This window comes from Falco punctatus (genome assembly GCF_963210335.1).
Source record: "Falco punctatus genome assembly, chromosome: 15".
Classification (NCBI taxonomy): Eukaryota; Metazoa; Chordata; class Aves; order Falconiformes; family Falconidae; genus Falco; species Falco punctatus.
This window is the reverse complement of record NC_137595.1, coordinates 704172-939584: the sequence shown is the minus strand read 5'-3', so window position 1 is coordinate 939584 and position 235413 is coordinate 704172. Positions and strand designations below refer to the sequence as shown.

The 235413-nt window shown below is 47.3% G+C and overlaps 3 protein-coding genes across 6 annotated transcripts; 1 reads left to right on the top strand and 2 right to left on the bottom strand.

Moving 5' to 3' along the window:
• Positions 1–10366: 10366 nt before the first annotated feature.
• Positions 10367–18382, bottom strand: YIPF6 (Yip1 domain family member 6). Its single transcript, XM_080366280.1, has 7 exons — positions 18210–18382; positions 17259–17387; positions 16650–16728; positions 16229–16271; positions 15088–15213; positions 14799–14956; positions 10367–14210 (listed from the first exon to the last, which is right to left on the bottom strand). The coding sequence occupies exons 1-7, from the start codon at positions 18246–18248 to the stop codon at positions 14092–14094; spliced, it is 693 nt and encodes a 230-aa protein (XP_080222406.1). The 5' UTR covers positions 18249–18382; the 3' UTR covers positions 10367–14091.
• A 469-nt stretch (positions 18383–18851) lies between these two features.
• Positions 18852–86635, top strand: OPHN1 (oligophrenin 1). Of its 3 annotated transcripts, none has more exons than XM_080366241.1 (24): positions 18852–19144; positions 39508–39603; positions 44733–44794; positions 47463–47534; positions 56413–56514; positions 57514–57624; positions 58360–58464; positions 59455–59584; positions 60923–61023; positions 63119–63210; positions 63337–63415; positions 64691–64724; positions 66461–66523; positions 67508–67582; positions 69647–69731; positions 70099–70157; positions 71667–71772; positions 73537–73696; positions 77588–77735; positions 78997–79293; positions 81589–81754; positions 82941–82991; positions 83781–83831; positions 84206–86635. In XM_080366241.1, the coding sequence occupies exons 1-23, from the start codon at positions 18991–18993 to the stop codon at positions 83821–83823; spliced, it is 2391 nt and encodes a 796-aa protein (XP_080222367.1). In that variant the 5' UTR covers positions 18852–18990; the 3' UTR covers positions 83824–83831; positions 84206–86635. The 3 variants fall into 3 exon arrangements, with proteins under 3 accessions (XP_080222367.1, XP_080222366.1, XP_080222368.1); XM_080366240.1 differs by having other exon boundaries at positions 78994–79293; XM_080366242.1 differs by lacking the exon at positions 18852–19144 and adding an exon at positions 30569–34362 and having other exon boundaries at positions 78994–79293.
• A 6899-nt stretch (positions 86636–93534) lies between these two features.
• On the bottom strand, positions 93535–198471 carry AR (androgen receptor). Of its 2 annotated transcripts, XM_080366243.1 has the most exons (10): positions 165598–198471; positions 152436–159644; positions 149681–149737; positions 126362–126513; positions 117296–117412; positions 110330–110617; positions 102840–102984; positions 101877–102007; positions 101192–101349; positions 93535–100197 (listed from the first exon to the last, which is right to left on the bottom strand). In XM_080366243.1, exons 2-10 carry the CDS (start codon positions 153368–153370, stop codon positions 100042–100044), a joined length of 2139 nt encoding a protein of 712 aa, XP_080222369.1. In that variant the 5' UTR covers positions 153371–159644; positions 165598–198471; the 3' UTR covers positions 93535–100041. The 2 variants fall into 2 exon arrangements, with proteins under 2 accessions (XP_080222369.1, XP_080222370.1); XM_080366244.1 differs by lacking the exon at positions 149681–149737 and having other exon boundaries at positions 165598–165710.
• Positions 198472–235413: the final 36942 nt, after the last annotated feature.

Sequence of the window (235413 nt, the reverse complement as noted above, 5' to 3'; positions counted from 1 at the left end):
TGGCTCCCTGTCAGTGAGCCAACATGGTGGCTGCAGCGTGCTTGGCCATGGATCCTGCCGGGAGGCACAGCAGGGCTCTGGACTGTGGGTGGGATGTGCCAGGGATGGGCGCTGCCTGTGAGGAGGACGAGGGCAGGAGCTGGGCTGTGGGGATGCCCCACGTTGCTGCAGGCTGCACCGCAGAGCCAGCCCAGCTGGAAAGCATCTCTCTCTGACGGACAATTAGGCAATTACTTAATCCCCACTTGCCAGCTCCTATGGCAAAAGGAAACACTGAGGTGAGCAGGGCAGCACCCCTGTAACCCTTCTGGGGTTGAAGGCATAAATCCCCAAATTCCCGCCCCATCCCACAGCGATAATGCAGCCAGCTGGTCCCATGGCATCCCCCCAGCAAGTCCCTTCTCGAAGGCTGAGACAGGAGCGGGATATCACCCTCCCTCAGCACTTATGGGACTCGCATCCTGCTGATGCTTCACTCTCTAACAGCAATTACATTTTTCCTTAACCCAGATGCACACCAGACTGCTGTAGACAACCCGAGGGCCCCTTGCCTTATCCACAGCTGCAGGAAGCTCCCTGTCCTCCCCAGTCCCCTCAAAGGTCCTCGCAAAGGCTGAATCAGTGCATTTCCCCACAAAAGATGGTCTGGTTTGTAAATACCAGTGAACATATATAAATCATATAAATCCTGATTTATCCAATATACACACAAAAGTCAAACAACTTTTTTGGATGACTAGTCCTCACAGACTTGCAAAATTCCCCCAATTTCACTAAATAGGAGGTGACCTCACCAAAAAAATCAGTCAATGATGTTTTTGTGGAATTTCTGTTGCACAAGCTGAGGTGTACTCCTGCCCGGATTCACTGAGACTTCTACAGATCTGTAAGTCTACAGCTGTCAGCCAGAAAGCTTGGAGACTTCAACAACAGAAGGTTTGCACCATTAAATTCTGTTAACAGAAAAACATTAGCCTTGTTAATTAGCATCCTGGCTTTCACCAGAAGCAGAGTGCCCTCTCTCCCTGAGGCTAGCTGCTGCACCCCAGGGCTCCCCAGGACCCCCCACTGCCACCCCCCTAGGCTGCGGGTGAGGACAATGGCAGCATCAATGAAAAATACCCTCCCTGACCCTGGGGTGAAGCAGACATAACCTGTGGGCAGCACAGTTTGGCGACCAGCAGCCCTGGCCTAGGACAGGGCTCTGCTGCACTCTGTGCAGCCCCAGCCAGGGATGCGGCTGTGGTGGGTGACCAGAGGAACGTGCCAAGCCAGGGCATCGCGAAGCAGCCGCACGCCTGGCTCCATCCCTCCTCCCACTCCTCCTTCTTCATCCACCTGTGGCAGCTACTTTCCATGGGGACGCTTGACCTCAGCCATTACATTGTCACTTCTAAATCCACCAGCTCAGCACAGAAACTCAGGTCATTCCTCAGTCTGTCTGTATTTGAAGCAGACTGCTTTAAGGTCATCCTGCAGCACCCAGGGCTTGCAATCAATATGGGGGAAACGCGCTAGTCAGATGCATTTAAAAGAGCATAACCGATATGGTCATGTTTTTGAGGTACTACAGACAAGTTACACAAATTACAAATAGACCTAAGTGATACAAAAGGAAATTGGCTTTTGAGACCTGTATACCTAACCAATCTTAACTCTATTTATATTCAAACACCCAAGAGTAAAGTGTCTGGGAAAAGTCTACAAAGATTCCCACACAAGACAGAACTCCAGCAAAAACCTGCTGCTATGCTGTAGTTTTCATACAGGCATCTTGAAGATAAAGAGACGCATAAAAGAGGCTGCATTTTTAATGTATGAAAGAGTGGCATAAACAGAATGTTCACAAGGCAGCCTTCCTTTCCCACAGGAATATTACTGAGCTGGTAGAGCCTGGCTGGGACATTAATCCTCTGCCCCAGAAGGCAGGCGCCAGACAAGCACAAGGAATTGCGAGCATCTCTTATTATTAGCAAGAGCAGGGAGGCTCCTACAGCAAATGTATAGGAAAGCAAAGGGACGAGCTATTAACAGCTAGAGGACAGCCCAAGCCCTGGGGCAGGGTCTGACCGTCCCAAGGGCTGGATGGAGAGCGACAGTCCCAAGCACCAGCACCACAGGGCAGAAAAAGCAGATTAATCCCCCTCTTGCTAAAGCCAAACTGTGCCCTGCAGCAGGGCTGGCCAAGAGCAGCACGAGGAGGGCTAGCATCACACCAGGGGCACCCACACACATGTGCACACACACAGAGCTGGCAGCTGGCTGAGAGGGACACACTCCTACCGGTGCCCCGCTACCTGCCTGCAACAACCAGATATGCTCAGCAGATAAAAAAAAAAAATATTACAGGCAACAGAGGCACATCTGTCTTTCAGGCTTGCACAATTAAATGCCATTTAATAAACTACATTTGACCTACTCGTTTATTTTTGCACACAGTTCTAGCGACAGCTGTTGGGAAGATCCCAGCCCTAATTCTGGCCGAAGTTTGGGATTAATTAATAAAACAGAGGAATCTCTGTCAGGTGCAGTGCTCTGCTCCCCACAAGCGAGGGCATGTCTTTGCAAGTTTAACCCTGCATGACAAATTCACATACAATACAGGGCTGGACCATTCCTGTACTGAGTTTTCCACACCCAAATTCAGAGGCAAACTGTCCAGCACCGCTTCTTGTGCAGAGCACTGTGCCAGGGACACGGTGGTTCTGCTCATGGGAACAAGAAGTCAAATTCCCTCATGGCTCCAAGCATCAGGGTGTGCATCCCCAGAGCAGGTGGGAGCACAAAGGTGACAGGACCCACAGGCTCCTGCAAGGCAGCCTGCGTCCAGTTTGGTGTACTGGGCTCTGCTCCCACACTTAGCACTCCAGGCTCTCCGGAGGATTGCCACCACAGGCCAAGGGCTATGCCCAACCCACTGCCTGGCCAAGAAAGCCTCCTTGCTAAGATGCAAAGCCCAGCACAGCCAGAATATGCTCCTGCGTTGTTCTTGAAACCCCAGGTTTGCTGTGGCGGTTGCAGTCAAACCCTGCCAGAGCCGGGTCAATCTTGCAGGCACCCTGGCAGCAGAGCACACAAAAGCTAAGAGGGGACCCAGGACAGAAGGAGCAAGTGTGAGCAGGTGGCAGCAGCATGCCAAATGCACAGCACTCTTCCCGGTTCAGGAGCATCGAAGAAGACATTTAAAACAAATCAGCATCAGGCACAGCTTCTCTTGCCACCCTTTCAAAATCGCTGCCACAATCATGCCCTTTCTTTCAGCCACTGACTGCATGAATAAGGAGAGGCACTTCTTGTCTGGGGACAGCAAGCGCCCATTCCGCGCCCCCCCCCCCCCCCCCCCCCGTGCCCACGGCACCGCAGCCCCAGGGGTATTTCCAGGGCTGGATAGTAGCAGTGCACTGCTGCTAACCTTCTTTGGAGATGCCAGAAAAACTCAAAAACCCTTTATGCAAACCCTCACGCACACAAAAGCATTATTATTTGACAGCAAATTCTTTTCTTCCTGCGGCTGCAAGGGCTGGCAGGCTCATCCCAGTCAGAGCATCCTGCCCTGGGCCGAAGGGCTGAGCTGAAGCGATGTGCTCTGGTTCACCACTCCAAAGTGAATCATGAGGTAGAAGAGGAAAAGTGAAGGTTAAGCAAGCAGGATCTCTGTCCTGACTGCTCAGAGGCTGAGCCAGCCGCACTGCTCCGGCAGAAAGCACCAGCCCCGCAGCCTGCACAGCCGGCCTGGGGCCACGGCAGCAGGGGCTTGTACCGTGGGTTCAAACCCACCAGCCTTGAAACATCCAAGGCCAAATTTCACAGTCAGGTTACAAGTCCCTTCAGAAAGCACAACAGAGTGAAATCACTTTTCCTTTCCAAAATTACAAAGATGCCTTGAGGCTGTTGAGCTTGAGCCGCCTCCTAGGAGTCAGAAGTCTCTGCCCTCTCTCCACACCCGCCCCGGTCCCCGTCCCCCATCTGAGCACCTGTTTGCTCAGGACACATCACGGCTGCGGGACACGTGCCAGAGCAGGCTGTCCCCACACCATGTGCGGGGACTGTCTTGGGCTTCTGTCACTGCTGCTGTGATGAGTTCAGAAGCCCTGGGACAGAAAGAGGCAGCAACGCCCTGCCAGCTCTTGGACACGTGGTTTTTGTTTTTTTTTTGCTAAGAGCGGAGTGAATTACGGGGAGAGACAGGTTTTAAATAAGTGCATGGTATAAATAATTGCACCATCTGTTTATGATTCTAAGACAGCAATACAAAACACCAGAACAAGACTTGAAAAGAACCAGAGAACACAATCCAAGTGAAATCCAACAGTTCTTGCTGAGCTCCAGGATATATACCCTTTGCCATTTTCTTGTAGAAATCTATGACCTCATCACAGAGTCCCACCTTGCATCTGGCAGCATTGGTGGTGGCAGGAGAAGCACAGAGGCGTATGTTAAGCTTCAGCCTGTGTGGGCTTAAGCAGCTTGTAGGGACCCCCGGGACTGTGCAAGGGACCATAGCCTGGCGCCCATCAGCAGGCGGAGAAGCAGCAGCTCTAGGTAGAGATCTGTTAGTTTTTAATCTCATCACCCTGTAGATATTCTTTTGAAGCACCTGTCTTGCTTAAGGAAAGAATGAAGGAGAGCATATGTACACATGCACATATACATATGCTTATTTCAATGGCAGGAAAAAGTGCCAGGTGCTAGAAAGGCTGAGCCTGGTTTTGGAAATTGCTCTTCTGGAGACAGTTGAGTCAGTCCAAGTGTGGCTCATCCAAAGGCCACCATACCCATGCAAACAAAGCAACCGAGTGCCACACTGATCCTGGTGCCCGGTACAACAGACCCGACACAGGGCAGAGCAGCAGACATGCTGTTTCCTTTGGAAAACCAGAGAAATATTTCCTTGTTACCATACATAAGGGAAGGGCAAGGCAGGGCTACAGCAGCTACAGCAGCTATCATGCCTGCTTGGCTGTGGCTGTAAGCACTTGACTCTGCACAGGAGCAGACACCTCTTACCAGAGCCACATTGGAGGAAGACACGCTCCTGCCCGATGATGAACCTGTGCAGGAGCAAAGGTGAAACAAGGCTGAGGCTGGGCAGAACCACACAGTGCTCCAGCAGCCACTTTGGTGGCAGCAGAGGAGCCCTGACATCAGCACACCGTCCAAAGGCTTTACATAGCTTCAGGTACAAAAGAAATAGAACAGAGTTGTTTTGCATGGAAAAGACAACCAGAAGGCCCAGCCTGGCGTGTGGCAGGACTGGAGTTGCTTCTACTTTCAGTCAGGTCAACAGGTGCTTTAAAATACTTTGTACACGTTGGAAGGACAGTAACTATCAAGAGCTGTCCCTTCTGTAGCAGTTCCCCGTGTCATCCCACTGACCAACCTCCTGCAGAAGATGCTATCTATGGGACCACCGCTCAGTCTTCCCCCCCCCCTTTGTGCTGTATTCTTCAGTTCTCTCTCAAAATAAAGAACCCCTTTTACCCTTTCAGAGGGAGCTTGTGTTTCACATAGTGCTCTTCCCACTGCAAGCAACACAGTGCCGGGAGAAGAGAAGGGGTTTGGAGGGGTGTCATTGAGACATGTTTCACCTGGGTGCTGCCTCAAGGCTTCTTTCAAGCCAGTGCAGCACCGGAGATGCTCCCTCTGGGTCATGCCTTCTGCACATGCAGGAGGAGCTCAACTGAGATGGATGGCAACCACTCCATCTCCTCCCACTTGGGCATGGCAGCAGCACTGGGAGAGCTCATCCTGCCACCAATGCTGCAGTGAGAACGGAGCATCAGTGTGGCAGGAGTCTGCCCGGCTGCTGCCCGCATCTGCCTTACTGTCCCCAGGGCTCCTATTGACATTCAGCTCCCTCGCTTCTGCCTAAGCACAAACAGCAGTGTATCAGACACAGAAGGCTTAGAGAGCCAGATGTGCTGAGATGCCAGGCACAGGGAGGCTGTAACACACTGAACAAAACCATCCCTATTTGCTCCCCAGTGCGAGTGAATGGCTTTGAACTCTGAAACGCAGGCAGAGGGTGACAAGGTTCAAGTGAAATAACCGAGGTGGAATTAACAAAACTATCCTTCCCACATCAGCAAGCACATTTTTTTAATAGCTTTCTGATCTCACTAGGATTGAGAACAAAACCTAGAGCAAATCTTTACTCCTGTCTCTCAGGAACCCATCCACTGCCACACACATGCCAAGCCCCCGCGCAGCACAGGCATTGCCCCCTGGACAAGGTGACAGCAGAGCAATGCAGCGACTCTTACATCTGCCAATGCCAGGAGCCCCGCACATACAAGCTCCCTGCCACACCGTGCCTTCAGCAATGTTCTCTCTGACGTCTCTGCCGAGATACCTGCTTTGCTCCGTGCAGCATGCCCCATCCAGCTCCCCTTGCTGCCGGCAGAAAGGCTCACCCTGCAGTGCTCCCCGGGGAAGCGAGCACCCCAAAGAGCAAAACCTCTGCATGCACACTCCCGGCACACAGCCTCACCTCTGGTCTGAGCGTGAACGATGCAAAGATTTAGTAGTCTCCGGCTTGACTTGCAGCCCCCACAGCCACTGCATCAGTCAACTGCCAAAGCCAAAGGTCAGGAATCACGGGTTCACTGTGCCAGCAGCCAACAGGTTCACTGGATGAGTTATTCCCTGATTTTACTGGGAAAGTCCTTCCCTTGACTGTTACCTTCACCATTCATTTGCCAAACATGCAATCCAGCACACAGAATATTAATCTTAAAAGATGAGCTTTGGGGGGGGGAAAATGCTAAATCAGAGCTTTATCCAAACAAAGGGTATCACTGAGCTGCACCCAGGAACACCTTTGGAGCAGAAGAGCTGCATTTCTGGCACTGGTTCCCTGCAGCACGCAGGAGGGCCAGAGCCACTCTCCTGTGGAGCATCCCTGCTGCGGCTCAGGGCTGCCTGCACCAGCTGCTGCCACACAAAAATCCACGCTCCTGCCTGCAGATGGGCTGCAGCTCCCCTTCCTCACCACGAACCCACCCGCAGGCAGCACAGACCCCCAGCACCAGCCACTGTGTCTCCCAGAGGGGATTTCAGCTGTGCCGGCTCCGCCACAGCCCCAAAATCCCAGCCCTGCTGCCTTCCCACGGGAGGGTTGCCAGTGCAGCCTCCCCAGGTTGTGATCTGGCTCTGTCTGAGAGCCAGGGCTTGTCTCTCTGGGGAGGAAAACTAAACAAAAACCAACCAGCCCTTATTTCTGGGCTGTGAATCTGCATTTCTGAACATTTGCACACATTAATTGGAGAGGAAAAAAACCCACAACAAAACAAAGGAAAGAAATCCTCAAGGCTGTGTTGGTAAAACCACAGCCTTCAGCTTCTGGGCGTGCAGAAAGTACCCCAGAGCCTCTGCTAAGGGACTTCACTGGCCACCCCGCACTGCCCAGACCCTACCACCCGGTAGTGGCTGCCAAGGCAGGGGAGATGACATGTTCCCAGTCTCGCTTGGCCCGGGAGCATCAAGTGCCTTTTGCTGGTGGAGGGTCCTCCCTTCCCTACAGCAAAGCTGGGGTCTCCCCCTCCCCAGAGCAGCCCAGCTGTGCAGCACCCTGCAGGTGGGCTCACCCTTCCCTGGCCAAGCTGGGCAGTCCAGGGGCTCAGGCTGCCTCAGTTTCCCCTTCTGCTGCGGTTTGTGCATGAGGAGGGAGGTGGGCAGTGCACCCATACCCCCATGGCAGGGGAGGAGGGCAGGTCCCTCTCACGCTGGCACCTCTGGGTGTGAGAAAGCGAAGGTGGGTCCCTCGCAGCTGGAGGGCTGGAAAAGGAATGTGGGCAACTGAAAGCAACGTTTCAGATTACCTGATGGACTGAAGAGATGTTTTCAGAACAGTCAGGATTTTCTGCCTTTAAATTACTTACAATTCTTAAAGATTACATTAAAGAGCAAAGTCATACAGCAATCCTGCAAAAACAGTTAAATTTGACCAACGCTAATGATATACAAAGCTTCCACAGAATAAAACCAGAACCCACAGAAAACCCATCACTGTAGCCACTGGTAAAATCTTAGTATTTTTAAGTCCTTCATTACTAGTCAGTCTGCACTCATGGTTAAGTTACACTCTTCCTTTTGCTAAGCATCCTCCCCTTGCAGCAATGACAGGAAAGGTCACACAGCCGATCAAGGAGGAAGCAACAACCCACCTGCCCAAGAAGCATCAGCCATGGGCAACATGCAAACTGCTGACAAACCAGGGTGGTCTCAGACCAGTTCTTTCAGGTGCAGCAATTTTGCTTCCAAGAGCAGAGCTAAACAGATTGCAAAACACTGCTTCCGCACGTCTCCCCATGCACCCGTCAGGGTTGAGGCTGGAAGCTCAGCACTCACCCCACTGGGGCTGCCCATGAGGTGTTCCTGCTAAACGGGACAGGGAAAAACAGGCTGCTGCACCCTGGACCGCCTTGAATGGAACAGAAAAAGCCAAGGGGAGGGAAAAAAAAAAAGCCAGCCACGAGAGAGAAAAAGCCAGGTTCTAAGGGACTGCAAGGCCCTGCCGCCCTCTCGTGCCTGCTGGGACATTTTGGGCTCCTCCAGCCACACAACGGAGAGCCCAGAGCTGGGCTGGCCATGCCCCTGCTGCCACGGCCTCCGAGGGACGGCTGCCCAGCCAAGGTGCCTGGCTGCTGCAGGGGGTCGCCGCTGCCACCCCACCGCACAGTGCAAGAGCATGGGCATACTTCAGGCGATTGCCTGAAATTCCAGTGCCTGTCACAACCACAGACTGGTCAGGGTGGGAAGGCACCTCCAGAGATAATCCAGTCCATCCCCCTGCTACAGCAGGCTCTCCTAGAGCAGGCTGCACAGGATTGTGTCCAGGCGGGCTGTGAATATCTCCCGGGAAGGAGACTCCACAGCCTCTCTGTGCAGCCTGTTCCAGGACTCTGTCACCCTCCAAAGTATTTTTCCCCCTCATATTCAGCTAGAACTCCCAGTGTTGCGGTTTGTGTCTGTCGCCCCTTGTCCTGTCACTGGGCACCACTGAAAAGAGCTTGGCCCCATCCTCCTGACACTCACCCCTAATATACCTGTAGACATTGATAAGACCCCTCTCAGCCCTCTCCTCTCTCAGCTGAACAGTCCCAGCTCTCAGCCTTTCCTCATAAGGGAGATGCTACAGTCCCATCATCTTTGTAGCCCTCTGCTGGACCCTCTCCAGTAGTCCAGTCTCTTGAACTGGGGAGCCCAGAACTGGACACAGGGCTCCAGATGCGGCCTCACGAGGGCAGACAGAGGGGGAGGATCACCTCCCGCGACCTGCTGAGAGATGGGGTTTAATTGCAATTTATTGATTAGGCCACCTTCCTGCCAGCTTTGCGCTGCCTCTGTAGCCACAGCTTATTTAGTCCCCTCACGTTTTAATCATGGCACACCGAGCCTCGGTAAGCATCGCCTGGGCAGACTTGTGTCAATTAAGTGGTTACAGAGACCTTCCTCCTCTGATGCTGCAGGCAATGAGAGGGGGGTGTCTGGCATGAATACCGATTTCAGGGTAACAGCACAGCTGTTCATTCTCCTTAGCAGAGCCTGCCACCAGATGGGAGCACAGGCAAGGTCTGAGCACAAGCCAACTGATGTCTTGGCTCAGCTTTGAAGGGTTGTGGCACGTGTCTCTGACGTGTCCTGCTCTGGGGTACAGCACGCTTGTCGTCCGGCCAGGGAGAAGTGCTGGGCAGGGACCTGGGGGGCTGTGCCCTCCTGCTGTTACCAATACACAGCTCCCCTCTGGTGTCTTGTCCTTGCAGAACCTGAGTGTTACTGGCACTTTGGCATGTCTCTTGTGGGCCTGTAACGAGAACTTCGGGGATTTTTTTTCCCCTCATAGGACACAGGGGCACTGATCCCCTACAGCACTGCCCTGTGCAGGACCAGGGCCCAGCATACACAGACTAAACACCCAAACGCTCACTCCGGTCCTTGCTCCAACAAGACATTAGCACAACTCGTCAGAACACAAGAACATCAAATACATGTATCTGCAAGAGCTGTGAAGCTCTCCTAGCAGCGGGGAAAAAGGTTTATACCTCACCCTGGCACTTCTACTGACATCTATTAACTCACTGATGCAGGCACACAAATCAAATGTTTAAAAGCATTCCATAGGCACAGGAGTAGAAAATTCAGCTGGTTTACTGCCCTTCTTTTAGTTTCCTCCAAACTCCCATGCTGTATAAAATGCCTTTCTTTGTCGAAGTACTGGCAGGATCCCTTTGGACTGCCTCCGTGCTTCACAAGAGGCTCTGCCAGCCAAAGGTGCTGCCTCCCAGCCCTGTAGCCAGCCCCGGGCAGTGCCTGCCACAGGCACAGCGTGCACAGTACTTTTAATCCACACATGAGATTGCCCACATGCCTTTCAGTGTGTTTTAATTTACAAAGTTAAAACAAATAAATTTCCTTTTCATTGGTATTAAATAGATCAAAAGTAAATTCAGATTTAAACACATACAACAACTTCAGCTGATAAACAGTATTAAGAAAATCTTGGTAGGAAAGAAAGCCTGGTTTATGCATCAGAAAAATCATCTGCTTTCTCTACAGGAAAGTTAAAACACTTCATTAAAGGCAAGACATCTGCTTTTGTCCTTGCTATCCTTCCCTCAGCTGGCTTTAAACAAGAAGAGGCCATTTCCCCTTGGAAAGCACGACAACTGAGTTTATGACAACATACATTTTCAGAACAAATTAAAAATATATGTTGCGGTTACAAGGATTACTTACCTGCATGCATTTTTGGAGGAACGTGCTATACAACCAGCTGAACAAGATGAACTACCATTCAATGAACAGGCACGCTCAGCACTCTCATGTAATACCATTGTTTCAAAGGACTATCATCCACATTAATTTTAGGCAGTCTGCAAGTATCAAATAAGCTTGATGTATTTTTCTTGCCTAAATCTGAAATTTTTCAATCGTGCTGTAATGTGCCCATGTCTAGTTTGCTTTGGGAACCACCAGTTTGCTAAGGAGCAAGCGGATTCAATAAAAGCAGTGGCTCTACAGAACATCACAGTTTGGCTGAGAAACAAATTCCAGATTTTGCTTCTTAATTTTTTGAAGTCACATTAAACAGTTAATCATCAATCAATAAGCCTAATGCTCACTTCCACTGGTGCTCATTGCTTGTGCTCTCTGCCTTTCTAAGCAATTATATTCTACTTATAAAAAAAGGCTACCTTTTCCAACAGATTATCATCTTCCAAGTTGAAAGGCCAAGCCACTCTTAGTGAAGATCTTCCAGAAACAATTATAACATTGTGGTGGGGAAATTATTTTTGCAAGATATACTGCATGCTTTTAAGCATTTGGTATCGGGCAGATCTTACACGACAGAAAGCTGAGAGAGGCAAAGGAGAACCCGGCAATGAGCTACAGCAACTCGAATTCCTGGCTGAGGATATTAATGGCAACAATGATTAAAAATCCACCATATGCAAGACATGTAACCTCATTCAACTGGACGCATGAAAGCTCAGAAAAATCTAATTTCCTACCTGCATCTAGCCAGCTAAAACCTTATGGCAAGTTACATATTTAGTGATACAAACTCACTTAAAGATTTTACAGCTGTAGAAGATGATGGCTTCCATACTAAGGGATTGCCATGAGTCAAAAGCTGAACAAAACCAAACAACCACACCTTCACCACATAACCAGTATATTTCTGCTGTTTTTTCAGATGAAAACCACCTCTCAACTAAAAACCTTGGTAACCAGCTGAGCAGTAAATCTAGTTAATATAAAAATAATTTTCTTCTCTCTTGTATAAGCCAAGAGCAATGATACAGAAAAAACAAATCATCATGGGACTGACAAAGTCAAAAACAATCAAGGAAAAAGCTTGGATTTTAATTCCTCTTGAAATTAATTTTATGTCTTTTCAAAAACATACTGGTTCAATTAAATGTATTTGATAGATAATTGGAATAACATTATCAGCTTGAGCCACAAGACACTACAGAAATAGAATTCCAAGGATTTCTCTAAAAGTATGGTTAAATTCTTGCAGGAAAGAAAGATCTGGCTCAAAGAATCCCACTGTAGCCATCAACAGCTTCACTATCCACTTCCCTTCAATATCTCTTTTCATCTTCATAAAGCTAAACTAATGTTTAAATTAATGGAAAACTGCACCTGAAAAGAAAAAAACACATTCCATACCAGTAATAGTTTAATGGAAGTTAAAAAATTCCCCATTTCCATTGTATACCCATGTCTAGGAAACACCGTGCAGCAACTTGGAAGAGTTATGGACCCAGGTGTAAGGAAGGCAGCAAGAACAGCCACCAGCTTCACATAGTCCTGCTGGTAATGACTGATCTGCAGCGAAGCTGGAGGCCTGCTGAGAGCAACTGATTTTTCCTTCCCTTTTCTCCACACTCCCAGAAATGTAAAAGTGTACTTTTAATCTGCATATTATAGAAATTTTCATCCCAACTATCAAATACTTACAGTGTTTATAACAGAAACTGCACTGATATATAAATATATATTAGGCATATTTACACCTCAGCAGGACCCATGTACATCAATTTCAGGTCTATCTGCATGACTGCAGGAAAAAAGAATATGGTGCTTGTTTTCAGGAAAAGTGACATTTTAACAGCAGCTTTTTCACCCCTGGATGCTTCAGAGCTCTCCCCTTAGATTGCTTAATGAGAATAATGAACAACATAAATAATTTCTGTACAGTTTTCAAAAAGCAATTCTCCAAGTCTCAATCCCTATGCTGAAACATAAATGACACACTTGTACACCTGTACATGGTTCACCAGGCAAGGTACACAAGCGCACCCACAGAGAACTAGAGAAGAAAGCCTCTCCCCTTTTTATAAAAAAGTATTAATAAAAGACCAAAAAAACCCACAAAACCCAAAAACCTATAGAAAAGTTTCTCACATCTCATTATAAGTACAAAGAAACAATATGCAAATTTGTACACATTTAAGTTTAAACACTGTCCATGTAAACAACCAAATGAAAAGTCACATACAAGCAGTTAAGACTGGAATTCATATCCTACTTCACAGCAACCACCACCTTCATCATCATTTTAGTTTTCTTCCTCCAACCCAATTTTAACCTTTCGGGCAGAAGTCCTGGTGTGATATTTAGCAACCAAACAACCTACTTATCAAAACCTTAACTTACTTCACACAAACAATTTTTTTAAAACATTATATACATACACACACACACTTTACTTTGTACTCTCCAGACAACTTCCCATTCTCAAAATGCAGACTGACATCTAGGTCCCTGTTGTAAACCAGTTTTGACTGTTTCTCTAGGACTTTTAACTCTCTAATCTATGGTCACACAAAAAGATTTCTAACCATCCAACACAAACACACTCCCTCTTACAAGAAATATAAATTAGTGTAACTATGGTGTTGAAGGCATTTGGCTGAAACACTTTCTTGATGCACGAAGGGGGATGAAAAAAATACACAATACATGAATATGAGCAAAGGCAGCTCCCTTCCACGCAGCTCCAAGTAACTGCAAAATGGACCCAACTTATTTTTTGCTGAAATCTAGTTTCAGAGTGAAAGCTCACAGCCCTACAATGCATTTTATATACATTTCACCACTCAGTAAGTGAATGAAAAAGGAGTTAAAAACATTCCTTTCCTACCCAACACAGAACAGCAATGAAGTTCTATTATTTCATAAGGCATGTTCATCTTCAGTGAGAATCCAAGCACGAGCAAGAATTCTGCCAAGTCGTGTGATCCTATAACTTCATCTTCATCTACTCAATGTCTTGAAATTCCACCATCTCCCACTCTATTCCTCAGGAGGAATAATCCCCGTCACAGTGGGCATTTTTTATTTAACACAACTAAAGAGCACGGCTAAATAAAAAAAACCCTCAGCAGCTGGCCCTTCGTATCTTTCAAGAAGAGGGACACACAAACAACCAATTTTTGCAGTTCTCTGGCTTTATCCCATAACCTGCCTTTGTACAATATCTCTATATATAAATTAGAAAGAGATAAAGCCAACGATTAACTGCAGCATTCACGAAAAAACTCCAGTCCATGTTACACAGTCTCTTCTGTTTGGAGATCACTGAGGTGTAAAGGTGAGAATCATCCAGCTGATAACAAAGTAGAAGAGGAAGATGGGGTACACAACAAGAGCTTTGCGGTTTGGAGGCTGACTGTCTGCCAGGAAAGCTGTAGATGCTGGTGAAAAAGAAAAATACTTGAAATGCAAGCAGCACAGAACTAAAAGTCCAAGATCCCCTGCAGATGTTAATTTTGAATTAGGATCTGCATTACAATTATGTTGAAAGAGAAAACAGAGTAATCCATTGCTCAATACCAATGATCTATCAGTACCAATCACAGCTTTCTTTATCACGTAGAATGACAAATGCTGAATAATGTTCTGTAACAAGAGTCAGACTTGCAGATTAAAAACAGGAGAAATAATGCAAATGCATCTGTATGGAAGTAGCTTTTTCTAATAGTATTTGTAACATGGATCACAGAATAAAATACCCAGTAGCCTCACATAGGGTTTAATATTAAATTATCATCCTTCTGCCACAGGCTATTTGCATATGACCACAAAAATCAACAGAAGCAGAGGCTGAAGCTCTGCCAACACAAAGATTGGAAGAACTGTTTCTACAATACTTTAGCAGCCTAGGAAACACCTTGAACTACAATATCCATTGGTTTACCCAACAGAATGCACACAGATCTACCTCCTTAAGCATCATGCTACTCAGCAGGCACAACAGTGTTACAATGCAAAAAGGTACTCACCTAACGTTGACCAACCAAACATAGCTACTACTACGATAAGACGTATAATGAAGCTGACAGTCCCAGAACCCGCCAGCAGTACCAGCCTGCACACCAGCATTGCTACTGTCAGAGGCAGGACACAGTAACCCAGAACACACAGGCTCTGAAAAAAGGATCTGGAAAGGGGAGACAGAAATGGGGGGGGGGGGGGGGGGGGGGGGCGGGGAGGGAGAAAGTCAAATCAAAGCACTGCAGAAACCCCAGGCACAGGAGCACTTTAACTGCTACTAAATAAATCAGGACTCACATAGTTCCTCCAAGAAGCTTTGAGTTTAGTGTGATGACAACTGCACCAAACCAGATTATGACAAAGACTTCAGCAAACTGGGGTCCTCCATCGTCTTTACTATCTGCTGATCCACCCTGAAGCATCCTGTTGCAGGTAACAGATAAAGTGAGCATCATTTGCAATTGATGACTGGGTTTTCATAGACTTGGAGCAGAAGACAGAATAGGAGCCTGAAACACTGATCCCCAGTTAGGCTGCAGACCAATAATTTTTCATCTGTTTTCTTGTTTTTCAGTAGTATCCTCAATTTTGTATAGGAAAGGAAAATGGTTGTGGCTCAACTGAGGGCATTTCAGTCCATTTGTTTACTTATTTTGAGAACTGAATAAGCATACAGAGGAGAGTAAAACCATAGACAACAGATTAAAAGGTGAACATTAAAGTACCAAAAGTCTAGTAACTGCTCAAAGTAGACAGTGTAGTGCATGATAGAACACGTATGCCTTAAAGAAAGCTTACAGTAACTACAGGATATAAGCAACACAAAGCCTGGAGAAGTGGTCATGCATTGATTTGAATATTCAAATTACATTATCTACTACTGCTAAAGCTTTACCATCATTTTACTGAACAGTTTCTATATCTCTGTGTGCCTCAGTTAGCTGACAGATCTCAACAACATTCCCATCCTATCCCAGGCAGATCTGCACACATATGCTCCAGTGGAGCACCAGAAACTCCTGGGAGCCACCATCATCTCCTGTCTATGAACAGCTACAACAGCCTCTCTTTTTCCATTGCTTTTCCACATACACTGCAGCTCTTAGACAAAGCTTTTGGCCTGCAGGTTAGGGTCAAAGTTGGCCAAACACATGAGAATCAAGGACAAGGTGCATCGGGATGCCTCCCAGTAAAATCATTCTTAAGACAGGGAACTCTGAGAAGTTCCTTAAATCCTAAATTCAAAGATGGGAGGTCCTGATGGGCTTGAAGTGTCACAAACATTCTACAACGAAATCTAAACAAGCAGTGTTTGCTGAAGGTCAGAGAAGGATCAGATGAAATTAATCTCAACATGCATAATCATAAGTTTTGAGTTTCTCATTTCTCTAGTACAAAAGACTATAAAAACCCAAATCCACCCACTATAAGTACTTACAGTGCAAGCGAGACACAAAGCACCAAAGGGCCCCAAAGATCCCCTGTTACCAAAGGAAAAAATAAAATCATAAGTATCATAGCATGACGCTGAGTTTCATTTTCCTGCAAACAATAAAGCACCTTTTCCAGCTCCGATGTATCACTTTCCATATTACACTTCCTTATAAACTGCTTATCTAGCATCCACTGTGGTTTAACCACAACAGCATCTTACACCATTTTCTAGAATACAATTTATTCAAAAGCCTTCAACTACTTAAATCTAACTGTTCTACATATTCTGACATGTTCCACTTTTAAAGAGCTTTGGTAATACTGATTTTTCATGTTTGTTATTCAGCACGCAACAACAACAGAAAGAACATGGGACAGATTGGCAAAACGTCCTTTGAAGACTTTGAAAATCTTCTTATACATACAGTCTCTGAGAAGTGCACTACTCTTCTTCGGATACATGACATGGACAAATTTTTTCCCAACAGCCTTCAGATCTCTCATCTGAAATAAAGAAGTAACACTTTAATTTATCCCTTCATAAAAATTACACTTCACAACTGAAAGCAGAAAGACAGAAGTAAAGGAATATTGATGGTAAATCAAGACAGAATCCAACCCAAAAATTTCCGCAGCATTCTTTATCGACATTCCTTAACAACCACAATATTTTATCCTTTAATAACACCTAATTAAGAATAATTATTTGTTTGGTCTTCTAGGAAGAAAAAAGTAATGAAAAATCCCATTAGTCAGGAGAGTTTTCTATTGGGCTCCATCTGAGGCCTCTGCCCTTGCAAAGATTTTGAGATCACAAATAAATTTTTGGGCTACAATTCAGGTATTTTTTTAACCCAGAAGAATTAATTTTACATGGCTAGTTGTAAAAATAAATAAATAAATACCGCCCCCCCCCCCCCCCCCCCCGAGTTACAGTGACATACAAGGACAGCTCTGCAAAAATAAAGTTTTTGCAGTTGGCCAAAGCTATCAGAAAAACATGTGTTTTAGCATAGACAGAGGCACAGACTCACAATAGTATCCCTAACAGGCTCATCCAGTGTGGAATAGTCTTCATCAGGAGAGTGAGATCCAACAGGAACAGTAATTTCCCCTTCCACTGGAATATCTTCAGATATTGACACATCTGCAAGACCTGCAAACTAAATGTTTTTTTAAACCTTTAGAAAAAAAAGAAATACAAACCAGCTCATATTCACCGCAAATGTTTTTCAGCTGGGTTTCAGATCAAAACAGCTGCTCTAAATTCAACAGTTAATAACATGGTCAACAACAGAGGCCAGCCATTGTTTGCCTGATTTAAACAGCTCACAATCTGAAGACATGAGTAGGCACGTCCAAGCAAAGTGTTTCTTCAGTAACTCCTAGTAACCTGCTTTCTATCTTCTATTTATAGTAGATAACTAAAGGAAGTAAAAAGTTTGCTTGTGTTTTTCCAAGTAGCTTAATGCCCGACAGCTATACAGCCACACCAACGCACGCAAATACACTGCCGTTCATGGACTCCATGGGGAAGCAACTCAGAAGAAACCGTACAGACATCTACGGGCCAAGCACAAAGCCAAGGCTGTTAAAAGCCAAGTATTGACCAAACAGTTTTCCTCCACCCAAGCAAAAAGTTAAAGTGCTCTTGTTCCCAGGGCTGGATGCAGAGAACAGCCCGACCAGCTCCACAGCAAACCCTGGGGCAGGCAGGGCAGTGGGCAGCAGGCCGGCGGCTCCCGCTCCCTGTCCTCCATGCGAACCGGCGGCCACCGCGACCCCCGCCGCCCCACACACGAGACCACGTACCGCGGCCTACCCCGGCGGCCGGGGCTTCCGTGGCGCGGCTGGGCCCTCTGCTGGCCGGCAAAGGCAGGGCCCGGGCATGCCGCGGCCCCGACCCCGCCGCCGAGTACTGCAGCCCCCCAGAGCTGGCCAGGAGGGGCCGGAAACAACCCGCCCACTCCCACCGCCACGCTCACCAACGGCCCCCCGGCACTGCTGCCCTCCGCCGCCGCCATGTTGGCTACTCAGGCGACGTGGACGAAATACGTCATCACTACGCGCGGCGACGGCTGCCGCGTCACGCACCGCCAGGGCGCCCATGGCAACGCGAGCGGGGGCTGCCCCCCCGCTCCGCCCCGCCAGCAAGGGGGCGCCCTTGCCGCGTGCCGCCGGTCCGGCCCGGAGCGGTGACCCGGTCTGCAGCCCCCGGGGCCCATCCGCGGCCTCCCCCGGCCCGGCCCGGCCCGGCCCGGCCCGGCCCGCCCCCCCGGCCTGCCCCATGCCCCGGCCGGCCGGTGGCGCTGGCGCGGCGGGCCTAGCCGAAATGAAACACCCTCCCGCAGCAGCGCGGGGCCGGGCCCGGAGGCGCCGCGGCCCCCTCAGGGCTCGGTGAGGGGCCTGAGCGGACCCGGCCGGGCACGGCGGCGGGACGGACCCGAACTACAAGTCCCGGCAGCGGCACGGCGGCCGGAAGCGGGGGTCGGGTGGGGCGGGGGTCGCCTCAGCCTAGCGGCCCGGCCTGGCCCGGCCCACAGCTGCGCAGCCCGGCGCAGGCAGGCCGGCCGGCGGCGGGGGGTGTAGGCCCCGCCCGCCCGAGCCTCCCGGGGCAGGGCCGGGGGCGGTGCCCGCCGGGGCGGCGGCATGGCCGCGGCGCGGGGCTCCCGGGGCGGAGGGAGGGTGGTGTAGCCGCGCCCGCCCGCCCCGCAGCGCGGCGGTGCCGGGGGTGCCAGCGGCGGGAGGAGCGGCCGGCGCAGAGCCATGGGGCACCCGCCGCTGGAGTTCAGCGACTGCTACCTGGACAGCCCGGACTTCCGAGAGCGGCTGAAGTGCTACGAGCAGGAGCTGGAGCGGACCAATAAGTTCATCAAGGAGGTGATCAAGGACGGCAACGCGCTCATCGCCGCCATACGGGGTGAGCGGGGCAGCAGCGGGGCGGGCCGGGGTCCCGGCGGCCTGCGGGCTTGGGGCAGCGGGCGGGGGCCGAGGGCCGCGCCCTGCCCCGATGCGCCGGTGCTGCGATGTGCCGGTCGGTGGTCTGGGGATGGGGCCTCCCCGGGGCTGCCCCGGGCGCAGAGGAGCAGCCAGCGCCCCTCTGCCCGGGCTGAGCGGGGTTTCTCCTTGACCATCACCCTGCGGACGTGGTTTTGGGAGCCCACCTTCGCCTTGGCTCCCGCGGAGGCGTGTGGCCCCGCACCTCGGCGCTCGGCAGCTGCCTTCGTCACTGGCATCGCGCTGGGGTGACTGGCTGGTCAAACTGACTGGCAGCAAACTGCCAGCGGCCACGCGTGGGTTGCCGGTCCGGTGCTGGTCCTGCGTGGGGACAGGTCGGATTCGGCCACCCGGGCCAGCTGGGCGCCACCGCCGGCCTTGCAGGGCACCGGCTGCCCGCCGGTTAAGCTCTCCCAGGCACCCGGCCGAGCTCTCCAGGCAGCGCCTTCCTATGAGGAGAATATTCTCCTATTTGGGGGAAGGTGCTTGGTTATTTTTCTTCACCAAAGAAGGGGTGGAGTGTGCCCTGGGCCAGCATGGGTCCCCTTGTCCCCCAGCCCTGCTTCCCTCGGATGGCCTGCTGTGAGAATGAGAGGGCTCCATCCAGAAACACTCAGTAGTCCTCCTTTTGTTGTGGGTGTTTCATTCCTTTTTAATAATACCGGGAATTTTTTCAATTTAATGTCGATTTGGGTGTTGCCTTTAAGGGAGTCACTTGTTCAGGAGTACTGACTGAGACTATCAAAATACCTGGACCAGGTTGCGTCCTCTGAAACCGCCCTGTCCGTGGGCTTAGAAATTTTTTTTCATCCAAGAGCTGTAAATATGCTTTCTCTGTGTCACTTCTTACATCTTCTCTGCTTTTATAAATCTTCATTAAAATATGGCAAAAAATGTATGACACCGCAGCAGCTACAAAGGTTGCGCTTGCATCAGGTGAAGTGAAAGCAAACAAAAAAATCAGCAGGACAGACTGTGATCATACACTGCTTTTCTTGCTAGCTGGTTTGTTGTTAGTTGGTATTAATAGGTTTAGCTACTGCCCTTTTAAGAATAATCCAGAGCTTCCTTGTTATCAAGGCAATGGCAGGAATAGTCTGTGTTTACCCATCTGGAAAACAGCAAAGACAAAAGCTAGTATGACTGAAACAGCAGACATCACAGGGCTGGAAGACCCTAAAACGTACTAAAAAACCAACCCCCAAATCTCTGCTTAGTCCAGGGAAGAAAAAAACCAACCCACAAAATGAAAACCAAAGGGATTTTAATAAGCCTGCTTGTTAACATAAATACTTTGCTTTTTCTTCATCACTTTGGTCAAAACTGTTTCCATTTTTAATGTTTGTAAACCCTAATGCTGCACTCGGAGTATGGATGCGAGGGTGTTTCGCTAGGTCAGCAAACCCATCCCAGTGAGGCTGGTCAAGGAGGAAGGGAAGAAGTAGAAGGAAACTGAGTACACCCAGGCAGCACTGAGTGTGTACTCTGAGGCAGTACACCCCAGAACTGAGGAAACGTGAAATTTCTTGCCTGAAATGCTGTGGGGGTGTTTTTGTGCTGTTTTCTTTTATAGGAGTGCAGCTGAACCGCAGGCAGAGGGATGGGCTAGCCAAGCAGGTGGCTGGACACGCACGGCTGGGGAGGGTGCTGGGGCCAATACCTGCCTGGGCTTCTATCGGCTCCTGGGGGGGATTCACTCCCTCCCATTTAGTTGACAGCTAACTTTAAAAAAAATTCTAGGCCTTCCTCTCTGAATTCTGTCTGTATGGAACTGTGGATAGGAATTTGGGGCTACTTGCTGTCCATTGCCCAAACAGCTTGGGCTGATGGCTGGTTTATCCCACTTGCCAGTCAGTGACAGTGGTGGCTGAAGATTTTCTTTCTGCCCCTTGGCAGTGCTGTGGGATGGATGTGTCCCTGGGCAGCTGGGAAGCAAAGATGATGATAGTCTCACCAGGAGAGAGAGTGAGATCTCTTTGTCAAGGATAGAGGGTTAATTATGATGATTGTTCTGACTGCACCTGTCTGAAATCTGTCCAGAGGTCCCTCTGCCTTACCCTTTTAATGGGTGAGGCACCCTCTTGGTGCCAAACTGTTCCAAGGTATTGACTCACTGCACAGAATACAGACCTCTGGTGACATTATAGAATTAGATGTTGCCTGCGTGTTTGCTGATTAATTAATGAATAAACTCCAACATAAGATTTAAAGCAAATCAGTCCCCCATTTTGCTTAGACTTGTAGAAATGTCAAACACCTGCTGTCTCCAGCTGGCGGGCTCTTCAGTCTGACATGGTGATGGAAACTGCTGAACAAAAGACTCGTGTGCCGCACAGTCTGTCCGGATACAAACACATGCATCCGCGTGAATTATGCAAGCGCAGCAATGCTCGTGCAGGCTACCAAGAAAAGCAGTGTAGTTCCCCCTTGCAGGAAAATAGGATCTGCTGGGATTACGTGATCTGTAAACACAGTCTTAAAAGTCTGAGAATGCTCAAAGTTGTCTTTTATCTTCCATTTGCCAAGTAATAGGGAAAAAAGTGAGCATGACTTTATGTGGAGTTCTGCAGGACCTTCAGTTCGTGTGCTGGGGGAGCCAGGTGGTTTTGAGTTGTCTGTGATATGAGTAGCACGTGTGTTGTTCTTTTCTTGGTTGCTGGCAGTGTTCTTGCTGAAAGTGTCTGACCAGTTAAGGATGTCTCAGCCTACCTGCTGGGTGGTAAAATATTGGGAGTGTTCCAGCAGAGTCTCTACAGACTAAAAAAGAAAAAACCCACTTGGTATCACTTTGTTATGTCAGCAGCGGAAGATAGGCATCCATAAGTGCTATTTCAGTGACTTCTATTTGAGATTTCTGGATGTCTTTTAAGTTTTTTGTAGCCCTTTTACTGGTAGATTAATTCACCGTAATTGTGTTTGTGAATTAATATGTGAACTTGAGTGCAGATTTTTTAAACAAGTCATTCAAGTAGCATGGAATTATAAATTTGTAATATTAAATGCTTCCAGTGGTATATGTCTAGTGGGTGGGTGTGCTGTTTTAATTAAATGGATTGCTTGTTTTACAAATGCATGTACTCCCTTACATTTCACAGTTTTAAACCCTTCTGCTCCGTCCCATCTGTGCTGATGGTCAGTGATGGCGAGTGGTGAATCATCATGAGGGTGACCTGGCTGCGGTGTGCTGCAGGGAGGAGTTTTGAGGCAGCCACATCTTTATTCCAGTCTTGTTTCTTGGTGTTTATTCCCAGCTGTCTCAAGGCTTACTGCAACCCCAGACCCTTCTCCAAGGAAAATTCCTGTTGATCTGGATGAAGTGATTCCCATGTGTGGCACCACGTGGTGTGCAGGTGCCCAGCACTCTCTGGGAGATGAGTGAAGGCTCAGGGGGACCCAGCTCATGGGTGCCCACCTGCTAGTCTGGAGAGGAGGAAAAGCAAGTCCCCCCTTCCAAATGCGGGAGGTGCCATGACATGGAGATCTGCTGGGGATTGTCCATGCCAGAGAGTCAAATCTGTTTTGCTCCTGCTGGCTGCTGAGCCAAAACTGCCACTCCTGCTAAGATCCCAGATGGGGAGACAAGGGCAGCAGGACCCATGGTGAGGGGACATGGGCTTTGGAGAAGAAATTAATCTCCTTCTGAGCTGCCCTTCCTCTGCAGGAGACTGCTGACTTCAGCTTCCCTTCATGTTTCTAATGAAAAGCTGAACTTCCCTTCCCTTCCCCATCCCAGGGAGAGGCTGGAGCCACAGGGTAAGTGCTTTCCCAGGCAGCAGGGCTTCCCCGCCTCTGGCTCTTCTGCAGGGAGAAGCAGGAGGGAGTACTCTGCCCGGCGCAGCTGTTCAGGGTCCAGCACTAGAAACCATCCCTGGAAAGCCCTGCCTCTGTTTGGTTTGCAGTGGGGCAGAGTCAGGAGCAGCTCCTGCACAGGTTAGCTCAGGGTGGGGAGTGGGCTGTTGGAGGACTCATCGTAGCGGCCATGGCTTGTGCTGCTCCAAAGCACGTGTGTCAGAGGAGGCTTGTCTGAGGGCTGCAGAAAGGGCCTCCCCTACTGCCCCAAGCCCACACGAGCAGAAGGGTGTGTGCTCATGGTAGTAGTAGCGCTGCCCCGCTCTGCAGAGGGAGGAAGCAGTAAGGGGGACTTCAGCTCCCCTTGGTCTGCTGCATGCCTCTGTTTCCCCTTCTGCATAGCAGGTAGTGCTCAAGGGCTTTGTCTGAAGTGGGGGGCTGTTACGCAGGTGAGGGGTGCACTTGGGTGCTTTAAACTCCTCTTGCCTTTCAAGGGCTTAAGAGAAATTGGTTCCACCCCACCCACCCAACTCTGACATGTTACCAGCTGAAATAAATAAAGTACCATGGGTAAAGCCCTCCCAAGTGCTGTGCAGCTCCCCATGTTCTGGTGTGGGTCCTTGTGCAATTACAGTCACACGTTTGCGGCCTGTAAGTGTGGCATTTTTTTTCCTCTTGCTGACAGACAAACCCTTGAGAACTGACTATACATGGGACACTAACATTACTAAGTGGAAGGTTGTGCCAAATGAGAAATTAAACTGACTAAAGCAGAGAAAAATACTGTTCATTTGTAATAATCTTGGGTGTGAAAGGCCATGATAGCAAATAAGTTACTCTGAGACAGAAATGTGAGTTATTTTTGTTGTAAAGTTGGCTGCATCCCTTCTTTCTTGTGCCAGGAGTATGCAGAGTCTCTGGCAGTGCCAAGTGACGATGCTGGTCCCATACGTTGTGCTGGCCGTGCCAGAGCTCGCTGTGGCCTGGCCCGGGCTGGGGGGTCAGCCTTGGTTAGCCTTCCTCCTGGCGCTGGGCGGGCGGCTGGCGCCTTGGGCTGTGGCACGCTTTCTTGGCGCTCCCGAGGCCAGGGCTGCTCTGGGGCTGCTTCGCTCACCTTTGAAAGCCAAGACCAGTACTTCTAGCTGGCCCCCATGGAAACTGCAAGGTCTGCCTTGCTCGGAGCGTGCAGGGCTGGCATCAGTCCCCTTGGCCTGGCACCCATCCCCTCAGGCTGGCCAGGGCCCCGCGTGGGCACTGGGGATTCAGCCCCAGCAACAGCTTGTTTGTGTGGCAGAGCTCGCGGCCCGTGCTGTAGTGGCCAGCACCAGATCACAGACAAGATTTGCTGCCAGCTGCATGCTTGAGGCCACAAGCAAGGATGTCAGAAGTAGGTGACTGTGTAGCACCATAGTTGTTGGAAGAATGGCTCTTCACAGCATTTTCTTTCTGTGGCTCAGTATGTTGTTGGGTTTTCCAGAATCTTTCCTGCTAGCTGTGCTCTGCTGTGTGTGGTCATGCAAAACCATCAATTTCCCCCTGGTCTTTGATCTTTTCTTGTAATTATGTATCAAACTGAGTTTAAGAAGTGTCAGGTTGAGGCTCTTTTTATTAATGTACAAATGCTGCAATGGTGTAAGCTGTCCTTTGAAGCTGGAAGAGCTTTGAGTTCTCATGCAAATGTTGCATGCATGGTTTTGAACCTGATTTCTGTACTGCATAAAGTTTTGAAGATTGCCTCTGACTTTGCATGTCAGTTAATTGGCCTCCCCAGGCAATGCAAGTGTTTTATCCTGGAAGGATAACCTTATAAAGGAATGTGTAGAGGCACCTATGCCTGCAAAGCCCATGGCAGTCTGTAACAAAAGGGTCTGGGTGGGCTTTTCCCCAAGATTGGGATTGAATAGGAGACTCAGGGAAGGGTCCACCATCATCCTCTTCCCTGCACGTCTGGTACTGGCAGCACTGTGTGTGGGAACTTGCTTGTCTGCTTGAGGGACTCTGCAGTCCTCACTGTGGAAGACCTGTTCTCAACAAGTTCCTGTGCTGTTGTTGGAGGTGGTGTTTGAGGATTTAATGCTCTGGAGTGTGGAAGGCAGAGTGTCAACAGAATGCAGTATTTTAATGAGATTAAAGCTGCCATGGAGTGGCCTGTCTGCCTGGTTCCTACAGGAACCGCATGTGCAGGTTCATGTAAAGTCTATAGAGACAAAGGCTTGAATCTATTACTACAGTGTGTTACAGGCAGATACTGGTTTTTGCCTATGTCTGAACAAGCCTAAGGCTCCTCTGGAGAAGGGGGAAGAGGAATGTGTCTGTCCCACCGGTGTCCATGTGCTGGCTCAGGAAGGGTTGCAGTTTGCCAGGCAAACATTAGCTCTGCACTCCCGGCAGAGCTTGGCATCAAGATGCCTGCATGAAAAATATCCTGTCCCACAAAGGCAGCTTATTTGGGAGCCAGCATATGGCACATTAATGAAGATGTGCATAGAAATCATCCATGTGGATGCACAGAGGCCTTCTGTCTCATGGAAAGCCACTCATTAAACTGCCCAGTATAACTAGGGAAATCTGGTGTCCGAACAAGACTCATGTAAGCAGTTTTTCTGAGGCCACTGGCTAGGTGATTATGAAGAGGCTGCTGATGTGCCCATGTTGGTAATGCAGAACAGTTCTGACTTCTTCAGATTTGGTCTGTCCTTCCAGTTGTATCACAACAGTCAGTACCTGAGCCTTGACTTGAATGGTTCCAGGATCAGACCCTGTACCAGTAGGCATGGCTCTCAGTACAAAGACGTGGCCCTGGCTGGGTATAATCAGCTGAACGAGGTCTTGGTGGCCTCATTAGCTTGGCCAATCTGCTGTCCCTGCATTTGGAGATGGTGTTCATCATTACACCAGCTTAGGGGGAACCTCAGCCTGGAGCTGCAGACAGCAAGCAACTGAACGCTTCTACCTGGAGTGGGGCTGAGTTCAGCCAGGTATCAGCCTTGCTGCCTCATCAGTCACCTTCCAGATGAGGGACATTGGGGAAAACATTGCAGAGCAGAAACGCAGATCTCTTGGTTGTCCCCTCATGGTCTCCCCCTGAAGTGTCACTGGAGCCTTTTGTTTTACTGTGGAACTGGTTTTCCACCCATGCTGGTGGCACTGGGAGGAGCTGCCTTGGACTGACTTTCCAGAGGGGGATGGCTCACTGCTGCAGGGACACCTTCCCCCTTTCTCCCAGAGCACATTACGCTATAGCAGCAAGTGTTAAGCCATTTCTGGACTTTAGCAGGGGAAAAATGACTTGCTGGAAAATATATCGCTCCCCTCTGCCAATAATGTATTCTCTTGTATTTGTTCGCTCCTTGCTGGTTTTCTCCATCACCCAACACAGTGGGTTTCATTCAGTAAGGGCTCCAGTTAGTGCTGATAACTTTTTAAATTTTCTCCTAAATTTTCAGCTGTAGTTGTTTGCAGACATCAGCTTAAAACGATCAATTGCTTTAGAGTGGTGTTGTGTGGACCTAGACACCACCTAGACCAGTTACACTCAATGAGTTAAAGACATCAAGGCCATGCAGTTTTAGCCAGGAACCAGCCAGAAACCTTTCTCTGGAAAAGAAGTATGCAATAAGAGAATGAAAATGTCTTGAGGATTTGGAGACCTGTGTGCTCCTAAGTATCACTGTGCTACAGCACTGGGGTCTGTGGTTTGCACCATCTTATAGCAAAGGTGATAGTAGGAATACCTGGAAGCTGTTTACACAGAGACTTTTGGAGGCCTTTAGTAGATAAACTGTGTGTGTGTGTACCTGTATGTGGGGCAGACCACAGTGTTCTGCAGTACTGGTAACACACAATACCATTTACAGAAGTGCTACTTACTGGAAGTACTCTGGCTTCATAACCTAATAGGATGTTCATAACAATATTCATCAAATGTGATGACTTCCACTGAAAAAAAACACATTGCCTTCTTTTTCCTCTGTGGGCCTATACCTCTGCCTTTGAGTGGAGTGGCAGTTCAAATTCCCTGTCCCCTGCAGCAGCTCTGAAGCGATGCTCAACTTGCAAAAAAAAGTTTCTGTGTCTGTATCTCAATGCAGTGGACTTCAGCTCATGTGTGACCAGTGCTGCTCTCCCTGGTGAGCATCTGTGCTCTGTGGGTATCCTCAGGACAGGTAGGAAGAGGGAATCTTTTTGCAGCCAGCAGATGATGAAGCAGCTCATTTTCCTGGGCTGTAGGCAATGTGCACAGAATCTAGGGCCCCAAGTTGGTGCAAATCTAAACCAGACATGCTTTAACCAGAAACTAAAAAAACAATAGCAAAAAAAAAGGGAGCAAAAAACCCTTCCAAAAAGGCAACCCTCCCCACAGCCATCAAAGCTGTATCTTCAGATGCAGGCCAGAAAAACGAGGAGCGTGCACAGTATCTCCCTACTCCAGTTGCAGGGTGTATCTTACCCCTTGTTTCAGGGCTTGACATGCTCCAGGCTGGAGCAACTTGCTTGCCCTGCACGTTGACACTGTCATGTTTGCTTTGCTGTGTGGCTGACACATTGGGCTTGGTGGCAGGGCAGGTGGCTGCATGGTGATGGCTCCCGTGTGAGCTGTGTGGTGCTGGGCTCCATGGGTGCAGAAGGCTTCGCTCCCCTCCCTGCCTCTGCTGGCTCTGGTCCCCAGCCTCCCCCTGGGACTGCTGGCTTCTGCTGGTTACAGCTGCTCCATCCGTGTCCTTGTCACCTGCACGAGGGGTATTCAGAGTAGGCATGAATATTGGCTGGGGTCACTTCCTGCCCCTTGCCAGTCCCCCCTGCAGCACCACCACGCGCCAGCTCTCTCTCTGCCAGCTCAGGGGCTGGTGAATGGGCTGTGGCCCAGCCCTGGGCCAGTTTAAAACAAACCAATGTGCAGTATTTTGTGAAGGCTTTTTTCAGCCCGATCAGTGCCACAATACACCTTCTGGGAACTTGCCTGTATACATCGGCACAAAAGGCCAGGGCAAGAGGTTAAGTTGTTTTCACATGTTTGAGTATATTTTTTTCTTCTGTCATGCATGAGAGATGAAGAGAGCTTTTCATTCATCTTCTGTTGCCTTTCCTGGCTCCTTCCCTGGGAGGATGTGGGTGTTATCCATGTTTTGTAATGTGTCTGACAGCCCACGGGCTCACAGCAGCACTGCTGCTGACCAAAGAGTTTCCTCTTGAGTCACTATGTGAGGACTCAGCTTTTCTGGCTTTTTTTCTTCAGAAATTTTTGTAATATTTTATTTGTTAATTCTGTTGGTAGCACACTGGTAACTACAGATGTGGCATCCTGCGTTCACTGTCCTGCTGTGTGTCATCTCAGCTTTGTGTAGCAGCTTCAGCATCCCCACTAGTTTGTGCCATGATGTGCAGCCAGAAGCCTCCCTGTGTCACAGTCCTGGCCGTGTGGCTCCTTGGCCCTGTGCTGTATTATACCTGCCTAGAGAACATGGCTCCAGCACCGATGGCTGGCTGCCTGGCTGCAGCTGCTGTCTGCAAGGAGGAGCTGAAGTGCCAAGAGGCCCCTTCCCCAAGGGGAAAAAGGGGCAAGAGCATGCCGTGGATGCCGGGCTGCAGTGCCATACACTGCCAAAGTGGTACCTTCTCTGACAGGGTTGCTACCCTTCAGCATTGGCTATCAGAAGTACAGAGTTTCTGTGCAGTTTGAAGAACTGTGAGGTTTATGGGAAAAAAGGGCAGACTTCTTTCCTGCACACAAAGCAGTGCTATTTTACAGACATTGAACATGCCGAAATGAAAGCTGCTTTGAAACTGCTGGTGAAATTCAGCAGGCAGCAGTTATTTTTCTTACTAAGCATTAAATTAATGTTTCAAAGGTGTGAACCTTTTATTTGAGTGTCTGACATGTATGAAGAAAAAAGCTTTTGGAAACTTCTAATTTTTGTTTTGGTGATGATGGACTTTTCCACATTGGCTTGTGCTTTGCCTTGCAGAGTCCTGACCACTGTTTGTTGAGCTCCTCCTTCAGGAGCAGTGATCCCCAGGTCATGCTGGCTTTTCCCTTCTGGGGTGCATTCAGATGCTGCCTTTGTTGCTGGTGTCCTTTTTTTGTCACCAAATTTTCCATGCAGGTGAATGTGCAGTCACGAGTTGTTCAAATGATGATAAGAGTAGCTGAATAGCCTGAGATAAAGTTTATACATGTAGGCCTAGAATTTAGGTTGCTGTTTGCAGTTTGTTCTCTCTCCTTTTTTTATCCTGTTACTCCAGCCAAGACTGATTATGAAGTGCTGGGGCTAGATATTTTTAAAGCAAGAATAATTTTATTAATCTTACTAAACCTCGTAGCTGTGAAAATTGAGAACAAGGGACACAGCCTGTTCCTGTGCCATCAAATGATGAACTGGGGACCTGCAGGGCATCAGGGGACCCTCTGTGGTGGACTCAGAGCTGGACCCCCAAGTCCTCGTGGGATGTGAGGCTGGCAGAGGTGGGCTATCTCTCAGCGAAGCCCACCTAACGGTGCTCAGCAGGGTGAGTGAGTTTGGGCTGCCTGTTAGGTTGAAGGTGCCTGAGGGGCTCCCAGGTGGTGCTGGCTGATGCAGGATGGGCCGCATCCACACTGGCAGCAGCTCCTGGCCCTGAAGCAGGAGGGATGTGCATTCCTCCCCGCACTGAGCTTGTAAGCTGCTTGCGAGTCTTCCCCTTGCACCGTGTGTGACTCATCTGGCCTCCTGCCTGCCCTTCTCTGCACCCTTATCGAAGGAAATTCTGAAATCATCGCGTGCTGGGGGAGCAAACTGCTGGCTCCACTCCCTTGCTGAAGCCGCCTGCAAAAGCACTTGGTTTTCACTTGCCTTGCCCCTGCCTGGGAAGGGTGGCTGCTGGGAAGCTGAAATGAGATGCATCTGATGGCTCTGCAGATCATAAGATATCTCTGTGGGGATTGCTAATGCTCTGCCCCGGATAAGAGTCTGTTGTTTTCGTGTTTGTTTTCCCTGTGTTCGTACGGCTTGTACAGCAGGGAGCTGTGGCTCTTGGAGCACAGCCTCTTCTGCCGCTTACGCCAAAGCAGCCATGCCAAAAGTTTGCTCGGCTGCTCTCAGAGCCAGGGAGCTCCGCGTGGCCTGAAGTGCTGCAAGGATTTGTGCAGCTCTGCCCTGTCCTTGCTGACCAGCTGCTTTGCACGAGGTTCTCCTGCTCCCCAGGGAAGTGGGCTGCTCAGCCCCTCGTCGACACTCGCTCATCCTGAGGGAGGAGAAAATTAATTTGCTTTCCATGGCTCAACTTTTCGGTTCCTTTATTTTTCAGAGTCTGTCCTTTGTTCAACATGGCTAAGCCTTGTCCCCAGGACTGGGGAAGGCTGGTAGAAAAGGTGGCTAGCCTCCATGGGATGGTGATATAAATAGGTGCAGCAGACGGTCACCTGCGAGCCTCGCCCTACTCTAGCTGCCTGTTTGAATTACAGCCCCAGCCCCTGCACTGATGCCCAGTGCCGCAGCCATGGCTCACCTGACACCACCATGCCTGCACCACCAGCAGTCTCGGCGTGCTCTGCTGCTGGGGCCTTTGCATTTGAAGTTCAAAGAAAGCAGCCATGTGCTGCTGCCCTTGGAGCCCTCTCATAATGGGTTGAGGAGCTGCTGGCCACCCCAGCACAGGAACGCCGGCACCAGCTCGACTGTAGTTTGCATCACCCCGGTCCAGAGCTGTGCCAAGTGCACTGCTCGCAGGTGTCGCTTCTAGGCACCCTTGGTTGCTGTGATCAGGTTGGAAATTGTGAAACGCGTTTTCCTCTGCATCACCTTAACTGGAATACAAAAAATAATAGTTTTCTAAATGGTCAGGCTTTGCCAGGAGCTGAATTGTGAACGAAGAAACTCGTATTGTGAGAGTTTGGAGTGAAATAACGTAAGAGATGGGCTGACTGCAGCCACACCGCCAGCAGAGGAGTGTTTGCCAACCCCTTTGGTTTTTTGGGGTGGTGGGAGCTCTTCTTGAAGGCAACTTGTCTGTAAACCTGGGGTTAAAATTTATGGAGAAAACTTCGTCATTTCCCCTCTGATACTGGTTGGATGTCACGACATATATGATTGAGAGAAATTATAGCTGTATTATTTCTTAATGCACATTTCAAGACTTTTGCTGATTTCTGAGGCTGCTAATCTTTTTTTAATTTCCATTTCAGTTAGCCACGTGTTCTGGGCTGTCTGCCTCAAGTCTTTTTCCAGTTTCACTGAAGGAACTTCGCCAGCTTTGCAGGGCTACGAGATCAGTTTGAAAGGCCAGAAGTAGGCCAGAGGTGAAAAACTGTCCTTTGAGAACTTCAGGCGTTTAAATTGTGGTTTTACCGCTCACTCATTGTGAGGAGCATTAAGTGAAGCACTGATGCCAGTGGAAGTTCTGTCGTGTTGCAGTTTGCAGGGAGGGCATGGGTACCAATGCCTGTGCTGCCCCTGCCTGGCTTGGCCAGGGAGGAGGCTGTGGCAAAGGGTCCTGCACTTCACAGGGACTTAAGATCGTGGCTATCCTGGTATTTCAGAAGCAAAAATCATAAAAACTTAATCTGTACACTGTCCTTTATAAAAACATTAAAAATATGGCTTCAAGTGCCACTCTGCAGGAAACTAGTACAAGCCAGTGATAATCGCTGAGAGAAAGAACGGTGCGTTCCTTGTCTTTGCTTTAAAATGTGGCTTTGCTGCATGCTTGTCTTCCTGATCAATGGCATTGATCACTAATTATGTTGGACAATCAGCGTTCCCTTAATCAGAGGTAGGGGAAGAGTGCATCGTTCTCCTCAGAAGCTGTAACTCGCATCACTCTCTTCCAGTTTTCTCCAAAACAAGCCAATATACCCCAAAATGTTGTCCATCCAGCCTTGCTTGCTTCCTTTTTGTTTTGGTTGGTTTGAGCTGATAAGTTGCCTAACTTCTGAAGCGGTTGGTGAGGAGAGCCACAGTCTCCTTCTGCTCACGGCAGCCAGAAAAACCTCAACTTCCTTGATCTTCAGTCTAGCATAATAAAGCTTGCCAGCTTTTCTAAAGCAATATAGGTACAGTATAGCAGGTTTCCATGAGTCAGTAAGGGGGATAAGGGAAGCATGACGAATATATTACATATGTGATAAATGTGAAGAATTGCTATGTTGGTCTTTTTTTTCCATTTTTTTTTTATTCTTTAGTAAATAAAGAAAATAAGCCTTTCGAGCAAGTTTGTGCACTTATGACAAGGTTGCCTGGGCAAGGAGGATAATTTATGAGAATAAAAAAAGATTTAGGACAGGAAACAGAAACAAGGTAGGGGGGAAAGTGGGCTGGTGATGTGTGAGTTCAGGTAATGGCACAGAGGGCAGATAACCAGCTTGCAAAGCAACAGGCCACTCAGTAGGGAGAGTTACTGAAAAATGCATTTGTACTTGAACTATAGCCCTGGTCTTTTCCCTGGAGCCTGTGCTAGATCGACTGAGATAGTAAAAGATGAGGCATTTTGTAAAAGACTGTCAATAAAGGACTGATTAGAAATGTAAATATATAACAGAAGTATTAGACATTCAGTAAATTCCTTTGCAAGAGATTTGTAAAGTACAGCTAAATATAGCAAGTTATTTTTAGAAGTTCATGCTAGCCATTTACGTCTGGGAAGTGGAAACCCCATATCAGTGTATGAAGAATGACTTTTGTAAAATATATCAGTATTTATGAATCCCCACAGCATCCAGAAAGCCTTCAAGGGCACTTGCAAACAACTTGCCATGGGTTACTGCAGAGCACTGTCTATGCTGTACTGAGACATTTTTAAATTACCTAATGGTAAGCATCTCTCGTTTATGGAGCAACAGGAGTGCTGTTTTCCTCCCAAGATGCTTGTGTAGATTTGGGACTACCTAGAAGGCTGACCGGAAGATTCTTTTTTTCCCTCATCTGAAAAAAATCAACATGTTTTTGTGTTTGAGCAGCTGTAGAGAATTTAGGAGTGTTCTGTGAGTCAGGACTCATTACTCACGTTCCTAATGGCACATCTGGGCTCAGTCAGGGTAGCTTCATGTATTTCAGAGTCAAGGTATTTTGGTGGGACAATGTTTGCGGACTTCATGCGGTTAGCATACGATGCATAAATACAAGAGCTCAGAGGGAATATGGCCCCTTGGCCAAACACTTTGTGTGTCAGCTCATAAAGCTTTGCTGCAAGTACAGAGAATCCTCTGGAAGTGGTGGGTTGGGTACCGCATCCAGAACCCTATCTCCAGGGTGGCAGTGTGGATATACTTTGTCTCCTTCATGATGCAACTCCCTGGGAAATTCATCAGTGGGAGCTGGTAACAGTGGGCACATTCTTTTCCCTTCAGGGATCATAGCCCTTTCTTTTGCACACTGGAAGAAAAATGATATTTCTCATGTTCTGCATGTGCCATTGCACAGCTCTCCACAAGGAAGTAGAAAATGTTCTGTAGTGACTAAGCAATGGGAAGCAATTTAGGTGCATCCTCAGCTGCTGTGCGTCAGAGTCTTGCAACGTTTCCCTGAAAAAAATGACTTTCCAGAGCTCAGATCCTAACCCTAAAATTTGTCTTTGGCTTAAAATACTCTTATTTAAGTACAGAATGAACTTTTATTGTCTTTTGTTTACTTATTTGAAAGAAAAAAATGCGTGCGGCTGGTTTTGATATTTCTGTTTTCAAGCTTGAGAAGAAGAAAGCAAAATACAAAAATGGAGCTTCTCCTTACATTTGGTCTGTTTATTTTCATTGCCATAGCTCAAAATAGTTTTGGATTTTCCTTAGGGATTGTTGAAGCTGTTTTAAGTTGCTCCATGCAGGGCACCTTTGCACTATGGCTGGGTGTTTGTGCAGGTACAGAAGCTTAGGAGTGGCTTGTTCCCCCACGGTGATCTCTGCTGGCTGCTCTCCCCCTAACTGCCTGTGCATTAGTGCAGGCAGAGAGACCAGTTAAAGCTGCTTCTCACCTTCCAGTGTAGGCAAGGGCATCCCATCCCCTTTCCCGGGGATGAAACAGGGATGCTGTAGCCCCATCATTCAGCTGTTCATGCCTCGCTGTATCTGCCCTCATTTGGAATCCAGTTAAATTAAGGACTGCATTTGCTCTAGAAATGTCACTGGATTGCTATGGTGATGAGGTGTGGGATATTGTGGTTTATTTTTTTCTCCTTAATTTGCAGTGCGATACACAGGGAGCAGTATGTGACTGAGGAGTAGACAAAGCCCTGCTGAACCTGCTGCCCATTTGGCCCCTGAGCTCCTGGAGGAGCAGCAGTTCTCGCCTGGCTGTTTCCTGGGGAGAAGCAGAGGTGGTGCTGGCTCTACCAACTGCTGCACAGCTAACAAATGTACTGTAACTGGGTCAGCAAGGGGATATTTAGGTATGAATAACCTGTGTGAGGGTACTGGCAGGCTGGTCCTGGCAGGTGTGAAGTGTATACTCTGCAACCGCTCTTCCACACAGGAGGAGGTTTTTTGCTGTGGTTTTTTTGGTTTTTTTTTTTTTTTTAGTTTATTTCTAAAAATCACACTGCTCCCTCTGCATCTCTCTTGCATCCAACATCACATTTGTCCCTCTGGTTTTAAATGAGACAGTCCAAGCGTGGCCCCCATTTTCTGGTGCACAGAGATCCTGGTAGTCCCCATCACTGTCACCAGTGTGTTGTCACTGGTACTTCTATTTCCACATACTCAGGGATGTGCTTTCCTCTCTTGGCAAGAAAGGACCATTGCAATCACACAGACAGAAACTTGGAGAAGTGGGGCCCTTCTCTGAGGAGTGTAAAGCTAACTAAAGATGTGCATCTGTGACATCTTGAACATCGCACACCTTCAAGCGGCACCACCGTGCCTCATTCTCCAGCCATGCCCGTTTGTCCCCATGGCAGCATGAGGTGGTGTGTGGGGCTGCAGCCCCTTGTGGGATCTGTCCTGTGGCAATGGTTTTCTTCTGTTTTAAATTCTAAGCATTGCGTGTGTGGGGGGGAAGCGGAACCACAACCTGGTTTAGGGCTTCTGGTTGTAATCGGTGGTTTTTCAGAGGCCCGTGGCTTTTGCAAAGATAGCAACATTTTTTTGTTTGTGGTCTTTGGTTACTGATGGTTGCTGTGAAAGGTTGAAAGCAAAAACCTAGCAGGGGTTCTCATGAGCAGTCTGTGGGGCACATCCTCAATAGCTGCAGTCTCTAGAGGTGTGTTTATATATACATAAATACAACCGCAAAGTTCTTTGTGTACCTCCTAAGACTAGCGTGGCTGTAGCTGGCACTCCTTCCCTCCCTCCTGCCAGGCACAGCTTGGCTGGGGTTATTCTGTGCAGAGAGATGGGAGTTTATTTTTACTAGAAGAGTAAATTATTGTAACTGCAAATTGTGAAAGTTGGCATTGCTTAATGAATGCTGTAAGGAAGAAGAGTCCTAGAGGATTCCTGGTCAAATTCATTTTGGTGCGTTTCCACAGAAACAGGCTGAGCTGTACCAAGAGCAGGCAGGGTCCTTTAGGGCTGCCGGGCAGTGCTGAGGCTTTGCATGCCGTTTGAGGTGATATCCCTGCCTTGGAAGCACAGTGTTATTCCTTCAGTGACAGTCTGGCTCTGCACATGCATTCCTGGTGCTGTGTGAGCGGGGCAACCCTGCAGCTGCCTCTCTCCAGCCTGGACCCTCTCCCTCCTGCCAGGCTTTGGGTGTGCAAAGGAGGGGGCATTTTACAGCCATGTGTTTGTATTGGGAGGGAAAAGATTTCTGAGTGGCTATTAAAACAAGGGAGAATAAGGGCTTATCTGTCCCAGTGTGGAGATTTAGCCCTGTTTTTCCACACAGCTGATCTCTTCCTGCCCAGCTCCAGCTGCTGACCTTGGTGGCCCCTTCCAGCTGTCACATTGCTTTCCTGTGGCCATGGCTCATCCCTTTCTCCCCAGCCACCGCTGTCCTGGCCCATCCCCTGGTGTCACAGTGACGCAGGCCAAGTGCCACCGAGGGAAGGGGCAGTTTCTTGATGAGTGTCTCTGAGCAGCATGTGGCGATGCTCTGCACCAGGCCCTGGTGCTGTCCTGGCTGCTGGGCCCTGCGGGGACACAGACCCTGGCGTCAGCATCTTGGGTTCCCTCGGCAGCTGCTGCCAGCCGCACCACTGTGGCGGGGTCAGCTGCCAGAGTGGTCCCTACATAAATTTCCCAATAAACACCCCATCATTATAACACCACCCATAATACCATAGCAGTATCTGATGCTGCCTGTCCTGCATGTATGTATATATATAGGATTTGTTAGAAGCTGGTGTTCAGCCAAGACTCTGTACGTGTACAGGGACGAGTCACGTTGGTCTGTAGGAGTCTGGTTTCCATTAAGCGCTCCTCAGGAGCCACGCCAGGCGTTCGCAGCACTGGCTCTCCCTCTGGCTTGTCCTCTCCTTTCCTAACCCTACATCTTCCACAGGTTTTTTTTTTTTTTCTGTGGTGGGGTCTGCACAGTGCCAGGTGGCTTCCCTGGCCACCCCAGGGTGGCTGTCACCTCGGTGTGGGACAGCAGGGATGGCCATCCACCTTCAGCCACCATTAGCTCTGGGCAGCGCAGCAGGGTGAAATGCACATGATCGCTGCTGGCAGCTGGGGTTTCCTATATCCGACTGCTGAAGGTGAGGATGAGTATGGCTCCCCGGAATAAAAAGAATTCCTTGTCCCAGGCAAACCCAAACAGCACTGGAGTAATTAAGGGGCGCTCATTATTATTTTTTTTTTCCCCACTATGTAGCTAATGTGAGATGCGGCTTATAGCATGTCCACTTGGATTTCCTTCTGCTAGACAATTAGCAGCTAAACTTTCTGGCCAGTCAAAATTTTCAAAGGAAAATGTACCTTAAATCAGCTATACTGTTTCTTTTTTTCTGGTTAAAATAGATTGTGTTTGGATTTTTCGAACCTTTGCCCTACTCCCTGTTACTATAAAAGCAAAAGGCAAGCAGCTTGCCAAGGACCGTTTCTCTGATGCTGGGGCTAAATGCTGTGCTGACACACACGACGGAAAAACGGTGCGTGCAAACCCTCTGTCCCTGCCAGGCGCTGTGAGTGGGATTTGTGTGTGCAGCCATGCTCCTGGCTCACAGGGATGCACACAGCCAGAGCTGGCTGGTGCCTCCTCACCACCCCCGCAGCCAGCACACATGGAGGGGACAGACAGATGCTGGCTGGGGGTGTGGGAGGGTGGGATGCGATGAGCCTTGGGTACCGCTGGCTTTTGGACGTGCTGCTCAGGGACTTGGCGCTGGGTTCGGTGGGTGTTCAAATGGAGTGATTGAAGTTCACCCACTAATCAACATAGCCAAGGAGCGAGGAGGGGCTAGATGGGGGCCATCAGCAGCATCCAGGGAAGATGATGAGGGTTTGCAGAGGGATGAACAGATTCCCCTGAGCGACAGCTGAATGAGAGCCTCTGGCCAAGCCTGAAGCGAATGCTGAGGGGACTGAGAGTGAATTATTTGCTGAGGTTTTCCATCAAGTCAATGACATCATTCTGTGCTGGAGTTCACCCATTTACACACTCTCAGCCCCCCAGCAGCTGTGGGTAAATAGCGACATTCAGGCCTGAATCTGCCCATTCAGGAACAAAGGTCTGACCCATCAGAGGAAACTGCTAAACGAGGCTTTTGAGGGGAAAAGGGGGACTGTGCACTCTGAGGCTGTGCTTCTCCCCAGGCCAGGGACCTGGCTGTCCCCGCATGCCATGCTTGCTCAGGGGCCCTCGACTGCTCCTGACCTAGGGACAGGGGAAGCAGAGCAGTCTGGGGACCTGTCGGGATCCTGCACAGGCCACTTGATTTTTTTTCCCAATGCCCAATTCAGTGTTGTCCAATTCTTCTCTCCCCTCCGTAGCAGTGTTTTAGAAAACTCCATGTTTGCCACCATGGTCATAAGTTCTTCTGTCACTGAGTCTGCAACGGAAAAGAATTAACAAAAATATACCCAGAATCACCATTTTTCTCAGGCTAGAAATGCAGGGGGTAGGCTGTACTGTGCAGACACAGTTCCTCACTAGTTCAGATCTCATTTTTGGCCATTACTTTCCACCTAGATTTTAACAACTCATGCCGAAAATGATGGTGCGTGTCTTAATTTTTTTAGACAAACAGACAAATTAAAAAAAAGCACCCATGTACACAGAGTTGCTCTTTCCCCTGGTTTGGCAAAGCAGGGGACTGTGAGCTGGTTGCACATTAATGCCTGTGCTGTGCTGTCTGCTACACTTTTGCAGTTTCCTGAATTTCAGAAAGTGCTGTCTCCAGTGGATCCCCCCAAAGGAATCCAGCCTGGGACTGTGCCTATAGCTGTAGTCCAAAATTAGGGAAAATAGCAATGCAAATCAAAGTATAAAATTATTCCTTTACTTTTGTTTTATTGTCTACACTCTATTCCCTAAGGTTAAGCAAGTTCAGCCTCCTTCTGTTTGTATCTCAGGTATTTGCTGTTGGAGAAAGACTAACGCCCCCAAAAAGCACGTAACTGTGCAGGAAGATGTGGTTGGTGTGAGGCTATCAAATACATTGTGCTCTTGTGCTCTGCCAGTGGGAAAAGGACTTGGTTTCTTGTGCAGTAAAGTGTTACCTGTGGCTGTTGCAGCTGTCACCATATGGGTGATTTTGGCATTGGGGTCTGCTGCATTGTCACTGCCCCGTCCCAGCGGCAGCTCCTCTGCCAGTGTCAGCAGACGCCTTCACAACAACGAAGCCACTGATGAAGCTGTGAAGCAGCCGCACAGGGCACAAAGACACAAAGGATCCTTTTGGCTAGAAAATTCTGTGGGAAGTCCAAAAATAATTTGGGCTGAGCTACAACCGCCATCAGGAAGTGTCTTTGCTTCAAGAGTGAGCGTTTCTTCACCAGCGAGACAGGAGCAGGTCCCTGGGCCATCTGCAGATTCTCTGACGAGCATAGCTTGAGCCCCCCAAGGGCCTGTTTGTGTCTGTGACCCCCTAAAGAGGAGCAGTTATTTTGAATCCTGTCATCTTCCCCACGTTTATCTTCTGAGTCTACAGATTTTCCTCCCGTATAATGAAAAAATTTACTCTGAACAGTGACAAGCCTGTCTGACAGCCTCTGTGCTCTGAGGAGCTGTGCAGATGCATGTGTGGCACCGGGGATATCTACTTCTCTGAAAACGTTCCTGCAGTGCTGGTGAATGCTGCATGTGAAGCTGCATGTTTTCCTGCAGAGGAAACGTGTCAGTGTCTCTTTTTGTACGTAGCAGGACATGAGGCTATTGATCGGCTGTTTGTACGATTTGGTGCATCATTAGTATTGCAGAAGCATTTTCAACAACACTGAGAAAGAAAAAGAAAACAAAACAAATGCTCTCTGCAGCCTCTAAGGGATATTAACATTGCAACCTCTTCTGAAGTGCTTAAATTCGTAATGCATATGGATTTTTCTAACAGCCTCACTATGGTTTTGTTCCATTTAGGCTAAATTTCTAAGACTTGCTGCTTCTGTGTAACAATTGCAAAAATATACAGTCTTACTGCTCTATTCTTTTCCAGGTTACTCATCGGCAGTACAGAAATTCTCCCAGACTTTGCAGTCATTTCAGTTCGACTTTATTGGTGACACACTAACGGATGATGAGATTAATATTGGTAAGTCTTCTTTTTCATCCAAACTTTCAGTAATTGAGAAAGTCTATTCCTTCTTTAGGTGTTTGCCTGTGCTGATGGTTGTTAAACAGCATCTGGAGCCGGGTTCCTCAGATGCTAGTCAGCTATTCCATTGCATATTTTACAAAGTTGTACTTTCATGGGTAGAGTTTCACATTCCCAGTTCAGCGGATAATTTGTGGAGGTTTTCCATAGCTCCAGCCTTGCTCTGTGCTGCCAGGCACTGGGGAGGATGTCAACATGATGCTGGCATCCCAGCAAGTCCCACTTCCCAGTGCTGCAGATGGAGTGGGAGCTCATGTGGCACTGAGCATTGGTCACAGCTCCCCATCCAGGTGGGTGCTGCTCCTAAAGCTACCTTTGCTCTCTGCTGAAAGCGCCTTACAAAAACAAAGCTGCCCCGTGGTGCCCTGAAAAAGGGACGAGGCAGACTGCTGGGAAAAACGAATGGCTGGATGTGTTGTTGTGTGGAAAATAATCACCAGTCTCTGCGGCAGGGGAGCCTGTGGCATGAGCATTGTACTACTTCCCAAAACTAATCTGTTTCGGGATTAGCAATGCTAAAGCCGTTTTACATCCCTGCCAGCCTGGTGCAACTGTGCAGGTTACACAGCTGCCAGCTGCACTCAGGGAGCTAAGCTGAATGGCCTAAGTGTCCTAAACCCAGTGCTTTTCAAATCAATCCTGCTCTTGGCTTAGCTAGTGCTGTTGCATGGCCAGGGCAGGGATGTGGGTGCTGCAGTGGTGGCGGCAGCAGGGCAACTGGCAGGAGGGACAACAGCCCTGAGGGTCTGACCCTGGCCCATGGGACAAAACCCTGGGGGAACCTGAGGGAATGGGGCTGCCCGTGGTGGGGGGCACAGGGTGTTAGCCAGGCTGCTCCTGGGGGCTGAACATAGGAAAAAGAACACCTAGAAAAAGTGCTTTTGTCAGGCTGTTGTTGAAGAGCAACTGCAAGTGTGATATTGCTGATGTCAGGTCTCTCGGCCATCATTGAAAGGGGAAGGAAGTAAAGCCTGTTCTCTGGGTTTTATTTAAAGCAGATTGTAGCTTGCCCTTCAATATCTGGTTTCCTTTATGGAAAGTCTCTAGGTGAAGCCTGCTGGAAATGAGTCAGCCTCCAAATCTAATGTCAAGAGAAGTGCTGAGTTTCTGAATGCATCTGAATAAGGGTGGGGAAAACATTGCCTTTTAAAAGCTCCTTCTGGGAGCAGAGGGATCTGAAGCAAACAGCTGCCCAAGGAAAGGAGCATCCCTTCTCCTGGCTAGAAGGGACAAAGCTCGGCATCCTATGCTCTTGCACTGCCTGGCTGTGGGAGGGGAGCAGAGCCCGGTGCAGTGAGACAGTGTGGTGGGGCCGTGGCACTCATCAGGCAAGGAAGACTGCTGGAAGTGGCAGAGGATAATAGGGGGATTGCAGGCAGAGGAGAGCAAGAAGAGATCACAGCAAATGTAAAACACTGTGGTGAAACTGTGTTTCTCTACTTCTGTTTTTGTTGGGGAATATTTGCTTTGCCTCATCAAGGATTGGTCCCTGGTTTCCCCTGTGAAAAAACCTGTGCTGTGTTCCTCCTCCCACACCAAACCCTGCAGTGTCTGCTGGGGCTGAGCTGCTTTGCAAGGCTCTCTTATTCCTGCAACAGTAGCAGGGTGTTGACATCTCCATAGCAGCTTCTGTCTCCTGCAAGGGTTCCAGAGACTTGGGTGGGAGCATAGGAGCTTGTTTGATGTGCAGGTTATGGGAACGAAGCAAAACATTCAAAAGCACTTCTTATCATACTTCAGGGAAGGTGTTTGATCTGTAAATATAACTGGTGGTACACTTCTTTCTTTTTATGTAGGCAGAGGGCAGGCTGACACCTCTGCATGTCAGGTGATGGCTTTGAACACTGCAAGTGTGGGTCATGACAGACGCTGGATTGATGTTGTCAGTTGTGAGCAGTGCTTTCCCCCAGAGATGTTAATAGTTACAGACGCACCCACCTTACACAGTGGCTGCGGTCCCTCCTTTAGACACCCGTGTGGGACCCAAATCAGCAGCTCCTTCAGAGATGAACGGAGCAATGAAATTGGATGGCATGTTCTGTCCCTCCCAGGCATGGGAACCTGAAATCTTCTGGTTGTAAGCAGCTGATGTTCCTGGCATGCTTCTGGCCTGGGCCAGCTGAGTCACTCCCAAGTGGTTCCCAGGTGTGGCTTGGCAGGCAGCAGTTGCAGGCAGCCTGCCTGCTCTGTTCTGCAAGGGTTTGCAAGTGCTGACCCAGGCCAGTAGCATGGGTCCACCCCAGTGCTCTTGGACACTGCTGGCCTGGCAGCAGGGTGTAGCCTGAGCCACATGTTTGTGGTGCAAGGACAAATCCAGTGGGTGCTCTGTGACTACAGACAGGAAATGTGTGCATGGGCTCTTCCTGTACAGCAAAAAAACCCCAAACAAAACCCATCTAGCGCAAATTTTAGGCACTGACATTTTCCCTGTAAGTTCAGGGCAGGATGCGCTTTCTCCCTGTCATAATTCCTTTCCTGGCTTGGGCTCCTGGTGTCTGCACACACTTCAGGTTTTACATTGTCCTGAGTAACCACAGTGAAAGTCAGCATGTCAGCCCTTTGGTCAAATGTAATGAACTATTAGGACATTGCATGTGCTGGGCTTTGAAGCTCTTGCTCTGATAGAGAACTCAGAAATTACTGACTCATCAAGAAGGTTATGTTTTGATGATGCCAGCTGAGGCACTGTGTCACGAGGCTGTGGTTTTTCCTTTCTGTGTCTGTCTCGGCAACTGCAGAGTGAAACCTCTTAATGCTGGAAGTTTGTACTCGCTGGCTGCGCAGCAGCATTACAGCTGTTTTTTAGCAGAAGGACAGGTATTCCTCCTAAGGTACCAGCGGTGGATGAGGGGAGAGGGCCCTCAGCTTGCAGGTGGAGCACAAATGCATCCTCTTCCCCTATCTGTGGTATGAGCTATTACTGTACATGCCTCGCTATAAGCCTGATTTGTTCCTTCGTGTGTTATCCCTGCCAAGCCAGGCATGCTGGAGCTCTGGATGCCATCCTGCTCAAGAGCTGTGATGTCAGCCAGGCGCTTCTGAGGTTCTTTGCATCATTCTCAGACAGTCTTTAAATTGCTTACCAGTTTTGAAGTGCTTCCGTGTGCTTCACAGCCAGTGCAGCGTCTGAACTGCAAGCCCAAGAACTCCTGTAGGTTTTACAAAGCCATTTTGTACTTAACACAGGGCAGAGCAAGGGTGCTTATGAGGCTCACTGGACTAGTCCCCAGCTTCGAGCCAAGTAGGGTGCGGCTCCCACTGCACAAAGGTGGTGAGTGGCACTGTGGGAACCTTTGTGAGCCAGCTCCCAGGTAGCTCCTAGGTTTGGTGGGGCAATTAGGTTATTCCCCACAGGCATTCAGCACACAGCCACACTGTATGTGTAGGCAGACGCTTGCCCAGCCTTGTCTTACAGCCTTCTGGAGAACCAAGACTTCTGCAGTGCTGCTCATTTCAGTGCTCTTCTGGTGAGAGAGGTTTTCTCCTCTGCCACAAATTCAGCCCCTTCCTGTGTTCTCCTGTGATGGGCAGAGACAAGGACTGAGTGTTCCCTCCTGGTGATAGCCCTTGGTGTGGGTGTTACAGATTTGCTAGTAAGTTAGAATTAATTGACTTTATTTGATTTTATAAAATCATTTTTAATAGGAGTATAGAGGGATAAGAAATATATTTTGATGAAACTTGTAGTTGCACAGTAAAAGCTGCTATGAGATCCTTTGTACAGTCCTGTACCAAGGCCAGAAGAATGGGCTAGAATCATTGTTTAAAACTTAGGTAACAAATTTGGGATTTTACAGATTTCTTTGTATTTGACTAGTCTTCTGTATGTAGAAAGTGTATTGAAATGTCAGAATATAGAATTAATGGGAACTGGGGAGAGTCGACTAGAACAACTTGTAGTTACCTGCCAAGAAACCGTGAACTTTAGTAAAAGGTAATTCCGGCAGGGGGAGATCGCAACCACTGACTCATATACCACCTACCCAAATCATACTCCAGACCCATTTCTAGACTTTTCTAACCTTTACTGCACAGAATCGCATATAGGAGGAGGGTGTGTTAATGATTTTTGGGAAATACTATGATTATGCATGAATATTTAATGAATATGTATGAATAAGTTCTGTACATGGTGTATGATTCTGAAGCTTGGTGTGCGTTGATCGTGAGGAGACTCACTCTCACACCCGGCCGTCAATAAAGAAGAGTCTGCTTATCTATATCACATTGGTGTTGATAAGTTCTTCATTCCGAGATTTTGGTGACATGGGGAGACCCCACCACTCCTACCTTGTCTTTTTTTTCCTCCCAGGCTAAATAAACCTTGTTGTTTCAGTTTGTTAAAGGACAGGTTTCATGTTATTTTTGCTGTAGTTGGACTCTAAGAAGTGGTGATCAATGAGATATTTTTGTTTAATTGTTAACGTTTTAGGGAGTGATGTCAATGTCTATAACCATTTCTACACCTGCTGCCACTCCTTTGTAGGTACATGGACTTTGTGCTTCTTGTAGCTGAATGTAATCTTTGTCATTCTGGGCTGTTTTCATTTGACAGATTTGTCTTGGTCCTAGCAAGCACCTGCAGCTCTTCCAGCTTGGGCAGAGGTGCTGGGCCTGTTCTGGCACTGCCGGCAGCCATCCAGGCAGCCCCATCCTGCCCACAGTCCTCCGCTGTGGCAGAGCCTGTCGTGTTGCGGTCCCTGCTGCCCCAGGCTGCCCTTTCCTCTGTTTGCCCCTTCCCTGCTGCCTGCCTTACCAGCTTTGTAGCATAGTGCCTAATGACAGATAATTAACATTTTCTTCCCTTCCCAGGGCGCTGGCTCCCTCGTTGCTCCAGCCGGGAGGCCCACCTCCCCAGTGCATAAATCAGTACTCCTCATGGCCAGCCTTCACCGATGTCCTTGCCTCACTCAGTTTCTGTGAAAAGGGGCCTCCTCTTCTCCATTTTTTGGCAAGCCTTTAGTTGGCGATTCTGGGGGACAGCCAGATTTGGGTACCCTAACGTGTGTCCTGTGCGCCAGTGCCACATCACGGCTCCACTGACCAGCCTCTTCTTTTCTTTACAGCTGAGTCCTTTAAGGAGTTTGCAGAGCTGCTCCATGAGGTAGAGCTGGAGAGGTCCATGATGGTAAGATGATCTGAAATGTGCTCTGGTAATTACTGCCTCGTCACAATGTTTAAATCCTAAATCACGGCCAAATGGCACCACATAAGTTGGTGTGACATTTCCCATCAGAGGGAAGCTGGGAGCCCTGGAAGTGTTGTGCTTTGAACCACAACTGGTCCACAGTGCTATGGCCATGGGCCCTGAGCAGCAAAGGGGAGGTGCTGGGCAGGGAGGGCAAGAGGTTGTCCCACTCAGTGTCCAAAACCTCTCCTGCATGCCAGGAAGACATGCAGTCCCAGGATCCTGCCATCTGCAGCAGGTTGCTCTGCAGAGCCAGGTGTGTTTGAGCTGGTAACAAGCTGGTTTTGTGATGAAACAAAGTGTTAAAGAATAAGAAGCGTGATGTATTTTGAGCGCCATTTTTGCCAGGTGCAAGCACGCTGGTCCCCCTGTGCCCCTGCCCTTGCCAGCACAGCTCTGGTTGGGTGACATGCTGCCTTCAGTCCCTTGCTGCATTGTGCTCTCTGCCCCTCCACAGCAAGTGTTGGCTTCCCGTTTCACTCCTAATTCCAGGAAATACACGAAGGTTAGGTTCGGTAGAGAGCTTTTACAGCATGCCAGGAATGTGCTGCTTGGCTCTGCTTCCCTCTGCCTCGTGCAGCAATGAGAGCTTGTGCCAGGCTGCTGGCTTGGCCAGTGCCGCAGGGGTGGCTGTGCCAGTGGGATGCCACCAGCCGCTCTGCAGGTCCACAGGCAGTCAGGGAACAGGATGAAACTGATAAGAGGCTAGACGAAATCATTAGGGTATTTCTTTATTAGTTACATCCCAGGTACAATGGCTCCTTTGGCAGTGGATAAGTGGGTCGAAGGAATTGTTTTGGGGATCATGGATGCTCTCCAACTTTTCTAAAGATATTTTTTTCCCCCCTCCACTTGTAGGACCAGTTCTTTACAGTAGCTCACTCAGGAGGTTTCATTGTCACCGTGTTCATCAGCTTTAAATTAAAACTAAACAGCTGTGGCAGTGTAGTGTTGTATCCCCTTCTCTGGAGCATGGGAGAGAGCTTGTTGCAGTAGAAGTGGGGATGGGAAGAGACGGCAAGTCATTTCCCTGTGTCAAGGTGGAGTTGGAGCCAGTGATACAAACTGGGGTGCATTTGCTTGTGGATTCATGGAGAGGGAGCACAGAATATGTCCCAGGAAAAGCATCTTTCAGACGTCTGACAGGACTGGAAAAGACACGTGCTGGCTTTCCTTTTTCCTTAGCTGTCATTGTTATTCTTTTGCCATGACAGATAACCTGCTGTCATTTGTCTTCTTGGCTGGATTTCAGGAGAAGGAAAGCTCATAATTTATTTGAGAGACATGTTGTTAGAGCCATCAAGCTCAGTGCTGTTTGTGGTGAGAAACGCCAGACCATGAGAAAGCCATGGTGGGCAGCCAGCCCCAGCCTGCTGCAGCCCTGCCTTCTGCTCGTGTGAGCTTGTGGCCTTCATCACACCTTCTCTGAGAAGCAGCTCCTGCCCGTCATGGTCTTGCTGAGCTCTTACGGATTTTTTAGCATTGGAAAACAGCTCATTTCAGGACTGCAGCAGCCACTTTCTGACAGTGTACTCACCAGCATGAGCATCTGCTGTGGTCACTGGGAGATGCTAGCAACTGAGCACATCCTGCTCCAGAATCTTACCCATCACAGCTTCACATTAAAGACAAGGGCAGATGCTGTTGTGGAAAGCAGGGCTAGTGCAGTGGTGTGCCTTGGTGGCAGAGGGGAGTATGACAGGTTGTCTGGAGCAGAGGAGCTGGCAGCAGCAGCCAAGAGGAGGCAGCTGCAGCACATGTCTCCTCTGCTTCCTTCCCTCCTGTCAGAACAGGCAGGACAGCTCGCTGCAGGCAGGGACCCAGCTGAGCTGACAAGTAAGTAGTCATCTGCAGTGTGCTTTGAGAATATATTTGGTTCTGGTTTGTGCTTCGTGGAGAGATAAACAAACAGCCTTGTCTCCTGGGGCTGCTTCTGGAGAGGGCTCACCCAGCAGCCAGTGTACTTTGAACATCAGTTCTCTCAGTCCTTCACATGTGTGACACGGACAGTGGTTCGTTTAAAATGGGGTAGGGGGCAGGTGCTGTCACTGACAGCATCGTCCTGCCCGAGCTGTGGCACAGGGGCCACGCACACCGTGCTTCAGCAGGGGCTTGCTCCAGTGTGCCAGCGACACACCACATGGCTGGGCTGGGCGTTACAGGCCTGTGAGGGTCCATCGTAGCTTTAGTCTGAAGCTGGAGAAGCTGGCAGGGACGAAAGCTGCCTTGGCATAGATAGGACTGTGAGGGGACCGGTGTCCCAGAGGGCTGCTGCTCTGGCAGGGGGTTGATGGGGGTAACACAGCATTTCAGGCAAAGGGCAACGGCTTGCCATGCAGGGAAGGTGGCAGTGTGGGGGAAACCTGTCTGTCATCTACAGGATGTCCCCCAAAGCCTTGTGTGCCATGATTGGGGTTTTCTGTGTATTATAGATGGGGAAAAGTGGGGTACGGATGGATTAAGTGACTTCACCTATAGGCAGAGAACAGGTTTGCAGTCAGAGACATTAAAATCTAAGAGTTCTTGGCTTCTGGCCGTGATCAGCCTCTCTTTAGGAGGAAATTAATCTGTGTCTTGTAATAAAACTCTTTCTTTCTTTGCTCTGTAGGTACAGAACGCTAGTGATTTGCTGATCAAACCTTTGGAAAACTTTCGGAAGGAGCAAATAGGGTTCACCAAGGTAAGGCTTGCTTGTTTGTTTTGAATTTAAACAGATTTGATTTCTATTGCTATGTTTAAATTCAGTTTTTTCTCCTGGATTTGGCTTTTTTGTTGTTGTTTTTAAAAAGTAGACAATTGTTGTACCATATTTTGACTTCATGCTCTCAGAAACTTCCCCATTTAATACTGGCTTTCGGCTGCTGGCACGAGATAGTCCATGCTGCAACTTCTAGTCTGATTTTTCAATCATAAGAGGCTCCAAAACCTTTTCCTGAATTCTTTGGGTTCTCTTCTGGCCTAATTCCAGCACTGTCTCCATCCTGAACAAGGAGTGCTTGCTTCGACCGGTGATCAGGGTATACTCCTTGCTGCTTTCTCTCTTTTCCTCTTTGTTCATTCAGTGCTATTGAGAATAAGTTACTTTCTTCAGATAAGCGTATGTTAGAGCAGGAGGGGGAGAGAGCAGCAAAGGCTGGCAGTCAGAACTTTGTTATAGTCATAGGGCTTTTGTTATGAAATATTTACATAAAGCATCTAATGAGTCTTTCAGATGGACCAAACTTTTAAAGAAACAAACTATAAAAAGCAAATCCTGCACATATTGAGCAGAAAAGATTATTTTTCCCTTGTCTGCTATCAAGAAGTCCAGGTTCCACATTACTCAGCAGCAGCTTGAAATGGGGCTGGCTCTGAACCAGCTCAGAAATGGAGATGTTTTGGAGAACACTTGGGGCTTGGATTCAGCCCAGCCCATCTGGAGTCTTTGACGTTTAATAAATACAGGATTTGAGAAAAGATACTTGGTCACCATCCTGCCCTTCAGAATCCTCCTGTACAACTGTGTGTGTAGAACACCTCTCTGAGAAGCCGCAGCAGCAGCGTGGCAAAGGCGGCAGCCGTTGGTCTGGTGCTGGTGAAGCTGCCTGTGCTGGTGGGTTTTGCAGCAGGCCTCTGAATTACAAGCATGGGGATGTGCCCAGGGCTGAGAAGAAACTCCCTCCTCATTGATCTGTCTCCATTAACGGTAGGGCCAGCACATATTTAGAAAAGAGTCACGGGGAAGGAGTCATGGGGACAAGGTTATTTTCCCTTCTGTGTTTATGGAACACTTAAGTCAAGAGGGCAACAGTCTGCAAATGTTAAGATGACAGTATTAAAGTACCCTTCAGGCTGTTTTCTTCATGGGTAGCCCTTGAGGTGTGTAAGGATTACTTTGTCTACAGCTGGAGCCTCTGCTCCCAGAGCCATGCTGCACCCCACCCCGCAGGTTGTGTACCCTGCCTCCTGCTCCAGAGCTGGCCGGTGCCTGGCTGGCAGGCATGTGTCTCAGCATGGTTGGTGCTGTAGTGCCGGAGCGGCTCTGAGCGCTGACATGGATTCACCTGGCAGCTTACAGCCCTTCCTTGTTCCCTGCTCATGGGGCAGGGTCGAGGCGTTGGGCAGTGACTGTGGCAGGATGCTCTTCAGAAGCAGTTAAAGGTGGTGGAGGATAGGGACTCCTTGCCGTTGGCTTGGAGTCTTGGTGGTTTGGCTTTGTTTTTTGTTTCTTATGAGGAACGTGAACTGCAAAGGTGTCAGGGGCACCTCACTGAGAAGCGGGCTCTGCCACAGTTCAGCAGAAGTGCTCACACACAGGAGCTTGCTGGGGAGCACTTTGCACCCCACCACATTTCCAGGTGTGCCCAAGGGGATGCACGGGGAGGTAGCACTTCCTCTGATGTCATCCTGCAGCCTTGAGTGGGTGCAAGTTTCAGAGCAAGCCGCAGTGTGCTCCAGACCCTTGCCCTCACCTCTGATGATTTCCTGACAGGAGCCCGCACTACACCACTGGCGCAGGTCCCGCTGGGCTGCATCCTCTGGGCATCGCCTCAGGCACAAAGCCTTCCTTCACTTGCCAGCCTGCAGAACTCCTCCGGGTCATTCACATCCCGCAGCAGAAGGCGTGAAATACAAATGAGGACTCCTCACAATGGTGCTCTGTCAGCAAGGCACCCCCCTCCATTTCTGCTGCGCCTCCACTGACTGGCATCACCCGAGTAGATCCTTCCTGATTTACACCAGGGGGAGAGAGGCTGGGGCCAGGCTGTGGAGCAGACCAGAGACATGACACAGAGAATTTGTGCCCTCTGCTTCATTTCCCTTATTTTGGCAGAGCTGCCTTCTGTGAGATGTTTTCTGTTCTCTTTTCAAGATGCTGAAGCCAGATAGGAAGAGCCTTTGAATTGGGTCTTTGTGATGACTGTGGCTGGAGAGCAGCCAGTCAGTCTGACTAAGACATCTGAGTCTGCATTAACCCATTTTCCTGGGGTTGAATGGAGTCTCCTTGGTCAGATGGTGTGTTCCCACATAGGGGAGCCCCCGGGTGTCACTAGGACCTGCCGCAGCTGCCCCCCTCCAGCTGCCTTCCACTGTTAGGCGCAGACCCATGGGTTCATTGCTCTTCTCGTGACTTGTTGGTAGAAGTTTGTATGTGTAGGCACCAAGATAAAAGCAGAGGATCCAGGATTCCTCTGAGCTGACCTGTTTCTCAGCCTGGCCCCTGGCCCCTTACTCTGCTCGAAGTCTAAAGAGACGGTAAGACTTCATGGCTGGGGGTGCAGCATTCATTTGGTGAGCAAGTGAAAGAACCAGCGTGATCGACGCTGCAGTGAGCACTGGGAAGCGCACGGATCGTATCAGGGAAGCGCAGGCATTACTAAGGGAGAGCGCCTGGGGTGGTCTAAGTTTTCGTTTCACATTAGCTCATATTCACGAGGCTAGACTGCTCGGTCCACACAGGCTATGAACTCAGTGGATTCTGTGCCACATGCCATCTCTGTTTGGCAGAAGCTGTCTGGGTCCCAGGCGTGCCTGGTGAAGCCGTGCCTGACTGTGAGGTTTGAAAACGAGAGGGGTAGCTTGTGTGGTGATGGAGTTCTTGTTTAGCAAGGGAAGGAGGGGTAATTACAGGGGTGTGCTCACTACAAACGGGAGTGGGAGGCAGCATGGTAGGACTGGTGGTGGCCCGAAGCCCCAGATGAGTATGGTGTTACTTAGTGCACATTCCTTTTGATCTACAGAGCTGTGTGGCAGTGATGCATATGTTTTGCAGCAGATGCAGCTCTGCAGCAGCCTAAGGAAAGCCCCTCCTCACCTTCTTGCAAGACAGATACCCTTGGCGTGGTGGGGCTGAGCTTGGATGCTGCTGCAGGGGCCCCGCACACAGACGGTGCCTGTCCCTCCCACCCTGCCGGCAGCCCCTGGCAAAGCCCTTGGCTTTCAGCTCACACTGTAGGCAAGCTCTGTTCTGGGGTTGGGGTACTTCCGTTGAGATCCTTGCTGCGGTCCATAAGTTTAGGAGGATTTGAATGAGAAAGTTTCATTCCAATTCCACTTGGAAGAAGACAGCTTTTTTTTACAAAAAAACAATAAAACCCAAAACAAAAATGAAAACACAAAGCAAAACAAAAAAAGTCAGAGGGGAAAAAATTGTTTGACTTATTGTAAGTTGCAGGAGGAATGTTTACTATGCTCTGGGATGCTGAATAAATCCAGTGTTTTTCAAAAAGTTCTTACATAGGAGATGACATGTATTCCTAAAAGCACTTAGTTAATTCTGTTGTTTCATTAATAATAATTTTAAAAGAAAGGAAGGACAGCAAGTCCTACTTGCTTTAATCTTGGTGGAAGCAAGATCACAGGAGCATTTGAGAGAACATGGTGGATGAGGGAAAAAGACCAGGTTAAATTGAGTGTGGTTTTATAGAAATACTCTTCCTACAACCCTCAACAGCATTTTACTTCTCAGAAATTATCTTTTTTTATATTAAGTGCTGATGCATCATAAAAATTAGTTAAACTCAGGCATGAAGTGTTTGTTTCCATATGAACATATTTCTCTTTTCTCCATTTCTTCCCTCTGCCACTTGCCAGATGAGGCTGCAAGCTGAAGCAGAGCCTACCGCCCATCTCATCCTGTTAGGTGCTTTCCAGCAACAGCTTGTGATTTCCCCAAACTGATTTGGGGTTTGAATTTATTCAGTGCTGTCTTCTTTAATGAGTGATGGTTAACACGTCACTGTGTTCATTACTGGGCATCCATGTTGTGAGTGTGGTAGCTCTGCTGTGATTTCAGCAGGATTATTGTTCCCTTCCTCAAAACAGGGAAAACTGAGGTAGAAAATGCAGCAGGAGTACGTTCATTTAATATTTACATTTTATATTTAATAATTACATTTAATATTTCAACTTGTGGTGTTTTCCAGGCTCTGCTCAGAGCCACATTGCAGCTTTGCTCTGAGGAGGCAACAGGAACAAGGACATGTGGGCAGGGGTGACCAGGGGGGACCCCAGGAGCACCCAACACTGACTGCGCACCCATCTCCTGTTCATGTCCTGCTGGGTGCTGATCCCCCACCTGAACCTCTGCAGGTGTGTTTGGAGGCAGAGGCTCCCAGCAGGCAAAGAGTTTTGTTGATTTTTGGGTTGTTCTTCTTTAAGAAGAAGAGAAGTAGCCACTTGAACTGGGCTTCTTACTTGCAGCTCGCTCTGCCTCTTCTTGCATGGGAATTTCAGAGGATCCTAATTAGCAACTAATGGTTAAGAGAGAGTTTTGGCAAGTCCATTTGCCCCTTTCCCCTCTAGTCCTCAGCTGCTCCATCTCTCACTCAGGCTGGCACTGAGCAGCAGCCAAGGGGCTCCAGCTTTGCCCTGCTCCTGGCAGCAGCGGCTGGTGTACAGGCCAGGACCTCAAACACGCAGAGCTAGCCAAAGCTGCTGGTGGATTGACTGCTGGACTGGGCAGCCTGTGCTTTTCTGAGGACTCCTGCTCATTTCTGGTTAAAGCAGTATCTGCTGAAGCTTAGAGAGCGAAGCTTTTGAAGAGCACCCTCGTTCACTGCTGCACAACTCTGCCTGCATTCAGGTGCAAATGGCTCGTTTTCTCTTGATGAGCAAATAAATGAAAGTTGGGTGGCTTCTTGGGCTTGGCAAATCTTAATGGGAAGGTAATGCTGTCCTTTGCTGAATATTCATGAGGAACTAATTTGTAGTCATGTTTCCAGATTGTGCTTCAGTCTGGGTGGTTTTTCTGTGTTGTATTTTGTCTTGGCTAGCTCTGTTCAGCAGCCAACAAGCTGTTAGAAGCCTTGGCTTGACAATTCAAGAGGGATTTGTAGTTCATCCTTCTGCTTCTCAGTTATATGTTAATTAGCCAGAGTGGGAAATGATTGGCAAACCCCCTTTAGTGGCCAAAAATGTCATTCTGCTCTGTGCTTCTTTCTGCATGGCAGCAGTTTTCTTGCAGGAGCAAGCCATGCTCTGCACACTGGTGTCCATCTCAGACACTGTTCCTGATGCCCTCGGTCCCTGGGAAGAGCTTGGCGCTCCCCACCCCCAGCACAGCTGCCTGCCCCTGCCTACCCACAGGTGCTAGCAGAGGAGGAGATGCTCCCTGAAGGAGTTGCTGTCTGGCCTCTGAGCTCCTGCTGCAGAAAAAGCTCTTCCATTGCTCCCCTAGGCTTTTTCTTCCTTTTCACTTCTCTTTTCCACGGCAGAGATGACCCTCTGCCACAGGCCTGGCCATGTCTTCCCACAGGGTGCTGCCCATGCAAGCTGGTGGCAGAGCTGCTGTGTGGGTCCCAGTTTGTGGTCTTCCTGCAGCTGCAGGCTCATGTTCTTGTGTCTGTCTGCATGGGCGCTGCGGCCACCCATAGCTCGTGGTCTCTCCTGTGGGTTCATGGTCCTGTGGCTGTCTGCTCAGACACCATGGACACCCACAGTAACATCACCTCTCCTGGGCATGAGATCTCATCTTGCACGGGAGCCATGCGCTCTCAGGCTGCTGCATTCCCCTGCCCTGCCTGGCACCACTCTGCTGCCTGCAGCGTCTGCTGTGCCTGGCTGTGGCAGCACGAGGCTCCGGTGGGCAGCTGCTCCCATGCTTTCCTGCAGCTCCTGGGGCAGATGAGCAGCTGCCCAGCCAGAGAATGGATGGTGGAGGGCAGGAGAGGTTGGTCCCTGCTCTGGGCTGGAGTGTGGCTGCCTCATGGCCACTCCACCAGGGTGGGGATGGCTGAGTGGCCCTACACGTGCCACTTGTTAGCATCATGGCAGGAAGGATGCCTGGAGCAGCATCTCAAGTGCAGGAGTGGGGCTGGCACCATCCCTTGCTGTGTTGAGAGACCACCTCTGCATAGTTGAGGTCTTGTTGGTGGGGTTCAGAGCTAGCTTTCCATCACCAGGGGATTTCAGGACCTGCAGCCAGTGTAGCCATCCTCTCCGAGATGCAGGACGCCGGCAGCAGGAGAGGTGTGAGCTGCAGACCCACAGTGCTGTGTCAGCCGCTGGTGCTGTTGGTGCAGCTGTGTTACACTGCATATCTGTGGCCTTGGGGTTTGGTGACTCCTTGTTACAGAAATGAAAGCAAGCCTACGTTCCTGGATGCATTAGGCATCTAATGAATGGCACAGACAGACAATCCAGATGTGTGACCTTACAGACATGGTAACTGCTGCTTCACAAACACTTCTGCTTCTCTGGATTTGGATTTATTTACCAGGGGTGTTCGTCACGAGGGTGGTGTTTTGTTTTTGACAGTCCTTCCTGGCATTGGCTCCGCAGCTGCAGTGCTGCTTAAATTGGGTTTTACCCTTGGAAGACTCTCTGCTTCTCTGCATTTGATATGGATCTCTTTTTATTCTGAGGCATGAATTTGCTAACACAGAGTTACAATATCGCTGATACTACAGAGGATGATACCATAAGATACATTTCCCTTAAAGAAGCTTGTAATTACAGGGTCTCTGTAAGGCAGTAGGTGTAATTACTGGGGTAAGGGGTTTGCTGATCTAAGTGTGCCCTACTCCAGACAGTTAAATATAAACAGGGGTGATGGAGTTGGTGCCTCTACGTTTTTCCTTATTAATTGTGCTTTCACAATAGCAATGTGCAAGGATTAGAGAAACTGGACTCTCTTGTTGGGTGAGAAATCATTTTCATAGGAAGGCAGCTGGCAGGAACGCTTATCTGCCCTTTGGCTGAGGTGCCTCCAAGTAACCAGTGTCCACCAACATGAGCCTGGGTGCTGATGGCAAGCTGGAGCTTCAGCAAAGGCTGAGATAGGTATTGCCAGGAGATCTGGCTTAGCTGTGTGTCTCCCTGTGTGCACCCACCAGAAAATAACCTTTCTGCTTCCAGGGGCAATACAGTAGTAGCTGCTGTGAGCAAGGGGCTGAGAAGCAAGCAGATGAATAGGCAGGGGCTAACCATGCTGAACCAAAGTACTGGTTTTGGGAGACCCAAGACATCCTGCTGTGTAGGACATCCTGCTGTGTAGGACATCCTGCTGTGTAGGACATCCTGCTGTGTAGGACATCCTGCTAGACAGACCAAGTAGTCTGTGTAAGTGGAATGGGGACGCAGAACTTCATGGCAGGTGAAGCAACTAAAGAAAGAGAAAGGATTTTATGTAGGAAATGCAGCTTCAAACTTTGCAGTCACTACTGAATTTGTGAGGAATATAACTAATATCCACCATTCTGGCAGAGTCCATCTGCTCTGTTTTGTGGTGGCGTTGGTGTTTGTTTATTCTTGGATTTCTGATTGGGGGCAAGGAAACAGGATGTCAGGGCTTTCGGGACATAATTGTTGAAAGATGCCATTAATTCCACAGGAGCCTGGAACTAACTCTGCTTTCCACTTTCTTGAGCTTTCAAAAGCTGGGCAGGGGATTTGGGCATCCTATACATACCCTGTAGTATGGATACACTAGTTCTCAGCTGCTTGGACCTGGCATTGAGGCTGTTACAGGGCTGGAATTTCCTTATTATAGCAATTTAACTGCCTCTCTGCAATCACTAATGGCTCCATTATCATCTGATGTGGGTATTTGTCAACCTGGCATCTACTCATGGTTGTTTCTTGATTGCCTCTGTGGTTTCACAGTCATTGTAAGGCAAAGCATACAGCGTGGTCCTCAGCTCGGCTCCTCCCTGCATTCTCTCTGGGTTTTGTTCTTAAATGTCTTTTTTTGCTCTTGTTGTAGACATCTACCCTTTCAGGTTTGCCAGTGCAAACAGCTCTTTTTGTTATAGTAGTTCCTGCACAAAGTTTGTTTTCTTAATAAATCATGTTTACGTGCCTGTGGTAGGCACCTTTGAGTTCTACAAGTGGTCAGTAAGAACCAGACTGTCTGCAGGGGACCTCCGAGAGGTGAAGGCTCTACATTGTGTATTGTAAAACAGCTATGTTTGAGGCAGCATTCCCCTGCGCTGGATTTGGGCTGGGCGCTATGCAGTAAAACTTGTGTGTTTTGACTGCAGGGTTCATGATCTCTCTTTTCACCTCTGCTAATAAAAAGATGATGACTTCCCTCCCACATATTACCCTTCCAGTCATCTGCTTTCGTTCTGGTACTTTTCAGAAGCACATGATAAAAGCTTCAAAACAGAGAATTGCCAAACTCATAACAAATCTTTTCTTATCCCAGATGTGTCTCTGACATTATTTTCCCAGTTGTTTCTGAACTATGTGCACCTGAGCAAATGGTGAATAGGTCTTTGATGTTTTAGTATGTCTCAAGTTTACTTGACATTGAAGAGCTTGGGGGGGGGCAGGGGCGGGGCATGGGGGGGAGCAATACCCCATCAGTGGGTCTTTTGCTACAATGCTAACATGACAAAATGTCAAGTGCTTGTGCCACGAAATATTGCCAAAGTTTGGTCTTGAGGCATAACTAAATCCAATGATGGCAACAAACTGTGAAAGCAAAGCAAATGGAAAGGGATATCCTGTTCTGGTTGGGTCGACCAGAACTTTTCCATGGGAATACCGCATTGCACAAAATATCTTGGTATTGTTGCATGTTCTTACCTGGAAAATGCCATTAGCTGGTTCTTCTTCAACTCTGGCATCTACAGGAAAGAAAGAAAAAGTTTGAAAAAGATGGTGAGAAGTTTTATTCTATGCTGGATCGCCATTTGCATTTGTCTTCCAAAAAGAAGGAATCCCAATTGCAGGAGGTATGTATGGAGTGTTCTTCAGAGTTGGGTCCAGAAGCAACACCACCAGCTGCTCTAGATCTTACAAAAGGGGGGGAAATCATCCCTTTCAGTAACCAGTTGAAATTGATAAGCAATTAAATCTACCTAAAGCCTAGATTCTCTGAATAAGACCAGGGAAATCAAGACTGTAGTTCTCCTTAGTGTGTTGAATAGTAGTGTAGTGGCTTTATGCATTGTCTTTCCTTGTTCTTGCCCTTGTAGTACAGGGCAGTGACCAGTTATACTGGCACAGCTGGGGATTGGCCACCCTTTCACCTGGCTTGGGAAACTGATCTGGCCAAGAAGTAACTGGTTATTACTCTTTTTGCCTGCATAGTTTCCTGCCTAGCTCCTGGTGTTTGCAGGGGTAGCTGTGGCAGCAGGCCCGGTGGCAGTGAGCAGCAGGCGGGGGGTGGGGGGGGCGCCCTTTCCAGCTGCTGCTGCTGCCAAGCATGTTGCAATAAGAAAGGAAAGCCCCAGCAGCCATTCCAGTCCACATCAGAGTAGCTGAATCAAATCAAATCTGTCAAACCAGTTGTGAGATCAACCTACAAGCATCTTTGCAAGGCAAAGTTTGTGTAAGCTGTGGTAACACAGCGTGCCACATTGTCCAACCTGGTGCTGCAGCTCTGGAATTGCCAGTGGCCTTGTCCTCATCCATGCAGGGCTACAGGTGAAGAAGTAGCTTATGCTAAAATAAAAAATATGCTTCAGGAAAGCCTTGTCCTTGCAGACTGGGGTAAGGTTCTGGATCCATAAATGAAAGGGAGCCAGAAAAGGGCAGACCTGAGAAGAATGGCCAATGTTCCAGTCTTCTGGTTCTGTGCAAAGTGTTGAAAAACTGGGCTGGACCCCTTTGGCAGGCTGTTTCTTAAGTGAGGACAGAACTATTTGTGGGCTGATGGAAAAATGCTAGTCAAATATTGTCAGGCTAGATGTGATGTATTTTCTTTTTTCACCTCTCCCTCTTTCTTCCAGGCTGACCTTCAGGTTGACAAAGAGAGACACAATTTCTTTGAGTCCTCCCTTGAGTATGTGTACCAGATCCAGGAAGTACAAGAAAGCAAGAAATTCAGTATTGTTGAACCGGTAGGAGCTTCCTTTTCTTTCAGGCCTTGTGTTTGATGCTTAGATATGCTGAGTTGCTGACAGTCACAGGAAGGGATGAGTTACCACGTTGGATTCAGTCCTGGGGAGTCTTCTGATGGAGCAGGAGTTAACCTTGCACACGTGGATTGCTGCACCTTAACAGCCATAGTGGTGTTTGCTGGAGCACCGTGAAGCCACAGACTAGTTTCTCATATCTGTCAGTCCTGAGGAACAGGCTGGACGCTGTAGGTAGCTAGAGGTCTTGTTATGAATTAACTTGTACACCTTGTGCTTGGTAAGTGTTAGCTCTTTTCAGAGGGAAGGAGTTGTCATCTGGTCTGCTTACCTGTCGTGGCACAGGCTGCAGTGGTACCCACTCATGGCTGTGTACAGGGACCCTGCCCTGGGTGGGTGGCTCTGCCCTGGCGCCAGACACAGTTAAGTGTGGGATCATGTAGGTCTTGCGGACAAGCAATCTGCAGATCTGCTCTTGTTCTCCCAGCAGGGTCTTGGATTTCGGGTGTGTTTTATTGAGACAGATGTGTGGGAGGCAGACCTGGGCTTTAGGGACATTGCGGTGGATAAGTCATACTAAGACTTGGTGTCGCTCCAAAATTGTGAGGAAAAAAAATATTTCTGTATATGTGATTTCTGAAACCTTGCTTTCTGTCTATCTTTCCTCTGATTAGAAATATAGAAGAGAAGTTTGATCTGTGTTCTTTCTCTCCTTTTCAGGTGCTGGCTTTTCTCCACAGCCTCTTTACTTACAACAACCTGACAGTTGAGCTCACGCAGGATTTCCTCCCTTATAAACAACAGCTTCAGCTCAGCCTGCAGAATGTGAGTTCCTGCCCAGCTGAAGTATTTTTTGCATGTGACTTCTATTCTTATTTGTATTTAAACGCCTCTGGTGGCAAGGCTTTTCCATGCAAAACAGAATGTCCATGTTTGCATTGTGGGAGGTGCAGATAAAGTTATTTCCTCCTCAGTTCCCATGTATTTTCTCCTCTCCTGCACAAGAGAATCTGCAGGTGCTGTTACAGTGGTTTTCTATGTCTAGAAGGGGCTATTGGCAGTTGTATCATTTAACATGTGCATAAACAAGCCTGAGAATTTCTTCCAACTTCATGAGATCAAAATTGTACATGTCTTTTAAAAAGGCCTCCAATCTTGATCTTAATGGTATCGGCTTACTTCATGCTTTGGTAAGCTCCTCTGCAGGCTAAGTATACTCATGGTGTAAAATATCTGTGTCCTGTTTCATTTATCCTCAGACTTTCATGGCTGGCCCTCATTACCATGAAACAACAGCCATAAATCTGTGCCAAGCTGAGTTTGCTGCTGGCTTGTTAATTTGTCTAACTAAGTGTTGTTCCATAAAAATGCCTTGATTTTGTACCCTGTGTTGGCGTGACTCTAAAAATTATTTCATGCCAAGCAGTGTAGCATGATCTTTTGAGGAAGTTTTGTAGGAGAATACACCCATTACCTAAACAATGGTGTGAAGAGGAGTTCAGGTGCTTCCTTCTGCTCCACCTACCCTTAAAATGTGCTAAGTTCCTTTTACTAAAGAACAAGTGTCCTCCCAAGTCATGACTCCTCAACATAAATTCCATGCATGGCATGTTAAACCTTGTCTATTCAAGCATCTTTAAGAGTCCAGTTGTTCTTCTAGCTGAAGTTTTCATGTGAATTTGTGGAGTGGCTTCTGCATTTTGTACATTGCTAATTGACTCATTTGTGCCAGAGCACTTAAAATTTGACTAGGAATACCTGAAGCTCACTCTTCACTCATGTTCAAATGTGCTTCCTTTTGTTTTCTTTTAACAGACAAGGAATCATTTTTCCAGCACACGAGAGGAGCTGGAAGACCTGAAGAAGAGGATGAAGGAAGCCCCCCTAACCTGCAAGCTACCTGGGCAGCCAACCATTGAGGGCTATCTGTACACTCAGGAGAAATGTAATGGCTTTTATATGCACCTGAATGTGTTAAAGAACGTGTAAGCCTGGGCTGCCCTTGCTCGTAGCCCCGCTGCATGGGCTGCACTCAGCTCCCATGCCCAAGCCAGCTTTAGCTGCAGTGGCACTGTGGTCTGTGCTGCATGGGGTGTCACTGCCTGCCAGTGCCCGGGGAATCACCGGCACCTTTAGCTGCCAGCTTTCCCAGCAGTGGCACAGAGCTTTCTCTGGGTTACATGAGCCATGTAAGCAAAGAGCTAATTGCCCTGCACTCAAATTAGATGAGATTTATTGCTCCATTGTAGTGCTGGAGAGACCAGAGCTCTGGCAGATTGCACCGTGGCTGCATTTTATCATAACTAATCTGGTGTCCTGCCCAGTTTCCCTCTCGCAGCATCTCCGAGGGCATCTGAGCACAGCTGAAGTGTTAACCGGCACTGAGAGTTAAGCTGCTGAGAGCAAAACTTGTGATTCTGTGCAGAATCAAATCAAATTCAGTCTTCTACAGGTACTTGCTATAGCTTTCCATGGCCATGCAGGCATGAACACTCAGGGAACAAAAGCCTGTATGCAGAGCTGTGGCCTCTGAGCCTACAAACAACTTTGTGAGCAATTAATTTTTAGATTATATATACAAATGTATTTATACATACATTTGTATGTGTGTTTATCTTGCTTTTAAAACACATAGACAGTAATTTTAGACCACAAATGCTGCATGTTCCTGCATTCTGATAACTGACTGCTGCCTCTATGTTTCCCCTATAAATTGAGTATGAAGAAAGCTGTTTCCTCCTGACAGCTGCAACTTAGAAACAAATCAGAGAAAAAACAACAGTTAAAATATTTCATATAAAGGGGTTCAGGTAAGAGAACAAAAAAAAGTGACAATAAGTCTAGTGTGATAGAAGTAGGAACTTTAGAGTGTTTTAAAGGTGCTGTTGTCTTTACTACCAAGTTTTCATCAACAGGAAAAAATAGTGGCTTCTGTGTGAAACAAGCATTCCAGACACGTAGGATCCTGCCAGTGTAGGTCTTGGCTGGACTTGGCCAAACGATCTTGGCTTGAGACCAGAGTCCCACAAATACCCTTTCACCAGCAGCACTTTGAGAGGGTGCTGGAGGCAGTTGCTGCCCTGTGTTCCTCTCCTCCTCCTGTTCCTCTGGCTCCTCCTGGCTCTTGCCAGTGGAGACGATGGCGAGGGAGGTGTCCCTGTGGGGTTGGCAGTGTCCATCTGTCCCCAGAGAAGTGCAGACGTGGGAAATGCCAGCCGTGCCTTGCCAACCGCATCCAACTAATGCACAGCCTCTGACTCCAGCTTCCCGTGTGTTCCTGCAGGGGCGCTGGGCATCTCCTGGGTGAAATATTACTGCCAGTACGAAAAAGAGGCAAAAACCTTACGGATGACACCCATTGACCAGAAGCCTGGAGCTAAGCAAGTGAGTTGGTTTCTTGGAAAGATGTCTGCAAACATTGACCCAGCCATCAGGTCTCACCTTCAATCTGCCCACGTCATCTCTTTCCGTAAGCAAATAGACATATAAGTGCCATGTCCAGGGCAGTAGAGGTCAGGACCGTTGTTGGCAGAAGTTGTCCAGCAGCGCTGTTTTTCAAGATGTGCTGGTAGTGGGCCGAGTCCTGAGGAAGCAGCTGTGGAAGGGTCTCAGGCCACGGGGTAGAGGGGTGGGCTTCATGTCCCCCCCCCCGCCTGGCCGCACAGGCAGGTGGTTTGGTGCAACCTCAAAGAAGCACTTCTGTGAATAGAAGTTTCACCTCCCTCTCTTCCAAATGAATAGAAGTCCTGCAGGATTTGGCAGTGGAGCTGCACGTTCATGTAACGTGAGCATTATTCAGACAGTGGTGACTTGCAGGTTTGTCTAGTGTGAAATTTCTGCCATTCTAGACAAGCTAATTTTGATATTTATCCATGCAAATGGGCAGTGAACCTGCAGCCTTTTTTGCACATAGCCCTCTGGCAAGTACTTGAATTACTCAAGTTATTAGATGAGCTCTTCCAAAAGCAGTATTTCTCTGCATGTTCACAGTCACTGGTTTGTGATTTTGATTTCTGTTCTCAGAACTGGGTATATGTGGGTGGGACTGGTGTTAGAAACGGAGTTGAGGCCAGCCGTTGCAGCTCTAAACTGCCACAAGGCAATGATCTGGGGAGCTGCTGCTTTCACAAAGTGCTTTGGTTCTCACCAGTGTGTCTAGGAGTTCCCTGCAGTTCCTTAGCGTGACAGAGGAGGGGTAGGATGCCAGCGTGGATGATAGAGTACAGCAAGTTCATCCAGCTGAGTCCACCCACCCTCCTCTGACATGGAGTGATGTCCCGCAGGGACTTCCCAGTCAGGCGTGCTGTTCTCCAGTTCGTGATCTCATGGTCTGTTCTTTGGCAGCCCTCTGCACGCTGCAGCAATAAAATAAAATAAATTATTTGGAAGCTCTTGGCAGAGACCTTGGCAAAGAAATGTCCAAACTATTGACTGGAGAGATCTATTTTCATCTATGCCATAGACATGTCTAGTAAGGCCAGTTAATGCTGGTAGAAGTCGTAAAAATGTAAATTAGTCCCCTTCCCAAATTCTTGCAGTCTAGTAGTCTGTACCTTTGGGTCATAGCTGGCCACGCAACTGCAAATCCATGATTACAATCAGTGCTCTCAAAAACCCCAACCAACCAGCACAAAACACAGTCAGGAGATACTCATCACGGTGTGTAAGCCAGATGTAGTCTTGGAGAAGGCTGTCCTTGCTCTCAGGCTGTCCTGGGTCTGCTTGATCTGTCTCTGTCAGAGGTCTTGCATCAGTGGTGATGGTCAGGGTGATTAGCGTGTTCCAGGCTTGCATGCCCAACCCTAGGGTCTGGTTGGTTGTAAGGTGTCCTGAGTGTCTCTTCAGAGTTCCTACAAAGTTGTGGAGATCTCATGGTCATGTTACAAATTGACTCTGCTGTGGAGTGTCGCGGCATGAATGCAAAGGGCCAGAGCTCAGCCTCACAGTGCTGGCCTCTTCAGAGCACACCTCTACATTTGGTCAGTTCATGTTCCTTTTCTACAAGTTTTGTGTAAAGCTGTTTGGACCATGAATGATGTGGGTAATTGATAGTGCTGGTCAACCCTGATAAAAATTAGGACCCAACTGTGTCAGATAACAGATAAGCATGATCCTGGCGTGAAAGACCAAGCAACTGCCTCATGAGTTTGTATATAGCTGCATCCCTGCTCTGTGGAGGCATCTTGTTTGTTGCTGGGATATTTAGCACTTGTTTGCAGGATAGTGCCATGAAGTCTAGAACATTTTGTGACTGAGGGGAAGCCTGGCTCACAAAACCTTTGATCTCTGTCTTTACTGATGGTGGGAAGGACCGTCTGTGCTCCTGGTTACCAATGCTATCAGATCAGCAGCGCATCCGCCGGGAGCCTGGTGCTCTGTGGGCAGTGCCATGCTGGGCTGCAGCCTAAGGCTGCTGAGAAACCTGAAATCTTCTCCGGTGTTTCCATCCTCTAACCCTGGCTTTCACTTTCTCTCCTAGGGCACCTTAGACCTGACGCTGAAATCCTGTGTAAGGAGGAAAACTGACTCTATAGACAAGAGGTTTTGTTTTGATATTGAAACTAATGAAAGGTGAGATGCTTAGTGTATTCAAATGATCTCCAAACCCTGTGAACCTGGATGAAATCGCTTTTTGCTGTTTATTAAAAACAACTTCTGTTTCATTTTCCTGCCTGTCGCTGGGTGAACTCTGCACAGGTCTGGGACCATCACACTGCAAGCACTCTCGGAGGCCAATCGGAGGCTGTGGATGGAAGCCATGGACGGGAAGGAGCCGGTGAGTTGGAGCTGCTGCCCAGCCGTGCGTCTAGTGCTGAGCAGTGTCCTCTGCCGGCGGGTCCTGGAGAAGAGCAGTGACACGGCCGCTGCCAGGCTCCTTTTCACAGCTTCGGCTTCAGTGCTGTGGCTTACCTGTAATTTAGGCACCAGTGCAGCCACTGCACAGCTGAAATGGGGCTTCATGGCGTTCTGCTCACAGCACAGCTTGTAATGGGGATTTTGCTTTTCCTTCTTCAAAGTTCTGGTGTGTTCCCTAGTTGTGCCAGACAGCTGTGGCCTTGCTGAGTGTGGAACACTCCATATTTCTGCTGCTCACACCTCGCTCTCCAATGTGCAGCAGGTGATTTTGTGTCCGTCCCTGCTCTGAGCGGCATTTGGAAAAGTGAAAGTGGCCGTCCTGCACCCGAGTTTGCCTGCCTTTATGTGTCTGTGGGTGTTTTCTTCCTTCAGTCTAAGCAAAGCACAGACTCCTGCATTTTACCAAATTTCCTTTAAATGGACAGTGTGATGTGCAGTGTGGGAAAACCCATTCCTGGCAGCTCCCCTTGTCTTTGGAGAGCTGCCTTTCCCTCGGTGGGCTTGGTGAGGAGGGTTGGCAGTGAGTGCGCTCGCTGGATGGAGTAGCTTAGAGCTGTGTGGCCGCTGATGCAGAGGTGGGACGTGAGAGCAGGGAGATGGGACACTGGCACCTTTCGCAGGACTTTTTCCCTACCCGTTTAAACAGGAAAGGACGTGGGATAATGTGGAGGGTCAGTGTGCTCGTACTGGGCAGCCAATTCTGGGGCTCCTTCGGTTTGCGTGATATTAAGTATGAAGGGGTTTTGATTTTCTGTCAATAGTAGTACCACTGTTTATTATTAACAAAAAAATACAAATTATTTTTGTATGGAATGAAGGAATCTCTTGACACTTGAATTTTTAAAAAGCAAGCAAACGAACAAAAAAGCCATGACCCCTGCGTGCCAGACTGCCCAGCTGCTGTTTTTACAGGGCATCTAAAGGACAAATGAAGTTTCCTGTTCAGTTTTTGGGAGAACTCTTTCCTGGAAATAGGTGCTACAGTGAAATGTAGGAAGTCAGCAAAAACGTATTTATTATGTAGATAATGGTATCTTGCTTAACTATAAAATGATGTTTGTTTGGAACGTTGTCTTACTGTTTGTGATTGGCTTTGAGTGATTTATGGGGTGCTGCATTTTCTTTTGAAATAAACATTGAATCTCATTGCATTGTTTTTGTTTCTTCCTCCTCCATTCCCCCCTGCCTTTTTCAGATCTACCACAGTCCCATCACCAAACAGGAAGAAAGTGAGTCATTTCTGTTGCTGTTCCTCAGAGCTGTCGAAGCTGTCTGGAGGTCAGGCAGTGTTTTTCCTTGCAGATACACTTCTCCTGGGTTTCTGCTGAATAGGCTGTGTATTCCCTCCGTGTCAGCAGTGTAACTTCTTTTCATCACAGTGTCTGATACTGAGGCCAGATAAGAATGGGTTGCAAACGGTAAAAGTTGTAGATTGCAACGTGCAGTTTCTATTTGGCCAGAACTAGCAGGATGTGGAGTTCAGTTTGCTCCTCTAAACCCCAAAATAACGGGGGGAAAAAGATCAGTAAGAGATTTTGAGGAAATTTCCCTTAGCAAAGATTATAATAGGAAAATAGAGGTGGTATTGAGTTCCCTGGAGCTCCCATCCCACTGCCTCATTCCATGTCTCCCCTTTCACAAGCAGGGTGTTACCCGTACCTGTACAGGTCAGGCTGAGCGTGCACTGCAGTGCTGAGTGTGCTGCCATAGAAAGCTCTGGGGCTTCACTAGCTTGGTGAAAACTTGCATTCTGTATCTTACAGCTTAGTTTTATCAGCTCTTTAATTAGCTGACTTTAATGAGCATAGAGGTAGCATCATCAGAGGCATAAGCATGAAACCTGTTGTTCAACTGTGTTTGCGTTAGACGCTTGGAAAGAATGTACCTCAGTGTTTCACAAAAGTAAATACACTCTATTTTTAATAATTAGAGCTAGAAAGACTTCAAGTCATATCATGCTGCTCAGTATTAAGTACTGAGTGGAACTGTGCTTAAGGGTGTCTTAGTCATTCCTATGTTAGAGCTAAGATACGTCTGAGCTTTTCATTGCTGTTGCAACAGCAATTCTTTTGCTTAGAATCATTGAAAAATACTTGCTGAAAATACAGAGATTTCATAGGATTCACCCACAGGGCCTGTGCTGTGTCCAGATGTGTCCAGTGACTGCTTTTTTTCCAGTAAAATGTTTTACATTAGAAAGATAACCAAAAAAACAAACACCCCTGCTCCCCCCAGATAACCCAAATCCAAAAAGTTCCAAAGCAACAACATCGCGGTCATTTATGAGAAATTAAATATAAATGTTTACACTGAACAAAAAGAAATTTCATATTATAGCTTGGTAGTAGTGTGATTGCAGAAGCTGAAATATGTGTATAGAAAAAAAACCTGACTTCCTACCTGCTTCATGGTGCCTGCCAGACAGGAACAAAGATAGTCTGTGGTTAATTGGCTGGAACAAAGACCTGTGTTCTGCTTTACTCAGCATATCAAGCTGTATTGTTTTTCCTTTTTAATCTAGTCAAGTAGATAAGCAGAAATTAGATGATCCTGTGATGTGGGAGATCACACACAGAGGAAGATATGATGCGTATTTTGCAGTGCTCTGGAAATGGATAATCAATTCTTTATCAAACACAAATTCACATGTGGCGGGACTCTGATTTATACTTTTATTATTAAAAGCAGAAAGGGTGTAGGAAGCAATGCTGTGACTCAAAACAGATTCAAAGGAAGATGAAGAACATATGGAACCAGTAATTTTTTGTCAGGATTTAAAGAGTGCCTGTGTTGTCCTGGAGGGATGTGCACAATGTGGACACACATGTGAACCTGTCTGCGTGGTGGGGCACTGCAGCATTGTCTGCCAAGCAGGGTCTGGGTATGGGCCTTTCCCAGCAGTTTTCCACAGGGAGCCGCGTGCTGATGCTCAGGCAGCTAACACTGCTTTCCTTGTTTGAAACAGTGGAGCTGAATGAGGTCGGCTTCAAGTTTGTACGGAAGTGCATCAACGCAGTGGAAACAAAAGGTAAGGTGCTCATCCGGACATCAGTAGGTGCCACTGTCCTGGTGTTGCTTCCCATGGTCTTGAATTATGTTGTAATTTCTGCAGTATGGTAGTGTTAGTCAATGAAATGAGGCTTTTAACTGAAGGATGCATGTCAGAAGAGCAGAAACCGTGTGCAGTCTGGAATGTTGTTCTACCAAATTCAGTTAGGATTGAATTTTTACCTTTATGCTTTTGCATTAATTGAGTTCTCATCTTTGGCTCTGAAAAAACTCGTAAGGCAGGAGAACGGATCTGAAGTCTCTTTATACTGGGGGGACAGGCAGGGGTTAACTGGGGTACAGAGTCATTCAGACCCATTTTGTTTAAAGCAGCAGGACAGGAGCAGGCTGGTGGGTCGTAGTTCACCCTCTGGTCTTTCATGAAACACCAGCGAGGGCGGAGGTAAATGGCTCAAGAACAGCTGGATCCCCAGGCTGCCACAGGGAAAGGTGGCTGGTTTCATTACCAGAACTCTGGGGCATGTGGCCAGCCAAGCCCCACTGAACCGGGGAGACACAGGGCAGCTGGGACCCTCCTCACAGAGCTGGGCAAATACACAGTTCTGCCTTTGCTAAAATTGGCTAATATTTTCAAAGAATCTGCTTAAATATGTTTGCCTTCTGTGACAATTTGAACAAATTCATGTGAAAGCAGCACTCTTCAGAAGCACCATATTTAGGCAGGGAGGGCTTGCCAGCTCCAGCATGTATTCCATGCATCGGCTGTGCTCACCTGGCTGTGACACGGTCCCAGCAAAGTACCCCGGGGCGGTGCGGGTGGCCGTGGCCACCGTGGGTGAGTGGATCTCCAGGGGAGACAGTGGTCGGGGGATCCTGGGGCGTAAGCGGTTCTGCTGAGCCAGCACCCCAGCAGCTGGGGACGAGTTCCACTAGATGGGGCTTGTGGACTTCCCACCAGCTGGGCAGACCCTTGACTAAGGCTCTTTGGTTTTCTCCTGCGCAGGAATTACTACGGAGGGCGTCTACCGGACTGTTGGCAGCAATATTCAGGTGCAGAAATTGCTGAATGCCTTTTTTGGTAAGAATTAATTATTTCATGCAACTATTGTCCTGCTTTTGTATTGTTTCAGAGAGAGAGGATTGGGTTTCACGGTGAGCAACATCCAGCATGGTTTTTGGTCCCTGTGGCCCCCGCCTCATGGCACACCTTCCCCATCTTTTCTCGGCTTTTTTCTGCAACCCGCTCTAGTGCCTCTCCCTTCAAACTGCATCTGTTCGTTGGTGGTGCAACCTGCATTTTAAGTGAGCAGCAGGAAAGCAGTGACCCTAGAGCAGTGGCATAGAGCCTTCTCCCATCGTGTGCTAAAAATATTCAGGCATTTTGGAGTCACACATTCCTGTCACAGGGCTGAGAAGCAGGATGTCAGCCTACGAGAGGGAGCCCTCGCCCCCTCCCCCACTGCTGGCAGCCCCTCCTGCAGGTGCTGCTGCCAGGGAACTCACCTGGCTTATGCTGTTCCTGGGGAGGTGCCATGTCCCTGCACGGCCACCCTCTACACCAGGCCCCGCAGGCCAGCACAGGGGGGGACCCTCTTCCTCTGTGGGATATCGAGGAGAGCTGGGAAGGCAACCTCTACAGGGAGGCCTTTACCCTGATTTGTTTTCACCGAGAAGGACTGGGATACCTCACCGTATGCAATGTATACGTTAGCAAGTCAATGTATGAATTTCTGCTGTAAGCCTGTCTGTGCCCTGAATCCTTGTGTTTAATGCAAGCATGTAAATTGGTGGGTAGTCTTTGCATTCGAAATGGTTAATTCCCTGCAGCAGGCTATGGGGCTCAGCAGTGTGCTCCGGGCTGGGACAGGCGCTCCCAGGCTGGGACCTGGCCGAGGCCATTGTGCCCCTGCCTGGTGGCACGTGTGGGCCAGGGCAGGCTGCCAGCCTTATAGGTGAGCCCCAGGGGTCGGCCTCCTGCATGCCCATGGCCCCTCACTGTCCCTGCCCACGGGGCTGGAGCACGGGGCAGAAAGTACATTAATGTTAATAGCTGGGTGCCTCAGGCTGGCACCAGGCCCCTGCACAGGCATTTGATATTAATATATTCAAAGGCTTTTACTATTATTTTTTACTATTGTTTACTATTGCTTTTTCTTCTGTTACTGTTTATTAAAACGGCTGGTTTGTGCTGACATAGCTGCACCAGTTCCCATGGAGCTGCAACTTGAGGCAGCTATCTGGTTACATTTGCCTGATGACTCATTACGTAGCCTAAGTTTTTATTGCTTCTTGATTCTCACCCTCCCTGTGAGTAGTTCTGTGGTTTCATCATCTGAACAACCCTGCCAGTAGTGGCTTTTCGTTTTATTTATATGCATTGGTCTGGTTGACCACTTGCCACCCCACCGTGTATGAACTCAGGATGGAAAGTCCAACAACACAGAAAGAACTGCTGCAGAAGGATTTCATCCTAAAATTCAGTTAGGAGATAGATTTTTTTTTTTTTTTTAGTATTTTTTTGTCTCTCTAATCCTATTTATTTTTCAAAACAAATCATGCCATTTATTTCTTTGGTACAGCTGCTCCCCATCCTTCAGCCATGTCCTTTACTTCTTCGTACCACAGAAATGATGTGGTGGTTAGTGAGAGTAGGCAGGAGCAAAGTGTACTTCTGTGGTGTTGTGCCTCCACCTCTGAGCTCCCTTCTCTCCATGCAGTGAGAGGGAATGTTTCCGGAACAGCTTTCAGGGGAGCAGCTGTGAAGGAGGGATTGGAGCTAGACATTTAGATTACTTTGGATATCAGAAAGCTTGTCTTGGATCTGTTGAAATGTGTCATTTCTGCCAGCCTTGGCTGCGCTGGAAAAAACAAACTATAGAGTAAGTCCTCACTAACTTTTCACCACTGCTTAAATTTTACCTTCTGCTTCTTCCTTTGTCCCTAGTTAGCATTGCTCCTCAGCTTTCCAAAATACTGACACTGGTACTGTTGTTGTGCTTTCCCCAACTGCGAGAATCAATAGCTTTCTTCGTGCACTGCTATAGCTTTGTTTGTCCCCAGAGGATACCCTGCCTGAGAGCATGCTATTTATTAACAGCCTCAAAATGGACCTTCTTCTGAAGCCATTTTGTTCTTCTTCCAGATCCAAAATGTCCAGGGGATGTGGATCTCCAAAGCGGTGATTGGGACATCAAGACAATTACCAGCTCACTGAAGTTTTATCTCAGGTAGCACTGCAGGTCACACCAGCCCCGAGTGGGCAAAGGAGCTTGAGGCTTGATCCAGTGAAAAGCAGGGTGAACTGCCAGTTGTTAACATCTGACTGTTGGAAGGGGCAAAGAAGTGACAAAGGCTTTGGGGAGAGGAATGGAATTTTAAAAAATTTTTAAAACTTACAAGAAATAAGCCTGTTGCAGAAACCCCACATCCTATGGAGAAAGCTGTTCAAATAATACTGGCTGCGGTGGGAGGGAGATGCCCCTGGGAAACAATGGTGCTGGAGGGCAAGCTGGTTTGTCTGTTGGTCTTTCGAGATCAGTTGCAAGTGGGTCGCGCTGCCCAGCCAGAGCTCAGTTTTCTTTCTGGTTATTGCAGGAACCTGTCTGAACCCGTCATGACATACAAGCTCCACAAAGAATTGGTCCTGGCTGCCAGTAAGTCCCACAGCTGCCCTGTCCACGGCCCCTAGCCCTGCCCTCCCCAGCCAGGGTACCTCAGAATCACTTGACAGAGCTCTGCCAGCCTGACACTGGGGTGCCCGGCCTTATTCTCCCTGTGGAAAGAGTGACCCTGTCTTCTGAGTGCTTGATCGTGCAAGGGTGGTGGTATTCCTTCCCTTCTTTCCTTTGCTTTTTCAGTTCTCTTCCCTCTTAACAGGGTTTCACGCTCTCGGAGAGAGCCAGTGGATGTCAGCTAACCTGAAGTCAGCACAAGTGGCCCAGAATAATTGTTTCTTGACAGTATTAATGTGTTTATTTTAAAACCTGTGAGGGAATGGGATGTGCTGTTGACACGCAGATAGATAGGTGCTCCCTATAGGTCATGAAATTTGTCCTGGGATGTTGAATCCGAAGTGTCTACCAGTACATGAAAGACATTTTTCTGCTGCAGCTCTTGGAACTGAGCTACAGCCGGTATTGACAGAGGTTAGCCAGGTAACATGGGTATGCTGACAGCACCTCGCCTGTGCTAAACTGTCCAGTCGTTGGCTGTCCTGTTAAGACCATTTCAAATAAGCCATGATAATTCTGACCTGGCTACATCCTCAGAGCATGTGGAGAGCAAGCATTGCTGAGGTGGAGACAAGGGATACAGGCAGCTGATCCTTTCCCTCAGCCTGAGAGTACTGGCATTTGGAAATTTATGGCACACTCAGAAACACTTTGGATTAAACCATAATTCACACCCCCACACCTCCTTGAAGTCGACAGAAGGGTAGGAGAGTGCCTGCCTCTCTTCGGTTCAGACTTTTGGAGAATTAACAGCACCTATTCTTTCTTGGAAAGGAAATTTTTCTACCACCCGCTGGTTGTGCTCCAGCCCAAGATTTACTAGTTTCAGAACTGGTTAAACCAGTGATGGCTGGGGTATGTGCAAAACCATAATCCCTTTCCTACCCTTCCTCAGGAACTTGTACCAGTAAGCTTCCCAGCTACCAAGCTCTCACATTATTCTTTTCATGCAGAGTATTTTATTGGTTCTTGATTATTTATGCTTCTAAAAGTGACCTCTTTGGGTCAGGTTTTTTCCCTGCAGGACACTTTCCTGTGTTGTTTGGTGTTACAGCTATCTGGGCTGATAAGATACCCAGCAGAGAGGCCATGCGCTCCCCAGGTGTGCTGGTGTGCAGGGCGAGGGTGCAAAGGGGAGTACTCGGCCATGCCCAGCCTGTTTCCCCAGCCATGCTCAGAGGCAGAATGTGACCATGAGCTCCCTTTCAAGATTCATTTCTTCTTCTTTCCGCTTCATTTTGTTTCTGACAATGATTGCCCTGTTGCTATGTAATCTCATTTTCCTCTGCTTCCCATTGTGGGGTTTGGCCAGACAGCCCTATGTTACAGAAGGAACAGCTCCCACAGATTTTCTTTGGCTTTTATCTTTCTCTTACGTATTTACTTTGAAAGCGGTGGGCAAAAACTTTTATTTGTGTTACTTCTTTCCAGAATCTGAGAACCTAGATTACAGGCTGGGAGCCATTCATGCACTGGTCTATAAACTACCTGACAAGAACAGAGAGATGTTAGAGCTCCTCATACAACACCTTGTCAAGTAAGCAGACTTTTTTTCTCTAAAGCCAAAGTAAGTGGAATAATGGAATCAGAAGAACAAGCCTCTTTTTCTGGTAGATTTGCAAAATTGTATCCACCAAGTCCCCTTAGGGGTTTACATCTGGAATGCACAAATGGTATGCTTCTCCTTGCTACCCACTGCATTAAATGATGCTTCTTTTTCTAATTGCCACTTTCATCCCCTTCTGACACACACCAGGCAGGAAATAATTTTAAAATTAGAATACCTCTGGCAGCAGAGCTATAAATTGTCACCTCTCACTCCAATTCATGACAACATTGTCTGGCAGTTGGGAACAGCTGTAGGACCTGTGCACATGGGCTGAATATGAAGTGTGCTTTGGTTTTGTCTCCAGCTGTATCGATTCAGTGTCCTGAGCCCTCAGAGCAGCATGAAGGCTTAATTAAGCATGTCAGTCTGCTTTCGTACAAGTGTGTTGGCAGTGGATGCTTAGTGGCACTGAGCAGTGCTGCTTCCATGTGCTTCTGCCACTGAGCCACTGAAAAAGTCTGTTACTTGATGATAATGGCAGCAGCACTGCATTGGGAAATGGGTGTTTTCCTGCCTCCTTGTCGTGCCGAATGTGAAGGCTCAGTGTGAAAGCTCTGCCCTCTCCACCTCGGGGAGGAGCACAGGCGCAGCAGGGACAGCGGCTTGTGACAAGCCATGCTGAAGCTCAAAAGCAAGGGAGCAATCTGTGTGCAGGTCAGGAAAGACCAGGGCTTGCTTTGGACCCTTGGAGAAGTCATTTTCAAAACTGGACTGTTGCAGAAATAAGCAGGGCTGAGCTGGGATTGTCACACCCTGACACTTGAAGGCGAGTGCTTGGCCCTCGGTGTCATGACCTTTCTTTGGGGTGAGGAGGGCTGGCCGGGGCATCCTGCCTGCAGCCCGGTTTCAGCCTCTCGTGAACATGTTTATGTGGTTTTTAGAAACCTTTCTGCGTAAGTGGCAGAGCTGAGAGCGTCTGGCATGCAATCCAATGAAGCCAATGCTGTACTTGCGGTCACTGTGTTTATTCCTTAAAGTGTTTATACTTAAAATTCTGTTCCCTCTGGCCTTCATGTTGACAAAAACCTCTTTAACACCAGAGCTACAGAACAAACCCAGAATTCATTACATGTCAGCATCAGAGTCTCTCTCCTCTTGGTCCAGTTTTGGAAAGAGGTAGTGCTCACCTAGGTGGTTAGTACTTCAGTCAATAATTGGTGCTGCTCCACAGACTTGCACGTTCTTGCAGAGGTTGAAGGCTGCTGGACAGGGAGAGCTCTGTTCTCTGAAAACGGTGGTCCCTTAAGAAAGAAGATGCTGTGTAGAGATTTATTGAAAACCTCCAAAGTGTGCTTCCTATGTTCAGTCTTCCTCCAAAGAGAGGAAAAATTAAAGCCAAAAGTCAGTTCTGGATAAATGGGATATTCCAATTTAAATAATCCATTTTGATGTATGTGTTGGTGCAGGTGACTTTTGATTGCAGTGTTAAAAGAGAGCTATGAGAGGGAAGGTTTCAAATAAAAATGCTGTCAGCATCTTCTCTCCCAAAGAGTTGTCCTAGCCAAACGTGAGTGCCGTAGCTAGAGACATGCTTTGTCTCTGGCAGGGTTGGGAAACAAATTCTCCTGAAACAAAATGAAGAATATGGAATGACTGATAGTTACTGTATCCTTTTTTTATTTCTTAGATATCTGTTTGGAAAAAAAAACAAACCAAACCAAAACCTGATCCTGCTTTCCCTTCTCTCCACAGCATATGTGAGCACAGCCGAGAGAATCTGATGTCACCGTCTAACATGGGGGTGATATTTGGACCTACCCTCATGCGAGCGCAGGAGGACACTGTGGCAGCGATGATGAACATCAAGTTCCAAAACATAGTAGTTGAGATCCTCATCGAGCACTTTGGGAAGGTACAGGTGGCAGCCCCGAGCCTCCCCATGCCTCCACACAGCTCCAGCATGCTCCTGCAGACTGTTGCTGTGGCAACGATGGAGAGCTCTGGCTCCTTTTTCTGGAGCCCCCGTGGGGACTGGTATTTTTTTACACAATACACTGTTCTGAAATGTTTCAGAAGGAAACAAAAAGTGTAGCAGATAATGTTCCTCACTGTTGCCTTTAGCTAGTTTAGCCTGGGTCTAGGAGATTTTTGCTTTTCTTTTTAAATAAGAGGAGTCTTTACTGGGAAAAATAAATATATTCTATATGCCTAGACATTGCAGGACTTCATGCTTTCCTTTGTTGAAGACAGTAGCTAGACTAGAGCATAACTGGTTTCAACAGGCACAGTCTAAGATGAGACTCTGTACGACTATTAATGCAGGGGGAAACAAACCCAAAGCAGACAAGTATTAAAAGGTTGATGACAGCAATTGAGCTGTACATATGATCTTTCCAGATCCAGGAGTAGGGATGGCCTGGACAGGCCTGGGGAGGGGAGCTGGGGTGGACCTGACAGAGAAGACTTCAGCAGGCGGCCAGTGCCTGTTGTGTTGGAGCAGTGCACCCTGGCCAGGCTCCAGAAGCATTTTCATTTCATGGGATTTTTTCTGAATATTTTTATCCGAGAGCGTTGCCTAAATGCCTGGCCTGGATTAGTCTTGCTGTGGTAGGTGCTGAAGATTCACATGTAGACAACAGCTTTTTGTCGTGTGGCATTTTGTCCTCTGATGGAAAGCAAATTATTCCGCTCTTTTCTGTATTAGCACTTTCTCCTTGTGGTATCTGATATAATTGTTTAGGGTTTTCAGGGTGGCTGGAGGATTATAGAGCTGTATGTTAATACTTAAAAACTTGCACAATGTTTGCATTCAGATCAATGTACCAAGAACCAGATTGCTTTCCTGGTAACAGCACTAAGTCTGAGGGAGTGAGTTTTGTCCTTCAGCTTTTCATAATACTTTACATTATGAAGTGGCCAAATGATCTCTTATGTCTTAGAGGTAGGGCAAGTTTGAAGCCATCCTTTAAAGGATGTTGTCTGCTGTGAGGAGGTTGGGGTAGCGCTCCCAGCAGACAGGGCAGCACACATGCAGAAGTGAAGCTCCCTTTTCAGGAAAGGAAGAGGAGGCTGAAGCTGAAAGAGCAAGGCTCTTGCAAAAGTGGATGTGGAGTGAGAGCAACCAAACAGGGACCAGATGGGTGGTGGCAGAGTCAGTTGTGGTGCTGAAGATCGAAACCAGAAGCAGGATGAAAGAGTTCAGAGAATTTTGAGTAACCACACCAGAAGGTAATGAAAATCACAAGCCTGTTTTATTTGCAGGTCTCTGAACGCTTTTATTAAGTTCCCACAGGAAAACAGTGAATTGTTTGTGTGCTGGGATCCTTGCACAATTTGCTCTAGAACGAGCCTCTGTCCTCCCTTCTTGTACGGCCTGCAGTGCAGGCAGTCAACACTATTTACTCTGCTGCCTCTAAGACCTGAAATTAAATCTTTAATTAAGCCAGATATCTTTACTTCTTTTAATTTCTTCAGCGATAAGGTTAAGTTAGTAAGATTTATTAGATTGAGCTTGTAAGTTCAGCATCAAGAGCTGAAAGTGTCTTCAGCTCACACATGAGCAAACACTTCAAATGAATCTGGAGGAGAAGGGGGATGTGGTTTATATGGTGCAATATGAACTCTTTGTGGATAATTACTGTTTCCACAGCTTATATTTCAGTGCCCTGGTTAAATTAAAAGTTGTTCATTCTGGAAACGCCTTTTTCACTGCACAAACCTTCTAAAAATGAGGGTCTGTCAATATCTATGTACTTTCAAGTTGTTTAACTTGGATTTTCATTTAGAAGGCAGAAGCAAAGCAGAGGCTGCACCCACATCTTAAAAAGAGTGGTTTGCAGTGGGTTTTAGCATGGGTTTCAGAGTTGAAGAGCATCTCATGAAAATGGCATTTTGTGGTACCTGTATAAGCATCCATAGGGAACTTAACACTTCTTTTTCTTTAAAAAGCAATGTTACATTCTTGTCAGTATGTAGGGATGAGGTTGATGTTTCTAAAAAATTTGTCCTGGTGCAGGTAATTCTTTGCTATTCTAATTACACATGAGCTTCTGCTTTTAAATCACAAGCTATTGATGTCATAGCAGATTCTTCTGAATCCAGGCAGGGAGAGTGCACCAGACCTTGTATTCTGGAGTGGAGAAAACATGCTGCCCATGCAAAGGGCAGAGCCCCTGTTGGCATTAAACATCAGCAGCCATGGTGTGTCACCAAATAGTACAAGAAAAGCAGCTGAAATGACCAGATTGGGATTTGTTACTCACCTGGGTCTTTGCTCTGGATGTGTTGTTTCCCCTCTTTTCATGCCGAGTAGGGCAGACTACATCAGGAGCAAAGCCTGAGTACCAGCCCACGGTATTTATACCAAGCCTGCTGAGTGGAAGCCTGGGCAGACTATGGATGCAGTTTAGGTCTGACCTTGCCCCTGTATTGCCCAGGGGAGGGAGGTGTGGGGAGCCCAGCTGCTGGTGCCCACCCTCACCGTGGTACACACTACCTGGTCTTGGGGATCAAAAAGGTTAGAGTGGAGGCATATTTTTCTGTCTCATCCCCCATCTTGATATCCCAGAACTGCTCTTTGGCTGGGAGAGGAGAGAATGCACTTTTGGTTTGAATTACAAAAATTGTGTACTTAATCAAATCCGAATGTTAAATTTCTTAATTTTTTTTCTGGGTGACACAGTAAAATTGTTCTTCCATAACAAAGCATGCAGTGAGGGAGCGATGACCCTGCCCGTCAGTGAGTCTGGCACTGGCTCTTGTCCTCTGGGCTTGAGCCATCTCCTGCCAGCAGCTGGGAAGGGACCAGCTCTATGTTCTCCCAGGATGGGAAGTGCAGCCTCGGGTCTCGGCAGCTTATGCTACCCCATCTGTAGGAACTCGCTTTTTAAAAGCCTAATATAAATTCAGTTAATATCCATGGGAGAAACACAAGAGCAGTTGGTTTGGGGCCTTAATGTGGTGTTTCAAATGTTCAAGAAACTGCCCAGAGGCTTAATTCTTTTTCAGCTCTTAAAAAAAGCACTAACATAAATAAGGGCCTCTAAATTAAACCCAAATAGGTGCCATGTGACCAGTGAGAAAAGGAGATAAAACTCCTTAGCAGTGTTGGGTTTATGCCAGTACTTCACGCAAGGTACTTTTGTAGTGCCCCACACTGCATTGCAAGCCAAGAGCTGAAGGTTTTTTTAGTGTTAAATCTAAAACAATGTGGTGGCTTGTTTGGGTGCTTTCAATAGATTGTATCATCTCACTGGTGTGGAAATCTTGATGTTTCTCAGAAACTGTCAGCTTCAAAGCTTCCTTCGTCTGCTCCAGGATAATTTGCTTCCGTACATTTTGTCTGTATTGGTAATTTTGCTGTGTTATTTATTTGAGTGCTGCAGTGGGTGTGCAAGGTGCAGAGCAGTCAGCCTGTCTGTAGGAAAGCCCGTGGTGGGACACAGCTGTAGAGCTGTAACTAAAGCATCAGCCCTGCTCCAGCCCCTTTCTAGCCCCAGCAGCCGAGAGCTGGGTCTTTGCTCCTGGCATGGCTCAACTGCCAAACTCCTCCCCAGAGCCGAGGGACCTGATGACTTTGGGCGCGACTGTGGCTTGCTGTCCTCGGAGGGCTGCCCAACACACCGCTGCGGCGCCTGGCCCAGGGGCGTTCTGAACCGTGTGCTGCTGGAGCCTGGGGGGCCACAGAGAATGTGGTGGTGGTGACCGCCAGCCACCTTTGTGCTGGAGGTTGGACCTTCGGTGGGAGGTGAGGCAGCAGCCCCTTCTAGTCAGCCGGGTCACCTAAACATGTCTGCCTTTACAGATCTACTCCGGCCCCCCAGAAGACACCACTGCACCCCCAGTGCCTCCTCCCAGGGTGGCTGCCCGGCGGCACAAGCCCATCACCATTTCCAAACGTCCTCTGAGGGAAAGACCCGTTTTCTTCGGTGCTTCTGTGGAAGAAAGTGGAGGTCAGTCCAGTTCGCTACTGCCTTGCCTGACTCTCACCCCTCCTGTTTCTTTTAACACCTTTCCAGGAGCAATGGAGAAACAATAGCAGCACTGCACTTCCCAGGCTGTGAGGTCTGTTGTTCAGTGAGAAAGGAAAGCAAATAAGTACTCACAAACAGGTTGCATTGTCTCACAACTCAAACTCCATAGAGACTGTTTCTTTTCCTGTTACTCGCAGCATTCTCAGTTAGCTAAACTAAGACTGGTTCTTGCATATGAGAAGTCCAGTGGAGAGGTTTTGTAGCTTCAGAGGCAAAAACGCAAAGTGATGCAAATGCAACTGAGGAGCAGAGTTGGTGGGATGAGAGCAAACATGGCCAGGCTGGGGGTCGCTGCATGGTGCTGGAGTCTTGTCCTGCCAGACCATGTCAGTCCCAAGAGGCTCTGCAGGACTGCCTTAGCTGCTGGCAATTTTACATCCAGGGCACTGAAGGACTTTTTCAGGACCCAATGATAGTATTTTCTAGGCCTAGTACAAGTCTGCTGTTGAAGTAGATTGTAAGGAAATGCTAAGGCCCTTATTATCATATTGAAGGACACATCAATTTAAAATCATGTTTCTCTCTGCACCTGATTTGCTCTAATTGTCTTTGCAAGCTGTGCCCTAGATCACATCATCACCAAAGAGATGAAAAGTCTATCAGAGCTTTGATAATGTTTTAGGCTTAATACTACAAGTGTAATTTTTGGCACTGGCAAAACATGATTGATTCAAATTGCTCTTTAAAATCACAGGACTCCTCATGTAGTTAGAGGTGCCTTGCATTTAAATGTTTCTCTGAAGTGGGAGCAGAAACATTTGACTGCACCAAGGCTGCAGGGTGCAGTCAGTTCAGAGCAGTGCCGCTGCATCCTGTGCCTGGGTCTGTAGCACAGCAACAGAGATGAGACAAATGATTTGTGGAGGGATATAAAGGCATGGTACACAACTTCTCAACAGCAAGAGTACTTGAAACTTAAAAGAAACCTATGGGTATATTCTGTGATACTCGGCATTTTTTCAGTTTTCTTTATTCCTCAGTGTCTGTGTGAGCCATGCGTTACTTGTGTTTTGCTCAGGGTGAGGATCTGTCGATCTCTGCCACACACTTGGTTGTCCCTTGGTGCCGCAGGAGCTGTGCAGCTCTAGGGGAGAGCTCGGCACTGCTGCGGGCAGATACCACCGCACCTCCACACTGCTTCCTAACCTGATGGCTCTCTCTCCCCTTGGCTCTGCAGCAGACCAGCACGCCCAGACCCCCAACGGCAGCATCAGCACGGAGGCCCCCAAGCCGCTGCACCGCAGCCGCCTGCCTGCACCGAGGCCTGGGGGGGACGAGCCGGGGCGTCCCCCCACTGAGGGCCGTGTCCCCATGCGTGCTGAGGCAGAGGTGGGGAAGCTGGTGGCCAGGCTGCAGGATGGAGGCGCAAAGCCACCCAGCAAGGCTGCCAACGGGGTGGTGGCCAGCCCTGCCCTGCGGAACACCACGCTCCAAGCCAAGAGACCAGCTCCTCGGCCAGGGATCTACGGCAAAGAGGGTGAGTGTGTGCCTGGGGCCATGGCTTGTGCTAGCATCCCAGCTGAAGCAAGGCAGGAGTGAAGTGGGCACAGGACTGCAGCCCGAGGGTTTGATCAGGCCTTGGCTTCCTGAGTTGTCCTGTTTTATTTCAGACAGTGGGTACCTTCAGAGTATGGCTTACTGGGGCTGCGGCTGCTGCGGAGCTTCAGAGCAGCCAGCAGAGCCTGGTGCTGGTACCAGTGCTGCCCTTCCCTGCTGAGCCAGGCAGATGTCACCAGTGTCACGAGAAGCAGGCTTTCCATGCTCAGACTAGCTCACTGGACTTAAAAAGTTCAGGCTTGAGTAGCAACATAAGGACCATTAAACCCAAAGCAATTTGTACCCAGTCTAGTCAGCTGTAAGCTCTGGATTGTCAGCGCTCTCCTCAGCAGAGACAAGGAAAATGGCAAAAGTTACTTTCACATTTTTAATTGTTGATAAGTTTTACCTGTCAGGCCCCTGTGATGCAGCTTCTGGCTTACCAAGGCTTTACTGGGAACGTTTGTTTCAGTGGTTCATCCATTGGTGTTAAATAATTATAATTATTTTTCTTCTAATAAGCTGTATACAAAGATTTACAACAGGGAGGATTAACTAGTTTGAGGCCAGATCTGAGCTGGCATTGTCCATTTCAGTGGAGGAAGGCAGGTAGGTGTCTGTGTATCTGCGTGTCTGTAGACGTTCTCAGCTACAATGCCCGGTAGCTGTTTGCAGGACAGTATGCGTTGCTGTAACAGCAGTTATGTGGTGCTGAGTTTTATAAAAGACTCAGGACAATGGTCATAATAAAAGATTTGTTGCTTCTGCAATTTGCCAGCTATTCCTGTGCACTTTCTAGTGATTTTCAGATGCTGTCATCCTCTGACAGCTTCACAGTGCTGTATTTAGAAAATAAAATCCAGGCTGCGTTCTTGACGAATGACTCCCATGTGCAATGGAGAGAAAGAAGAAGGGCCCAGCTGGGTAGCACAAACGTCAGATTCATCTAACTGACATTACTTCCTTAATTTAAATTTGTCACATAAATGGTAGGTGGAAATCTGGTTTTGGAAGAGTAAAAAAGCTTTTAAAGTTAGCTTATGCATCAATTGTGTTTAGTGCTTCCGAGTTTTATTGTTTTGCATTATCACACAGAGTGTGCTGACAGCATAATAAAACTGGTTGCGTTGATCCTTGAACATAGATTGTAGAAGAACACTGAAGTAGTAATAAAGTTACATTGCATCTGTGTTAATACTGGCAAACCAGTGCTAGAACACTGTGTTGAGCTTTTAATGTGCACAGTTTGGGGATAATTTTGAAAAGCTGAAGAAAGCCAGCCTTTTACTCAGAAAATCAAGTTATAGAGCTTACCAAGGAGGAAAATTAGGATCAGAATTTACAAATGCAGGTGTGGAAGAGAGTCAGTTAAGGACTGGTGTTTGAGGTGGTGGGCCAGGTTATAATAAGGTTCAGTAACTAAGGAGTTGACAAAGCCATGGTTAAGTAGTTGCAGCAATTAATTATTTTACCAAAAAAATACCTTTAATTTCTTTCTGATGAGAAAGAGGACTCTCTAGCAGTGGAAATGTCTAAATCAGAAGGGCAGGAACCCTGCTCTTAAGATTATTTTGATCCATATAAACGGTCAGACAAGATCACATCACTTATGGAAATGTGCCCTGGAGGTCTGGGTGCTGGAGGGAAGGTCTGGGGTCGCCAGGGGTGTCAGGTAAGGTCTGACACTGATTCCTTATTCACTTAACCCCTGAAAGTCTTCAAGGGTTAAGTGAATGACAACATTGGCCAGATCTTGGGGAAGAAAAGCAGCCGAGGCAGAACTCCTGCGAGCAGAGCAGAAAGCTGGAGGAGAGGACAGATAGTGCCACTGTCTGAGATAAAAGCTCAGAGAAGCAGCGGCCCCAGGCTGCAGGGATCATCAGTTTGTGCTGTTCCTCTTGCTTTTGAAGAGTGGCACTGCACAGGTTTTGCTTAAAACTTGTTGTTCCCAGGCAATATCATCTTTGCAGTCAGCAACTGCATTAAGTTTGTCATGACAGGGTCCAGCACCAGCCCCTTTTTCTGGTGCCAGGAGGGCTGTTCTGGGGCAGGTAGCATGGGAGCTGCCTTTTCCTGGGACTCTTTCCCTAAATTCTGGGTATTGGCCACTGTCAGAGAGAGGCTGTTGGGGTAGAGAGACAGAACTAAGCCTGCTAACTTGTTTCATGTCTTTGCATAAATATCTAGCCCTTTACCAAAGCTTCGTACTCAGTGTTTGTAATCTTCATCCTTGCAGGCGAGTGTGATGGTGTCCCTAAGCCACGATCCCATGGCGATAAGCCCGTGATAGCACGTCCCCCCATGAGACCTCCAGACCCACCATGCAGGGCTCCTGTCCCTCTGAGGCTGGAGCAGAGGCCAGATCTGATATCAGGAACAGCAGAAGAGACGCCTTCATCCATGTAAGTCAGCAGCCCTTGGCGGACACACAGTACCCAGGGTGGGCAGTTCAGCCTGAGGGAGCTGCCACCTGGGGCTTGGGGAGTGTTCAGGGAGATGAGGTCAGCCCAGGAGGCAGAGTAGGAGCTGGTGTCATCTACCAGGAATTTTGGAAGAGGAAGAGGGGGATTACTGTGTTGGTTTCCAGCACCAGTGGCATACAATGGCTGGAGCCCATGGATGTCCCCTTTGACATTGGTGCGAGCGTGGGTTTGAATATTGCATTGTAAACCTGTGCAGAGGGCTCAGCCTGGGGGGGAGCATGGCTGCAGCAAAGGCAAACACACAGGGAAATCAAAGCTCTGACCCTTCTCAAGAGCAGCCCTGGGGCTGAGCTTTGTCCCGTCACCTTCCCTGCTGTTTCTCATGTCAGCGGAGCTTGAGAGCCCTTCCCTGCCTGGCTGTCAGCACACCTCTCTAATGAGATGCTTCTCAGGGAGGGACAAGATCCAGCTTGGACCTCTCTTAAGGAAATTGCATAGAGTTCAGTTTCATCATCAGATTTCTTTCAACTTTTAAAGAGACAGACACCCTGTTGGCTTCAATGGGAATTAAAGGAAAAAAGGTGGCAGCACTCCTTGGGAAAGTGCCTGCTGTGGGTTGGGTGCAGCTCCCGAGTTTTGCACCTGCTTTCTACAGAGAGCGCCCAATAAAGCTGTGCTGCATGGCTGATCCAAGTCCAGCACGTTCACTTCTTAGTCTGGGAAAGGTGTCGTGAGCTCAGCTCCGCACCTGCAGGGCAGGAACAGGCCTTGCCTTTGCTCTTCTGAACCACTTGTTAGAACTGTTCTTTCTAAGAAGACAGTTTGAAGCTGGCTATGAGGCACACAAAAACTGAAGGAGAGGCCCTAAGAAGTGATAGACGTGGGTTTATAAATCAGCATGTAAGATCATAAGCAAGAGCATGAAAATAAGCAGTCTAGCCAAAAGCCATCAAGGGCTGCCTGGCCAGGGTGGTATGAAGGCAGAGGCGAATGGAGCTGGCAGCATGAGAAGCACAGCTGCTGCCTCAGCAAAAAAGACATCAATTGAATATTATCATCTTTGGTGTCTGCTAATGCTACTGCTCTTTTCCCTGGAACAGATGAGACCTCATTAGCAAATTGCTTTATCAGTTAACTGGAGTGACCTCTCTTGTTCTCTTTGCAGGGTGGCCTCTAGGACAAAGTTCTTTGAGACAGCTTCCCGAAGAACTAGCAAGTAAGCCTGGCACTGAGAAGCTGGCATGTAGATAAAAGCAGCCTTGCTGCACAGGGTGCTTCCCTCTGAGGCAGAGCAAGTCAGCTCAGGAATCCCCAGCCCTGACCTTTCTTGCCTCCTACTTGTGGGCAGAAGACGGGTCTCAGCTAGAACACTGGAACTAAACAAAAAGCACAAATTTTAAAATGTGAATCCAGATACAGACTCAATAAGCTAAATGTAAATCCTACTAGGTAATAAGCATACCTATGGATTCCTTTTATCATGTGTGGATCTAAGCAGTGTAGTACATGTACTTACTTCCCAGCCTTTGTGAAGAGCACAGATAAGATCATGGGAGAGTTGAGGTCAGAATGCAGCAGCTGATCAGAGATGCAAGACGAGAGAGTGGATGGTCCTACACACAATGTATGTGCAGGCATAGCTCCACCACAGAGAGGTACGGTGTGATGGAGTGATAGATTGGGCATCGAAGCCTTCGGGTTAGGCTGGAATGGCAAGCATCGTGCTTTGTGGCAGCAGATTTCATTTGTGATATCTGCTCTAATAAGCTTCAGCTTCCTGCTTTTAAAAATTACCAACCTCTGCCAAAAGTGTGAGCAGGTTTGCATGTAAGTCTGGTAAATGTTGTGTGCTAGTACTGACAGCAAGTTCACTTGTTACATTGAAAAAATGTATCCCTGACCTGACTCTTACTCAGCCCTCTATTTAGGTTTATGGATCTGAGGCTGAGCTCCCTTACCGCATCATTTATTTTTTTTCTGTGTTCTTCTACTTCCTTATATACAGTTCTTCATCACCACAAGGCAGGATACCAGGTGACGAGAGCTGAGGCTAAAGGTATGTGTTCATAACAATAAATCAAATAATAAACCAAAAGCAAATACATAATGCAAATTCAGTATATATAGAGTGGTGGGAGTCCAGTGGAGGCAATGGGAATCTCAAAAGAAAGATCAGGAGAAATGTCCTTCCTGCAGGATACCCTTGCACAAAAGGAAAGATAATAACTGGAGGTGGTCCGTGCTTTTTGTTGGGGGTGTAGTATGGAAGGGTGTAGTAAATCAGCCTGCTCTGCACTTCCTGAGCCTCCTTGCTGCAGTGCTCAGCTTAAACATATGTTAAAAAAACCAGAGTGCTTGCTCTGGCTGTGGTTTTGCCATTGCTGATACATTTACATTGCTGCATAAAGCATGCTTGTTTTCTTCTTCCAGACTTTGTAAGCACCTCAGCCCAGCTAGACCCAGGAGATTTTCTGTGCTTGTGAAACAGATGTGTCACAGCTAAGACTTTTCCAGTTCCAGTGCCCCTGGAGAGCAGCTATCTTACTGGACGATAATTTCAGAGCATGCTGTCGTAAGTGGCTCAAGAAATTAAAAGAGAGGGAGATAACGATGGAGAGAAGACCCTATCCACGTGTGTTGAACTGTTCCCAGCCCTTCCACCACTCCTCTCTGCACAGACTGTGAAGGATGCTTGTGTGTGCCCTTGCAAGTGACTGGCAGTGTTTGCAGGGCTGGGTGAGCACTGACGGGCTGTGGAAGGGACAGCAGGAGACAAGAGTGGCTGTTTACCTGCTCATTTTTTTGGGAAATACGCTTTGGCAGGGGTCATTGGACAGATATTGGAGTCAAAATGCAGGGGACTGACTCCCCATACTTGGATGCAAGGGCAGAGCAACTGAAGTTTGGGTTGCCCCCCCTTGCCATGAGAAGCTCCTTCCTTTATGTTAAATTTTCCTCACTCAGTAAGCTATAGTGTGTTTTTCAGTGCGTAGGAGAGCAGTGTGTTACTGGAAATGCTGCATGTGCTAAGGCAGGCAGGACTGGATTCAGGGGGACCATCATGCTTAGCTCTGCAGGACATCTCTTCATCTCCCCGGTTTCAGCATGCCCCTGTCTTGGGAAACCGTGCTGGCAGATGTGGCTGTGCCAGGGGGCTTTGCCTGCGTGGGGCTGCATCCCCTGCCTCCAGGTTGGCTTTCCAGGGGGTGCTGGCCAGGTCAGCAGCCTCTGAGAGCACAGCTGGGAGAAGGAGGTGGCAGGTGCTCTTCTTCCCCCTCCTCCTCCTCCTCCCACGTAAGCCTCTCCCACCAGATCCAGTTCCCACAGGCCCACCAAGAAGTCTCTGTCCTGGAGTTATTCTGGTGGGCCAGCCCAGAGGTGGCAAGGAACTGAAACTCACTCAGTATGGGTCAGAGCCCACCATTTTTCTAAGAGACACTCAGTTTCTTGTTTGCTTGTTATATTAATTTCCAGTCCAAGAGATGTCCAGTCTTTTTTCCTCAGCAGTGGCCGTGTAGATGATGCCCTTTGGTCTGGAAGGTTTCTCCCAGCCAGGACTGCCCCTAGTACCCCTGTTAACAGTAGAGGCATATTTGTGGTTCCAGCTGACACCAAGGCTCAGCTCCTCAGCTGTAGCATTTACTTGTAAATAGGCAATGAACGGCCTCCCTGCTTCCTCTTCCCAGCCCAAAGGTGGCTTCCCTGTTTTGAATTATTTTCTTTGGGTGCTGGGAACATTCCCAAACCGGTGGCCAAACATCCCCATAAGCTGCTTCCCAGGTGCTCTGTCCTCTCGAGCGCGCTTTGTGTCCTGCCTGGTGCAGGTTTGCTGGCAGGATGTGCCGTGGTCCTTTGTGTGCTGTCTCCTGACGCTTGCCTTATGTGTGCACCTAGTGTCTGTCTGCTTTATTGCTGAATGTAATTTTTGCATTTGCTGGACACAGACGTGTCACATCAATGGTGCTTCCGCTCCCTTGGGCTTTGGTGGTGCCCCAACTGCTCGTTCCTGTACTCTTGCTTTGAACAGTGGCACATAAAGTGACTTTAAAAAAAGAAAAACAAACGGTGATATCTACTCCTAGACTGTATAACACACACCAGCAACTCAGGGCTTTTCAAAGCTACAGTGAGCCCTTTCTGCTGCACCCTCTCGTGAGCAGCCAGGAGGTGTGAGCAGCACCAAAACAGAGAGCATTGTGTTTTTATAATCAGGTATCTAGGAGAGCAGGTAAGACAGAGCTGTGAGCCAGCGAGTCTGCAGGCAGGTGAGAGGGGCTCTGACCAGCCCAGAGTGGCTGTGGCTGCTGGGGAAGCCTCTCCAGCAGCCCAGCAGTGGAGCTGCCTGCCTACAGCATGGTCAGCCCTCAGACTCCTGCTGCAGGCAGGCACTGGTGCCCAAGCCTGCCCTTTGGTGGCTTTGTCACTTCTTGGGGTGGCTGTCCCAGAGGCTTCAGGCCAGTGGTTCCTCCACAGAAGGCCAACATTTCCAAAACTGCTTTCCCCTCTCAGGGCTGTGCTTTGAGGACCCCTCGAAGCTGTCGGTTTGGGAAGCACCCAGGCTACCACAGACATAGGTGGCTCTGGTGGTGGCACCCCCCACGCTGCAAGTGGGCGCTGCATGGCACTGACACCCACAGTACCCATCCTGTTGGAAACGGTGGCTGTTGCGTCCCCCACTCTGCTCATGTGCAGTCAGCCTTTTGTTCGCTGCCTGGCGCAGAGCCCATGGGACAGGGCTGGGGTCCATGGGAAGAAAGAAATCCGAGGGAGTTTGGTTTGAAGTCTGACATTGTGAACAATGGAGGGAAGCAGCTTATTAGAAACTTATTTCATTGTGTCCTTTTAAAGTCATTTGTCATATGTGTGTCTGTGCTGATTTTTCCTCCTTCCATGAGTGCAGCTGAATGCTGGGGACCAGCGGTGGGGCAGCAGTAGGTTGTTTGGTCATGCTGGTGGAGGGCTGCGGGGCATAGTCCCTGCTACCAGTGCCACAGGAGCAACACTGCTGGGAGCACGGGATTTGCCCCATGCAGTGCGGCAGGGCCCCCAGACATCAGCCACCAGAGCAGTTTTGTCATGTAAAAGTGTAGATTATTTCAAGTGTTTATAAAGTTTCCATGAAGTAAAAGAAAGGAAGAGTCAAAGTCTGCTGTTTTTTTCTTGTTTAAACGATGCCTGAGTGTGGCACAGGCTGCAGCCATCCTCCGCTGCGTGGGGCCCGCGGGCAGCGCAGGAGCCCAGCCAGCACCCCAGGGATGCAGCATGGCATGGCTGTGTGTCCATGGGATGCAGGGGTGTCTGCTACCATATCCCCAGCTTGGTTTTGGAGTCCCAAAAACCAGGTTTCTACTTTTTCTGATGGGAGCAGCTGTTCTGCTGAGGTCAGATGTTCCCGTGCATTCCCCCGCTGTGGCTGCTGCGGTGCTGGGGATGGTGTCCTGCCCCGTGGGGACACTGCGACCGCAGGGTTGCTGTGACCGGCTCCTGCCGACCCTCCCTGCGCCTGGCCAGGCAGTGCAACCGCGGGGCGGGGGTTTGCGCACACCCCTTGTTCGGGCTGGCACAGAGGCGTGTTTGGTGGTATGTGGTTTTTACATGTTTTCTCGGTTTTAACTTCGACTGCCTGATTCTTGTTCAGCTGCCTCTTTCTGCACAAACACCTTTCTACTTATTTATGATTACAGCAAACACAGCACCGGCTTTTTTCCATCTACCCAGCATCTTTTTGCCCTCCTTACATCTGTTTTCCTGTGTCTCTCAACTCAGACATCGTGACGTTGTGCACTAGCATTTGCTAGATTAGAAACCTCCTGATTTTCATCCCAGGAGTATTTGGAGCTGTTATGGCCAAGTTACCTTTGGTGTACTGAAGGACAGGGTGAAGGTTTGTCAGCAAGAATTTGGGGAGGGAAATGGTGACAGCGAGTTTTTATGAACTGCTTCCCAGGACTGCAGGCTCAGGGCGCTGCTGCAGCCAGGAGCAGGAGGTGAAGAGCGGGGCTGGAAGTGGTGTGGGATGCAGGGAAAAGCTAGATAAAGTGTGCAGGGGTAGAGGGCTTGGGAGCAGTCCCCATCTGCCCTTCCATCACCACATGAGCAACTTGTCCAGGTCTCACTGCTGCTGCAGTACCAACCTGCGCCCAACGGATTGGGCTGCAGCTGCAGCTGCCACGTGTGTACCATGGGGCTGGCAGAAAATCTGACTGCATGGTTCACCCAGATTCACTCGGTCTCCGGGCTTGCTCGTTAAGCACAAAATACTTCAAACCCTGAACTATCAGAATACCCTTGATAAAGCTGGAAAGAACAAACGGCAGCGTTGCAGTGCAGCGGGCACAGCCCCACAAATGCCATCCCATGCCAAGCACCAACTGGGGGCATGTCCCACCTCGCTCCTGTGCCCAGGAGCATCCCCTCCTGGGATGGACACAGGGCTGCCATGTCCAGCTAGCACAAGCTGAAGCAGCAGCTTGAGGGCTTTTTTTTTGGTTTTTTTTCCTGGGTGCCTTGTTTCTTTGAAATGGGTCCTTTCGGGGCTGTAATTTTTCCAGGGATGGGTGCCTTCAAAACAATAGCATTTCAGGGAAAGAAACTGTTTTCCCATTAGCCCTTGTATTAGGTGATTACAAATTGGAATGAGCACCGAGGCACTATCCCGTCAGTTCTGGTATCCCAACCCACAGGTGTGTGGTTTGCTTTCTTATGGAAGATGTTTTTATTTAATCTGAGCAAGAAAAGTATTTGCCAGCGTAAGTAAAACCTGGTAGGTTTTGATACAGAAAAAAGATAATAAACCAAGGCATTTCAAAGCTTGAGGTTGGGCCTCAGTGAAGGTTTTCCAAAGGAAGAATTTGGAGAGGTTAAAGGCACACTTCAGTAGACACATCTATGTTGAATTTTGAATTGAAATGTACTTAGTGGAGCACTGACATCTTAAATTTACGTGCTGCACAGACCCATAAAGGCACAGGAATCCACCCACGCAGGCCTTCTTGCGAGATCAGAGTCTTAAGTTTTAAGCTCCGTAATTCTCTCTGGCCCTACTTGCTGCACAATTAACCAGATGAATGCTCTGATTTAGGACCAGCTTTCTACACTAGACGTTTTCTTGGGAACTGTCAGCAGCATTACTCAGCCTATACATCCATAAATCAAGAGTGGGTTCACAAAAAAAATAATCCTGCAATTGGCTTTAAAAATCAGGAGAGGCTCTGAACTCTGTAAAAGCTGCTATGTTTTTTATTTTCCTTAGGTTTTCAGAAGCTGATGAAAGAAGTGCTTTCACAGCCTCTACCAGAGTCTGTGAAAGCTCCTAAATGGCAGAAATTCTGAAGATTCTTGAAATTGTGCATAAAATGTTGCCATTCCCATGGAGGCTTAGAGAAACACCTCCCTTCATCCCCACATTGTGTCACCCCCCAGGACAGCCCTCCTGCTGCAGGTCCGTCACCCTTGGCTCTGCATCCTGCGCACCCTGCCTCCTCCCTGGAGCCGTGGGCTTGGCCGGCTCTGTGCCACGGCACTGTGCCCCTGCGGTCGCTCTGCTCCAGCAGGGACAGGGCATGGGGCACACAGGGCCCTGCTCACCCACTCCTTGGCGTCTACCCACCGGTGGTGGTGGGAGGTGGCAGCAATTTTGGGTAAGGAGCAAACCCCAGAGCTGGCTGATGTTCCTCATGTCAAGAGCACATGAGTCGCCATGACCCCGCTGAGGTCTGCGGCTGCTGCACAAGCTGCCAGAGCCCGGCGCGGGCAGAGGGCAGAGCAGCTCCCGGCGCCTCTCCCAGCTGTGCACGCTGCTGCTGGCTCGTCAGGCGCGAGGCAGGAGGTGCCAAATGTGCCAAGACGCAAACTTCAGCAGTGGCAAGAAACAGGCAACCCCCATCGCTGAACATCTGAGGTTCTGGTGGCTCTAGCATCCCTCCAGTGAAGCAGCAACGCCTTCTCTGCACTGGATGCTCCTCACCCGGTGCATCACGTATGGGTGCTGCAGCAGGGATCTCCTGAGGTGTAACGTCACATGTAAGCATCCCCTGCTCCTTCCCTGCTGCCCCCCGAGCAGGGATGGGTGAGCTGCAGGGGCAGTCAGGAGCTGCCCTGCAGAAAGGGCAGGTACAAAGGTGGGGCTGGGGGACAGGCGTCCCCCCCAGAGCAGCCAGCCTGGAGGCTGCTGCAACTGGATGAGGCATGTGACATATCTCTGTGTCAGAGGGATGGCTACATGGGCAAACTTGATGACTTTGCCCCAGCTCAGCAACGCGTGCTGATGATACGTGCTGCCAGCCTTGTTATGCATTGCTACGCTTTTCCTGATGGTAAGGATGATTTTGGTGTGACACTGGTGTGTATGCACATGGTGAAAAAAACCCCCAAAGCACCACCAAAGTCTTGGCATGGACAGCTGTTACTGCTGCACTCCCGCTCCCCTGCCAGCTGTCAGCTGCTCTCCCGTTAAAACCTGCATGTTAAACCCCTTAGCAGTGCTCCCACAGGGACCTGGGCTGGCAAACTGCTGTGCTGGGCAAGAGCCCATCGCCACCTTACCGGGGGCTGCCCTGGGGCTGCGGGTACCAGCATGGGGACAGCGAGCATGGGCTCCAGGTGAAGCCTGGAGTTTTAATTAGTCTGTCCTGAAGGGAGCTGCAAAAACTTGTTATGCAAATTGGTGAAACGAAATTAGATTTAAAGGACTTCATAGTAAGCAATTAATTTGCTCATTGCCAGGCCCTGTGGCCTCGGGCATGCCATCCCACTGGGCTTCTCACAGCTGGGGGTCCCTTGCCACCGGGGTTTACACAGACAGCAGTCTTGGGCCACTGTCTGTAATTGCTTTGTTTAAATAGTCCTCAGGCAGTTTGGGACCCATGGAAAGCTGTGTCCTGGTGGCTTCTGGTCCTGTTTTTGTTCTACGACTGGGTGAAACACCTTGTCGGTCACCGGGCAGTTGGAGGACCAGATTCTGAACCCGCAGTGCAATGCAGAGGCAGGACATGTGTGTGGCCCAGGCTGCGTGCACAGGCACCAGGCTGCCTGCCAGCATGGCTCAGCACCCACATTGCTTGCCCGCTGCAGGGCTGAGCCTGGCTTGGTGAGGGGGATAGAGGAGCTGCCCAGGCCAACAGGGACAGGGGGCCATCGGGGACAGGAGACCATGGCCGCATCTGGAGGAGGAGCAGGGAGCCCTCGCTGACATGGCACTTTGGCAGTAGGCAGGTCTCCTATGGGGATGCTGGCCAAGCAGTGCACGGGGTTGTCCCCACCGCTGGAAGGGGGTTGGGCTGTGCTGCTGGCTGAGGTCCATCCACATCTCCTGAAATAGTGTGGTGCAGAGCATCCCCCTCGGCCGGCCCATTCCAGTGCAGCCCAGACCCCGACACAGCTGGAAGGCATACAGGGAAAGGGTTAGCTGGTGCAGCTAAGTCAGTGCGCAGCGCTCCCAGGGCCCCTGGAGAGGTAAACCACTGCCAAAATCTGTCTTTAAAGCAGCTCATTATCGTCTTAGGAAATGGAACAATTTTTCTGTTTTAAAAATTTCCCACTGGCTAGTCTAAGGACAGAGGCAAGCAAACTGCTTTAAAGCATGGAGCCATTTTAGGGCTGCTTGACATAGGATGTTGTCAGGAGGAAAAAACCAAAAAGAAAAAAAAATTGTTTCCTCACTTGGTTTTTACTGTTTGAGCTCATCATGCAGCCAGCAGGCCCCCTGCCAGGCACAGCCTGCTGCACCCCATGTGCCGCCATGTCCCCGAGCTGCCCCGCTCACTTGGCTGATGGAGCCTTTCAGGGAAAGGTCCCAAACTGCATTTGTTATCACGGAAGTCCAGAAGGGGCACCCAGCAGCCTGCCTGGGACAGGGGCTGTTTGCTTGCTGGGCCAGGAGGGTTAGGGCCAGGAATCTACAGAGACCTACAGAAAAATGTACCTGGCAGTGTCAAGTAGAGATCTGCAGCCCTCAGACCTCCCAGCAAGTCCTCCTCCCTGCTGGGAAGTGTTGCGTTCTTGAAATTCAAGTTGGTGGGTTTCTGCTCCAGAGCAAGACCTTTGCCAAGGACAGTGCAACTGGCCACATACCTCCCTGCCAGCCCGATGGGAACGGGGCTGTGCCGTGGTAAGCAAGGAGGGGAAGAGTGTCTGGTTTTGCATCATGTTCATGAGATTTCATAGAAGTTCTTGTGTGTCTACCTGTTTGTGTAGAAACATGTCTGATCTTAAAGGTCTTTTCCAACCTAAATGGTTCTATGTCACCCTGAGACATCCCCTGCCAAGGCAGTGCCTGCCCTGGTTCCCTGGGCTCTCCGCTCACCCTCCCACGCCTGCACCACCCCATCTCCCTGGCCCAGCCTTCTTCCTCTGCCTGGGGAATGGTGAATGCCCACCGGAGCCGACGGGGCAGCAATCGGCACGGCGTGGCACAGGCAGCTCTGTGACCCGGTTAGGGGGCAAATGAGCCCTGGAGCCCTTGTTTTGTATGTCTGTGAGCAAGGACAAGGGCTTCCCAGAAGAGACCAAAGTGACACTGGCGGCTTTAATCTGGAGACCTTGTGCTCTGAATTCAGAGCAGAGGCAGAGAGCCGACTAATTAGATGGTTGTTCTTATCAGAAGCTGTCCTTGCCAGGCATGCACCGGTCGTGTCTTACCCAGGTGCTCTTGGCTTTTGGCAGAGAGCAAGGACATACGAAGTAAGATGTTGGCCGAACCTGTCCTGGACTTGCACATCATGATCACCTTCTTCTTTCCCACGGTAAGTGGACTTTTGTTGACCTTGGTGCTGCTCAGCTGGAGAGCAGAGGCTTTTCCAAGGGCCGCTCTGGAGCACTCCAAGGCAGCTCTGCACGAGCACCAGCACCGCTCCAGCATGGCAGCAGCGCCCGGCTGGCACTGGGTTCGTGTGCTGCTAGAGAGGGGCAGGGGTGTCTGTAATTTGTAAGTCACAGTGAACGTTGTGGTGGATGGATGCACAATGTGCAGCAGAAGTGGCTGGAGCGTAACAGCAAAACTCATTCAGATGAAATGGATTTGCCCTTTTGGGCAGCCCCAGCCCCCCGCAGACACACAGACGGATTCCCGTACCACTCCCGTGCAGGTAAGAGCTGCGTGAGCCGCAGGTCTGCAGCCTGTTTAAGAGGCCGGAGGGCAGTGTAAGACCAGGAGCTGCACAGCCACATGAAGGACTGGGTCTGTCACCCCATGTTGTGTTGGACCAGCAGCCCCAGGATGTCCCTAGGGACATTGGTGGCCAAGTAAAATTTGACAGGTGACACTGGGGCTAAGAGGCTGGCAGGTGTCTGAGACCACACCGCAGCCCATGAAGGGTGGTGGATTTCTCAGTGACCAAGAGTGAATTTTGAAAATAACACGTTTTTAACTGTGACTCAAATAGAGGGACAGGACAAGATTCTCTGCAGATGACAGAACATGACACTATTCCACATGGGCAAGGCTTTTTGTATTGATAAGTATCCTGTGCTTTCAGCTCGCAGGGTACTGGTACATGTACAGCTGCTGTGCAATTATACACTAGACATTGCCAGCTATTTGTGGACTGATGAGTATTACCTTTTTTTCCAAGCTTTTTTGTTTCTCTCACAGTGAATAAAATCTTGACCCTGTGCAGTATTCACATCTGTGCCTTGAACTAAAAAGTGGGCTGATAAACAGTCTTTTTTTATTACCTGGAGAGCATAGGTCAATTTTATAAAGAAGTTCCAGCAGAATGGATTTACAACTGCTCATAAAGATACTCAGAACAACAACAAGAGGAGGAGGACACTGGCCTTTATTAGCTCCTTGCTTTGAGAAATACATTAATCAAATGAAATTCAATTTAAAAGACCCAAAGAGGCATACATGAGAAGATCAGTCAATTGATGTGCCAATGAATTAACAGTTCAGATGTGATTAACAGCAATATCTGACTGAAAAATAGCCTATGAATGACCCCACACAGCCTTGTCCACTGAAAAATGACCCACTTATTCCTGGCATCTTCAAGAGCTAATATTCATCACACCAGATAACATTTTTCATGCACATAACTGAAACAAAAGCCAAATACACACACACACAGAGCCGTGTTCCAACAAACAAGATTCTGCCTTTAATATACTTAGAACAACAGATTTTAGGATTGCAAAAAGAGCTGAACACCAAGCGTCAAGGTCTGCCCTGTGACACAGCACAGGCTGAGGGCTTGCATGGGACCCAAGTACAGACTGAAACAGTCCAAAAGTGAGTATTTTAATTTCCCCTAGCATAATGTAACTGGTTTTGTCTTTCTCCTAGATGCCAGACGGGCTCCTCTTTTTGGTTATGAAAATAAACGTCCTTCAGATCTGTATGGTGACTTCTGAGTCACGGTCATCTCCTGGGCATCCTCCACTGCATCTCGCTGGCCAAGGCGGCAGATGTTACTGCTCTCCAGTTTTGATGACATAATATTGTAGGTCTCTATTCTCCTCATTCAATGTATCCAGTTCCCATTAAAAAAAAACTCAACCCAAACCCCAGCAGTGGCAACAATCCAACTAACATCCTTCTCTAGAAACAGAATCTGGCCTCAGGTGTTAACATGGGTGACACTGCCATTTCTTAAAGGTGACTGAAACAAACTACAGCATCGCAACCATAATAGAATTGCAACTGTAATAAAACTATACGTGTATGCTTTGACCTCACTGCACATCTTGCATAGGATAAAGGTTTGCAAGACAGCAGTGAAGTCCCACCGAGGCAGGACAAGGCTTTTTCTGTCACATGCAGGGAGCTGGAAGCTTAGCCCTCACCTTGGGACCAGGCCTAGGGACATCACCACGTTACTGTACCTGAAGGTCTTTTTGCCCATTCTGCAGACAACTTGTTCTTTTTCTTTTGGCAACGCTGCAGTGTTTGCTTTGGGACTTAGCTATGGTGAAACGAGCAATTGCAGAGACATTATGCTGCTTTGCTACTTCCATGACTATAGCTGTGGGCTGGAGTACTCCCCAGGCAAAAAGGCACCAGCAATGAGCTTTTTGGCTTATTACAAGAAAATAAAATATATCGATATAAAGAACTCTTTTTATTACAGAGACATGTTAACAAATAAAACCAGCATAAAATTGCCACAGAACACAAAATACCTGGCACAGAGAGCAGCTTATCATAAATTTGCTGTGGTTTTACATGTGGTGCAGATATTTACTTTTTGAATCACAAGTGCAGGCTCCCCTGCTGTTTTAAAGGGGAATGAGCAGAAGCCCCTCCATGCTGCTGCGGGCAGCTGAGCGAGCATAGGTGGGTGCAGGCAGGCTGCACCGGCTCCCCCAGCCCCACACGTCCCACTGCAGCCAGGCTGGAGCACCCTCTGCAGCTGGGCTGCCCCGCTATGCCCAGAGCCAGCAGCCAGTCACTGGCCCAGGGCTACGCATGTGGCCCCAGCTGTGTGGCACCAGTCCCCTGGCATCTCGCACAGCTGCTGGTGTGCGGGTCACCTGCCATTCCATGGCGGGCACCAGGATGTGACAGTACACAGCGCGACTCAGCCGGTTGTTGAAAGTCTACTCTGAAACAGTTTGGTAGCTGGTTTCTCTCTGTAATTCCAGGATTCTGCCCAAAAGTGCAAGGACACTTTGTGCAGCCAAAGAGGGCAGAAATAAAAGACACTCCATTGTCTCCCAAGTGCAAATATCATCCCCGTCTAACCAGAATCAGCTACAAGAAAGCTGGAGTGGCAGATACTGACACCAGACTATGCCAGCGCATGCTCCATTCATGCGATGAATGGCTGGACCATTGGAAACTGGGCAGTACCTAACCACCACAAATTATTAAATTAAAACTTCTGTTAATATTGGCACATACCGACTCATCTCCTGAAGAATAGTTGCAATCACTGTGCCATCAGAAAAGGAACTCTCTTAGAGCATTACATTAAATAGATACTGTCAGCAATATAAAATGGGGCATGCCTTTTTTTTTTTTTTTATAAATATATATGTTTAACATATATTATGTCACTGAAATACCTAGGGAGAGATCAGTAAGTGGAGCAACAGCTGCACATAGCAGGAAGCCGTGGAGGCAGCCTGTGCCGGCAGGTGACTCCGCAAGGGAGGCCAGCTCTCTGGGAGGCAGCGACACCTCGGGTACCACCTCAGCATCCCTACGGACCATGGCAATGACCCCGTCGGCACCGCACAGGCCAGAGCAACAAGTGCAAAAGAAGGCGGAGGGGTCCCGCCTTCCCTCCGCAGGGTGACTCACTTGCCGTTTACCTTGCCGGGCACGCTGTGCGAGGCTCGTGGCTTACCTCCTTCGCACCTCCAACACAAAGGGCCTTTTGACTTCTACGGGAGCAGTGTTCAGATGCTGCCAGGCTCTCCAGAAACATTCACAACCCCTCTCTGAGCAGAGAGCCGCTGCTCTAGCTCTTCCTCTTGCTCCCTGCTGGCTGCAGATGGTGCTGGCAGGGCACTGCTGGGTGAAGGTCTGTGGTCACCGGTCCAGGAACGCTGCCTGCCCAGGTGTGCAGCCGCACTGCGTCCCCTGGCTCACTTCTGGCATTACACAGGATGGAGAAAGAGTTTCTCCTGCACTAACTAAAGGCAACCTCACCTCACACCCTTTATCTCGTGACGTACCCTTCCATGCTGCTCCCATGCCGACACCAATCTGCGTATTCCTTATCTTCCACCTGCGGCCTTCAGTGGGAGCCGACGACCTGAGCCGTGACCCAGAGCGAGCCAGCACAAAAGCCCCCACGCTGCCCGAGTAATCCGGAGCAGAGCCAGTGAAACCCAAGGGGAGTCGGACATGGTCTGCTTCCTGGCTGCACTTGCTAGCGATGCCACGGGGGTCCCCCCCACCCAGCAATGCCACAGGGGTCCCTTTGCCTAGGCTCAGCTGTCCTGAGGGATATGAGCCGCAGGGACAGCTTCTACATGATCATGAAGATGGTGAAATTCTCCACTTTTTTAAAGCAAAAGCAGACAAGAAAATGCAGAAGAAAACACAAAGTGCAAAGATATACGGCAGGATGTGGACTTTGGTATTTCTTAAGCCTCTTTTTTCCCCGGTTCTTGCAGCAGCCCATGAAAATAATCAAGGAAACAGTGTTAACTGCCCACCCCCACCCCACCCCCCCCGCAAATACACATACAGGTGCTACTGATTCTGGTTCCCCACATTCTCCACTCACCCCTCTAGTAATATCACAAAAATTCAATTTTTGAATAAAAAGAAGTTGCAGATGTTTACTCTGATGCTGAAGAGACAGAGAACATAACTCCAGTGCCCCACTGGAGCGCAGAGGAGGTCTGGGGTACTGGTGGAGGAGGGCAGCCCCCCCGCTCCCCTGCCCACCGGCACGGGGTACTTCACGTGAGCTCCTGCTCCCTCCCAAAGGCTCACCTGGCCGGAGAGGCTGCCCACACCTGAGCCGCATGCATCTGGCAGGTGATACACAGTGGTATCCCCTTCTCAACCATCTTTCACTCACACTATGCTTCCACCAGCAAATCAGTGTATGCAAATCCCTTTTAAGTTTGATTTCTTCCCAATCTACCAGCAGAAAAGTACCCAGCAGGATACCTCCACTCTCATTAACTAATGAAAACTCTACCAACATAAGCTTGTGCAAAATACAAAGCTCTCCAAAGGAGCCATTCAGATTGCTCATAAACATCCTCCTGTTGATGACAGCAACCAGGGCATTGCCCACCCGGCTGTTCACTGTACTCTTCGGCTAATCGTCAGAAAATGTTCAAGAGAGGAATGCATGACCAGGGTACTTTTACTGGTTCATTTGCAAATATTAGTAGATCATAGCAACATCTAAAATGCTTGCAGCCCTCTGAAATAGAAAAGCTACTGAGAAAACCACCCTGCTGGCTGGCATTCAGGAAGGTTATCTATGGATTCTGTTGCCACCTACATGAAGGGATTTCAGGAGGAAGAGCATGATCAGTGCCATATCTAGCAAGGGAAGAAGACCCATTACAAACAACTGTAAAGAAAAATCCTCCTCTTCAATAGTTTTGGGTTTTATCCCTGCCCCTTCCCTTAATGAAAATCCCACTGCATGATTGAAAAGTATCAGAAAAATTGTTTGCTTTACTGAGCATTTGCAAAGAACCCAGAGGTACCGTGAGGGCACTTGCCTGAAGAGCCGACGGTGATGCTTAGCTTGTGAATGGTGCAAGCAGCAGCAGCATTAGCACTGTTTTCTGCACAACACGTACATGGCGATCAATTGGCCTAAACCTCATTCCCTTACTTTTAAGGACATCTGAAAAACACAAGCAGCTGGTATTACACATGGGGATCACAGCGCGATGTGATGCACGTGTCTGATTAAGTTCATCTCTCCAGACTCCAGCATTTGCTTTTGCCTGTGGTGTCTCTGTGCCGGAGGGCCAAAGTGCTGCCGGTGCAGCTCTGCCACGAGCTCCACTCTGTACCACAACAGCAAAACCACCGCCTGCCAACGAACCCTGTGCAGCAAGGCAAGGGTTTACTCTTTGCCTGTGCCAGCACGAGGAACCCTTGTAGATGTCTGTGTCGGTAAAGCCAGACCGCATCGCAGCCCACGATGGGAAGCATTACCCTGGCCAGAGCCTGTACATGCTGCGCTTGCCGACACCCCCGGCCAGGCCTGACTGGGCAGTTTTGGGGGACTCACAGCTGTGTGGGAGGGGGGAACCCAAACACCACAGGGAATGCAGGCTCGGCCACTTTGTGAGAAGCAGAACCCACCAAGGAAATCTAAATACGGGCGTCAGGTGCGCTTACGCCTGACAAACCAAGCTGCTTCTCTCAGATGTTCCTGGCTTCTGGGAGTCACCAGCAGCTGCAGACCGATCACCCTTTGCTGTTCGCCGGCTGTGGGCCGAGTGCCCCTGTTATCCAGGGCACATTTATCCATCCTCACGGCAGAGCTGCAGCCTTGGCCACCATCGCGTCACGTAGAGCTGCTGGGGACAGGTGGCACGTGTGGGACGATGCACACAGGATGGCACACATGGGATGGTGCGCCTGGGATGGCACATACGGGCTGGTGCATGGGGGACAGTGTCCCCCTGGGCTTTAATCAACCACAGCAATTAGCAGGAGCATATACACTGCTCAGAAGGGCAGAAGGTCTCTTCGGCATTGCCCCTACAGCCCCCCAAAGCGCCATGGCAGCACCGGCCAGCTACTACAGCCACCTCCCGAAGGACAGGATTAACCGCAGGTGTCCTGTGGCCTTGCAGGTCCCACAGAGCCCAGCCCCACTGCTTTGCTCCTGGGATGCTCATCTGCTGGCATTGGAAAGAAGAGTTCGGAAAAACGGAAAATAAGTAGTGTAGCTGGAAACCCAGGGTCTGCAGAGCTGGTGAGGGGCTGGGCAGGGGGTTTCACAGGAGGAGAGGAGAGCGTGTGGTCTGAGGACATCAGGCACTTGCGGGATGGGAATGTGATCGCTGAGCACCCAGGTGGCTGTGGGGCAGACCGAGATCCAGCTTGACCATTCGTAGGAAAAACATCCCAGGTGGAAAACAGCAGCCATCCACCATCTCTGGGGATTTCCGAGGGTCATCCTCTCCAGCCCTTTTGCTGACACCCCCTAACCACCCCATCAGCTGGTATGAACACTCACCCATGCTGCTGGGCAGGCGGGTCTGTGGTGCCACAGATGACAGCCGCGTGCTGTCCGCAGCGAGCCAGCGCGCACGGCACCCTTCTGACCCTGCAGCAGTCCTGGGAATTCATCAGGCTCTGCCAATTCATCTCATCCCCCCAGATCTTCTCTGTTTCTCTACTGCAATATTTTAGCCCATCTGCTTCCCAGCACCATAAATGCAAACAAAGTCATGAAGGAGGCTAGTGAAGTAAGCCACACCCAAACTTACAGGTTCAATCTGCTTCTCTTAAAAAAACCTCCAAACCCAACAACTGCTGGCATTTCTCCCAATCTCCCATTGCCCCAGGCCACTAAAAGTCACTGTGGAAAACACACAAATGAGAAAGTGTAGACACGGTGCTGCTGCCGCCGTGCCACAGTCCCCTGTCCCAGCACAGCCAGCCAGATCCAGGCAGGAGCCACAGCAGGCAGCTCAGTTCAGAGGTACCTCAGGAAAAATAGAAATCTCAGGAATCCCAGCAGGTAGTCGCTTGTTACTGTCCATCTTCTTGGCACATCACCTCTGTGTAGGGGATTCCCCAAGGCACTGCAGTACAGAAGTGCAGAAATAGTGGGCAGGAGACAGGTGGCATGGGGGCGGCAGGACTGGGAGGTCCCTCCAGCAGATCACTGTGCGTGGAAGTAGATAGGCTTCACTTTTCCAGACAGGATCTTGGGAACCTGCACAGAGATGATCTCGGCCATCATTTCAGGGTAGTCCACGCTCACCATATGTGCCTTAATTAAAAGGTCAAATGTAAACTGATGCAGATCCTTGGCAATCTGGGAAAGGAAGGAAGTTTGTTACACAGAAGTCCTTGGTCAGCAATTTCTCTGGGAAGATACCGAGCAGATGTTAGCAGGCACAGCAGGTCAGGGCTGGACCCTGCTGCACTGGGATCTGCTCTGCTCTCTGGCCATCCCTGCTGTGCTAGCAGTTATCAGATGGGGGGTCTGCATCCCGAGGGTGAGCAAAGGAACTGCCCAGCCTGGGAGCACATAGCGTCTTTTGCCATGGTCCTTTGCACTCAGACATTACTGAGTCCCACAAAAATGGGGATGTATGAAAAAAGCACTTTCTTACTCCTACCGAAACACATCTTACTGTGCACAGATGCTGCTGACTTCACTTACAAAGAATTACTTTTTGCTTGTAGACACATAACTGTATGGGCATGGAGATGACCCCAGGCAAGAGGAATGGTCTAGCTCACGTTTCACCAGTACAACTTTAAGTCACAAATAGAGAACTTGTCTTGACTGCTGTCATCGGAGAAGATTCACTGGGGGAACTGAGATTTTGAGCGGTCCTGCTAGGCTGATGATGGAAGAATATCATCTACAAAGAGCTTTTCATTGCTAAAAGAAGCCCATAAACCCAAGCATGAGTGGTCAATGCAGGGAGCAACAGACACAGATAATTTGCACTCCCCCAGCAGAGTCTTTTCTCTTTCACTTATTCTGGGAGCACATTGTAACACTGTCCCTGCAAAGGTGTGCCAAGAGTTAAAAAAACAAAGCACAAAGAATCACAGAATCATCAGACAGCCCAGGTTGGAAGGGACCCCAAAAGGCCACCCGGTCCAACCTTCCCTGGCAAAGGAAGCCTGAACGAGGCCACCTAGCGCCATGTCCAATCATATCTGGAAAACCTCCAGAGATGGGGACTACCACGACCCTGGGGAGGTTGTTCCAGTGAACGTTCATTCTCACTGTAAAAAGTTTCTTATATCATTTCATATGTGTATAAATAAGACATTTCATTGTCCTTTCTTACAGGATGCACGGAGTCCAGGACCTTGGTGAGCTGGTAAAATCGCCGAGAGCAGGAGGTAGGGTTCTTCCTCTTGCAAGCGATGATACGGTCGAGTTCCTTAATGTAATTCATTCGAAGTTCATCAAAGAGCTTCTGGTTCTTCAGACCATCCACTGGAACTGGATGGAAGATGAGAAAGAAACAGTAGGAGTAGCCCAGAGAGCGCAGAGAATAAAAAAGCAAGAGGAAGGCTGAAGAAGTGGTCAATGCAGACCTAAGAGGAAAGGTCTGCTTCTGCAACAGCCCTCACTCTGACTGGCTTGTTGGACTCCTGCTAACCCCAGGATCCTCGTTTAGCACTCGTTAAAAAAAGAGTGCTGATGTAACAAACTGCAGCGGTATTGTCCTGCTCAGCAGCTGATGCTCGGAGGTCCCCATGAGGACAGCAGTTAGGCTGGGAGCAACCTCCTGCGAGAGCTGCACGGGAGAAACGCTGCCCTGTGCAGAGGTGGGGTGGGCTAGCTGCAGGGGGGCTGGGTGGGGATACCCTTGTGCTTGGCAGCTCCTTGCCTCTGTGCAGCTCAGGTTGAAGCAGAGAGGAGACCATCCCTTGGGTACTACATGCACACGCCCAGGGAAAGCACCAGACATCTCTAGGGCGATACAGCAATAGGAGATCTGTTGAGGAAAGGGTGTGAGTACTTACTGATGCTGAAGAAGAGTAGAGCCTTCATACAGAGAAACTCCTGGGGTGTGATCTGAAGCCACCCGAACTCCTGAGAGAGGTGCCGCATCCTGACACACTGGCTGTACATGCGGGATTTGTGCATCCGGTACCTGCCAGGGCATGACGCGTGAGCACGGCACCGACACCAAAGTGCTGCCCGCGGTGCGTGTGGGAGGACACGCTGCCCAACCAGCCGGGCACAGCCCTGCGCCCACAACCCCAGGTCTGTCTCGGGGGACGCTGGCAGCAACAGGCCCGCACGCAGGAGGGGAATGTTCTCCAAAATGCCTGTGTGTAACCCTTCTCATCTGGAAAGGGATGACTACCCGGGATCTGCAGGGTTCGTTTGACCCTCTGCCTTCCTGGAAAACAACTGCAATGGTTCACCACGTGTAGCTATCCATGACGGGCACAACATGAGCTCGGAGAGGAGGTTGGGTTTTGCCTGCTGCTGTGCTCGGTTATTTATATCTTCTACCTCAGCATCAACAGACCCTCCCCAACACTAAGCTGATGGTGTATCAGTGAGAACCCATCAGGAACCTACAATAAAAGTTTCTGGGTTTGCTCACTCCAGCTGACCAACCAAGCCGAAAACGGGAACTCTCCCTTAGAAAAAGGCAGGTCTGTACAGACCAGCCCTTCACAGCCAGCATCTGCTGGTGCCCTGATGGAAGTCAAACCCAAGGCAAGGCTGAGGGAAAGAGAAGAAGGACCAGGAGAGACATTGCATCTGTCCCTACTGCTCCCGGAGATCACCACAGAGCAATTAAGAGAGGAAAAGCAGGGCCCGGCCCTCCAATGTTTTGTTGGTCAGCTCTGAAAGCACGATGACTCAAGCTGTCCATTTCATGATGCAAGCGAATTCCTTGTCTGGTTCTCATTTCTCACAGTCTGACCCAGAAAAAGCACAATATTAGGTTCTTGTTATTTTGCACTTACTCATTGAAGACCAAATCTGGAGCGAAGTAAAGCATCCTGGAATTGACATTGGTGAAAGATCTCCAACCCATAGCAAAAACCATAAGGCCCATCCAAGAGTACTGTATTATTGACATCTGGTCATCCACATGCAGGTTGCGAAATCCTATTGAAAAAACGAGAGAGGGATGTTACAAATTAATACTGGGTTCCTGCAGTTACCAGGACTGTTTTCATGCAGACTCCAGCTCTCCTGCCACGCTCCTGTTAGGACACAGCGGTCCACAGCCCAACCTCAGCTCACCCCAGGATGCAGGCACGCAGCTGGGATGCCAGCAGCCAGGGGTTCACACCCTGCTGGGCCATCAGAAACAGCTGAAGCACAAAACTGCAACTGGGAGGGGAGAAAGGGGATCCCCAGACACAAGGAGGGGATAAGGACAAACACAAGAAGAAAACCATTTTAAAGGAAGGCAATGACAAGCAGTAATAAATGATGTCTTCCCCCTAAGAGTCTCAAAGATCTTCATAAATTGTATTTGAAGGCTTTGCAAGACCCCGTGAGGTGAACAAGCATCATTCTGCAACAGACCGGGCAAAAAAGGCACAGCAGGGTGGGACAGTGAGCTCCTAGGGTGCCTGAGCACATACATTCAAACGGAGGCGATGAGCAGGTCCCACTCCCCAGCACCAGGCTCACCCTGCCACCGCCCTCATTTCTGGCACTAATTAGATGCCGAGACCCACCCTGCATCTGCTCTGCAGCCACTGCATCACCCCAAAGCCTCCACTGTGAACCACTCACAGCCACCGTCCGCAACAGTAATGTCACAGGTAAGTGACCCCCGGAGTCGAGGTGGCTCCGCTCGCTCTGCTCTGCGCTGCCCAGCTGAAGCGCAGCCGGAGCCCCAGCATTTACAAAGGGACCAGCTCGCCTTCTCCAGGCACCGAGGCAGAAACAAGCCCTCACCAAACCAATTACCTCCTTTGGTGCAATTCTGGCACCCAAGGACATAAGCCAAAAAACTTCCACTATTTTCAACCCGTTAGGACTTCACCAAGTTTAAGTAAATGGATTTTAACATATAACGCTCAGAGCCAGCAAGTAACCCCGACGCCTCATAGCATGGTTCACAGGCTGCTCCAGTTTCTCTGTCAAACACACAACGTATTTATTCACCCAACGACTATGAAAATGAATATGAAAGCCTCTGCCGAATCTCAAGCTAAACAAAGTATCAACTAAATTCAAATTAGTATTCTCAGATGGTGGTTCACAGTCAAATCCCAGGCATGTTTACAACACATGCATGAACATCACCTCCAACACAGTATGTTTTTCCAGATACTTGTTAAGTAGTCAAATGTAATCTGGTTTCAAGAAAATCATATGTTACTTCAATCAAATATTAGAGCAATTCTAACATCTGCAGTTATGCATTATTACAACTCATTGAGGCAAGCACCTGTCTTTTGCTTGGGAACCTGTCAACTGCAAATGAGCACAAACAGTGTTTTATTGCTGACTGAACCTGCTGCACATCTGTACATTCTCCTTTTTCCGCCTGCATGTCACCGGATCAAAGAACTGAAGCCTGCACACGAGCAGTGCCCCACCAAACCCCAACCGCTGGCTGGACACCCACCTTCTGGCAGCCAGAGCGGGACCCCCGAACAGCGCACGAGCACAAACCAGGCACCTGGGCACCTCAAGGACTTCATACAATCAGCCATACTCATCTCTAGGACATGTCTAAGATTTTCATATTTAATTACAGTACTGCACACCACAAAAAACCTTTCTATTTAGAAAAATGTTATCTTGTCCTCTGAGGGAATTAGCAGACAATGCTCTACTAAAAAACAGAGTGATAGGGAAAGAGCAAATCACACTGAAGACTGATGGCCAAAACTCCTTCCATAGTTTGAAGGAAGCTCTGGAAAAGGTTCAGTGCAGCCCTGGCACAGGGAGGCGAGTACACACACCCACTGCTAGGGCGGAGCAGCTTCCCAGGAAAGATGCTCTTAACCACGCAGGCAAGAAAACCCTATGAATGCAAATGTATCTATGACAGTCAGTGCTCTGTCTTCAGAAAAGGTGCAGAAACTTCCCAATGAGAAGCTGGGCCCAAGAGGTGCTGTAGGGCCAGACATGAACTGTGAGCCAAGGCGTGATGGGGAGGATGAGGTGGGGGAGGAAGAGGGCAAACCAGAGGTCTCTGACATTTGGCTTCCCTCATGCCTCCATTCTGGGAGCAAGGCCCGTAAAATCCCCACACCGAAGAGGAACCCTGTACTCTGTAAGTGACTTGGAGATGGAAAACATACCAGTGAACAGCAAACTGTGAAATTTAACCCTAATTCACACAAACGGTCCCTCCCTCTTTTGCTGGGTTCAGCATCAACAGGCCGAAGCCACTGGAAATGCCAGCGCCGCCAGCAGCGTCCCTGGCAGCACCTCCCCCTCTCACCTGCCTGCAGTGATGCTCCAAGCGCTGCCCGTGCCCGTGCACCCAGCCCCGAAGCCTCTGAGCACCCACCCAGGGCTGCCAGCCCGGCACAGCCAGGGTCAGCTGTCCAGCAGTCTGGGGAGAGATCTGTGTCTCCCAATCTCTGCTGCAAGAGGGACTTTGCTGCAGTTGTTCATTACCTTGTAATTATGTTCACTAAAAGAAAAAATACTTGCACAAGCTTTATCAGTGTTTAAGGAAAGGCATTTGAACACAACAGTTTTGTTGTTACAGGACTTCAAGTTTGCTTTCTGCTTGTCCACAAAAACAAGTTCTAGAAACACAGTGCCTGACCTCTAAAAGGAATCCCTGCTTCCCGTTTCGGAGCTGAAATGCCTTGAAACAACCCTGATTTTCAGAAACCAGATACCTATCGTTTCCTGAAGCCTACCTGCTCCGGGCATCTTAGATGATGTATGGCCAAAATACCTGTAGAAGAAAATTAATACAAGCCTAATGCTACAATATATTGTTGAATTTTTAGTACCGGCATATTTTGAAGAGACCCAAATGAAGATACCTTCTACAGAAAGAAATCATAGCAAAAGTAAAATTAAATTTACCGATGACTTGAAAAAGGTCAGTGCATAACCTTTTTCTTGTGAATAATTGTAAAGCAGCATAGTTTGGAGGCAAGTTCTGTATATTGTCTCTCAATGCCAGAATGATACCTTCCTAATAGATCAGCAGCTGAACACCTCACAAGTCACTGTAAGCAACATTCCTAACATAAAGAAATACTCGGTTTACAGCTGGAAATGTTATTGTCCAGAGAATGGAAAAAGATGCACAATTCATTGCACCTTTATAGTTAAAGGGTGAGTTATATAGATATGTTGATTTAATTACGTTGTAAGGCACTGTATTTGAAACAGGAAAAACAATCAAGCAGTGGCCTGAACACCCATAAAGCCCCTACTAATGGCAAGTACACCCAGATTTTGCAACAGCTCTAATAAATGCCTCCACCTCCCACAATACCAGGTGGAGTATTTCACCTCATCACACGTGCACCAAGCTGCAGAAAACACGAAGCGTGTTCACCTGCCCGCCCGGCCGCAGCCTTCTGCTGCCCGTGCCCTTCCACTGCTGCGCTACGCACAGCCCTTCCCGGCACGCACAGACCAGGGCTGTCACAGACCGATGTCCCAACAGCTTCGGGAATGAGCTGAAGATGTTCATTTACCGACAGTTAAAACGATCTTTAAACTAATGCGTCTCAGTGCTGCTTTAAATTAAATCTTTACTGAATTGATGTATGTGGAAAAGGGAAAATACAAACTCCTTCCACTTACCTTGAAGTGGAATGATTTTACGGATTTAACTAGATTTTTTAATTCTGTGTTTCAGCAGCTCTTTTGGCAAGCTGTGAATATTTTATCTTTCCAGGGAAACCAGTTTGATTCCACCTTCTCCTATGCAGAATTTCAATTGCATAGGGCCCAAAGGGCCATACATTACATTTTCTCCACTAGACAGCGGCTGATGTTGCCGCTGCAGGCAAGCAGGATGCCAAAACGCTCCCGCCCGGTGCAGTCTGGCTCCCAGGGTATCACTGAATCCTGGTGGGAAGAAGCGCAGCATCAGCTCACTGCGTATTAACCACGCTTGGTATACAGGTGATGTTCAGTGCCAGATGCAAGGTCAATAATCACCTGTTAACCAATATTAATCTATTGCCACTATTATCAGACAGGGGGTACCTCTGCTGCAGGTGCAAGCTCCCCCTCCTCCCACTGGCAGCTGTCACTGGAAAGGGAAACCTTTGCATCTTTGCATCAATAGCTATCATAACTGACCTGCAGAGCTGCATATGCTTAGTTAAGCTGACGCTTGTGCCAGATGAGCTTCTATAATAGAGAAAGAGGAAGCAGGGATAACATTCCCACCCTTCCCGTGGATCTACCGAGGACCACACAGCCTTTCCATAAGGCAGCTGACACCCACTGCTGGGCTGCCTGGCTGGGCAGGGGACGGAGCCAGGTTTGCCTGATCAGTACCAGGAGTGCTTGATGAGGTGTGCCGCTCTGGCTTCAGCCACGGGCAGTCCTCCTCCTCCTCACGGCTGAGGCAGGCTGTGCTGCCATGCAGCAGCAGACCATCAAGCCCTCCAGTCTGCTGTTGCACCTCGCCAGCAACAGCGTTCATTAAACAGCCTCCCAACAGACCACATGAAGGTCTTTCTGTTTTGATGAAAACAACTGCATCCCACTGTTTTAAATTGCTGGCTTCTGTTGCCATTACTTCTACCCCTGCACATATTCGCCCCTCTCAGAAGCCTGCCCAGTGCCAAGCTGCCAAGCCAACCTATAGACCTGGGAACTGAAAACACCAAAATACAATTCAAATAAATTCTAGATAGCAAATCACCTCTGGCTATGGAGTAGGATTCTGCAAGTTTACTCAAAAAGCGCAGCGCCCACGGTGCAGGCAGGGAAAGCAGTGCCTGCCGCAGCACAACCACTGCCCGCAGCACCAGAACAGCACCAGTTCGGCAGTTATTCATCCCTTCCCTGGAAAACATCAGGAGAACGACTGAGTGGCAAATTTGTGATTATTACTGTTGAGCCCTCCAGCACTGGCACATGTCAGGGAACTTCTGGAGAAAGCTGGGAAAAAAAAAACCCTGGCCTTGCCTCTCTCCCAGGGCACAATGATGCTAACGGTCAGCCAGCACCAGCAGGACAGGGAGGGCAGCCAGGCAGCATCCCACCACAGTGTGCCCACTGGGAGCCCTGGCCTGTGGAGGGGGTTGCGGTTATATTGTGAGTGCCCAGAGCCATGACCGCTCAGATGTAAGATGAGAATTAATTTTGCCCAGATGCTGGCCCAGCGGGCACCGGCACCAGGAGGCAGTGGTGCAGCAGCTGTCATAGCCATGCTGCCATGCAGCCTGGGGTCGGAGATCAGGTGCAGTAGAGGAGAGTAAAAGCCTTTGATAAGGGGGTGGTTACGATGAAAAATGTTTTTCAAAGCACTCTCCCTTTCCATTAGCCCTACCGCAGCTTTACAACCTCAGCCCCCGGACTGCCGGTCGGGTTTGATGGTGTCTCCTTGTACTCTTCTAAAGAAATCTTGATGTCTGATGTAGATAAGCTGGAAGAGTAAGCAGGACTTGTTCCTGGTTTCACAAGCTAGATGAACCTTTTCTGACTCGAGAATATAAGAAACAGAATGGACTACTGTGCATTTAAGCATATGCAGACCAACAGCCCCCCTGGGCCACCAGTCAATCTACTTCCAGGGGACTGCTCTATTTCTGGGAACATCAAACATCTGGCTGCAGTTCGTCACCAGGTTTTGGTATATAGTGGTGTCGTGGTTCAACCCCAGCCAGCAACTAAGCACCACACAGCCACTGGCCCCCTGCCCCGCGGTGGGATGGGGAGGAGAATCGGAAAAAGCTAAAACCTCTGGGTTGAGATAAGAATAGTTTAATAATTTAAATAAAGTAGTAGCAGTAGTAGTGGTAGTAACAATAGTAATATCGACAGTAATTGTTACGAAGAGGATAAGGAGATGGAGGAATAAAAACCAAGGCAAAAACCCCAAGTGATGCACAATACAGTTGCTCACCCCGCACTGACCAGTCCCCCAGCAGTGATCGGCAGCAGCCAGCCAGCTCCCCCCAGTTTATATACCGAGCATGATGTCCTATGGTATGGAATATGCCTTTGGCTAGTTCGGGCCAGCTGTCCTGGCTTCGCTTCCTCCCGGCTCACTGTGCACCTCCTCACTGGCAGAGCACGGGAAACTGAAAAGTCCTTGGCCTGGGGGAAGCATGATTTAGCACCAACTGAAACATCAGTGTGTTATCAACATTACTCTCATACTAAATCCAAACCACAGCACTGCACCAGCTACTTGGAAGAAAATTAACTCCATCCCAGCCAAAACCAGGACAAGTAGCAAGCTTACTTTGCCTCTGGTCATAACACCCCACACAAAGAGTAGGATCCCTCTTTTCTGTGGCATTTCCTGTGGAACAGGGCCAGGATGAGGCAGGCAGCTTGGTATCATCTCCGTGCCCCAGCATCAGGGATGCTGGAGGTGCACTGCATCCCGCTGCACCCAGGGTGATCTCAGTCTTCTGTCATTTCATTCATTCCATTGGCAGGACTACAACATGCAACAGGCAGCATGTTACAGACTGGTAACCTCTATGGTCAGAACCAAGGAGTGTATTCGATGTATCACCGGGATGTTCTCATTTACAGCACCTGCTAATTATTACCATTTGGAAACTTCCTGACCCTAATGTACTCCCATATCACAAGTCTGAATGCATCATAAATATATTCCACCAGCCTGTCACACGAGCAATCTGACTGCCAGGAAAAAGCCCTTTGGGATTTTGTATGTCTCTTTTGCTATTTTACAATTAATTGGCTTGTGAAATATAAAAGTGGGGAGGAAGGATTTCTCCCATCTCGCAAGCCTCAGCTCCTTTCAGCAGTTTCCCCCTTCTCGCTTTCACATCACAAAGTGGCACACTTTTGGTTCACCTGGGCAATTTACCCTTTTCACCACTTCATGCAGCTTATGGGACGGGGCTAATATTTCCTTAGGGAAGACTTCTGCAGGTCTGGCGGACACAGCCCTGGAATTGGAACAGAATCCTCACAGGGAGAGTGGGAAGAGAGCAAGACCCTGAACCCCCAACCTGCGCCCTTCCCACGTGGGAGCAGCCACATGCCCACACGGTAGCATGTGCCAGGTGTTATCATAACCCAAACCTTAAGTTTTGATGTACCTTGTCACCCCCTAGTCACCTCTCCCATCAACCAGCTGCCCAAAGGAGGCAAAACCTGATGGTGCCGCAGCCTGCTTTACAAAGGTATTACACAGACAGGTGCCCCGGAAGATGCTCCCCCAAGCAACTGTGTGATGGTGGGACATGGGCTGCACACCACCTCCTTCAAACCCACCCCCGGCGATGCAAGCAAGGGTGCTGTAGGAACGTGCCAAGGAAGGGAGGGCTTTGTTTGTTTCCTTCCTCACCTGGCAAGGCCTTTGCCCATTTGACCACGTAGACCAGCTGCCTCTCCCCGAGCTCATTCAGGCTGGTCAGCAGGTTGGAGAAGGAGTCTGGCTGGCTGTTGTCATGGCCAGCACACACCACGCCAGGCTCAATGGCCTCCAGGACGTTGAGGAAGATCGGCTGGCACTCATACCCATCAATGCGTGTCATCACCATCTCAGGAGCCTGCTCCTCTGTGGGGCTGGATGAGCTGGCTGCCTCCATGTCATCTTGTGTCTTCAGGTTACCCAGCTTCTTCAGCTTGCGGGCTGTGGAAATGACACATTTTAGTGTGAGACTTAAAAAAAAAAACAACAACAAAAAACCAAAAAAACCCCTCAAGGTTTCTTGGCCTCCACTTAGATTTACAAGGAAAGGAAAAACAATGACCAGCAGCAGCTACTCCTTCAGTGCATGCCGCCCAAAGAGTGCCCCGGCATCACAGACCTCACGTATGGACGAAAGGAAGCACATGCTGCACAAGGAAATCCATTTGCTCATTAATCTTACGTGGAAAAGAACAAGCACCATTTACATCCTCAGCTGTGACCAGTCTCACATTAACTCCCAGTGAGAAATGCAGAGGAAGAACCGGAGAAAAGAGAGAAGAGGTGACTCGACCCAAACAGCTACTCACACACAATTAAAAAGGCAAGCACACAAACTCAGTAGACGGTCAGGTTCCAGGGAAAAGAGCCATTGCACTTGGAGGCTCAAGCGGGGCTGTTCCACCCTGGGCCAGAGTGGAAGTGGGATGTAACCGAGATAAAAACCTTCTCCCTGCCCGGGGCTCCTGCAACACTTGCATAAACAAGCTCTCCCAGCCAGGTCACTGCTTTACAAACATATTAATGGAAAATACATTTTAAGAGCTAGCAGGCAGTTCCATGGCTGTTTCCCTGGAGTTTCCCCAGCTAGCCCACCAACAAGGAGAAGGCTGAGCAGGGGTGGCCTCGGTCTGCTAGCTAGCCTCAAGGGCAACCTCAGCCAAGTGAGCCTGTGGGGTGGGACTGCAAGGAGGCAGCACCTTGTGCCCTGTCACCATGACAAAGTGCTTATCCTGTGCATCTGGCTCATAATTACAGACACTCGTCTGCTAGAAAGATACACCAGGAGCTTCAGATGCGTGAGATCAGAATTCTTGGGGAGTCAGCGTTCACCTAATTTGATATCTGCATGACATGTTCAGCACAACACAGGTTGGCAGGCTACTGCAGACAGGAACAGCTTTCACCCCTCACTGACTCCAAACCCCCTATTTAATTAGAGAGAAAAAAAGCCAGTTGCTTAATTCAAGCAGAGAAAGTAACATCAAACCGATTGTCCTTGGGGTTTTGGCTCCTTCATTACATGATACTTATCTCAAATTTCCTTTCAGCTGTAATTAGACAAATAAGCAGCAAAACATAAAAATGTCAAGTTAAAGTACAGCTTTGTAAATCAATTCAGAACACTGATCTTTAAGTAATGTACTTTGGGTGATATACTATACAAGCAATTAAGATGGGCTGCTCTGCAAAAAAGGAGGAGGAAAGAGCAATAAAAACAGAAGAGAGCAACAGGGAAATGGCTGCAGCGCAGCGCGACACCCCAGCCATCACCTGCCGGGGCGGCGGGCAGCCAGGGCACCCAGCCCCCTCTCCCACCCCTCCAGAAGTCGCAGGCAGCACCAGGACCCAGCAGGGACCCACCACTCTCCTCTCTGACCCCGTTAGCACCACTCTCCCTGGCAGACGCTGGGGAGGGGAGCACCCAGCGCTGACCCCCATTTCCAAACACCCTGGTGTTAACTGGGGCAGGGGCAGCGGGGCTGACCCCGCCTGAGGCAGGAACCACGTCTCACGGTTGCGCTGGGCTCTCGGCCTTTAGAGATGGGAGAGCTGCTGGGAAAGCAAAGCTCCCCGGCTTAAAAGAAGAACTAAAACCTGAACTGTATCTTCCAAAGACGAGTAACCCGTGCCCATCAGGTCCCATGCCTGAGTGGAGCCAAACCCTCGCTGTATAAAACAAGCGTGTAGTTTGGCTTAAACGTTAAATATTTTTCTTAAAATTGAATTATCTAGTACTAAAAAATATTCAGTGAAGTAAGAGAGCAAGCAACCAGCTACGTTGGCTCTGAGACTGCAGGCGTAAACCATGTTCCTCCATGTCGGAGCAGTGAAGGCAGGTGATAACTGCTCTTATCAGAGGAGCCTTATATTTGTGCTTTACAGGAGCAGTTGTTCCACAGATCGCTGAAATACTGGTGTTACTAGATGGAGAAAAGCTTCAGAGGTAACAACGAGCTTATACTCAGTCATCTGGGCAAAAACCTTTTTTGGTGGTAGATCCTACTCAGCAGTTACTGGGAACAAAAACAGAAATAAAAAAATACAAATTAAAGACACTTGCTGTATTTTATTCTAGGAGGAGCTAAGCTAGGCAGAAGTCTATGCTGTATTTCTCCAAACGGAGGTGGGATGAAGCCCAGCAGGTGGGATGAGAACAGGTGGTGGCCCAGCTCAGCTCTCGGCAGGGACAAGAGCACTCAGCAGCCTCCAATGTGGCACCGTCCCCGCATCCCACCTGCAGCACCTCTGCTGTCCAGCTTGGGGCTAACTGAGAAGACATCCCATGTACCAGGAAAAAAGCTTAAAGGACACCAATTATATGGTATCATGATACAATATTCACCGGTGCAAGAATCCCTAGGGAGCATGCCATAGAGCCACTATCGAGGTGACACATATTCTAAGCAACTTACACATACCCACCCTCCTGCCAGGCATACCTGGTCGAGGAGCTCTGGGCTCCAGCAGGGATTTTTCACGAGTGCTGGGGCTCAGGAAAGTTCTGGGAACCTGGAAGAAAAGTGCTCTTGCACTGCAGTGACAGAGAAGTCCTGCCAGCCCCGGGCACCGCACGCTCATTTCAGCTACAGGCGGAATGTCAGAGAAGCTGAAACAGGACTGACTTATATCCTGTCTTTAATTTTTTTATTAATATCAACCTGTGGCTTGTCAAAACCAGACCCTGTCAAACTATCAACCCTCTCTGGCATGATAATTTTAGTTAATAATTATAATAGTACTGGTATAGCAGACATGTTTAAGAGATCTGAGTCAGTCTGGCCCACATGAATTAAAAAGACTCAAACAATATAAAATCAGGCAGTACAGCTGAAGGATCTTAAATCACCGAGATGATAGATCTCAAAAGTAATTATAAATGTTGAAACAACATCAGACAGGTTCGTTTCTTATGAGGGTTGTTCACAGCCCCTTTGCTAGTGAACGTTTACATTCAGTCCAAAAAGAAAATTAACCATTTCTACTAAAAGAGTCTGTATGACAACGCAGAGGTGGGAGAACAGTAAAGAGCATTAAGGGATGATCACCAAACAGAGCAATTGAGGCCTGCTGATAAGCTCCATCTACCACGGCAAAGCCCATCTCTGTAAGCAGATATGGAGCAACTGAGCAAGTGAGCCTGACACTCAGTGGCTGTCAAACTCCTCGGCAGCCTGAACTCAGGCCCAAAGCCGACAGACGAACACAGAGCCCTGAGCTGGCCGCGTGGTTCGGTGGCCACAGGACTAGCAGGATCCTGTGCCACGTGAAGGACGGGAAACACCAGCCCGGCGAGCATCTTGCCACCGCCTTTAAGAACTGATGCTGCTGACACTGGGAAACTGCAATTAGATGCTCACCATGTGACGCAGGTGTTGGCAAACTGCAGCAGCCATAAGAACAGTAAGGACCAGACAACACACCTTGGAGCAAGGAAATAAAGAATTTTACCTAGATGACTATGCAGAAGGCATAGGGTTATTAAATCACAGCCAACAAATACCCACTGCGGGGACAGAAATTCAATAAAGATAGGTTTTTCAATCTAGCAAGCAACGCTGTAATAAAGATCCAGTTGCTGGAAATGAAGGACAGACAAGATGAAAAATAAGGTACATCTATCACAACACTGAACATAATTAACTACTGCAACTGCATGGAAAAAAACACATTAGATTCTCCACCGCTGGAAATGCTTACATCGGTATCAAATGCTTTTATATGATATTTACTCTATTTCAACCACAGCAACTGGACCTGAATTAGGACTAAATACAGGTATGCCTCATGCCTTGGGCTTTTACAAGGTATCAGCAGTTACTACAGTAGTCTTCTAGCGCTGTCATCAATGAAACAAACTGGATTTGACATGTTTGGGAGGTTTTGCCCCAAGACAGGACCCACACTCAGCAGTTAGGCTAAAGGTGTACGGCACAGCTGCTGGTTGAGACCTCCTGCAGCGCAGGCGGGCTGCCAGCCCCGGCCGAGGGCACAGGTGCTTGGCTCTCACAATGGTAACAGCCTATGGCACCTTGCATGCCATTATATAAATAATACGTATTATTTTTATAAAAATATATATACACATATAAAAAATATATATAAAAACATATATAAACATATATGTAAAACACACCGGCAGCAAACAACCAGGAGGCACCCTAAATGCAGAGCTCTGTAGTGCAGCAGCAGTTGCACTGGCTGAGTGGTGGGCAGGGTCCAGGCAGGAGCAAGGCAGAGGGGTCTGGGTGCCCGTGTGTGCACAGGGGCTGGCACAGTCCGTGCAGCAGCACATTCCCCATGCACAGGGGCTGGCACAGTCCGTGCAGCCCTGCAGGCACCTGCACTTGCACTAGGAACTGGTGCTGCAGGAGAGGCAGGACAGTGGACCAGCAGAACTGAGCACATGAAACCAGCATTATAACTTTTTTTTCTTTCCTTTTTCTTCTCTTGGGTTTTACAGTGTTGATCGGGAGAGAAGATTCTGTTTAATGGATTTCAGCTTGCAGGTCAGAGTGATCTCAATCAGTAACAAAGCGCTTTGACATATTGCCATTCTGTGCCAAAGCAGAGAGCCCTAAATAAGGTATTCAGTGTGTCACCTCCTCCTCCCATTAAACCTACTGAGAGCTGCAGGTCTGCTGGTCACAGGCAGCTCTGTTGTACCCTCAAAGTGACTGGTAATTAACAAGCAGTTAAAAACAACTGTTTGGAGCTTGGAAGTGTTTTCAAATGCTCTGCTTCTCTGCTGTGGGAGAAATAACTGTGGACAAACTCATAGCGTGCATGTTTTTTCAACAATTGCTTTTAAACCGACATTCAAAACAAATGCAAAACAGACCAGGCAGAACAGGTCAGGGTGACCCAAAGAGCTTGAGAAAAATAAAAGGGGGGGGGGGGGGGCTATCAGTATTAGCATTAATTTTGTCAGTGTGTCCTGCAGAAGGTTACACTGATGTATTTCTTCTCTTACTTAAGGAAACCTCACCAGAAAAAAAGCGCTTAAGAATAAGAGCGTGCTTGTTTTGGATGGTATTACAAAGCCCTTCTGCTGGCTGTGGACCAGGGAGCTGGGTCTGGCTCCTCGTCCTGGTTCCCTGGCTCAGGAGCCCAGCAATACCACAGGCAGCACCCCGGTTCTGATGTCCCAGGCAGACAAGAAGGAGCCTCCCTGCTTCCCTGGGAAGCCATGGCTACCAGTGGCCACAAAAATGACTGTCATCAGGGACTCCTGCAAGCAGGCATTGGGCAGGCATGGCTCCAGGACAGGTTCCTCTGCCCTTGCTCCCTCCCAGCTGGGCTGGATGACCAGGTTGGGAGTAGAACGGGTGAAGGAGATACCAGGGAACCGAGACAGAGATAGCTGCCTGATAACTCAGCAAGCAAACTGCCTGCCTGGTGGCATCAGGTGGCTCTGGCACCTCCCTGGCACTCCCGAACTGGGGTGTGCCATGGCACGTGCCCATGCACGTTGCTCCCAAGGCACTGCAGCAGCAGCACCCTGCCGTCTGCTGACGGTTCGCCTGAGGGTGGCAGGGTAAGTGAAGCACCATCAGAACCAGCCCAGGGGGCTGACGTCACGAGGTTTTAGGATTGCATTACCTTTTGGGACATTTGGTTTTTCTGCTTGCTACCAGGAGGAAAGGAGTGAGCTGAGCATCGTTTGCATCACTCCCCCCCACCCCCCGCACTCAGATTTACCACTCACTGCTGCAGAAGCAGAGGGGAGAGGCAGGCTCCTGCCCTGCCAGCTGTCGGTACCCGAGCTTTAAGAACCATCCAGGAGAAAAATAAAATTAAAACCACTGCTCCTCGATAAGCAATCAACCAGAACCGTTTCAGTGGCAAGTTCTTCAAGACAAGGTTCCCACAGCCCAGCAGCTCCAGGAGGCACTGCACATCCCAGCAGTGGTAGAAATATTTAAACTAAAATGTCAGCACATCATAACTAGCCAGGGCTCCCCCCTTCCCTCTGCCCTGTGCCTGAGGCTTTCCTTTCTCTATCACCTCTGGCTCCCATTTTCATCATGAGTCAGGTCCATCAGCCCCATTTTTCTTCCTCACCCTCACGTCAAATGAACTCAAAGATGAGCCACCCAATGATCCACCTTGTAGCGTCTAGATTTTGAGCAGAAAACATCAGATTTTGGATACAGGTGCTCTGTCAGGTTTTGGCAGTGCTACAGGTTTTGAAACAAACTGTAACAAGGACCTTTTACCAGTGAGACAGGAGCAACTGCTGTTCAGCAAAGGAAAATACTGGGGGGCCTCCAGTTTTTTGAAGAAAAATGCCCCTTTCTGCCTGGGAAAAATTATCCTAAGATGGGAGTGCTCTCTTCAAAGAGGCTTCCGCGTGAGCGAGAATCCACTTTACCCAGCCATTTACATCTTTTCAGATTAACAAGGTTTTAAACTAAGGAAAAACAATGTTTCCTGAAAGTCAAACAGAACTTTAATGAAAATTAGTTTTGGTATTAGAAACCTGCAAATGTTTCCTGAAGCTCATTACACTCCATCAGCCTCTCTCTTTCAGCCATTCACCAACTGTTATGAATATGCTGAGTACATTCGTTATCTGCAGCAGCAGCCGGGCTGCGCCGCCCGCCGCTCAGGCAGTACCTCCGAGTGTCATCCCAGCCTCGTAGCACTTTCGCAGGCGGCATGACGGGCAGTTTTTCCTTCTGAACTTGTCGATGGTGCAGTCGTTCCGGCTGGCACAGAGGTATTTCTGTTTACCTACAAATAACAGAGGAAACAGCAGATGGGTGGTGAGTACCAATCACACTGGGTTTAAAGGAGAAACAGACTTGTTATTTTCTTTCTCAGTATCACCAGGGTCACCAGCATCGCTGGAGGAGAAGAAAGGAGCAGAATAAGAGAAGAGAGAACTATATCAGTGCTGGTTTCCCAGTTCACCCTCCAGAAGAAGATTTATGTTGGAAGTTGGTATCTGTTGGGAAAACAGCACCGCTCTTCCTCTGCTGCCACAGGAGAGGTTCATTGCCAGATACACAGGCTTTGTACGAGGGCTGGCTACCGAAAGGCAGCCGTGGGCACTGCTGCTTTGCCATACTTCAGCACCCCTTCCCTGCCTGCCCTCCCCGCCGGCAGCGCTGCTCCTCTCCACCCACACATCAGAGGCTTTTACATCACGATCTCCCAGGAGAAACATCGCTCTGCACCCTGCAGCACAGCAGAGGTAGTCAATAAACAGCAATTAAATAATGAAGTATGGATAGTTTGGGTCTCATTTTTTAAATGTCATACATTTATTGCTTGCCTTTTGCTGTGAAGAACAGTTTTTCTCCCAGAACCCCTTCAAAATACAGTTGGCTCCTCCTGCCATGGCACTCACCTACAGTTTGCTAAATATAGTCCCCAGACAGTGGCCTTCCCTCTACAACCGTGCTTCTCTTTACAGCATTTTTTGGGGCTGAATTATTTTTGGTACCACCTATTAACTCTAACTGGGTTTGCTGCCTGCAGGCTACAGACAGGGCTGGGGAGCTGCCTGCATGGGGGGGCTGCTGGCCCACCGGCTCTGCTGCCCTGGTCCCATGCCAGGCTCGCACCAGTCACCTGTCCCCAGGCTGCACTCCCAGACAGCCAGGAGGAAACTGGGACCAGCCAGTGATTCCCAGTGAGGCAGACCTTGAGCAGCAGCGGGACTAGAGGGGCTTGCAGAAAATTCAGGAGTGAGTTACTGTCAGGTTACCTGGCGTATTAGACTCACCTTTCTGCTCATTTCGAGCACAGCCCTTAGAGCCCCAGATTTCTGCTCTTTTTTTTTTTTTTTTCCTGCCTCATTTTCTAGACATGCCAAAAAGTAGCTTTCCTTCCTGACTCATCACTTGTTTTCTTGTCAAGTCTAAACACGTTTACTGGATAAGGATTTATCTGATGTTCTTCATACCATTCCAAGCTAAACCAGTCTCAGTCAATAACAGAGCTGGGCACCTCACAAACTTTGCATTAAGTAGCTTACATGGGAAAGCAGCCTATACCCAGCTTAACCTTGTATTCATCATCCTGCCCTTGCTTCCTGTATTCTTATAGGAACAGCCCTTTGGAGTCACCAGAGATCCATTAATAGGACAAGGTTGAATCTTAACTCTTAATGTACCAGTTTTGACAAGAGATGCACCAATTTTGGTGCATTGACACAATGGCTCCCTGCCCGCCCCACCCTCCCCCCACAACTTCTGAAGATACCAGGATCAGGAACAGCAGCAAACGTTTAGTATCCCAGTATCACAGGCCTCGCTGGCACTGTCTGTTGCTTACCCACCACCCTCCCAGCTCCGCAGAGCCGCTTTGTCTCCCGCACCCTTGGGAAGAAGGAGCCCCCAAAGGTCCCACTGCTACCCCGGTGAAACCCCACCTGCAGCCCCTCACCACGGGGTCGCAGGAAAGCCATTACAAGGCTCAGCATATAATCCGCTCCTCCTCATTCTGCACGTGCACAGGGCCATGCCAAGGGGCTGCAAAAATACCCCATATGTGAACTTATAACCATCCCCATTAAAAGCTGATCATTACACCAGCCCCATGCCTTTGCTGTTAAGGCTGGAGACATAATGGAGCAAGAGTGCATTACCTGCAGCATGTGATACCTTGCTAAATCCTTTTAACACTGTTCTCATCAGGACCTCTTCTCACCTCCCGCCGCTTGCTCATTACCAGCTTAAGGACACTTACACAAGCCTCAGGAGCAGCAGTTACACCGAATCCCAGAGGACACAAGCACCACCTTCCCTTTCAATGGTTCATTGAGGAGGATGAGTAATAAACTACTTCAGCTGAAACCGGGTTACTTGAAGCTATTTCTGTGCTATGGGAAACAAGTGCTGAGGCCATACTCTCTCCACTTGACCTCTTTACGCGCATACATCAAACAAGAATGGACGCCCTCCTTTCTCGGGCATGGGCACAGAGAGCTGTAAGGTGACTTGGCTCTCCTTCCCCTCCAGTTGCACAGCAGGATTCCTGACTTGTGACAATGTCTGACACTGGGATGCTCCAGAGCCTATTGAAACTACCACGAGTATAAAATGCCTGGGGTTGGGACTACCAGGAACACTCCAGCCCAGACCACAGAGCCAAACTGGTCCCTGGCTGAGGCTGTCGGGCTGCCCACAAGCAGTGCTGCCCTAGGAGCATCCATACAACCCTCTGGCTCGCCCCTTGGCTCCTGCTCCTTCCCTATCTCGCCTCCCTAGTCTAAACTACAGCATTTTTGCAACAACAATAGCTCAAAATCTTTTAAAAGGTCAAGCCTTTCCCATGAATGACTTTAGGAAGGGAAGGCAGCACAGTCGCTGCCCGAGCCCCACAAGGACGCTCCAGGGTCAGGCACGGCTCTATCTAAATTCCCCTGCCAAGAGGAGGAACACCGCCCAGCCCCCTCCTCTCCCCTGAGCTCCACGCAGTGTCCCAACACACTGGCTCACCCCCCACCCTGCTCCATGCCCCCAGGCACCCATGGGCGCCGCAGGATGGGAGCAGGGAGACAGGTGAGATTTGGGAACTGGGTTCAAGCCTTGCTGCGTGAGGCAGCCGTTTCCCGTCAACTCTTCAGCAGCATCCTCCACCTCTGGCTCTGCTGGGAAGGGACAGAGAGAGGGACAGACCTCCCTCCCACCAGCCGGGCCTGGGCAGGGTGCCTCGGCACGTGCCAGCCCTCCCGGACCACCAGCACAGAACTGGCACGTTAGAACTGAGTCTCTACAACAACTTTACCTCCCTGCCAATGGGCTCGGATGGATGCAAGCTTTTAAGCAGCAGTCAACAACTCACCCCACTGACACGCTACAGTGGTTTTGGTGAAATAGCAAGACCTGCTTCCTGGTTCACAAAATAAACTCTTTGGGGCGGGAACCAATTTTCTGTTAACTGTACATGCACAGTCTAGTACTGTTTATTTTAAGCTGTTAGTCATTAACAAAAAGGGAAACACACAGTCACACAATGGCTATTCCTGAGTCTGCTTCTGCTCAGCATGCAAATAAGCTGCTTGCCCATCTTGTCTGAATTCCTAGGGATGCAGAGATTCCTCTTTTAATTACTGGAGGAACTCAGCACCCTCATCACTGGTATCCCCAGCTGTGGATATGGTTTGTGAAACCAACCCAGCACCTGGGAGAGGGGCCACACCATACCACTGCCCCAGCGAAGCCCACCACCCTGAACCACCTCCACTGGTTCCACTGACCACAGAGAACCAGGACGGCCAGGATACACATTGCCTCTGGCACAGACCAACACACCACCGAATCAGGCATCCCTGGTGAATACACCACCAACGGCAGCTCCTCCGCTCTGTCTGCAGCAGCATTCACCACCCCTCCTCTCCCAGCTGGGAGCGTGCACCACCTGCCAGGGACACGAATGGCTGTGTCACCTAAGCACATCACGGGCACACGGAGGAGATGGCACCTCTGGCTGTAAAAACCCAGGGAACGACTAAGGGTGGCTGGGATACAGACAGGTTCTATCTGTCTTAAGGAACTTCTCATAAATGGAAACTTGGTTTTAATGTCAGGATAATCTACTCTCTTCATTTAAGAACAAGCTGAGACATCTGCAATCAGCTCTTCATTATTTAAAGATAAATGCACTAGTTCTTCCTTTATTTATACTGAAATGATTCTTTTTCTTCTTCCTTCCTGCAAACAATAGAGATGCTTTCTCATATTACTCCAAAGCAGAGGCTCTTGCTTTGAAAACCTGTAAGTACAGGTCTAAACTTTAAGCATACCCTCCTACCTTACCCGGTGGTCCTGCTCTTTGCAAAGCCCATCACCCAAAATGCCTTCACGGTGGGGATGTTCGCAAGGTGTCAGCCTCAGGGATAACTAGCCAGCTGATGACACCACAGATGTATGCCTAGGGAAGACCCAGCTCCTTCCCTGCTGATCCAGACACTGTTTGACACGTACATAGGTGAGAAGCAAAGTTACGAAGGTCCTCGGCACCCCCCTGCTGTGCCAGACCAGCATAGGAACCCTAGGAGATCAGTCTGTGCAACAGAGGCTCTTGCAGGCTGCAAGTCCCTTCACCGCACACTGGGAATACGCTGCTTTGCCACCTCCCCCCTTGCTGGGAACAGCCCTGCTGGCTAGGGCTCCCTCCTGTGCCACTACATGCCAGGCAGAAAGATGCTTCTGCCATCACCAGGTCCTCCTGCTCATCACCTGGACTGCAGTGAACATCAGGAGCAGAGGGAAGAGCAGTTCTCCAATCTAAACTCAAAATCAAGATCTATGGAGAAAGATCAGTTGCTCAAACCAGAGAAGTTCTTGAATCGAAATCCTGTGGCCACTTTCTCTTCCAGAAAGCAAAGTAATCCATGCAAAAGTCTGGAGTAAGATTTACAATTGTGAATGTGAAAACCCATTAAATGCCTTTTGGAAGAGAGAGATCCTTCTCTCTTCTCCTGTGAAATACATCCTTGTATTTCAGGGCGTAAAGCGAATTCTAACAGCTGGGGGATAAGGCCAAGCTCTCTGAGAAAGCGAATCCCCCAGGGTCTCATGGAACCACAGGGTCTCTAGTGCTCTTGTGTAAAAACTCTTCTCCCCATCGCTGTCACCAGCCAGGCTATGGTGAGAGCTGAGCCTGCGGGTTTGGCACTGGTTCCGCTCTGAAGCTCCCACTCTATGCCCCAATTAGAAATAAAGAGGCCACAGATGTGAAGCTCCCAGGAACCAACACTGAGCCAACTAGCAATACACTATCTTTGGAAAGGTGCTTTCTTAATAGTCACCTGTATTCACTGGAAGACTGAAGAAAAAAAAAAAAAAAAAAGGAAAGCATCCAGCCGCCGTGACACAGCACAGGCTTCAGCACTGCTGGGAAGGCTGGCTGGCTCTGTGGGAAGAGCAAGGGGGAAGCTCTCCAGGGAATCAGAAATGATGGTCTGCAAGTTTAAACGTTAGCTAGGCAGAGAAACACAAGTGTGGAAGCTACAGATGGCGAACTAACAGCATAGGCAGGTAACAGCTCCATACAACAAGATGCCTGGAGCAAGCCAAGGCTAAACGATGAGCTTAAAAACGAACAGCTATAGGACTGTGCAAATTGAAAAGGCCTTATTTTAAAGATGCTTAAATCCAGCAAGAATGTTTTAATTGCTCAGCACTCTGGCAACAAGACAAACCCATCATGTTTTAACTCCTGAGCCTGTTTGAAGTTGCCTGCTTCAGACTCCAACAATGGCATGTCTGACAATGCGCTGACTGATAGCTGGCTCCAGTGCAGGCTGAAGCAGCCAGCAGCTGGCAATTACTGGCACATCGCAGAGCACTGCCACCCCTCAAGGCACCCAGCAAAGCAGGCACCGATGTCCCGTGTCCCCCACAGAGAAGCACCGTGGTGCAGGGCTGGGAGAGCTGCATCACAGAGCTGCAACACCGCAAGAAGCCTTTTGCAGACCCGACTCTTTTGCACACTGTTAGATCAGCCACGAGAAGCAGAAGGAAGCATTTCAAGACATGGTGATGGTCTTTGAAAACAGTTCACTTTTAGCCAGTTGTCATCTTGAAAACTGGCAAGAAACTGTTGAGTTGGCCTGGAGACATTTTGCGGATGCAAGGCTAATCTTCAGCAGGCCAGGGCATAGAACAATGACCCGTCAGTAGTGACTGACAGGGAATCAGAACAGACTTGCACTGCAGTTAGAGCTGTTAGACCGCTGGGGAATTTGCCAAATACTGTGTTATTTTTTTCGCTTAGCTCTCTGTTATTTAAAGGCAGTTCCATCAGGAGCACAGCCTAAGGTGGTGCAGCACACAGAGGCAGCTCTGAACGGCCCGGGGCACCCATCGGATCTCATGCAGTCCTGGAGGGACAAGGAAGAGCTACCATTTTTTCAGGGATGGATGCAGATGATGCAAAAATTACTCCCTTCCTGGATGGGATGGAACAACAGGAGCCCCTGGACCGGCAATTGATTTGGAAGCATGTCGTGTTTAAAGCATTTTTGTTTTTCAGGGATGTGTGGTACCACGAGGACCAAACCCTAATGTCTTTGACTCATCCAAGCCACCCTAACGATGCGAAGTGACACCGTGCCTACTTGTGTCAAGAAAAAACAAAACCCGTGCTGAGGTGGATGCAATTTTTGTTTACCAAATCTTTGTTATCATAGGAGAAAGAGGAATTAGAAGGAGGAGTAGTCCTCCTTCACAGGCTGTGAGCGTGTCCGGCAGCAGAGGAACAGCAGCACTTCTCGCTGGGGCAGTGAGCCCCAGCCCAGCACTTGGACACCTTGGACAAAGGGAGACAAATGCCAGGTTTGATTAGAAAAATGAGGCTGGCTGTCTTGCAAGTGAGGAAGTCCATGTCAGAGCAGAAGAATCTGCAGAGTGTATTTTAGAGCTGGCCTATACATAACCTGGACATCTTGAGAGAGTCTACAAATCAAGAGAGCTGACAGAAAGAGAGCAGGAAAATATTCTGTCTTTTCTGTTAACTCTTCCAGCATCTTTCTGGATGAACTGGTTGGACCTCAGCTTGCAAAAAAACTCAAATCTGTCAAACATTTTATCAAAGCAGGAGTGATCTGCTCTACTGCAAACCACATGAACCCCTCAGTGTGTTTCAAAAGGGAAGAGGAATCAATGTAATAACTTTTTTAAAAAAAATCTTTTCCCTTTCTAATCCCTTAGAAGGCAGCATATGTCTATAAAACCTTCTTAAACACCCCTGAATTACTGCCAAATAAGTTCAGTATTATATTAGGCAAAGAATATGATAAAAGAAAAACTATGTGTCTAGCTGCTCTCCACTCCCTCCCAGGTGATGGGTGTGGGTGCTCTCCAGGTCCCTGCGCATCCCTTCTCCTGCCCGTCGGAGGCGGCTGGTTTACACCAGTAATGGGAAGGTAACAGAGGCAGAAGAAAAGGTTCCTTTTCTCATTGGGGAAGCTTTCTGATCACTTGTTGTAAAAAGTCTCCAAAGGTGACCTAAGGTTTTCAGAGATGTACTTTGTGGACTTTAAAACATGAGAACACACTGAAATATCAGCTTTCAGTATCACTCCTCAACTTTAAGAAGGAAAGGTCTGGCTGGAAAATCACCAAGAGTTAGGACAGAAATCATCACCTACTGCTACCCTGCATTCAGTGTTTATTAAGGAGTCTGACTTACTGTCTCTTCCCCAAAGAAAAGACTCTGTCCATGTACCTCCACGTACCTCAGGGTAATATAAGACAAAGTCTCACGCTGCAGCAGGTCCCCCCACACGCTGCCGCTCCTCGCTGCAGACCCACTGCGCTCCCTGGGCTCGGCCAGGGGAAAGGCAAAGGGTTGCTCCTGCCCAATCCTAACACAGCCAAACACTTCTAACCCTCTGCCATACCTGGAGGCTTAAAAACTAAGAAGAGGCATAACATACCATTTAAATTAATGACATAACACAATCAGGAGAGGGACCACCACCACAGCATATGACCAAGAGCGGCGCAGGCAGCCAGGCTGCCTCCCCTCGCTCAGGGAGCATCTCACAGCCCCGTCCACACACCCACCGCCAGGCAGGATGGAGCCCACCCAGGTGTGCGAGGAGAAGCGACGCCCAGGGCTCACCAGCTGACACAGGGTATTTCATCAGCACTTTATCTGACAGAGCCCCAAAGCTCCATTCACTATAAATCAACAATAATTTGCTGACTTAAACAAGCATCTGGTATTTACTCTGGCTGCACAAGCCAACCCATCTGGCTTTACAGAATTGCTGTATAGCAAATAGACATACCTGTATATTTACTGGGGAAAAATATGCCCAACTTACTACCTATTTATATTATTTGACTGGCCTATTATGGCTACGGGGCACTGTTGTCCTCTACAGCACAGCCCTGATTCTTCCCTGAAGCAGTACTGGCAAGTTCACTCCTGGCATGGCTAGGTCCTTCTACATGCTAATGACCAAGGAAAGATGGTGCAAAGACCTTGCTGTTGAGAGGGAACATCTAGGCTCACACTTATCTCTGGAGAGCCTGGCACTACAGAGCTCGACATGAAGGAGAAGATGCTTTCTCAGGGGTTGGGGAGAAGCATCAAGGATACCCAGGTCAGAGCACAGCTCCTGATGGACACGATGGTTCTGCAGTTTTGCAAGTATTGAGAGAAGTGATCCTTTGAAAGAGGTGCAAGAGAGGAAAAGCATCCCTAAATTTGGAGTTGTGGGTCTGAGATCGCAGGAGGGCTGATAGGAACTTAAAGCACCCTTGAGAGCCCACAGGAGAAGCAGGAACTGACTGCTGTGGGGTCTCACTAGGTCACTAAGATAACTAGCATTGAAAAGGATTGTGTTCTGGCAACCTGGTTTGGCTACTTTTTGAGGGCATTCAGTAATGTGGAATGACAAACACAGGAAAAAGAAATCAATTTATCCTTGACTTTTCTCCTTCACTAGTTTCAAAGACCTTAGAAACCCACCACACTGTGTCCCCACTGCTCTTGCCTCAGTCCCCTTGGCTGGGCAGGCTCCCCAGGGCAAGGCTGCCGAACCTTTCCACAGGAGTGAAACACACCGTGCCACTGCGAAAGCCTCCCGCGCTTGGATTTAATGACTCTGCTGATGAGAGAAGTTGTGTCAGTAGCATTTGCCTCTCAGGCTACTTTGGTAGCGAAAGCCAACACGTGGGAAGTGGGAGTGACTCCCTCCCTCTCTGTACACATTACCTTCAGCCGCCCGTTTGAAGAAGACTTTGCAGCTCCCACAAGTGAGGGCTCCATAATGGCACCCAGATGCTTCATCTCCACAGATCAGGCAAGTCTTTTGAGGTGGGAAGTAATAGTCAATGGGCAAGACATGTTCACGGCCAGTCTCCAACCTGCAGCGTGAAACAGAAGGAGAACAAGGGGAAAGGGTCAGCATATGAGGTTAGGACGAGCCGGGACCCTGGGGGAGGGTGTCACCCACCAGTGCCGCACTGCCCATGTGCATCGGGCTGGCGTAGTGCCAACCAGCCACATCAACCACAGCACCGAGACACTCCCAAGAGCCAGCCCCGCTCTCTGACCACATATTCCTTATGCTTTCCTCCATCCATGTGCCCAAACCCGTTCCTCTTGGCCAGTACTTTATCCTGCCACCTCCCTCCTGCCCCACCTTGCCACACACCGGGTTGATCAGATCGATGGCGAAGCTGCTCTGTCAAGAGGCATGGCAGCAGGAGAGGAGCTTATCAGAATCACAAGTCAACGCATGCCTAGGCAGTGTGGGGAGCAACAGCATTTTAAGTTATTTGCTAGAACTTGCTTTTTGTCAGAACACCAGATGAAGCAATTAGCTTCTAACAGTCACTAGGTCACCGCAACTTTTTGGTCAAAATTAGACCTGCTTTTGGTTTCTGGTATTGTTTGAATGCTTGCAAGAGAGCTTTTAGAAATCAAATTACATTAAAAGTAAATGTGACGATGCCAGGACTTCTTGCAAAAAAATTTCACACTCAGAAAAGCCCCATTTGGGCCCACAGTATGAACAAACCCAAAATCCACTGAAACAGAAAACAGCTCTGGGAGAGCCTGGCAGCCAGAATCCATAACGTGATCTTCTGAAATCTTGCACCTTGTAGTAAAAGGGGTCAAACACCAACACAGACCGCAGGCCAAGGGAACTGTATCTGGCTTCTCAGTGCCTCTGCCCCAAACTGCTGCCTGTGGCAGGTGCGCAGGCAGCTCTGCCCATCTGGGTACAACGCAAGCAAGGGGACATCTCACACACCGAAAGAGCAGCTGGCAGCATAGAAGTTTATTTAAGGAGAGATATGCATGATGTCTGTGCTCATCACCAGCTTTTCCATAGGGGTTTCCATCTCTTGGGTAAGTTATAATGCACAGCACTGCTGCCCTGCGCTTGCCGGGCTGAGACTGCAGCAGGCACCGGGGCACCAGTCCCACGCGGTCCCCCATTTCCCCCCCACCTCTCCCAGCCCTCTCCCACCCCTCTCTCACCTCCTCTCCCTGAATTGCTTCACTACTTGTTTCCCAAAACACAGGGAGATCCTGCACAGGGATCACAAGGGCAGCTGCCTGGTTATCATCTTTTGCTCAGATATTTTAATTCTGGTAGGAAGAGTAGCTTCTTTAGTCCAGACTATCCATTCCCTTTTGTTCTGCTTCCCAAGAGACAAAAATTAAACTGAGGAAAGAGAGGTTTGAAATGAGAAAAAGTGTTTCCTCAAGAACAGATGAGGAACCATCAAAACTTGACTGATTTAAATCATACCCTAGGTGAAAAGTACTTTCTGGTGCAGACAGGACTTCAGGCACTGTTGCTGTTGTTATATGAACAACTGTCTGGGATGCTTAATTTCAGCCAAAGACTAATTCTGTTACCAAAGCACTGGTGCCGTTTGCCTTTCAGACAGGCCAGGGCTCCTTGCTGAAGAACGGCTGTCTTTCCTAAGCCCCTCACACCTAGAGAGTAAAGCATGAAATGCAGCAAAAGAGATCAAACCCCAGGCTCTCCCCTCTTTTCCAATCTTGCTGTCAGTTCTGTCCTTCAAGAATGCTGCTATCTTCTATTCCTCATGAGAGCTATGCAGATCCTACCTAAATTGTAGGTTAATAACTGGAGCAGCAGTTTTATCCTCTGTTCTTAAGGCAAGAAACATTTTGAGTAATTTCACACCTTTCTAGCAGCAGCAATCATAATCAGTGACTCATCTGTAGATGCTGCTCAGCTCTGCTTCCCTAACAATCTCAACTTCACAGGATCGTAGAATCACAGAACACTGGGTTGCAAGGGACCCCAAAGATCACCTACCTCCACCCCCTGCCAGGGGCAGGGACACCTCCCACCAGCCCAGGTTGCCCCCAGCCCCGTCCAGCCTGGCCCTGAGCACCCCCAGGGATGGGGCATCCGCAGCTTCGCTGGGCAATCTCCAAGGCTTTTCTTGAATTACTGATTAAATGAAGGAGATGGAGTCGGCTGCAACGTATCTGCCATAGTTAAGTCCTGATACAACAAACACCTCCCTGTCTCACCCTCCCCAGCATACCGCCCGTCCTCCCAGCACGATCTCACTGTCCCGACCCCAGCAGGGCCCAGGACACCCCTGCATCCCCCGTGCCACGGCTGCACAAGCGCCTTACGCTGCAGAGCCCTGGCACTCAGTGTGAGGGGCTACTGCAGAGCTGACACTACTAAGAAATAACCTGCAGCACATACAAGATACAAAAGCTTTTTGGATGTATCCAGCAATATTTTAGATGCCAGCAGGACCAGACCTCTCCTTGTCAACCCATTACCTTTGTTCTCCTCTCTGTGCAATCAGAAATCTGAAAAGGGCTAATTTATCTTCTTCCATAAGGCCTTCCACACTGTGCTTTCCCTACTCTTTGCACTATGTACTTCAGATATGAAAAGAGCAGAAGTGACTCTCATGGTAGCAGCTGTTGCAATGACAGAAGCAGGACCCCTAGAAGACCTTGGGAGTATTTTTGAGGCTTAATTATTTAAAGCTGCAAAATAGGTTAGCAATTAAGGCTTGTGTGGCTTTTTAAACAGCTTTTTATATAGTTGCTTCTGCATGAGTGGAGTTGTGCAAGTACAAATACACCTCCGTGCAGGGGTGTATGCAGTGTACCTATAGCTGTGCACCTGCCTACGGGATACTGAGCACAGCGTCCCAGAGGTGCTCAGGCTTTCCCTGTGTGCTCAGCCAACCTCCCCCATCAGCCACCCATTTATGGATGGAAACCAGAGGGAGCTGGCAGACACCGAAGCTTAATCCCGGCTTCGAGGCAGGCTCCTCCCGGGTGCTTGCACCAGGAAGCACCCAGCCCCAGCATCCCTCTGTCAGGCTGGGAGATGGATGCCTCGGCAGCTGGGGCACCCACCCTGGGGCACCCACACCATTCCCAGCTCACTCCTGCACCTTCGCTACTGGCAGCCACTGTCCACAGAGCAGAAGGATTTGCTCAGGATTATGCTCCTTGACTTTAAAAAGATGCCAATTTACCTTTTCTTTTTTTCTTTTTAGAGGGAAAACCGTAAGAAAAATGTCACTTAAAACATGGGCAACTCGGAGTGAGCTGGGATAATGGTACCTTTAGTGATCTATTTTCCAGTTTCCAAGAGACCTTCTAAGGGCATTCTCAAAATACATAGGTAATAACACTGCAATAAGCCAAAAAAATGGCTCATAGAGGCTGCAGGGGCACGTGGACTGGCAGCTTTCTGGGCAGAGCCCCAGCTGCCCACTTGCACAGGGGACCCAGCCACCAGCAGCGCTTGCAGCTCCTGTGCCCCATGCAAGGGGCTGGGCAGGTGGCCCGGCAGCAGCTCACAACGCTGCTCCAGCGCTTCCCTCCCAGAGGGAGGTCTCACTCTGTGGGTACCCACTGACTGCACCCACCTCACCCAGCCACGGGGACACCAAGGTCTGACATGGCCGAGCACACAGCAGAGGGCTCCTGAATACCCAGCCGCAGTTTGCACAGTACATGGAAGTGCCACCCTGGCTCAGATACCCAAAGCAGGGAGATAGCGCGGCGCGGGCAGACACAACTGCTGCAGCACTGACGTCGGGCAGAGATTCCAGCCCCAGCACACAGCTTGAAGGCCAAGGTCAGGGCTGCTGACAAAAGAGCACGGCGCTTTTCAGGGGGGGAGAAAAAACAACCTCAGTATCTCCCTTATAGCTATAGGAAGAATTCTACTGTCGTTTCAGAAGGGTTCTTTAAGGAAATGGATGCTGAGCGCCTGCCACATTTCTTTATTTCTGTAGAGCAGGAACTATATAATTTTGCAATGCAAGCACTTGTTTGCCAACAGTTAATTTCACCAAACAGCTCAGATTTCACAACACACCCAGAAAACCAAGGGCAATTGCGGTTAAGAGAAAAGTCAACCACTTCTCATAGCCCACAAAGAAAGTTTCCATCTCAGCAAAAGACAGCACACGCTACCCAAACGGAGCCAAGGCACAACAGCTCCGCACCCGACCCCAGGCAGAACTTGCCACTCCTAAAACAGCCTACAAAAAAGTGTGTTTGCTGCTTTATCTGCACAGCTTCTGCAGTCCATGCCTACCTGCTCATTAGAGGATCCATTCGTTAAGCAATTCACCATCCTAACACAACACGATGCGTATTCCTTACATTCCCTCTGTTTCCCATCAGTCTGACATAACTGAACGAACACAATTTCCACCTCCCACACTCTTAAATTTGACTACATTTTCCATGTTAAAATGAGTCCAGCAGTTGCAGCAGAACCCACCCGACCGGAGTGAAGCATTGCAGCACTGTTCTCGATGTGCCTGTGCCCTGACAGCACAACCCCCTCGTGGCACCAGCTCCCTGCATGAACTGCTCACCGCCAGCGTCTGCACCAGCGGGCTTGGAACCTGCTCCAGGATTTAGTTGCCTTGTCTAGAAACATGTCTGCTAGAGCACAGTGAGGTGGGTTTGCAAACATGGGGACTCAGCTGGACCAGCCTTTGGAGAATCCCTGACTGGGATTTGCCTGCCCACCCACAGCAGCTGCAATGCACTCCAGCTCACCTTGTCCCAAGCAGCCATCCGCTGGAATCCTGGAGCAGAGCGCTTTTGGTCACAAAAACAAAATACATATGCATTTGCCCTTTGGGGAAAGTGGCTGGTGGTTTTGCACCTTCACAACACTGCATCTAAAAACTTGTCTGGCCATCATGCTCAAGAAGATGCTGAGCCATGAACTGAATAAGCATCTGCACACAAACTTGGATGACACAGAACCCTGTCCAGTCATTTCAAGTACTGTCATTTCTGAGATACCGTGATGTTATCAGCAGTAAATGTTGCCCTTAAAATGGCATCATCTGTACCTGATGTTTTCAAACACAATACTGAAAATAACCGGCTTCCCATCAATGGAGCTGTGTGGGCTTGTGCCTGGACAAAGGTCTGTGACTCACACTGAGGTGCAAGGCCCATGTTTAGCTATGAGCATGACTGTTCATTGCAGTCAGAACTCTCATGTCCTCCTGCACAGCCACTGGCTTCAGCCAGAGGTGAACCGAATCCTCAGTCCACAGTCACTAAGCTGTGCTGATTCGGACAAAAAGGCCTGCAGAGAAACTTTAAAGCACCCCATCTGTTAAAATGCTTCAAGCAGTTTAATCTATAAACATGCAGCCTTGTACACTGAATTTATTTCCTTTTTTCTAAATAGCCTTGAATTTCTAAACCGACCATGCCTTGTTTTCATGTGTAACGGCTGGAGACAGACAAGATAGCAGCTCCGAAAGCAGAGTGCGGTGCATGGTGTGAACAACTAGGACATGCCTGTGATAAACCCATATGGGAACTTGATTTGCACTGGATTTAAATAAACATTAGCAGATGACAATGGGTCTTCTAAACATCCCTGGCAGTGAGGGCAGGCAGAACTAGCACACCCTCAGGAGAAGGTTCTCCCACCAACAGCTCCCAGGAGCAGCAGCGTGGGGCTCTCCAGCAGATACAGCAGCAGGCAGCAAGAAACAGCAGCAGGCAGCAGAGGGGGCAGCAGCTCAGAGGCTGCCTCCCAGCCCAGGGGGCACAAACAACTTCAACAAGCACAGCTGCACAAATCCATTCCCAAATCTCTCAAATTAAATTATCTTTTTTGTTTTCAAATGCTCCATTTACTTATTTTCACAGTTTATTTTTCACACGTTGGGTCCCAGCCACATCTGAAGCCCGGCTCTCCCAGCCGAGGCCGGGGCAAGCCCACAGCTTGCTTTCCTTGTGCTCTCCTCTGCTGCACAACTAGGCTGCTCCAGCCTGGAGCTGCAGGAACCTGGCCGTCGGTTACCCCGTGGGGGGGTCGTCACCCCAGCACCCGCAGAACAGCCCCACAGCCTCCCTGGCCAGCCAAGCCACTGCACCGTCCGTTACCAGGACGGATGGCAGAGGTCACCGTCAATAACCCAGACCACTGGGGCGTCACCTGATTTTAATGGTCATCATTGGCTCCCACCTTCCAGTCATCCCTAAGAACAAGGCAGAAACTGAGGTTGGAAGAGTGAAAGGAGGCAGGTGTGCTCTACCTGAAACGCAAAGCCTGGGCAGAGCCACCCTGCAGCCTCTGCATCACACAGGCGGCCCCCGCGGCAGGCTGCTGCCTATCCTGGGCGCAGTGCTGGGACCAAAACATCTGCCTCAAAACCCGACCTCCAGTCAGCCAGCTCAGGGAGCAGCTTAAACACATCAGCTCAGAGAAGATGAAACACTTGATTTCCCCAGACAGAGAAGGTATCTACAAAAAGAGACAGCCTACACATATTCCAAGGTTAAGGAGAGAACTCACCCGATTATGAGGCATAAGAGGACAAGAAGCAAACCAGGAGCAATGGAAGCAGGCTGCAGCCCTGACGAGCATCCCCGAGGTCATCAGTGCTGTACACTGGATCATCCTGGTGAGTCACCTGGAGTCTCCAAGGACAAGACCTTGGTGTCCTTGGTGCACTGAGAGCCCTGCTTATTTCCCGAGGAAACAGTCTGTCCTGACTAATATTTTTCTAAGTTAGTTTAACCCACACCGTAATCTTCCATTCTCGAATCGATCTCCTCTGCTGACAAAATGTACCTATAAAGAAAATCACAAACAATGAGATATTCTTGATCTATACATTCCATGCTCCGAGAGACACTGCGATTGTGCCAGAGAGGGAGTACAGTTCCCTAGAAAGCATCCTGGCTGTTACTGTGCTTGGCAGGGTACCGCAGGCTTGCAGTAAGACATACTAACAGTCTGCTCATATAGGAAGACATTTAGCTTTCCCTCTCTGAAAACTAAGCACAGCGGTACTTATTAAAAACTTAGGAAGAGAAGTGCAAGTTCCCTGGTGGCTTTTCACAAGTCATTTGAAGTGCAGATCTCCAGATGTAACAGAAGGTCTCCCCACCTGAGCCCGCTCCAATGCCCCCGGCCCGGGCCACCCCTGGCCACCCACGTGTGCTGGCAGCACGGCTCCTCGCGCCTCAACAGCCCGGCACAGCGCTCACAGCGCCGGAGAGCCCGTCCCCTCCCAGGGCTGGCCGGGCTCACACAACCATGGCCATCGGCGCGGGGCAGAAGACCACAGCTACCCTCTGTATATGCCTCCGCGTGCAGGTTAATGGTGCTTTTGTTTCTGTGGGGTGTGGATCTTAATGCCCATACTGCATTTATAAACTCGACAAGCAGTCTCTGCTCCTGCTCGCAAAACCTCTGGAGGACAATACCTGCTCCAAGACCTCTCTTCTCGCTCGCAGGGCAGCTTGCCGAGGCCGGGTGGCCAGCCTGCACAGACCTGTGCCTGGCGATGGGGCGCAGCCAAAGCACCTCGTGTGAACCGGCCGCCTGGCCCCTGAGGTATCCCCGGTGCACATGGTGCTGACAGGGTGGGGGGACTCATGACAGTGCTGCATGCCCGCAGCCTGCGCACTGCGCTCGGCAAGGAGTTGCCCCCCCCCAGCGGGACCAGCACCGCCAGCCTCACTCACCGGCGCTGCCTTTCTAATACGGACAGGGAAACCTCGGGGTCCACGTCCCTCTGGGTGCTGCCAGCAGAACAGAACCACCAGCCAGCCCTCGAGCACCACGAGCACCTCAAGCCCCACACCGGGGGTCACCCCCAGTCACGCTGTCTCTTTCCAAGCCTAGGGCTGACCCCCCAGCTGTCCTCTAGCAGGGACTGGAGGGGCTCACCATCACCTGTGCCCAGGAGGAGGATGCCTGCTGAATGGGGCTTCCCTCCTGGTCCTCCCCGGGACCTTCAGCTAATTCCACAGGACGTGTAGGGTGCTGCAGAAATAAAACCAAGGCGAACTGATCTAAATCAACATCATACAGTGTTGCAGAATGGCTGTGTGATCACGGCCATTCTGCAACAATACAGAACTGCAAATGTAATCAGAATTTAATTTGGCAGCAAGGACCCCTCTACTTAAGTAGTTTTTACCTCTTCTACGTCTGTCTTTTGCAGTGATTTCCCCTAACGAATGCATTCCGTAAAGTTTCCTACTTTCACATTTTCTCTTCGCAACGTGCAGAATGTGTTAATTTTAAATATGGCCACATTGATGCCTCTGCAGGGGACGTGACAGTTCTCATTAGCAAGAGCCTTCTCCTGTTTAGCAAATACACTTTTATTTTTTTTAAGCAATTAGATAGTTTGTTGTGACTTTTGCATTCTATGACTTAGAAAATGGTGTATGACACATTTCTTATTTATTAGATTCTGGATTAATATTTTATTTGTGGCACGTATCAAGTTGCATTCAAATGGATCCATAAATTCAATAGATATGTGAACCTTTTAAAATGCTTTTCTGGTAAATGAGAACTAAATTTATCAAAGCAGACTGTACTTCAATTAACTACTAAGGCGAAGCCGAGCTTTTTTCTGAGCTGCAAACTGCTGACTGGCCCTTTCCTATGGGATCTCCAAGATTTAATAGCCGTCGGGTATCACTATCCCATGCCTCATTCTCGATACAGGCTGGAAGAAAACCTCCCACATTTCCTGGCTTTTTCAACTCCAAGTAGCTCTCAGTTTTGAATGACTAGCCCTGGAACTCAGCTGGTGGAATGCACTGCATTTTCTCTACTTTCCAGAGCTGGTTTAGCAACGCGGTGAATACCTGGTTCTGAGGTGCTGACTTCTGCTGGGAGCCCAATCCCTGAGACACCAAAAAAACCCATGAACCACCCAGCACCATGCCTTACTGGCCACCTGTGAGTCTCAGAGCCCAGTAAACACAGGCCTCCGCGTCCTCCCGTGAGGAGAAAGCGGCTCCAGGCTTTGCCTCACTTGCAACATGCGCTTAACAGCATCCCTCTCAGAGGTGATGAACTGCCCCATCAACTCTGCAGCCAGAGACAGCATCTGCCTCGGTTCCTGTGGAAACCCCTGGAAACCTGTCTGATAATCCCACTCCCCAGTTATTCCACCAAAGAACATGTCAGTGCCCAGAGGGGTAGCAGACTGGAGCCCTCCCTGCCACGCTCGGAGCTCAGAGCAGCTGTACAGCTTCCATAGCGGGAAGGCTCCCAGCTGGACTGCTGGGGGACGTCAAGAATCATTTCCAGACTCAGATATTTAAAACACATAGTATCTTCCCCACTTCATTTGGCAGTGGAATTATTGCTAAGGAAACCAGTGCCACAAATTAGGCATTTTTATTTCCCTATCGGATGAAGCATGAGTTGAAAACAGGCAGATGGCAGCCAACGGAGGAATCCAGCATGGAAAAATGAGAAGACCACAAATACCACTTAGATTGGAGGCACCCAGCCGAGGAGGCACACTGCACCAGCCAGACCTGCTAGCACAGGCAGCAAAGCAAAAGGCGGCATCACCACCTTTCAGAGGTCTGCAGCCCCGGTTGCTCCCACCTCTGGCCAGCAGCCTTCCTCCTCCTCCCAGCAAAGCACAGCAACCCTGGGGACGGATGAGGAAGGGAGGAAGGAAGAGAAACAGCCAGCTGAGGGAGCGACCCCCGGCTCCCACCCCTGGCCCCGCAGATCCCCTCTCGCCGTCGCAAGATGCTGGGGCTCACCGCGGTGGCTGTACATCACCCGTGGTGGTGCATCGCCCGCAGTGGCTGTGCATTGCCAGCCGTGCCAGCTCCCGGCACAGCTGCGGGCAGCTGCCCAGAGCCTGCCGGGGCCAGGGGCGGGGCGGGGTGGGGTGGGGTGGGGGGCCGGGCTGGCCTGGGTAGGAACTTCAGCTGGGCCCATAACTTACTGGCAGCATTGGTTTATTTTTAGGCATGTTTATACCAAAACCAAACCTTTGCAAAGACACAGCTGCAGGGGAATAAAAATGATTCTCATTATTATGTCTAGAAATGGGTAAAAGCTGTATCTGTAAAATTTCTCTTCAGCTGTGCTGGCAAACCATTGGTTTTCTAAAGGAGACTTCACAACTTAAGCAACAATGTCCTCTCGCCGTGCCCTCAAAGCAGATCATGCTTTGAGTCATTTCATAAACAGTAAACGTGAATTATAATGAAGCTTTCACATAACTATGGTCTTCTTGGCACTCTCAGCCTCAATCTCATCAAACAGAGGCAACGCAGAAGCAAATACATCAGCACCACACAGCAACCAGCTAGTGTCCATCCAGGTCCTCCTGCTCCGTGGCATTGCCTTCCCGGTGCTGCGGTGAGGCCAGGCGTGCCCACAGCTCAGCACCCGTGCCAGCTGCAGCAGGACTGCAGCACCTCCGCGGGGCCGGGCTGCCAGCGGTGAGCAGTGAGCTGGGCTGGCCTGAACTGGCTGCACGCTCAGCACAACCCAGCCCGAAGCAGTGCCCTGATGCCCATATGCTCTGTAGTGACAAAAGGCATGGACAGCCCGGCCTGTCATCCTGGGGGCTGAAAGCATTTCGTGGGAAATATAGCGGGCAGAGCCCTGCAGAGGCAGCAGCAGCCACCGGCTGATCCCAGGGGACCTGCACACATGGGACGTACCCCCATAACCACAGACACTGATCTGCAGACATGCTGGCCTTGCCAGGCAGCGATGTCCAGAGCGAGCAGAGGTGCTTTTGCAATCATGGGCGAGCCCAGCACCCTGTCTGCCTCGCCTCTGCCTCATTCCTCCAAGCAGGCCAAGAATAAAAGCAGCCAGGAATCGTTCTCTTTTAAGCCCGCCTGCAAACCAAAACACAGATGCTACATCTGATTTTAGGCCTCTTAGCCTTGAGAGCGTTCTTTAACTCTCTTTTAAGCCAGCAGCAGAATAGCCATCTCAGGAGAGAGCCACCGAGCACCCACCTTGACCCCAGCTCTTGGGAAATCAGAGGGTGCACGGGGACAGAGCCCCATCCTCTCCTCCAGCCACATCAGCACGGCTCTGCCCTGCTGCCCACACAGCCGAGAGCAAATGGATCTCCACCGATCCCAGAGGATCCCCGTAGGACACATAGAGCCCCTGCCACTAACTGGAGATGGGCGCACAGAGGGACTGGCCCACTGCCCCGCTGACCTCAGGCTGCCACCTTATACTTGCCGGGACACGGGCAGCTGTCTCAACTCGGGCCATAATTGAAGTCTTTAACACCAACGTGGCAAAACAAAGGATGAGCTGAACAAAGGGAGAACCGCCACCCCCCCAGCCCTCCTTGGCTGGCACCCTCAGCCCAGCCCCATCCCACCCTCGGCACCACTGCAGCAGGAGGATGCTCCATGCTGCGGGTGCCCCAGCACTGCCCTGCTCTGCTCCTCCTTCAAAGCCACCACGTTTTTTTCAAAAAAACCACCAAGAACCAAGGAGCTGGCATTTGGCACAGGCTGTGCTGCAAACAACAAAGGGAAAAATATCACCTGTGCTGCTTTTTCCCTAATCATTTAAAGATGTTCCTGGGGATTCAGGAGCAGATCGTGAAGTAACAGATTTCCTTGCAAATGGAAGATTGTATTATCAGGGAAAAACTTTCTGAACCTCAGGGGAGGTCAGAAACCAAAGCAAATAACTGAAAGCCAGAAAACTAAATCCGTGTGAAAAGGCTGAGCTAACCGGGATGACCTCACGCGTTCTGAAGCGCATGGGCATGCACAGGGACAAAGCCATGGGCCAGCCAAGGAGGGGATATGGTCCCCACGGCACCAGGCCTGGGACTTAGGCTGGACACAAGCCACCCACAACTGCCTTGCTAAATAGAGTTGGCCCTTCCAGACAGCAGGAGAAGGGACAGGGGGTGACCAGGAGGGTTAGTTCTCAACTTTGTGTTTGAGCACTGAGAAGCAGCGATGCTGATTTCATTCCAAGCCCCACGATGCCCACACGCTGAGGGTCACACAGCACCCTCCAGCCAGGGGACCGGTGACCGGCACTCCTTCCCACGGCCAGCACGGTGCAAAGCACCTGTTCCCCACATCTCCTCTACAGCCAGCAGCCACACACAGGTTGCTGCAGCCACCTGGACAAGGGACAGAGATGTTATTTATACAAGAAAAGAATATGCAGGCAAAACCCATGCGTTGTGTCCACGGGTAGAAGACACATGCCACAAGTGCACGCACACACACGATCCAAGAAAAAAAACATAGATTATCCGAACACTATTTGCATGCAGTATTTCATTTTCCAGTTAATACACCTAATTTTGACCCAGATGACGGCAATTAACTTGACGTGCACACAAATCACTTTTCTCCTTTTCTGTCTTTTGTAAGAGGAAAGAGAAGCTGCCGAGATAGCCCACCCAAACGCTCCCCAGCAGCACGTCAGGGAATGCGTGGATGATGCTGCTGCCCGCTCCAGATAGGCGGGGAGGGGAAGGAGGCAGGAGCCTCTGCTAGGAAATCACTGACACAGAAACTTGTGCCTGGACTCTGTTCTCAGCACAAGGGCCAAGGTCAAAACATTTTTCTGCCATTTCTAACCAGCAAAGAAGCTAATGCAGATAAAATATGTAATGCTGAAGGGTTGATGAGAAAACGGCAGAAAAAGAAGTAAAGTATCATCTTGGGAAAGACAAGCAGCAGCCTTCTAAGGTATCCCTCAAGCAGCAAGAACACAGGGGGAGAGGAAGCAAAGTCCAGGGTTTTTTCACCTTTTCCCCAGAGCCGAACATGTCCCAGTGATTCTATGAAATGTGTTTTAGGAAACCTGCAGCCTCCCCTCTGGCATTTGTGGGGATTGCTCCCGATGGCAGCAATTCCAGGAACAGTCAGCAGGACAGTGGTCTGGCAGCATGGGTGAAGATGCTGCTGTAATGTGGGATTTACCCCCAAGGCTCTTCCCAAAGCTGCTGGCTGCAGCCAACCCCTGTCTGTTTCTAGTCCCCACAGGAGCACATCAGTGCAGAGGGAGAGGGCACCCACCCAGCGCATACCGACCCATCCTCAGACGATTCACCAGCATCCCAGACCCCCCAGGCTTTGGCAGGAGCTTAATCCCAGGCTTAGCAGTCGGTGCTGGCACCTCGGATCAGATGGCCAGCATCCAGGGACATCCCCCCCAGCACCACCTGTCAAAGACACCTGCCTACAGACATTACAGATAAATCATTATAACGATGGCCAAGCACAGCACGTGGGCCGTGGCTGGGACACTGCACAGCATGCTGAAGCAGCTCTCCACGCTCTGAACAGAACAAGCCGGGCTCTGCTGGCCCCAGCACACAGCGAGTGTGTCCTGCGGGCAGTCTGGCTCTCTGGGGTGCAGACCCACCGAGATCCACTACGGCTACGTACGGTAAGACGTGCCTGGCTGCCCTCCCCAGTGAACCCACGGCACAGCTGCCTGCGGTGCTCCCTTGCTCTCACCGCAAAGGATGCCCCGTACAAACACTACTGGTGTTCCAGCATTGGGGGTTCTGCAGTGACTTTCTAAGCCTTATTTAAGACACAGTTTTTGTTTCCAGAGCTGTTTTGGAAGCGGCAGCCACCTTGCCTGCAATCTTGAGGAGCTCAGCGTGGTTCATGGCATCGCATAGCCCCTCAGCAGCCCAACGCCCTGGGCACCATGATGGAGGGTCCCAACCAGCCCCTCCAGCAAAAACACAGGCTTATCCACTGCTCTTCACTGGGGACTGTTACTTATTTATTACGGTGTGCTCCATTCCACTTTGTGATTGCACAGGAAAGTCACCAGGAGACCCGCAGAGAGCTTGGGGCATAATCCACCCTGTGCAGATATGAGATGCCTGGAGCCAGGCAGCATCCAGTTCCTGCCCCAGTGGGATGGGTGCCCACTGCCCAGGGAAAGGGCAGCATCTATAAATAGCTGTAGAGCTGGGCTAGATTTTTCAGATGACTTCTACCACAGTAAAATCACTTAATCTGTGGTCTATGTCCCAACAAACCATTCCTACTGCTTCTGAGGATGTGTCAGCATTTGACTTCGTTTGTTCTCATTACTTAAAAAGGCCTCCCCAGACCCAGGGCTGCAGAGTTTCAAGCCGCAGAGGAGCGCGGGTGACCTTGATCTTTCTGGCTTCTGCTCAGATTGCATTAAACAGGAAAAAAACAGTGGCAGAGATCAGCCCGAGCCAAGCCTGCCCTCCCTGCCGGTCCCATGTCCTCCTGCCCACTGCCCGTGCAGGCACCTGGGGAGCACAGAGGCTCCTGCCCGCATCCCCCAGGTGAGATGCTGCACTCCCATAACCCCTCCACTGCAAACACTGTGCTGGCACCCTGAGCTGGACGGGGTCGGACATCCCTGAGGACAGCACTCGGGTCTGCTGAAGTAAATGGGATTATTGACAGGGGGTACAGTCCAGTGCATGAGTACGCTTCCATGGGACTCTTCCAAAACCCAGCACAAAACCCAACCCGTTCCCCCAGAAACCAGCTCCAACAGCTGCCAGGGCCCATGGCCATTCCGGTGCTCCGAGGGCCTGCTGCCAAAGGTTTGCTCCCACAAACCTCATCCCCCTCTCCTTTCTGCAAAGGAGGAATAACACCTATTTTGCATGGTTGCCTGGAGGCTAACTGAATTGCTGCTCGTAAACGCTTCAGAAAAAAAGTGCCATAAAGGCAAAAAGTACTATTACTTGTAGTATTTTTATTACATTAGAGGATACATTGAACTTCACTTTAAAATACTCGTGAGAAGAATCGGGGTTCCAAACATTATTTTTATAGCAAAATAAAACCCAAGCACAGGTTGCAGTAACTGCCAGCACTGCCTGCGGCAGGCACCTCGCCCCGGCAATGCAAGGCACGGCTCTGCCAGTGGCAGCTCCTCCCGTGCTTTGCCCCACACCGAGAGCTGGCAGAAGGATTGATGTAGCTGGACATGAATAATTAACACAGGCAGATCAGTAGACAAGACAGAGACAGCAGTGGATACAGAGAAAGGGAATATGGAGAAGAATATGAAGAACCTCCACCACAAGTCTTTGCCATGACAACTGGGTCAATTTCTTCTTATTTTAATGAGCTTACCCATACCACTATTATTGTTCAAAAATAAAGCCAGTTCTGTCCACACAGTGTGCAGCAACTATCGATGCCAGGGCCACCAGCCCACCCGAGTTAAAATCCCAAAGTGACCAAACTGCTTTCCTCCACCGCAGGAAAACCAGCAGAGCCTGGCTCCTCCGTGGCATTCAGCCTCGAACACCAGGTCAGGGTGGGACGAGGTCACTCCGCCTCAAAAACCAGGAATGCTCATCCACGAAAGTGCAGCCAAGTCCCCCCGTACAGCATACCCACACCTACAGATACCCTCCACTGACCCCTAAAACAGACGAGAGGTCCCCGGGGAACCACAGACCAGCTGAAGGCTGCTGCCCCAAAGCTTCGGCAATGCCTGCTGAGCCGTGCCAAAGCATGGCACACCCAGCCCAGCAGCCCCCACACACAGCAGAGCTGAGGTTTCTCTCGCTTCTTCCCACCGTAACTGCCAGCGCTGGCTTCTCACCACCCTGTTGTCACAACCAGCATCGTGCTCAGAATCACTGAATGACAGAAAATGACCAACACCTCTACATTTCTTCTTCCCTTTCCCTGCTTCAGTACTGCCCTGTATCCTGTAAATCCCAAGCCCTGAAACACCTCCCTCCCAAAGGACAAACGGTTTCACCAGCCAAGGGCACGGCTCACCTGCCCAGCCAGACTCCAGCTCACTCGGCTGGCAGCTCCCTCAAGGTCCAGACTCAACTCCCCCTGCACGCACTGCAAGCAGAGTGCCTCCCACAGCCCCAGCCTCAGCCCTGGGGCTTCCCACCGAGAGCGCAGGACATCGCGGCGATCCTTCGGCACCAGCACAGGAGCGCAGCAACAGGCCAGGCTCCCTGTCCCGCTCGCCAGCAAAGCACTCGGTCAGCAGGACACCGCCACCAGCACCATCAGCCCTGCGGGGACACGACGACCTTTGCCACCCCCTCTTTTTTCTCAAAGCAACATTTCTGCTTTCTGCTGCACAGCACAAACCTGAAGTTCACAAGACAACTTCTTTTATAGGTTTTTGCTTTTTCAAGCAAATGCTGTTAACAGCCAGCCCTGATTTCCTGCCCTTGGGTCCCCAAACTCTTCCCAAAGGAGGCTCGTCGCTCTGCAGCTGCAGCCTGTGAAACGGAGACCTCTGCACGGCCACACTGAGGCTCCAGCCACCCTGCTGACTTAGGCGCTACCTCAGACCTGCGAGTGATGGGGCCACTGGCAGTGTATTGTCCTCACCCCTAAGGGTGTATGTAAAGTCTAAGATATGCTTCTCATTCCCCAAAATAAATGAGCATCTTTATTCAGCTTTATGTCATATGACCCACCTCTGCAAAAGATCTGAACTACAAGGCATCTACAAGAAAATTAATGTGCTTTTGTGTATCAGGTAAGAGGTTTTTGCATCCTTCTACTGTTCATATTCAACGTCAAGTCCTAAGTTACACTTTATACTAATTAATTTAAAGCTTTTAGAATCACAGAATTGTTTAGGTTGGAAGAGACCTTTAAGACCATCAAACCCAACCGTTAACCCGGCACTGCCAAGCCCACTACCAAGCATGCCCCTAAGTGCCACACCTACAAGTCCTTTAAATCCCTCCAGGGATGGTGACTCCACCACCTTCCTGGGTAGCCTCTTCCAGTGCTTGACAACCCTTAGGGTGATGAAATTTTTCCTAATGTCCAATCTAAACCTCCCCTGGTGCAACTTGGGGCTGTTCCCTCTTGTCTTATGCAGAGCAAAACAAGCTTCTGCAAGGACCCGCACACGTGCCAACACCTGATGCACGGGAGCGCCTCCTGCACTGCTGCACCCCAGCCCCCCCTATCCCGCTCCCTCGCCCTGGGAGCACGCTGCGGGGGGCTGCAGCCGTCACAGCTCCCCTGGCTACAGAAGGTAAGCGGTGACAGCATGTGCACATGCAACACCGTGCTCCATATATGGCACAGCACAAGCACAGCATCTGGCATCCGGGAACCAAACCCACTGAGCCGCGTGCCTGGCCTAGCCCAGACTGCAGGACCAACCCTTCAGGCAGCTGCTCTGCCCTCGGCAGCCAAGGATGAGGGGGAAAGGATGCAGGACACAGATCTGGTAGCGCTCCCACCTTAGGCAAGCTGCAGCAGGGCAGGGATGCCCCACAGGTGAATGCCGGATCTCAGTGCTGGGGTGACAGCATTCCCATTCCCAACACCTGGCAATGTGACCCCTCAGCACACACCACGTCCTACCGGCGTACTGGGAGGTAATGCATCCACTGCTGTCCTCACAGCTTCTTCAAAGAACACTAACAAGATCCAGACAGTGGTCCTGCACCCATCACCCACTGGACCACGAAGCTTGGGCTGTAGGGAGGGATCCTGAGCAAGTTTCTGGTCCTCCTAAGTCCATGCTGCTGGGCATGCTTCTCACACAGATCTGTAGTGGCCAGAAAGGATCCGCCACGTGTTCCCTGCTGGTGTCTGTGCCAGCCTGTGCGGGAGGAGAAGACCTCTTAACCCCTGGTAGCAACGAGAAGTTGCAATACCGCCATTTGGTTTGTAATCCAACAACCGTGAAAAAAGGAGGAAGACAGTACAGACAGGACAGCATGCCAGCCCTGGCCGGGTACTAAGAGACGACTATTTGACTCTTAATTGTTCACCGGGCATAAGTGCTCCACTAAAATGGCAGGTTGGACATCTACCTCTTGTACACGCTGTCTCCTGGCTCTCTTGAGGAAAAGAAAGAGCTGGAAAGGATCCGGTACCCACACAGAAAACTTTGCTGTTGCTGCATGCCTATGAAATGGTGTAGAAATGGGTTCACCCACGGTGAGAAGAGATCAGTTCTGGCAAATGCTCACATCTTACCTAATGATAATAACACAGGAAGGTGCCCGTGCCCTCTGTGTCACGTCACCAATTTGAGGTGGCATCAAGAAGCAGCCTCTTCCAAGATGACACAAGTCAGTTGGCCTGTCCAAGATGACTTTGCGGTGTTTGCTTTGTGTTGGTTTCCAGCATAGATGTCCCCTTTGCAGAAAACATTCTTCAAAAAAAGACAATTCACTTTAAATTGCAACAAATATTGAAATAAACTGAAAAAGAGGAGGAAAAGACCATGTCTTGTAAGCCCTTCAGGCCGCTAGGTTCATGTGATGCTTCTTGCTTAGCACTGCCTCCTGGCTCATGATGCCATACTTTTTTTTTTTTTTCCACTTGCAAATGCATTCAAGACTGCTAACACCCTGAAAATGCAGTGGGAAATAGAGCAAAATAGGCAAAGCTGATGCCTCCCAAGCCACATAGATCATCTTGCAATGAGACACCAAACAATAAAATCCTCCTTTAAAAAGTCACGTGTATGTGGAGGTGTAAGGTTTGCTGGGCTATTACGTCAAGATTCCTGTGAGCTGTAACAGCAAAGGAGGGTTTTGAGGAACTGCAGAGGCTGCTTGGGACCCAAGCTCATTTGATAAATTTAAAATGTTCCACGGGATGATAAGATAATACAATTCTTTTTTCTTTAATATTTAACTTTGTAATTATTTTTTTAAATTTAGCCTATAATCACAAGTGGAAAGTATTCATTTCAAATAAACAGCCTACTGAAGCAGCCCAGTGGACAGCCACCAGCGAGCACACCAAGGACTGAAAACCAATTGCAGTAACAATTGCCAATACTGAAACTGCAAATCAGAAGAGCCATTTTAAAATCAGCAATTTATAAAATACGAAGAAGCTCAGTCTAATACAAAAATGTAATTAATATGACTGACAGAAAAATCCAATGATCTGAACTAATGCTATTACAAATTAGTTTTAACTCTGTGAAATAAAACAGCTTTCGTCATACCAAAACAAAATGTTCCCAAAGGACTAAAACATTTCCTACACTTTAGGAAATTTTGGAATTTCTTTCTGCAATAAATTGCAACATTTCCAGCTTTTCTCCCAGGTCAGGAGCACATTTTTTTCTCCTCATCATGCACAGATTTCTGATCAGCTCCAGTTTTCACTATGCTTTTTCCTTGAACTGCCCATCTGAATTCTGCTTCTGAAGTACCGCATGCCTTTACCTCCCCTTCACCCGAGAGATGCAACTCAAACTGCCACGCTGGGTGGGCACAGAGGGAGCTGCTGCCTGGAGCCAAGCGTGGCCTTGGAGGGTCCTTGGGGCAGCGGCAAGGGGAGCTGGGCATCCCCCGGAGCGGCAGCCCGGGCATCCCACAGCATTCTGTAGTCACTGCCTCACTACAGTGTTTCTGCTGTAAATCCTGCTGGAACTGTCCCACACCTTCCTCAGTGCCAGACGAGATTTCCAGGAATCGCCAGCTCCATGCCGCAGGGACACGCTGGCACAGCCACACGCTCCCGACACGAGCACCCACAGACGTGCCAGAGGCTGCTCAGCACGGCACGGCCCCTGTCCCACGCTTGGCCATGGCTGCACTGCCAGGCACCCACCAGCAGCACCAGTGTCCTCCCACCGGGTGTGGGCAGCAGCCCCAGGGCAGGAGTGTCCCGAGGGAAGGGGTCACCCTGCCCCGGGGGCTGGTGCCCCTCTGCACTGTGCTGATCCTGCCCTGAGGGATGGTGCCTGTCCCCGCTATGCTGATCCTGCTCCGGGGGCTGCTATCCATCCCCATGATGCTGATCCTGCCCCGGGGGCTGGTGCCCATCCCCACAGCCCCCCAAGAACGGAACACTCGTGGAAAGGTGCAGCTGTGCAGTGGCGCATTTTTCTTTCAGCTGTGGCCATATGCAAAGTCCCAGGTTCCTACGTGGGCACAAAACATGCGTTATCTCTCAGTCACAACCAGTATTTTGAATATAGTGCCCTTTGGTCCTCAGAAAAAGCACCAAATCACCACCAGCTCTTAACTAGCTCTCCATGGCTGGAACGAAGGTCTCACAACAAGAAAGCCAACGGGTTATACTACAGACTGGCTGCAAGAAGTAATGCAAAGCACAGCTATCATCTGCATAACAAATAAATACCAGTGAATACTGTAAACAGCAGAAAAAAACCATAAAAGCTGTACAAGCAGAACAGCAAACCCCTTACAGCTTCCTGCCCTGAAGGCCTCAGTAACACAGGGCAGAGTACACAAAACGCCTGCAGAACTCAAACCCACCCGTTCTCTTTAAAGCTTCTCATGCATTATGCGGAGAAATTTTCTGAATTCTCAGCCACTCTTTTCTATGCCAAGTGCCACGTAGAGCTTCTTCTTTTGTTGCAACCAGCACTTAAGAGAACCAGGGGGAAAAGTAATTGCTGTTGATATCAAGCGTGAGACTTTACAACCAGTTTCCAGAGGGTCTAAGAGCTTCAAAAATTCAAGATACGGGGAGAAGAGGATGAGAAAGCATGGAAGAGGATGGGGCAAAGTCTGCCTTCAACCGTTTTATAATGAATGGCTGGAAAGGCAAGGAGATGTTTTGTTCTGTTAAGAGCGGATGGGCAGGTCCCACACAAGCTCACTGCGCACCCGTGCCCTCCATAGCCTGTCCCTTAACGAGGTGATGCATTTCCCCTTCCCCGAGGGGAAGGGTGAGCTGGGGACCGGGGGAGTCAGCAAGAGAGGGAATAGAGGGAGAGACAGACAGAGGAGGGAGGGGGAAAGGACAAGACCATTTTATGATACTCGGTATGTGATACGGAAATACTAAGAAAGCCCCAAACCAAAATCAACTGAATGGAAGGAGCAAGCTGGAAAATAAAGAACACTGGAAATGGTTATTTCTCCTTCACTCATTGCCACAGACATAAATCCCAATTTAATGGCAAAGGAAAGGGCTGTGCCAGCCCCTCGAACAGAGCTTCCAACACCATTCCGGCACCAAACTGGGGTGAGGCCTGGGGGTACCAACACTGCGTTAATGCCCATGGGTTCAGCCAGTGCGTTACCACAAGGACCATGATCCTTCCAGCCTGGAGTGTTTTCTGGGCAGTTCTGGGCATCTTCAAAAGAAAACAGCCCAACCCTCTGTGAGTTAGGCCACCGGGACCAGGCTCCCAACGTGGATTTCACGGTGCACCCAGCATCGAGGCAAACAGCCTGTCTTTCGAAAGGGCTGATTGCTGCCCTCCCGCCACCATGGGCTGCCCCTAGGTGACCAGCTGTGGAAAAGGGAAATCTCATTTATCGATTTAAACGAAATCTAGCTCATGGGAAAGACTACATAAATCAGCACCTTCAAAATGAAATGAAAACCAGTCAGCTAGCTGAGCATGGAAGAAAATAAATGAGCTTTGGCTTGCATGTCACAGCTCTTGAGGCAGCAGCTCTCAGGAGCAAGAGCAAGGAGCCACGGCTGCTGTCCCATCTCTGCTCTCTCCCCAGTCATGAGGGGCTCGCTGCATCCCCTGCTATTTAGCAAGAATCAGGCTCAAGCAGAACTTCAACATCGCGGCTACTCCAGCTATCCAGCCTCAGCCTGTCACTTGTTTCACAGCCTTAACTCAGGCCGCAACAGACAAGTGTCCCGCCACGGCTGGGTAGCGTGCCACCTCACACCTAGGGGAGTCCCGACTCCTCTGAACCAGGCACAGCACCGTGGCAGGACTGGTGCTTTCTGCTGTGTTTCAAACAGCCTTGTCGTGCCTGTCAGCAGGGACAAGAACTGAAAGGTGATGAGAAAGAATTTTTACACTAGAAAGCATTAAAAAAATATTCTTACTCATCACCTTTCAGTTCTTCCCCTTTTATCAGGAACCATCAAAAAGCTTTAGCACATCAATGATTTTCCCAGCCACCCGAAGTTTCCCATCCATGGATCCATACCAGCAGCTGCGGACCACGAGTACGTATTACGAGGCCGGACAGAGGGACAGCCTGCAGAACCAGCATTCTTCCATGCACAGCTTGTCTTCAAAAGAAATATTTACACAATATCGTCACCAGGCACTGCAGGGCAGCTGGCTACTGGCAGCCCAGAGAATGGCCTCCTGCCTGGTCTCACCTGTTAGTGTAATAACCTGCCCTTGATCTTTTTATCGGAATCTTATCTCCTCCTTCAATAGGTAGAAATTATTAAAGGTATTATCTGTAAGCGGTATCACAATTACATAGCTGGCCACAAAGAGATTAGATAGCCATTATGCCAGGTGATGCATAAACACATGGTACTCGCCCAAGCTGATTACAACCCAACAGAAGAAAGGGATCTGCAGGCAGGTGTGACCAGCAAACACAGGGATACCAAACAGGTAACAGTCATAATAGCAAATGCCACTTAAAAAACATCTGAAACTACATGGACAGATTTTTCTGAGCCAATTATGCCCTAAATCCCTTTATCACCTTTGTTTCCACTGCTTCTTTGATTCCACTTTAGCTTAAACCAAATAGGCCTGCACCACTCGCCCACTGCTGTGTTTTGGTCTTACAAGTAATTTTGACACCATAACCTTGGATTTATTCTAGCAACACTGTGTGTCACTCTTAAAACAGGTTATTTAGTCACCTCAGAGATCACTGGTAGTAATTATGCAATAAGCAGAGCACAAAGATAAACAGCTATGAGTCCACAGTAGAAAAAGCTTGGATTAATTTGCTAATTATACATAAGCATTACTGCACAATCAGGTACACCACATCAAAAGCTTTAAATTAAATCAAATGGTGTTAATGCCTTTAGTTCCCTGTGTAGCGTTTGAGTGCCTCTAAGCGCAAGCAAATCCCCCCTTCGCACAGGCGAAGGGGCAGGAGCAGTCATGGCTCAGCACTGGTGCCAGCAGCCAGCCCAGCACCTGCACAGCACCCACCATGCCACACAACAGCCAGGAGCACTCCTGCCCGGGGGGGCACCTGAATTCCTCCTGTCGCATCTGTTGGCTCCTGAGGCAATCCCTGGCAGCTGACAGCATCATTTTCTGAGCTGTGCATGCTGTATCCCAGACCGAGGTGGAAGCCAGCATTCAATTTTTCCTGAACAAACCCACAAGCAGTCCAGCCCTGCTCTCTTCTCAAAGCTTTAAAATCTTCTGTTCAAAACCCAAACTGATGGTCATTTATATAAAGGGTTATATGTATATATATATAAAAACCTTTATATATATATAATATATAAAGACCCCAAGTATTACGCAGCTGTTCATGTTTTAGTGTCATAAATGGGGAGGGAATATGTGTGTGTAACTCAAGAGACACCCACCTGTACCTGACACAGACTGCACCAGGGCAGGGCAGGGGTTCTGAAGAGAGCTTCACCCTGGAGGGAAGAGATGCGATCCGGCTAGCACAAAGCAGGACCATTCAAAAAGAGAAAGAACAAGGAGCAACACACCTGAGAATGCTCCTTACTCTTCAAAGATGACTGGGCTGCACCCGCAGCTGCCACTGCTGGCACTGCAGCGGTGCAGGGATCTGACACGCACCTCTCCTTAGGCTGGTAAAGCTGCAGCGAACCCACAGAAGCGGCCCCAACACTCTCAGAAAATGCAGAGGCTACGTTTTCCAAGGCTAAGAGGGTAAAGCTTTCCATGCAATGCCACAAAAGGCAGGAAATTAAACCTAGCATTACAAGCTCGCAGGGGGGCACAGGTCCAAAGCAGACCACCCTCCGGTGGTGAGGGAACTCTACGATGAAGCGGTTCAGCTCTCATGACCCTTTTTCCTTGCCAGCGCTGCTGCCTGGGAGGCTGGTACACGATCCGCTGCCATCAGCTCTGGCTGCAGCGGAGACTGTTCATTGCACTGGCACTGCTACATATCCAGGAGAAAATCAAAAGCCCCAGTTAACAGAGACTTTGCTGGGATGAAATACAAACCCAGCAGTGAATAACATGTAGGGCTTTAGCCAGACCACAAAAGACCTTTCCATTTTTCTTACAGCATTTTAAAATTGCATCCAAACACAGAGAATGGTGTAAATACTGTCAGTTCATCACGCCCTTGCAGTAGCCATGTAATGCTGTACGAGCAACAGAGATCGAAGGACAAGGTAGTGGTATTTTAAAAGGTCTCTGCAGTAGCTCCAACTCCACTGATCCCTGCACAAGTCTGCCAGTAGGAGCCCAGGCCTCCTCAGAGCTGCAGTGCCAGGGGAAGCGGAGACAGAGATCCAGCACGCTGAACGGAGCCGTAAGGAAACAGAGGGGACAGTATTTCTCACAGGATTAAGGGAGACGTCATTTATCACTAAGGCAAGACTTGGGCAAAATTTACCTGCTGCCCAGGTCCAGCCCCTATGGTTGCCAACCGACCACCACCTAAGCCCAAACCTGTTTTCCTTAACGCAATACTCCCTGTCTGTGCATGGTTGTACTGCACAGGCTTCGCAGGTGAACAAACCATCACATTTTTGAGCCTTTCGCTATCAAAAACGCGCATCATCCATCAATAGCATTCGGACAGTTGAACCTCGCCAACTCTATTCATCCCTGCTCACTCTGCCCTGATTTTGGCAGGGATTTATCCAGACTCCAGAGGAAAATACATAGGGTACACACAACTGCCACCAGTACGACACTCACAGCTGGACTCATTTTGACCTGTCCTTACTTTTATCCCTTTTGTTTTTACCAAGCCCTCAACTTCCTCATAAAATGCCTGAGTAAATTATTGTGTGGATGATAATTACTACACTGCCCCAGTAAAGCTGTGAGCACTTTAAAGCAACAAAACAAGCACAGAAGCATGAGCAGTTGCCCTGTGCTAATTTAAAGGGAAAATCAAAGATTAAAATTGTTCATTTTAATCTTTGAAACAGACAGAGAACCACAGGGCGTGCACGTGGGTGCAAAACTCCAACAATGCAAACCCAAGCAGAGCCCATACCAACCACCTGCAGCTGGGGCTACCTCTGAGCCAGCAAAACGATCCTTTTGCAGCCACGTTCCCACTCCCATTTCTCTCAGCTGCAGCGATTCTCTCATGCAGCAACACGTTTTGCCATGATGAAAGGTGGTGATGCAGTGTGCCCACTGCTTTAGATGGTGTATACCTATTTTACGCAGACAGTTAATCTCCTTTTCTGAGATTAATCCACCAGGAAAAAATTACTTTTGCATCAAATCCTTCTTCTCAAACAAACCTTTCCTCCTCTACTGTATTCCTAAATACTCTTATTGCTACTGTAAAACACATTTTGTATCTGTACTTAAAACAGAGCTTCAAAGCACGTGCAGTATTTCTCTGTCCATACGCTCAGCTGTTTCAGCTTGGTCTGCACAGCTTATTCTCCGTTCATCTAGCTCACAGCAGAGCAAGATGCAAGGAGAATTTTAACTGTCTCAAGATTGGTCCATGCTTCAATGAGTGCAGCATCCCGATTCCTGCATACTCCCAGCAGCTGAGAGAAGGGGGATACAGAGGCATAACACAATCAGACAAATGCCATCAGCCTTAAGGGGATGGCAGAGAATCCCAGAGTTTAGCACAGTGTATCTGGAACAATCTTGCCCAGTAAGCCCAAATTGACAGCATTTTGCTACAAGGGAAGACTCCGACAGCCAAGAAGTGCATCAAGCCGGGGCAGCCAGGGCAGGGGCAGTCTGGAGCCACTGCAAGTGCCGGGCAGCAGGAGAAGGCAGCAGGGCAGCCGAGGCGGCATGGGGTGCTGGTGCCAGTGTGATACGGGATGCAGGACACAGATGTGCCAGTGGGATGTGGGATGCAGGACACGGGATTCCACCAGGATGTGGGATGCAGGATGCCGGCAGGATGTGAGATATGGGATGTGGGGTGTCGGTGGGATGTGGGATGTGGGGTGTTAGCGGGATGTAGGATGCTGGCGGGATGCAGCACGCAAGGTGCCGGCGGGATGCGAGGTACGGGGTGCCGGTGTGAAGCGGCACAAGGGATGCCGGCAGGAGACAGGGTGCAGAATACCGGCCGGATGCGGGTCGCCGGCGGGATGCATGGGGCGGGGCGCAGCGTCCCGGCGCCGGCGGGACGCGGGTACTCACCGGCCGTCGCCGTAGCCGCCCTCGGCCCAGGGCTCCAGCTCGCTCTTGATGCAGGCGGCGGGGGTGGCGAGGGGCGGCCGGCCCGCCGGGTACCAGGCGTCGGCGGGGAGCTCGGCGGACTCGGCGGGCGGCCCGCGCCTGCAGCCGAAGGGCCCGGCGGGCGGCTCGGCGCAGGGCCCGTACGGCAGCTCCTCCTCGGCGAAGAAGGCGGCCCAGGGGGGCGCGGGGCCCGGCGGGGCCAGCTCGGTGCCGTAGCAGAACGGGGCGCCCCAGCCGCCGCCCGCCGCCGGCCCGGGCGGCCCCTCCAGCTTGACACGGGTGGGCGGCGGCGCCAGGCTGAAGGCGGCGGGCGGGCGCGCCGCGGCGCCCGGCGAGCCCCGGTAGAGCCCCGGCGCGGTGGCGGCCAGGGCGGCCTCGGCGCCCGCGAAGGCGGCCGGGGCGGGCGGCGGCTCCGGCGGGTCCCCGGCGGGCGGGCGTGCGCGGGGCGCGGCGGGCAGCGCGAACATGCAGTCCTCGCGGTGCAGCGGCTCCAGCGCCTCCGGCGGCTCCAGCGCCAGCCCCATGGAGGCGGACACGGCCCGGCAGAGCTGCTTGGCGCTGTCGCCCAGCGGGTCCTCCCGGGGCGCCGGCTCGGTCTCGGGCGGCGGCGGCAGGGCGCCCGCCTCGCACAGCAGCTCCCGCAGCTCGCCGGCGCAGGGGAAGGGCGAGCCCATGGCGGGGCCGGCGCCGCCGCGGGGCTCCCGGGGCGGCTGGGCGGCGGGCGAGCCCGGCGCTGCCCCGGGCGGGCTCGGCGGCGGCTGCAGGCTGCCACCCGGCTCCTCCCGCGGCGCCTGGAAAGCCTCGCAGACGCTCTGGAAGAAGCTCTGGAAAGCGCCGCGGAAGGTCCTGCCTCCCGCCCGCGGACAAACGCGGCCGACCCCCAGCTGCACCTCCATGCCCGCCGAGCGCCCTGCGGCGAAAGCGGCGAGGGGAGGCAAGGCAGGGGTAGAGAGCCGGGCGGAGAGCCCCGCGGGCACCCCCCCGGCCGCCGCCCGCCCCCCGGCTAGCGGCGGCGCTGCCCCATCCCCGCCGCGGGGTCGCGCGCGGCACGCAACAGGCGGAGAAGTTGGTGCGGGGCGGGCGCGCAGGTGCGGCGGCTCCGCCGGGGTGGGCGGCGGGGAGACCGCCCCGCTCCGGGACCTGCGGCGGGGCCGGGGGCCCTGCGCCCGCCTTCCCCCGGCCCGGCTCCCCCTCCCAGCCCCGCGGGGCGGCCCCGGGACAGTGGGCCCGTAGCGCCGCCGCCTATCGCCGCGGTTCCTGGGCCCGGCAGCTCACGGCGGGCGGAGCGGGACGGGACGGGACGAGACGAGACGAGGCACAGCGCCCCGCACCGCGGTCTCTGAGCGACCGCCCGGCCGGGCGGAGCGGGAGCGCGGCTGCGGCTGCCCCCCTTCCCCGAGGGGCCGTGGCCGGGGCCAGGGGAGCGGGGCCGTGCAGCCCCGCCGCGCTCCCCGCGGCCCTGCCGGGATTCAGCACTGCTGGCCACTGTGCCCCGGCCGTCTCGGTGCTCAGCAGCCTGCGCGCCCCTGCCCGGCCGTAGCCCCCCCCGCCCCCGCCGGGCCAGGCGCCCGCTGCCTTCCCCGTGGGAGACTTGGTCCCCGCATCCGCAGCAGCCCCCACTCGCCCCAGCGAGAAACCGGCAGCTCAGCGCATCTTGTGTGCAGCGCGGCGCCGGTCCGCCGCGGCTGCAGGAGCCCTGCCTGGCAGGCAGTGTAGGACCGATCACAAACAAGGCTTGAGCTCCCCTTACTGGTCCTGTAACAGTCCTAAAGCAACTTCTGGTAGGCGCCGTCCCCAGGCAAGCTGCTCAGGGAATCGCACTCGTTGGAGGGGGGTTAAAATAAGCCCATTAATTTCAGCCCCTGTGGAGACAAAGGGAAAAATGTAATCATTTGTTTGCCGATGGAGAAGTGGAGCCAGTCGGGGAAACAGAGACTCATATCCAGTCTTTTAAAAGCATTTTTACAAGCCATAGAAGATAAATAAACTAAGTACAGCCAAGGGAAATTTGGCAGCGTCCTCCACACTGCCTGTACAGCCAGAGGACCCTCAGCAAAGTGGCAGCCGAAGGCAGAGGTCTGGTGCGCAAGGCGAGGGTGGCATAGCTGGCATCGCTGCCCATTAGCGGGCAGTGGTGGGGCCAGGACTGTGCCCAGCTCCTCTGGGCCGTTGGTGAGAAAGGCTCCGGAGGAACCTTGCAGGCTTTCAGTATGAATGAAACACCAAGCTGGTTTCTAAGGACAAGTAACAGAGCCCCCTTAAATAATAAAGCAGCGCAGCTAAAACTTGAAAAGGTGAAAATCAAGGGTGATACTGTAGAATATGTGCAGAGTGCCTATTCAGACGCTGGTGGGTCACATCAATCCCATCTGCAGCTCCGGAGACAGGCCCGGCTCGGTGCGGGGTCCCTCTACTTGTGCCCCTGAAGCCCCCAGCCCAGTGACTTGGGCACAGCCCAGCCTATGCTGGCAGGGAGCTGCGGCTCCAGGTATGAGGAGAGGGAACATGTTGGGAGGATCAGAGAGGTGTTTCGGAGAGATGGAAAGAAACCTGTAGAGACAAGGAGGACGTTTGTGTGGCCAAGCGTGAACCACATTACAAATTGTTCTTCACCTACCCATGTGAGGGCAAGCAAGCATGGAGGGTGCCTCTCTTGTGAGGAAAGTGTCTCCTGCAGAAGGGAGGCAGCAATGCTTTTCAAAAAGCTGGTATAAAGCCTTGACTGGATTTTCTGAAAGATTAGTACCACTAGTTCAAAGATTTTTTTTTTTTCCTTGGACACAGATGAATGCACGAACTCATCCTTGCTGTAACACTGATGGCCTAGCTTTACCGCAAAGCTGCTCCACACTTCAAAAACGATGGCAAAAACCTGGAGGCGCAAACCCAGGATTCACAATTGAATCTTATTATGGCATTCCCTGTAAATGTTGCAAAAAAGCCCCCTTGTTCCAGAAAATTATCTGTTGCCACAAATCCGTGCAGATGCCTGCCAAGTGGATGCAGATTCCGGCTCTTTGCTCTTTCAGCCTGCAATAGTTGTCAAGTCTCTGGAGTAAAAAGTACGCAGTAAAACATCAAGGGGATGATTCTCATGATTAGCATCAAGAAAGATATTGAAAAAAGCTGAGGACCAGAGATTAGCATAGTATCACTTGAGCAAGAGATGGCTTTGTGCTTTAAAGAAAAAGCGGGTTATTCGCGCATGCAATTCTGCCAAGCTGCGTAATAGCTTTCTTTGACACCACCGTTCCCACCGAGGAAGAAACATCCTCGGTTTGTATGCACTGACAACACCATGAGCAGCAAAGACCTCAGTACGAATTAGACTTTTTATGTTCAAATAGACCTTTCTGTCTGGGATCGGATGTATTTGGGGCTTTGCATATGTCTCCTGGCTCTCTGTCTCTTGGGCTGGTGCTTATCCTGCTGTTCCTGGCATTCTCCTGGCCTCTCCTATCTTTGCAACATCTGCAGGTGCACAGATTTTCCCACAATCTGACGTTTGCTGCCGGGGTTTGTGAGATGCTAATCGCAACAGGCACACATAAAGGAAGACAGCAAAATGGTTTATGTTCTTCTCAGTTTGCAGAGCCAACACTTTAGTTTTGACTTACTGTCTATGTGGTTAAGATGCATTGTTTTAGAAGCAATTCTGTGATTAGATCTCCACATAAATTTGAAGAAGCTAATAATTTTTATATATATATATATATATATATATATATTTAATTCTATTTCTTTCCTAAAAAGGCATCTTGCAAGCGTTTTGAAGCGTTTTGTTTTCCTGGTATTTGCCTGTTTCTTTTAAAAATTATTTTAAAATAGATTTTCTGGGTGCGTATGTGTATGGCTGTGCATGCATTTTTTTAAAGGCTTCATGTATTTTACTATTTATACCTGCTTGACAAAGAAAAATCTGTACCACTAATGCACAGAGAGTGTTTCACTTGCATTTGTTATCTTACAAATATTTAAATGTAACCTTCTTCAGGTTTCAAAGTTCTTTTCCTTGTTTTGTTAAAGCTGACTTAAATATTTTCCATAAAATCACTTTCTACAGTTCAGAAGGCAGCCATAACCTCAGCTCACATCTTACATTCTCAGCTGTAATTTAATGCAGTAAAATAGGCATAATCTATGGAAAGACCAGGCAAAACCTACACAAAAGTCTTTTTTCTGTATGCACGCTAAGCTGTAGTTTTGATTATCAAATTAGTGAAAAATGAGCAGCAGCATGAGCCTGGGCATTTCAGAAAAGTGGGAGCCTATGCTTCTCTTTAGAACAAAGTTGAAGAGTGTGTTACGGACTATTTGCTTGAACCTTATGTGCGGCTGTCAGTGGCTGTGGCTAAGGTATTCATGCATTTGATTTTTTTTTTATTGTAAAACACTAAGGCAGGCTGAAAGTATTTTGTTTTGCTTTACTTCCTCATAAATACCAAAGTGTTCCCTGGGCATTTCAGAAAAGTGGGAGCCTATGCTTCTCTTTAGAACAAAGTTGAAGAGTGTGTTATGGACTATTTGCTTGAACCTTATGTGCGGCTGTCAGTGTCTGTGGCTAAGGTATTCATGCATTTGATTTTTTTTTATTGTAAAACACTAAGGCGGGCTGAAAGTATTTTTTTTTGCTTTACTTCCTCATAAATACCAAAGTGTTCTTTTCTATGATCCAGTCGTATTTGATTTTATTCATTAAATTGGAGTGTACGGGTTATAATAAGTTGTTTTCTGTTAAGTAAAATAACATTAAAATCAGTAACTGGGGTGAACATCCAATCTGAAGGTGCTGCAGTTTAAAACAGATCAACATGTTTGGAGAGGCGTGCAGGGGTACGGAGTGTTTTGCTGGAGCAAAGGTGAGTGGCACCTGGCCAGTGGCACCAGCCCCATGCAGAGCTGAGCTCTGCCCATGGCTCCTGGGGGCCACCGGCACCTGGCCCCTCTCTGCCATCTCCCCACAGCCGCTTGTTTTCCTAACTGGGTAACGCGTCATGTAGGTGGAAAATAAGCCCTGAGTGAAAACAGGTCTGTGAAGGTGTGCTGCCTCCGTCCTCTGTCTGGTCAGAAGGGGCTCAGCTGTCAGCCAGGTTTGCTATCCAACATACAGCAGCAAATCCACCTGGCAACACCTGGCATTCGGAGAGGTGGCAATTTGTATCATGGGGCAGAGGAGTGAAAAGAGACAAATAAAGCAGATATTTTGAAAATAAAATACGTCAAGTGCGTAAAATGATTTTAAGAGAAGCGTCACCTTCTCCTTTATGAGTGGTTTACTGATGTAAACTAATGCATATTGATTATTTTTTTAAAAAAAATGAGACCCTAGATTCATGTCTAAACTTAATATAGTTGATAAAAATAAGTTAAATTAAACATGAAAACATCACGTCATTCTCTGTATGTGCTCCCAGGATCATAAAGAAATTTTGGTCATTTGCCTGGTGGAAGTCACTACTTGAGCACCTAAAATTAAAGTTCATCGAGAAGTTAAACTGTTGTTTCCAAGTGTCTTGTTACGGGTCAGAGGGAGTTTTTCACTTTAGTTCACTCAACTAGTCTAGCTCAGTAGCCCATGTGCTCAAAGCCGGGAAAGGCAGGAAAACCCTTCTGTTGGTGTCCTCTACTCGAAATGGGATGTGAACGGAGGAGATATACAACTTCTAAAACCAGGAAGGAAACAGGGACCATGTGCAGTCGATGCAATGCATTATGTGTGGATAGCGCTTTATTTATCTAACAAAATGGTTTTTTACATTGAAATAATAAAGTCTTTGCATACTTAGAATTTAATAGCATTTTCTTTAACTGTAAAAAAAAATCTTAAAATTCCACGTGTATATTTTACCTGATTTTAAATGCAGCTTGATACAGCACACAAATAAAAGCAATAATCACAATATAATTAAGAAATATTTCATTCACTGTTCTTCAGTGTAACAAATGCTAAGAAAAATCTGAAAACAGCAGTGCTGGACAAGATACAGATCAATGTTTGCAGTTTGTTTCTCTTATCTAAATAGAGAATTAAAACTCTTGATATTGATTAACCTTCTACTAGCCTGACCCGTACAGCAGAATACACGTTATTTGGACAACCAGCAAGTCATATGTGTATCAAATAGAAATAAAAAGCAATCGACAGGGTTACCTGTGCTTAGCTGTAAAACAAGATGTAGATTTATGTGTTTGGGTGTTTGGGGTGGGAAAAGCATTAGTGCAGTGCACTGTGTACACCTGCATGACATGAACTGCAACACAAAACAGACATTTCAGAAAGGAACCCATTTATAGAACCTTAAAGATATTTTTCTCTGTTCTCTTAACTTAAAAAAAATTCTGCATGTATTTTGTTATTTCAGCTATATGTAGCCTACAAGCAGTTTCTCCATTTAAAATATTTAAAAAGAACATGTACTTCTTGAAGTTAGGCACATCTTAAAGATATCCAAGAAAATAGGAGCAAGCTATTACTTCCGTTACTTCATGTTAAAAACCTTTATGGTTCCCATACAGCTGGATTTATTAAACTTGCTCCATAGAGACCAAGCATATAATTAGAATCTCTTTGGCCACAAGCAATCATATCCCTTACAGTGCTAAAATTAAAAAGGATTTCACATAACCAGTCACTAATTACTGATGTCAGATTAACAGAAGGTTTGCCCTAAGAGAGTACATGAGAATTTGACATAAAAACCTTTGGGACTTTAAAACCCGCTCTGTGTTAACTATATTGTATTCCTATAGCTTCTGGTTTGGTACTTACACAAGCTTGTTTACTGATAAAACTGCCTAATATTTGCTTTCTAATGACCCTCATATCAAATCAAATAATTTCTGTTATAGTTTATCATTAGCTTTGTTTATTATTATAATAATATATATCATTATGTAGCTTTTATATTTATTTATCACCCAGATACAGCAAAAAGCAATATGAGGGATTTTAGTTAACATCTGACCAAATAAGCTTCCCTTTTTCCTTCCCAAGCCTCTCTGGTTTTTGGGAGATTTTTTTAGCTCACCATTTTATCTTTCCTGAGGATGCTGCAACCTCTTGTCAGCCATCAGCTTGCTCCTTCTGCCCAAACACTGGTACCTCTGGCTTCCAGCTGCAGGTGCCTCGTCTGCGTAGGAATCACTTGGTGAAAGGACCGGGAGCAGATCCTGGAAGAACAACATGTAAATCTATGAAATATAATTTTTTTGTGTACCTTCGCTTCCCGACTGGTCCTTCCCCATCAGAGGGGGAGGGCAGCGCCTCTGCTTCGGCACTGCCAGAGGGACAGGCAGGGCATCCCGTGACACGGTGTCCCTTTGGTTTGCCAAGGACGGGCAGCGTTTCCTCCAGTGCTGTGGAGGGAAACCCACCTGCAGCTTCCTTCACTGCGGTGCTGCTTGTGCGCAAAAACAAGATGGAAGGAATTAAATATCTATTTTAATTCTGAGCATTTAAAGCATGCTTTATCCAACCCCCCCTGTGGCTCATAGCACTATGTACAGTATGGCGTTGGCCTCCAGCACTACAGAGCCCTGAGCAGTCAGGAGAGCAGGTGGAATTATTGTGAAACTCAGGTTTGCTGGTCTCTCCCCTTGCGCAGAGAAGCCACCGAAGCACTCCCCGTGTCCTCCACCTCCTGCCACATCACACCCTCTCCAAGCAAGGCCGTCCTTCCCTCCTCCTCCTCCTCCCAGCACTCTGCCTCCATGAAAAAGAAGCGAGCAAACAACTTTTCTCTCTCTGTTTTCATGTTTTTATTTAGTGCTACCAATCTTAAAAAGACACCTAAAATTGAGAAGAATTATGTAAGTCCAAAAACATGACAATATTTATACTAATACTGTGCGTCACTGTCCTTTAGAACCCCGGTCATACTCACATCTTAATGACTGGCCTCACTTGCCCATGAAAGGTGCTTTAAAAAGAAAATGTAGGATATTTAGCCAGGAAAACGTGTTACTGAGTCAGTAAGACAAAGCCATCATGGTGTTGGTAACACCACACTGGCCGTTACATAAATGTTTCCTACATTCTTTCTGTAGCTTGTTTCTGCGTTACTGATATTGGGGGGTGGGGCTGAGGTGGGTGCACACACTTTTGGCACTGCCTTCAGCAACACCTGCACAACTTAACACAGAGTTAAAAGCTTGACTCTTCCAGCCCTTATTAGCATTTACCATTTTGAATCCTTAAAAAAAAAAACAAACAGTTGCTGAAACGCTGCTTTTCATTACACTGCCTAAAATGCCTTGGTTGCTCCCTCACCCACAGCATCCCTCAGAAGAAAGCCTTGGCAGGACCACGCAGTCACCATCTGAAGGAGTGGGCAAGGGGGAGGTGAGGGAAAATTGCCAGTAGTGAGGTGGCCAGACCACCAGATTCTTACCCCATGGAAAGAAACACCAGGCAGACACAATTACCTGCTACTTCTGTGTGGTGTGACTGCAAAAATGTCTCTGCAGAGACTTAATTTTATTCAGCTGGAATGTACACCTTCTCTAGAGAGTCAGAGGAGGTAATTCAAGGAGGCTTTCCCTGGCAAGCAGCTGAACTAGATCAGGAGTTTTATAACAGGTGAAAATGCTCTCTGGAGACATTATACAATTGCTCATCGTTAGAAAGACCAAAGAAGCACTGACTTTTCAGAATGGGAGGAAGAAAACAGCACAGGGGTTCCTTGTGGTAGCTAGATACGTGCTTGCCGGGGGTGCTAGTGGAAATGATTGTGCCAGAAGATTACAGATATGTGGGTAAGGAGCAGTTTGCAATTGATGTGCAAGCTTTGCAAATTTAAAATAAATTCTCATCCTTGTGTGGTATTTTAGCTGGCTGAGACAACTGCCTTGAAGTTAAAATTAAACAGTGTGATAAGGAAATGCCAGTAACACTAGCCTATGAAAGTCTGGCATGCACTGAGAGCTGGGGCTGGCCTTCACTGACTGCAGGGGGGGTCCCTGTATTTATATATGTATTTGTATACAGAGCTAACTATACACTGCAATTGCTGTAGTAATAAAATCCTTTGGGATGCCTTTTCTAATTGTATTAGCTAGGAATCTTTATCTTACTAGCTTTTCCTTTTTGTGTGATGCAAACCTGTTAGAGTATGATTTAGCAGCAGAGTCTTAGTACCCAGGTAGGTGAGAGTTAAGAGTATGAGTATCTTACACTGTAGGAACTTATTCCAAGGAGATGATTGCAGGGCTATTCAGTGCAACCCTGTGTATAAGAATCTGGCTCAAAATGTTCCATGCTCTGTAGATACAATAGGGTGACAGCTATAAATACTCTTCAGGCTGTGCTAAAGGACAGCAAACAGTAAATGGAGGATAGTTATTCTTCGATGCAACTGTCATAGGAAATTAGACAGTTTCATCTGCCAGTCTGGTCATAGACAGAAAATTCTATTGTATGCAACGTTTGGTTTCTTTCTACTATGAAGTCACACATCTTCAGCGAGCTGATTGTGCCTCGCACAAAAATACTTTTAAAACTTCTGCTTTTAAACTAACTGCAAGAAATTTGTTCAGCCTTGTCTGTAAAATTTCTACTTCAGCTTAAGCACTGTAGTCATTGTTCTTTGAATGTTTTAGATTTTCTTATCAAGATTTCAGGAACCAAAAATTGCAGTAGTCATCTCATTTTAAATCATTTAGGCCCTGGTACAGCAAATAGTACTCATATGCTCAAGTCTATGAGTCCTCTATGCTTAATATTCAGCGTGTGTCCACTGTGCATTATTGGATAAGGGCCTTGCACAACAAGGGAAAACTTACTGCCTTCTGTGAATAGATTTTTCTGTATTGCAGTGATTTGCAGCAGGGCTCGCCATAGCAGAAAACAATGCAAAGAAGGTGTGACAGGCAACTGCTCTTTGGGGTACAAGCTAACACAAACAGCACCCAGCGCTGACCTGTTTGGTCTTAAATTGAGTTGCTCTGTATGGGAGCTCTGTCCGGGTCTCACTCGTGTATTCACTTGTTGTGCTCAGGATTCACCTCCCTAACCAATACCTACCCACTGAAGGCAGTGGTGCCACTGAAATGCAGAGAACTCTTTAGTTGCAGAGAATTATTGAGCATGGGTTCAAGACTGCGACTATTTAAAACTGTAGTTCTACAAGGGAAAAGTGGACATGTCAGTTTAGGAGAGGTCTGAAGAAGAGCCTGCAAGTAATTAACCTTCTCCCGCACCTGCCCCCTCATCCTAGTGGTTCAAAAAACAAGATTCATCTCTCTGCAGCTTTTGTTCTGTGTGATGGGCTGCCCTCCAGCTGGAGCAGTGGGCTGGGTGCAGATTGGAAGGGTAGGTAAGAGTGTCCAGCTGAAAGCGATTGAAAAATAGGGTAATAGGTACCCATACTGTGGTGCAGGCTTCCCCTACACTCACCCACTTAAAAAAAAAAAAAGCCATTCTAATCAACACAGTAGTTTCATTATCAATTACAACTTATTAACACCCTAAACCACTGAACTGCCAAGAAGAATTTTAAATTCGTGTCAGCCCATCAGTGGTATTTACTGAGATACCACCCCTGGGAGGAACTGGGTGGGAATTCCCACCTCTTTTCACGGAACTGTTCCCTCTATGTCCCCTGCAAATGTTGGATATCTCCCTTTTGCTGTCACTCTTCTGGGGGGCTGTCCCCTCTCTCCGGCGGGGAGCAGGTAGAGATGGGATGGCTCTGCTATGGAGGCAGCTGACCACCGGAGCAGCCAGTGGGGCCAGAATGTGCATCTTACACTTGCCCCAGGGCAGGGTCCCAGGAAGCACGAGGGGAGCAGAATGGAGGAGGCAGATTGTAGCTCTGTGTTACAGCATGGCCTGCCCCATGTTCGGGATCTCTGGAATGCTCGGTTCCTACCAAACAAAGTCAATGGAGAGATCAGTACTGACTTCTGCATGCAGGGCAGGTGCTGCCTCCCCTTGTTTCACTCTCTCCATTCAGTGTGGTTTTGCAGCGGGATGCAGGGAGTTTCCAGATTTCAGGTAACTTCTGACTTACCTTGGGGAGACATACACTACAGTTAGAAAAGCAAAGTATTTTGAGTGTATTCCTAAGATGTGAAGGAAAAATCATTGGGAATACAGAGGGGTTAATGCTCATTCAAGGAAGGTTCAGATTGCAACCTTTAGAAATTTCATCTCTTTGACAGTTTTCTACATATTTCATCAGATATCTCTGCTTTTCCCATTCCTGTGGCTTCCCCATTTGGTAGCACTGAACTGCTTTCCAGCATTTCCCAAGCTGAACCTCAGTGCAGACTTGGGAAGGGGGGGGGTGGTACCACCAGCTGTCCCAGTTCCCCACACAGGAAAATGTGTGGTGGCTGCGGGACCTGGTGGCCATCGGGAGGCGAGCCAGTGGTAGGGCTGGGAAAAGCACTCAGCTTTTTTCTCTTTTTGGCGCTCTGACTCCAAACTTCCATGTATGTCTCCCTGCAAATCAGTCACGGTTAGAAAAGTTATCATCTATCCAGGTATTTCATACTTCCTCAGTCGGAGGCAGCTTGCTCGTTAAACAGAGTAGGATTCTTCCAACTGACAGGACTGCCAGGTCAAATACAGATAAAAAAAAATCCAGCTCTTTTCTCACAATTCCCCAGCCCTCACTGAGAGCAAAGGGAAAGCAAAGTTCAATACCCTGCCTTTCCCTAGCTGTGCTGGCCTCTGCTTTCCAGAAGGCACAGGAGAAACCTGGGCTGCCCAGCACAGGAAGCAAACAAAATACCCTGGGAGAACAGTGTGAACAAGAACATCTTCCTTGGCCCTCCTTCTGCTTTAGGCTTCATGCAGTATTTTGGAGATGACCTACTCTCAACTTGAATTTGATGCAGTTTTGACTTTTATTTTCCCATTCTCTCAACAGCATGTATCAAGGTGATTTCTATCTGTGGGTAAATATTATTTTTAAAGGGTCATTTTTAAAGTCCCCTACAGATATTTATAAGGAACCTTCACCATAGGCTTAGGTTTGATCTGTGGATGTCACTTAGAGTTTTGCCTTTTAGTTCAGAGAAAGTCAATTTAAATGCACAAGGAGGAAAAAAATAAAAGATGATGGACTTGATTCTGTGTTACTGAACAGGCACTTTGACTGACTTCATCACGAGCAGAATGAGACCTGGTTAGGGCAGGGGGAGATGCTGAAGAGACCTGATTGAGCAAAACACTTCAACACGTTTTCATCTTTAAGTATATAAACAGTCCCACTGAAACCTAGGAAATACTCATGTGTTTAATGTTAAGTATTCACTTAAGTGCTTTGCTGGATCAGTACCAAAATGATTATTTACAAACTGCTGTCAAATACATCAGACATCAAGAAAATACTTTTCCTGATAAAATCCTTTGGCTCAGAATATCCTATGTGACTGCTTAGAATTGCAGCAAATAATTTTTTTTTCAGATAGATAGAAGACATTATATTGAAATTTCCTCTCTAGACTTGGGATTAACAACTGTTCCTTTGTTCTGTTTCCTGAGAAAGATTCAACACCAAGTGATCTTTAAGAGCACAAATCTACAGCCATTGAGAGCTCAAATGTTATCGTAGTCCTGTGGAGCCTGCCAGGAGAATCAAACATTTTTTGCCATTAATCTCTAGTAAAATAAGGCTGACAGCCCACAGTTCAACAGTTTTGCTTCCACTCATTTGAGGCAAATTGCAGGCATAACCCATTAGGCAGTTGCTTACAGTATTATCTGGATTTACAACTTCTTTTGTGCTATCCCAGCTATGAGGTTATTAATCTATTTGTGATATAGCTGCAGAAGACCTGCCTTACTAATGTACCATAAACGTTGAAATAATAAAGTCCTTTCCAACCTCAGTAGCCCGTACGGGAAAATTAAGAATCACTCTGGGAGTGCATTTAAAATAATTTAAAATATTAAAAAATAATCAAAAGCACAAGTGGTATCCCACTCTCCGCCTGGGACAGAGGCAGCTCCGTTAGCCCAAGGCACATCCAGCCTTGGTGTGAGTGCTTGTGCGTGGGGGTATTTGATCTCCTTACCGTTCCTGCCTAATTGTGACAGGGAAGCAAGGATTCAGCAGCAATGAAGACCATGTAATTTGGGGGAAAGAAACATGCGAGTAGGTGAGAGAGGTCTTACTTGAATCTCTCCTGGATGCTGCCACTGAGGGCACCATGATGTGAGCCGATGGGTTGTTAGGCTCCAGCGAGCTGGTACAGCAGACAGCCCCGCAGACCTCCCACCGTCAGTACCTACAGATGGTAACAAGGCAGAAGGCTGTAGGAAACCAGGCATCATTACTTCAACCACCCACCACTTTTCCTCATTTTTTGACCGAGTCTGTTATTCTTAGATTGCCTAGTGCTATACAGAAGTAGCACGTTTCATAAAATTTTAAATATTTTGGCCGTTTGTGTCAGTCCTGGAGTGCTAACTTTGCCTTGTCTTGTCAGACAGACTTCTGAGTTCACATGGGTGGCTTAAGAGGCTTTAAAAATTGTCTTTGCAGACATGGGTAAGAATGTCTTCCATCTCTTGTTGCTCAGTATGTTGTATCCTTCTGATCTGGGATCATAGTTTGCTTAACTCTCCCCTGTACCTCTCCTTGATGTCCAATGCTCACGCCGCTTTTACCCAAGAAAGCCCAAACCTCACATGCTCCTGGGAGAGGAATTGCCTGGCTCCTTGTCACTGCCTTCAGTGCATTTTGATCAAGCTTATGGCACAGATTACTGAGAGAATCCTGCTCTATTCATGTTACCCTCCATGCCTTGTCCTAGCGAGGGGGGGAACTGATTGAACATCATTAGCTCTCAAGATGAAAGCATTTAGGAAAAGATGAGTTTGATTGATTCCTGGCATATGGCAGGATCCACCGGGCAGTGCCTGCCCAGGAGTGGCATCAGGCCAGCATCCTCCTGCACAGAAAGTGGCAGACCTGCACGGTGGCTTTCAAATGCCTTTGCTCACACATTTTGAAACAAATCTTGCTTTAAATACAGGGCTAAGCAGATGTCTTAAGTAATATTTCTGAAACACTTACAATCACCTGGAATATTGTTCCTCTTTTTGCCCAAATTCATCCCTGTCACCTCCAAAGAATCAGTGATGTACTTTCCTTCTCTTACAAATTGGAGACAGATTTTCTGAACAGCCTGGCCTGTTCACGCACCTTAATGAAATAACTGAAGTGCCTGGTCCTTTTGACTACAGACAATCATTGAAGTGCTGAGAACGTTAAGAAACTTCATTCCTAATGAAACACACATTTGTACCATTTATCATGTTTTACATAATTTTATTTTGGACAGAGTTTGAAGTTCCTCTGGAGCTGGGGAGCTAATACATGGGCTTGTGACTTCTAAGTTCCTGTTTGAAATATGGTCCAAGGCAGCAATATTGACAGCAGATCCATTTTCCCAGGGTACAGCTGGGAGAAGCCTGGAATAAAGCCACTTCCATTGCCAGACAGGGATGACCACCTAAGGTGAGATACCAGAGGCTGACAGAGATTCATTGGCTCCACTGAGGTCCATGGGCACTTTGCTGCTGCCTTCAGTAGGCCAGGACTTCACCCAGGCTTAAAAACACAGCTGATGTGTGCTTGTTGCTGCTTGTTGGAATACTCCAAGGATCTCAAGGAAGCATCAGAACATCTTGTTTTATCTGAAGTTTCTAACGTTACTGGTCTTTGTCCCATCTTGGTGGGCACAACTCTTACGCAGTGCGTGTTGGAGGTCGGTTTAAGCTCTTATTTCCAACACTGGTATTTAAAGACCCTGTAACGTATCTAAATAATATCATTGAAGAAAGATGTGTCATGGCTCAGCTGAGAGTGTGATTGAGGGGGTTAGGTTATGCTGACTGTAGTAGGAACTGCTGGGGGTAGGAAACTGCCCACTGGAAACTTCAGTAAAATGACACATCTATATCATGTTATTACAGTAGAGGTCACAAAAACTCTGATGTGATGTCCTAAAGGTGTAAGACTTTGCACAATTTCTTGTTAAGCATATTTTCACTGTTAATTGGACACTGAGTCCATTCTTTCATCAGGTAAATATATTGTGTGACTGAAGAAGTAGTGTTCATGTCCTAGATCTTCATCAAACTTGAGGCAGTGTGGTACACTTACCACTGCACTAACATATTTTGCCTTTCCTGAAACTCTTGAATAGCAGCCCACACAGACCAGAGCACAGGCAGCAAAACCCGGTTCAGAAGGGAGCTAACCACTGCTCCAGGGGGCTGGAATGTTTCTAAGGAGGAGCATCGACTAAGGACTATACAGATCCACTACCACAGAGCTTGCTGATAACACAACCTTTAGCCAGCAAGAGACTGTAAACTTCCCAAACGCCCTGACAGTGTATTTAAGCTGCATATGAGGAGAACTTATTTGTCAGATTTTTTCCCTTTAGTCCCCTTATCCAGCCTTTTTGCTGAAAAAACTTTGCCCAGGGAATTTGCCCAGCCATCAGTAAGCCAGCGAGCAAATGCAAACTGCCCAGTTGTTTAATCTCCCTGTGCACACTGCACCAAGATAACACTGGCATGGGAATGATGCAGGTTAAGTCATTCCTCTCCAGTCCTGAGTTCTCCCTACAGTCTCCCTGTCTACTGTCTTGTCGGAGCTCCTTGACTGCCTGACCTGAGCAGAGAGCTCTCCCTGCAGAGCATTGCTTGGGCCCTTTGTCCCTTGCAGAACAAGGCAAGCTTCTGAAGTGGGCAGCTTGCGTGAGGTGAGGTGGATCAGATGTGTCCTTGGGCTTGCCTCTGGTCAGGCACGCCCAGGCCTGCCTGGTCCATACTGCTTATGTGCGCTTTCTGAGGAAATGCCCTGACTCTCTGGAATAAGGAAGAAGCATGCCTGTGTAATCAATTAAAAGGAAAACTAGAACAGTGCCTCCTCCCCAAGGGAGACAGTAGAGATTACAAGTATTTGGCAAGGGAAGCTTCACTTAGATGACGTGGGAAAGCAAGCCATAAATAGCAAAATGGTTGTAATACACAGGTGTGGAGGGTTGTCTACCCCCCCTTCCCTTTTGTTTTTAACAACTACTAAGCACAATGATGGGAAAAATGCCAGGTAGCCTGCAGAATTGCTATTTACACATGGCACTGACACATCTGGGCAACAGCTACGTCAGCTGCTTCTCACCCCACCTATTCTGAAAGGACGTCCTACTGAGGGTGACGTGACAGCAAAGCCCACCACAGCTGGTCCAAAATCAATTTCTTTGGGTAGAAAGTTAAAATGATGGTGGTGGTTGATTAACTCCACATGTGATAATGAGTTTGTGTAGGGTATCTGTTCACCAGCAACAGTACCTACAGTCATCTCTCTGCACTGGCCAGGACTGAATGGTCAGCATTCCAGTGGATGCCTCAGGATTAAACAGCAGTTCTGACAGAAAAAAAGTGCTTTGTGCTCGTATGCAAAAGGGAACTGTCCCTGGATCATCCACAGCACCAATGCTGTAGCAATCACTTGCTGTAGGTAACCACCTCCTTGAAGTTCCTATTGGTCTCAAGTCTTAATTTTTAAAATTTTCTATAGCATAAGAAATACCAGACATGCAGTAGGGTAACGTGCTTCTCATGGATTGAGGGTCCATATCTTAAAGATTGTAACAGAATACTTCTTGTCCTGCAATAGCAAATTGTGCAATCTACAACACAGGTACCCTGAGGTGATACTGCATAGAAAGAATGAAGAAATTTAAGGACAGCAATGATCAGTGAGTTTAGGTGCAGGTATGAATAGATTGCCACAAAAAGTTGTAATAGATTTCATCCTGCTTATAGTAATATACTTTTAACTTAAAATCACTATATGGGTAGTATAGTGTCTCCAGTGAATCAAAATAAAGTATTTTTTTGGTACAGGAATCTGACGTGACTAGGACAGATGTAGCATGATATCTTACCATTAAAAAAGGTGAGAATAGTTTAAAGAAAACTCTGAGAGGTCTATGTTCACCAAGTGTTCTTCTGCAGCCCAGAAGTAACCTGCTGGTGAAACAGGTTTTCAGGGATTTGCTTCCTGCTATCCTTCAATTAGTACTGAAAAGTTTGAGCTCATAGTACAAAAAAATGCATGTGACATTATTACAGGGCAGTAAATCTTGGCATAAGGAGGCAATAGAGACTCCTAGCCTTTCTGCACCCTGAGCAGTACTTCTGGAATAGTGCTCCCATGGGGAGCAATGTGTTGTGTTTATATCTCAGGCTTTATCTTTGCCACTTCAGTTTCAGCCTTAACAGCACACATAGGAGCACATGCAGATACACACACATGCACACACGCGCACACTTAAGTTCTTTCAGCCCACGTGAATGACAAGAGCCCAGAAAATGAAGGAGGTGTATGCAGGCATATGCATTAGGAGACAGCTGGATCAGAGGAACCATTTTGTTTCCAGGTTTCTGTTTATCAGTAAATCTCACACTGTCTGTACAGAATATGACTAAATCTGGGGACTCAGCAGCACTTTCTATCTCTTGGGTCTAGTTGTCCAGCTTATTAACATCTTAAGCCCACAGCAGAACAAGGCTGTGCATGCAGTACCCCACTGCCAGCATCCTTTTGCCCTGGAAAGGAAACTTGAGTGCAGGAGCCAGACGGGAGCCCTGTCACATTTCAGGCAGGTTCCTGCTCTGAACAATAAGAAAACAGCAATGCAAGACACTGTAGGGCACACCCGCCTTGTAGTGCACAGAGCAATGGGTGTAGCAGAGCACACTTACATTTTACTCTGCAGGTAATATTTGCTCTGATGCTTGGTTGAGAAATCTCTTACTAGACTTTAAAATGTTGGGAATCTCAGGAAAGGCTTTAACAGTAAAAAGAAACCTTCTGAAGTTCAAGTCTTCAGTGCTAGGTTTGCATTTGAATGGTGACAGTCTTGTCCCATACTGGGAATGGAGGTAAGGAAAGCTATTAATCGTTACAGCCCTTCTCTCACCCTTTGATGGACTGAACAGAGAACAGAAATGCTACCAAGCCGAGTGTCAGTCTATCCCTTGCTCAACCAATAACTGACTTCTACTGACTTTAAAATTTTATTTACTTGTATCTGGAACCATATTGTCCAAAGCCACCTTTTTAGAGTTGATGATTACTGTTCATCATGTGATGTTCCGAATACTTTCATAAATTGCTGTTGAAAGTTCATTTGGGGAGTCTTTTTGTGCTTGTAAATTACTGGCAGATGTCTCATTTTTTTGAAACATCAAGAAACTGGCAGGTTTATTAATTAAAAAAAAAAAAAAAGAACGTTTTTGTTGTTGTTACTGTAGCTCCCTATTAAACAAGAAAAGTCTTCAGTACTTGCATGTATTTGTATTCTGTTGTTTTTCAGGTCTGCTCCTGAGGAATCTGTGCCTTTGGATATCAAGCCCTATTTTGAAAGCAGAGACTAGAAATGCCATCTCTGTCCAGTCATGTTTAAAAATTCTTACCTACCCTCACTGCAGACCTCGCTAGCCTAGTGTCCACCTCTCTCCAGAAAGCCTTGCTCATTATCAGAATCATTCTGTAATTGCCACCCTTGGGACCGGTTTGCAATCCTCCTCCCCTGTAGCTGCAGCAAGCCGCTGTCTTTCCACTGACCGGAGGGCAGCCTGATGGTATTGTTTCTTGTTCCTTTGTATCTGGAAGCCAAGCAGCAGATTCCATTCCTGGTGTCTGGTCTCCTTCCTCTGAGCCTGGGACCATGCTGGCCATAGCTGGCTGGAAGTGATGGTGATGGGTAAGCCATGCCTTCATAGCTTGGTTAGTTCCTGCAGAGCTACGCTTTGCTCATTTTGATGAATTTTTTTTCATGTTTTTTATTCCATCTAGACACAGGTGTAACCCTTTAAAAATAAACTGATGCGGTGTTGTGTTCTAACCTACACAGAGTCAGCATGAACTACTAACTTCGTGGTCTTGTTTGTGCCAAACAGGCAACTGACACTGAGCCACAGAGAATGTAAAACTGTTGGTTTATGATTTTCCTTGCAGCAATTCAGCCTAGGCATATAAGAAAGCTGGTCCAGCATTATCAACACACACTTGACATTTCTTTCCAGCTAGTACACTCTGTGATCCCTTGAAGCACATACTCTGCAGTGTCCATCAGTTTTGCTGAAAGCAGAGGCTTTTGGATGTGTTACAAATGTGGAACCAGCTATGTGGATTTAGAAGAGCTGGAGGATGAATGCTGTGCTTGTAAACCTGCAGCGGAATGCTAGGCAAAATGTCTATGTTGGAGAAAACACAGCTTAAAAGGAAAACAGAATTCCTTTGCATCAGAGTCTCTGTCAGTTGTATGACAACCTTGTTTATACTGTTTTCTGGGAAGCCAAGAGTTTCAACCAATTATTTAGAGCTTCCTTCCTCTTTACTAGTGCTGCTCACATCATCTCATCATCTGTTTTTCTGCTCTATTAGAGCAGTTTGTTGTTAACAAGATAAAATGCAGACAAACAAAATGAGTGGTCCATTTCAAATTGATTGCCACTATTCTGGTCCTGCCTCACAACTATCTTTGAGTACCTTCAATCTGCACTGTCTGCTGAACATGGCCTGAACTGAGTTGGTCGTCACATTGTAGCAAAAAAACCCCAAAACCAACCCAAACTGTTTTCAGTCTTTTCAGCCTGGGTGAAACAATTTCAGAGGAAATGCAAGAAGTTAATGCCCCAAAGACCACAGTAAAGCCAAGCAGGTGATGATGTCCATGACTTTACCACAGGAAAAGGGAAAGGCAAATGGTTGTACAGTCTCTGGCAGCCAAGGAACTTAAAAATAAACAATCAGGCTGCTCTCCCTGTTTTTCTTTTAGCGGTGGTTAGTCCTTCCTTTCCATTTTTTGATCTTCCTAGAGCACTGCAACCCCTCAATGGCCTCAATGCCTTCAGGGAATTGTGCTTTTATAAGACAAGACAGTGCTGCATAGTTATCCCACTGCAAGCAGTCCAGCTGCTGTCCTTGTACTCTGCACTGTGCTCATGTGTCAGATGCTTCTGTCTCACAGGCACAGGAGTGTAAGCACCCTGCTGTGTATCCAGCGGAGCTCATAAGATTCTCCAGCCCTAAAACTTAGTTGTCATAAAACTGGACTCAAGTGCAATGGGAAAACTGATCGGAACAAACAAGAATGAGGGTGGTTCATGTATAAATAATCCTGTTAGACCTGAAACACAAACACATCCAGTATTAGGTCAATGAGCCGCACGACAAACAAGAAGGAAATTTGAATTGGCTGGTTTTACTCTCCAGTGTAACCGATAGGCAAGAGACAACAAGGGCCAGGAAAGGATGTCTGAGAATGAGATTTCTGCATGTCTTTGAGCTTCCACAATCTTCTGAGCTCTGAGATTTGTTTAAAGTCCAAACCATCTGTACTTTTTGGTGCCAGGCCTGAAGAATCAGAGACCTGATTCAAAGAAGGAGGAATCAGAGTGTGTAATAGTGCTGCAGAAAAGACTGACATTTTCTCCATGATCTTTTTGGGAAAAAGATTTAAGAGCTCAGAAAAACAATGATCTGAAAGGAATCTGTTGCTTTCACAAGTGCAAGAGCAAATATTTAAAATCCCACTGAAAAATCCCAGTGGGTTTCAAAGGTACTGAGTGGGCCAGTGTAGTATTTCCAATTCCTTTTTTTCTCTGCAAAGAAAGCCTCTTTTCAACAAACTATCCAGACCACAGTAATAACAATGCAAATCTGCATGAGCTGACTATTGGGTAACATGTGACATGTTGCCTCTGTGCTGTCTTACCTATCTGTCTATCTGCAAGAAGGTGCCAGGTCCTGCGTCGTGTTTACTGACTGGTCGCTGCCTTCATTGTGTTGACTAATTTGGCAAAGTGCAATACAATTCCTTACCCAGCTCTGTCTTCTTCTCAGCCACGCAAGAACGTTTTGCATGCCATCAGTTTCAGGAAATGCTTCCAGCCATTTTTAAGGGTGGGACCTTATTGATTTTGGATGAAATTGCAAATTTAGTGAGGAAAATAGAGGACCAAAAGCAGCAGAGACTACAATGTAATAGTATATAAAATAAATAAATGTTGAGGAAGGAATCAGAAACAGCAACAGAGAAAAGAGACCTGCCATGGCAGTTCTGCCCTTCCTTAATAATGGTTAGGGTGTTACTATCTTGAAAAATCTGTCTTTTCAAGTAGAAAGAAAATTCCTTTTCCTCTGTGTAAGGCTACTGGCAAAAAGGACAGAATTCCCTCTATAAAGTTCCCCAGTCCCTCTAAGCAGGCCAGCCCCTCTGCCTCTGTCAACAACTCTTCTTCCCCTGGAACCAAATTCTGGCAACAGGCAAGCTGGAAGACATGAGCACTTTCTATGGCAAAGCACCATGTCCTGGCCAACTTCCACTTGCTCTGTAAAACAGGAGGATCCAAGGATGTGCTTGAATTCTCCCTAAAACCAGAGTCACTCTTGCATTTATGTCCATGACCTTGAGAATCTAATTTAACAGCTTTCTGTTTTGAGCTCGGATATTTTGCACACTTCAGTGCCACACTGACCAGACAACCCAGCATGGTGCTAACTGCCCATGCCGTACCGAGCTGCTTGACTACCTCCTTGTTTGCCAAAAACTCCTTGACTTTCTTTACAGCTGCAAAAGGTCCTGGCAGTGCTGCTGGTACGTGCTTCTTGCAAAGCAGGTGAGGGAACAAAAAAAGGGCAAAAAATTTGGTCTCTGTGACTGCTTTTTACATTTGTGGCTCATTTGGAAAGTACGTTCCTAATGGCTTGTTGCCTTTGATTCCTGTCACTAGATCTACTTCAAATGTTGTGGTGGCTAATACAGCTTTTACCCTCACTGGAAGAATGAGGAAACATAATAATTATAAATTAACTCAAAAATATAAAACCCTTTAGACAGGCTGCCAGCCAACAGGAAGGTAGACAGGCAGCTTGTAGGTGCAGACAGGTAAACAGATAAACAGAGAGATATGATTTTAGCATCTAGGGTCTTCCCACCCTTTTCTGTAAAGCACCCCGAGACATGGATAGAAAATCACTAGTGTAAAGATTATTTCTATTTCAGCAGATGGGTCCTGAGTCTGCAGCTAGACATGCTGCAGAGGAGGTTTCTCCATTTATCCAAATTTCTAGCCACTGAGCTAATGTAACGTGTATTTAGGCATCTGATGTTAGACACGTAATGTATTGGAAATAATGGCCTTGAGACTTCAGAACTACACTGTTCTAAAGACAGTTTCTTGTGAAACAAACAAGTTAAAAAACTTTAACTTTTGCAGAATTTAAATTAAATGTATCTTGAAGTATCATTTTACTTTCAGTCTAATGAAGTTACTGGGTTATAGCTGATGGAAGAATTTATTGTACTCTGATTTTCTTAATTTTTAAGAAGAAATAAAGGCAGGTTAGAAATCGGGTTTGCCTTCAGTTAAATCCATTCCTTTAGAGTAAGTTCTTCTGCCTGACAGTATAAAGACTATAAAGATGATTTTGCATCAATGTTTTTTAAAGATACATTATGAACACCTGAAATACAAGTCTAGCTCAGAAAATAATAGTTCTTTTAGGATGAATACATAGGAAGACTTTTAATTCCATCATAAAGTGCCAGCCTGCGTAGGCTGGTGACAACAGGGAACAAGCAGGCAACACTGGGCTGTGATTGTGGTGGCTGCTAGAACTTGTCCAGAATCTGGTCGTGCCTCCTCTACAGCCAGCCAGCCCCAGCTCTGCCCGCGCGAGGGAGCTGGCCATGCCCAACGCAGGACCCACCTGCTGTCTCAGAGTCACTCTGAAAATGATTATGTGATTAATCAGATTAATATGCTGAAAATGGCATATTAATACCTAACACATTATGCCTTAATCTTCATTTTAATTCAGCCTCGTGCTGAGGTCTTACACCCAGAATTTGCATGTGTTTTGAAGTCTCAGTTTTGTTCACTACCACTTTATATTTTTGTTTATACTTTTACACATCCCATCATTTTTGTTTCTGCTGCTGATGTGGCTGGAGAACATTACATAGTGTTCCTTGTTAGTCCGTCTCGCAGTCACAATATGCAGGAGCAGTTCAACAGTCAGTGTGCAGCCATAGTGAAGAAATAAGGGGGGAAATCGCCTGATGTAGGCAGGAAAGGGAAAAGAATAGGACTTTTCCATTTCCCCCACCCTCTGATCTCAGTTGAGGATCAAGTACACGGCATAGGCCTGAGAGGATCTGAGCACTTCTTCTTTCAGAAAAATGCAGGAAGGATTTGCATAAGCTAGCTGAGGAGTGCCTTGCTCTACTGGGCAATTTGTGGGGAGAGTTCAAGCAGCTAAAAAAGATGACCAGTTTGCTAATGGTAATTCAGAAAAAGCCAGCTTATATAATGCAACAAGGCAGGATTTCTAATGTCTTGAAAGATCAGTTTAGACCATAGTTAAAAGCAGGAAATTTCTCTGACCTTGCTCCTCTCACAGAAAAGCTCACCATGGAGTTTACAACTGGCATGATCCATTCATGCCCACATCAACAACTGTCAGGAGACTTTAACCCCTTCCTGTTCCCAGTGCATCAAGGAAAAGGCTGCAGGTATGCAGCAATGCTGGGTACGGACTATTCCTGCCTGAGAAGATGGGTGTTCTCCCCGAGTATCACAGGCAGTTTTTCAACTTAGTATGACATGTCCTTGTTTTTCCATGTTCTGGAGTGGGCATCTCTTATTTGCACTATGAGCCAGTATAATTACCCTCCCTGTAAACAAAGAGTTTAATACACGGAGGGGAATTTACTTAACTTGGGCCATGGCAGATTTATAGTTTTTAAATGGAATGCCAGAAGGTTGTTGGCACTTACAGAATCCTGGTTTGTTATTTCATAATCACATATTTATGGTTCCCACAGCATATTGGTTTTGTCTTGCCGTTCATTTATTGCAGGTCTATTAAGCTGTCACTGCTTAGCTTTGAGGCACTGTACTGTAATTCTATCCATCACTGTGGTTGTACTTTTATTCTTCTGGGACTCTTTTGATGGAGATCAATATCAGTGCCTTGGAGAATATATAAGGAGCATGTTCTGCCCTATGAAGCAGGCACAGAAAAAGCAAAGATTGTGAACGAGCTATTGTCTGGGGAACACGCTCTTTACAAGAAAGATCAATTACCACCAGCCCAGCTGTTGGCTCTTTTGAGTGTACTTGCTGATGAACAGGATCCCATGTATCTAGACCCTCCTGCACAGTTACTTACTATTCCTGTTGGCAATTTTAGCAGAGAAACCAGGATTAAAGCAGGTCATTGACATTTAGCTCCCCTGGAAAAATAAAATCACTCGGAAACCTTTGTGTGTTCCCTGCCTAGGCCAGGATTTTGCAGCTTGTTCTTGTCCTTGACTTTTTCTCCTCCTAATGAACACTCACATTCTTCGCTCGGTTCCAGAAAAGTAGCTGCCTGGTCATTCCTGTGAAGATGAAGGTAAACCAAAGTCCCATGCTGGGCTGCTTGCTGCATGTGAAAACACCTCCTTGAGAGTGGAGCAAAATGCTTTGCTTAATAAAAGGTTATGTGTGTGTAATGATGACACAGAAAGACCTGAACCCAGGAGTACCTCCAGTGGCAGCTCTCAGCATGGGCAGAGGTGAGGTGTCCACAGCACTGTCTCCTGATGGGAATACAGATGAGGACACTGGGAACAACCACATGAGCCCATGCCCAGCTATATGCCCTGCCTGTCCTTATGCTGGGCCAGCCTCACAGCACCGCCCTCACAGCCGCAGCCAGCGCTCCCTGCCGTGGCTGTGGGAAGTGGGCTAGCTGAGCTCCTGAACAGCTAAGAGTATTTTTTGGAAGATTAGGTACCAAGTTTGACTCTGGCAATGTGAGGCTTCTCTGAAGGAGGTTATGAGACATAGCTTGCTTTAAGGGGGCTGATTCACACAAACTCTTACAGTAAATGACCCCCTATCTAAGCCGTTACCTTACATCACACCCTGAAGAAGCACATGACAATTCAAGGCAGCCCAAGTCAGCATGAGGATTTCTGAGCACTTATAGGAGTTGACCTCTAAGTACAGAGTGATGTTCAGCCGTAGTTATAACCAAGCTGTACTTGGCTCTAATATGATCCCTTTGCTACAGAACGGAGCACCGTGCCTGCGGTCCCACTCCAGCTCCGGCCAGCAGTAGGACCTGAAGTCAGTGTATGGCTGGGGCTCAGCAAATCCTGCATTTCTGCCTCAGCCACGGCTTTTGAAGTCAAGGATGCATCTTTGAGCTCAGGCTAAACTGGATACATAACTTTTTTGAAGGAAAGTTAGAGCCCTACTGTGCTAGCCAAAAGTTAGGGAATTAGGTGAAATGAGATGAATTTGTAAACAGATGGTATTTTAAGGGGCCTTAAAGAGGTGGCCTTATCTCAAAGGCAATTCTCACTCAGGAACTATCTCAAATTCAGGCAGTCAATGTGCAGCTGCTCCGCAGTGAGGACAGTGCTCAGGGTGGACCTCGGCAGTAAGCTGCAGTACCCACAGTTGGCCATGTAGGAAAGCCCTCCATTGCACTGGGGCTGCAGTTGTCTGACATTGATGCTCCAGCACATTTTATCAGCCTTAAATTAATTAAAAACACAACCAAAGAATTTATCCTTCCAATAGAGTTTTCATCTTTACTTCTCTTTTTCTTTAGTAGTAAGAGATTCAGCTGATGAAAATCCTTGTCCAAATTTCAAATTATTTCAGAAACTTTTCAGACACTATCTTGTCCTGTGTAGCAGTTGAAGTTTTGCAGATGACTCATTCTCACTCAGCAAATAATCTGGAGAGTGCTGTGTTGTTTTTCTTTTTAATACCTCCATCTGTTATCAAGAAACAATTTTGAAATTAATGAATAATCTAGAACTCTACAGCTTTTCAGTCAAGATTAAAAAGAAAACATACCAAAAGAAACCTCAAAATTCCACTTTTGTTTTGTACCCAAAATATATTAAAAAAGCAAAGAACTTCATTATGGTTGGAATTCAGCAACCAACTTGCAGACGTACATGTTCACAAGGAACATCAGACATTTTTGAGCCTGTTTGTGATCTGATGTGAGCAACTCATAGAAGCCCCATTCTGAGTGAATCTATGTCAGTATTGCACTGTAACTGTTGCAAAGTAAAATAACAAAAGGCATATATTGAAACTTGGGAAGTCATTTGGACTGCTTGAAGAAATGAGAATGGACCAAAATAGCAGCAAACAGAGCAGGAGAAATCTAGGTTTTATTCGGTTGTTACTTAAGAGCATTCCTAAACAGCAGTGGAACTGGGGCCAGAATTCAGGGCCCCACATATTCAGCTATCTTCCTGTCCTGGAGACTATCAACACATTTTGTTTCCTCTGCAAATCTTGCATTTATTTCTAGGAAAAGAAGAATCATCTGGGATGGTAGAAGCCATTCCTTTCTGCACACAACCAGCAAGGTTAGTCTATAAGCATGGTGGATGTCATCCTCTCTCAGAGGTTTGGATGCCCCCACGTTGGGAAGTAACTATATATAGAAAAATACTAATAGTAATAAAACTAGTAAGAGTGGAATAAGGCAAGTGTAATAGCTGCCCTGCCTGGAACAAGCAAGTATTATCACTAAGACGACATGTTAGCCAGCAGAACGAATGCCACTGTCAGCACTTGAAAAATGGACACAGGTGCTATCTGATTTGTTCTTCAGTGCTTAAGCTTCTTGGGCTGGGTCAGTTTGTCTTGCCCAGAACCAGACTCACACATGTCCAAAGGAACTTTCAGGTCAAACAAGGCATCTTCCTAGCTAGAGGAATGCTGAGAGAGGAGAACTTTTCTTCCCATAGAGAGGAGAACTTTTCTTCCCATCAGACTGCAGTATCTGCATTAAGCATCTAATGCCTGCCAGCATTTTGATTGGGATTGAAGTGAGCAACTGACGTCCACAGACGTAGTCAGAGGAAGAGCTACGAGAGAACTCAGGCATGCTCAGCTTCCCAAATGCTGCTACATAAGGTAGACTTCATAACTTGCTATATGTGATGAGTTACTTTGGGCTTTTTAGTTGTCAGCCAGCAGACAGCATGAAGATCAGCTCCTACTGTTCCAGCTCCTTTCTCTGTCTGGCTTCTGTTTTCTTTCTGGTGTAAGTACAAGAACTGGTCTGTGTGTATATGTGTAAAAGATAAAAATCCATTCCGATACTTTAAAAATGTTTAAAACTATTTCTTTGTGCTTAAAAATGAATAGATGCATTTGAAATTCTGTTCAAGAATCCAAATAAATAGAGAAAAAAGTGAATAGTGTTTCTATGAAGGGAGTGTAATGAATAACTGAGAGTGTTTAGCAATTACTGATAGGAATTTTCAGTATTTTGAGGTTTTATCCACTCTGCAAGTTTCTCTGTGAGGCCTGGACTTTCTAGAGAGACTTTTCGGGACCAGTAAATCAGCATTACTGGTGCTGCACACTGTCCCAGGCCCTTACCATACAGAGACTGGGATCTTCTCCCTCATCGATGGACAGGAAGTTTCTCCCAGGTGTTTCTAGCATCAAGGTGAAGCTTTTCTGACTAAATGCTGGGTCAGTTCTGGCCTTTCAGGCAGGCTTGCCCTCAACCCAGCCCTTCCTTCAGTGCCTAGGTCAGCTCTAGTCTGTCAGCATGTGCTGGGCTGGCTGCAGTTCTTCTGGCAGGTGGTTAGTCCTGTCCAGCCTCATTACAAGCAGAAGGGGCTTCAGCTCCTTTCCAGCCCCAAACACTGCCGCTCTTGCCTTGGCCTTTTGCAAAAGCAGCCCTTCACCAAACCCAAAGGGTACCCCTGGGAGTGCTCCCATAACCCCTTCTAACCTCTGCTTACTTTTTAGTCAGCTAAAAAAGTCTGAGTTTGCAAAACCACTCTTGAGGTCTTTCCTGGTTTTGTGTTGGCTAAGATGATGTGATTTGTTACTGCAACCAGCTCACAGGTTCCTCTAGTACTGTTACCCAAACAGCTCGTTCCTATGAACATCAGTCCTCACATATCACAGGTACATGCCCAGTATGACCCAGTAATCACTGAAGAACAGATATAAGAAAAGCACTGGGGATACAGTTAGTGCTTCTCATTAGCAAGGAATGTTCTCCAAAACATCTTGCCCAGATACTGGGGGTTCCTTCTTTCCTTCCACACTACTCGCAGGCTTATAACTGTGCAGGCTTTTTGTGCCATTTCCATCTGCATGGAATTTGCTGGAGTTTTATCTGCTAAGAAATTTAGTAGGAATAATTTTTGCATAATTAACACCAAACATAGTTCTAGATTTAGAAGAACACAAGCAATTTTGAGGCTCAGTAATCATGGTGCATTTGGAAACAGGACACACCGAAGTTTATGTTGTTACAACAGAGAATTGATAACCCAACACGATGCAGGCAGTGAGTACTTCTGCATGAGACAGCACCTACAGCTGTGATTCTTACAGCGCCTTCCACTGCACACAAGCCTGTTCGGGTAAAGCAATATCTAATGTCTGAATGCAAGCGCTTTTTTTCCATTTACATGGTCATCCCAGAAGCCCTTCAGGACTTTCTAATATAAATATTACTTATATGGCACAAGCTTAAGTTTTATTTGAAATTTAAACTCCTTTGAAAACATCACAGAAAGTAGAAACCAGTTGTGCAGAGTTGCAAGTAACACAAAGAACCCTTCAGGGAAAAAACTCTGTTAATCCTGGGTATCGTATGCATTTTGTTTTCCAGAGAGGTTTTGATGTTCAATTTACATTGGAAAGCAAGGAGATTTAAATAACTCGAAAAGAAGTAAAAGTAAACCAAATATTTTGTCACAGCCTTCTGCAACCTTGTCGTTGAGGCTGGCAGCTGGGTGGGACAGGGCCAGACTGATCTGTCTCAGCCTAACTAATGACACACAGATGCTTCAGAAAGGCATGTTTCCTGGCAAGCACCAGTAATGCTAGAGAGCTTAGATGTTATGAAGCATCCAGGGAAGAACAGCTGCTAGGTTGCTTGTATATAGCTGACTTCTTTTTAAATATAATGGCAAATAAAAGGTTATTTTATTTATGCTGGTAGAAAGTTCATTGGCACTACCCAGCTGGCCAGGTGAAATGGTGGCAAGAGAGGTGGAGCAGCAGAACTGCCTTCTTAATGGCTTACCTGCTAACGCCCACACCAGACCTAACGGGACCATTGGTAATGAGGCAACCGAGCACTGCTGGACATTTCACCCCAGCTTCCCAACCGCAGATTCATTACCAGAGCAGTCAGGTACCAGCTCCAACACTGCTGAACATCCTCTGCCCATGACCAGGATGAATGGTCTGGAGTGACTTCTAATAGGGTTTTCCTCTGAACCAATGGCTTGGGTCGAGAAAAGCCATATAGTGCATTTCCAAACCCTCAACTATCCAGTGCGTGATCCATGTTTGGCAGAGTTGATGCATGTGCGTACGGATGGAGACAGGAGCATTTGCTTCATGACATTGTGCTGTGGTACTGCTGGAGGTGAGGAGACAAAAGGAAGGGTAACGATCTCCCTGCTAGCATCCAGATAATGCTGGGCAGGGTATAGCACAAATGTTGAGTGTCTAAGCATCTTTTCCTCAAAATTGTTTACTAGCTAAAAGACAAAGAGCTAAAGCAAAATATGCCCATGTCAGAAAATGTATGTCTTGTCAGTGAAAGGTCTGTTGAGAACAAAGATCATGGGAAAATTACAAAATACAGGGATACAGCCATGACGTGTACTTCACATTTAGAGTTTGAGAAATTCATCAGCTGTATCTCATTAGTTCTTTTCATCCCACTTCCTAGCTGGCCAGCTTCTCGCCTGTTTTTTGCTTTAGGTGTTCATTCTGTCAGCACAGAATTGAAGCAACTAGCTCCAGAACTAAGAGAGAAAAGGGGCAGGCCTTAGATCTGGTAGTTTGGACCCCCCCTTGTTTACGTAAGCCTTCACATCTGAGCCTAGGCAGAGCACAGACAGCAAGCTGGCTGGGGAGCCTGCTCTCCTGGGGAGTATTACTGAGCAACCAAGGTTCCTTCTGGGTATTTTTTTGCCATTTGCTTTTCAGTCTGTTGTGTTTTTTGTAAGTCTATTTGTGTTTCAGTCTAAAGCCCCACATAGATGTAATTCTGTTTTTGTGTTGGAGTACAAACCAAATTAATTCCATGTTTGCTTACTGCATAAATCACTAACTCGGGAAGGTCAAATGGTACTTCCTCTTCCTCTTTTTCAACCTCTTTTCCTAAGGAAATTAAATTAATCGTCATGCTGTCTGTGTGTGTATGCCCATACACATGCAGGTGTGAGGATCTTTTCACTGCCTCCAATTTTTTTGACAGAGAAGGGCTATTCCCAGGGGGGGGCCCTGAAGTTAAAACCTAACTGTGTTGTGAAAGAAGTGTATTTGTAGGGGTTGGAGAACATACTAATGACTCATTGGAGGTGAAAATCTGCAATGTGACCTCAGTCCCTTGTAGGCACTGAAGTAGTCACATAAAGGAAAGGTATTACACATCCATTCAACATGGGAAGGAAAAGCTTCAGTTAAAAGTTCACACTTTTGAAAATACCTTGTTCACTAATGCCTGGTAAGGTGCAGATCGTATCATTGCCTTAACACACTTCACTTAAGAGAGTACTAGTTCCTTCAGACTCATTTGGAGTATCGACCACATTACACACATCAAGAGGAGACTGGACATCACTACTGGTTCTGGGGGATTATTCTGCTGATTCTATATGATGTGGATGATATCTCAGGGTTATACAAATCAGGAAAACAAATGCAAACTTCATCTTTTCAATAGATGTTCCAGCAGAGCCTGTATTACAGAATTTGAATATTAGAGTGTTTTAGTTGTTTATAAATTCAACTACTTCAAGTTTTCACACCAGTCGACAGGCAGTAACACCAAATGGGACTGGTTCTCAAGTAGAGTAAGCATGAAGGAGACACCAAGGCATGTCCTTAAGTCTAGTGAGCCCTCAGTAAATAACTGACCCAGCATGTCACAAACCTCCATTTAGGAATATTTAAAAGCAAAATCATGCACATGATTACCCTAATCACTTAGTTGCAGCAAAGCTAATGGTAAAAATAGCCTTTCTACCTTGATTTTTGCATGCAGCTGAGCAAATTATGTATTTAAGGGGAGTCCCAGCTTTATGATTTCCTGTGACTGTACGACTGTAACACTGTCACTCTTATGACTGTACACTAATGTTTATGGATAGGCTGGTATGAACTTCTGTCACATATATCACATAATCACAGTAGGAAGACTGTTTCTGCAAGGGGCATTTATAAATCCCACTGACAGGCAAGGTGCAATGCAGACAGACAGACTTCACCAGGGAGACTGAAACAGGTAACAGAGCTATTCCGTCCCATTATTGAGATTCTGCTCCAGACTTATGAATCACTTGTCTACCACAAAATATCTCTCTTCAGCACATCAAAATCTTAAATAGGCAGCATTATCAGCAACATTAGTTGGCTGATCTGACCAAACATCATCTTTTTTGTCTGAGGCTTCCATTTTCCACCTCTGTGAAAGGACTGTTTCACAGCAGAGAAATGAGGGAAGATGCCTGAATTTATCTAGCTGAAAGTGCCATGAAATGGACTCTGTTCTAAATAGATGTTAACCTCTCTCAAAGTAACTGATACTTTTTATCATGCATATTTCTCGAGACCTTTCTGAACTGATGAAATATTCATCCCAAATACTCTGTGTGGGGATATGAAACCAACACCCGTGTCAGATCCTCTTTCTGTCATTCTGCACAGATTCATCAGAATTCTCAGCGCGTATTGAGTATCAGGGACACAACTCTGAATTCTGTTTCCAGTTAAAAAATGTAAGTGTTCTATTATACACAATTAACTTCATACCTCAGCTCTTCAGTTTAGTCTTGAAACCTAATTAGAAAATGTTACCAATATGTACAGAACTCGACATACTAAACCCAGGTCAATCTATTATGCACTTTTGATATAAATTCAGGAAAGGTTGTTAGTTTAACACAAACCAAAACTCCATGCCTGGTTTTGTCACTGGCCTGAGAAAATCTGTTTTCTGTTGCTCTTTTAACCTCCAGCTTGTAACTTTTCTTGTCTCTGAATGCACTCTGCAGTATAAACACTGTCCACAGGTACAGTGCCTCGAAAAGGCTGATCTGAGTTAGATCCTGGGCTCTCTTGGAATACTAACAGTTACAATATGTGTACTCAACACATATGCTAGTTGTATTGCAGTCTTCTGTCTTCCAGCATACAGTGGGGAGATGTCTAAGCTCAGGCTACTGTCCTAACTATTTCTTTTAGTAGCAAGGAGGATTTTTCACAACCGAGGCTTATATTCAAAGCAAAAAAAAAAAAAATCCTTATTGCCTGTTACACTCCTAAATTATTCAGAAGTTCCTGTTTTCCCTCTCCAAAACTGAGAGAAGAAACTAAACAAGGTAGGAATGTCAAAGGCACTTGCCCCTGAGTGCACCATCTAGCCTCCACAATTTGAGGTGCAGCATGGTCACTTTTTGTTCCTACAAGAAAATTCAGAAAGCAGAACCCCTGTCTAAATAAAGACAACCTTGGCAAAGAACATTGTTTCAGCTAGTGATTTCTGTCAAGGCAGCCTGTGGTCACAGCAAGGCCATACAGCAGGAACAGAGAGCAAAGAAGCAAAGAAAGACATTTCTGTTGAAATAAAAAAGAGAAAATGCAGCTCAATGGTGAGAACCACATGTAACTGCCATCGGGAATGCCTTGTTACTGCGTCTGAAGGAAACACTCCAGGTGTTTATTTCTAGACAGGCTCCTCTCCAGAGCAGGAGTATTCAACTGGTGGCCTTCACACCCTTTATAAATCCCTGGTACCAGCTGATGTAAACAGAAGGAAAGCCACACAAGCATTTATAGACATACTACACACATAATAGTGCTGCATATTTAATAGCGCTACATACAGCAGACTATGTACGTTACTTTTCTTATAGGATCTGAACTTCCCTTGAAAATTTTGTATGCCTTCACGAATTCGAAAGAAGTTGGATTTCAGCTTCAGGAAACTCTAGAGCACAGAGGGTGAGCACCCTGTTCCAGATAGAGATTTGCCTCAGATATGGTTTGGTATGGCAGCTTCTTCCAGTCATGATGTAAATTCTTCAGAGGATAATAAACTTTTTTTTTATAGTTAATCTTGCAAAGGATAATGAACAAAGACAGCTTGACACACAAGTCTTCTTCCTGATCCAGCCATGTGGGCTGCACATAGACTCTAGACTCATCTACTTCTCTAAGTCAGTACCTTGGAAAGCAGAACCATTACACAAAAATTTCATTGCTGCTTAATGCAGTCTCTAGATCAATATAGTCCTTAGATCAAATATAACGGCAGTCAACTGTAAGTTCTGTCCATGAAACTTATCATAGTTCCTTCTGAACATGGGATTGGCAGGGAAGGCAGGGAAACATTCTTCTGAGATATCCTCTGCAGAAACTGGAAATAAAAGAGCTAATAGCTGAGCACTGCTTTTGCACTTCAGCAAGGGTTGACAGTGACAGGGGTAGACAGAAAAGTTTATCATACTGATATTTGAATGTTCTTTCTTCTCCTGAAACACGGTTTTTCCTACCTACACAAAGGGAAGAAGAGTGTAAGTGTGGTGAGAGGAGACAGGGGTCTCACCCAGGCCGCATCAGTCTCTGCAGGCAAATAATATCCTTTAAAAAATGCTGCCCTACCCTGCAGCTCATCAAACATCTACATGGCCCCCAGCCTGCTCCAGAGACTTGCATGCTTAACCATGCATAGGTTTCTGCAAATTTAGTTGTTCACCTACAAGAAACAATAAAGTGTTAAAATTTAACATTAGAAATATTTATGCCTTTCCTCTCATTGAAGGCATAGGAAGTCTTCCTTTTAAAAAGGGTGTTAGATAGGCTGGGATATATTTGAAGAATTCTCTTTGCCTTTTTTCATTAATCTATTGTGGAACTCTATTTTAAAAAATTCTGTGAGAAACAGTGATAGAAAAAAATATCCAGAACTCAGAATATACCGTTCCCATAATGAAAAACCATAAATTCCTAATCTTCAAGATCAGGAAAGGTATTCTGTATATCTTATTCTATTGAGTTCAGCAACTCATATTTGCTGAAAAAACATCTTCTTAAGTTCAGCCCATGGTCCAGAAAGAAAACTAGTGCGAATATAGCATCAAGAATGAAAAATTCATTCTCTGTTGATGTTGTCTGTCCCAGGGTTTAATCATTTTTTTGTTAAAAAGGAGTCCCTTTTTCTTACTCAAGCTGCTGACTTTGGAGTGACTTCCAGCCATTGTCTCTTTTTTCCCCATGAGACTACGCAGGAATGGGCCATATATACTACACAAAGAAGTGTTTATTAATTTTTTTCTCTTTTCTCTGTTGTCTTTTTGATTAAGAAATTAATTGAATACAACTCTAAGGACATGCTCCTTTGAAGAGGTTGTAACATATATAACAAAATTCTCTTGACTTTGCAGCATTTCTGAAACTATCTGATATACAGATCCAGAAGTTTTGTTAATCTTAGAGTTGGTGACTTACACGACTTCTTATAGAAGCCACATGTGACAAACTACCAAATAGGAATAACACATTTAATAATACAGTATAGATCAAACAGCCTTTCTCCTCCCTCTCCCAGTGTATCATCATTTTTTTTTTTATTATAGAGGTGCTCTGAAGACAGAACCCTCAAGGGTTTTTGATCCTCAGATGCCTGACCCAGCATTGGTCTTAAAATACTGACAAAAAAAAAAGGTAGCAAGGTCATATACTTCATGATGTTCTATCAAGATTCAGAACATGGTCCCACAGGGCACTGTGAGGTATATGCAATTACAGAGGAAAACAGAGAATTTTCTTCCTCTGGTCAGAGGAGTTTTGTGGCTTAGATGAGAAATACTACTGTGTTCAGGGAAATTCCATAATTGGAATCCAGTTTCTAAATTTGTACTGGATTCCCACTTAAAGTTCTGAAAGGAACAGCGAAAAATATCCAGCCCAAGCTCAGGAATAAATACAAATGCAAAAATAAGCAAATACCATAATTTATCTGGGTTGCAGTCACTGCAAAATGACTACTAAATTAAATAGGATAAGTAAAACATTACAGTTTGGTTGGTATTTTGGAACACTAGCAAGAGGTATCTTGCAAAGAAGAGTGATTCATCCAAGTACTTGGAGGATGGGAGCCATGTACAGGTTCTAAAGCTGCTGATCAGCATAAACAGGCTGTAAATTTAGTAGGTAATAGTGCAAGTCAGAGAAAAACAGGGAGAGAAAACAAAACATATGGTCATAGTCTGAAAAGTGGATGAAAGTTTGAACTGGGAAAACAAACCCAGTAATTCAAATACTTGCTTCTGCTTAAGCATATGCATTAAATCACATTGAGAATATCATGTGTCATGGAAACTTGACATTGTTTGTGGGCAAACAGTTTGAGAGAGACTCAAATGGAAAAGTGAGTTCCAAGTACCTCTGAACGTAATGTAATTTGCAAATCTGCATCTGTATTCACTACCAAGTAGGTGCCTGACTTGAACTCTAAAAGAGCCCAGTTGCCAGTCTTGTTGCTGTGACTGCTCTCTAACAAAACACAACCTCTAGGCTGTTCTGAAGTTTGCTCCATCATCTGATGAGAGCTGACACAACTCTGTGATTACACCCTGATGTTAAAATGCTGTGAACTGGAGCCTTCTGTTCAAGAGCTTAACCAACACTGAAGCATGAAAGAAATTGTGTAGCATTGTAGATACATGAGTGATGTTCCTCTTCAGCTGAAAAAATGTCTGGTACCATATGCAAGTGGTTTCATGTTAAAAGATTTCTGTCAGGTAGGCAGCATGTTATAGAAACCTTCTTATTTTTTGTATGTTACCTGGTGAGCTATGACTTCTCTGGAGGGGATTTTGCACCTCAACATAATTTCTTTTTGGGTTTTGTGACTACTAACTTCTGTGGTGAGTGAGAGCATTTGTCTGAAAACAATCAGAAGTGAGTAGTTTTGCAAGCCCCTGAGCAACAGATCACTGAACGGCAGAACATATCCAGTCCTGATAATTAATCTCAGGATTATAATAATCAGGTATCCCTGAGATCCCACTGCAAAAATATTTACCTGGGAGCCACAGACCACAATAATACAGGGCAAGACATAAGCAGTGATGCAGTTTTATTTGCACAAAATGATATGGTAGTATGAAGTTTTTCCCCTTGGTGAAAAAATTTAGCGGGGAAATTGAAGTGGACTGAGGTTGTGGAGCACTGACAAATGCTTGCAGTACTCTGAATAGCAAGGACATATCTTGAGCTTTATCATACCTCTAGTGTGCGTCCTTTGCCTTCAGAAGAGCGATGTTTGAGACATTCCACACTGCACTCCCACTAGGGCATGTTCAGCTCTGCATGCTCATTCTAAATGGCAAGGCATGGTGGCTATTTGGGCTACTGTGACTAGAAGCAAGGCACATGCTGAGCTTGGGAACACATGACCCAGGAGCACTGTGTTCCTCAGGCAGCACAGTGAAAGCACCTGCTTATACTGAAAAGAAGGAACCAGTCTGGATCTGCTGAACCCAGTGTGGGCTTGCACTCAGTAAGGAAAATAAGGGTTAAATGCACAACAGCGATTTACAAGCTAAATTTCCAGGCAGGCAGAAGTGGCAGGTGAGGCTGGCATTGGGGGGAGTTGATGCTGGCAGAAGATATGAAGATATCAGAGTAAGGAATTCAGCTTGGAGTAAGCTTTCCTTGGGAAGAACTATCTGTATTTTCAAGCACAGTGCATATTGATTGTCTACAGCTGCGGACAATGGCTGATCTACCTCCTGCTTGAGCAGAAATCATGGTCTTGGAAAGTACTTGTTTTTGCAAGCAAGTATAGAAATCTTACATAGGCGTAGCTGGGTGCCACAGTCACAAATACAAACCAGAATTCATAGGTAATTGTTAGTGTAGCTTTACCTTTTGTCCTTCTTACTTTGCCTTTAAACAGACTTAATAAAGGCTGTTCATTACTCAGATTTATTCTGAAGGAGTCTGAACTTCCCCAGCTCACTCTTTAATCATTCTCTGGCTTACACTTCTGCCTTTCCTTCCAAAATGCTAGTAATAAATAAAGCTGTTGAAATGGTCACAGCACTGTGACAAGCCTACTAGTCGATACATCTTTTTGTATTTGTCTCTGGTTTGTTTTTCTTTTTTTTTTTTAGCTGTCTGATATATAGCCTCTGTATGTCTTTATTTCAGAGCCTTCAGAACTTCAGTAGTTCTCAGTGGGCATTCTGCCTCAGAAGACATCTTATGAAATGTCTGCTAATAGTTTGTCTCTAATATTAGTAGCAATGACAGTTAAATAAGAAAAACAAGAGAGCAGCTGCTTGATGCTCGGGCCAAAGGACAAGGAGTCAGGGAAATGTGCTGCTTTATTTGTCTCCATCTTGTCTTCCATAACTGAACATGAAGAGAAGGCATGTACTTATAACTGATATAGATTTAGGACACAAACTAAAATACATTTAAACCTAAGTAAAAACTTTTTTACTGTAAGGATGATCAAGCACTTGAACAAGTTGCCCTGAGAGGCTGTAGAATCTCCATCCTTGGTGATATTCAAAACCTATCTGGACGTAGTCCTGGGCAGCCTACACTAGCTAATCCTGCTTTTGGCCAGGGGATTGGACTAGATCATCTCCAGGGGTTCTCTTCCAACCCCAACCATTCTGTGATTCTTTGGTATGTCTTCACTTGCAAAATATTAAAATATGCTGCATGCTGTTGTTTTGATACATTATCTTCTAATCTGTAAAAGAGCCATTATTTATTCCTTTGCTTTGGTAGTGACTGAGAGTCTTTATTTACAAGTATTCTTTTTTAAGTATGTTGTGGTTTTTGGATGGAAGCTAGTAGAAAAGTTCAAATGACTTGGCTTCTAGCTATCTGAATCATTCATTAATTTGTCCATGAGATGATATCACCTGCATTTGGACAGACAGATGCAAAACAAACTCAAAACTTTCCATCTTGATGAAGGTAAGCAGGACAGCGTCAGGACAATTTTAGGGACATGGGTCCACTGCAGGCTGACTTAAGACTCAAACAGATGAAAGATTTCTTCACAACTTTGTATATCCAGCTACGTAGTATTAGTATCACAAAGTCTTATTATTAACAGTATTTAGGAAGACAGAAGCTTAAAGATTCCTCAGGTAAAAAGGCAGGATTTCTAGAAATCTGTGGATTTCTAGAGTGGAGGAACCAATCAAGATAGATGTTCATTGGCAAAGGTATAGAGAAATATCACCTGCCTGGTTCCTGGACCAGCCTGGTCTGCTCAGGTCCCCAAGCATGCATGTTACAAGAATGCATTCCAAAAAAGGTAAAGCAATTGCTCCCTTTCCTATAAATCTGCATTCAGATTTTTTTGTTTGGTTTGGGAGCTATGTCTTTTTAAAAGTCAGGCATTTCAAAAAGTCAGGTGATGAGCACAATGCACACAGTCACTTAAAGTGTTTTGTTACAGTTGTTAAAAACTAGACTGGAGAAATAATGAAATCTTTTTTTTTGCAGAAATTTAAAGAAGCCCAGCAAGTATTGCTCTGAGCATACGATTCAGAAGATAATGAAAATTAGTTCCACTGAGAACTCTTGACTATTGTTTGAGAAAGTTTTACTCATAAATACCAAACATTAGCACTTTCTTCCTATTTGCAATTTTGTACTCTGCATTTGTACTGATGACCTCCACCTAGCTCACATGTAACCTAGCTCACATGTAACTAGAGGAATCTGCTCTGAAGTGAGATGCAAGCATGATTATTATACAGCTTTTGTGGCTAGATACTTCTGAAACTATTCATATTGTTACATTGTCAAAAGATGTTAAATCATATACCCAAACTCACAATGTTGAAAGTAGAACACCATGATTATTAGTGGGTATTGAAGCTCTTTGTGTATGCCTGCAGACACTTCGTTACCCCTGCAGTTCTCAGACCTCAGCTGGCCGTGTGCTGATGTTGTCTTCTCTTTTCTTCAGGTAAATCCCTCATATTTTTATGCCAAAGTGTGCAAAGCAAAGGGGGATCACACATAATTCCAAAACAGTAACTGAGCCATCTACACACAAGAGACTGTGATCATATCAGAAAGCAGCCAGTATATAAGTAAGACTGGAAAAAAGGCTATAATGTAAAGAGAAATCATCACTACTGTATATTCTCTCTGCTGCAAAGCAAGAAAACAATGCTGGTATCAAAAAATACCTGAGTGTCTGAGTGAAACAGAAGCTAATGTCTTAGCAGCAACAAGGGATAACAGCACCCATTCATCAAGATTTTTGTCAATTTGGAAAACTGAAGGCTGGAAAGGCTGCCAATATCACCTAAGTTTGTCTCAGGCAAAGCACAGAACAAAGAGACCTAATTAATAACCTCCTCCTTGAACCTCTGAAATGATGGAGCCATGACTAATTCATTGCTGCGGTAAGTTCCCCTGGACTGATTGTGCCTGCTGTACTGCTTTCCATGGGTGGAGTTCAATCATATGCATGAGAAAATGTTGGTGGAGAATTTTAATGCTGAAAGGGCATTTGAGCTTTTAAGATATTTGGATTATTGGGAAAGAGTTATTTTGTACGCATTGCTTCATCCAGCTTGTGCTTTTAAATTAATAAACTCTATTACGCAATTGTAATCTATATTTTTTTTTCAACTGCAAGCATTAATCAATCAAAAAATAACAGTGACCTGACTGGAGAAGTACTGCTGGGAAACTGTTTCCTTGATCTAGATATTCACTGAAGCCTGCAGCAAACTCCAGCTGCTTGAATAAAGTTCAGAGACTTTACATATTTCCAAATCATCAGCTTGGGACTGTTCTAGGATATTAATGAAGAATGGAAAGAACATTATCTCTTTGGCAGAAAGCTGTCAAGCACTGAAGAGAGTTCATTTGTTTGGATTTTTTCTGGCAGAGATCTTAAAGCTCAAACCATGACTTCTTTTGATGCTGCTCACTAAGTATTGGGCAAGTCTTCACCTGAATTGCAAATCAAAATGCCAAGGAAATGCAAGGTCCTAGTACATGCTCTAATTATCTTCCAAGCACTCACCAGATGTAAAACTTTTAATCCATTTCTCCACTGTTGGCCTTGGTCAAGTTGCTTGGACTAACTGTAAACCAGGCATAATATTAATATTTACTTAATGACTCCTAAACACATGAATGAAAGCATCATAATTAGTCCACATGATTGCAGTTCTCAAGGTACCAGGCATTGAGCTGGTTTCCAATCACCTATTCATATCTGATAATATGTTTTCATAAACATTCAAATCTGTACTCAGAGAATCCTTTATATAGCCAAGCCAGAAAAGATTTTGATTTTTGAAAGGAAACAACCACCACCAGCACCACCCCAAGGTACTGTAGGACAGCTTACTGAAATTCCCTGGAGGGTGTAAAGAAGCCTAGACAAATAACTTCTGCTAATTGCTTCTTGAGACTTGGAAGAGATAACATTAAAAGGAAGAGGAATGTTAGTTTCACTGAAAACAAAAGCAAACCTTGTTCTAAAGCCAGAACTGACCTGGCATTTCTTTCCAATATGTGCAAAGGATAATAAAATGAAACACCAAGGAAATACAATTTCTCACAATCATGTTTGTAACTACATCAAACTTTCTAAATGAAGCTTGGTGAATATGCTCAGTAAATACAGGACTAAACACAGGGCGGGGGCGGGGGGTGGAGTGTCAGGAAACAGAAGTCATGTGAGTTTAGATACTACAAAGATGAAAACATTTAGGGGTGGCATCAACATTTACACAGAGGTTTTCCAACAAGAATGACAAAGTACTTCACAAACTTGAACTGGTTAAACATCCCTTGAATAATTTGAGGAAATATATCCCTTTGAATGGGAGATAATTGAGAAACATAACATGGAAAGCCTGGGCACGTCAACAGAGGTGAAAGAATGGTTCAGTGGCAAGAGTAGGAAAAGCCTCCTGCCTTTCCCATTCACGATGAAGCTGTGTTGGCATAAAACTGAAGTAAAGCAGCTGTGAGTCAGTGCTTTAATTTGCTGCAGGCATTAGCGAACACTGACTATCCTGATAAACCCTTTTTATTTTTTCCTTAGTAAAATGACTTATTCAGAACAGCACCACTATTTAGGGAAGATACGTAAGCACAGATGTGAGAAACTGTAAGCAAAGATCATTCACGGGCATGTTTTAGAATGCTGTGAACCCAGAATATTTTAAAAACAATGCTGCATTAATGCTGTGCTTAAGCTGTAAATGAATTGTAAGGAACACAGGGGGAAAGAGGCAAGAAAGAAGAATATTTGTATATTCTGTGTGCAGTGACAGCCTCTAAGAATCGCCTTCTCTATCCTAACAGCAGAAGCTGCAAATATTCATTTGTTCCGAACCAATGCCAAAAAAAGTGCAGAAGACACAGTCTGACCAGAGAGTAGTAACACAAAACAATGACAGAAAGCCTCCTGATACTTCTCATGGCTGACTTCCTTTCCGCATGATCTGCAACTTTCCATCTACATCAGTCAAAGTCAACAGTGTGTTGACGTGGCCCATTGCTCCTGACTTTAATACCTGTCCCAGGCTACTTAGTTTCTACTGCTTTTGGCTCTGTCTTCATCTCCCCATTGCTCTCTGCAGCTGCTGTAGACCATTTTTATTATGAAGAGATGGTACAAGTTCCAAGATCAAAAAGCAAATAAACCATAATGATGTCTGTACCAAATTAAAATCTCTCTAATCTTTCTGTTTCTATCTTCATTTATTCTACTAATTTCATGGCTGGAACAAGTTTAAATATAAACAAATTTTCCCCCACTCCATATCCACATAGAGTAGGCATGGCTTCAAGGAAATATGCTGATGTTGTTAAAGAAAACCTACAGTATGAAAATCCAGCAGTTTTCAACCTTTCTTAAATTACCACTCAAATTCTGTAAACCGAGATGAAATCAGGAACCTTCAGCCCACTAAATAACATAGAAAATGGAGCATGATCATCATTCTCTGACCCATCTTCACAATTCTGAGAGCTCTCAGAGGGCGTCTTCTGCAGAGCTCTCTGGCTGAGAATGTGGCAGAGCAGACTTTTTTTTTTTCCTAACCACTGTGCACTGAACTTGCACAGTGGATAGAAGACACATTTCTTCTAGAGAAGACTGTCAAGACTGAATATCTGGAAACTCTTCATAGCAAAGTTTTTTTTAAGACAGTGGAATTATCTCTTATTGAAATTGGTGAAAAATCCATCCAGCATCCTGTCAGAAGTGAACATCACAATGTTATCTATGAATAGACAGATGGAGGAATAGATGATTTCATGTGTTCTTTGTATTTCCAGACACTGTAATTCTGCTTCTTTCTCTGCCTAGGTGCAACATTAGCCAGTCCACACTCCAAACATGACAAAGTAGGAAATGCATCAAGCCAGGAGTTCTTAAAAGTCATGGAAAAATGGATTCTAAAAATGGATAAACATGATTGCAGTGATCTAGACAGTGAAAATTCTGGGAAAGACTTTTGGTCTACTGATATCAAATAGTTTTTGAGAATGACTAATATGCTATTTGCACTGGCTCCAAAACACGCAGGTACAAATTAATACAGCAGATAAGGGGAACATCTGTCCTTCCCCTTAAGCTATTAGCTTAAGACTCTGAGGTTTGTAATCCCCAGTTTCTATGTATTAATGACCTGTGTATGTGGTTGATTGACCAACCATGCCTGGTCACAGAAAGGAGGGGTTTTGTTGCGCAGTTTCTCTTCTTCTAACACAGCAAGAAAGAAATTTGAGTCACTGGGTCATCATGGTCCTCTGAGGCTCCTCAGAGAGTCACCATAGTCCATCTCCTTAGTAAACAGTATACCACAAGGCAGATTTCATCAAATATATGGAACTTTTACAAAAAAACATTATGGCAAGGAATATTTCAATATGTGGCCATCACAGTTTTCTATGTATATGTCACTGTAAGCTGCTTCTACACTACGTAATTAGCACAGTCATTAATGCTCTCTTACAGAAACCAAAATCTACTGTGAACGTTTCATGGGAATATGCTAACTGGCTTTATTTATTCACACAGCTATACTAGTTATGGCAAGTCCATTATCATACTCACTAATAATGTCCTATAATGGTGGTGAAAATCTGCCTGTTGTAAGAGAACAGTCATTGCACAAAAAAGCAGACCTTTGCTTTTTGCTTCTCCCATACCCTTCCTGTATTCTTCAAGGGTAATGGAAGCTGCTGTGAGTAGCTAACTTGAACTCTGAAATACAAACTGTACCAATTTTGCCCAGTAACACCTGCAATGAAGGATATTAGGATATCGTCTGTCTTCCTGTGCAGATAAACTTTCATCAAGCTTGGTCACTGCTCATGGAACTAGACAACATCTTTTGTAAAAGCTTCCAGTCCTGGTTTACTTATCTGAAGCACTGAAAAAACTTCTCTCTTGATAGTCTGTTTGAACGGCTGCCTGCCCCACTATTAAAAATAGATGTCATGTTCCTGAATTGCATTTTCCTAACTTGAGTTTTCAGCCCTTGCATTTTGTCATGCCTCTACAAGGCACAATTAATGGTACAGACTGTTCTTTCCAGGATTCTCTCTAGCGATGTATCTCTGAGATATGAGTTTCATTTGCTTCAAGCAAAAACTACGGTGATCTATGCACTACACTGCACTTGATATGATGGACATGAGTGGCAGCTTAGTATCAAACCGTTCTTTAACACTTGCCTGTTACACACACAGAGACACTAGTGATTCCCACAGGTCCAGTGCTGCCATACCCACGTGTCCCCCTCCTGGCACTGCTGCACTTGGAGAGTTACCCTTTAACAGCTGTGCTTGTGTCCCAGGGCTAATCCACCTGATTCCATCCACTTCCAGCTCTGGCAACCCATGCAATATATCTGCCAGTTTCTGTTCATTTTTGTGGGGGAATCAATAACTGCCTGAAAAATTAACTGAAAACTTGCAAAAATACTTACATCTGGGGGATGGGGTGAGGTGGTATGGAAGGAAAGAAGTAGATACTTTCTCCTTGCATTCTTCTCTTAAATGACCTGCATTGTATTTGCATGTCTCTGCCTTCTAGTCTGTCTTTGCTTTTACAATATTGTATTTGTGGGTATCAGATCTGACAGGCATTGTGTTGCTGACTTTGCAGTTCCACTGTTTCCTTCTTTTGGATTAGATTATTTGGGCTTTGACCCCGTGCCCTCATCAGGGATCAGCAGCTGATCCCTGAATTACTTGTACCGGAGACAGCATTCCCTGTTGTCAGCTAGCAAGAGCCTCTTTGCCCATGAGAATGGACAATGTCTCTCTCCCAAATGTACATAAGCACACAACTCCATCTGCACAGTATCTGCGTACTCATTCTTTTCCTCTGCTCTTCCCAAACTGAAAGATAAAAGTACATCATCTCACTTGTGGCTGTGAATACACTCAAAGATTACAGCCAGAACATCAAAGAACTCCGTTTCCTGACATGTTCAGAGGGTCACATGGCTATGTGAAAGCAAGAATTATTATTTTCCCCTCCACGCTCCCCCAGATATTTCCTTCCTATGCACAATTCTTGTCAGTTTTTGCAACTGGTGCAAGGTACAGATTTTTGCAATGGTACAAGGGTAGAAAGTGATGATAATAACTGAATTTCTTCTGACACGTTGGCCATGCTGATCTTACAGGGGATCATATATGCATGTCTTTTCTTGATAAAAAGTAAAAATACAAGTGAAAACTCTCAGGACACCAGCATCAAAGACAAATATTCATGTTTTTCTTTCTACAGATAGCCCACTTCTGCCCACCAGCATATGTAACAGAATAGGAACTCCAGAATCATTGTTGTCTTGTGGAACTAGTGAGGCTCAAATATTTTAGGCCTTTGAAAAGTGGACAGTCCTTGCTTCAAGGCTCCCCAGTCTAGATTAAAAGCAGAGACTGGTACCACAAATTCCCATGAAGAGAGGCCGCAAGAGACATTGCAAGTCATTAGGTATAGTTCCTCATATTTTTCATTACCATATCACACAACCCCATTCAGAAATTCATCAGACACCATCATAAAAAGTAATTGGGTCATTTTTCCTCCTTCTTTCTAGTTCTACTAGAAAAGGAAATGGAACAGGGCCCATTTATGCACAGAGTTTTCTTTCTTTTAGCCCTCAAGCTATTGAGTTTAAAGATAACTCAAATACCTCTAGCCCGTATGTCAGCCTGCACTTTGTAACTCTGGTGTCAGTATATAAGGATCTTTGTTTCCCTGACATCCTAATATTGTTTCTCCACACCTGCTCCAGTTTGAATTTTAATTACTGAATATACTTCTAAGATAAACATGTTGGAATAATGGCACAAGACAGAGTTGTGATACATTTAATTCCATTTCTGACTGGCTGCTTATACAAGCCATTATCACTTAACACTGAGAAATTCTCATAAGGGACATATGAAAGTCAAACCTCAAAAATACAATGAAGAACCACTGGGGAAAAAAATCCCCCAAAGTAAAAACTGATACCCATCTACTTCTTCCTCCTCAGCTTCTTGGGCTACAGAATTAACAGTTCCCATCAGACCTCACACAAACAAATCTATCCGTTCTGCAGGTTGTAACATTGCTTTCTGCTGAGCACACAGTGACAAACAATAGCTTTGATCAACTAACCACTGCAAACTTTTATTTATTTATTTACGTTTCACATAGCAGACATGGTTTTGCAACCAAAGGTCATTTGAATAAAGCAATGTGGCCAGTGCCCAGGGCAGCAACTTTTACCACAGTACACTCTGTTCAACTGCGCTGGTGCTAGAAGTATCTGTCATAAGGCTATCAGGGTATTTTATTAACATCATTGTAATTTAAATTTTTGGCTATTTTATGTTTTACTTCAGCTTTTGGGGAGGGGAGGGGAGGGAAGGGAAGGGGGAAGGGAAGGGGGAAGGGAAGGGGGAAGGGAAGGGGGAAGGGAAGGGGGAAGGGAAGGGAAGGGAAGGGAAGGGAAGGGAAGGGAAGGGAAGGGAAGGGAAGGGAAGGGAAGGGAAGGGAAGGGAAGGGAAGGGAAGGGAAGGGAAGGGAAGGGAAGGGAAGGGAAGGGAAGGGAAGGGAAGGGAAGGGAAGGGATGGGATGGGATGGGATGGGATAAACCTCTGCCTGGGAAGCTTGGTAGGTGCCTTTTAAATGCTTGCTGTCTCAGTGCCTGTTTCACCGACTACACAACTTCAGTGCCCATTCTGTTTGATTTCTTTTTTAACTGATTTTTTTTTTTTTATTTCAGATCCATGAGAAAACAAGTGATGCAGATAACCAGGGACACTGGAAGGCAACCTGAGTAGCGTAGCTGTATTTGGAGACAGGTCTGCCACAGGCATCTATACAAACTAGTACAATAGCACTAGAATTACCTCTGTGGCATGGTGGAAGAGCAGAGTGAGTTTCTTTTCCTTATTTCATTTTTCCTAGTTCTACTTTCACCTTTAAAGCAGTGCTTTGTTAGTTATGTCAGTTCTTATGCTACAGATCTACTCCCGTTGTGGGCTCAGAGTCCCACTTTGCTTCCTTGAAGGGAAATAAGATGTCACTATTGTCTGTCCTGATCAGCTTTGCAGGCAGCAGGGAAAGACTCTTTCCTTAGGCACATCTTCCATGGGGCTGTTGGTTTCATTTCACTGAGGTGTGTCTGTGCAAACCCATAGGGATTAGAGAGTTAGCTGAGGTGTCACTGAGTGTGAAAATTGCTCAGTATTGTAACCAAATGACAGAGGCAGAGTTGGCAAAATGGACACCCCCCATTCTAGACTGATCCTACCACTGATGAAACAACTGATGTGACTTAAAGCCTAGGAAAAAAAAATTGTCACAGGCAGAGGAAAGCAAAATATTTAGATCAATTATCTTTCAGTAAAGATGAAACAAAGATGACATAAATTCCATGCTGTCCACTGATACTCCTTGGTCTCAATTTAATCTTTTGCTCTATCTTGTACAGTTCTTATAGCATTGATGTCTGAGCACCAAACAAATCTTAAAGAATTAATATGTAGACCATCTCTAAGGGAATTTGCTGAGTAATTTCCAAATTATTCTTCCTTTGGTTAATTATAAATCCTTTTATGTGAAAAAAAGGGGTCTTTCCATGCTCTGCTGGGATAAAAGTTAGCAGGTTGTTTGTTACCTGCCACGTAAATCGCTGCACCAGGGTCCACCCTTCCTTTTGCATAAATATCTTTATCATTCAAGTATGAGAAAAGGGAAATAAAGCAAAATTCTGCCAAAAAATCCAACATGTTTGCAAGGTGAATGCTTCCCAAAGCTTGCCAAGAACAGATGTTCAGTCACTTTCTAAATTTAATAAACAACAAAAAGTGACAGAAGTTTTATTATTAAATTTACAAAACAGGGGAGAGGCTCTTTAACCTGGCTAAACCCACTAAGACACACAGAGTTTGCAACAAAGATGAATATAGTCCTTTATCTTTTGCTTAAATAAGCAAACAAATTTGTGTTTAAAAAGTAACTGTGTCAGTGCAAAGCCAGTTACATCAGAATGAAGCTGAGAGAGTAAGTTTTCTGGAGATATTTACTGATTACCGACTTCTCTTTAGAAAGCAAAAGTCTGCAAAAAAATGCAAAACCAAATGAGACAAGATAAATAAAGAAACAAGAATCAGTAATTTAAAAGACAAGAGAGCACAGAACATTTCCACAGCAAAGAAAGAGAAAATAGAGGGTTTTATTCTGAAATTTTCCTGAAGTGACTATGTGGACTGTAGCATTTCTCTCTGATTACTTCTAAAGATAAGCCATAGCACTGCACGTATCAGATGAAGGGCTGGATATTTCCAAACATCTAAATCATTCCCCCGAAACAAAGTCTGATCTGTTGAGAGTAAACATTACATCATCATAAGGAATAACCCCCGACAAAATGAATTAGGGTGCCCCTAAGAAGAAATGCAAACTAAACATCCTAAACTTTTCTGGTCAATCATAAAGATACCCCATAAATCTCCAGTGAAACACCAGACCCTTCTGTCAGCTTGCAAAATTTCAGCATGAGAGAATGAGAAGCTTACAGGAAATACTGTACCAACACTGCTGCAACACAGGAGTCTGATTTAGGATGTATCAGAATTTCAAAGGAGACAACCAACCTGACAAGACTCTAATCTAGAAAATTAATAATGACACTGGCCAGCAATTATAGAGAAAGGCAAAAACATACATGATTTTGAGGCTTCATAAAAACATGAAAGCTATCCTATTTCTGGCACATCCTATGCATGAACTCAAAAGATCCTTGATAACTTAGCTGGAAACTCCTTAGACACCATTTTCAATCACTGAGTTTGTAAACAATGGCAAACACACTTGACAGCAGTTGCTACACCATGATGGTTAGAAGAATGAGTTGACATTCCTTACCAAGTCTCCTACAGCACACCAAGACCACAGGAAAGAGTACTGCAATGATACAATATAAACAAGAGCACCACAGAAAACCAGGAGGGGCCCCACAGACCAGATAATCCATCTTTTTACCACAAAACAAGTTTAATCAAAACTAACCACTCCTGACAGATGCATGTCCAACCTGATCTTTGAGTAATGGAGAGTTCACCACCTCCCCGGGCAATCTATCCTAATGATTTCATTGTCCATAGCCAGTACGTTTTTTACTTTGTCTCACTTTAATCATTCTTGCTGCAGTTTAAGCACATTATTTCTTGTCTTATCCAGCATGAGCCCAAAGAACAGATTATTCCCTTCTGTGCAACAGCATTTTATGTATTTGCAGACAATCATCTGTCTTTATGGGTCATAAAGACAGGTTAAAGGATCTCTGATGATTTTTATTATTCTGTCTGCAGGCCTGCCAGCCAGTTCGTATCTTCTTCGGAGAGTAGCCCCAACTAAGCATTTTATTTGAGGTTTTACCAAAACTCAGTTGAGCTACAAGACTACTTCACCTGTTTTGCTGGCTGTATTCTAAATACAAATCTTATTGTCAGTCTTTTTAAAAACAGCAAGACTTTATTTTGTGTTCAGTTTGTGATCCACTGTAACTCCACATTCTTCTTTGGACAGCCATTCCCTCTCCACCTTGGCTCTTGGCAGTTGGTCACTCCTTCCCAACTGTATGGATCTCTACTTATCCTCTCTGTAGTACAGCCTACAGTTTCCCAGTCATTCTTCCTATTTGCCAAGAGTATTAAGAACTCTAACATTGTCTTTGAACATCTGTCATGTTGCCCACTTTTTACAAAATGGCAGGTTTTGTGACTGTCATTTCAGTAAGCTTACCTCTCATTTTTTCATGCAGCATATTGAAGGAGACACTAATGTAGTCAAGCCTAGAACAGATGACTTTGAATTCCTATATGAAATATTTCATCAATAATTGCTGATAAAGCCTTCCTGGGTGCTGGTTCCAAACACTTTTGTGCACAGTAAGTTGCCTAGTGATCATGTTTCCCTAGCTTGCTTACGATAATATCCCATGATACATGTCAAACCTCAAATCACCTTTAGGCATCCTCCCTACCCATAATGTCCATTTAGCATGTCATTACAAGAAATCTAACAATTCTGACATGATTTATTTTTAGCACCTTCCTGTTGATGGCTATCCCCTTCTGTTATCTTCCAATATTTCCACTCTTCTGTTATTTATTTACAGCAAAGACTTAAGAGAATCATGTGGGTAATATTAGCAAATTCTTGAAAGTTGGGGGGAAAAGTAGAACCAAATTACAGCCAAGAAGAAAAGGCTTTGGAAGGATGACAGGGGTTTTGTCACTGCTGTTGCTGCGTTTGTGTCAAAGAAAAAGGTACACTTTTTAGGAAGCATGGTGTCAGCTGAGAAATCAGAACAGTTATGTTCCAACTAAACAATGGTGTAGCCATAAGTACACCAAAGAGTGTGGAATGGTTGATTTGTGCTCTGTTTAGTCATGGCATACACAATGTATAGAAAACATATACCTGATAAACTGATGCCTCAAACAAGTCCTGTATCAATGTCAAGAGACTACTCTGAGTGACTTGTTACAAATCTTGGAAGTCACAACATGCAAAGACACACTATAAGGCAAATGTTTTAATCAGTCACACTGCATGAGAAACCTCAAGGTGATGAACCAAATCCAAGACTTTTACAATGTGATGTGATGGCCTTGGGATACAGAGCTGTGCACACATGTATGCTCTCTCCTTCAGGCTCAGCCTAAGCTGAGCTCTTCCATGTGCAATGGCATTGGCCTTGGCAGGGAGGGCAGCACGCCTGATTCCTCCAAGGTACACCCAGATTTTACCTATGCACATTTTCCAGAAATCCTGTGCTAGGTGGATCCCATATCCTTACTGGCTCTAGTTCTAGCAGAGGAAAGGCACCTATCACTATTAAAGTGATAGCATATGTCTGACAGCCCATTTTATCAATTAAAACAAAAAGCATTTTAAACCCATAGACAATGTAGGTAGGTCACAGGTAGAATTCAGACTGGCACTTGATTTGCCTAGCTACCTAATCAAGGTACTTAAGCCGGGTGTGAGGTCAACAAGCATGGAAGGATGCCTAAGTGAGAGTGGGTAGGGATGATGCTTGAGAAATGTGAAAAAGTTTGTTTTCTAAAACTTCTTTTTCTGTAACTCACAGTTTCCATATTGTGCGTTCCCTTCACTTTAACAGTATTTGCTTTTAAAAAAAAATCTGCCTAAGAAAAACTGATTTCCTAAATAGAAGTCTGTGTTATGCAAACATTCAAAGCTCTGTTTAGATGTTTTTCCCATAAAATTCTGTATCAATCACCATTTTAGTATGAAGAGAAGATACAGCAAAATGGATTTGCATACACCATTTGTCAGACAGTTGCAAGTTCAAAGGTCTGATTTAAATAACGATCACATTATTTTTAAGAAAGTTCTAAATCTTTTGACAATTTTTCCTTTTCTTACTACTACTACCACTTTCCTTGAAAACTCTGAATGTTCTTTAAGATGTAGTTTGCCAGTTGTCATGTCTCCACCAAAAACCTTTCAGTAAGGTCTATTTAATCTTGAGCTACAGGGTTCAAAATCAAATGGGATCCCTGAAAGTTCCGATGCATATAAAATCCAGAGACATACTAGATTATAATCTTCTCTCCAAAACCTTACTTTACATTTTTTTACACATAGGGAAAAGATGAACCCTCACCTACTATATAGACTCAGAAGACCTAAGGACTCTTGTGCTGAGCTACAGACCTTCTTTAGGCCCATAAGAAAGTTGCACAGGCAAAGGCCTGTGAAGTGCTTTCTGGTGCCTTCAGGACTTGCCTGATTCCTGACATTTGAACATTCTCAAGTGCTCTAAGCTTCCACCTGAAGAACACCACATGTACAAAAGCGTTCACATGTTGAATGCCTGAAGCACTTTTGACTGCACTGTCAGCTGCCACACCTTCATGCACCAGGTGCTGCATGTTGCAATACCCAAGGGTTTTCATGGGTTTCCCACTCAATGTTTTGAGCCTCAGCCTGCAGCTTGCTAAAGGGCATCCCAGAGCGATATTACAGTAATACAGCATGCCATAGGAACTCTGATAGCAGATGATCTGGATGCAATGTGGCCATTGTGTTAGTGAAACAACAGCAGTTTAGCACATAGAATCAAACTGTAAAGTACCCAATTTTTTTTATATTACCTACTTAAAATGACCTAACCAGCCAAATGTAACAGTGTAAAGAGTGATCACATTTTAAATCACATATGCATAGAGCTATTAACAGGCTGCTGCCCTGGTTAAAGTATCTAAATAGACATGTAAATTTATATGCATATGTGGAAGAATACAGTTGTCACAATAGTCTTTAAAAACAGGTTAAAATAACTTTTGGGAATCATATAAATACAGCTGATCCTGCCTGAGGAACAGGTTATGTAGGTGCTCCTTACAGCCTAACAGACGAGTTGAATTTTCTTTGGGTAAAATTTAAAAGCAAAATAATGTAATGGGGAACCAAAAAAAAAAAAAGTCACAGAATAAAGCTGGTTCTCCAGTTACCCCTGAAGATCACTTCTCTCTTACCTGCCAAACTACAGTTGACACCTTTAAGCATCTTCTGAAGAGATGAAGAAGAGAGTATCAGCCAGGAAAAATAAATCTGAAAAAATCCCAACAATTTCCACTGTTAGGAACACTTTAGCAATCTTTCAGTAATCCTAATTTTAGACCATTTTTCTATTAAACTTTGCAAATTATATAGTTTAACAGTAAAGTTATTTCATTCACCTTGACAGGAAACAGTTTCTTTGTGATTTCCCCACTTCGGGTGTATGTTGGAGCATCTTTCTGGAAATGCTGCACTCAATTTGAACATCTCACTGAGAGTGATATGCACAAACTGCTGCAGTAAGCAGAAACTAAAACTAAAGATTAGAAAATTTGTAATGGGCATTATGGCTGCATCCTGTCTCATTATTTTTCCTTTTGGGAACAATGAGGAAAGCATTTAGCTAAAGCATTTGCATAGGTAATGTTGCCTTCTTTTGTTCTGAATTGACAACTGACTGCATTTAATGCATGAAATATGGAGCATAAGTACTGCTCCATCAAAGGGAAAACATTACGGTAGTGGAGAGTTGAAAGAAGAAGTGAGAATTAAAGGGCCCTTAAGTCTCTTGCATTGGTTTTAACAGCATTGACTCAACGAATATTCTTGCATACCGATGGTCTGTCTTCCACCACAAGTTCTAAGTGCAGACTCTAGGACTGCTGAAGAGGAATATAGCAGTATGCCAATATTTGGAAAGATTACAGAAAAGTATATAGAAGAACTTGGGAGGGGAGTAAAGAAGGTCTGTTTGTTCCACTATCAGCAAATTGAGAAGCATCAGAGGAGGGCATAGGTATAATTTCAAACCGTCATGAAGGACCTGGGAACCAGGGGATATCTGGCATGTGAGGAGTTCTGGGTCACCTTGCTCACTATTCCATCTTACTTCCATGGACATTCCATGCAGATCACATAGGATTAATAGAAAGCCTTTGGTGATCATCTTAACTTCATTCAGTTTCAATTTATGTTGCTTATCCTGGTCTCTGACATTTATTTATACAGCTCTCTATGTCCCTACACTTGCTTTGCACAACAGGGCTACTCTTACTGATTTTCAAATGAGCACAACTATTCCTGTACCTCCCTGCTACTACCCCATCGCAAGGAGGTGGAGGATGGGATAAACTTCTGGCACTGGAAACAGTTCAGCAGCAGGGAAGCTGTCCTGGCTGCTCCAGAACAGCCCTCAAAACACTTTATGTGAGCTTTCAGCCATAGCCATGAAGAAAAACACCTGTAGTGCGTTTCAAAGGGCAGTGATCATTTGGTCAGCCAGCCATAATTTCCAGGCATTCCAAATACTAACAAAAATGGATGGACTATTTAATGGATAAGGAATTGTCTGGATGGCTGCATTCAAACTGTTGCAGGCAAGGGCTCTATGTCCAACTGGAACAGGTTGCCCAGAGAAGCTGTGAATGCCCCATCCTCAGAAGTGTTCATAGTCAAGTTGGATGGGGCTTTAGGCAACTTGATCTATGAAGAAAGATGTCCTTGCCAATGGCAGGGGGGTTGGACTAGATGACCTTCCAAGGCCCCTTCCAACCCAAACCATCCTAGGAACCTATGAAAACCAATTCCTTTACTTTCTACATAGAAACCCACTTATTTCCCAATGACGGAAATCCATTTTATTCAATATCCAACCTCAGCCTGTTTCAACAAAACTGCCCTCTGCCACAAAGTACAATTCAGCCTTGGTGTGAGCAGCTAAGACAGCAATACAGTGACTTCTCAAGCCCATTACATCCACCTGGTATCTTCCTGGTGGTCCCTCCTTTCTGCATCCTTACCACACTCCCACAGCAAAGCCGCCTGTGTGTGAGAGCTTTGGCCAATGAGTAACATTGCCCTGTGTGCTTTAGACCCGACCCATTCCCTTAAGGCAAGCAGTTTCTGAAGGGCCACAGGGAACACTCTTCTCATGCCCCACAAATCTGTCAAGGGTTTTGTCACTGTGGTTGTAGGTGAGGAAACAGTGTGAGGGGTAAAGCATACAGTAACGATAGATAGTGCTGCATATTTATGTGAGGATTTGGAACTCATTCCACAAGCAAAGGACAGGCCAGTGAGTTACACACAATAATGATACCTTTTATGTTATTTAAGGTGAGGGGTTTTTTTTCTGGAAGTTACCTATTCACAGGTGTACCACATGACTTGTTAATTGCAGGCTTCATCACATCTTGGTCTAGACCAGGGGTCCTCAAACTACGGCCCGCAGGCCAGATACAGCCCCCCAGGGGTCCTCAATCCGCTCACACACACCCCGCCTGGAGTTTGGGGGGGAAACCAAGCAGCCGCAGATGACTGCCTGCCCCTTCATCTGTGCCAGCCCCCTCTTTAAAAAGTTTGAGGACCCCTGGTCTAGACAGTTCAGAACACAGTAGCAAGTGCCCACCTGAGAAAAACCACTTAACAGCAGCATTTCACAGCCAGTTCACGTGAAAACACAGTTTCCTTTAGCTCAGCCACAGCAAACAAAAATCAGTGTGCTGCTACATACCCGTGGAGAGGTGTATTGTCTTAGCTGAGCTTCAGCAGCAGTGAGCTGTAGATTCAACAGCACACCAAAATGATGTTATCTTCACAAATGAAAAAATCCTGCAAAGTACTCTTGACCATCATCTCCAACTGAAGGTGACTGAAGAAAATGGATATGTGATACCTTACTGAATGGGCCCTGTTTGATTAAAAGCAACACTGTGCAACCAAGAAGACAACTGTCTGTGGAGCTTGCTTCCAATTTAAAATTCGGCTCTGAAGTCCACGCATAAACAGTGTCTGTGCCACTTTTTTCTCTCAGGAAGCAACATGGTCCCACTACCGCTGCCACATTATGTGGAACAGCAACAAGACAGGAGAGCTGCTAAGCACAGCATGAAGCGTGCTGCCCATGATCAGCAACATTTTAGATCTCTTCCCCCCACGCCAACGTTTTCATTCCTTCTTCATCGTCCTTCCCTCTGCCCCAGCTGCCCCCTTACCGCTTGACTAAGAGCTTTTTCTGTGTGAGAGCCGCTTTAGGGCACAGTCAGACACAGGCCTGAGGCTGAGGCCTGTGGCCCCGGGCCCGACTGCTGGAGCTCTCCTGGCGCAGGGCTGGGCCTGCAGCGGCGCGGCCCGGGGCTGCGGGGGCTGCAGCGGCTGCCCGGGCTGCCGGGCCCGGCTCTCCTCAACCGCGGTGCAGCCATGCCAGGCTCTCCCCGCTCTTGGGCCACTGCTGCAGGCCAGAGATCGGTGCCTGAGCGTGCCGTGCCCCTGGACGCATCAGTCCTTTGGTCTGAGCCCAGCGAGCGTTATTTGCTATTTAATGGCCCTCAGGTTGAGTGAATACTGCATAAAAATCATCTGAGAGCGCTTGCAGGCACCTGATATGGAGAAATAGTGTGAAATGGGGACAATGGACATCGATTGTGATTGTATATGTCTGCTCAGGAATGTGGGTATGGTGACTAGTCATGGGTGCGGTGTCTGGTCACATAGGCACACAGCTCTGAGGAGACAACTACAGTTTTGAGGAGACGCCTGCCCTTCTTCCTCTAACAAAGGGGCTATTTAAAAGAGAATGAGAGAAGATGAGAGACATTCAAATGCTGTCTAGAGGGAGGGAGTGCTAAGTCTCCTTGCTGGAGAAGATTGGATGGTCACAAGAACATGAATCACCTACAAGACCTGCAAGACCACCACATTCCAGGAAACGGACTGATAAGCTAATTAACATACGAAGCGGGGTTTAGGTAACAAATATGTATAGGCGCTAATTGAATATTCATTTGTTTCATTGTATAAATGTGGGATGGTTCGTCACTTCGGGCATGCACGCTTGTGGAGGAGCGATCCCCCGTGCATCTGCGCGCAATAAACATACCTACTTTATAACTTTCGAGTTATAGAGTCTAATTCCGCACGTCAGTTTTGGCGAGCCAGGCAGGAGGATTTCTGCTCGGCTGAGGGACCAGCTGCGGAGCGGACGCTCCTAGGCGCGCCCCGGGAGATTTCCTCGGAGGAGCCTCCTCTTCTCAGCTGTTCACCCGGGAGCAGAAGAGAACCCCTGGATTCACGGATAAAACGGTATGTTTAGTAACGGGGCGGCTGGTGAGACGCACGGAGACGTCCGGCGCGCAGCGTAGTCCCCAGGAGGAAAGGTACCTTGGGAGGGGGTTTGCTGACCAAGGGGTGGCCGCTAGCGATCTTGAGGGCAGATCGAGCAAACCCGAGGTTACTGCCATTCCTAAAAGCCCGGAGGCCTCGTGACGGAAAGCGGGGGGCGGGACGGAATAAGGCGGAATCTCACAGGAACAAGAGGGACCTCTTAGCAAAAGTAAAAGGGAAACTTTTGCGTAGGAAAAAAGGGGGAAGCTAAAAACTTCCATTGGGTTGTCTTAAGAATTGGGGAATTCCTAGAATATAACAACTGAAATAGCGCTCTGTGTCTTGTTTGTTCTGTGTGTTGTCTTGTTACATGTTCAAAACTTGGAGTTATGAAATGTATGTTGAAAAATAATAATATTCTGGTAATTCGTGGCAAATAGCGGAAAACTTAACACTCTGCTTAAGACCAGGAAAAATGTGGTTTTTTGTTTGTTGTTTGTTTTTTGGCAATTGTTCATTGAAATGCATACTTTGTGAACTGTCAGTGTTCCTAAAAGTTGTACATAAGTGCACGGTACCGTATAGCATACTGCTTGTGTGACTGAGGGCTGCCCGGAGAGTGTGAATGGTGTGATTGAGATGCGCATTTTGATTTTCCGTGTATGGCTTAATTATTTTGACTGAGTGTGAGTGCAAGAGTGCTTGAGACACGCGTTTGAGTGCAATACGAGTAAGGAGCTCTATCCGCGTTTCCGACCTTGGGTGGCTAAGGCGGCCGGAGAAAAACAAAGTAATTAAAATTGTAAAATGGGAAATGGAAGGAGTAAGCCCTGTGAAAAATCGCCCTTGGGTTGTATATTAAAACATTGGAGTGATATCGTAGGACATGGTGGTACCGAAAACAGAAGGAAATTGATTAAATATTGTAATCAGTGGTGGCTTTTGTATAAATTGGAGTGATGCGAAATGGCCTCAGGAGGGAGGAACGTTAGATTATAACACTCTCCTGCAATTAATGTTGTTTCTGAGGAGAGAGGGAAAATGGGACGAAGTATCATATACAGACATGTTCTTCGTCCTCCAGGACAAATCCGAGTGGCAAAAGGACTGTGGATCCTATGGTACTAACACTAGAAAGAGTGCGGGATTAACATCACCTGATCTTTGATTATGGCTCTAGAAAAGGATAGAAAAAAAAAAAAAAAAAAAAAACAACAACTGAGACCTAAACTAGAAAGATGTTCTTGTTGAAATTTTTGTGTTTAAAAGCTCAGGTTGCGGTTCCTTCTGTGGAGCAACCAGAATGAAACACGTTGTAAGATAAAAATTTGTACTAATGTATGTAAAACCTGAGGGGGGTGGGGGGGGGGTGGAGAATCAAAGACCTTGTGAAAGTGTTAAAGTATTGGGGTGAGTTTGTACAAACCCCCGTACCCCCTCGAAGGTGCGACTGAGTCATGCTGGATGCACGGCAGGGTGTTTGCTGTTTGCCTGCGAAGGCTGATATGTAATAACACAGACTTAAAGCAACAAGTAGCAGATTTGCATTCAGGGTAAGAAAGAGTTAAAGCAGAAATGCTGCTGCAGAGGCAGGCCTGTGTAACCTACAGAGCAGGAACAGCATCTCCTGCCCCGAATCCTCCTGATGGTGGGGAGGAGGGGGTTGCTGTTGCTGACAATTGAGCAGAAGGACCTGACAATGTCACCCCAATTGCTGCAGCATTTGCAGTACAACAGGACCCCTAACTGCCCTTTAGGGCAGGGAATGGGTATGAGGTGGAATTTTAGTGAATACGAAACCAACTTATTTGTTGAACTTCAGTAAAAAAATAATTATTTGTTACAGTTGTGGGAGCTGCTGGCCACCAGGAAAACATCCTGAAACCTTTAAAGTACAAACTAAGAAAACAAACAAGAATGCCAAATTCCCCAAAGGCCCTTCTTGGTAGGGACTTATTAGAACAATTGGAGGCAACAATCAAATTTAAAAAAGGGGAAGTTACTCTGGAGGTAAATGATCACCAATACATACAGGTTATGAGCCTATCTTTGGCCAGTACTCCTATAAAAAGGGAAATTGATACCAGAATTATTGATCAGGTATATCCCGGAGTATGGGCAATTGACATGCCGGGACGTGCCAAGAATGCATCACCTGTTATAGTAAAATTAAAGGAAGGACAGGGTGCGATAAGAATTAAACAATACCCACTGAAAAGGGAAGATAGGGAAGGAATTCGTCCAAATATAGAGCGATTCATAGAATTAAAACTACTAAAAGAATGTGAGTCAGAATTTAACACACCTATCCTCCCAGTTAAAAAACCTGATGGGTCTTATAGGATAGTTCAAGATTTAAGGGCCATTAACAAAATAACAGAGGATCTGTATCCTGTAGTAGCTAACCCCTATACCTTACTAACCACCCTGACACCTGACCTAGCTTGGTTCACAGTTTTAGACTTAAAAGATGCCTTCTTTTGCCTCCCTCTCCATGAAGCCAGCCAAAGAATTTTTGCTTTTGAATGGGAAAATCCCAGAAGCAGTCGAAAGACCCAGCTCACATGGACGGTGTTGCCACAGGGGTTTAAAATAGCCCCACAATTTTTGGAAACCAATTAGCAAAGGATTTGGAGTTATGGGAACCACCGTCAGGAGAAGGGAAAGTGTTACAATATGTAGACGATCTTCTTATTGCAACCAGAACCGAAGAATCTTGTATTATTTGGACTGTGAGCCTGCTGAACTTTCTGGGACTACAAGGATATCGGGTTTCTAAGAAGAAGGCACAGGTGGTGTTACAACAAGTCACATACCTAGGGTACGAGATCAGTGCCGGACAACGGGTCCTAGGGAAGGCCCGAAAAGAAGCCATATGCCAAGCCCCCCGACCACGAACTGTAAAGGAACTGCAGACATTTCTGGGAATGACAGGATGGTGCAGGCTTTGGATATGTAATTATGGCTTGCTTGTTAAACCATTATATTCCCTGATAGCAGCTAATCAGAAGGATCTTCAGTGGGATGCTGAATCAGACAGAGCTTTCCATGAACTGAAGAAAGCCTTGATGTCGGCACCAGCACTAGGACTTCCTGATGTGAGTAAGCCATTTTTCCTATTTTCCCATGAGAAACAGGGAATGGCATTAGGAATACTGGCACAAGATTTGGGACCATACAGACGGGCAGTGGCATACTTCTCTAAACAGCTGGATGCCACTGCAAAAGGGTGGCCTGGTTGCCTGAGAGCAGTAGCAGCTGTCATCCTAAACATCCAGGAGGCCCGGAAGTTTACCTTGGGCCAGAAAATGACTGTCTTAGTATCCCACACAGTGTCTGCAGTCCTTGAAACAAAAGGGGGGCATTGGCTCTCCCCACAGAGATTCCTAAAATACCAGGCCATAATGGTGGAACAAGATGATGTTGAGATCGTGACTACAAACATCGTCAATCCGGCCTCGTTTCTTAATGGGAATGTTGGCGAATCAGTCGATCATGACTGTCTAGAAACAATCGAAGCCACTTATTCTAGTAGGACAGATCTCAAGGATGTTCCTATTAATGGAGCTGAACATTGGTTCACAGATGGGAGCAGCTATATGCTGAATGGAAAGCGACATTCCGGATATGCTGTTACAACCTCTGAAGAAGTGATAGAATCGGGACCGCTACCAGCTGACACTTCGGCACAGAAGGCTGAAATCATAACCCTTACTCGAGCTCTGGAGAGAGCTCAGGGAAAACCTATAAATATTTGGACTGATTCTAAATATGCCTTTGGAGTGGTACATGCTCATGGAGCAATATGGAAAGAAAGGGGACTGTTAAACTCCCAAGGAAAAATCATCAAACATGCAGAAGAAATTTTGAAACTCCTAAATGCGGTCCAGCTTCCTGAAAGGGTGGCAATTATGCACATCAAGGCACACCAGAAAGTGAGCACAGAATTAGAAAGAGGAAATGAACTGGCGGACAGGGAAGCAAAACAGGCAGCCAGAAAAGCAATCAAGGTAGAGGGTGCGCTAATACCCGATGGACAAATATCTCTAGAAGGTAAACCAGACTATACTAAAGAAGATCGCAAACTGATTTCTGACCTAGAGGGATCATATAATGAGGAAGGGTGGGCTGTAATCTCACATGGGAGAATAGTGATTCCTTCCTACATGGTATGGTCAGTAGTTCGGGAAGAACATAGAAAAAGGCACTGGGGGGCAGAAGCTCTATATAAGGATCTCACTAAAAACATAATAGCACGAAATTTGTATACTACTATTAGACAAGTAACCCAACAATGTGATCTTTGTCTCCAGACTAATCCTAAGATTACCAAGGGGCCAAAGTTGGGAAAAATTGGGAAAGGAAATGTTCCAGGGCAACATTGGCAGATTGATTTCTCGGAACTTCCTAAAAAAGGGGGGTATCGATATTTATTTGTACTAACAGATACCTTTTCAGGTTGGCCAGAAGCCTTCCCGTGCAGAACTGCTAAAGCCCGGGAAGTGACCAAAATACTGCTCCAAGAGATAATACCTAGGTTTGGAGTCCCAGCAGTAATGTCCTCGGATAGAGGACCACATTTTGTGTCCAGAATAGTGCAACAGATCAGCCACCATCTAGGAATAGATTGGCAATTACATACCCCATACCGACCACAATCAAGTGGCCAGGTGGAAAAGATGAATCATCTAATCAAACAACAGATTGTCAAGCTAGGTCAAGAAACAAATCTAACTTGGCCTCAGTCTTTGCCATTAGCTCTTACACGAATTCGAACTAGACCAAGAGCAAAAGAGGGGCTTAGCCCATTTGAAATTTTATATGGACGACCCTATGGGGTACAAAAGGGGACGTCTTCACAGATTGGTGAAGAAACAATGACTTCCTATATGGTGGCACTAAACAAACAATTAATAAGAATTGAGAAGCATGTGATGGGAACACGCAGTAGGGGTCTGGATGGACCTGTTCACAATATACGACCAGGGGACTATGTATACGTTAAGTGTTTTGCAGATAAAACCCTGGAACCACAGTGGACCGGACCTTTTCAAGTCCTACTCACCACCTACACTGCAATCAAGGTTGAGGGACAGAATTCTTGGATTCACCATACCCAGATCAAGAAAGCCCCTGCAACTTCATGGAAAGTAACCCCAGATAAACAAGAACTGAAACTTAAATTTACTCGGACAAATGGGAACAATGTGGGTGGCAAGTAAGTGAACCTGAGCGGTTGTGGATCCACCATATGAGAAGGGCACCACAACAAACAATATAGAACAAAGGAGTCTGGGACTGAGCCAGTGGCCAGTCTTGCCCAATTTGTTATCAGTAAGCCCCAACTCAAACAAATATATTTTTGATCAAAACAGATTTTATATGTATATATGAGGAACGTTTAGATTCTTAAAATGATCAGTAGTGGGTTTAAACCATTTGTGGTTTTTTGTACCCTCTCTCTTGCCTACAACCAAGAGCCTGATAACTGGCCTTGGAATCATGCCCAGAAAAAACACACTGGAATAATGGGAAAGGTGGACTCAAAGACGAAACTAGCTATGGTGGTTTTTTCTGAAAATAAGGTATACCAAAGGAATCAATGGGATCGGGAGGATGTACACAAAGTCGACCGATTATGGGGAAAATTAGGAGATAGGATAAAAGTAGGGTGCCAAACATATAATGAAAAAGATGACACCAAGATTTCAGGAGACACCCTGATTAATGTCAGAAAGGTAGATAAGGAATTTACCCTTCTAAATACAACCATGTGCTTTAATTCACGGGAATGCTGGCACAATTTTACCTTAACCGAGCCCATCTTTATAATATGCCTAGGAAAATATCCTTTTGAACATAGAACATGGGCCAGAAAGATAGGCGACAAGTGGCAAACCAGTAGATTTAGAATCTTGTATTATGCGAGAACAGCAGGGCTTCCTCTGTGAAAGCAATACTATAATGGCTCAGGATACTTGTTTAGATACAGATCAGAAAATATGCCATTTCGAGGCCCGACCAAATGCAAACTTGAAAACAGTAATTATATATGCAGGGAAGGGATGTGCGTGTTTGAGAACTAAGTGTAACACAATAACCATAGATGGGGAGGTAAAGGAGACTGCACAATATTCAAATTATTGTATTTGTAATTTCACTACTATAACAGGATGCGATTTTAGTTACTCAGCCCCAGTAGTGTCTCATCAATTCTTAAAATCTAACTTTACCCTATCACAGATGATAATTCCTACCCCCATAGGACTAAATATAAGCAGTATAAAAGAACTATTAAAACATGTAGATTTTACAACGTATACTGGAAGAAACCAAAGAAAAGGGACATGAAACTCTTCTTATGATCCATGATGTAAAAAAAAAAAAAAAAAAGGTAGAACAGGATGGAAACCATAATTGGTGGGATACTCTCTTTGGCTGGTCACCTTCTGCAACAGGAATTCTTAACACTATGGTACACCCCATTGTGATCTTATTGATCAGTTTAGGAATTTCCTTAATACTAACCATTATGTTCTATTTGTGGGTTTGGAGAATGTTTAAAAGGGTAACACTTATGTATGATGCTTTATATCATTCGGGAAGACTGCTTAAGTAAAAGAATTTACTTAGTTTGATAGAAAAGGGGGGATTGATATGGAGAAATAGTGTGAAATGGGGACAATGGACATCGATTGTGATTGTATATGTCTGCTCAGGAATGTGGGTATGGTGACTAGTCATGGGTGCGGTGTCTGGTCACATAGGCACACAGCTCTGAGGAGACAACTACAGTTTTGAGGAGACGCCTGCCCTTCTTCCTCTAACAAAGGGGCTATTTAAAAGAGAATGAGAGAAGATGAGAGACATTCAAATGCTATCTAGAGGGAGGGAGTGCTAAGTCTCCTTGCTGGAGAAGATTGGATGGTCACAAGAACATGAATCACCTACAAGACCTGCAAGACCACCACATTCCAGGAAACGGACTGATAAGCTAATTAACATACGAAGCGGGGTTTAGGTAACAAATATGTATAGGCGCTAATTGAATATTCATTTGTTTCATTGTATAAATGTGGGATGGTTCGTCACTTCGGGCATGCACGCTTGTGGAGGAGCGATCCCCCGTGCATCTGCGCGCAATAAACATACCTACTTTATAACTTTCGAGTTATAGAGTCTAATTCCGCACGTCACACCGACTCGACCCAATTACTGCTAGAAGCTCTAAAATCCACAGTTTAACTCCACTCCATTCAACTGGACGAGATTCACATGCGGTAGAACGAGCTGCGGGCCCGACCACCGGAGGCAGCGGAGCAGCAGAGCAAGGAAGAGCCGGAGCGCCCCACCGCCGCCATCCCCGCTCGGCGGGCGCGGCGCCTGCGGGCGGGGCGCGGGGGCAGGCAGCGGGCGCGGCAGGCAGCAGGAGGGGGCGCGGCGCCATTTTGTGCTGCCCTGCGCGCCCTGCGGGCAGCGGGGCTGCCTGAGGCGGGGCCCGCCAGCTCCTGCAAACCCGAAGCAAGTGGTGTCGTGACAGCGCCGCGCCCAGTGTCGGTTGCTGTCGCTGTCGGAAAGAGCTAAAAGGGCCAGGCCTGTCATGAGCGTGTCATATAGCTAATAATACTGAAAAGCCGGGATGAGACGCGTGGTAGGGCAGGGAACCCCCCCACAAAACCCGCTTCCACACAGCATGCTCCCCCATCTCCTTCCCTTGGGGCAGATGCTGTGTCTCCCCTTGCCATGCTGGCTCCATAAGGCCATCTGGTGCCCGGGCTCTTGCTACTGTCTCCTCGACAGTCCCCACTGTGACTCCCTCTTCTCACTTCAGTGTCCCGGCCTGGAAAAGCAAAAGCTGGCTGGCCACTTCACCCACGTTTGCGTGGCCACCGCAGCGCTCCCCCAAGTCCAGCTGTGGTGGGCCAGCTGGGCCGTGCTGTGGAAGGAGGCCCTGCACTGTGGGCAGTGCGGGAGGGAAGCTTGGCATTCTCTCTCATTTCTCCCAGGCTTGGCAGGCTCAGGGGTCGCTCTGTGGGCTGTGTCGTGTCCCCACACAGTGGCACGCAGGGCAGCTTCATGCCACGTTCTGGTGAGGCCTGGGGTGTGCTGCACCAGGGACGTGGAACCAGCCCACTGTCTGATGCGGATTTGAGGGACGCTGGAAACCAGGTCTGAAAATTCAGAAATTGTGTATATTATCACCCAAAGAGCCAGAGCTGCAGGTTGCTGTTAACAATGCCAATCTACTGCCCAGGGTGGCAGTGTTCGCATCGTCTGTGTGCTGGCATTGTGGCTTTACTATGGACTAGTTCTATCACTAACGCCATTCCCCACTGTTATGAACGCTGCCTTTGCACTTTCCTCACCTCTCATCTCAATATACTGGCAAAAGCACTTTAATTCTCCTTGATTTCAGTTTTTGGCTGAAGAAACAAAACTGAGTTTCAGTTTGGCCCACCTAAGCACACTGCTGGTGAGTCTCAGCACAAATCTCCCAGTTCTCCAAAAACTCCTCTGATTTCATTGAGGACTTGTAGAATTCAGCACAGAATGCATGAATTAAGAAGGAGTGGCATAAAGCTTCTCACCTTTTTCCCTTCAGAACTTTCTCTGCCTCCCGCAGACCTAAACTGCTTCCACATTAGTCAGAGGGAGTCACTGCAGAGTAGCGGGCAGCGTTCGCTCCCACTCCACATGTGCTCTGCATAGCTTTATGCTTCTTCCAACCCTGCTGCTAGTTCTGGGAGTGAAGCAGTCCAGCCCTAGGCACCAGTCCGTAGCGTATTGATGTGCAGCAGTGCCACTGGAAAGCAAGGCTGGCCTGACAGTATAGGTTATTTAATTAATCTTTAGAGGTTCTGGTGTATGACATCAATATGAAGACTTCAGCTGCAAAAAAGGGAAATTTACATTCCATTTCCTTGATTGCCTTGTAATGTTTTGGAGTTTGCTTAGAAACTCAAGAAGCAAATCAATCAGCAAATCCTCTTGCTTTCAGCTTTTGAGATCATGTTCTTCTCTTTCCTCCATAATTGCAACACAACCTTCTGTTACCTTCTGCTCTTCCATCAGTAACATGTGCTTGTCTCCTGGTTTTAATCTCTGCTGGTTTTACATTTCAGCTTTATTTTATTGTAAACTATGTTCTAAAGTCAGGATATCTGTTATCATGACTTGTGTACATGTTCTAACATATAATTCAGCTGTGGAGCATGGTAAGAATCCATTTATGGAAAATAAGTCCTCTTTTCACTTTACTGTTTCTCCAGTCGTGTAATACTGTGATGGGTGTCTTCCACTGAACAATAAATCCCCCTTGACACATGTTCTTAAGAATGGTGGAAATCACAGTTTAAGTCTGCCTCCATATGGAAAAAGAGCAGTCATATCAAAAGATACTCATGACGGTTAACAAACGTTCTGGGGGTGCTGGGAACCAAAGTTCTTGATAAAGCTAATGAAAGAGGTGGCTACCTCTCATGCCTCTCAGTGGAAAACATCACTACTCACCTTTTTGTAACAACAGTATAAATAGAAACCATTGCCCAAGATGAAATGTTTCTTTGCAATTCCTAAACAAGAAATAACTGTGGCAAAACAAGATGTTTTCTTAGGAAACTGGCTACCAGTGCTTGTGGGTAATTGCAGCTTTGTCTGGCTTTGTGTCCAAGCAGAAGGGAATTGGAAAGCCTGAGAATTCATCGGGAGTTTGATGCAAGTAGAGAACAAAAAGCACTTCAGGTAACAGAGCTGGCTAGAAAAGTGTGCTTGGAAACAGCATGGAAACTTCTAGCTATTGCTGACCTTTACCACGTTTACCAAGAAACAGAACTTTCAACACCTGTAAATAGGAAGCAGTGAACTGAAGAAAGACCTGACTCATAATACCATTTTCACGTCTTAACAGAAACAATTCCTTAAGGCTTCAAGTACTAGCCATGTGGACCAAGAGGCAACATCCCTTGAAAACATGCTATCTTTTGAACACTCTCTACTAATTTCCATACTAGTACTCATTTCACATCCCTTTTCATCTCTCCCAACAGCATCCCGACTACTCCTGTTGCAGAGTCCACCCACATCTGCTATTCCATCCCCTTGACTCGCTCCCATTCTCCTAATTGCCGCCCTGGCAGCAGCCCAATAGCAACGTAGATCATGCCTGAGATCACACCGTAGCTTTTTCCTTTCATGAGTGTCACTTGGGATCTCTCCCATCTATCACCAACACAACTGATTGTGCAGAACTTATAGTGACTTGGTTTCTGTAAGACCTTTGCTGTCGAGCTACATCTGAGTGAAGCTAGCAGTAACTTCAGAAGGTAACAAGGAGGCTGTGAGCAATAGCTGTAAGGTCAGAGAGGCAATATAATTAGATAAGCCTTACTCACTTATAAAACCAGGTTAAAAAGAGACATTGTTGACACACAGCTGCTGTTGGTGTGTTGTTTCAGGGAAAGTAAACAGTAATGCTGTTATCCAGTCTACCAGAATCACAGGGGAGACTAAAATACCAGGAAACAGTGCTTCAAAATCATTCATTATTCATATAACTGAAAAGAGCACTGTGGAGAAAAAAATGTTTTTGAACTTTCAGACTATTTCTTGGTTATCCTGTGCAAGTGGGAGGGCTTTGCTTTAAAATTCCAATTTCAAAACAACAAAACAATGGGACTTCTATTTGGATGTAGTCATCTGGCACCAGGACTGAAGCTATAAAATCTGAACATTGCATGGTTAATGATGAAATCCTGGGTGTTGGCAACATGGAGTGCATGACAATCCAACTGAAATCCAAGTTTTACACAGTTATCTCTGTGTGCTTCCCCTGTTTCTTGAAGAAACTCAGTATTTCCTCTTTCTGCAAAACATTTAACTGATTACTTTCTCTTTACAAAACAATTTGTGATACTGGGTAAGAGGAAAGTTCATTGAAAGTAACCTTTTGGGATTTTTATTAGCATCTCATTGCTACCAGAGTATGGTTTTGGTTTTTTCCCCCTTTAAAATTTATTTTTTACTAAGTTTATAACTGTGTCTCTGTAGGTTTTTCTCTACCTCTATAATACCAAGAAAATGGAAATAAAATCTGTGGAATGGTGATTATGTTCTTTCTTTTCTTTTTTTTTTTTTTTTTTTTAATCTGAGGTAGGATTATTTATCTACATTAACACTAACACTAGACAGGAATGTTTTAGATATTAGTGGCTGAATCAGTGTTAAGCCATGCACAGCTGGGAGAAATATGGGTACAATAGTTTTTTCTTTATGCAGTTTTAATAAACAAATGGAAATAAGCACATAATTTTTTATGCTTTACACCTGCAAGAGCAGTTCCCATGATTATTGATTGTTACTAGAAATAACTTTTGAAACAACTGTTTGAAGTACAGGATGAACAATTTTCATACTGATAAAATGTTTTATTTTGAAGTGTTATTGTTACTCACAAGTCACAGTTCAACCATTGCCTTTGATAAGATGAGGTTTAATTACAAGACTTGGTTATTTTGTATTCAAGACTAATTGATTTCTGGAGAAAGAAGGGACAGAGAAGAGTGACACAGAAGAGTGATACAGAATTAATCTGTTATACACGCATCCCCCGCCCAAGAAGCCAAGACGTTACTGTTTTATCATTCAAATAAAAAATTATCTTAGCAAGATGAAAGTTACTTATCTTTTTCCTAGGTATTTAAATGATGTAAACAAACTTAAGGTCATTATCCAGCTCTTCAGTGCCCATGTAGGGCTTAAAACCTGATCTACTTTAAGTGTCCAGGCTAGGTTCCCACTTCCCCCAAGTACCCCAGGCAGTCAGTGTAGAGGGAGACAGACAGATCTGAAGGCTGTTGTGGACCCAAAGCTAGAAGAAGAATCTCCGGTTTTCTCTCTCAGCTTTACAGCATGCTCAGACAGGCTCCTTTGAGTTAAATGCATATCGATAGGTGTGTGAAATATCCCTCCACCTATGTTTTTTATGTTTTTTTCTTCATTATGTAGTACTTCGATTAACCCTTATGGTATGTAGCAATTGTCCTTAAGAAAAAGTTTCCTTAACAAGACTTTCTAGACAAGTGACTTCTCTGACCAAGAGATGTCTTGTGAAACAAGGCTGAGGGAGTCTTGCTCAAGGTGGAGGAGAGGGCAGTGAGGAGGAGGCCTCCAGTCTCGCAGACACACTAACGCCATACACAATGCTGGTTTCCCCTTTCTCTGGAATGTGACCTCTCCTTCTCTAAGTCTGCTCAGCACTGACTTTCAGACGAGTTGTTTTCCTTATGACCACCGGAAGCTTTGAGTACTCAGTGCCTCTGAACGGGCAGGGCTGAAATCTTGGCTCCACAGGAATCACTGGATCAAAGGTGAAAGTACAACTTCAGTCTTTTTGATCAGTGAAACAGTCCAGCTGCCATGAGCCCTGGCACGGGGCGTGAGATGGCATCCCGTGTTCAGTCTATTGTTAGCTTTGAACATGTCATTCCCTGAACACCTGTGGGTTACCCTCTGGCTTTGATCATTTCTATTGAAAAACTGATACTGCTCTGCTGAATTCTTGGAACCACTGATACCTAGTGCTTTAGTAAAGGATCAGCAATGTTTGGCCAACAGAAAGTATCTTCTGTAGGATAATATCCCAAGTGTCTAGTCTTTTACTGTGCACTCACTGAAGATGCACCCTTACTTTAGTGTGTTTTTTTGAAAAGTACCAGGAGCACTTCCTCTCATACTGCTCCTTCAAACTCTTTTGGCTGGAATGCATTCACCACTGTATGCTACAGCAAGTGCTAAAGCTTGCAATATGCTATGCTGCCTTTTGAGAACATTCTACATGGACAGACATACATGCTGAAAAATACAGAAATGATTCTGTAACTGAGACCTGATTTGCTGCATGTGTATTTATTTGACTGGGTCAACTGCCAGGATGCATGTCTAATGAACGGGCTTTGGCAGTGTTTGGTGATAAATAATGGCAGTCACACGCCCAGTCTGCTCCAGGAATACCCCCAGTGATTTTGGAAGCACACTTGAACAATTAACACATTTGAACTGGTGCTATCTGTAGAAGGTTTCATGCTGTGTGGACTTTTTGTTCACAATAGACAGCTCTGTAGCACTCTTAACCTCTTAAATGAATCATTCCTTCACTGAAACAGTTATTAGGGTGTCTAACCTTCTGCACAGGAAAAAAAAGTTGTCTTTTGATGCACTGACACAATACTGTCCTAAACGTTCTTTCTGACACCTGTGATAGCATATGCCCCAAAACATGTTGGCTAGTAGGTCTGTGTAATTTGTTTTACCATGTTAGTGCATATGCAGAGGCAAGTGATTAGAGGTAGACAGTTCTGGTGTTTTTTAGTGGCAGCAAAAAAAGTGCCTAACACATTGCAATTTCTGCTTTGTGGTTTCTACTGTTCCCATATTACTGTCTTTATCACTGACTGCCATAAGAACAATTAGTGTAGGTGTTATTTCATTCTATGATGGGATCAGTGCAAAGCTCTGCTTCTTGTACTTTCACTGAACATCTTTCATTACATGCACTTCTGTGAGGCTCATTTTGATACATCTCCTTCTAACAAGGGAAGCCCGGGAATCACTGTTACCAGAGCAGGGGAGGAGGCCACTCACCACCACCAGCATGACATCTCCTTGGTTTCAGTTGCACAGCTTACAAGACTGGCAGCCAGAGGTTCCTCTGGTTCAGAGGAAAACAGGTCTCTGGATGCTGCTCCTTTGGCTTGCCCAGCTCATGACCACTTTGAGAGACATGATTTAAATTTTCCAGAGTGTGAAATGTAAAGTTTGTGAATGGCAATAATCTATACTTCTCTTTCATCAGAGAATTCCAGAGACCTTTCTGCTGCTATCATATTGCTTTCAGTTGTCTGCAGTTGTCCTCAAATTTAACCTATCTGCTTCCAGTCCTCTGTTAGAGGATGGTACATCATGATCAACTGAAATGGTAGAAAAAAGTCATTGATGTCAAGCATAGCAACATTTCCCAGTTTGGACTGTCTGAATATGCCACGTGTTGCATATGAGGTTGTGGAAAATCAGGCGAAGGTCAAGGGTGAAGCCAAACCCTGAGGTCAGGATGAGGCAGAGTCAGAAACTGCGGAAATCCAAGGATGCACCTGGCCAGCAGGCAAGACATGGGCAGCGATCAGAAGAGCAGGACTGCAGCAGGAACTAGAGCTTGGAGCACTGATAAATTGAGAAAGATACGACCAACAAAGAGCTGCTCATGACATTTCCTTATATATCAGGCTGGTGGGGAAGCCAGCATAGATGAGAACCTGTTTTCAGCTGGTCAAGCTTAACAGGCTTTATGTTCTCATGGAGTCTGGCTGCAAACAGCTGCAGGTCAAGAATGAATTATCAGCTGGCTAGCTGCAGGTCAGGACACAGTTCTTACACATGTTCACGGCTCTCCTGATGTGGGTGGAATATATTAGGTTAGCTCCTATGTACAACACAGTGGTTCTTGGTTGCTGACTGAGCCGAGCCAAGGTGGTCTCTTCAGGAACAGCAAAATTTTGAAGCCTGTGTTGCTGCTGCTTTAATTAATCAAGTTTCTATGTGCATGTCCAAAATCATTAATTCACTGGGGATAAAAAGGAAAAAGGCATGATGAGAGTTATTGATGGATGACCTTCCCAAAGGCTGTTTTTTTAAGACAGCCGTAGGCATCTCCAAGTAATGTTGGTGTCATACAATGTATCTGGGAAGTTGTGTGAAAATAATTTCTTGCTGTATTTAGCATTTCCTGCTTCCAGCTGGGTCCCATATACATGCAGACAGGTTTCCTTGCAATGTTTTGGCACTTGTATTTCTCATTTGGGCCAGACATACTGGGAAAAACAGTATTTAACAATTACAATTTGACAAAGCTCCAGCTCAGCTTGACTTTAGGTGTAAAGTAAAACAGAAAGGTAGGGAATAGATTTTATGTTTTTATTGGTGACTCAAGGTAAAAGATTCAGCAAGAGGTACCATCTGAAGTGCCAAACTGATGGTGATTTTTGAAGACACATGTCTCTGTTCTTAAAGGATCTAACATCACATAAAGGTATTTTGCAAGAAGCCATGCTTTAAACATTTTGTGATCAGAGATTCTTAATCTATATATTTGTGCAAAATATAAACCACAACATGAGCTGACACTGAAAGCAGTTAAATACATTATGCGTTACTTGCAGGATATTAGAGATGTCATTTCAAGCATCTTAATTTTCTTCTGCCTTTCCTTAGTTTTTCATAATAAAGAGGGAATAGTGTGCAAGATTATTTCAGTCTTTCCTTTGTACCAGACTGCAGCTTGCACATTCCTGAGCCGGTTACCAACGCACACTCCCACCATGATTTGTCAGGGATACCCACAGTTCTTAAGAAACTTCAGGACACATCTGAATTCTGCAGCTCTTATCATCCACTCAACACCTGAATTAACGTGGACATCATTTTTATGTGCATAGATTATTGGAACCCAAGTGAACAGGGATTCACGCTGGTGTTCATGCAGTGGCTCCACAAGCGGGAAGTAAACAGCAGTTTCATTTCATGCAACAGCGCTCTACAGCTACTTGCCTCCACAAGTCTGCCAGCTTTTTTTCTGGCCAGGTTGGCATCTCTGCTGGGGGGAATGGCTGGCAACTGAGTGCCACTCTGAAGAAGCTGATGATATTTCCTGGAAGCCAAAGGATCTATGAATTGCTTCAGTTACTGAGTAAGATACACAGTAATACAGTCTAGTTAGAATTCAAGTTCCATATCCTCTCTTAATGGCTTTTCAACAAAAGCACAGAAGCATGCTTCAGTGCCTTGGCCAAGAGAGATTATAATTTGCTTTACCCTGGATAATGAGCGCCTTTGTTCTATCTGAAGAGGCACATGACTGAAGCAGGCAACATTCATCTGATTCTGAGACCTGAGGAGGTTAAAACTTATACTTTGTGATTCAGCATCATTGCCGGTAAAGCAGTAGTACACTCCTAGGATATCCCGTTACATTTTCTTGGGCTGTTTTCTAATTTTGTTATATTATCTATGGTATTATCAGATGCTTGGTAGGTTTCCCTTTGTTGTCATCCAGGTTGCACGGTGATCTCTCAGCTGTGGTCTCCACAGATGAGCTCCACTGAAGCTGCATTGGTTTGCTTCTGTGTGATTTCACAGATGCAGCCAGTAGTGGAGTTCAGGCATTGTTTCCTCCTCTGAACTGATAAGAAGAATATCTCTGATGAACACTGTTGCTGTAAAATATTTTCTGTTTTGAAGAACCTTAATAAGCCACTTCACAAGCTTCTGCACTGTTGATTGTACATGAAATGCAAAAAGAAGAAAAATAGTAATTTTCATGATAATTCATTTCTGCAGCCATGTTTTCTCATTTCCTGGATTTATATCCTGCAGTGTTATCAGACTGACATTTTGATCTTCAGCAGCTGTGTGAATTGTCTTCTTTGTAATATGGCCAGATGTACCTTCACTGACACTTCAGGCTTGCAATAAGAAATCGTGACTATCACAGACTGCATACGTATTAACCCACACCAGGTAGATGATGGAAATGATACGTGATTAAGCACTAATACTGGTATTCTCAGTTGGAAAATATATTTAAAAAAAAAACAAATTCCAGAAGCAATCATAGTCATTAAATAGCATATTGCACGTCCAAAGCAATTTTCAAATACACCAGATGAGAGCAGGATGATGTTTTGTCTTAAGAGCATGAGAAGCTTCTTGAAGCTCTATTAGTTTGCCGAGCAGTTGTGTTTTAGGGGGGCTGCCATCAGGGGCTGGAGAAGAGGCCATTGGTGTGCTATGGATGCTCCACATTGTAACACCACAGAGCAGAGCACAGACAGGAAAAGGAAGAGCAGGAGAAACTGTCCCAGCTGCAACCAACAAAAGCTGTTGCTGGTCCTAGCACCCGCTGCAGGTTGGGATCCCCACTTGCCCTCAGGTAGCTGTGAATCAGGTAGCACTCTGCTAGCTTTTGTGGGTTTGGTGGTTTGCAGGTTCTTTTGTTGGGGGGTTTTTTTTGGTTTGGGGTTTTTATTTGGGTTTTTTTTTTTTTGGGGGGGGGGGGGTGTTTTTTGAGGTGGAAGGTGCTTCTCTGGTCAGCCCAGGTCAGAATCCAGGAGGAAGACTCCCAAATAAACAGGGGCTGTGAGAACAACAGAGTGCCTCCCCATTTCAGAGGGGAAAGCGATGGCCAGCAGATGGGTGAAGCAGCTGGATGAGTGCTTTGCTGCCTTGTGTGGAAGGAAATAGCTCCGGAAAGCTGGCTCAGCTGGTTAACATGTTCCAGCTGTTCTACCTCCCTGAGCTGAGTTGTGCAGGGAGGAAGGAACTCCAGGAGAGAAGATTCTGCCCATGAAGGAGACTGACCAGCCAGAAAGTGCATCCAAAGCAGGGCAACGGAGCTGGAGAAGGGGCTGGGGCACAAGACTGATTGGGAGCGGCTGGGGAGGTTAGCCTGGAGAAAGAGGGCTTGGGGGGGGAAACCTGATTGCTCTCTACAACTGCCTGAGAGGGGGTATCACAGCACTCTCCAAACTATCAAGCTGCAACAAGGTCTTTTACCATCTCATACCAGCATACTCTTCGTGCCAGTCCATCTGCTGCCTTCTCCTAGTCTCATCTCATCCAGGGCTCATATTCTCTCTGTTCCCTCTCTTCTCTCTGTAACTTCATCCCTCCAATTCTTCTTCAGCTGTTCTCTCTTCATCAGTGGGCTTCATGAGTGGGCTCTCAACCACTTAACAGAATCAGCCACAGCTGCACCTTATCTACATGGCCAACCCACAGCTGTATATTATCAGTGCTAATTAACCCAGCTTCATTCTTCTACAAGGGGGCTGTAGAGAGGTGGGGTGAGTTTCTTCTCTCAGGTAACACGTGAGAGGACAAGAGGGTATGGCCTCAAGTTGTGCTAGGGAAGGTTTAGATTGGGCATTAGGAAAAAGTTCTTCATGGAAAGGGTGTCCAAGCGCTGGCACAGGCTGCCCAGGGAAACAGTTGAGCCACCATCCCTGGAGGAATTTAAAAAATGCATAGATGTGGTGCTTAAGGACATGGTTTAGTGGTGGAATTGGCAGTGCTGGGTTAACAGCTGGACTTGATGATCTCAAAGGTCTTTTCCAACCTAAATGATTCTGTGATTCTATGATCATTGAGTCCAACTGTTAACCCAGCACTGCCAAGGCCACCACTTTCCAACCAAAATGATTCTATGAAATACACCAACTGTTATTCATTCCTAAGTTACATATTCTTCCAACACTTTAAAGAAAATCTGTTGGGAACCAGCTTCCTGGGCATTTATCAGGAAAGATGCATGTTTTAGTTGCAGAGTGAAAACAGTTCTGCATAACCCCTTATGCTTTTCATGGCATTAATTTCTGGCAACCTGTTCTTTCAGCATGATTAAAAGTAAAAACAGGATAGAAATTATTGGCACACATCTTTCCCCTGCAGTGTTTAGAGAACATTACAGTGTTATTTCAGGAGTTTTCCTTTGGCAGGACTGGTAGAAAGGTACTGACAATCTTTCTGGCAGTCCCAAGATGCTGTCAGAGAACAAGCAAGCACATTGTTGTTACACTGAACAATTCCATATTTGAGAAAAGTAGGAGTTATGAGCTTAAAACTCATTGGTTATTGCTCCATAGTTTTAAAAAAATACATATATTTGGATATTGTCTTGTTTTTTCTTTACTGATTCACCCTCCCAGAAGCTCCCATAAAGAGAAAAGATGGCCTAGTGTGCTTGAGTAGGACTGAGGCAGCCCTTACCCACAGCCCAGGTAGCTGTAGGATACAGGGCACATCAAGGCAGGTTTCAGCATTTGTAGACCTCAGCCAAGAGCTCCTGTGCCTTTCCCATCTGGAATAAGACACCATGGAGTCACTGCTGTTTCCTCCTTGCCCCTGGTCAGTTTTACAGGAAGAATCAAGTAGATAATAAAGCTACAAATGCCTTTGCTCCCCCTCTCCTTTAACAAGCCTGTCATGTTTCCATCACTATGCTAACTCCCTTGTGCAGCACTTTTAGCTTGTCAGACAGGGGTTTCTTTATTCACTGTTTCTTCTGTCACAAAGTCAGGGTCAACCATCACTGGGCACCTAACTGCTCAAGCTTCCCTCTGTGGTACTGCCTCTTTCACTGGTGACACAAACACACACTATCTGCTCTCTTAACACTGACTAATGATTATTCTGTATTGTTGGTCTTTTGCACAGCATCCAGAAGGAGAGATGTTCTTCCAAACCCCAAGGGCTGATGCTGCCTTGAAGACCTCAGATTCCAGTGGCGGAATGAAAGTGGCAAATTGCACAGGGAGCCTGAGCCAGGCACTGGAGCTGGGCTGCATAAAGCTGTTGATGTAAAAACCTGACAAACAGTGGGGTAAGGCTGAAAGCATTGGCACGGACAGCTGGCACAGGGACAAGCTGGCATGCACCTGACAAAAAGGACTATTTTCAGGTGACCAGAGCTATGTAAAGCTTTGGAGGTAAAGGCAAAGACTAAATTAATTGGAGGGAAATACTCCAGAAAGGGAATTACCATAGAATGGAAGAATGAGCTTCCAGGGCCACACCAAAGGACCCTCCAGCCCAGTACCCTGATTCTGACAATAGCCAGGCATGGGGAAAGGCAGAAGAGACTGAAAACTGAGCACAAACATTTATTTTTTAAACCTTGATGGACTTCTCTTCCTTGAACTCCCTAGTTTTCTCCCAAACCCATGGACAAATGTGGCATCCACAGAATCTTTTTGGTGAGGAGTTTCATGGCTCAACTCCCAGTTGCATAAGGAAGCATCTCCTTTTATTTGTTCTGAACTGGAAACCCAGGGCTTGACTGACAACCTCCAGTTTTTGCATTGCAGGGGAAAGTGAGCAACCCATCCCTGGGCATCCTGACCAAGCTGAGGAGCAGGGAAGAAGAGATGACTTCTTTGGGTATAAACTGCAGCCCAGCCCTACTTGTTCATCATTTTTTTAAAGGTTTCCAGATTGTCTTCTGAATTTTGTGCCTTTTCCTAACAACCAGCAGCTAGATCCCTGTGACACGATAAGCAGAACTGTGTGCATCCTCCTAGGTGAAAAGCTAAAATCATACCTTGTCCTTTTTCTCTCAAATTAGAGTTTCTTTTTGTTCTCTTCCCTGCTGCCAAAGCTCTCCAGGGCCCTTTGCAGCTCTGTCAGTGCTCTGCAAAATAGTGCTGCCTCAGATGAAGGCTGGGATAGCCTGTGGGGAGCTTGTTCTGCAGCAGAGGCAGTGACGGAGGGCAAGAAATCTGACAGACAACCGTGTCCTTGCTTTTCCAACCCAGCTAGTGTGGAGGAGCACTGAGCAGGAGTACGGCAGACGGCCAATGGCAAGGTGGTAACTCAGAGGCTCTAAGTCACTAGAGTAACTCCAGAACCATTTACATTTTACTGCTCACATATGTGTGGTTGTTTCGCTTATATGGTTGCAAATCCAGCTTTGTTAATGGCTTTAACTATGTGAAACAAAGTGGAATAACTCTCTGGATACTCCTATCTTTTTCCTTTAAGAAAGACTAATTGGAGAGCATTGGAAAGAAACAAAACCAAGCACATATGTCCAGCAAGACTGATGTAGGCAATAGGGTTGGGTGCAGGAGTAGTGCTTTTCTTTCTGAGAGTTTTCAATTGCATCTTACCACTCAGGTAAGCAATGGGGTCCTTGCATGTAGCTCTTGGACAGATATACTCAGTCCTCTAAGACAACAGAGTCTCTCCCATCACTCCTGAAAGGTCTGGTCCTGCCTTCTCTGATGTCATTTGGAACTGGGCCAGTCTGTGGTGTTTGCCCTAGCTAAGAGGCTGTGCAAAGATGTTGTTCAGAGAAGAGTACTGATTATGAGGGAAGAGTAACCCGTGCCAGCTGGTGATGGCAGGGCTCAGTGGGCAGTCCAGAGCCGGTAGCAGTCACAGAGTCCCTGCAAGTCTGGCAGTGGGACTTCTGCCTTGTGACCCAGGCGGGAGAAGAATCAATGGCCCCATACTGCCATTCCCACTGGAGAAGTGAAGAAAATAAATGGCGGCTGGAAACCACCACCGAGTTACTGAAGACAAGTGAGAGACACAGCGGGGAAAGAGCAAAATGCCTTTGTGTTGAAAAACAAAGTGAAGCAGGAAGCTGGAGGATGCCGAGAAAAGGGGGCAATAACAGAGTGACTGTGGGCAGCAGTGCCATGAGCGCTGGGTGGGATCCCATGTCTGATCCTAGGTCTGGGGGGCAGAGACAGGCTCTCTTCAGAGGCAGGCATAAAGGGCATCTGCTCCCTTCTTTTTCTTGGTGGAGTGGTCTCGTATCAGCCCTGTCCATGAATCCCGGTGTGGCCCAGGTGCAGCAACAGCTCCTGTTCAGGAGGAGAGGGGTGCCACTGCCAAACCTCATGCACCACAGAGGAGACCAGCCCCACCAGAAGTCAGGTCTGCTGCATGACCATGATGTCAGTGGTCATAGCATGGTGGCCCAGCCCAGCCCTCTGGCTCCATGTGCCATTGTGATAATCTTCTCCCCACAGAGCTAGGGCGAGCCTCTCTATTGAAGCAGTGGAAAAGGGCTGGAGATGGTCTGTGTCCTCCAACATAATTTCTGGGATCGTTCTCAGGAAGTGTCCAGTGTACCACACTAGTGGGGTGAGGGCAATCATCATCCACTGCAGCAGAATATTGTCTCCCAAAGATGGACCCCAATCTCTCTTCTCTTGGGTCACTTAGAAAGCAGTGAGTTAAGGAGAAATTGGGTCCACAGCATCCCTGATTCACCCAGACCCTCCAAAGCCTCCCTGGCCCCTTCTCCAGAAGATGTAACAGTCTCCTCACCATACTTGCTGTTTTGTGGAAGTTCCGTCGGTGTGTTCCATCTCTGATGTGATGATGCTCCAAGCCCATACTACACCACCTGCTTATGAGCAAAACCAAGCACAGACATAGTGATCTGAGTCCCCTTTCATGCCTCATCTGCTGCTTTTTAGTAAGGATATTTGAGTTGTCTTTAGCTGTCCGAAGGATGCAAACCCTGGTGGGGAAAAGAAGGGCTTTTTAGCCCTTAGTTATGGAGATGAGTGAGCGATGCAATAAGGGAAAACACAACTCATTTGGGGCTTGCTGTTGAGAAGAATAGTGTGAAAGCAAGGGCTATCTGCCTGTACAATGCTGAGTTTGAACACATCATCTCTGTCATCAGGGGTACTGCCTGCTTCTATTCTTACAGTTACAACTGCAGGTTGTTGCACATAATCGTGTGAAACAGAGGAGCAAAGTGTCGTGTCCCACTGGTTATGGCGTGGGCAAGCTGTGCAGGCTGGAACGGGTGAAGGGCACAGTCAGCGAGGTGGCAGGGAAGAGGCTGTCTGTTACTGAGGAAACCTGGCGGTTTGCGGCTGGGAAGGAGCACAGAGGAGCAGTGGGGTAAACCCGGAGAAAAGAGTGACACTGGGTCGAGAGTAGAGGGAAAGAAAAGGAGAATTTAAGGCAAAGTAAAATTAAATCTGTATGGGTGGTTGTGTGACCTTCCCAAACCGAGCCTGGCCGCGAGGCGCGTGCCATGAACTTGGCTGTGCGAGCGGCCCGGCGGCTCCCAGCGAGCGCCCAGCGCCCCCTGCCGGTGGGGTGCGCAGCTGCGGGCGGCCCGGCGCCGGCTGCGCGGCCGCCTGGGAGCGCCGTCCTCCGGCAGCGAGAAACAAGAGCTCCCCCGGGGAAATGCCGGGATCGGTGCTGACCCGCAGCTCTTGCGGGCGATGCCCTGCGCCTTGCCCGTGCCTGCCTGCCAAGGTGCATCCTCACACCTTCCAGCGCGCACGGAAGCATCTGTGCTTCCGCCTCACGAGATGCTGTGGAAAAACAGTCCTGCCAGAGGGGTGCAAGGGCAAGGTGTACAGCGTGAGATAGCTGGGGGAAACCAAATGCATGAGTTTTCAGACACAGAAGTGATAACCTTTTCTCTGGAGGGTGTTTTTTTCAAATGTTGTCGTGATTTAACCCTGACAGCAACAAAACACGCAGCTGCCTGCTCACTCCCCACTGGCAGTGGGATGGGGAGGAGAATCAGAAAAGGGCAAAACCCATGGCCTGACATAAGAATAGTTTAATAATTGAAATAAAGTAAAATATAATACTTATACTAATTATGATAATAATAATGATAATAGTAACGAAAAGGGAGATAACTGAAAGGGAAGTAAAACTCCAGAAAAAAACCCACAAGTGATGCACAAACAAGTTGCTCACACCCTGCTGAGCAGCGCCCAGCCAGTCCCCCAGCAGCGATCCCCCCCCAGCCAACTCCCCCCAGTTTATATACCGAACATGATGCTCTATGGTATGGAATATTTCAGGTCAGCTGTCCCAGCTGTGTTCCTCCCAATTTCTTTTGCCCCCCTGCCAGCCCCACTCACTGGCAGGGCCTGAGAAACTGAAAAGTCCTTGACTTAGCATGAACATTACCCAGCAACAACTAAAACATCAGTGTGTTATCATTACTCTCTTCTAAATCCAAACCCCAGCACTGCACCAGCTATTAGGAAGAAAATTAACTCTGTCCCAGCTGAAACCAGGACAAATGTGAAGATGAGCAGATCTGGAATATTTTTAACCATTAATGCTCTAAAAAGATTTGTGATGGGTACTATAGGTCCAGGTAAAGACTTCAGGCAATAGCAAATGAGATGCTGTGGCATTAATTTTTACAGGCCTGTACCCAAGAGCGAATGCACAGGTTTGAAAAGAGAGGTGACAGTGTCCCGCACAAGTGCATGTGGATATTCTGCCTGGGAAGGCTGAGAATGTAAAAGCCTACTTGGCTTTCATGGGCTGGACAAGTTCACTGGAAAAATAAGCCATCTGCAAAGGTACCGCTTGTCCCTGAACCAGTTTGCTGGGAGACTCTCCTGGAGAAGCATCACCTTAGTTTTGTCCTTGAGTCTGTCAGAGAAAGGCTGTCAGCCAGCCTTTCTTGTGGCCAGCCGATACTTGTTCTTAGGTGAGCTTGTCAACTTCTCACACTGAGAAGGGAACTTCATTTGCCACCTCCACTTCCCAGGAAAGCAACTTAGTGATGTTGACATAAAAGCAGATCCCACAGTCCGTCCCCTTTTCCTCAGGCTCTGTCCAGGAATTGAGTGTCACTGCCTCAAAGAGTGGCATGAAGATGCTAAATCATTGTCAAGACAGGGCAGCCTGGATGGGTTTTGAGGCACAGGTCTCTGTCTCAGAGGGTTATAGTCTTTTGGTCAGCTGAACCTGGATTTCAGTGGAATCTTAAAACCTCCCTCCAGGCTGGAACATGCCATGAGCACAGGAAAGCAAGGTTTCTGCCTTGGGAAAGGCTTGGCTAGCTTCCTGACTCACCCTGGAGCACCACAAGACAGTATTTTAGAGAAGCCAAATGTCTTCTAAATACCTTCACAAGAAAGTCAGCAACAAATCCTAACTGACATGTACAGAAGAGTCATAGCACGCATGGGGTGATCATGTGAAAAACCCGATTTATGTAATGGCCCTGGAAAGAAACTTGCTCACTGAGTTAGATGAATAGATGCAGTAAATACCATATGGCCAGGCAAGAGAATAAGTTCCTCTGAACATACAACCTATTATTTTTAGCACCGTAAGTGGAAATAGCACTGAATCAAAGAACAAGTAAGTCACAGATCACCTCAAATCTCTACTGCTCAGCTATATCTTAGACAATCACAGGAAATTTCTCATAGGGAAAATTAGTAGATCTCAGCCCAAAGCAGCTTCTCTCACAAGGTGAGCAACAAAGGTGGCTCCAAAGAGGTGGCCTTGATCATGAAGTAAGAACTAAAACTGGAGAAACATCAGCCTGGCAGGGATGAGACTTCAGCTGAACGTCGTGCTGGGCTGAGCAGTGGGTGCTTCCATGGAGCACCCCTCCAGCAGGCCTCACCTGGGGGCCAGCTGCATCAGAGCATCTGTAAGGGGAATTCTGCTCCTGTTGCCTTTTATAATCTCCCCGCCTGGGTAAAGTATGCTTTTGTGATGCCTTAAGCAGGGCCGGGCAGAGTGCAGATCTGAAACGGAGGGGGAGGTGGAAGATGACTGTGCAAGTGTGGCTTCTTCACCACTTCATGGGTGAAGTGGATGATGCCCCTGTGCCAGTGGAGGGGGGCGTGTGGCTGTGACTGTGTGCGGGTGGGGTGTTCACAGACTGCTTTGCCCCCACGGTAGGTTCCAGCCTCGCTTGGTGTCATCTAGCATTGTGAATACTTCAGTCTGTAAGAAAAGCCTATAAAACAGATTCTCTGTTTCAGAATTTATGGGTCTGCTAATGCATAATATGGCAATTATATTAATTATGCTATGTAGTTACAACTTAATGGAGAGAACACGACGCTAAGTGTATCAGGTAATTACAGTCACAACACCAAATACCTCAGGACACATTTCTGTAGGCTGAAGCTGATACCTCAAAGGCCTAAGCCTGCAAAGTACACCCAGATCTGCTGGATGTACAGCACTTTCCTTGACTCAGCGATCCTTGCATTTGGAATATCAGAAATCTGGCAAACATCACACAACCCGTCACTCCTTGGTGCCGTTTGGCAAAGCCACCAAAGCCCATTTAAAGTTTGTGCGGCTACGAAGCAGGCAGCCTTGGCACCTCCCCGGCTCGCTGCAGGGACCAGCCATCCTCGGGGCAGCACCCGTGCTCGTGTAGGTGGCTGTGAGGTGCTGATCTGACTGGGGAAAAACCCACCACAATGACAGCACTTCCAGCCTACTGGTAGGTTTCTCTAGCTTCCATGAGGCCACCGAGGTGGGTCAGCAGAATTCCCCAGAATGAAATTGGGGTGAGAGTGGGGCCACCTGCCTTAGCCGCAGCCCCAGCGCTGGTAGGCTCGGGCTGGCCATCACAGGATGGCTGCACAGCCCCTCAGCACCCCAAACAGCGAGGGCTTGGGGCAGCCTGTGCATAACCACCCAGCAGCTGGATCTCTATCTGCAATTCTTCCACCTTGACTCAGTCAGCTGTGGAGTGGAAAATAATTTTACAGACGACCTCTGTTGATGTAATTTTGCTCAGTTAAACAACTCTTATATCAGCCCCCCAAAGCGCAGAAGCTGGTGTTGGTGTCCCTGACTGTCCTGCCTGCCTTAGAGCCCTGATGCGAGGTGGTCCCTCCATTGGCGCTGGCTACTCTCATGCTGCCGTCTGCGTGATGCAAGAGGGGCAGCAGCATTGCACTGCAGGCCAGTTGCATCAGACACAGACTGGTATGAGGCAAACTGCCACATGTGAAAGATGAAGTCATCCTTATCCCCCCACAGAACAACTCCTATTGGGCTTTTTTTGCCTGTGGAGATTGCATCATTAACCTGGCTGAAGCACCGAGTTGTGAAAAATCAGAAGTCTTAGTGACAAAACAGTGAGACAGTTGACATTAATTGAATTTCCTACGAAAACCTTCCAGTTATTCCAATCTGAGAGTCTAGCTTCTCTAGGAGCCTTTTGATGGCAGGGAACTTGCAGGACTTCTCAAAAGCATTTGCTGGAGAGAGATTGCTTGACTTCAGAAAGAAATTGAGACAAAGTCCAAAAACAATAGGCTTAAAACCAAACACGATTCAG

Bases quoted from the DNA above. Each gene is read 5' to 3' on its own strand.
- YIPF6 (XM_080366280.1), bottom strand. From the start codon at position 18,248: ATGGCGGCGGCGGAGGGCAGCAGTGCCGGGGGGCCGTTG. The intron at 17,388-18,209 runs GTGAGCGTGGCG...AAAAACATTTAG, and splicing joins GCAGTGCCGGGGGGCCGTTG to TTTGCAGGTCTTGCAGATGT. The intron at 15,214-16,228 runs GTAAGTACTTAT...TACCTGCAACAG, and splicing joins CTTTGTGTCTCGCTTGCACT to GATGCTTCAGGGTGGATCAG.
- OPHN1 (XM_080366240.1), top strand. From the start codon at position 18,991: ATGGGGCACCCGCCGCTGGAGTTCAGCGACTGCTACCTGGACAGCCCG. The intron at 19,145-39,507 runs GTGAGCGGGGCA...ATTCTTTTCCAG, and splicing joins GCTCATCGCCGCCATACGGG to GTTACTCATCGGCAGTACAG. The intron at 44,795-47,462 runs GTAAGATGATCT...TTTGCTCTGTAG, and splicing joins AGCTGGAGAGGTCCATGATG to GTACAGAACGCTAGTGATTT.
- AR (XM_080366243.1), bottom strand. From the start codon at position 153,370: ATGGAGGTGCAGCTGGGGGTCGGCCGCGTTTGTCCGCGGGCGGGAGGC. The intron at 110,618-117,295 runs GTACTGCCTGAG...TCATTTCCACAG, and splicing joins GGCTGGGATGACACTCGGAG to CCCGCAAGCTGAAGAAGCTG. The intron at 102,008-102,839 runs GTAAGTGCAAAA...ATGCCCTGGCAG, and splicing joins CCAGATTTGGTCTTCAATGA to GTACCGGATGCACAAATCCC.